At 45.5% G+C, this 213,286-nt stretch overlaps 6 protein-coding genes, 1 long non-coding RNA gene, 2 other non-coding genes and 2 pseudogenes across 42 annotated transcripts; 5 read left to right on the forward strand and 6 right to left on the reverse strand.

Moving 5' to 3' along the window:
• Positions 1-2,075: 2,075 nt before the first annotated feature.
• Positions 2,076-3,517, reverse strand: RXFP4 (relaxin family peptide/INSL5 receptor 4). Its single transcript, XM_005541496.5, has one exon. It carries the CDS (start codon positions 3,443-3,445, stop codon positions 2,324-2,326), a length of 1,122 nt encoding a protein of 373 aa, XP_005541553.1. The 5' UTR covers positions 3,446-3,517; the 3' UTR covers positions 2,076-2,323.
• Positions 3,518-15,017: 11,500 nt separating this feature from the next.
• KHDC4 (KH domain containing 4, pre-mRNA splicing factor) lies at positions 15,018-38,338 on the forward strand. 9 transcript variants are annotated; one of them, XR_010582166.2, is made up of 14 exons: positions 15,018-15,095; positions 15,584-15,800; positions 19,817-19,945; positions 20,281-20,360; positions 22,444-22,496; positions 22,762-22,925; positions 23,764-23,975; positions 26,193-26,253; positions 28,938-28,995; positions 29,228-29,481; positions 33,694-33,867; positions 34,651-34,735; positions 35,399-35,490; positions 37,054-38,338. XR_010582166.2 is itself a non-coding variant. In XM_005541497.4 (14 exons), exons 1-14 carry the CDS (start codon positions 15,058-15,060, stop codon positions 37,251-37,253), a joined length of 1,845 nt encoding a protein of 614 aa, XP_005541554.1. In that variant the 5' UTR covers positions 15,018-15,057; the 3' UTR covers positions 37,254-38,338. The 9 variants fall into 9 exon arrangements, 2 of the variants coding, with proteins under 2 accessions (XP_005541554.1, XP_045217541.1); XR_012413640.1 differs by having other exon boundaries at positions 29,329-29,481; positions 34,623-34,735; XR_012413641.1 differs by having other exon boundaries at positions 29,329-29,481.
• Positions 23,519-23,647, forward strand: LOC123571138 (small Cajal body-specific RNA 4). Its single transcript, XR_006695309.1, has one exon.
• Positions 30,811-30,947, forward strand: LOC123571130 (small nucleolar RNA SNORA42/SNORA80 family). The gene has a single exon (XR_006695299.1). It is a non-coding gene; the product is annotated as a small nucleolar RNA SNORA42/SNORA80 family (small nucleolar RNA).
• A 1,660-nt stretch (positions 38,339-39,998) lies between the features above and the next one.
• On the forward strand, positions 39,999-52,778 carry RIT1 (Ras like without CAAX 1). Of its 5 annotated transcripts, none has more exons than XM_005541499.5 (6): positions 39,999-40,486; positions 40,560-40,708; positions 40,858-40,914; positions 46,822-46,895; positions 47,124-47,315; positions 50,905-52,778. In XM_005541499.5, the coding sequence occupies exons 1-6, from the start codon at positions 40,479-40,481 to the stop codon at positions 51,133-51,135; spliced, it is 711 nt and encodes a 236-aa protein (XP_005541556.1). In that variant the 5' UTR covers positions 39,999-40,478; the 3' UTR covers positions 51,136-52,778. The 5 variants fall into 5 exon arrangements, with proteins under 5 accessions (XP_005541556.1, XP_073849742.1, XP_005541557.1 ...); XM_073993641.1 differs by having other exon boundaries at positions 39,999-40,110; positions 46,799-46,895; XM_005541500.5 differs by having other exon boundaries at positions 39,999-40,110.
• A 4,049-nt stretch (positions 52,779-56,827) lies between these two features.
• On the reverse strand, positions 56,828-56,933 carry LOC141409387 (U4 spliceosomal RNA; annotated as a pseudogene).
• Positions 56,934-69,472: 12,539 nt separating this feature from the next.
• On the reverse strand, positions 69,473-98,409 carry SYT11 (synaptotagmin 11). 2 transcript variants are annotated; one of them, XM_015451189.4, is made up of 4 exons: positions 98,115-98,409; positions 88,397-89,223; positions 74,664-74,787; positions 69,473-74,094 (listed from the first exon to the last, which is right to left on the reverse strand). In XM_015451189.4, the coding sequence occupies exons 1-4, from the start codon at positions 98,146-98,148 to the stop codon at positions 73,784-73,786; spliced, it is 1,296 nt and encodes a 431-aa protein (XP_015306675.1). In that variant the 5' UTR covers positions 98,149-98,409; the 3' UTR covers positions 69,473-73,783. The 2 variants fall into 2 exon arrangements, with proteins under 2 accessions (XP_015306675.1, XP_015306681.1); XM_015451195.4 differs by having other exon boundaries at positions 71,999-74,094; positions 74,667-74,787.
• A 2,721-nt stretch (positions 98,410-101,130) lies between these two features.
• Positions 101,131-203,224, forward strand: GON4L (gon-4 like). 14 transcript variants are annotated; one of them, XM_073993013.1, is made up of 32 exons: positions 101,131-101,186; positions 104,160-104,690; positions 129,899-130,258; positions 135,407-135,597; positions 136,655-136,729; positions 137,524-137,574; positions 142,199-142,249; positions 142,561-142,656; positions 144,325-144,444; positions 145,356-145,526; positions 151,946-152,138; positions 157,156-157,257; positions 166,005-166,045; positions 167,603-167,706; positions 173,813-174,011; positions 174,847-174,933; positions 176,153-176,324; positions 178,123-178,267; positions 180,112-180,262; positions 185,073-185,189; positions 185,903-187,612; positions 189,036-189,291; positions 190,212-190,396; positions 191,928-192,125; positions 194,853-194,996; positions 195,564-195,707; positions 195,810-195,929; positions 198,697-198,810; positions 199,806-200,016; positions 200,648-201,275; positions 201,366-201,468; positions 202,180-203,224. In XM_073993013.1, the coding sequence occupies exons 3-32, from the start codon at positions 130,030-130,032 to the stop codon at positions 202,591-202,593; spliced, it is 6,522 nt and encodes a 2,173-aa protein (XP_073849114.1). In that variant the 5' UTR covers positions 101,131-101,186; positions 104,160-104,690; positions 129,899-130,029; the 3' UTR covers positions 202,594-203,224. The 14 variants fall into 14 exon arrangements, 11 of the variants coding, with proteins under 11 accessions (XP_073849114.1, XP_005541567.3, XP_005541563.3 ...); XM_005541510.4 differs by having other exon boundaries at positions 130,017-130,258; XM_005541506.4 differs by having other exon boundaries at positions 130,067-130,258.
• Positions 107,408-113,029, reverse strand: LOC102135105 (26S proteasome non-ATPase regulatory subunit 7 pseudogene; annotated as a pseudogene).
• On the reverse strand, positions 125,036-125,686 carry LOC135967919 (uncharacterized). The gene is made up of 2 exons (XR_010582228.1): positions 125,547-125,686; positions 125,036-125,186 (listed from the first exon to the last, which is right to left on the reverse strand). It is a non-coding gene; the product is annotated as an uncharacterized lncRNA (long non-coding RNA).
• MSTO1 (Protein misato homolog 1) lies at positions 202,031-206,877 on the reverse strand. Of its 8 annotated transcripts, none has more exons than XM_065532512.2 (14): positions 206,763-206,877; positions 206,535-206,670; positions 205,978-206,047; positions 205,797-205,872; positions 205,484-205,538; positions 205,260-205,398; positions 204,987-205,104; positions 204,767-204,901; positions 204,511-204,663; positions 204,101-204,232; positions 203,843-204,027; positions 203,512-203,616; positions 203,345-203,421; positions 202,031-203,016 (listed from the first exon to the last, which is right to left on the reverse strand). In XM_065532512.2, the coding sequence occupies exons 1-14, from the start codon at positions 206,844-206,846 to the stop codon at positions 202,805-202,807; spliced, it is 1,677 nt and encodes a 558-aa protein (XP_065388584.1). In that variant the 5' UTR covers positions 206,847-206,877; the 3' UTR covers positions 202,031-202,804. The 8 variants fall into 8 exon arrangements, with proteins under 8 accessions (XP_065388584.1, XP_045231274.2, XP_045231238.2 ...); XM_045375339.3 differs by having other exon boundaries at positions 202,031-203,019; XM_045375303.3 differs by having other exon boundaries at positions 203,312-203,421.
• Between the last annotated feature and the right edge of the window lie 6,409 nt (positions 206,878-213,286).

Raw genomic sequence — 213,286 nt, forward strand, 5'->3', positions numbered from 1 at the left:
TTAACCTCTGTCCCTCCTGCTGAAGTTTCAAAGCCATCTGGCTTTGTGTTCCAGGGAGCCAGGGACCAGGTTCTCACCAAAACATTGCCTTCCTTCCATTCCAAGAGAAGCTCCAGGCTGCCTGCTCTGCCCAGCCCTCCATTCTCCATCCTCCAGCTGCACCCTCCTCCTTCCACTCCCCCACAAGAGTAGGTCTTTGTGCATGTGTTCATCTCTAACTTGGACCTGTGTACACTTTGTCAATATTTACCTCTGGGGCCCGTAAAGCAGAGATGCCCCCAGAGGAGCCAATATCCGGAGCCCAGCAAAGCCGTCAGAGGGAGCTGCTGGGGTGGGAAGATGGGTGCTTAGGTGGGGAGGGATTTTCCATTGCCTGCATGGGCTAGGAATAGACCTGGAGTTTTGGAACTAGTTTAAACATCATCAAAAAGAGGAAATTAAACAAGAGGCTAATTAAGTTCCTTTCACATTGCTTAATCTGTTGTGAATTGGGTGCCTCTTTGGAGCCTCCTCTGCCCAGCAATTAAAGGAAGTGGGACAGGGGGCACCTGGAGGCACTGTGGCCTTTCCCTTCACAGGGGGCTCTGCACTTAATAAGGTGGCACTGCTCCCAGCTGCTGCCCCAGGAGCCTGAGCAGCCTGTGTCCTCATAGGTTACAAGTCATGCCAGAGAGCCTGGGGGTGGGGCAGTGGAAGTGGGAGCTCTACCTCATCTTCCCTCTGCCTCCCTCCTTTCTAGGGTCTGCCTCCCAGAAAATCCTTCTAATGGCTAACCTTTATCATTGATGCATCTCAATACAGGAACCAAAGAGGAGCCCCTATCCTGAAGAACACACCTTCAAGAGGGGCTTAGGGGTCAACCTCTGAGTTCTTTATGTGAGACTTTCATTATACCCCACTTCAGAGCATATACAACCATTCCAGATGAGACATGGTTCCCCATCCCCATCTCCCAGCTGTGCGCTTATTTCCTCCTTTCTCTCTGTCTCCATTTTACACAGGCTGTAAGAATAATAGCTCGACCGGGTGTGGTAGCTCAAGCCTGTAATCTCAGCACTTTGGGAGGCCGAGGCGGGTGGATCACTAGAGGTCAGGAGTTCCAGACCAGCTTGGCCAATATGGTGAAATCCTGTCTCTATTAAAAATACAAAAAAATCGGCCAGGTGTGGTAGTGGGAGCCTGCAGTCCCAGCTACTTGGGAGGCTGAGGCAGGAGAATCGCTTGAATCCGGGAAGTGGAGGTTGCTGTGAGCTGAGATCACGCCACTGCACTTCAGCCTGGGCGACAGAGCGAGACTCTGTCTCAAAAAAATTAAATAAATAAATAAATAAATAAATAAATAATAGCTAACAGTGTATTTCACTGTTAAATCTTCAGTAGCCCATTTTACAGTTGAGAACAGTAAGGTACAAAAAGGTAAAGTAATGTGCTGGAGGTAAAGGTGTGAATCCAGGTGCTCTGATACTCAAATTGATACTCTGGGCTTTGCATTTGGGGCAGGGAGGAAGAGTAGCACCACTTTCTGAGGTCTCCGCTTTTCTGGTTCTACCTGCAGCCTGTTCTCCCAGCCCCCTCCCCTTTTTAATCTCTCACCTCCCTTCACCCCGCGCCCCCTACATCTTTGATTTGTCATTATCTTCACTTCTTTCAAATCCTGATACAAGGGGAGACACACAGGCAGTCTGGCAGCACCAGGGTTTTACACCCAGGCCCTGGCAGGTGCTGGGAATTCCAGCAGTACCCCCACACCTGGCATCCCTTCAGGGGAACTACAGCTTTTGCAGCTGAGGTCTCTGTGGGCAGCAAGTTTCTGTGGTCACCACTGAGATGGTAAAGTGGGGACAGGGGACGCAGACATTTTTGGCCTCGATCCTGGAGAAAGACAAGGGATACCCTGTTTTGAGGTGGGGAGTGGGTACAGAGGGACAGGGGCACTGACCTCTGATTCATTAGCCTAGAAGCCTTAGGGAAGTGTTTCTAGATATTTTTGCAGAAGGCAGAAATGGAGCAACAAATCCTTTTGTTCCATACTGCACTGGAGGTGGAACTGGGATAAAAGGTCAAGACAATTTGTGGATAATCCAGAGGTTTATTCTCAGATCCTCTTCTTTCCCATCTCCAAATAAAGACTTAAAGCTTTGTCACACCCAGCTCTGATGTGGGCCCCCGCCTCCCCCATTCACCACACCCAGAGTTGGGGATCAAAGATCAGACTTTTCCCTGCGGGCGCTGCAGCCTGGCAGAGAGGGCAGCTTCTCCCCAGGACTCGACGATCCTACACTTGGTGGATCTCAGAAAGAGGAGCGTGTTCAGCTTGCGCCCTTTACCCGGGTGTCCCTCTGTCCAGGTTGGTGAGCAGGGTAGAAGGGCGGCTCTCCGGGGGGTTGCTCGCGACCCACCGCCTGCCTACCTGCTTTAGGGCCACCTGTTGCACCCAGCCTCCGCCCTGGGGCCACAGCCTCGACCGCAGATCCCTGAAGGTGTCTGCCAGAGCCTGCCGGGGCTCCCGCCTCAGGAGACAGTACAGCACAGGGTTGAGGCAGCTATTGCTGTGTGCCAAGCAAGTAGTGACAGGGAAGACATACGTCTGGATAGTATAGAAAGTACTGTTCCAGGGCACTAGGTCAAACTTCACCAGGACACCCCAGAGAGTGACCACATGGTTGGGAAACCAGCAGAGGAAGAAGGAAGCCACCAGGATGCGGACAGAGCGGGCCACAACCCTGCTGTCCTGCTGCCGCCGTTGCCGCTGCTGCAGGAAGGCCAGCAGCAGCAGGTAGCTGGTGGTGATGACGCCCAAGGGCACCATGAAAGCCAGCACCACCCTCTGCAGCTGGTAGGCCCCCAGCCAGTACCTGCTGGGGAAACGCAGTAGGCAAAGGCGCACACCACACACCTCACCCTCCACCCCGAAGACAGCTGTGGGCACCGTCACCAGGGCAGCCGCCGCCCACACTGCTAGAGTGGCTATTCGGGCCCAGAAGAGTGAGAGGTGGGTGCCTGGCCCCGCAGCCATGGCCACCACCCAGTAGCGAGCAACGCTCAGCGCTGTGATGAGGAAGATGCTGGCATAGACGTTGAGGACAGTGGCCGTCAGAACCATCTTGCAGAGGGCACCTCCGAAGGGCCAGTGAAAGTCCAGTGCCGACTCAGCTGCCCAAAAGGGGAGAGTGAGTGCCAGTCCCAGGTCCGCCAGAGCCAGGTTGAAGACGAAGGTGTCTGAAGGTGGGCCAGGGGCTCTCCGGGCACAGTTACTCAGTACCCACAGCACCGCCAAATTTCCCAGCAAGCCAACAGCCCCCACAAGCCCATAGGCCAGGGCAACCATGAGCCTCAGGGCTAGGAATTTGACAGGCATCGGAGCATCATCAGCACTCAGCACACTGCCTCCGGAGGCATTGGCCCAGAACGTGGGTGGAGAGGCAGAAGTATTGAGTGTGGGCATCGCAGGGCATCAGAGATTGGTGGCGCTGAGAAGAGAGGTCTGCAAGTATCTGCCAGACTGGCAGAGGCCACTGAAGGCTCTAGGCAGAAGGCTCTAGAACTAAGTCCTCTGGGGCCTCTGGTGAGCCCTGGCCCACGCCCACACCTCAGAGGGAGGGGTGTGGAAAGGACAACCCACCACCTCCCTGTTGGTCAAGATTGGTGGTGGGTGGGGCAGGGCGAGGCAGAGCCTGGGCATATGCGCATGCGCCTGCCTGTAAGAGGGACTCTAAATGGCAGAGAGGGAGGGGAGAAGGGAGAGTTACCTCACTATGGAGGGCAGCCCCAAGCCTCCACCCCAGGGAGAGAGCTGGAGGTTCCCTGTCCCAGAGATAACAGGAACCAAACTAGAGCTGCCTCTGTTCCTAACAGCGTGCAGAGGCCTCCCTCCTCTGCAGAAAGTGTTCCCTTGAGGCCCAAAGGAAGGGGCCTGGGAGGTGGCATAGAGGCAGGGAATCAGCATGGGTGTCCAAGAGAGGAAAGAGCAGAGGCTACGGAGTCCCAGACCTGCTACTCACTAGCCATGTGACTGGGAGAGTTACTTTACTCCCATAAACCTATTTTCTTGCTTAAAATTTTCAGGTAAGTGCTTCACAGGAGTGGCATGATGAAATGAGAGAATACGTGTGAAATAACAATTTGTATGAATATTATTTCAAAGGAGAAGTTTGAGGTGTTTGTGGCAGAAGGGTACTGAGAGGCTATTACCGTGCCCAGGGAACAGTGCCAACTAAAACAGGTTGGAATTCATCTCAGCAGCAGTAACCTTGAGGCTAACAGCAGGGAGGGAAAAGAGAGAGGAAGTCACAGCTTCCTGTTTCCTCCCCACTGGGAACACTGGGCCTGTGAGGGCCTGCATGGACCTGGGCATGCCCTCAGTTCTGTTCCTGCTCCTGATAATTAAATATTCCTGCTAACCTCTATCGCCGCCCTTTCCTCCTTTCCTGCTCTAGTCTATGGACAGAGCTCAGCGGTCCCCCTACTTTCTCCTGCAAACCCCATGTCAGAGCTAAGGATCCTGAGATACGCCCTCACCACACCTCATCCTGTCTCCCCGTGATCTCAATCATAACTGGAAAAAAAAATGCTTCACTGGGCCCTCCCCTTTCATTGCCTACATCTCTACCTACTGCAGAAGGAGCTGTGATGGGGACAAAGAGAAGGCAGGAGGCGGGTAGGTAAAAGAGTAAGGCTTTCTCAAGGGTTCCAATATATTCAGCCCCTTCTTGTCCTCTGCCAGCTAATTAAGATAACGTTTGATGTTCAGTTCCCTTGGAGTGCGGAGGGAAGAGACGGGCCCTTTGCAACAATAAATCAGCAGTGGGCTTTGTGAACACATAGGAGAAACCCAGAGGTGAGAGTGATCCAGGCTGGGTGCCAACATATTGGGGCTTTCGAACCAGGGATGATTATAAAGGGGGTGGCAGAAGGGGAGTGCCCAGCCTGAGGTCAGGTGAGCCCCACAGGCTACCTCCTGGCCTCGTGGCTGCTCCTGTGTGACTGTGTTGTCACTGTCTCTCGGGGCCATGTCTACTCCTCTGCCCACCCAGAATTACCTTGCTAATCTGGCAGTTAAGATAACTGCTTGGCCGGGCAAGGTGGCTCACGCCTGTAATCCCAGCACTTTGGGAGGCTGAGGTGAGTGAATCACCTGAGGTTGGGAGTTCAAGACCAGCCTGACCAACATAGAGAAAGCCCGTCTCTACTAAAAATACAAAATTGGCCAGGCGTGGTGGCGGGTGCCTGTAATCTCAGCTACTCAGGAGGCTGAGGCGGGAGAATCACTTGAACCGGGAGGTGGAAATTTTGGTGAGCTGAGATCATGCCACTGTACTCCAGCCTGGGCGACAGAGTGAGACTCCGTCTCCCCCCAAAAAATAAATAAAAAACAACAACAAAAACTGCTTAATGCTTTGGGCTTATTTTCTTTATTGACTTAGAGAAAAGAAAGTAGACCAGAATTCCAGGGTTGTGCTATTCATTTCAAACATCTGGTCCTCCAATCATTTCTTTACCTTTTTATCATTTCTAGTCCTAAGCCTTTCCCTTGGTCTGAGACTAGCAACACCCCCTTGTGGTTATGTAGAGAGGTGATGCCACCAGCAGGCCGTGTCTAAGAACTTCATTTGTCTAGCATTTCGTTCATTCACTAATCACAGCATTCCCTGAACCCTTACTGTGTGCCAGGCACTGTGCTTGATGCTGGGAGACAAAAACAAAAAATATAGTCACACTCTTCATAGAAAATAATAAACTTTTTAGATCGAAGGGATCTTTCAGACCATCTCGTTCAACTTCTTATTTTATGTAGAATGAGAGTGATTTGCCCAAGACCACCAGGGAGGTGACGGTAGAGTCAGGGTTTGAGACAAAAGTCTCTTGACTCCTAGAATAGGAGTCTTTGCCACTACATCACGAACCCTGAGGGACACAGTGCCAGGACGTGGATGGAGGGACAGTGACAACACCTTTCGAGATGATTCTTCACTCACAGCTGCTGGGAGATGAGGAGGAACTAGATTCAGCAAAAATGCTTGTGCTGTCCCCCACCTTCATATTACCCTGTAGAGCCAGACTTTGCCAGTGCCATTTTCTTGTCTGTTTGTTTTTACTAACTCATAAGCAGTGCGCTCAGTCAGCCACCAGTGCCATTTTCCATCTCAGAGTCCAAGGACCGGTAGTGGTACATTATGGTGTCTGCCTTCCATAAAAAGGACCTCCAGGGGCCAAACCGTCCCCTCAGTCACCTGAATAGCCACACCTCCCTCAGCCGGCATCTCTCTCCAGCCCCACATCACTGTCCCTGCCCTTCACAGCCCAGGCTACGGCGTCTCCGAAAAGGAATTGGAGAGGAGGCAGAAGGGACTGAGTTATCACTCTACAGAGCACAGAGAGGAGGGAGCTTTGCATTTACATTTGTAGTAGAGGGGACAGAAACTAAATCCTTGGCGGTACTACAAATGGTGAGAATAGGAAACCTACCCCTAATCCAAATCCCTAAGCTCACATCAACCCAAGAAGCCACCATCTCTATTCTGTCATATGTCTGCCAAGGTTCACTGGGGGAAAATCTCCAGTATTGGTAAGGGGTATGGGCAGCTCCAATGCTAAGGGGCAGGTTCTAAATCAGTCTTTCAGCCGGGCGCGGTGGCTCACGCCTGTAATCCCAGCACTCTGGGAGGCTGAGGCGGGCAGATCACAAGGTCAGGAGATCAAGACCATGGTGAAACCCCGTCTCTACTAAAAATTACAAAAAATTAGCCAGGCGCGGGGGCAGACGCCTGTAGTCCCAGCTACTCAGGAGGCTGAGGCAGGAGAATGGCGTGAACCCGGGAGGCAGAGCTTGCAGTGAGCCGAGATTGCGCCACTGCACTTCAGCCTGGACGACACAGCGAGGCTCCGTCTCAATAAAATGAAATAAAATAAAATAAAATAAAATAAATCAGTCTCTCTCTCCCCCCACCACCTTCTAACTTTATGTTTTGGAATAGTTTTAGATTTACAGAGAAATGGCAAAGGCAGTAAGAATTATACATCTCATTTATTTTCCAAAGTAAAACTGGCAGAGCACTACAAAAAAAAAGAAAAATATAACAAAGATGTGCAGTCCCAGTAAACTGAAATGACAAAGCATTGCAGAGGGAAATTAAATAAGGCCCAAATAAATGGCATACTGTGTTCTTGGGTTGGAAGACTTAAAAACAATTTTTTTTTGGCCGGGCGCGGTGGCTCACGCCTGTAATCCCAGCACTTTGGGAGGCCAAGGCGGGCGGATCACGAGCTCAGGAGATTGAGACCATCCTGGCAAACACAGTGAAACTCCATCTCTACTAAAAAAACAAAAAATTAGCCGAGCATGGTGGTGGGCGCCTGTAGTCCCAGCTACTAGGGAGTCTGAGGCAGGAGAATGGCATGAACCTGGGAGGCGGAACTTGCATAGAGCCGAGATCGCGTCACTGGACTCAAGCCTGGGCAACAGAGCAAGACTCTGTCTCAAAAAAAAAAAAAAAAAAAAAAAGCCGGGCGTGGTGGCTCACGCCTGTAATCCCAGCACTTTGGGAGGCCGAGGCGGGCGGATCACGAGGTCAGGAGATCGAGGTCACAGTGAAACCCCGTCTCTACTAAAGATACAAAAAATTAGCCGGGAGCGGTGGTGGGCGCCTGTAGTCCCAGCTACTCGGGAGGCTGAGCCAGGAGAATGGCGTGAACCCGGGAGGTGGAGCTTGCAGTGAGCCGAGATCGCGCCACTGCACTCCAGCCTGGGCCACAGAACTAGACTCCGTCTCAAAAAAAAAAAAATTTATTTTTATTTTATTTTATTTTTTTTGGTTGAGAAGGGGTCTCACTCTGTCACCCAGGCTGGAGTGCAGTGGCACAATCTCGGCTCAGTGCCTCCACCTCCCCAGGCTCAGGTGATCCTCCTACCCCAGCCACAGGAATGTGCTACCACACAGGCTAATTTTTGTATTTTTATTAGAGACAGGGTGTCCCCATGTTACCCAGGATTGTCTTGAACTCCTGGGCTCAAGCAACCCTCTCACCTCAGCCTCCCAAAGTGCTGGGATTACAGCCATGAGCCACCATGCCCAGCATCAAAAATACTATTGAAATGTCAATTGATCTGTAGATTCAACACAGTTTTTTTTTTTTTTTTTTTTTTTGAGACCGAGTTTCACTCTTTTTTTTTTTTTTTTTTTTTGAGACGGAGTCTCGCTGTGTCTCCCAGGCTGGAGTGCAGTGGTGTGATCTCGGCTCACTGCAAGCTCCGCCTCCCGGGTTCACGCCATTCTCCCGCCTCAGCCTCCCAAGTAGCTGAGACTACAGGCGCCCGCCACCACGCCCGGCTAGTTTTTTGTATTTTTAGTAGAGACGGGGTTTCACCATGTTAGCCAGGATAGTCTCGATCTCCTGACCTCGTGATCCACCCGCCTCGGCCTCCCAAAGTGCTGGGATTACAGGCTGGAGCCACCGCGCCCGGCCCGAGTTTCACTCTTGTCACCCAGGCTGGAGTGCAGTGGGGTGATCTCGGCTCACTGCAACCTCTGCCTCCCGGGTTCAAGCGATGCTCCTGCCTCAAGCCTCCCGAGTAGCTGGGATTACAGGCACCTGCCACCATACCTGGCTAATTTTTGTATTTTTTAGTGGAGACAGGGTTTCACCATGTTGGCCAGGCTGGTCTTGAACTCCTGACCTCTGCCTTGGCCTCCCAAAGTGCTGGGATTTAAGCCACGGTGCCCAACCTCAACACAGTTCTAATCAAAATTCTAGCAGGCTTTTAAAAGCATGTATAGGCTGGGCGCGGTGGCTCACGCCTGTAATCCCAGCACTGTGGGAGGCCGAGACGGGCGGATCATGAGGTCAGGAGATCGAGACCATCCTGGCTAACATGGTGAAACTCCGTCTCTACTAAAAAATACAAAAACCAGCCGGGCGTAGTGGGGGGCGCCTGTAGTCCCAGCTACTCAGGAGGCTGAGGCAGGAGAATGGCGTGAACCTGGGAGGCGGAGCTTCCTGGGAGGCGGAGCTTGCAGTGAGGCGAGATCACGCCACTGCACTCCAGCCTGGGCGACAGAGCAAGACTCCGTCTCAAAAAAAAAAAAAAAAAAAAAAAAAAAAAAAAAGCATGTATAAAATTGACAAACTGATTCTAAAATCCACGTGAAAATACAAATACCGGCCGGGCGCGGTGGCTCAAGCCTGTAATCCCAGCACTTTGGGAGGCCGAGACGGGCGGATCATGAGGTCAAGAGATCGAGACCATCCTGGCTAACACGGTGAAACCCCGTCTCTACTAAAAAATACAAAAAAATAGCCGGGCGAAGTGGCGGGCGCCTGTAGTCCCAGCTACTTGGGAGGCTGAGGCAGGAGAATGGCGTGAACCCGGGAGGCGGAGCTTGCAGTGAGCTGAGATCCGGCCACTGCACTCCAGCCTGGGCGACAGAGCATGACTCCATCTCAAAAAAAAAAAAAAAAAAAAAAAAGAAAATACAAATACCTGGCCGAGCGCAGTGGCTCACACCTGTAATCCCAGCACTTTGGGAGGCTGAGGTGAGTGGATCACCTGAGGTCGGGAGTTCAAGGCCAGCCTGACCAATGTGGAGAAACCCTGTCTCTACTAAAAATACAAAATTAACTAGGCGTGGTAACGCATGCCTGTACTCCCAGCTACTCAGGAGGCTGAGGCATGAGAATCACTTGAACCTGGGAGGCGGAGGTTGCAGTAAATTGAGATCTCAATTGAGATCTCACTATTGCACTCCAGCCTGGGCAAGAAGAGCAAAACTCCATCTCAAAAAAAAAAAAAAAAAAAAAAAAGCAAATATCCAATTTTGTAAAATAGTAAAATCAATTTTTTGTTTTGTTTTGAGACACTCCAGCCTGGGTGACAGAGTGAGACCCCGTCTCAAAAAAAAAAAAAAAAAAAACCAACAACACTGGGTAACTTTCATGGCAATCCAAGCACATGGCACAAAGTATAGCCAGGTGTCACAGGGGCTAGAAATGGGGCTATATACTCTCATTCTTTTTGAATAGCTGCTCCATTATTCTTTTTGATAGATTTCCCCTTGTAAGAAAGTGGAAACATATTTCTAAAATTATTTTTAGGGGTGACATCAGAATCCCTCACAGGAAATCTCCTTGTTTGGAAAAATTATTCAATAAATGCTTGAGGTAGCACCCCTAGGGGTGATGTGGTGAATACGGGAGACATTGAGAAAGCCCACCCTCCATCTTTTCTTCTTTTCCCATCACAACTCCTACTGCTGTGGGAAAGAATATTAGGCCAAAAGAGTATGACCCAGTTTGGCATTTTTCAAGGTTGGGCTGATCTAAATGGAGTTGGGGGAGATCCTCTGGAGACAGGTATGGGAATGCAGCACCACCATCTGGAGAAAAGGGGACTGAATCTTAGCTAGAAAGTGCCACTGAAACAAAGGGGGAGTAGCAAGGAGAGGAGACTGACAGAGAGATTATGGGGCCTAGCTCTATGGATTTTATGGCTCCCCAAGGTGTCACTACCTTAGAGTTGGTAGTAAATGACCTAATATTACCTAAATGACCACTAGGTAAGAATAAATGAAATTCATATGTCAATTTTTTGACCATGCACCCAACAGAAAGGAAAAATGACCTCAGCCTAACCTATCTCACTTTAGAGAGGCTTTTTCAATTAGCAGTAGAACAAGGTGCTATTGAATTGAGTTTAGAAAATCAGATTCGGTTGTATCAATAGAGAAATGTTTTATTATTTTATGTTTTTGTTGCTCTGTCACCCAGGCTGGAGTGCAGTGGTGTGATCATGTGTCACTGTAGCCTCAAACTTCTTGGTTCAAGTGATTTTCCCACCTCAGCCTCCTGAGTAGCTGAGACTACAGGTGTGCCACCACACTGGCTAATTTTTATTTTTTGTGGAGATGGGGTCTCACTATGATGCCCTGGCCTCAAGTGATCTACCAGCCTCAGAATCCCAAAGTGCTGGGATTATAGGCATGAGCCACCTCACTTGGCCATCAAAAGATAAATGTTATTGGTGAAATTAAGACTTTTATGAGAATTATAAGGCTGGGAGCAGGACTCACACCTGGAATCCCAACACTTTGGGAGGCTGAGGCAGGTGGATCACTAGAGGTCAGAAGTACAAGACCACCCTGGTCAGCATGGTGAAACCCTGGGCATGGTGGCCGGCACCTGTAATCCCAACTACTCAGGAAACTGAGGCAGGAGAATCACTTGAACCCGACAGGTGAAGGTTGCGGACAGCTGAGATAGCATCATTGCACTCAAGCCTGGGCAACCAGAGTGAAACTCTACCTCAAAAAAAAAAAAAAAAGAATTATAAATAAATGAACTAAACATTTAACTTAAGAAAGTAAGGGGGGCAAGGAGCAGTGGCTCATACCTATATTCCCAGCACTTTGGGAGCCTGAGGCAGGCAGATCACGAGGTCAGGAGATCAAGACCATCCTGGCTAACATGGTGAAACCCCGTCTCTACTAAAAATACAAAAAATTAGCTGGGTGTGGTTGTGCTTGGGAGGCTGAGGCAGGAGAACGGTGTGAACCTAGGAGGCGGAGCTTGCAGTGAGCCGAGATGGCGCCACTGCACTCCAGCCTGGGTGACAGAGCAAGACTCTGTCTCAAAACAAAATTAAGCGGGGAAAAACAATATAAATCTTCCCAAAAGGAAGGCCGGGCGTGGTGACTCATGCCCACGCACTCAATCCCAGCACTTTGGGAGGCCAAGGCCGATGAATCATCTGAGGTCAGGAGTTCGAGACCAGCCTGGCCAACATGGTGAAACCCTGTATCTACTAAAAATACAAATAATTAGCTGGTGTGCTGGTGTGTGCCTGTAATCCCAGCTACTCAGGAGGCTGAGGCAGGAGAATCACTTGAACCCGGGAGGCGGAGGTTGCAGTGAGACAAGATCACACCACTGCACTCCAGCCTGGGCAATAAGAGCGAAACTTTGTCTCAAAAAAAAAAAAAAAGTTAACATGGAATTGATGAATAAAACTAAAAGCTAGGTTCTTTAAAAAGGCAAAAAAAGATAAGACACTGGCAAGATTAAGGAAAGTAAAAAGAAAAAATATTTTTTAAAAGTTGAAAATACCAAGGGTTGGGGATGATGTGGAGTAATAGGAACCCTGGTACATTGCTGGTGGGCATGTAAAATAGTGTAGCCAGTTGGTTTGGCAGTTCCACAAAAGTTAAACAAGATGTCCATGTGACCTAGCAATTCTGCTCCTACAATATAAACCCTAAAGAATTAAAAACAGAGGCCGGGCGCGGTGGCTCAAGCCTGTAATCCCAGCACTTTGGGAGGCCGAGACGGGCGGATTACGAGGTCAGGAGATCGAGACCATCCTGGCTAACACGGTGAAACCCCGTCTCTACTAAAAATACAAGAAAATTAGCTGGGCGAGGTGGCGGGCGCCTGTAGTCCCAGCTACTCGGGAGGCTGAGGCAGGAGAATGGCGTGAACCCGGGGAGGCGGAGCTTGCAGTGAGCCGAGATCGCGCCACTGCACTCCAGCCTGGGGCACAGAGCAAGACTCCGTCTCGGGCCGGGCGCGGTGGCTCAAGCCTGTAATCCCAGCACTTTGGGAGGCCGAGACGGTCGGATCACGAAGTCAGGAGATCGAGACCATCCTGGCTAACATGGTGAAACCCCGTCTCCACTAAAAAAAAAATACAAAAAACCAGCCCGGGCGACAAAAAAAAAAAAAAAAAGAACTCTTTGGCCGGGCGCGGTGGCTCACGCCTGTAATCCCAGCACTTTGGGAGGCCGAGGCGGGCGGATCACAAGGTCAGGAGATCGAGACCACGGTGAAACCCCGTCTCTACTAAAAATACAAAAAATTAGCCGGGCGCGGTGGCGGGCGCCTGTAGTCCCAGCTACTCAGGAGGCTGAGGCAGGAGAATGGCGTAAACCCAGGAGGCGGAGCTTGCAGTGAGCCGAGATCGCGCCACTGCACTCCAGCCTGGGCGACAGAGCGAGACTCCGTCTCAAAAAACAAAAACAAAAACAAAAACAAACAAACAAAAAAAGACTCCGTCTCAAAAAAAAAAAAAAAAAAAAATACTTGTGAATGTTCACAGCAGCACTACTTACAATAGCCAAGAGGTGGAAACAACTCAAATGTTCATCAATGGATGAATGGGTAATTGTGGTCTATACATCCAATGGAAAAGAAATTCAGTGATAAAAAAGAATGAAGTTTATTCAGTGATAAAAAAAAAATGAAGTTCTGACATATGCTACAACATGAATACACTTTGAAAACACTGTAAGTGAAAGAAGCCAGATACAAAAGGTCACACATTGTATAATTCCATTTATATAAAATATGTAGAATAGGTAAATCCAGAGAAACAGTAGATCAGTGGTAGCCCATGTCTTGTGGGGCGAGAGAAACGTGAAGTGACTGTTAACAGGTGAGGGGTTTCTTTTTGGGGTGACAAAAATAATCTGGAAAAAAAAATCTGGAATTAGATAATGGTGATTGTCGCACAATCTTGTGGACACGCTAAAAAACAATGAATTGTGCACTTAAATTTACTCTTTTTAAAAAGGGTAAATTTATGGTATATCTCAAATTTTTTAAAATGACAAATATAATAAACAATGTAATTTCAATCTGAATCCCAACAGCATTGTGTTTCGGGGAGAAGAGGAAAAAGGGCACTTTGGGGAGGCCGAGGTGGTAGGATCCGTTGAGCCCAGGAGTTTGAGACCAGCCTAGGCAACATAGTAACCCCCCACCTCCGCATCCCCTGCCACCCCGGTCTCTAAAAATAAAATAAAATAAAATAAAATAAAATAAAATAAAGCCAGGTATGGTGGCGCGTGCTTGTAGTCCCAGCTACTTCAGAGGCTGAGGTGGGAGGATCTGAAAACCCAGTGAAGTTCCAAGACATCCCAAAGGTTAGAAACCTTTAGCTTCCGCCGGGCGCGATGGCTCACGCCTGTAATCCCACCACTTCAGGAGGCCGAGGCGGGTGGATCACCTGAGGTCAGGAGTTTGAGACCAGGCTGGCCAACATAGCCAAACCCCGTCTCTACTAAAAATACAAAACAAAACAAAAATTAGCTGGGCGTGGTGACGGGCGCCTGTAATTCCAGCTACTTGGGAGGCTGAGGCAGGAGAATCGCTTGAACCCGGGAGGCGGAGAGTGCAGTTAGCCGAGATCGCATCGCGCCATTGCACTCCAGCCTGGGTGACGGAGCGAAACTCGGTCTCAAAAAAAGAAATCTTTAGCCTACAGAATCAACTCATTCAAGGCCTTTCAACTCCTGGCCTCCCGCACTCCAGCCAGCTCAACCGTTAAGTACACAGATCCCAGAACAGGGTGCTCCATAACCTACGCTTGATCGCTTCTCCAGCACTCTACCGGCTTTTTAGCTTCCCGTTCTTAACGCTCCCCCAAGATGTGCAGCTTATCTTCTTCGACCTTTGCTTAATATACAACTCTATCACACATATTTGCCTGCGTATCTGCCTTGCCACACTGAGAGTACCAGAATGGCAGGGCCTGCGGCTTATTCATCTTTTTATCTTTATATTCCCTGCTTGGTGCACAGAAATGGACCAAACAGAGAAATTCTTGAAATGATCTTTGCAACGAATCCTTTTCCTTTTCCTAAGTAACAGAAACGTGAAACGGGCAAAAGCCGCGGGAAGGTTGTCTCCCCAGACAGAAACTAGGACTCAACACAAACGTAGCGGAATTTGAGGAGAAACCTGTTTAATCTACTGACTCATGCGTATTGTCTTCGAGTCTCACAACATGCCCACGATAAAGATGGATTCAGCTAGGCCCGATTCCGCATCTATAGTAGGCATAGCAGCCATCTTTCTTAAGGGTAAGGCGCAACCCGGAAGATCACACCCTACCAGTTTCAGAAACGCCAGACGCCTTTAAATCGTCAAGAGTCCAATCGGAATCGACATTTTCACCGGAACCGCTCGGCCTCACGACCGGAAAAGGCTGTGCGTAAGAGCGTTGGGGGCGGAAGTGACGAGAAGGTGGTAGTCGGGTAGTTGGCGGGTGGTTGAGTAGAACCGGTCGCCATGTCCGCGGGGAGCGCGACACATCCTGGAGCTGGCGGGTACGGCTTCAGGGGCGAGGGCATCGGAGGGAGCACTGGGGCGCGGGAGAGGCGGAGGCACCCTGAGAAGCTGCGTATAGGGTGGAGGGCCCCTTAAGTAGGAAGTAAAGGGTTGGACGTTTGGGGAGAAGGATCTTGAGCAGGCCTGGGGCCCTTAAAGGGCCGGCTGGGATCCGAGGGAGGAGGGAAACGGGGACTTTTGGAAGGGCGAGCCAAGGGGAAGGCGTAAACGAGAGCGTGCAGGATAGAGTGGAGTCTTTTGATATAGGGGACAGTAGAAAGGAAAGATTTTGGGGAAGGGTGGAAAGTGGGGGGTTTGTTAAATGTAGCAATAATTGTTTAAGGAGAGGGGAGTTTTAGATTTAAAAGGTGATTCGGAAGTGTAAGTGGAATATAATAGAGGGAAAATGGGGTGCTGAGGCGTAGTAAGGAAAGAATAACATACATGAAAGCTTTGGGGCCTAATGTTTTCCTTTTTCTACGTGTAGGCGACGCAGCAAATGGGACCAACCAGCTCCAGCCCCACTTCTCTTCCTCCCGCCAGCGGCCCCAGGTGGGGAGGTCACCAGCAGTGGGGGAAGTCCTGGGGGCACCACAGCTGCTCCTTCAGGTGCTTTGGATGCTGCTGCTGCTGTGGCTGCCAAGATCAATGCCATGCTCATGGCAAAAGGAAAGCTGAAACCAACACAGAATGCTTCTGAGAAGGTATTTGAAGTTGAAGGGTCTCCACTAATTGCGAATTTAGTGGTTGTTTTGCCGGGCGCGGTGTCTCACGCCTATAATCCAGCACTTTGGGAGGCTGAGGCAGGTGGATCACGAGGTCAGGAGTTCGAGACCAGCCTGACCAACATGTTGAAACCCCGTCTCTACTAAATGTACAAAAATTAGTCGGGTATGGTGGCGCGCGCCTGTAATCAGCTAGTTAGGAGGCTGAGGCAAGGAGAACTGCTTGAACCCAGCAGGCGGAGGTTGTGGTGAGCTGAGATTATGCCACTGCACTCCAGCCTGGGCGACCCAATGAGACTCCGTCTTTTAAAAAAAAAAAAAGTTGTTTGTAATCCTGTAATCATATAATAATTTGTGTTAGTAAAGGATAAAATGGATATAGTAGTTGAGAGATCATTTAGTTTTGGAATGTTCCAGAAGACATTTTGTTACAAATACATACTTACGAGGCATTTTTGATTGGGCTGATTACATTTATGGACCAAATACCTTGTCTTGTCCTTGTCCACTTAGTTCAACTTAAGTTCTATTTCCATAGTCATTTAAAGCAACATAACATGTTTTTAATATATGTGCTTTTTCCCTGAACTCAAAAGAGAAGTTCAGGTAAATCAAGTGAGCCCCATAGTGTCATCTCTAATTAGAACCTGTAGGGTTTTATTTATTTATTTATTTATTTTTTGACAGAGTCTCACTCTGTCGCCCAGCCTGAAGTGCAGTAGTGGGGTGATTTCGGCTCACTACAACCTCTGTCTCCTGGGTTCAAGTGATTCTGCTGCCTTAGCCTCCCAAGTAGCTGGGATTACAGGTGCATGCCACCATGCCCGGCTAATTTTTTTTTGTATTTTTAGTAGACAGGGTCTCACTATGTTGATCAGGCTCATCTCGGCCTCCCAAAGTGCTGGGATTACATGTATGAGCCACCATGTGCAGCCTATTGTTTGCAAAGATTGTTTTATGAGGAAAAATTAAAAGCATCTTGACAAAGATGTAATGCTTCTTATATATTAAGATTCTTAATACTGATGTTAATCGTTTAAGCTCTCTTTTTCCCTTAAAATAATAATCTTTAGGTAGTTGACCTCAGCAGGATACATAAACACTGGATTTAGAATCATAAAACCTAAAAACCCAGAATCCACAATTTGAAACCCAGAATCCACAGTTACTGGTTACATGGCTTTGGCATAACGAAACTCAGCTTTCTCGTTGGTAATATATACCTGCATTGTGTAGTGCAGTAGTCACTAGCCTCATGTGGCAATTTAAGTTAAAATTAAGGGGCTGGGTGTGGTGGCTCACACCTGTAGTCCCAGCTCCTCTGTAATTCTTCTTGGATTCTTGGAAGGCTGAGGTGGAAAGATCACCTGAGCCTAGGAGCTTGAGGCTGCATTGAGCTGTCATTTTGCCATTGCACTCCAGCCTAAGCATCAGAGTGAGACCTTGTCTAAATAATAAAACTAATTTAAATACATTATCAGCCTCCATAACTGTGAGAAATAAATTCCTGTTGTTAAAGCAAAAAGCAAAGCAAAGCAAAACCAAACAAAATACAATTTAAAATTTAGACCTTTAGTCACATTAGCCACGTGTCAGGTGCTCAACAGACGCATGTGGCTAAATGGTTACCATATTGGAGTGATGGACTAGAACACCTGTCACCAAAAGTTCTCTTAGACAACATTGATAAGTACTATTAAAGGCGGTCATAAGGATTCATTGAGATGATAATGTAAATGAATACTATAGGGGGTTAAATAAAGGTAAGGTGATATTGTTGAGTTTGTATTTAGTTTTGCCTCCACATTTAAAAAATGTATGTAATGCACAAAGTAAACAATATCTTACCTTCTAGACATAGACTGGGGAGATAGGCCCCTGTAGTCCCAGCTACTCAGGAGGTTAAGGCAGGTGGGTGGTTCACTTGAGGCCAGGAGTTCAAGACCAGCCTGGGCAACATGCTGAAACCCTGTCTCTACAGAAAAGACAAAAACAATTAACTAGGTGTGGTGCATGCCTGTGGTCCCAGGGTCTGGCTTGATTGCCCAGGCAGTGACTGCAGTGGCACAGTCAAGTAGTAGGTACTCCCAAGTAGTAGGGCTACAGTCGCATGCCACCGTGCCCGGCTAATTTTTTTTTTTATTTTTGGAAGAGATGGGTTTGCCATGTTGCTCAGACTGCTTCAGCCTCCCCAAGTGCTGGGATTACAGGCATGAGCCTGTTTGGTTGGTTCATTCATTCGTTCTTTCTTTCCGTCTTTCTGTCTTTCTTTCTTTCTGTTCTTTCTTTCTGTCTGTCTGGTTTTTCGTGTGATAGAGTCTTGCTCTGTTGCCCAGGCTGGAGTTCAGTGGCGCAATCACTGCTTACTGCTGCCTCAGCCTCTTGAGTAGCTGGGACTACAGTCTCATGCCACCATGCCCAGCTAATGTTTTGTATTTTTTGTAGAGATGTGGTTTTGCCATGTTGCCCAGGCTGGTCTGAAACTCTTGGGCTCAAGTGAGCCACCCAGCCCAGCCTTTTTTTTTTGTAATTTATTTATTTATTTTTGAGACGGAGTTTCACTATTGTTGCCCAGGCTGGAGTGCAATGGCGTGATCTCGGCTCATTGCAACCTGTGCCTCCCGGCTTCAAGCGATTCTCCTGCCTCAGCCTCCAGAGTAGCTGGGACTACAGGCACGAACCACCACACCTGGCTAATTTTGTATTTTTACTAGAGTCGGGGTTTCACCATGTTGACCAGGCTGGTCACGAACTCCTTGCAGTTTAAATTGAAAGAAACTAGATCAGGTTTTACCATCTTACTGGCTTTTCATTCTTCTTTGTTCTTCCGTAATAGAGTGAGGAATGATTAGTTAGATACAATTTAAGGGCTTTTGAGAACTTTACAAGGATGGAATTAGTTGGATTTTATGTTATGATTGTGGGAGTGGCACAAAAACAACTTCCTATTATATGCTTGAGGTATATGTGTTGTGTGCATTGCTTCTCTACCTTCTATTATGTTTTATTCCATGTACAGCCAACTAACCGAGCTATAGAGTGTCATAACTTTGCTCTTTAATTTTCTTTTTGAAGGTTGTAGCTTCTGGTCCCTAGAGCTTCTATAATTAGGTGGTCATAAAAATGCACATAGGGCTAAGGTCACAGAGAAATCTTGATTGTGGCCTTCAAGCAGATTGACTTTGTTTAGTGAGGTTTTTGTTTGCTTGTTAATTTGTTTATGAAGAAAGACCAACTGTGTTTACAGGCAGATGAAGGGAAGGGTAGGGAGGTGCGGGATTTGGGAAAGGATAGTTGTATTTTGGACGACTAAAAGGCTTTATCTAGGCTGGGCACAGTGGCTCATGCCTGTAATCCCAGCACTTTGGGAGGCCAAGGTGGGTGGATCACCTGAGGTCAGGAGCTCGAGACCAGCCTGGCCAGCATGGTGAAACCCCATCTCTACTAAAAATACAAAAACGAACTGGGTTTATTGGCTCATACCTGTAATTCTAGCTACTCAGGAGGCTGAGGCAGGAGAATCATTTGAACTTGGGAGGCGGAGATTGCAGTCAGCTGGGATTGTGCCACTGCATTCCAGCCTGGGTGATAGAGTGAGACTTCATCTCAAGAAAAAATAAAAATAAAAAAATAGGCCAGGCGTGGTGGCTCATGCCTGTAATCCCAGCAGTTTGGCAGGCTAAGGCAGGTGGATCATGAGGTCAGGAGTTTGAGACCAGCCTGACCAATATGGCAAAACCCCATCTCTACTATAAGTAGAAAAATTAGCCAGGCATGGTGGTACCCACCTGTAATCCCAGCTACTCAGGAGGTTGAGGTAGGAGAATCGCTTGAACCCAGGAGGTGGAGGTTGCAGTGAGCTGAGATCATGCCACTGCACTCCATCTTGGGCGACAGAAAGAGACTCCGTCTCAAGTAAATAAATAAATAAAATAAAAAAAAGAAGACTTTATCTCACCATAAAAACTTTTTAATCTAATTTCTCTTTTTTCTAGCTTCAGGCTCCTGGCAAAGGCCTAACTAGCAATAAAAGCAAGGATGACCTGGTGGTAGCTGAAGTAGAAATTAATGATGTGCCTCTCACATGTAGGAACTTGCTGACTCGAGGACAGACTCAAGATGAGGTGAGGAGGCATTGGGACTCTTTGGGGAAGGTGGTGAGTGGATTCAGATAAAGAAGACCTCTAAATAGACAGGTGTTAGATATTTATTAGTGAGTTTGGGTCATAGTCTCTGAAGTCAGGACTGGGTTTAATTTAACTTCAGAGGAAGATAATGAAATGGGTATAAATGAATTCTCTGTGTTGGTTTGAGTAAGAAACCATGGAATAAAAATTTCAGATATAGGAGAGAATTCATTCCTTCTTACTTGGTCGAATGGATGAATGGGAAGAAAATCTGTCTGCCATTGAAATCAACCAATTGCCACATCTTCTTAATTGAACATTTCCTTTTTTAGATCAGCCGCCTTAGTGGGGCTGCAGTATCAACTCGAGGGAGGTTCATGACAACTGAGGAAAAAGCCAAAGTGGGACCAGGGTACGTATTCTCTTGTTTATGGAAGGGTTGGGTGTATGACTCACATTAGCCTCATGTTTTTCATCCGTAGGTAATACGTGTACATGATATTTGATTCGAGGTTTGAGGGGTATGTGTGTGCACACTGTATAGCAGAATTCTGGCTATCAAACAGATACAAGCTGTTGGGAGCTGTTTTTGGACTTTTATTTCACATTTAATGTTTTTATTGGAGGAAACAAATTATAGGAAAGTGTAAAAGAAGATACCACTAACATTTAATGTATATACTTTTTTTTTCTTTTTTCTGTGCCATATGATCTGCAGAAATAATATATATACTTCCTTTTTTTTTTTTTTTTTTTTAAATTTGAAATGGAGTCTTACTCTGTCACCCAGGCTGGATTGCAGTGGCACAATCTTGGCTCACTTCAAGCTCTGCCTTCCGAATTCATGCCATTCTCCTGTCTCAGTCTCCCGAGTAGGTGGGACTACAGGCACCTGCCACCACACCCGGCTAATTTTTTGTATTTTTAGTAGAGATGGGGCTTCACCATGTTAACCAGGATGTTCTCAATCTCCTGACCTTGTGATCCGCCCACCTCGGCCTCCCAAAGTGCTGGGATTACAGGCGTGAGCCACTGCGCCCGGCCATGTATATACTACTTAACTTTTTTCTGTGGAAATAATTACCCTCACAAATGGGCTCATATATATATTTTTTGTCTTTATGATGGTTATATGTTGTGATTATTCAGGTAAAGACTTAATCTGTTTCATTTCATTCCTTCCATCATTCAGTGTTTGAGTTTCTCTTCACTGTTGGTTGATAGGTACTTAGGAAATGCAGCATTTTTAACATTAGCTTAAACTACACAAAATAAGTAACAAAATTTACTTCCTACCCCAAGCCAAGAATTTATTTATTTATTTAGAGATGGAGTGTTTGGTCTAGTCACCTGGGCTGGAGTGCAGTGGCGCCATCTCGGCCCACTGCAACTTCTGCCTCCTGGGTTCAAGCCATTCTCTGGCCTCAGCTTCCCACGTAGCTGGGATTACAAGCGTGTGCCACCACACCCAGCTACATTTTGTATTTTTAGTAGAGATGGGGTTTCACAATATTGGCAATATTGTCTTGACTCCTGACTTTGGGTGGCCCCCCCGCGTCGGCCTCCCAAAGTGCTGGGATTACAGGCGTGAGCCACTGTGCCTGGCCCCAAGAATATATTTAAACTTTCTATATGTGTTGGTTGCTGTTTTGAACTTTGTCTTTAAAAAGTTATTTTTACCTGCCACTTTTTATTAACTGTATGATTATTGATCACTTTATTATAATTTAAGTCATCTTCACATTTAGAATCTAAATTATCAGTTGATGTGGGCCTTAAGAGATTTCTGTATATGCATGATCAATCTTTCCCCATTAATTTTTTGTGTGTGTGTGTTTTTTTTTTTTTTTGAGACAGAGTCTGGCTCTGTTGCCCGAGCGGGAGTGCAGTGGCATGATCTTGGGTCACTGCAACTTCCACCTCCTGGGTTCAAGCGATTCTTGTGCCTCAGCCTCCTCAGTATCTTGGACTACAGGCATGCCACCATGCCGGCTAATTTTTGTAATTTCAGTAGAGATGGGGTTTTGCTATGTTGGCCAGGCTGGTCTCAAACTCTTGGCCTCATGTGATCTGCCTACCTCAGCCTCCCAAAGTGCTGGGATTGCAGGCATGAGCCACAGGACCCGGCTTGCCCCATTGATTTGGATAGACAAGACCACATTTGTTTATAACCTATTAGACAGCCAGCAAAAAGGAATTCTGTTCTTAAATATTGGGTTATCTCCATAGACTGGAAAATAATGGTAGTGAATCTATAAGAACAGATTTGATCTGAAATCTGTTGGCCAGTTGACTTTTAAGATCAAGAAGTTTATTTGTTCCCCAGCTGTTAAGGCATGTTCTCAGACATTAGCTAGCAAAAACCCTTCTAATGTATATAGTCCCTTTTGGTTATTTGGAAACTTGAAACATTACAAATTAGATCTGGTGACCCATTTGACTCCTTTTTTGGTTTTGACCACGTTGAGATCATCCTTTTTTGTTTCTCTTTATAGGGATCGTCCATTATATCTTCATGTTCAAGGCCAGACACGGGAATTAGTGGACAGTAAGTAATGTTTTTGGCTCACGTAGCACTTTTTGTGAAGAACAAAGTACAGGGGTCTGTATAGCAAGTTGGCAAACTGTCCCTGATGGCTGTTCTAGCCCTTGTTCATGAACTGTACACGAATTTGTATGGGAGTTTAGAGGGGTTGACAGCCGCATACTTGGGTAACGTATAAAGCGGATTTACGTGTGAGTGATTGAACACTGGCCTGCCTGGGCACTAGTCAGTTCATTCCATTCAGTTTTACTGTTTGTGTTTTTCCAAGGAGCTGTAAACCGGATCAAAGAAATTATCACCAATGGAGTGGTAAAAGCTGCCACAGGAACAAGTCCAACTTTTAATGGTGCAACAGTAACTGTCTATCACCAGCCAGCACCTATCGCTCAGTTGTCTCCAGCTGTTAGCCAGAAGCCTCCCTTCCAGTCAGGGGTATGTTTTGGGGAGGGATCATGAATAGCTTTATCATTTCTATAAAAATGATATGTGCCGTCCAGGTGCAGTGGCTCATTCCTGTAATCCCAGCACTTTGGGAGGCCGAGGTGGGTGGATCATTTGAGGTCAGGAACTCGAGACCAGCCTGACCAGCATGGTGAAACCCCATCTCTACTAAAAATACAAACATTACCTGGGCATGGTGGCAGGCGCCTGTAACCCCAGCTATTCGGGAGGCTCAGGCAGGAGAATTGGTTGAACCTGGGAGGTGGAGGTTGCGGTGAGCCGAGACCATGCCACTGCACTCCAGCCTGGGCCACAGAGCAAGACTCCATCTCAAAAAAAAAAAAAAAAAAAAAAGATGTGCCAAGTAATACATATAAAGAAGAAGAAAAAATCATTAAATTCCAATCCCGAAAGTTACCTGCTATAGGTATTCTGTTAGTGTGTTATCTAGCTCTCCACAATATAATGAACACGTGAGCACATACCTCTTCATATTGATATGTTCTACAAAGGAGATTGATAGAGCAGAAGGTATTGTACATTTTGAAGTTAGTGCTTTTAGTTTATTTGTAAACTTGATGATAACTGGAGGACTAAGAAGGCTGAGTCTGATGAAGCAAGACTTTGCTGATACATTCCTCCTAGAAAAAAGGGTTGGAGAGAGCAGCCTTCACTGAAGAGTATCACAGGGCTGACTGTACTACCCAACACTCTATCCCAGTTTTACAGGAGACTGTCTTTGCTATAATTTCTTATTGACTTATTTCAAAGATTGAGGATTTAATTATATATTCGCTGTTTAATACGAAGTATTCTTTTCTTCCTACAGATGCATTATGTTCAAGATAAATTATTTGTGGGTCTAGAACATGCTGTGCCCACTTTTAACGTCAAGGAGAAAGTGGAAGGTCCAGGCTGCTCCTATTTGCAGCACATTCAGATTGAAACAGGTGCCAAAGTCTTCCTGCGGGGCAAAGGTTCAGGCTGCATTGAGCCAGCATCTGGCCGAGAAGCTTTTGAGCCTATGTATATTTACATCAGGTATGGATGCATAGGGCAGGGGACATGTGAATTCTTGTCAACTTACTGGTACAGTCAGGAGTGATTCAGAAGGAGCAAGAGAAAACCGGGTGTAATTAATAGTAACATGAGGGATTTAGGTAAATGCTAGGAGTAATTATAATTAGTTAAATAAATTGTAGAATTGGGGCACGGTGGCTCATGCCTATAATCCCAACACTTCTGGAGGCCAAGGCGTAGGACCACTTAAGCCCAGGAGTTTGAGGCCAGCCTAGGCAACATAGCGAAACCCTATCTCTACAAAAAAATTAAAGAAATTAGGCCGGGCGTGGTGGCTCACACCTGTAATCCCAGCACTTTGGGAGGCCGAGGCGGGCAGATCATGAGATCAGGAGATCAAAACCATCCTGGCTAACAAGGTGAAACCCTGTCTCTACTAAAAATACAAAATATTAGCTGGGCATGGTGGCGGGCGCCTGTAGTCCCAGCTACTCAGGAGGCTGAGGCAGGAGAATGGCGTGAACCCGGGAGATGGAGCTTGCAGTGAGCCAAGATGGTGCCACTGCACTCAAGCCGGGGCAACAGAGCGAGACTCCATCTCAAAAAAAAAAGCCAGATGTGGTGGTGCACACCTATAATCCCAGCTGCTCAGGAAGCTGAGGCAGGAGGATGGCTTGAGCCCAGGAGGTTAAGGCTGCAGGTAGCTGTGTTTGCACCACTGCACTCCAGATTGGGTGACTGAGTGAGACCCTGTCTTAAACCAGGTGTGGTGGCTCACACCTGTAATCCCAGCACTTTGGGAGACCAAGGCAGATGGATCAGTTGAGGTCAGGAGTTCGAGACCACCCTGGCCAACACGGTGAAACCCTGTCTCTACTAAAAGTACAAAAATTAGCCAGGTGTGCGCAGTGGCTCACGCCTGTAATCCCAGCACTGGGAGGCCGAGGTGGGTGGATCACCTGAGGTCGGGAGTTCGAGACCAACCTGACCAACATGGAGAAACCCCGTCTCTACTAAAAATACAAAATTAGCCGGGCGTGGTGGCACATGCCTATAATCCCAGCTACTACGGAGGCTGAGGCAGGAGAATTGCTTGAACCTGGGAGGCAGAGGTTGCGGTGAGCCGAGATCATGCCATTGCACTCCAGCCCGGGCAACAAGAGTGAAACTCTGTCTCAAAAAAAAAAAAAAAAATTAGCCAGGTGTGGTGGCAGGCACCTGTAATCCCAGCAACTCAGGAGGCTGAGGTAGGAAAAGTGCTTGAACCCCAGAGGTGGAGGTTGCAGTGAGCTGAGACTGCGCCATTGCACTCCAACCTGGGCGACAGAGCAAGACTCCGTCGCAAAAAAAAAAAAAAAAAAAAAAAGAGAAATTACTGAATTAGGAGACGGAATTGTCTCTTTCAAGTCTTTTGGTTTTTTACAAGTCTGTACAAAAGTGAATCTTGGCCTGTAATCCCAGCACTTTCAGAGGCCTAGGCAGGCGGATCACAAGATCAGGAGATCGAGACCATCCTGGTTAACATGGTGAAATCCTGTCTCTACTAAAAATAGAACAAAAATAATTAGCCAGGCATGGTGGCAGGCACTTGTAGTGCCAGCAACTCGGGAGGCTGAGAGGCAGGAGAATGGCATGAACCCGGGAGGCAGAGCTTGCAGTGAGCCAAGATGGCGCCACTGCACTCTAGCCTGGGTGACAGAGCGAGACTCCTTCTAAGAGTAGCTGGGACTACAGGCGCCCACCAACACGCCCGGCTAATTTTTTGTATTTTTAGTAGAGACGGGGTTTCACCATGTTAGTCAGGATGGTTTCGATCTCCTGACCTCGCCATCTGCCCGTCTCGGCCTCCGAAAGTACTGGGATTACAGGCGTGAGCTACCACACCTGGCCAAAAAAAGTGAATCTTAAAGTGAGCTGTGATAAGCCTGAAATAATTTTCATTTAAACCTGTATCAATATTAATACATTTTATAGTAATTTTATGAACTTTAAAATATTTTTATATCAAGAAGTACCATTACTCAGAGAAAGACTATTAAAATATTTGTGGTAATGATAATATATTTTTAAAGACTTATGTTATTTTGTGTTTCTGTTTTGTGATTTTCAGAGGCCTAGATTTTGAGCTACAGTGAATATATTAATGTAGATTTGTAAAATAGCATGAAAAATGAAAGCAGCATTCTGCATCTTTTATTTATTTTTCTCTCCTTTGAATTCCTGGTTATTTCTTTGCAGTCACCCCAAACCAGAAGGCCTGGCTGCTGCCAAGAAGCTTTGTGAGAATCTTTTGCAAACAGTGAGTTGTATTTGTCTGGTACTCATTCAGAAAAGCAGTTGCCGTTTTGGAGTATGTCTTAACTGTTTCTTTCACCTGTTTAGTTTCCTAGTACTGCTATAACAAGTTACTGCAGTTGGGTGGCTTAAAATAACACAAATTTATTCTATCACAGTTCAGGAAGCAGTCCGAAATCAAGGTGCTGGCAGAATTGATTCCTTCTGGAGTCTGAGAGAGAAATCATCCCATGCCTCTCCTCTCTCCTAGCACCTGGTCATTGTGTTGGTTTTCTATTTTTTTTTTTTTTTTTTTTTGAGACGGAGTCTCGCTGTGTCTCCCAGGCTGGAGTGCAGTGGCGTGATCTCGGCTCACTGCAAGCTCCGCCTCCCAGGTTCACGCCATTCTCCCGCCTCAGCCTCCCAAGTAGCTGAGACTACAGGCGCCCGTCACCACGCCCGGCTAGTTTTTTGTATTTTTAGTAGAGACGGGGTTTCACCATGTTAGCCAGGATAATCTCGATCTCCTGACCTCGTGATCCACCCGCCTCGGCCTCCCAAAGTGCTGGGATTACAGGCTTGAGCCACTCTATTTTTTTGTTTTTTGTTTTTTGTGTTTTTTTTTGAGTTGGAGTCTCGCTCTGTCACCCAGGCTGGAGTGCAATGGCGCTATCTCGGCTCACTGTAAGCTCCACCTCCCAGGTTCACGCCATTCTCCTGCCTCAGCCTCCCGAGTAGCTGGGACCACAGGCACCCACCACCACAGCCGGCTAATTTTTTGTATTTTTGGCCGGGCGCGGTGGCTCAAGCCTGTAATCCCAGCACTTTGGGAGGCCGAGGCGGGTGGATCATGAGGTCAGGAGATCGAGACTATCCTGGCTAACATGGTGAAACCCCGTCTCTACTAAAAAAATACAAAAAACTAGCCGGGCGTGGTGGCAGGCGCTTGTAGTCTCAGCTACTTGGGAGGCTGAGGCGGGAGAATGGCGTGAACCCGGGAGGCGGAGCTTGCAGTGAGCCGAGATCACGCCACTGCACTCCAGCCTGGGAGACACAGCGAGACTCCGTCTCAAAAAAAAAAAAAAAAATTTTTTTTGTATTTTTAGTAGAGAAGGAGTTTCACCATGTTAGCCAGGATGGTCTCGATCTCCTGACCTTGTGATCCGCCCACCTCGGCCTCCCAAAGTACTGGGATTACAGGCTTGAGCCACCGCGCCCGGCCCATTGTGTTGGTTTTGGCTTATATTTGCATAGCTCCAGTCTGAAGTAAGGGTAGAGCTATAATAATTTGAAACCAGTTAGACATGTTTGGGGGATGATTGCTCATTTGGTTATGCATTCTTTTTTTCTGTAAACAACCAAAAGTTAAACCTTAGGACTGTTTTTATAGCACTTAAAGGAAATCAGGTTTTGGACTGAATATGTTCAATCTTGTGTTCTCTGGTACCTTATTGGGTAGCTTATGGTGGTGTTTTTTTTTTGTTTTTTTTTTGAGACAGAGTCTCACTCTGTCGCCCAGGCTGGAGTGCCGTGGCGCAATATCAGCTCACTGCAACCTCCATCTCCCAGGTTCACGTCATTCTCCTGCCTCAGCCTCCTGAGTAGCTGGGACTACAGATGCCCACCACCATGCTCGGCTAAGTTTTTTGTATTTTTAGGAGAGACGGGGTTTCACTGTGTTAGCCAGGATGGTCTCGATCTCCTGACCTCGTGATCTGCCCGCCTCGGCCTCCCACAGTGCTGGGATTGCAGGCATGAGCCACTGCGTCTGGCCTTGTTTGTTTGTTTTTTTACTTTGTTTTGTTTTTTTACTTCCTTTGTTTTTTTACATATCACCTGATTTACCAACCCTTGTACCAGATAATTTTCTTGACCATTTCCCATCTTTTTGTTGGTACTTGAGGTTATGGACTTAATAATATATAGGAAGGAAGTATGAGGAAAATACTAAACCCTTAGTAAACTGTGAGTAAACCTTGAGGAAAAGTCACCCAGTAAATGTGAATGAATGAGGTCTCATCAGTTATACTAACAACTTGGAAATTTCCTAGTTACTTAATTTCTGTGGCTTTCTAAATGATTTTGTACCCCAGAATTGAGTATACTTTAGGGGATTCAGGATTATTCATGCTCCTAATGCCCAAAATTGGCTTAATAATTTATAGATCTGCCTTATTAAAATGTTGAGGTGGGCTGGATGCGGTGGCTTATGCCTGTAATCCCAGCACTTTGGGAGGCCAAGGCGGGTGGATAACGAGGTCAGGAGTTGGAGACCAGCCTGGCCAACATAGTGAAACCCCCATGTCTACTAAAAATACAAAAACTAGCTGGGTGTGGTGGTACGCACCTGTAGTCCCAGCTACTTGGGAGGCTGAGGCAGGAGAATCACTTAAACCTTGGAGGTGGAGGTTGCAGTGAGCTGAGACCTTGCCATTACATTGTAGCCTGGGTGACAGAGTGAGACTGTCTCAAAAAAAAAGGTTGCAGTGATACGAGATCGCACCACTGCTCTCCACCCTGGGTGACAGAGCGAGACTTATGTCTCAAAAAAAAAAAAAAAAAGTAGGTTAAACCAGTTTAAATTTGATTGGAATATCGGTAGATATATTTTAATTGCTAATGGCTTTGGTCCTAGAATTATATAATCAGACCCTTGTAAATACACAGCTTGGGCTGTCCCATGTTAATTTGTTTCCCCCTCTCTTTCAGGTTCATGCTGAATATTCTAGATTTGTGAATCAGATTAATACTGCTGTACCTTTACCAGGTGTGTACATCTTGAAGTGTTTAAAAAATATTTTGCTAGTGATAGTTATGTGTAATTATGATACTGGAGGCTAGACTGTGCCAGGGCACTATTAATGTTCCCTTTAATTTAGGGTAATTTGGAAAGCCATTCATGCCTCAGTATTTTTCTTCCCTAGATATTAAGTTTAATATTCAGCTAAATTGTCTCATTCTGCTGCAGCTGATTAAACACTTTTTTTCTTCCCCCTCAGGCTATACACAACCCTCTGCTATAAGTAGTGTCCCTCCTCAACCACCATATTATCCATCCAATGGCTATCAGTCTGGTTACCCTGTTGTTCCCCCTCCTCAGCAGCCAGTTCAACCTCCCTACGGAGTACCAAGCATAGTGCCACCAGCTGTTTCATTAGCACCTGGAGTCTTGCCGGCATTACCTACTGGAGTTCCACCTGTGCCAACACAATACCCGATAACACAAGTGCAGCCTCCAGCTAGCACTGGACAGGTAGGATGTCAGGATATGCAACAAGATACTACTGAATTTAGGAAAAACTGGGGAAAGAGGGGAAGTAGTGGTATTCCAGAAATAAATCATGTAATGTGGAATGTTTTTTTCCTACTGTCTTCTGTGTTCCTACCACCAACCTACGTGAATATTTTGGATTAGCGTGTATGTGTGTATGTCATCCTAAAGTTTATATTTTCACAGTCTTGCACACCAAATAACTTTTTAAAGTAGGGCTGGTGGGCACACTTGCTATAAAGGGTCAGATAGGAAATATTTTAGGCTTTAAGGGCCATACATTCTCTGTTACAACTATCACACTCGGTGGTTGTAGTGCAGAAGCAGCCCATGGATAATACCTCAATGAATAAGCATAGCTGTACTCCAGTAGAACTTTATTTACAAAACAGGTGGCAGGCCACAATCATAGTTTGCTATACCCTTGGCCATTGTTTGCCTAACCTTGCCTTTGCAATGTTAACAAAGTCCTCAAGGAGAATGGGGCTACCTTCACCACACCTCTTAGTGATTGGAACTGAGTTACAATTTCACATCTTAAGAGGAAACATAATCTCAGCATTTGGGGAGGCCGAGGCAGGAGGACTGCTTTAGCGCAGGAGTTTGAGACCAGCCTAGGCAACATAGTGAGACCCCATCTCTACAAAAAAATTAGCTGGACATGGTGGCACATACCTGTATTTCAGCTACTTAAGAGGCTGAGGTGGGAGGGTCCCTTGAGCCTAGGAGGTCACGGATGCAGTGAACCAAGATGGTGCCAGCGCACTCCAGCCTCAGTGACAGAGTGAGATACTGTGTCTCAAAAAAAATAAACATTATGTAAGAGATATATAAACTTTTCAAATGTAAGGATTATAAATGCTGGCATGTTTCTTTTATAACTTAAGAAATGTATACTTAACTTTTTTTTTTTTTTTTTTGAGATGGAGTGTCGCTCTGTCACCCAGGCTGGAGTGCAGTGGCACCTCTCGGCTCACTGCAAGCTCCGCCTCCCAGGTTCACGCCATTCTCCTGCCTCAGCCTCCCAAGTAGCTGGGACTATAGGCACCTGCCACCACACCTGGCTAATTTTTTTGTATTTTTAGTAGAGATGGGGTTTCACTGTGTTAGCCAGGATGGTCTTGATCTCCTGACCTCATTATCTGATTGCCTTGGCCTCCCCAAGTCGTGGGATTACGGATGTGAGCCACCGTGCTTGGCCACAATTTCTTAAATCGTGAAAGTAGAATTGTAGGAAAAGAGTAGATGTCTGGATGATAATCTGGATGGTTTATATACTGGTCTTAGAGGCAGGGGAGAGACTTCATGAGAGCATGGTAATGGATTTATGGTGGGTCCTTCGCTGTGGGCCTCTCATAGTGTACCCATGCCAGAGTAAATGGCAGCCTCAAACCATTGCCCAGCCCCCTTACCTGTGGGCTGTGAGCACTGAAGGGGGTTGCACAGTGTATAACAGAAAAACTATGAACTAAATTTTATTTGTGGTCCCTGGTAAAATTTATTTATTTTATTTTAATTTATTTTTATTATTATTATTTTTTGGAACGGAGTCTTGCTCTGTCGCCCAGGCTAGAGTGCAGTGGTACCATCTCGGCTCACTGCAAGCTCCGCCTCCCAGGTTCATGCCATTCTCCTGCCTCAACCTCCGAAGTAGCCGGGACTACAAGCGCCCTCTACCACGCCTGGCTGATTGTTTTGTATTTTTAGTGGAGACGGGGTTTCACCTTGTTAGCCAGGATGGTCTCGATCTCCTGACCCCGTGATCCACCCACCTCGGACTCCCAAAGTGCTGGGATTACAGGCGTGAGCCACCGTTACTTTATTTTGAGAAGAATCTCACTCTGATGCTAAGGCTGGAGTACAGTGGTGTGATCTTGGCTCACTGCAACCTCCACCTCCTGGGTTCAAGTGATTATCCTGCCTCAGCCTCCCGAGTAGCTAGGATTACAGGCACATGCCACCACACCCAGCTAATTTTTGTATTTTTAGTAGAGATGAGGTTTTACCATTTTGGCCAGGCTGGTCATGAACTCCTGACCTCAGGTGATCCGTGGCCTTGGCCTTCCAAAATGCTAGGATTACGGTGCTAGTATTACAGGCATGAGCCACCATGCCCGGCCGAAATTATTTTAATTTTTATATTTAGACAGCTCTGTAGGTCCCCACTTTTGAATGTCAGTCCTTTGTAATTGGGAAGCAATACAGCAGAGTGGTTAAAAGCAGGGAGTTAAGGTGGCCGTGTTGGCTCATGTACCTGTAATCCCAGCACTTTGGGAGGTCGAGGCGGGTGGATCACTTGAGGTCAGGAGTTCAAGACCAGCCTGGTCAACATGGTGAAACCCTGTCTCTACTAAAAATATAAAAATTAGTTGGGCATGGTGGTGGGCACCTATAATCCTAGCTACTTGGGAGGCCGAGGCAGGAGAACTGTTTGAACCCAGGAGGCAGAGGTTGCAGTGAGCCAAGATCGCATCACTGCACTGCAGCCTAGGTCACAAGCAAAACTCAAAAAAAAAAAGCTGGGAGTTAGAATTAGATTGACAGGGTTCATCATGCTTTCCCATTTTTGAGCTGTGTGATACTGGGATGTAACTTGACTTGTCTAGGGTTTGGTTTTCCTTAGATGTAAAATGGGCACAGTGATAAAAATCTAAGAGGTTTGCGAGGATTAAGTAAGATGATCCAATCTGTCAATAAATGTTAGCTGTGTTATTAATACAGTCAGCCACCTTACAACGTTTTAGTCAGTGATAGACTGCATATATGATGCTTGTTCTGTAAAATTGTAGTAGCATATTTTTACTGTACCTTTTCTACATTTAGATACACAAATACTTACCATTGTGTTACAGCATTCAGTACAGTAACATGCTATACAGGATTGTAGCCTAGAAACAGTAGGCCATACCATATAGCCTATGTGTTTAGTAGGCTATTTTCATCTTAAGTTTGTATAAGTACACATTTGTTCAATGACAAAATCGCCTTGCAGTGCATTTATCAAAACATTCGCACTGGCGTAGTGGCTCACACTCGGTGTAGTGGCTCACACCTGTAATCCCAGTATTTTGGGAAGCTGAGACAGGTGGATCACAAGTACTAAAAAAATTAGTTGTGCATGGTGGCACGTGCGTGTAGTCCCTCGGCAGGCTGAGGCAAGAGAAGCGCTTGAACCTGGTAGGCAGAGGTCGTAGTGTCCCTCGGCAGGCTGAGGCAAGAGAAGCGCTTGAACCTAGTAGGCAGAGGTTGTAGCGAGCCGAGATCGCACCATTGCACGCCAGCCTGGGAGACAGAGCAAGACTGAGACTCTGTCTCAAAAACAAAACAAAACACGTATTACCATTGCTAAGCAACGCATGGCTGTATAGAGTTTTCTCTTCAGACCTTCCTATTTTTCTGTAATATATATTGTCTTTTGATACCCCTTATTCCTTTTTGGAACAACATCTTCAAACATTAGACTTAATCTTAACATAGTAACTTACTAATAACTAAGGGAGTGGAAGATGAAATTACTTCTTCCACAAGCATTAGCAGCATTTATAAATTACAGAAAGCTTATTACAGAAAGCTAATCATGTTGACTGTCAGTGGTTGGAGTTCTGTTTGTTAATGGTCATGTTTGCTCCTAGTAGCCCAAATGCACAACAGAGTTTTCTTAAAAGTTCAAAGCACTGGGCCAGGCGCGGTGGCTCAAGCCTGTAATCCCAGCACTTGGGGAGGCTGAGGCGGGCGGATCACGAGGTCAGGAGATCGAGACCATCCTGGCAAACACGGTGAAACCCTGTCTCTACTAAAAATGCAAAAAAAAACTAGCCAGGCATGGTGGCGGGCGCCTGTAGTCCCAGCGGCTCGGGAGGCCGAGGCAGAATGGCATGAGTCCGGGAGGCAGAGGTTGCAGTGAGCCGAGATCGCGCCACTGCACTCCAACCTGGGCGACAGAGCGAGACTCCAGTCTCAAAAAAAAAAAAGTTCAAAGCACTGTATATAGGTTGTCAATTTCATGTTTCCCTAGGATGAAGGTGAGAAGGCTAGGTGATACTGTTACCAAATTATACATGAAGGAAACTAAGGACCTGAAGATGCAAAATTCATGAGATACTTATTGATCCTTAAAGTATATTGTAATCATTGTTTACTTATTCCTTGGGCATTCTCACACTTTTTTTCTTCCTTGGTTTGTTTTGGTCCCAGAGTCCGATGGGTGGTCCTTTTATTCCTGCTGCTCCTGTCAAAACTGCCTTGCCTGCTGGCCCCCAGCCCCAGCCCCAGCCCCAGCCCCCACTCCCAAGTCAGCCCCAGGCACAGAAGAGACGATTCACAGAGGAGCTACCAGATGAACGGGAATCTGGACTGCTTGGATACCAGGTTAAATAAAATACCCTGTTTTCCTATCTTCATCTTATTCTCCTACTATATTCTCCCTTTAAAAAAGATAAATTCACATCATTCTCCCAGCACTAGGATTTCTGCTTTCTGGAATTTATTTTGGTTAGGTTTTTTATCCTATTCAACAGACTCTTGAAAGCCTCTGAGAGTTCTTACTTTCTTACACATCTCACTCAAAGCTATTGATCTACCAATATGTGGCTTGTATTTAAAATCTTGGCTTTCAGTGGTGCTCTTTTACCCTCCACCTAAAAAAGAGAGTGATATCTCCCTCCAGTCTCCCCACCCCGCAAGACTGCTAGAAAAGGAGTGATTCTGTACATGTAATTGTAAAGTTAGCCACTAAAGTTAAAAAGATTCTTAATTTGTAGTTTTGGTGCAATTTTATCAGAAGTACCTTTCCATTTTGTCAGAATCCTTGAATCATTCTTTAAACCAAAACATTTTTTTATGGTTTCTAGCTAGGTTTATAGAAACTAGTTGAGCTATGGGCAGTCAGTTAAAAACAGGCTATAGATAGCATAATGAATTATAACACCCCTGTCCAAGTCCTACAGAGAAAAAAAAATCCCTACTTTTGACTGCAGTTACACAGCAAATCCCAAAGAGCTTTGTAGTAGTTTAACTTACTACAACTTATCAGAAAGATGAGGCACTTGACAGTTACATTAAGGAGCTAAAGTCAATACAGCAGTTGTAGATTTGCTAATGCCACTGTATTTTTCTGCTCATAGCATGGACCCATTCATATGACTAATTTAGGTACAGGCTTCTCCAGTCAGAATGAGATTGAAGGTGCAGGATCGAAGCCAGCAAGTTCCTCAGGCAAAGAGAGAGAGAGGGACAGGTAAGTTGGAATAATTATGCAAGTGTATTCAGATGTCATTTGTTTGCACCATTAGTCAGAGTAGTGATCATTGCTATGAGCTTAAGTATTCTGAAACTGAAATGAAATCTTTGAATCAAATATGCGTCTGTTTGTTGTAATTGATGCAGTGAAGGAAAATATAATGATAGGCCTTTTACAGACTTAGAAGCAGTTATACTTGACTTTGGATAATTTATTACTTGTTCAGACATCTTTCTTGACTTCCATTGTCCGCATCTTGGCCATTTTCCTAAGGATAGACAGTAACAGAAATGTTATATAATTCAGCTATTTTTGCTACTTTAGAATTATTAGAATATCATGGATGGAAGTACATGAATATGGGAGTTCAGCCTGCCACACAGTGCTTGAATTTACCTTTCTTACATTAGTATATTAACCTTCATAAGAAAGGAGCTGATACCGTTTCATAACAGTTCATTAGATTTTTGTCATGGCAATTGCTGTGTAGATGGGCCTTATACTTTTATAAAGGGGCTGGGGGAAGGTGGAAGCAGTTGAAATTAATGGTTAAAATGAATTTGAAGGATTGTCTGCAGATTTAATTGCAGTTCTAATCCACTGGATAAGTTAAGAAAATTTAAATTGTCTGAAAGAAAGTTTCATTTTGTCTTTCAATAGGCAGTTGATGCCTCCACCAGCCTTTCCAGTGACTGGAATAAAAACAGAATCCGATGAAAGGAATGGGTCTGGGACCTTAACAGGGAGCCATGGTGAGTGTGGTATAGCTGGGGGAACAGGGGAGTGACTAAGACTGGTCTAGAGCTATTAGTTTTCTCAGCCAGGCGTGGTGGCTCACACCTGTAATCCCAGCACTTTGGGAGGCCAAGATGGGTGGATCACCTAAGGTCAGGAGTTCAAGACCAGCTTGGCCAATATAGTGAAACCCCATCTCTACTAAAAATACAAAAACTAGTGGGCATGGTGGTGGGCCCCTGTAATCCCAGCTACTTGGGGGTTGAGGCAGGAGAATCGCTTCAGCCTGGGAGGCAGAGGTTGCCGTGAGCCAAGATCAGACCACTGCCCTCCAGCCTGGGCAATAGAGCAAGACTCCATCTCATAAATAAATAAATACATACATAAATAAAGCTATTAGTTTTCTAACCTGATGTTCATTCAGGTGTTTAATCCAACCTCTCTAATCTATTAGCCAGTGAAAATACTTTTGGGCTGGGCATGGTGGCTCACGCCTGTAATCCCAGCACTTTGGGAGGCCAAGGTAGGCGGATCAGCTGAGGTCAGGAGTTTGAGACCAGCATGGCTAACACGGTGAAACCCCATCTCTATTAAAAATAGAAAAATTAAGCTGGACATGGTAGTGCATGCCTGTAATCCCAGCGACTTGGAAGGCTGAGGCAGGAGAAACGCTTGAACTTGGGAGGTGGAGGTTGTAGTGAGCTGCGATCACACCACTGCTTTCCAGCCTGGGCAATAGAGTGAGACTCTGTCTCAAAAAAAAGAAAGAGAAAGAGAAAATAGTTTTTAAAAAATTGTATACAGATAACCTGTGATTTCCAACCAATGTGTTTTGAGACAGAGAGAGAAAAAATAGTTTAAAAAAATTATATACAGACAACCTTTTATTTCCAACCAACGTGTATCTAGAAAAGAGTTAGTCGACTTATTTTATACATAGCATCAGTGAATATTAATGAGTAGTAGTAGTAGGTCATTTAAAAATCCTGTTGCCTATATTGTGTGAATACCAGGACGTCATCTGATACGGACTTAATAAAGGTTGATTTTGCTTTGTATTGGGAGCTAAGCCACACATCTCCCCTTATAGCTCTATTGGTCAGTAATGGTCAGTTTGTGGCTGTTAGGAAAAGGTTGCTTTTTAGCATCCCAGAACTCTAAATCCTGTAGAGGTACATGGGATATTTTGTTCTTTGCTTGTACTCATAAAAATGAACAGAAGAAAAGACGTTTTTTTCTTTTCTTAACTTCTTTTCTTTTAACTCTTTAAAAGGTGAAATATCATCCCTCAAGAGACTCACTTGCTAACTTTCCTTTTTTTCTTTTTTTTTCTTTTTTTTGTGTTTCTTTTTTCTTTCTCTGTTTTCTTACATGGTTCTGGTGGATTCACATTTGCTGATGCTGGTGCTGTTTTTCCTGTGATCTTCAACGTTTTTGGGTGACCATTGACCCTGTGACCTCAAAATGGTGTCCAACTAACCACTTAAAATTAACATCTTTTTTTTTAATTAACGAATTTATGGTATTTTTTTTTTTTCCCTTGGTGGGGATGGGGTTGGGGTTGTTTTTCTCTATTCTAGATTATCCAGCCAAGAAGATGAAAACTACAGAGAAGGGATTTGGCTTGGTGGCTTATGCCGCAGATTCATCTGATGAAGAGGAGGAACATGGAGGTCATAAAAATGCAAGTAGTTTTCCACAGGGCTGGAGTTTGGGATACCAATATCCTTCATCACAACCACGAGCTAAACAACAGATGCCATTCTGGATGGCTCCCTAGGAAACAGTGGAACAGAGTTTTGACCCTCAGTGACTCTTCTTAGCAATAATGCATGCATTTGATTTAACAAGACTCTGGGGCCTGTGCTGGGAACCAACCTGGACTTTGCAGAAGTTTGAGATTCAGTGCCGCCCTTTCTTAAAGGGGTTCCTTAACGACAACAACAACAAAAATCCTTATTTCTGCAGTGGCATAGAATCTGTTAAAATTTAATTAGAATCACAAACTTATCTCAGAAGCTTTTTAACAGTTCGTGAAATGTGCTTGTCCAACAAAGCATTCTAACAGGGTCGTTCCCATACACATTTGACCTGGTCCAGCCTTTTCCAAATGAATAGACCCAATTCTGACATAAAGAAAGTTTTATTTGTATTTTACTACTGTTTGGTCAATTTTGATACATAACTGGTTACAAACAGAGCCTTACTATTTATTAGTGGGGAAATTATTTTAAGACCGTCCTTTTCAGTATTTAATTCTGACAGATCTGCATCCCTGTTTCATTTTGGATTCTTTCTGTTTTGGAAAATGCTGTCTCATTTAAAACTGTTGGATATAGCTGGATCCTGGATAGGAAAATGAAGTTATTTTTTCATTGTTGTTTTTAATTGGGGTGATCCAGAGCTGGCACCTTCAGGCACATTGGTCTCATAGCCATTACTGTTTTTATTGCCCTTCTAAGATCCTGTCTTCAGCTGGGTCAGAGAAAACTTCCTGACTAAAACTGGTCAGAACTCATCACAGAAATGAAACACAGTGGTCTGTCTCTCTCAGAACTGGTTGCAGCTAAAATAGAGAGATCTGACTGCTGGCTATAGGATTTTGGACTTAATGACTGAAATTGCAACTTGTCCTTTTTCTTGGCATTACAGGTTTTGCCAAAAGAACTTTTTTTGTATCAAATATTGATGTGTGAAAGTGAAGGAGCTAGTCTGCTGAACCAGGAATAGTTTGAGATATTGAACTGTCATTTTTGCACATTTGAATACTTTGCAGGCTGGCTTTGTATAAACTTACCCTCTGGTTTCCTATACGTTGTAAATATGTAGACCATAATTTCATTATAAATAAATGTATAAATATTCTGCTTGTGGTTTCTCTGTTTTCTTCCACAACCCATCCATACACTAAAATTCATAAACTTTTTTACTCATAGCATAATGCAACTATAATATTACCAGAAAAATACATATACAGACCCCAAGGTTTGCATATAGTTCCAAGAGTTATGTAACTGCAAAATGTACCCTTAAAGTTCAAATGAAAATGTTAAGGATTATTATGCTGGATATTATCCATTTTCATATTTTAGCCCTCCTTTATTTAACAGGGTATTAAAAGGACTTCATGACTGAAGCAGATTTTAAAGGAAATATGTTATTCTTGGAAAGACATTTTATTTTATTTTTTTGAGATGGAGTCTCGCTCTGTCGCCCAGGCTGGAGTGCAATGGTGTAATCTTGGCTCAGTGCATCCTCCACCTCCTGGGTTCAAGTGATTCTCCAGCCTCAGCCTCCTGAGTAACTGGGATGATTACAGGCACCTACCACCATACCTAACTAAATTTTGTATTTTTAGTAGAGACAGGGTTTCACCATTTTGGCCAGGCTGGTCTTGAACTCCTGATACTCAAGTGATCTGCCCACTTCAGCCTCCCAAAGTGCTGGGATTACAGGCGTGAGCCACCATGCCTGGCCAGAAAGACTTTTTTTTTGAGACGGAGTTTTGCTTTGTTGCCAGGCTGGAGTGCAGTGGCACCGTCTCAGGCAGCTCTGCAATCTCCACCTCCCAGATTCAAGTGATTATTCTGCCTTAGCCTCCCGAGTAGCTGGGACTTACAGGCGCACGCCACCAAACCCAGCTAATTCTTTTGAATTTTTAGTAGAGACAGTTTTACATGTTGGCTAGGATTGTCTCGATTTCTTGACCTCCTGCCTTGCCCGCCTCGGCCTCCCAAAGTGCTGGGATTACAGGCGTGGGCCACCGCGCCTGGCCCAGAAAGACATTTAAAAAGAACAGTGGTGGGCAGAGCTGCCTCAGAACAATTTTCCAGTGTCAGTTTTTTCTAGCACCTGTGCTACCTAGAGGGGAATATGGTTATAGTGGCTTCAGTTCTGTATTTAACTCAAGGCCGCTTAACAAGCTCTCTTTCCTGCCAGTGTGTGGTACATTTATTTAAAACAAGTTTTTGTGTGTCTTATACGTGTTTAAAAAACATACACAGAACTCTGATTAGGGAGTGTTGTGAACATCTGGTTTTTGAGAATGAATCTGGGTTTCAATAGCCAAAGTCATTGTGACCACTCCTTTAGGAAAGTCATTTTCTGCTGTGAAGCAGTCATCCCCGGTAGACTTTATTGAAATCCTGTGTTTTAGGAGGATTTGGGGGGTGCCCCTGTCCTCACTTCCTCTCATTGCATTGGGTCAAATTAGTTTCGGGTTTTTGTGGGTTTTTTTCCACAAGCAGCAAACAACCCTGGGTAAGTTGTTAAATGTTTTTAAGTGTCCCTGAATGTCTCTTACCACGTACTCCCCTTTTGTGTAAATAATTTACTTTCTACTCCTGATTAAATACCCTTGTCTGTGAGTGTATACACCCTACGTTGGGTAGGTGACCAGAGGGCCTTCAGCGGGGAGTCCCGGAACTGGGTTTAGGGACCTGGGAGGGGAGGGAAGAGGGCGGGGCACGCTGTGGGCGTCACAGAGTGGCCCCGCCCCTCCTTCCGCGACTGGGGAGCCGGTGGCGCCATCTTACCCGGCTGCGGGAGGGGTCACAGGTCAGTGACAGAGCCTCTGCGGGTGAAGGAAGACAAGTGGGTGACCCGACCGGCCGTGGTGTTCCAGTCCCCACTGACCGGTAGGAGCAGCAGGGCGTCGGCTTGTGAGGCAGATGGGTGGGGAGTCTGGCGGTGGAGGAGCAGCTGGGGGCCGGGAGGGGTCTCGGAGGAGAATGGGGAGGGGGCAGAACCTCCGGGTACCGCAGGCGTGAGGGGACCCCTGCGGCCTAAGGGGTCGCATCCCTTCCCAAAACTTTCTTCTTGTCCCTACTGTGCCAGGACCTAAATTTATTTGTATCTTTTAATTTTTCTCTTTGGAAAAAGTAAAACCTGTGATGTGTCTGTCATGTGACTGAACTATCTCGGAGGGAGGGTGAAGATGTGGGGGGTTTCTTAGGGCCACCAGAAGGGGTGCAGTGGTGAGCAAGAGGGACAGGCCAGAGTATGTATGGAAAGGTAAGGCACTGGCTTGAGGGCTGTCGCCGTGGTGTCTCCATCCTGGATTAAGCATTTCCTCCTCCTTTTCTAGGTGGCTTTTCCTCGGGGCAGCCCAGGAAGGCCCCAAGAGGACAATGGATTCTGGAACTCGCCCAGTTGGTAGCTGCTGTAGCAGCCCCGCTGGGCTCTCACGGGAGTACAAATTAGTGATGCTGGGTGCTGGTGGTGTAGGGAAGAGTGGTAGGTAACATTTTCCATTTGACAGAAAGCATGGATGAAAAGTACTTAAGTGACCAGATGGGATACTTGCTCTCTTGCAGTGTTAATACTTAAAATTCTCTCTGTGGGTCACCTTTGTGAGGATTTGACTTTTATTTCTTCTTTTGAAGCCATGACCATGCAGTTCATCAGCCACCGATTCCCAGAAGATCATGATCCCACCATTGGTAAGCCAGATCATCACTTATGTTTCCAAATATACCTCATAAAAATATCTTAATGAATATCAATGGTTTCTAACTGTTTATATTTTGAGTTCCTGGAGTCTCATTCAGATTTATTTAGAGACAAGGGTATCAGCAATTGGTAAGCAACTGAATATTTCTTTTTTTTCAGACTTTATGTCATAAGCCATCTTTAGTCTTTTGTCTCTTACTGAACATTAATGGGACTACTCTCTTGTATTTTTTTATGGTTGCATACAGGCCACTTAACGAAGCCTTTTCTTGCTGTCACTTCTCTAAGGGAATGACTTGAGACTCACTCTTTAACTGTGAGTCAGCTGGTTTGAACTTCCACAAAAGGAAGCAGAAAAACAAGTAGAGCCAGGCTGCTGAACTCTTACAACCCCAGACATGCCAAGCCTGGACATCTTGCACTTGGAGCTCTTCATTTACTTCCGTATACCTTGAGTTCATTACATAGTGATGTCTTCTCCCATGTCTTTCTTTTTTTTCTTTTCTTTTCTTTTTTTTTTTTTTTGAGACAGAGTCTCGCACTTTCTCCGAGACTGGAGTGCAATGGCGCGATCTCTGGTCACTGCAACCTTCGCCTCCTGGGTTCAGGCAATTCTCCTGCCTCAGCCTCCTGCGTAGCTGGGATTATAGGTGCCTGCCACCACACTCGGCTAATTTTTGTATTTTTAGTAGAGATGGGATTTCACTATGTTGGCCAGGCTGGTCTCGAACTCCTGACCTCTAGTAATCCATCCGGCTTGGCCTCCCAAAGTGTTGGGATTACAGGCGTGAGCCACCGCTCCCAGCCCTCCAATGTCTTTTATAGTCTTTAACTCTTGTTGCAGAATGCTAATAGAGTAAAAAAGTCATTTTGTTTGCTTTGACTTTTTTTTTAATTGCTAGTCTCTACAAAGACTAAGAACATTACTGTCATTTCTAAACCATAAGGAAGCAGGTTTGATTCTAAAGGTTTATATTCTAATATGAAAGAAAAATGGATGTGGGAATGGGAGAGGACACAGGAAGTCAGCTGTGCTGCTGTTATTTTCTTTTTTTGGAGACGGTGTCTCGCCCTGTTGCCCAGGCTGGAGTGCAGTGGCACGATCTCAGCTCACTACAAGCTCTCCCTCCTGGGTTCACGTCGTTCTCCTGCCTCAGCTTCCCGAGTATCTGGGACTGTAGGCACCCGCCACCACCCCTGGCTAATTTTTTTTGTATTTTCAGTAAAGATGGGGTTTCACCGTGTTAGCCAGGATGGTCTCGTTCTCCTGACCTCGTGATCCGCCCGTCTCGGCCTCCCAAAGTGCTGGGATTACAGGCATGAGCCACTGCGCCCGGCCATGTTATTTTCAGTATGTGACACTCTGCTATGATTCTAGTTCTCTAGGAAGGATTTCCATTGGGTCAAGCATCTGCTGCTCTGTTTCCCACAAAGCCAATAATGTTTTGTGGTGGCCCAGCTTTTGTATGGTTATTTCATACGGCAGGTGATTCTAGGGATGGGAAAAATAGAAAAAAATCTTGACTTTTTCATGTACTATATCAAATTTAGAACATTGTTCAGAGATTCAGGCTGGGCGCAGTGGCTCACGCCTATAATCCCAGCACTTTGGGAGGTCGAGACGGGTGGATCACCTGAGGTCAGGAGTTTGAGACCAGCCTGGCCAACATGGTAAAACCCCATCTCTACTAAAAATACCAAAACTAGCTGGGCATGGTGGCGGGTGCCTGTAATCCCAGCTACTGTGGAGGCTGAGGCAGGAGAATTGCTTGAACCCAGGAGGCGGAAGTTGCAGTGAGCCGAGATAGCACCATCGCACTCTACCCTGGGGGACAAGAGTGAGACTTTGTCTCAAAAAAAAAAAAAAAAGAACATTGTTCAGAGATTCAAATTATGGTGGGAGTACTAGGAATAAAATGAATTTAGGGCTTATGATAATTTACTTGAGAATTCCAGAAGCATCTTTTCCTTTCTTTTTTTTTTTTTTCTCGACACAGTCTCACTCTGTCGCCCAGGCTGGAGTGCAGTGGTGTGATCTCGGCTCCCTGCAAGCTCCGCCTCCCAGGTTCATGCCATTCTCCTGCCTCAGCCTCCCGAGCAGCTGGAACTACAGGCGCCCACCACCACACCCAGCTAATTTTTTATAGTTTTAGTAGAGACAGGATTTCATCGTGTTAGCCAGGATGGTCTCGATCTCTTGACGTCGTGATCCGCCCACCTTGGCCTCCCAAAGTGCTGGGATTACAGGCGTGAGCCACCGCACCTGGCAGCATCTTTTCTTTCTTTAAAGTAAAATTCAAATACTCGTCTCCTGTAAGAGTTATCTGTTTTAATTTTCCCCCAGTTAACTACTCTCCTGGCAATATTGTCTAATTCAATAGCAAATACTTATGTCTCCTGAGTTTCTATTATGTGCCAAGCACTGCTTGCCCTCAGGGTACAGTGGTGATCAAAAAGATGAGGTTTCTGTTCTTGAATTTATAATTTATTGCATTTAGTTTCAAGCTCTGACTGTAAAGTCAGAAAAACTTTACATTGTAACTGGTAGAGATATAAAAGCATACGAGGCTGGGCACAGAGGCTCATGCCTGTAATCCTGAACCTGTAATCCTGAGCCTGTAATCCTGTAATCGAAGCACTTTGGGAGGCCAAGGCACCTGAGGTCAGGAGTTCAAGACCAACCTGGCCAACATGGTAAAACCCCATTTCTACTAAAAATACAAAAATTAGCTGGGCGTGTTAATGCTGCTGTAATCCCAGCTACTCAGGAAGCTGAGGTGGGAGAATTCTTTGAACCCAGGGGGCAGAGGTTGCAGTGAGCCAAGATTGCACCACTGTACTCCAGCCTGAGCGACAGAGTGAGACTTTGCCTCAAAAAAAAAAGTATATGAATGTGTGCATATGTATATGTAAATTATATACACAAGCACATGTGTATGTGTAACTAAAATATTATGAAACTTTACCTCACTACATCTGGTGCACTCTGATATTTTCTTGAGACAAGGTCTTACTCTGTTGCCCAGGCTGGAGTGCAGTGTTATGATCTTGGCTCACTGCAGCCTGGACCTCCTGGGTTCAAATGATCCTCCCACCTCACCCTACCAAATACCTGGGACTACAGGCATATGCCACTACACCCAGCTAATATTTTTGGTTTTTTAGTAGAGTTGAAGTCTCGTTCTATTGCCCAGGCTGGTCTCAAACTCCTGAGCTCAAGTGTTCGTCCCACCTCGATCTCCCAAAGCGCTGAGATTACAGGTGTGAGAGCCACCGTACCTCACCCACTCTGGTATTTTCTTTCTTTCTTTTTTTTTGAGACGGAGAGTTTCGCTCCTGTTGCCCTGGCTGGAGTCCAGTGGCGCAAGCTTGGCTCACTGCAACCTCCGCCTCCCAGTTCAAGCGATTCTCCTGCCTTAGCCTCCCAAGTAGCTGGGATTACAGGTGCCCGTGACCAAATCGAGATAACTTTTTCTATTTTTAGTAGAGATGGGGTTTCACCACATTGGCCAGGCTGGTCTTGAACTCCTGACCTCAGGTGATCCACCTGCCTCGGCCTCCCAAAGTGCTGGGATTACAGGTGTGAACCACTGCGCCCGGCCTGGTATTTTCTATTTTTATTTAGGTTTCTGCTTGTTTATTTTAATGCTGGTCCCAACCCATTAAGTAGATTTCACAACTCACTAATCCTAATGAATAATTGAGAAGCATTGATTTAATGAGCTCTTCCTGAGGACGAGTCTGAAGCAGGAATTCAAGAAATAATGTTAAAAGGAAATACATTGAGATGTAAGCAGCAGTTGTTAAGTGAATGAAATATTGAGTGTTTTTTTCTCTTTTTAGTTTTCTATATTTTCCAAGGTTACTTTAGTAATATGCATAAAGAAATTTTCTTTCAGAAAAGAGAAATTATGAAACAGTGGATTATTTAGAAAACAGTCAATTAGACCGGGTGTGGTGACTCATGCCTGTAATCCTAACACTTTGGGAGGCTAAAGCAGGTGGATCATTTGAGGTCAGGCGTTCAAGAGCAGCCTGGCCAACATGGTGAAACCCCGTCTATACTAAAAACACAAAAATTAGCCGGGCAGTAGTGGCATGTGCCTGTAATCCCAGCTACTCAGGAGACTGAGGCAGGAAAATCCCTTGAGCCTGGGAGGCAGAAGTTGTGGTGAGCCGAGATCATGCCACTGTACTCCAGTCTGGGTGATAGAGTGAGACCCTGTCTCAAAAAAAAAAAGAAAGAAAATAGTGAATTATGTATTTTTTTCCTTTTTTTATAGTAATGAGGAGGAAGTATAACACATGGTTAATAATGCTTTTCAGTTCAGCAATCTTGGGTTTTAATCTTCGTTCTGTCACTAATTAACTGTAATTTAGAGAAGACTTTAATATTTTCAAGTTGAATTTTCTTTAGCTGTAAAATGGAGGTAATAATGCCTACTTCATTGGATTATTGTGATTATTGAAGAATTAATATATGTAAGTTACTTAGTATAATGGTAGATAATAACTTTTTTTTTTTTTTTGAGATGGAGTCTCGCTCTATCACCCAGGCTGGAGTGCAGTGGCCGGATCTCAGCTCACTGCAAGCTCCGCCTCCCGGATTTATGCCGTTCTCCTGCCTCAGCCTCCTGAGTAGCTGAGACTACAGGCGCCTGCCACCTCGCCCGGCTAGTTTTTTGTATTTTTTAGTAGAGACGGGGTTTCACCGTGTTAGCCAGGATGGTCTCGATCTCCTGACCTTGTGATCCGCCCATCTCGGCCTCCCAAAGTGCTGGGATTACAGGCTTGAGCCACTGCGCCCGGCCGATAATAACTATTTAATAAATGATAAGGTTGCTTTTCAGGCCTAATGTTTTTTGCTTTTTTTTTTTTCCCCTAAGAGATGGGGTCTTGGCTGGGTGCAGTAGCCCACACCTGTAATACCAGCACTTTGAGAGGCCAAGGCAGGAGGATTGTTTCAACCCAGGAGTTCGAGACTAGCCCGGACAACATTGCAAAACCCTATGTCTACCAAAAATACAAAAATTAACCAGACATAGGGCCCGGCGCGGTGGCTCACGCTTGTAATCCCAGCACTTTGGGAGGCCGAGGCGGGCGGATCACAAGGTCAGGAGATCGAGACCATCCTGGCTAACACAGTGAAACCCCGTCTCTACTAAAAATACAAAAAAATTAGCCGGGCGTAGTGGTGGGCACCTTTAGTTCCAGCTACTCGGGAGGCTGAGGCAGGAGAATGGCATGAACCCTGGAGGCGGAGCTTGCCGTGAGCTGAGATCACACCACTGCATTCCAGCCTGGGTGACAGAGCAAGACTCTGTCTCAAAAAAAAAAAAAAAAAATTAGCCAAACATGGTGGTCGCATGCCTGTAGTTCCAGCTACTTGGGAGGCCGAGGTGGGAGAATCACTGGAGCCTGAGAAGTCAAGGCTACAGTGAACCGAGATCGCACCACTGCACTCCAGCCTGGGTGACAGTGAGACCCTGTCTCAAGAAAAAAAAAAAAAATGAGCTCTTGCGGTGTTGCCCAGGCTGGTCTTGAACTCCTGGGCTCAAATAATACTCCTGTCTCAGCCTCCCAAGTACCTGGGATTATAGGCAGTCACCACTGTGTCCAGCTGGCCTGAGAAAGACATCTTCTCAGAATCCTTTTTTAGCTTAGAATTGTAGGCGAAATATTCAGCTATGAATAAACTACATCATCACCTATGTGGAAAAGAAAAAACTTCAGTTGAAGACTCAGTTTATGTATCTCAGTGGATTTAGCATGCTTCCTGAGCAAATGTGGGCATTTAATGAATTTGGATGCAATGTACTACTCTGTAAGATGAGTTTTAAATAGGCATTTCTTCCTGCATTTATGACTTTATAGTACACCTTTCTTCCCTCCTGTAGAAGATGCTTATAAGATCAGGATCCGTATTGATGATGAGCCTGCCAATCTGGACATTTTGGATACAGCTGGACAGGTATTAAATCCCAGAATGTTATGAGTAAAGGCTTTTTTACTCTAGTAAAGGGGAGGGGAAGGCCTACGCAGAGAAGATCACTAGTTTATCTCTCTTAATTTTTCATGCACTCTGACTCAGGATAGCAGGTAATGGACATACATTTTCTTTAATCTGAAAGAAATAGCTAATTATGTGTGTAGTAGCGCTAGAATGCGTCAATACATAATGATCCTTGTTTCCCTCTAGGCAGAGTTTACAGCCATGCGGGACCAGTATATGAGGGCGGGAGAAGGGTTTATCATCTGTTACTCTATCACGGATCGTCGAAGTTTCCATGAAGTTCGTGAGTTTAAACAGCTTATTTATCGAGTTCGACGTACTGATGATACACCTGTGGTTCTTGTGGGAAACAAGTCAGACCTCAAACAGCTAAGACAGGTGAGGATAGAGAAGAAAATAGTGTCTATAATCTTACACAATCAGTCATTTTTGTTTCTTGGCTTACAGATTCTTGACTTGGCTTACAGATTTTTTTGCCTTAAAATAGAAAATCAGGCTGGGTGAGGTGGCTCACGCCAGCACTTTGTGGGGCCAACGTGGGCAGATTGCTTAAGGTCAGGAGTTTGAGACCAGCCTGAGCAACATGGCGAAACCCCATCTCTACAAAAAATACTAAAAAACATAGCTGGGCATAGTGGTGCATGCACATGTGGTCCCAGCTGGTTGGGAGGCTGCGGTGGGAGGATCCCTTGACCTGGGGTGGTGGAGGTTGCAGTGAGGTTGAGGCTACAGCTCACTGCAGCCTCTATCTTCCCGCTCAAGCGATCTTCCCAATTCAGCTTTGAGGGTAGCTGGGACCATAGGTGTGTGCCACTACTCCCTGCTAATTGTTTTTACTTTTTGTGGAGACAGGCTCTCACTATGTTGCCCAGGCTTATCTTGAACACCTGGACTCAAGTGATCTTCCTGCCTTGGCCTGCCAAAGTGTTGGGATTACAAGTATGAGCCACCACACCTGGCTGGAAGTAGTTTGATAGTTGTCAAATTCATAATGCTTCTCTGTTAATCTCCATTGGAAAACAGTTTTAGCAATTTATATATAACATGTTCATTGCAAGTCTATTTATGGTAGCAGAAACAGTCTAACCATCCAAAAGTAGAAATTATGGCATATCCTTAACTAGATGATGTATCAATTATGGGCTCCTAATAGTTTTCAGTATTTTAGTGTAAGCGTATATCTCTTTCCCTTCCTTTGTGTTTCTTTTTCTTTTTTTTTTTTTTTTTTGAGACGGAGTCTCACTCTGTTGACCAGGCTGGAGTGGTGCAGTGGCGCAATCTCGGCTCACTGCAACCTCCTCCTCCTTCTGGGTTCAAGCGAGTCTTCTGCCTTAGCCTCCTTAGTAGCTGGGATTACAGGTGCATGCCACCATGCCTGGCTAATTTTTGTATTTTTTTTTTTTTTTTTTTTTTTTTGGGACGGAGTCTCGCCGTGTCTCCCAGGCTGGAGTGCAGTGGCGTGATCTCGGTTCACTGCAAGCTCCGCCTCCCGGGTTCACGCCATTCTCCCGCCTCAGCCTCCCAGTAGCTGAGACTACAGGCGCCCGCCACCACGCCCGGCTAGTTTTTTGTATTTTTAGTAGAGACGGGGTTTCACCATGTTAGCCAGGATAGTCTCGATCTCCTGACCTCGTGATCCACCCGCCTCGGCCTCCCAAAGTGCTGGGATTACAGGCTTGAGCCACCGCGCCAGGCCAATTTTTGTATTTTTAAGTAGAGACGAGGTTTCACCATGTTGGTCAGGCTAGTCTCAAACTCTTGACCTCATGATCTGCCCACCTTGGTCTCCCAAAGTGCTGGGATTACAGGTATGAGCCACTGTGCCCAGCTTTCTTTCTTTTTTTTTTTTTTTTAATTTTTATTTTAATTTTGTTGTTTTGAGATGGAGTCTCACTCTGTTGCCCAGGCTGGAGTGCAGTGGCGCAATCTAGGCTCACTGCAGCCTCTCTGACTCCTGAGTTCAAGTGATTCTCCTGCTTCAGCCTCCTGAGTAGCTAGGATTACATGCACCCTGCCACCACATCCAGCTAATTTTTGTATTTTAGTAGAGATGGGGTTTCAACATGTTGGCCAGGCTAGTCTTGAAATCCTGACATTACGTGATCCACCCACCTTGGCCTCCCAAAGTGCTGGGATTATAGATGTGAGCCACCGTGCCCAGTGTTTTTTTGTTTTGTTTTGTTTTGTTTTTTAGACAGAGTTTCACTCTTATCACCCAGGCTGAAGTGCAGTGGCATGATGTTGGCTCACTGCAACTTCTGCTTCCTGGGTTCAAGTGATTCTCCTGCCTCAGCCTCCCAATTAGCTGGGATTGCAGGCACCTGCCACCACACCCAACTAAGTTTTCTATTTTAGTAGAGATGGGGTTTCACCATGTTGGCCATACTGGTCTTGAACTCCTGACCTCAGGTCATCTGCCTGCCTGTCTCAGCCTCCCAAAGTGCTGGGATTACAAGCGTGTGTGACCACACCCAACTTTTTTTTTCTTGAGACAGGGTCTTGCTCTGTCACTGAGGCTGGAGTGCAGTGGCGCAAACACAACTCACTGCAGCCTTGCCTTGACCTCCTGGGCTCAAGCAATCCTCTTACCTCAGCCTCCTGAGTAGCTGGGACCACAGGTGTATACCACTACATCCAACTAATTGTTTCTTCCTTTTTTTTTTGAGACGGAGTCTGGTTCTGTTGCCCAGGCTGGAGTGCAGTGGCGCAATCTCAGCTCACTGCAAGCTCCGCCTCCCAGGTTTAAGCGATTCTCCTGCCTCAGTCTCACGAGTAACTGGGATTACAGGTGCCCAACACCATGCCCAGCTAATTTTTTTTTTAGTGGAGACAGGGTTTTGCCATGTTGACCAGGCTAGTCTCGAACCCCAGACCTCAAGTGATCCACCTGCCTCAGCCTCCCAAGGTGTTGGGATTACAGGCGTGAGCTGCTGCACCCAGCCCCAGCTAAATTTTTAAAAATTTTGTAGAAACAGGGTCTCACCATATTGCCCAGGTTGGTCTCAAGCTCCTGGGCTCAAGCAATCCTCCCACCTCAGCCTCCCAAAGTTCTGGAATTACAGGTGTGAGCCACCAAGTCCCGCCTCTTTATCTTTCTTAAAATAAAAAGTATGGGGAAAACTAAGGTTGTGTGTTTGATATCTATAACTATTCCCTGTTCCAAAAAGTATCTTAAAAATAGACTACACTTTGGGAGGCCGAGACGGGCGGATCACGAGGTCAGGAGATCGAGACCATCCTGGCTAACACGGTGAAACCCTGTCTCTACTAAAAAATACAAAAAACTAGCCAGGCGAGGTGGCGGGTGCCTGTAGTCCCAGCTACTTGGGAGGCTGAGGCAGGAGAATGGCGTAAACCCAGGAGGTGGAGCTTGCAGTGAACTGAGATCCGGCCACTGAACTCCAGCCTGGACGACAGAGCAAGACTCCGTCTCAAAAAAAAAAAAAAAATAGACTAGAGATTGGGCGCAGTGGCCCATGCCTGTAATCCCAGTACTTTGGGAGGCCGAGGTGGGCAGATCACTTGAGGTCAGGAGTTCGCTACCAGGCCTAACCAACATGGAGAAACTCTATCTCTACTAAAAATACAAAGTTAGCCAGGTGTGGTGGCGCATGCCTGTAATCTCAGCTACTTAGGAGGCTGAGGCAGGAGAATTGCTTGAAGCCAGGAGGCCAAGGCTGCAGTGAGCCACAATCACGCCATTGCACTCCAATCTGGGCAACAAGAACGAAACTCCATCTCAAGAAAAAAAAAAAAAAAAGTGGACTAGAAATAGAATCTTATCATTTGAAGGCAGAAGAAACCTTAGAAGTAATCTAGCCTCCTAAAATTGCAAAAATTAGTGCCATATGCTTGAACACCTCCAGAGTTGAGAAGCTTTCTTTGTGTTAAGGTGGTGGTGCATTCAGGTTTTTGGACAATTTAATTGTTTTTCATCATTACTTTTTCTCACATTTTGCCTTTAAAGGTCACCAAGGAAGAAGGATTGGCCTTGGCCCGAGAATTCAGCTGTCCCTTTTTTGAGACGTCTGCTGCATACCGCTACTATATTGATGATGTTTTCCATGCCCTTGTACGGGAGATACGTAGGAAAGAAAAGGAGGCAGTACTGGCTATGGAAAAAAAATCTAAGCCCAAAAACAGTGTATGGAAGAGGCTAAAATCACCATTCCGGAAGAAGAAAGATTCAGTAACTTGAAGAGAAGATGGGAAGTGTTTATCTGTGAACTGCAGTGCTGTATCAAAGCAGTCCAGTAACCTGCAGTACTGAGCATGGTGCTTGCTCTTTCTCCTAACTGATAAGAGGGACATGCCTACTAGGAGTTTTTAGTGATGTGGTATTTGAAGTATTGTCTCTTAGTTAAGTATGATTTATTAACCCAGTGGAGCACTGTCTGCTTTTAAATCGTCACATTAGAATTTGATCTACCAATGTTTTGGGTTCTGTTGCGCTGATATTAATTAATGTAAATTTGTTTATACCCAGGAGAATATGTATACCATGTGTGTTTGACTAAGTTCACAAGGGAAGTTTTTGGCTCTGCACTCCACATTATCCTTCAATTTCAATTTCCTGGGACTATCCCAGAGAAAGACCTCAGTCTCTTCTATTCACATTGTGCTTCCTAGAGACTGAACAAAAGTCATGTAGGGAAATTGGGGCTAAGGAGATCAATGCCAGATTTCAGCAGATACCTGTGGGGCTGACACCTGTTGCAGACTATGGAGTGGTGAGATTTGGGGAAGTTGGGCTATATGTTTGCAGAAAGGTTGGTTCAGAACAATATTCTCAATACTAGCTTGGCTTTTCTAAGAAGTACACATTTGGCCCAAATGCACCGGGATGAGTGAGAACAGCCAGAAGCATATAAAATGTGATGAAGGTTTCTCCCGGGAACCTTATTTTACACTTCATTTCAGGGTTTTCTTTTTTTACCTTCAAAGGTAGACATTTTGGAAATCATAACTGTATTACTAAATGTGTTTAATCAGAATTCATAGTTGGATCAGCCATTGCCTTGTACAGGTTTATTTTTTCCCCATAGATGCACACGCCGACACATTTATATTAACTGCTTCCTCCTACGTTGTGCTCTGTAAAAGAACTACAGCTGGCAAGATGTGTTTTCGGCCCCTCATCACTGATCGCATTTTCCACACAGAAGAGACATCAGGGATTTGGGTAAAGTTGTGTGTGTGCCTCCTTTACGTGGACAATCACTAGACTCAGTGCTCTGAGAAAATGCTATTTCTGTTTAATGGGTCAGTCTTAAAGCTTTAAAATTCACATAGGTGGAGTTTCTCATCTGAAGATTTCCTTACGAGGACTTTGCTAAGTTCACCTCAGGGTTATCTGAGCCTTGACTAAGTTTATCCTAAGGGAATACCACTTTGCTCCCTGTGCATAGTTTAGGAACTGTAGTCCGAGGAAGAAACAGTTAAATATTGTTAGTGAGTTCTCTGTTTTAAGATCAGGACTGTTTTGATATCTGACCTTGTTATATGTGGTGAGTAAATGCAAAAATGCTAAGAGTCATGCATCATATATTGAATATTAAATGTCACTGAAGCAATGTTTGTGTCTACTAGAAACATAAGATGACTTGTGTAGCACCTCTTTATAAGCACACAGCTCATCTTAGTATTTTCCATTTTTATTAGAGGAAGTTGGACAGAGTTGTGTTTTTCTTTGTAAACTAATGATAAATATTCTAGATTTTTTAAAAAAGTGACTGTTAGAACTTTTTTAGCTCTGAGTAGTGGTCCCTTTTTAAACTCCTGGAAACATTTTTGTTACCAAATAAATCATGTTTTATGGTACTCAGCCATCCAAAAGTGAAAGACCTAGAATTTGATTCTGTGCAGGACAAAAATCTCACAGGAACTGTAGCACTTTGGAAAAGCATCAAAGTAGAAAAGAAATACAGTGCAATTCTATTATGAGAATGTTTTACATTTAAACTGGTTTAGCACCTTTTAAGTTTAAAGCCCATAGCTTCTTATTACTAGTGACCTGGGGAAGGAATTATTAGCATTAAGCAATATATATATATATGTATATATATATTCTGTTTGTTTGTTTGTTTTTTCTTTTTTTTAATGAGATGAGGTTTCACTATGTTGCCCAGGGTGATCTCGAACTCCTGGGCTCAAGCAGTCCTCCAAATATGCTGGGATTACAGGCATGAGCCACCACCTAGCCCAAGCAAGAAATTGACACTATGTAATTATTTAAGGTAGTCTAGGCAGTAGAAAACATTGCCAGAAGGATAGAAAGGAATTTGGATTATATATAAGGAAAATAACAAATTGGTGTTTTTAAGACTATCACTGTCATATATTAGATCCTTGTATTAGTCCATCCATTAATATTAGTTCTATTTGCGGTGCTAGGTAGTTTGACAGGTATGATATGCATAAGTCATAGCTCTATTCTTAGTGTCATAAAGTGTAGCTAATTTATAAGCTCTAAGTAATCAGCTTTATCCAATTTGAGGGCATTAAAATTACTGCCTAGAACTTTGAAAAGAGAAAAATTCAGGGATAAGTTGAAAGGCACTGGAACTGTTTCTACCCATACCAGACCAGTAAATTATAAGATCCAGATGTTAGTATCTAGAATTAGCTCTTTAGAATTCAGAGGGGATATATGTTTTGACTTCATCATATATTAGCAAGAATTGGTCTACTGTGATGTTTGGGGAGGAGGAGGGGGAAATTCTTTTTAATGCACTTGTATGTGAAGACAGTTTGTATGACATAATACAAAACTTTTAAACAACTTGGGCTTTCCTTTGCTTACCTATCAGTGGGTAGAATTTTTGGAATCATTGCAAAAGAGTTGTTTTAAGAAAAACATAACTATGAGATGTGATATTCTGGAAAATATGAATTCAAAAAATTTGAGTGCCCACCATGAACAAAACACCCATGTCAAGTGCTAGGGAGCATGCCATGGAATCCCCCTTCATTTGAAGAGATTACCTCTTGGGAGGGGACAGGAAAAACACATATGGATAATGACAGCACATTTGCTACCTGATCAGGGATTACTTAAAGTTGTTATAAGTAAATACACTAAATAAGAAGTGAAAGAATGATAATTTTTTACATGAAGGTCATTTAATCTCCATTACTGTAAATGGCCACTAGTGGAGAGGGCCTAGTTTGGACGTTAAACAAATGGATTTTTTTGTTTTGAGACAGTCTTACTCTGTCGCCCAGGCTGGAGTGCAGTGGTGTGATCTGGGCTCACTGCAGCCCCTGCCCCCTGGGTTCAAGTTATTCTCCCACCTCAGCTTCCTGAGTAGCTGGGATTACAGGTGCACACTACCACGACCAGGTAATTTTTGTATTAGAGACGGTTTTGCCATGTTGGCCAGGCTGGTCTCGAACTCCTGACCTCTTGAACTCCTAACCTTAAGTGATCCACCCACCTTGGCATCCCAAAGTGCTGGGATTATAGGTATGAGTCACTGCACCTGACCCGTCTTTGGTTTAAAAAAGACAGTGTCGGCCGGGCGCGGTGGCTCAAACCTGTAATCCCAGCACTTTGGGAGGCCGAGACGGGCGGATCACGAGGTCAGGAGATCGAGACCATCCTGGCTAACACGGTGAAACCCCGTCTCTACTAAAAAATACAAAAAACTAGCCGGGTGAGGTGGCGGGCGCCTGTAGTCCCAGCTACTCCGGAGGCTGAGGCAGGAGAATGGCGTAAACCTGGGAGGCGGAGCTTGCAGTGAGCTGAGATCCGGCCACTGCACCCCAGCCTGGGCGGCAGAGCAAGACTCCGTCTCAAAAAAAAAAAAAAAAAAAAAAGACAGTGTCCCTCTGTCTGTTAGGCTACAGTGCAGTGGTGTGATCATGGCTCACTGTAACCTTGAACGCCTGGGTTTAAGGTGATCCTCCTGCCTAAGCCTCTTCAGTAGCTGGGACTACGGCACATGCCACCATGCCATGCCAAATTTTTACATATTTTGTAGAGGCGGATCTCAACTGGCCTCAAGCGATCCTCCTGCCTCAGCCTTCCGAAGTGCTGGGATTACAGGCTTGAGCCACCTCACCTGGCCGAGGAGTGGATTTTTATGTCTTCATTATTATTTGTTTTTTTTTTTTTTTGAAACAGAGTCTCACTGTCACAGGCTGGAGTGCAGGGATACCATCTTAGCTCAGTGCAGCCTCCGCCTCCTGGGTTCAAGTGATCCTTGTGCCTCAGCCTCCCAAGTAGCTGGGATTACAGGCATGCACCACCACGCCTGGCTAGTTTTTTGTATATTTAGTACAGACAGGGTTACACCATGTTGGCCGGGCTGGTATCAAACTCCTGGCCTCAAGTGATCCGCCTTCCTCGGCCCCCAAAGTGCTGGGATTGCAGGTGCGAGCCACTGCACCCTGCCTATTTAACATTTTTGAATGGTCAGTAACTGTCAGTGTCCACTAGAAACAGGCACTGGAGGAATGGCATTCCATTTTTCCTTCTCTCTCTCTTTTTTTTTTTTTTTTTAACTTAATTTAAAAAATCGTTCCCCTGGCTGGGTGTGGTGGCTCCCACCTGTAATCCTAGCACTTTGGGAAGCCAAGGCAGGTGGATCACGAGGTCAGGAGTTCAAGACCAGCCTGGCCAAGATGGTGAAACCCCTTCTCTACTAAAAATACAAAAATTAGCTGGGTGTGGTGGTGGGTGCCCGTAATCCCAGCTACTCAGGAGGCTGAGGCAGAGAATTGGAATCGCTTGAACCCGGGAGGCAGAGGTTGCGGTGAGCTGAGATTGCGCCATTGCACTCCAGCCTGGGAGACAGAGCAAGAATCCATCTCGAAGAAAAAAAAAAATCGTTCCCTTTGATTAAATTACTCATACTTAATGGCATTCCATTTTCTAATGTAACCTCTGTTCGAATAGGTAATGGAATTTCAGATGAAGTATTTATAAGCCTCTTTCATGCATTAAGCACTGTTTTAAAGAGCTATGAGGGATTCAGTGGAATATAGAATATGGGCTGGCATGGTGGCTCAGGCCTATAATCCTAGCACTTTGGGAGGTGGAGGCGGGCAGATTGCCTGAGCTCAGGAGTTCGAGACCAGGCTGAGAAACATGGTGAAACCCCGTCTCTACTGAAATACAAAACAAAACAAAAAAAATTAGCTGTGCATGGTGGCCCACACCTGTAATCCCAGCTACTCGGGAGGCTGAGGCACAAGAATCACTTGAACCCAGGAGGTGGATGTTACAGTGAACCAGGATTGTGTCACTGCACTCCAGCCTGGGCAATGGTGAGACTCTATTAAAAAAAAAAAATGTATATGTATACACACAATATATATTATTACATGTATATTACATATGTACACAAATATATATATATATATTATCCCTACTCTGGAGCTTAGATAAAATTTGTATGTATAAAACAACTAGAGATCAGTCTTAAAGTAGTAAGTCATATGCTTCAAACTGGAAATGTGATAGGAATTCGGAAAGGAAGGAATTAGTAAATTTAGTAGACTCCTAATAAGTCATTGATAATGTTACGCCTTTTCCAAATTCTTATAGAAATTTGAAATATTGCCAGGCGTGGTGGCTCATGCCTGTGATCCCATCACTTGGGAGGCTGAGGCAGATGGATCACTTAAGGTCAGGAGTTCAAGACCAGCCTGGTCAACATGGCGAAACCCTGTCTACTAAAAATACAAAATTAGCCGGGTGTGGTGGCATGCGCCTGTAATCACAGCTACTCAGGAGGTTGAGGCAGGAGAATCGCTTGAACCCAGGAAGAGGAGGTTGCAGTGAGCCAAGATTGTGCCACTGCACTCCAGCCTGGGCAACAGCAAGACTCCATCTCAAAAAAAAAAAAAAAAAAAGTTTCCAATCAACTTTTGTTTTTTAAGTTCAGTCTCCACAGAGACTATCAAAAATTGCCAATGCCAGGGTATTAGGAAAAGTTTTCAGTTAGCACTAAGTGTGCCTCATTGGCTATGATCCTGTCACTGTGCAAAGCTGTCCAATCAACTTTTTTTTTTTTTTTTTTTTTTTTGAGACGGAGTCTCGCTGTGTCTCCCAGGCTGGAGTGCAGTGGCGTGATCTCGGCTCACTGCAAGCTCCGCCTCCCGGGTTCACGCCATTCTCCCGCCTCAGCCTCCCAAGTAGCTGAGACTACAGGCGCCCGCCACCACGCCCGGCTAGTTTTTTGTATTTTTAGTAGAGACGGGGTTTCACCATGTTAGCCAGGATGGTCTCGATCTCCTGACCTCGTGATCCACCCGCCTCGGCCTCCCAAAGTGCTGGGATTACAGGCTTGAGCCACCGCGCCCGGCCCAATCAACTTTTAAACATAGGCAGGACACAGTGGCTCACACCTGTAATCCCAGCACTTTGGGAGGCTGAGGCAGGCAGATCACAAGGTCAGGAGTTCAAGACCAGCCTGACTAACATGGTGAAACCCCATCTCTACTAAAAATACAAAAACAACTAGCCAGGCTTTGTGGTGGGCGCCTGTAATCCCAGCTACTCGGGAGGCTGAGGCGGGAGAATCGCTTGAACATGGGAAGTGGAGGTTGCAGTGAGCCAAGATCATGCCACTGCACTCCAGCTTGGGCGACAAGAGCAAGACTCTGTCTCAAAAAAAAAAAAAAAACAACCAAAAACAAAAAACCATGGCCTTGAGACAAAATTACTGAAATGTTTTAGCTTTAATAATCTTTGCTTAAAAAAAACTCATGATGAGCAGCTTTTGGTTCAGTGCATACATTCCACAGCACACGTGATCATATCATGAAGTCACTCAGTTTTTGAACAAAAGCTGCTGTAGTGGGGACATGTGTCATTTCCTGCCCTTCCTGGAGCTGGCTATTGCCAGAGTTTATTGCAGTTTGCTCTGAGCCAGAAGAAAAACTTTAGCTCCAAAACATTTCCCACAAAATGCTTTCCCTAGTTTCCTGGCAGAGGAGTGTACAGGTGAGGGGGCAGAGGCAGAGAAATGTCTGGCTTTTATGAGGGTGAGTCCAAGTGCTCAATACACTGCAATCCAACATAAAATCTCTGCTGCCCAGGAAGGCATGCACATCAATGTAGTCAGCCAGAGAAGTAACTTGTGCAGTCCCACCCAAAACATTCTGGGCACTCTTACTTTCATGTCCTTAGACTCCTGAAGAGAAATACATGGGTGTAGTTGCAACTAACACACACCTACCACCATCACCAAAAAAGACAGAACCAAAACCAATCATTATGCCAAACTTGTTTTGAAACTCCAACTCAGAATAAGTAGGAAGAAGAGACAGCCTTTTCATGTTTGCTTGAAGTCTGCTTCCCAGGCAATATTTTGTTCCCTGCCTGCTTGCCTGTATTGGGTACCTGCTGCACGCCAAGCAGTGTGTTGGCATTGGGAATTCAACAGTGAATAAGGAAAAGCTCACAGTTCTTAGAGTCTCAGTTATTTTCAGTGGGAACCTCTAATTCTAACATTCATAATCTGACAGAAATTTGGATTGAATGGTGGGAGAATGAGAAGGAATAAGGGACCCATAGCAATTTCAACTGCTTGGTAAACAATAATTAAATGTTAACTTGGAAAAAAGCCTGAGAAAGAAGCAGCTGATTTGATGTGAGTTAATGTAAATCATGAAAATGTCCAGTTTCATCTGGGTGTGGTGGCTCATGCCTGTAAACTCAGCACTTTGGAACGCTGAGGTGGGAAGGTCACTTGAAGCCAGAAGTTCAAGACTAGCATGGGCAACATAGCAAGACCCCATCTCTACAAAAATTTAAAAACTAGCTGGGTGTGCTGGAGTGTGCCTATAGTCCCAGCTACTTGAGAGACTGAGGTGGAAGGATTGCTTGAGCCCAGAAGGTTGATGCTGCAGTGACCTATGATTGTGCCGCTGCACTCCTGCCTGGGTGACAGTGTGAGACACTGTCTCAATAGATAGATGATTGATTGATTGATTGACAGACAGATAGATAGGCTGGGTGCAGTGGCTCACGCCTGTAATCCCAGCACTTTGGGAGGCCGAGGCAAGAGGATTGCGTGAGCACAGGAGTTCCAACAAGCCTGTCTCCACAGAAAAATTGTTTAAGTTAGCCAGGTATGGTAGCACGTGCCTGTCGTGGTGGTGCATGCCTGTGGTGCCAGCTACTCAGCTACTTGGGAGGCTGAGGTGTGAGGATTAACTGAACCCAGGAGGCTAAGGCTGTAGTGAGCCATGTCACTGCACTCTGGACTGGGCAACAGAGCAAGACACTGTCTCAACAAGTAAATAAGAAGAAAGAAAATGAGTTTTTCTCCTTATGGCCCTGTCAGAGCTTTTCAATTAGATTGAGATTTAATGTACTGTCTGGGTATGGTGGCTCATGCCTGTAATCCCAACACTTTGGGAGGCCGAGGTGGGCGGATCACCTAAGGTTAGGAGTTTGAGATTAGCCTGGCCAACATGATGAAACCCCACCTGTACTAAAAATACAAAAATTAGCAGGGTGTGGTGGCGTGTGCCTGTAATCCCAGTTACTCCTGAGACAGGAAAATTGCTTGAACCTGGGAGGTGGAGGTTGCAGTGAGCCGAGATCAGGTCATTGCAATTCGGCCTGGGTGACAGAGCAGCACTCTGTCTCAAAAAGAAAAGTACTATTTGAGGTGAATTACCAGCTCACTAGGCTTAGACACAAGACTTGCTCATGGATTCCCATACTTTTATTCAAAATTTTCTGTTAGGGCATCTAATCCTGGGCCCGTTGAGCCTTAGGACTTTCTCTAGGACTTTGTTTCCTAAAGGCCAAGCAGAGTTTTGAGCATTTCTTAGAGGTGTCCAGAAGGTGGTATTGACCCTAGTATAGACAGTGTTAGGCAATTGGGATGTTCACCAGTTTACCATCTCGTAAAAGTTATACTAGTTAAGAATCGATATTTTCTAGTTTTCTGAAAAATGATGCCCTATGTCTAAACTTAACATTGCTCTTGAAGTATTCAAAGAAAACCCCAAGCACTAGGCTGTTTGCCTTTTCAGACCACAAGGTATGGGGGATGGATGAAAGCAGTACTGAAGGCCCTTACTTGGTGGGCAACTCTTTTTTTGTGTGAAACAGAGTCTTGCTCTGTCGCCCAGGCTGGAGTGCAATGGTGTGATCTCGGCTCACTGCAACCTCTGCCTCCCGGGTTCAAGCGATTCTCCTGCCTCAGTCTCCCAAGTAGCTGGGATTACAGGGATGTGCCACCACGCCCGGCTAATTTTTGTATTGTTAGTAGAGAGAGGATTTCACCATGTTGGTCAGGCTGGTCTCGAACTCTTGACCTTGTGATTCACTCGCCTCGGCCTTCCAAAGTGCTGGGATTACAGGTGTGAGCCACCGCGCCCAGCTGATGGTGGGCAACTCATTTTTGGGAGTTTGTTGTAAGGAGATCACATTAAAAAGCACCTTGGAGTGAGAGGTCTATAGAAAACAAAGTACAGTGGCTGGGCGCGGTGGCTCACTCCTGTAATCCCAGCACTTTGGGAGGCTGAGGTGGGTGGATCACGAAATCAGGAGTTCGAGACCAGCCTGACCAACATGGTGAAACCTCGTCTCTACCAAAAATACAAAATTTGCCGGGTATGGTGATGCATGCCTGTAATCCTAGCTACTTGGGAGGCTGAGGCAGGAGAATTGCTTAAACCTGGGAGTGAGCTGAGATCACGCCATTGCACTCCTGCCTGGGCAGCAAGAGCAAAACTCCATCTCAAAAAAAAAAAAAAAAAAAAAAGACGAGGTACAGTAGCTCCCAGTTATCCACAAGGGATACATTCATAGACCCCCAGAGGATGCCTGAAATCATGGATAGTATCGAACCCTATATATACTTTTTCCTATACACATGTATCTATAATAAAGTTAAATTTATAAATTAGATTCAGTAAGAGATTATCAACAATCTAATAAAATAGAACAATTAATACACTGTAATAAAAGTTATAAGACTGTGGTTTCTCTCAAAATAGGGTATTTTATTGTGTTGTACTGTGGGTAAGTGAAACTGCGGAAAGCAAAACCCAGGATTAGGATAGGGTGGACTACTGCAGTGCTCTTGGTTGGCTGCCTGCCCAGCATCTATTCCTCCTTCCAGAAAAACCGACATTTTATTCAAGAATTCACCTTTTCCCACACCCAGCTCTAGGACAGTCCTAAGTAATCTAAAGAAAATTCCATCCTCCTTGTCAATGTTTGGTTCAGAAATGACCATGTTACATTTTGGATCAGCAAAAACAGATGAGAGGATTGCTAGAGACTTTTTGGAATTTATTCTGGGAATAAGGCTCTCTTATTTTTCTGGGAGAGGTCCTGAGCCATCTCCTCTTTCCACCTGGAGGTGAATGAGGAAGCAAGAAACTGGTTTGGGAGTGGTTCATCAGATGAAAGCCACAGGATGAAGCTGACATTGAATGTCGGGGGCACCCACGGAAATAATCTGAGTCCTTGACAGTATTAGTGACCTTTTGCAGAAGTCAACTCGGAAGGCTGCCCCACCTTTGGACTTCCAGTTAGGTGAGCTAATGCATTTTCTTGATGTTTAAGCCAACTTGAATTGGGTTTCCTGTTAATTGTAGCCAAAAGTATGCTGAGTGCCAAGATAATCTTACCATCTTGTGATATGATGATGTTGTTATTTTTAAGACTGTCATCTAGAAAAAAGTAATATACAAAATTATATACATACCATGATTGCAATCGTAAGATAGTTAAAACAAATTGGAAGACGTGCCAAAATTAGCAATGCTTGCCTCTAAGTGGATTTCCCACTATTTCTATGACTTGTACTTTATTTTACATATTTTCTACATTGATCCCGAGTGATGTATCAAGAAAAATATGCACAGGAAATAAATTCAGAAGACAAAATGGGCCCAGGCATGGTGGCTCATGCCTGTAATCCCAGCATTTTGGGAGGCTGAGGCAGGAGGATAGCTTGAGGCCAGGAGTTCGAGACGATGGTCAATAGAGCAAGACCCTGTCTCTATTTATAAAAATAAGTAAATAAATATAAAAAATAAAGAGAAGACAAAGTAATTATTAAGATTTTGGAATCTTGACTTTTTTTTCCTTTTCTCTATTTTCCAATTTTCTTTTTCTTTTTTCTTGAGACAAGGTCTTACTCTGTCACCCAGGCTGGAGTGCGGTGGCACTATGATGGCTTACAGAAGCCTTGAACTCCTGGGCTCAAGGGATATCCCACCTCAGCCTCCCAAGTAGCCAGGACTTCAGGTACACACCACCATGCCTAGCTAAGTTTTTGACTTTTTGTAGAGACAAGGTCTCCCTGTTGCCCAGGCTGGTTTTGAACTCCTGCGCTCAAGCAATCCTCCTGTCCCAGCCTCCCAAGGTGAGCTACTGCATCTGGTTCCAGTTTTCTTTTTTTTTTTTTCTTAAATGGAGTCTTGCTCTGTCGCCTAGGCTGGAGTGCAGTGGCACAATCTCAGCTCGCTGCAACCTCCGTCTCCCAGGTTCAAGTGATTCTCCTGCCTCAGCCTCCCAAGTAGCTGGAACCACAGGTGCGTGCCACGATGCCTGGCTAATTTTTTGTATTTTTAGTAGACATGGTGTTTCACCATGTTAGTCTCGATTTCCTGACCTTGTGATCCACCTGCCTCGGCCTCCCAAAGTGCTGGGATTACAGGCGTGAGCCACCACGCCCTGCTCCAGTTTTCTTATAACGTGCTTATGTTAGTTTATAATTTGAAAATATTTTGTAGTTCCTTCACTGAAATTTTAAAAGAGCAGGAATTGATTCTCCTTCCATTCTCTCTTCCTGTCACGGGGAGGATAAATTATACAGAACAGAAAATATGAAAAGTGAATCACTCCAGACTTTAAGGCATGTAGAGAAATCCACAAAGAGCAGTTGCAAGGGTCATATTACCCCAGTATATTACCCTAGAGTGTTGCATTTACCTGTGTTTCTTTTCTTTCTTTCTTTCTTTTTTTTTTTTGAGACGGAGTTTCGATCTTGTTGCCTAGAGTGCAATGGCGCAATCTTGGCTCACCGCAACCTTTGCCTCCTGGGTTCAAGTGATTCTTCTGCCTCAGCCTCCCAAGTAGCTGGGATTACAGGCATGTGTCACCACGCCCAGCTAATTTTGTATTTTTAGTAGAGACAGGGTTTCTCCATGTTGGTCAGGCTGGTCTCGAACTCCCAACCTCAGGTGATCTGCCCGCCTCGGACTCCCAAATTCCTGGGATTACAGGAATGAGCCACCGTGCTGGGCCTGTGTTTCTTTTCTTTTAGAGCATTTCCTAATTTGTAATCATACATGGATTAGTGTAATTACTTGATTAATATTGTCCTCTGCTACACTCTATAAGAACAGCACTCTTGTTCATCAATGTATTGTATCTGTAGTGCCTGGCACATAGTAGACACTCAATAAATAAATATTTGTTCACTAATAAATGAATGAAGGCCATTATCCTAAGCACAGAAACAGAAAATGAAACACCACATGTTCTTACCAGTAAGTGGGAGCTAAACATTGAGTACTTATGGACGTGGAAACGGCAATAGAAACTGGGGACTACCAGAAGCGGGAGGGTTTAAAAACGATCGGCCTACATTTGGGAGACCAAGGCGGGTGGATCATCTGAGGTCAGAAGTCCAAGACCAGCCTGACCACCATGGAGAAACCCCGTCTCTATTAAAAATGCAAAAATTAGCTGGGCATGGTGGTGCGTGCCTGTAATCCCAGCTACTTGGGAGGCTGAGGCAGGGAGAATCACTTGAACCTGGAGGTGGAGGTTGTGGTGAGCTGAGATTGCACCATTGCACTCCAGCCTGGGCAACAAGAGTGAAACTCCGTCTCACAAAATAAAAATAAAAATTAGCGGGATGTAGTGGTGCACGCCTATAATCCCAGATACTCAGGAGGCTGAGGTACAAGAATCACTTGAATCCAGGAGGCAGAGGTTGCTGTGAGCCAAAATCATGCCACTGCACTCCAGCCTGGGCAACAGAGCAAGACTCTGTCTCAAAAAAAAAAAAAAAACAGCCTTCCCAAGATAGTGAGACCCACGTCTCTACAAAATAAAATTTAAAAATTAGCCAGGTGGCCAGGCACAGTGGCTCACACCTGTAATCCCAGCACTTTGTTTTTTATTTTTTATTTTTTATTTTTATTTTTATTTTTATTTTTATTTTGAGACGGAGTCTCGCTCTGTCGCCCAGGCTGGAGTACAGTGGTGGGATCTCGGCTCACTGCAAGCTCCACCTCCGGGATTTATGCCATTCTCCTGCCTCAGCCTCCCGAGTAGCTGGGACTACAGGCGCCCGCCACCTCGCCCGGCTAGTTTTTTTGTATTTTTTAGTAGAGACGGGGTTTCACCGGGTTAGCCAGGATGGTCTTGATATCCTGACCTCGTGATCCGCCCGTCTCGGCCTCCCAAAGTGCTGGATTACAGGCTTGAGCCACCGCGCCCGGCCTGTTTTTTATTTATTTATTTATTTTGAGGCAGAGTCTCTCTCTGTCTCCCAGGCTGGAGTGCAGTGGCGTGATCTCAGCTCACTGAAAGCTCCGCCTCCCAGGTTCACACCATTCTCCTGCCTCAGCCTCCCGTGTAGCTGGGACTACAGGAGCCCACCACCACACCCGGCTAATTTTTTGCATTTTTAGTAGAGACAGGGTTTCACTGTGTAAGCCAGGCTGGTCTCGAACTCCTGACCTCGTGATCCACCTTGGCCCCCAAAGTGCTGGGATTACAGGTATGAGCCACCGCGCCTGGCCTGTAATCACAGCCGGGAGGCCGAGGAAGGCATGTCACCTGAGGTCAGGAGTTCGAGACCAGCCTGGCCAACATAGTGAGACCCTCATCTCTACTAAAAATACAAAAATTAGCCGGGCAAGGTGGTGTGTTCCTGTAATCCCAGCTACTTGGGAGGCTGAGGCACAAGAATTGGTTGAACCTGGGAGGTGGAGTTTGCAGTGAGCTGAGATCATGCCACTGCACTCCAGCCTGGGTGACAGGGTGAGACTCTGTCTCAGGAAAAAAAAAAAAATTAGCCAGATATGGTGATGTGCACCATAGTCTCAGTTATGTGGGAGGCTGAGGTAGGAGGATCAATTTAACTCAGGAGGTTGAGGCTGTAGTGAGCCATGATTGTGCCACTCTATTCCAGCCTGGGCAATAGAGTGAGACTGTCTCAAAACAAAGGAACAACTGGATGCTATGCTAAGTACCTAGGTGACAGGATTATTCCTATCCCAAATCCTGGCATCACTCAATAGAGCCAGGTAACAAAAACCTGCACATGTGTCCCCCCTGAATCTAAAATGAAAGCTGAAAAAAAATTATGGCCGGGTGCAGTGGCTCACGCCTGTAATCCCAGCACTTTGGGAGGCTGAGGTGGGCGGATCATGAAGTCAGCAGTTTGAGACCAGCCTGGTCAACATGTTGAAACCCCGTCTCTACTAAAAAATACAAAAATTAGCCAGGCGTGGTGGCTCCCTCCAGCTACTCTACTCAGGAGGCTGAGGCAGGAGAATCGCTTGAACCTGGAAAGTGGAGGTTGCGGTGAGCTGAGATCGCGCCTCTGCACTCCAGCCTGGATAACAGAGCAAGACTCTGTCTCAAAAAAAAAAAAAAAAGAAAAAAGAAAAAAAATTACTCAAGCCAAACATCAAACATTAACGTTTGCCATTTAATGTTTCACTCAGAAATTAAACTTTCATAACCCAGTGCAAGCTGCATAAAGAAAAAGATAATTTGACCAGGTGTGGTGGCTCACGCCTGTAATCCCAGCACTTTGGGAGGCCAAGGCAGGCGGATCACGAGGTCAGGAGATCGAGATCATCCTGGCTAACACAGTGAAACCCCATCTCTACTAAAAATAAAAAAAATTATCTGGGTGTGGTAGCAGGAGCCTGTAGTCCCAGCTACTCGGGAGGCTGAGGCAGGAGAATGGCATGAACCCGAGAGGCAGAGCTTGCAGTGAGCCGAGATGGTGCCACTGCACTCCAGCCTGGGCGACAGAGTGAGACTCCGATTCAAAAAAAAAAGAAGAAAGAAAGAAAAAATAAAAAGATAATTTATTAAACCTTGGAACTGAGAAGGCTCAGATCTGTCTGAAGACACGGCTTCATCTGAGGTCAAATGATGTCATGGAGTCTGATTTCTCTTTCCCCGTTTTAGCTGTACTTCTGTGCAGACTCCATTCTCAGGCTCTCTCCGCTCTGAGGCACAGTGACTACAGGAGCCTCAGCCCCACATCCTCCCATGTTGAGGTCTAGGGAGATACTTCATGACTCTTGAAAGGCTTTGAGGCCGGGTGTGGTGACTCATGCCTGTAATCCCAGCACTTTGGGAGGCCGAGGCAGGTGGATTGCCTGAGGTCAGTAGTTCAAGACCAGCTTGGCCAACGTGGTGAAACCCCATTGCTACTAAAAATACAAAATTAGCTGGGCATGGTGGCACATGCCTGTAATCCCAGCTACTCGGGAGGCTGAGGCAGGAGAATGGCTTGAACCTGGGAGGTGGAGGTTGCAGTGAGTCAAGATCACGCCATTGCACTCCAGCCTGGGCAATAAGAGCAAAAACTGCGTCTCAAAAAAACAAAACAAAAGCATCACCCGTTTTCTACTGACCTTTTGACTATGTAAGCAATTAATTCACACAATTTAATTCTTTTTTTTTGTTTTGTTTTGTAAAAAAGCACTATTCTCTGTTTTTAAAAAATTGGTTTTTGGGGAATAGGTGGTATTTGGTTACATGAATAAGTTCTTTAGTGGTGATTTCTTTTTATTTTTTTATTTATTTTTATTTATTTATTTATTTATTTTTTTGAGACGGAGTCTTGCTCTGTCGCCCAGGCTGGAGTACAGTGGCCAGATCTCGGCTCACTGCAAGCTCTGCCTCCTGGGTTCATGCCATTCTCCTGCCTCAGCCTCCCGAGTAGCTGGGACTACAGGCGCCGCCACCTCGCCCGGCTAGTTTGTTTGTATTTTTTAGTAGAGACGGGGTTTCACCGTGTTAGCCAGGATGGTCTCGATCTCCTGACCTCGTGATCCGCCCGTCTCGGCCTCCCAAAGTGCTGGGATTACAGGCTTGAGCCACCGCACCCGGCCTAGTGGTGATTTCTTATTTATTTATTTATTTATTTTTGAGACGGAGTCTCGCTCTGTCACCCAGGCTGGAGTGCAGTGGCGCGATCTCAGCTCACTGCAAACTCTTCCTCCCGGGTTCACGCCATTCTCCTGCCTCAGCGTCCCGAGTAGCTGGGACTACAGGCACCCGCCACCACGCCCAGCTAATTTTTTGTATTTTTAGTAGAGATGAAGTTTCACCGTGTTAGCCAGGATGGTCTTGATCTCCTGACCTTGTGATCTGCCCTCCTTGGCCTCCCAAAGTGCTGGGATTACAGGCGTGAGCCACCGCGCCCGGCCTTTAGTGGTGATTTCTGAGATTTTGATGCACCCATCACCCGAGCAGTGTACTCTGTACCCAATGTGTAGTCTTTTATCCCTCACCCCTCTCCCACCCTTTCCCCTGTGTCCCCCAAAGTCTATTGTATCATTCTTTTTTTTTTTTTTTTTTTGAGATGGAGTCTCACTCTGTCGCCCAGGCTGGAGTGCAGTGGCGCGATCTCAGCTCACTGCAACCTCCACCTCCCTGGTTCAAGCAATTCCCCGGCCTCAGCCTCCTGAATAGCTGGGATTACAGGCACACACCACCACACCCAGCTTATTTTTTTGTATTTTTAGTAGAGACGGGGTTTCACTATGTTGGCCAGACTGGTTTCTAACTCTTGACTTCAGGCAATCTGCCCGCCTCAGTCTCCCAAAGTGCTGGGATGATAGGCGTGAATTACCACGCCTGGCCTATTGTATCATTCTTATGACTTCGTGTCTTCATAGGTTACCTCCCAATTCACACAGTTTACTGCACAATTAATCTTATAGACAGGTTCAGAAGTCTATCAGCTTGTAGGAGGAAAAATAGAATTTCTGAAAAATAAACAAGATTAAACTTTGGTTCCATGGGTGTACTTATCTCCAAACTCACCAAGTTGTATATGTACAAAATGCTCCAATAAAATGGTGTTTAAAATTAAAATAGGCTTGGCATGGTGGCTCAAGCCTGTAATCCAGCACTTTGGGAGGCTGAGGCGGCTGGATCACAAGGTCAGGAGTTTGAGACCAGCCTAGCCAAGATGGTGAAACCCCGTCTCTACTAAAAGTACAAAAATTAGCCAGGCACGGTGGCAGCCGCCTGTAATCCCAGCTACTCTGGAGGCTGAGGCAGAAGAATCGCTTGAACCCAGGAGGTGGAGGTTGCAGTGAGCTGAGATCGTGCCACTGCACTCTAGCCTGGGTGACAGAGCAGGACTCCATCTCAAAAAAAAAAAAAAAAGAAAAAAAAAAAGTACAAAAATTAACTAGACATGGTGGCACATACCTGTAGTCCCAGCTACTTGGGAGGCCGAACCCAGGAGGTGGAGGTTACGGTGAGCCGAGATTGAGCCACTGCAGTCCAGCCTGGGGAACAGCATGACTGTCTCAAAAACAAAAAATGTAAATAATAATAATAGTAAATGAGGCCAGGTGCAGTGGCTTACGCCTGTAATCCCAGCACTTTGGTAGGCCAAGGCAGAAGAATAACTTGAGGCCAGGAGTTTGAGGCCGGCCTGGCCAATATGATGAGACCCCATCTCTACTAAAAATACAAAAATTAGCCAAACTTGGTGGTGCGCACCTGTAGTCCCAGCTGCTTGGGATCACTTGAACCCAGGAGGCAGAGGTTACAGTGAGCTGAGATTGAGCCACTGCACTCCAGCCTGGGCAACAGAGCAAGACTGTCTAAAAAAAAAAAAAAAAAAAGGGGTAAATGAATGAATGAGGGAACAGAATTGGCCTGTCTCAGGATTGCTTTTTGGGATAAGTATTTCCAATTAAAGGGGCAGATTGATTCTCAGCACTAAGAACCATCATCTCTCCCTCTGGTAGTGATGGTCTCAGAAATTACATTTCAAGAGGAAAACAGAAAGACTAGAACTAGGACTAGAGCAAGCAGCAAACCAACTCACTTGCCAAATGAGAGTATCTAGGATGGGAGCCTGGAATCTGCATTTTTTTTTTTTTTTTTTTTTTTGAGACGGAGTCTCGCTCTGTCTCCCAGGCTGGAGTGCAGTGGCGCGATCTCCACTCACTGCAAGCTCCGCCTCCCAGGTTCACGCCATTCTCCTGCCTCAGCCTCCTGTGTGGCTGGGACTACAGGCGCCCGCCACCGCGCCCGGCTAATTTTTGTATTTTTAGTAGAGACGGGGTTTCACCATGTTAGTCAGGATGGTCTCGATCTCCTGACCTCGTGATCCGCCCATCTCGGCCTCCCAAAGTTCTGGGATTACAGGCGTGAGCCACCGCGCCCGGCCGGAATCTGCATTTTTAGACAAGTGCCCTCAGATGATTCTGAAGCGAGTGGTCTGGGGACCACAGTTTGGAAAACATACCCTAGAACATCCTTTTGGAGTCTGAGTGTTAACCTCACTGATAGGCCTCCCGCTTTCTAGAGAATCAGGCTGACATCATTGTGCCTATTTAATGTGAATCAGTCTTTATTTTGCACTTGTGTGGTGCATTAACAAATTCAACATACAAGATAGCATTACATATTGTAGGTTAGCATTACAGCATTATGCAATTTCACACAATTCATGTTAGCTTTTTCAGTTTTTCTTTTTTTCAAAATTTGACACATTTATTTTATTTTTGAGTTTCATTTTTACAAGAGAAGACACAAGGTAAAGAAAGACAACCACTTCGGAGACGGATCATGGTAAGGGCAATGTCACTGTCATGGCCATAGTGCAAGCCTTCCAAGAAAAGGGACCTGCGTTATTCCCTCTCCTAAGCAAGCTGCCCCTGTCCCACAAACCAGTTCTATCTGTTTTCACATCTAGAGCACTATCCATAAACATGTCCATCTTGGCTGTGCTCCAGTGAGATGAACTGAAAGAAGGAATAACTCGTAAAGGGATCTTTGTTATTAAGAAAAATTCTTGTCTTCCCAAAGGAAGATATCTGCAGAGAAGGAGCGACTGTTGGAAAATCAGGAGTGACCATTCCCTAACCTATTCCTGACCACGAATGCCTTGTGCAAAAGCTAAGATGTGACTCTCTTGTCTTTCTTTCAACTGACTCTTAGGAGGAGGCATTCCTCCTCCACTCTTATCAGTTAGCTCTGGAAAGAACAAATGTGAAAGCCAAAGTCAGCTAAGAAACTTTGGGACAGCAAAGTCAAGGGCACGATGGATCAGGCCTGAGGTAGGAGGAAGGAGCCCTGTACTGTCCGCCTCTTTGCCTTTTTCTGGCAAAGACACTGAGGCAGTTCCTAGGCTACAGAACAATTGGTTCCTCCGCTGTCACCTCAGCACCCACTGCTCAGTAGACCCAAAGAATGCAAGGAATAAAGCTACAAGGAAATGGGGAAGAGAGAGGAGAGTGGGGTGAGGCTGTTTTCCCAGACGTTTGTCAGGAGGAGCTACAGAGGCACACACAGCAGGGCAAAGACCAGACTATCTCCACCTGTTGTTTTGCATTGTTTCTGGGAAGGAAACAAAAGCGGGTTTGCTCAGCGATTTCTGATCTTTAGACATTAAGGCGATGAAGAGGAACCATTTAAATTTTTTCCTAATGGGGCTTCAGAATGCTCCTGTCAGATTTACATTAAACTATCTCAAAATGCATTTTTAGAAAACAAAAATTATTTTCTTCTACTTATGATACAGTATTTACATTTCATGGGGTATAGGACAGAGAGTAGTGGTGTGACCCCAACTGATGGTGAAATAGTGAGTCAGATTATGGGGTTGGGGGTTGGCAGGGACAAGAACAGAGAGTAGGCTTTGTGACTGCTCAGAATTGCTCTGCATTGTCAAGAACATGGGCTGAAATCAAACAAAAGGTTTAGGGGGAGCAGAGTGGTTTTAAATCCACACAAGCTAAGGGAACACTGAAAGCAAGATCACCCCCTCTCCATGGAGACTCAGCTTTCCGACTCCCTTCACCAAAGCAAGGTTAAAAGTGATGTTCTTGTGTGGACTCAACTTATCTTTCATGCCCTGGATCAAGCGGTTAAGCAACAGCTTGACTGAGTTCCTCCTCGGGCGGGCAAAAATATCTACTGCCTACTGAGTTTACCTCGTTTATTTTAATTAATTAATTAATTTTTGAGACAGGGTCTCACTCTGTTACCCAGGCCAGAGTGCAGTGGTATGATCACGGCTCACTGCAGCCTCTACCTCTGGGCTCAAATGATCCTCCCACCTTAGCCTCCTGAGTAGCTGGGACCACAGGCATGCAGCACCACACCTAGCTAATTTTTTTGTATTTTTGATAGAGATGGGGTTTTGTCATGTAGCCCAGGCTGGTCCTGAACCCCTGGGCTCAAGCAATCCTTCCACCTCGGCCTCCCAAAATACTGGGATTACAGGCGTGAGCCACTGTGCCTGGCCTCAAGTTTACCTATTATCCATGGAGTCTGTGCCATCTGAGAAGTCTCAACATTGGAGACATAGCTGCTGTAGGAGTAAAGAGACTTGAATTCTAATCCCAGAAATATGCTGAATCTCTCTCAACCTCTATTGCCCAGTGGTAGAAGAAGAATTGCATCCTGTAGTTCCCCCATCCCTTCACCATGTGGTAAGACATAAGTTCCTAGAACTATGCAGCTTGTTTTGAGGAAAAGAATGCTCTGAAAGAATCCAACTTATCTTCATTCACTCAGTCATACTGTTATTTTTTGTTTGTTTGTTTGTTTGTTTGTTTTTTGAGATGGAGTCTCGCTCTGTCGCCCAGGCTGGAGTGCAGTGGCCAGATCTCAGCTCACTGCAAGCTCCGCCTCCCGGATTTATGCCGTTCTCCTGCCTCAGCCTCCCAAGTAGCTGGGACTACAGGCACCTGCCACCTCGCCCGGCTAGTTTTTTGTACTTTTTAGTAGAGACGGGGTTTCACGGTATTAACCAGGATGGTTTCGATCTCCTGACCTCGTGATCCGCCCGTCTCGGCCTCCCAAAGTGCTGGGATTACAGGCTTGAGCCACCGCGCCCGGCCTGTTATTTTTTATTTTTATTTTTATTTTATTTTGAGACGGAGTCTCGCTGTGTCTCCCAGGCTGGAGTGCAGTGGCGTGATCTCGGCTCACTGCAAGCTCCGCCTCCCGGGTTCACGCCATTCTTCCGCCTCAGCCTCCCAAGTAGCTGGGACTACAGGCGCCCGCCACCACGCCTGGCTAGTTTTTTGTATTTTTAGTAGAGACGGGGTTTCACCATGTTAGCCAGGATGGTCTCGATCTCCTGACCTTGTGATCCACCCGCCTCGGCCTCCCAAAGTGCTGGGATTACAGGCTTGAGCCACCGCGCCTGGCCTATTTTTTAAAGAGCTACATTTTTATTGAAAAATTTAAGGAGAACTTCTGAGGGCCCATTTTTTTTATGAAGCAAAAATTACAACATCTAAGCTATTTGAGAAGAAGACTCTAAAGCATCTCCATGGTCGGCATTTCTGGAACAACAAAGGCCAGTGTAATTCTTCAAACCTCTGATAACTTCCAACCCATTAACCAAGAAATGGCTGTCCCTACAGTAGATAGCTGCAAAGGGGAATTGCTGTCATCATCACTTGTCTTCTCTCCTTGTCCTTATACCTGAAAACAGCTTTTGGGATCAGCTGGATGTGTTCATTGGTACTATCCTATAGCTGAATTTGAAGTCTCCAAACTCCTTTTAGAGAAGTCATCAAGTTTGATAAAAGTCCACGTTCTGATGTACTGGATGCGTAAGTTTGATGTATTCTCTGTGCTTCAGCTCGGTCTGTCAGTTAATTATAGACTACCCTTTACTAATTCATAGCAGAAGACTGATAGCAAAAATACCCCCATTTCTCAATTCCTTTCTCCTGCAAACCTTGCCTCATTCACCCCACCTTTGTTTCTTGGCTTACTACAGACCTCTAGACCTTGAGGTCAAAGAGCAGAGATATAAGAGGCAATAAAAAGAAAAGATGGGAATGATGAAAACATGAGGTTTTATAAGAGCAAAATTTTCTTCTGCAGAGGTGGGGAGTGGGAGAAATTCTCCAGAAAAGCCCAATAAAAAGAAGCCAATTTCAGATAATCAGCAAATACAATGCAGCACAAAACACAATTTCCATGGATTAAAATCTGCAACTTGATATTGGCAGTTAGGCTAATTTCTTCAGTTTGTATTAGACATGCAAGTATATGGTTACATTGTTATATATAGATTTGTAGGGGTCTTTCCCTCTCTTTTGTCCCCCATTAAAGAAACAAAAAACAAAAACAAAAAACAAAAAAAAAAAAAACAGAGGCCGGGCATGGTGGCTCACACCTGTAATCCCAGCACTTTGGGAGGCCAAGGCGGGTGGATCACCTGAGGTCTGGAATTCAAGACCAGCTTGGCCAACATGGTGAAACCCATCTCTACTGAAAATATAAAAAATTAGCCAGGCATGGTGGTGGGCACCTGTAGTAATCCCAGCTACTTGGGAGGCTGAGGGAGGAGAATCGCTTGAACCCGGAGGGCGGAGGTTGCAGTGAGTTGAGATCTCACCATTGCACTCCAACCTGGGCAACAAGAGCGAAATTCCGTCTAAAAAAAAAAAAAAGATTCTAGTGCCTTGCAAAGGAGAAAAAAACATCAAACATCATTGCTAAGAACTGATCTGCAGCTGTGGTCACGTAGGGTGTTCTTTGTTGAGTTTGTTTTGTAAGACATTTTCTTCTACAACTAAAATGAGGTTTTGAGTCCACTTCTCTGTCATCTCTTTCCCTGCCACATCCCTCCCCAGCCTGGCCCCAGGGGTTAGAGGAGAGAAGAACAGGATTAGTATTCACTCAGACTGTGCCACTTGGCCACAGGCTTGCGGGGACTCTCGCAGACCTCTCTCCAGTGTTCAGCACCGCTGGCTGTGACACTGTGTGCCCCCAGGATCAGCCTCCCCACCACCTCGTTCTTGGTGGTGCGATCGAAGTCGATAACGAGGAACTCGATGCTGATATCAGGCAGGAGGTCAGCAGGGATGTCGTAGATGAAAGATTCGTTGAAGATGGGGTTCAAAGTGCACTTCTTCACATGGGTTTTCTTCTTGGCAATGCGCTTTCTGCCGTAGTAGACGTTCACCTTGACATAAGGATCTGGGGCCCCCAAAGAGATAAGAAAAAGGGAGACAGGCCTATGACACAGTCCTCTCCTATGTAATGGTAATTTCATGTTGGGAAAGGCGGGGGGCTCTGTTGTTCATATCTTTGATGGCCACCCCATGTGTTCTTTAGTGATTGCACAATAAACACACATTGACCATATGTGAGTCTGCCTGCCTGGACAACGGGCCAAGGAAACCAAGCAGGAATAGAACAGAACAACTTTCTCAAGTAAGGTCTGAAGAATGATACCAATAAGTATTTTAAAGGGCACAGAGACAAATGCCTGCAGCCTTTTTGATAAGTCTCTCTTAGCACCTGTCATGCATATTATTTAGGATACCTTGCCAAATGTAAAGACCCCATTTGTTCAACTGAAGAATCTTCCTAGCTAGGGAAATCTATTGGATGTAGACACTCATTGGGAAGAGAATGTCTACAGAAAGAGGAGTAGATTAAATTGAAAGAGGCAAGGATCTTGAAGTGTGGAGGTCTATCTGGGCCACGGGCAAGGAGTCAGGGGTGGTTCAGACAGTAAGAAATAGGTTGAAGTAAATAGCTGCTACCTGAGAGACCGGTGATATCCATCTTCGGCAAGTGTCTGGCTTTGAGGACCACCACTGTCATTCTCTGTGCCACAGGCTGATATGACAGAGACACCTGGAGCTCCCCTCTGCTGATGCACTTCTGTGAGGAAGAAATGGCAGGTGAGAATCCTGTCAGAGGGTGCAGGGCGGAGCACAAAAAGTGTGCAGAGCAGTGGGAAGAGTCTGGGGGAGGACAAGTGCAGGAATGATAAGTTTGTTGGAAAGATGCTCATCGCCTAGAAACGTGTTATGATTTTATTTAACAAGGAGGCAGAAAGGATACATTATAACCATATTCTGATATTAAATAATTTGCATGGAGAGCCTGCATAGCCATAGCCTTGCATTTATGAGCAGGACCTCTGGAACCAGAGTAGCCTGGATTCAAATCCTGACTCTTTATCTTTTTTTTGAGACAGGGTCTTACTCTGTTGCCCAGATTGGAATTCAGTGACATGATCTTGGCTCACTGCAGCCTCCATCTCCTGGACTTTAGCAATCCTCCCACCTCAGCCTCCTGAGCAGCTAGGACTACAAGTGTGTGCTACCACACCTGGCTATTTTTTTTTTTTTTTTGAGACGGAGCCTCGCTCTGTCGCCCAGGCTGTAGTGCAGTGGCCGGATCTCGGCTCACTGCAAGCTCCGCCTCCCGGGTTCACGCCATTCTCCTGCCTCAGCCTCCCGAGTAGCTGGGACTGCAGGCGCTCGCCACCTCGCCCGGCTAGTTTTTTGTATTTTTTAGTAGAGATGGGGTTTCACCGTGTTAGCCAGGATGGTCTCGATCTCCTGACCTCGTGATCCACCCGTCTCGGCCTCCCAAAGTGCTGGGATTACAGGCTTGAGCCACCATGCCCGGCCTTTTTTTTTTTTTTGAGACGGAGTCTCGCTCTGTCACGCGGGCTGGAGTGCAGTGGCCGGATCTCAGCTCACTGCAAGCTCCGCCTCCCAGGTTTACGCCATTCTCCTGCCTCAGCCTCCCAAGTAGCTGGGACTACAGGAGCCTGCCACCTCGCCCGGCTAGTTTTTTGTATTTTTTAGTAGAGACGGGGTTTCACTGTGTCAGCCAGGATGGTCTCGATCTCCTGACCTCGTGATCCGCCGTCTCAGCCTCCCAAAGCGCTGGGATTACAGGCTTGAGTCACTGTGCCCGGCCTTTTTTTTTTTCCCTATACACAGAGTCTCACTATGTAGCCCAGGCTTGTCTTGAATTCCTAGTCTCAATGGATCCTCCCACCTCAGCCTCCCAAAATGCTGGGATTACAGGCATGAGCCACCGTGCCCAGATGCTATTTCTTATCTGTGACCTTGGACAAGTTACTCAACATCTCTGTACTTTGGATTCCTCATCTATAAAATGTGGGTGAAAGGTTGTACCTACCACATAGCATTATCAAAAGGATTAAATAAGTTAAAATTTGTAAACTGCAATGGTGCCCAGCACATAGTGTGCACTATAGAAGTGCATCCTCTCATTTGGTTCTTAACCTTTAAAAAGTTTGAAGACTGTACGGTGGGAGGTAGGAAAACTGGGTTTGAATCTTAACCTTGCCACTTACTCACCACATGGCCTTGGGCAAGTCCCTGCATTTCACAAGGTGAATATCCACACCTGCTCTGCCCACCCCAATGTGCACTCCAGTGTATCTTCTCCAGCCAAATCAGCTTCCTCCCTAGCACCCTGATCTTTGTTTCTCCATCTTTAAATGTGATGCTAGGCTCCATTTTGAGCTTGAAAAAAAAACTCTAGTCCTCCAAGAACTTTTTTTTTTTTTTTTTTTTGAGACAGAGGCTTGTTCTTGTTGCCCAGGCTGGAGTGCAGTGGCATGATCACGGCTCACTGCAACCTCCGCCTCACGGGTTCAAGTGACTCTCCTGTCTCAGCCTCCAGAGTAGCTGAGATTACAGGCGCCCACCACCGCGCCCGGCTAATTTTTGTATTCTTAGTAAAAACAGGATTTCACCATGTTGGCCAGGCTGGTCTCTAACTCCTGACCTCAGGTGATCTGTCTAGCTTGGCCTCCCAAAGTGCTGGGATTACAGGCGTGAGCCACCGCGCCTGGCCCCTCCAGGAACATTTTAAAGAACATTTGCATAGGCACTGCATGCCAGGTTTTGAGGATCCAGAGCTGATGTGACTCAGCTGTTGCTCCCAAGGAGCTTACCACTCAGTAGAAGAGACAGAGAAGTAAATAAGCATGTACGGGACTTGTCAGAGAAATGAGAAGCCTGTCTAAGTGCTCTGGGCACCTACAGCTGGGAGATTGAGGGAAGGCTTTACCAGCTGATGCCTGGACTGAGTTGCTGGGGGTACAAAACCATGAAGCAATGGGCAGAGAGATGATCATGTCAGGCAGGTGGACAGGAGTGGCTGGCACAAAGGAGTTGGGCCTGAAAAGGTAAGCTGTGTTTAGAGAATGGCTGAGAGGTGAATATGCCTGAAGTAGGGGTGGCTGATAGGACGGGTAGGTCAGGAACCTGGAAAGGTGGGCAAGGCTGGAGTAAAGGGCTGTTGGGATACTACCAAAGAGCAGAGTCAGCAGCACCCATACAAGAGGAGGTTGGTGAGTATAGGAGTGGAAACCTGTCATTGTTTTTTTTTAGTCTGTTGCCCAGGCTGAACGACAGTGGTGAGATCTCAGCTTTCTGCAACCTCTACCTCCTGGGCTCAGGAGAGCCTCCCACCTCAGCCTCCCAGGTAGCTGGGACTACACGTGTACACCAACATGCCAGGCTAAATTTTGTATTTTTTGTAAAGACAGGGTCTCACTATGTTGCCCAGGCTGGTCTCGAATTCCTGGGGTCAAGCAATCTGCCCACCTTGGGCTCCCAAACTGCTGGGATTGCAGGCGTAAGCCACCAGGCCTGGCCGGTTGTCATCACTTTATTAAAATGATTATTATTTCAGAGAAAGGTGGAGAATGAACTAAAGTGGAGAAAGACCAACATCAGAAAGCTTAGTTAAGAGGCTGCCGTAGTCGGGCGCAGTGGCTCACGCCTGTAATCCCAGCACTTTGGGAGGCTGAGGTGGGCAGATCACGAGGTCAGGAGTTCGAGACCATCCTGGCTAACATGGTGAAACCGCCATCTCTACTAAAAATACAAAAATTAGCCAGGCGTGGTGGCCGGTGTCTGCAGTCCCAGCTACTCCGGAGGCTGAGGCAGGGGAATGGCATGAACCCGGGAGGCGGAGCTTGCAGTGAGCCAAGATTGCACCACTGCAATCCAGCCTGGGCGACAGAGTGAGACTCTGTCTCTGGAAAATAAAATAAAATAAAAAAAATAAATAAATAAATAAATAAATAAATGCTGGGCGCAGTGGCGTGTGCCTATAGACCCAGCTACTCGGGAGGATTGATTGAGCCCAGGAGATCAAAGCTACAGTGAGCTGTGATCGAGCCACTGCACTCCAGCCTTAGCCACAGAGGGAGACCCTGTCAAAAAGAGGCTGCTGTGGCTGGGCGCAGTGGTTCACGCCTATAATCCAAGCACTCTGGGAGGCCAAGGTGGGTGGGTCACCTGAGGTCAGGAGTTCAAGACCAGCCTGGCCAACATGGTGAAACCTCATCAATACTAGAAATAGAAAAATTAGGGCCGGGTGCGGTGGCTCACGCCTGTAATCCCAGCACTTTGGGAGGCCGAGGCGGGCGGATCACGAGGTCAGGAGATCGAGACCATCCTGGCTAACACGGTGAAACCCTGTCTCTACTAAAAATACAAAAAAATTAGCCGGGTATGGTGGCAGATGCCTGTAGTCCTAGCTACTCGGGAGGCTGAGGCAGGAGAATGGCGTGAACCTGGGAGGCGGAGCTTGCAGTGAGCCAAGATTGCACCACTGCACTTCAGCCTGGGTGACAGAGGGAGATTCCGTCTCAAAAAAAAAAAAAAAAAAAAAAAAAATTAGGCCGGGCGCCGTGGCTCACGCCTATAATCCCAGCACTTTGGGAGGCCAAGGCGGGAGGATCACGAGGTCAGGAGATGAAGACCATCCTGGCTAATACGGTGAAACCCTGTCTCTGTTAAAAATACAAAAAGGCCGGGTGCGGTGGCTCAAGCCTGTAATCCCAGCACTTTGGGAGGCCGAGACGGGTGGATCAGGAGGTCAGGAGATCGAGACCATCCTGGCTAACACGGTGAAACCCCGTCTCTGCTAAAAAATACAAAAAACTAGCCGGGCGAGGTGGCGGGTGCCTGTAGTCCCAGCTACTCCGGAGGCTGAGGCAGAAGAATGGCGTGAACCCGGGAGGCGGAGCTTGCAGTGAGCCGAGATCATGCCACTGCACTCCAGCCTGGGTGACAGAGGGAGACTCTGTCTCAAAAAAAAAAAAAAGAAAGAAAGAAAGAAAGAAATAGAAAAAATAGCCAGATGTGGTGGCTTATGCCTGTAGTACCAGCTACTCAGGAGGCTGAAGCAGGAGAATCGCTTGAACCAAGGAGGTGGAGGTTGAGGTAGGCCTTGATCACGCCACTGCACTCCAGCCTGAGCGACAGAGTGAGACTCCATCTCAGAAAAACAGATTCCGTTGTTCTGTAGCAACCTGCTACAGAAGAAATGATTGGGACTGGAACTAGGGCTATGGCAGAGGAGATGGACACGGAGGTAAAATATGTCTCAGGAAGAATTGTCAGGGCTTTTTAGGCTTGGGCAGTTAATTGGCTGTGAAGCCTAGGGAAGAGGGAGGAAAGGGTGGACTATTTCTTATGTTTTTAGCTTTAGAAAGTGGGGATGAGGCCAGGATAAAGAAAACAAAAGGAGGTGAGTTTTGAGGAATGTAGAACACAGTAAGTTAAATTCGGGACAAATCATTGCCCCGCTATCACCTTATTCCTTGTATTCTTCAAAGACCCAAAGAAATGTCATCTACTCCAGGAAGTCTTAAATTGAGCAAAAATAGACTATGCTCATCACCAGCCTTATATACACCACACACTCACAAAAACGACTTATTAGGCACTTACTTATTAAGTGCCAAGCACTCTCCGCTAGAAGCTAGGGCTGAAAAGATGGATACTGAGGAATCCTATCCTTAAGAAGCTCCCAGCCTAGTTCACTATCTACTCAGGTATGTCTGGTGCTGGAAAGAACAGCAGCAGCAAATATGCCAATTAACTCATCAATAAAAAACAAGGAATAAGCCTAATAGTTTGTGCTTTCATTGTAGGCCTTAAGTCATCTCAAGGAATGAAACTGTGACATTTCACATGACTTTAAAAATTTCTTCAGTCAGCCGGGCGCGGTGGCTCAAGCCTATAATCCCAGCGCTTTGGGAGGCTGAGACGGGCGGATCACGAGGTCAGGAGATTGAGACCATCCTGGCTGACACGGTGAAACCCCGTCTTTACTAAAAAAATACAAAAAATTAGCCGGGCGAGGTGGCGCACGCCTGTAGTCCCAGCTACTCGGGAGGCTGAGGCAGGAGAATGGCCTGAACCCGGGAGACGGAGCTTGCAGTGAGCTGAGATCTGGCCACTGCACTCCAGCCTGGGCGACAGAGCGAGACTCCATCTCAAAAAAAAAAAAAAAAAAAAAAAAAAAAATTTCTTCAGTCTATGTTTCATCCTAGGAGCATGTGGAAATGTCTCTCATAGGGTATAAAAAATAACTAACTAGGCCGGGTATGGTGGCTCACGCCTGTAATGCTAACACTTTGGAGGCCAAGGAGGGCGGGTCACTTGAGGTCAGGAGTTCAAAACCAGCCTGGCCAACATAGTGAAACCCTGTCTCTACTAAAAATACAAAAGATTAGTGGGGCATGATGGTGCACACCTGTAATCCCAGCTACTCAGGAGGCTGAGGCAGGAGAATTGCTTGAACCCGGGATGTGGAGGTTGCAGTGAGCTGAAATTGTGCCACTGCACTCCAGCCTGGGTGAAAGAGCGAGACTCTGTGTCTAAAAAAAAAAAAAAAAAAAAAAAAAAAAACTAACCAAGGTTTAAACCCACCCCTTAGCTTTTGAAATTGAAATACAAAAGGGAATCAACTTTAAAAATATTTGCATGGTTTTTCTCTGCTAGAGAGAAGCCCCACATTTTGTTCTTACCCATAACATATGTATTGTCAGCTCTTTTCTTTTTTTTTTTTTGAGATGAAGTCTTGCTCTGTTGTCCAGGCTGGAGTGCAGTGGTGCAATGGCTCACTGCAACCTCCACCTCCTGGGTTCAAGCAGTTCTCCTGCCTCAGCCTCCCGAGTAGCTGGGACTACAGGCGTGTGTCACCATGCCCAGGTAATTTTTGTAGTTTTAGTAAAGACGGGGTTCCACTATGTTGGTCAGGCTGGTCTCGAACTCCTGACCTCGTGATCCATCCGCCTCAGCCTCCCAAAGTGCTGGGATTACAGCTGTGAGCCACCATGTCCGGCCTATTGTCAGCTCTTAATTGTGTCCATGGGAAGTACCCTCAGCCAATTTTATTTTATTTTTATTTTTGAGCTAGGGTCTCACTCTGTTGCCCAGCTGGAGTGTAGTGGTGTGATCTTGACTCACTGTAGCCTTGACCTCCAGGGCTCAAGTGATCCTCCCACCTCAGCCTCCTGAGTAGCTAGGGCTACAGGCATGTGCTAACACGCTCAGCTAAGTTTTGTGTTCTTGGTAAAGATGGATGGGGTTTTGCTATGTTGCCCAGGCTGGTCTCAAACTCCTGGGCTCAAGTGATCTGCCCGTCTTAGCCTCCCAAAGTGCTGGGAATACAGGTGTGAGCCACCATGCTTGGTCCCTCGGCCAGTGTGTTTTTGGTTTTTTTTGTTTGTTTTTCCCCTCGAGACAGGGTCTTGCTCTGTCACTCAGGCTGGAGTGCACTGGCACCATCTCAGCTCACGGTAACCCCCACCTCCTGGCTTCAAGTGATTCTGGTGTCTCAGCCTCCTGAGTAGCTGGGATTACCGGTGTGAACCACCACGTCTAGGGTTTCTGCCATGTTGGCCAGGCTGGTCTTGATCTCCTGAGTGGAAGCAATCCACCCACCTCAGCCTCCTAAGGTGCTCCTAGGCGTGAGCCACCATGCCCAGCCCTCGGCCAGTTTTGAATTACAGTCTGGTTGCCCTTGCCAACCAGTATACTTCTGGGCTGTTTCATTTTGCTAGAAGTCAGAATGTAATCAGTGAATATAAACTCACTTTTACTATTAGCCACATCAAATGAAAAGTAATCCCGGCCGGGCGCGGTGGCTCAAACCTGTAATCCCAGCACTTTGGGAGGCCGAGACGGGCGGATCATGAGGTCAGGAGATCAAGACCATCCTGGCTAACACGGTGAAACCCCGTCTCTACTAAAAAATACAAAAAACTAGCCGGGCGAGGTGGCAGGCTCCTGTAGTCCCAGCTACTCCGGAGGCTGAGGCAGGAGAATGGTGTAAACCCGGGAGGCGGAGCTTGCAGTGAGCTAAGATCCGGCCACTGCACTCCAGCCTGGGCTACAGACGGAGACTCCGTCTCAAAAAAAAAAAAAAAAAAAAAAGTAATCCCTTATGGAAAAGAAAATTGAATGGATTCCAAAACATTCAGAACTGAGCTATCCAATACAGTAGCCACTAGCTACATGTGCCTATTTAAATTTTTTTTTTTTTTTTTTTTTTTTTTTTTTTTTTTTTGAGACGGTGTCTCCCTCTGTCTCCCGGGCTGGAGTGCAGTGGCCGGATCTCAGCTCACTGCAAGCTCCGCCTCCCAGGTTTACGCCATTCTTCTGCCTCAGCCTCCCGAGTAGCTGGGACTACAGGCGCCTGCCACCTCGCCCGGCTAGTTTTTTGTATTTTTTTTTTAGTAGAGACGGGGTTTCACGGTGTTAGCCAGGATGGTCTCGATCTGCTGACCTCGTGATCCGCCCGTCTCGGCCTCCCAAAGTGCTGGGATTACAGGCTTGAGCCACCGCGCCCGGCCCCTATTTAAATTTTAATTTAAATTAAATAAAATTAAAATTATAGTTCCTCAGTTAACACTAGCCACATTTCAAGTGCTCAACAGCGACATGTAGCTAGTAGCTACCACACTGCATGGTGCAAATATAGAACATTTCTATCATCATTAGACAGCACTGATCTAAAAAGGACTTTTGCATGGTTTTGGCTACTGCTCCCCTCTGTTTCCATGAATAATAATAAAATGTTAGCTAGGTTTGATATCAATTTCTGGGGTCATCCTTCAATACTGAGTATCTAAATACTAAATATGCAGTCTTTAACTATGATTCTAACTTTATACACGGAGGAAGGATAGGTGAGGGGAAAAGCAACATTTGATTTTTTTTTTTTTTTTTTTTTTTTTTGAGACGGAGTCTTGCTCTGTTGCCAGGCTAGAGTGCAGTGGTGTGATCTCGGCTCACTGCAACCTCTGCCTCCCAGGTTCAAGCAATTATCCTGTCTCAGCCTCTGGAGTAGCTGGGACTACAGGCACGTGCCATCAGGCCCAGCTAATTTTTGTATTTTTAGTAGAGACGGGGTTTCGCCATGTTGTCCAGGATAGTCTCGATCTCTTGACCTTGTGATCTGCCTGCCTCAGCCTCCCAAAGTGCTGGGATTACAGGCGTGAGACACCGCGCCGAGACAAAATTTGATTTTAAAAGCACAGTTTTATTTGCAAGAATAACATGAATGACAAGATTATAGCTTAGGTTTCCTGATTACTTATTTAAAATTCTGTATCCTAAATCATATATTCTAGCAAAATCTTTGTAATCAAAATCCCCGTGCCTCTTTCCTAGTGTTTTTGGAAAGTAGACAACTTCTGGTTACCATTTTCATCTTTTTCTCCCTTAAAAATCACTCCTCAGGCAACTGTCCTCCATCTGACCCCTCCTTCACCTTGGGCCATCTCACACTGGCAGCATGCCCGTCCCCACTCAGCACCACTTTGCGATGCCCAAGTCTGTAGCCACAACACCACCTGAATGCCACTCCATCCTGCATTGAAGGCAGTTTAATGTCGTTCCCTCAGGCCCCCTCCTTTTCTCTTTCTACCCAATTCCCATTCCAAGTAGCTATGTCAATGGCTCTTTCTTTTGAAAGAGCCATTGAAGGCTGGGAGCAAGCTCTGTTTCCCAGCCCCTTGGCCTAGTGAGGTAAAGGCCCTGTTGGGGGGCAGGCAAGCAGAAGGACAAGGGGGAGAAAGGATTTTCTCATGCCTGACAGAGCTGCGGGGCTCGGCTGTCTGAGAGCAATCTCCTTGCTCCTTCAGTGGAACAGAGGAACAGGAACAGTGGTCCTAAAGAATACACTCAGAAGAAATAATACTTAGGCAAGGAATAGTCTGTTTTCCTATAATTAGCAGAACCTCTTTCAGAGTGATGTTCTAGCCAAGGAGCCCTTGTATTAGGTGGACCAACATAACCTCAATAAACCCTTCTTGGGGCCAGATGTCCTAAGGGCCACCTCTACCCTAAATCACAACCATAGAAAAACAAAACCTTAACATTCAACCCCATACCCCTTTTCCTCCCTGCAATACACATACATGATCTGTTGCCCAGTCTGGAGTGCAGTTTGTGGTAATAGCTCACTGCAACCTCAAACTCCTGGGCTCAAGCAATCTTCCCGCCTTGGCCTTCCAAAGTGCTAGTATTACAGGTGGGAGCCACTGTGCCTGGCCATATTTTCTTTCCTCTTTCTTTTTTTCTTAAATTTTATTTTGAGACAGGGTATCATTCTGTCATCCAGACTAGAGTGCAGTAGCTTTTTCCTGGTCTGTGTAAGCCAGACCAGGAAAAAGCCTATTACAGCCAGTGTGGCATGGTCCAGGGCAGCTCTAGCTCATGTTCACCTAGGGGAGATCCTACTTTGCTGCAGTAGGGAGGATTTGGGATAGACATTTGCAGCCTGCACTGCTAGGGAACCTAGTGGATGAGTGACTAGGGAGATGACAGCCATGGCTCAGATGGAACATAGTCCTGCCTATGGGCACTGGGTGGGAAAATGGGCTTAGGAAGCCTGGGAGGCTGGAAAGCTCTGGGGTGGTGCTGCACAGGCTCTGGGTGTCCTATCTCGGGCCTCCTCCAGGGCGTGTGTTGCTCAGGATCCTAGCCCTGGCTTATCCCTCCTCAAGGGAGTTAATAAAGTGGAAAGAAATGTGGCTCTTGCCAAGAGCCCCTGGCAGTTTAGCAAATACCATTGTCTGTGCTGTGTCCAGTGCCCTTGATTTGAGACTGTTTTGTTCCCAGCCCAAATCAGTCCCTTTCATTGCCAATCTCTTCCCAGCTGCAGCTTGGCACAGAGCCATATTCCACTCCCAGCCTTGGGCTGCAAGTGTATAGCTGTCTGGAGGAGTTCAGCTGGTTGGTGGCTTTACCAAGGTTGGAGTCACATGGAAGGGTGTACTGGAAAGGCTCCCTCCTTTAAGGAGAGGTAGACAAGGGAAGGAGTGGAGGATGGGAGCCGCTGTGAAGGGAATAAGGAAACAGCGGAATGGGTGGGCAGAGCCCTGAGGAAAAAAGATGGGAGGAGAGGGAAGGGGAGAGAAGGGGATGAAACAGGCCCCTGCATCTGTTTCTGTTCACACCTTCTGATTCCAATCTCAGAGGATGTGAAAACCCCTGCAGTGCTGGACTCTGGGATGTCTCATTGTATCCTGGCATTGAGAACCACAAGATGTGGCAGTGTCTTGTTTATGCTCTGACCAAATGTGTCTAATATTCTTCAAGATTCTTGGACTTCCCTGGCCCCTGTGACAAGAATCTGAGTGTGCCAGGTGGCAGCGGCGGTTCCTTCAGGAAATGAAAGGCAGGACTGGGCTGGCTGCAGGGGGACAGGTGCCTGCTACAGAACAGAGAAGGCAAGAACACACACACGCAGAGTGTGCTCCCCACTGTTGACGACCCAGACTTGACACAGTGCCCTTCTTCGGCAGGCAAACCTTCTTCCTGGGTGCTCACTGCTCACTCTGCACCTGCTAACTTAGGAGCCTCTTCTATCCAATCCTGAGCCTCCTGTCTCCCCACTGAGTCCACTGAGGGCTTGCAGGTAAAAAAGGTATCAAGAAATAAGTATGGGCCAGGCGCGGTGGCTCAAGCCTGTAATCCCAGCACTTTGGGAGGCCGAGACGGGCGGATCACGAGGTCAGGAGATCGAGACCATCCTGGCTGACACAGTGAAACCCCGTCTCTACTAAAAAATACAAAAAAACTAGCCGGGCGAGGTGGCGGGCGCTTGTAGTCCTAGCTACTCGGGAGGCTGAGGCAGGAGAATGGCGTGAACCCGGGAGGCGGAGCTTGCAGTGAGCCAAGATCACGCCACTGCACTCCAGCCTGGGCGGCAGAGCGAGACTCTGTCTCAAAAAAAAAAAAAAAAAGAAAAAAAAAAAAGAAATAAGTATGAGGCCGGGCGCGGTGGCTCAAGCCTGTAATCCCAGCACTTTGGGAGGCCGAGACGGGTGGATCACAAGGTCAGCAGATCGAGACCATCCTGGCTAACCCGGTGAAACCCCGTCTCTACTAAAAAATACAAAAAACTAGCCGGGCAAGGTGGCGGGCGCCTGTAATCCCAGCTACTGGGGAGGCTGAGGCAGGAGAATGGTATAAACCCGGGAGGCGGAGCTTGCAGTGAGCTGAGATCCGGCCACTGCACTCCAGCCTGGGCGACAGAGCAAGACTCCGTCTCAAAAAAAAAAAAAAAAAAAAAAAAAAGAAATAAGTATGATCTGCCCCCAGGCAGAGCTCTTTCTGGGAGATGTGCAGTTGTTTCTAGTGGCCTCGAAATTCTTTCCTAATCTCCTTCACCAATTCAGTCCTCCCTTGTCTTCCTCCACTTTGTCAAAACAAAATGTAAATATTTACAAACCACATGCATCACCCAGGTATCAAACTTGACTAATAATAGAAATAACAATAGTAGTAACGGTCACAATTTATTGAAGGCTCACTATGTCCTAGTGGCTACATAAAATCATCATCCTACTCTAGTCCCATAAGAAACTGAAACTTCGGCCGGGCGCGGTGGCTCACGCCTGTAATCCCAGCACTTTGGAAGGCCAAGGCGGGCGGATCATAAGGTCAGGAAATTGAGACCATCCTGGCTAACACAGTGAAACCCCGTCTCTACTAAAAATACAAAAACATTAGCTGGGCATGGTGGTGGGTGCCTGTAGTCCCAGCTACTCGGGAGGCTGAGGCAAGAGAATGGCGTGAACCCGGGAGGTGGAGCTTGCAGTGAGCCCAGATCGCGCCACTGCACTCCAGCCTGGGCGACAGAGCGAGACTGCGTCTCAAAAAAAAAAAAAAAAAAAAAGAAAGAAAGAAAGTGAAGCAGCTTGCCCAAGGTCATTTAGCTGATGGAATTTGGACTTAAACTCAAGTCTGATTTCAAAGTCCTTGCTGTTTTAACCACTTACGTTATACCCTGAAAAAGACATGAAACTCTAAGTTTAAAATTTCAGCAACTTCCTTCATAGCACCTACCATACTCACTATAGAGAAACTGCAAAAAATATTTGTCTTTCTCCTCCAATAAAATGAAACCTCTTCAAGAGCAATCATATGCCAGGCATATTATCTCATTTGATTCTCATAACCCTGTAAGGAAGGCAATATTATGAGCTCCATTTTACAGATGAGAAAATAGAGGCTTAGAGGGGTCGAGTAACTCACCTGTGTCACACAGCTGGCAAGTGGTGAGCTGGAGAGTAAAGTCATGCAGTCCAATTCTGGAGCCCAAGTGTTTAACTGCAGCATTTGACTGCCTCCCCAGTTGTGGAAGAAATAAATGAACTAATGGGGTTGGATGGGGCTACATTTACTGTACTCCTGAAATGACAACTCAAGAGCCAATGTCCATCCAGTGGGAAGAGGGGGAGAGAAAACAGGATGGAGGGCCCTCGTCCCTCTTCTAATACAAAGAGGGAGGACAGGAGAAATGGAGAGAGGGAAAGTGTCTATGGCAAAGGCTTGGGCCTAGAAGGGTAAAGCAATTCACTGAATTGCATTGTAAAATGGTCATAAGGAGACATATGCATGACGGCTGGGCGCGGTGGCTCACGCCTGTAATCCCAGTACTTTGGGAGGCCAAGGCAGGTGGATCACCTGAGGATAGAAGTTCAAGACCAGCTGGGCCAACATGGTGAAACCCTGTTTCTACTAAAAATACAAAAAATTAGCCAGGTGTGGTGATGGGCACTTGTAATCCCAGCTACTCGGGAGGCTGAGGCAGGAGGATCGCTTGAACCCGGGAGGTGGGGGTTGCAATGAGCCAAGATTGCACCATTGCAGTCCAGCCTGGGGGACAAGAGTGAAACTCTGTCTCAAAAAAAAAAAAAAAAAAAAAAAAAGACATGTACATGGTATCATTTACAACCCTAGGTTAGGTTGGGAAAGGGAAGCTGAGGGAAAAATTACTGAACTATTGTCCTAGCTTCTCAGCTGTGAAAAATAAATTCACTGGAGGAAGATCACATCATTTTGGAGAGGAAATTAGCCCCCATATCCCTGATATGATGGAGGATCTACAACTGGTAGGCCAGCCTGTTCCAAGTAAGCTGAGCATCATCAGGATGCCAACCACTAAGTGAAATGGTGGAAGCTATCTGACCTTCTCTCCTCAGGAAGTTGCTGCTTAGAGGAGACCTAATCTGCCAGGTCCTCTGTCTTACTCTGACCACTGCTTATTCTTGACAGCCAAGAGCTTCCTCTCTATAGCCCTTCTTTGCCACCCATCCCACTCCCCTCCCACTTCCATTTATCCCCTGAGATATTTTCTCCCCCAACCTACCATTGCTCCCCAACACACACTTCCTACTCACCTGGATGTTCCTTTTGATGATGTCCCTGGTCAGTTGTACCTTGCCTGTGCTGGGGTCCACCCCTGCCAGTGGCACCATGACCTCGCCGATGACATCATCCCGAGAGAAGCGGTCAAAGCTGAGGACGAGGAAGTGCAGCACCAGGTCCTGCAGCTGGCTGTAGGGGATGCCATAGAAGGTGAAGGTCTCGTCAAACACAGGGTCCAGGGTCTTCCTCAGCACTCTGGTCTTCACCCGATGCCGCTTGTCAGGAAGGATGGTCATTTTGATGTAGGGGTCAGATCCCTGGGTCTGGTCATCCATCACTGGCAGCCCATGGGCCTCCTGGATTGTCACCACCAGGGCTTTTTTCGGGAAGTTATAGTCCACTGAGAAGGTGAGGGATCCTAGCATGACATCCTCCTCTGGAGATGATGGAGAGGTGGTTTTGCTCTCCCCAGGGGTCAGGCTTGTAATAGGGCTCCTTAGTTCTTCCCCATAGTCCATTTTGATGGGTAATTGGTCTATACAAGATCCAGAGCTAGGCCCCCTGGGACTTTTGTCTCGGCTTAGCAGGCCAGCCTCTGCTGCGTCCACCAACAGGTTCCTACGTCCACCTTCCCTCCCAGGACCATCTTTGTCCCTCCGCACTTTGATGATTTTCTTCTTGTTGCTGAGGGTCTCTGGGTATATGCTGATGCCTTTGAGCATGTGAATAAACTTGTATGGTGGGTTCTTGTGCTTCTTCTCTGCCTGCTGGTGGCAGCATGACCAGACAAAGACGGTCACCGAGACACACACCACCAGCACAGAGGCCCCAATGAGGCCGGCCACCACCGGTGACACATCTGAAGGCAGAGACCAGAGGTGTGTCAGGGCGGGTGGACTTTACCTCCTGTCTAGATTTCCCCTGCTCATTGCTGCTGCTGGAGCCAAGCTAATCTGCAGTCTAGCCTCTAAAGCAAAATGTGCTCATCTGGGCTTCAGAGTCTTTCCCTTCTATTAGAGGCACCTTCTCCCAACCTCTCCAACCACTCCATGGCTTTTCCTCCCGGCCAAACCTAGATGAAAGGTTTATCTTCTCTAGAAAGCCTTCTCTGAAGCACCCCACTTGACTTTCTGTTCTTTTCTAGACCTTCTCTCAGCATTTATAGACTTGGTTTGCTCATATTGATTTGTGCTTCACATAAAGCTGCTCTGTACGTGTTCCAAGGTCACCTTTTTCATGGGCACCTGTTCACTTCAACTGTTACACAAGATTTTTAGTTTCAGGAGGATATTCCATAGCATCCAGAACAAGGCCTGCATCGACTGTCAGGTAGGGTGGAAGGATGTGGACCTGAGTTTAGATGGTCTTGGTAGGGTGCTCAGGGTGTTAAAAATGGATGGGTGGGCCAGGCACGGTGGCTCACGCCTGTAATCCAGCACTTTGGGAGGCCAAGGCGGGTGGATCACAAGGTCAGGAGATTGAGACCATCCTGGCTAATATGGTGAAACCCGTCTCTACTAAATATACAAAAAATTAGCCGGGCGTGGTGGCAGGTGCCTCTAGTCCCAGCTACTCAGGAGGCTGAGGCAGGAGAATGGCGTGAACCCACGGGGTGGAGCTTGCAGTGAGCTGAGATTGACCACTGCACTCCAGCCTGGGCAACAGAGTGAGACTCTGTCTCAAAAAAAAAAAAAAAAAAAAAAGATGGGTGCCAAAAGAAAGAACTCTGGGTTTATGTACTTTCAAAATATGTTCCAAAATTTTAGCTCCCATGTATATAAAATACAAGGCTGGGTGCAGTGGCTCACACCTATAATCCTGGCACTTTGGGAGGCTGAGGCAGGCGGACTCTGAAGTCAGGAGTTCAAGACCAGCCTGACCAACATGGTGAAACCCCGTCTCTACTAAAAACATAAAAAATTATCCAGGCGTGGTGGCATGTGCCTATAATCCCAGCTACTTGGGAGACTGATGCAGGAGAATCGCTTGAACCTGGGAGGCAGAGGTTGCAGTGAGCTGAGACCGTGCCACTGCACTCCAGCCTGGGCGATGGAAAAAAAAAGTATTCGTCTCAAAAAAAAAAAACGTATTCCTCCAGGATGAATATATCCATTGTAGGCAAAAATAGGTGTATATGTATATATGTGTGTGTGTGTGTGTATATATACATGCATGTATTTATTTATACATATATTATTCTAAATAGGAAGAAATAGGGACTTTCTCTTTTCATTATTATTACCTTAATAAATCATTCGCTGGAAGACATAGGAGTTTTCTTCCCTATTAGTGGAAAATGTCAGATCTTTGCTCAAATGTCACCTTCTTAGGCCTTTCCTCACTCCCCTATTTAAAAGTGCAATCTTCTCCATTCTTGCCACCCACTCTTCCTAGCCTTAATTTTTTCAACATGCCTTGTCATTATCTCTCTCTGATACACATACCCCTACACATGTAAGAAAAAAAATATAAAATACATACACAATTATGTAAGAATAAACACCCCCACACACATTATTTTACAATTCATTATTTATCTTCACTAGAATATAAGTCTCATGAGGACAAAAATTTATGTCTGTTTTGTTCATTGCTGTACCCTCAGCACTTAAAACACATAGCAGGTACTTAATATGTATTTGTTGGATGAACAAATAACTAAAGAGAAATAGGCCGGGTGTGGCAGCTCACGCCTGCTATCCCAGCACTTTGCGAGGCCGAGGCAGGCAGATTACCTGAGGTCAGGTGTTCAAGACCAACCTGGCCAACATGGCGAAACCCTGTCTCTACTAAAAAAAAATACAAAAATTGGTCAGGTGTGGTGACACACACCTGTAATCCCAATTACTCAGGAGGCTGAGGCGGGAGAATCACTTGAACCCGGGAGGTGGAGGTTGTAGTGAGCAGAGATCGTGCCACTGCACTCCAGCCTGGATGAAAGACTGAGACTCCATCTCAAAAAAAAAAAAAAAAAAAAAGAGAGAGAGAGAGAGAGAGAAATAGATGTTTTTTTTTGTTTCCCTTACCCTAGTCTTATCTTTTCCCACACAAATTGGACCCTCAAGTTTTTTCGCTCCCTCAAGTTCATTGAGGCTAAGTTGGGTTTAGGCCTTAAAGGTCCAGATAAGGTCTATAGTTTTCCACTTTACTTTTTAGGGGACCATTTGGAAGGGAGGGAGAACTAAGGAAATAAATGTAGCCTGGGCAACATGGCAAAACCCCATCTCTACCAAAAAAATTACAAAAATTAGCAGGGCATGGTGGCACATGCCTGTAGTCCCAGCTATTTGGGAGGCCAAGGTGGGAAGATCACTTGAGCCCAGGATGTGGAGGTTGCAGTGAGTTGAGATCATGCCACTGCACTCGAACCTGGGCAACAGAGCGAGGAAAAAAAAAAAGAAATAGACATAATTCCAGCATTTTCCAGATTCTTTTTGGAACATTCTTTTTTTTATTTTTTGAGATGGAGTTTCGCTCTTGTTGCCCAGGCTAAAGTGCAATGGCGCGATCACAGCTCACCGCAACCTCCGCCTTTCAAGTTCAAGTGATTCTCCTGCCTCAGCCTCTCGAAGAGGAAGAGCTGGGATTACAGGCATGAGCCGCCGTGTCCTGCCTGAAACATTCTTGTATCAGGCATCTGTGCAGCTCACTGCTTCACTTTTTGTGAGCCTGAAACCTCACTGGATGAGAGAAGTATTTCCTGTCTGCCCCAAGTAAGATAATGTTCCCATCATCCTTCCTTATTTTTCTTCATGGAGCTTATTATCCTGTCATATATTTATCATCTGTCTTCGATCACTAGACAAGCTTAATAAAACAGCAACTCTGTCTGTTTTGTTCACTGCTATAGTCCCAGGTCCTAGAACTATGCGGTACATAGTAATTGTTCAGTGAACAAAAGAGTCAGTGAATTCAAAACAGCCTCCGAAGATTAGAAAGAGAGGATTGAGGCCGGGTGTGGTGGCTCATGCCTGTAATCCCAGCACTTTGGGAGGCCAAGGTAGGCAGATCATCTGAGGTCAGGAGTTTGAGACCAGCCTGGCCAACATGGTGAAACCCTGTCTCTACTAAAAATGTAAAAAGTAGCCAGGCATGGTGGCAGGTGCCTGTAATCCCAGCTACTCAGGAGGCTGAGGCAGAGAACTGCTTAAACCCAGGAGGCGGAGGCTGCAGTGAGCTGAGATTGTGCTACTGCACTCCATTCTGGGTGACAGAGCGAGACTCCATCTTAAAAAAAAAAAAAGGGATTGAGTTAAGATGATTACATATATCAGGGATAAATGCAAATTTCTATTTGGACTTGAAAACCTATTTATAGTCAATAACCTCACTGATGAGTCAAAAATGACTTAGGAATTTAGGCAACCATAAGCTTGGACTATAATTAGTATAATGCCTACTATTTTCCCTTCTATTAGAGGTATCCTTTCCTATCCTCTCCAACGAATCCATATCTTTTTCTTCCCTCCAAACCTGGATGAAAGGTTTATCTTCTCTAGAAAGCCTATGGGCATGATAAGCACAATACTATGAGCATAATGTCCAGATTACATGAGAGGCAGGTATAATTTCATCTGCACTGGTCATAATACACATGTAATATTGTGTATCGCAGTGACAATGATAAAACTGCTATTTTTTGTGTAAATTTATATGTCCCTGCCAGGCATTGTGGTAGAGCTTACTTTTTTTTTTCTTTTGAGACAGGGTCTCATTTTATTGCCTAGGCTGGAGTGCAGTGGCACAAGCTTGGCCCACTGCAACCTCCACCACCTGGGCTCAAGTGATCCTCCTTCCTCAGCCTCCTGAGTAGCTGGGACTACAGGCACATGCCACCACACCTGGCTAATTTTCGTATTTTTTTTTTTTTTTGAGACGGAGTCTCGCTCTGTCGCCCAGGCTGAAGTGCAGTGGCCGGATCTCAGCTCACTGCAAGCTCTGCCTCCCGGGTTTACGCCATTCTCCTGCCTCAGCCTCCCGAGTAGCTGGGACTACAGGCGCCCGTCACCTCACCCAGCTAGTTTTTTGTATTTTTTTAGTAGAGACAGGGTTTCACCGTGTTAGCCAGGATGGTCTCGATCTCCTGACCTCGTAGTCTCAGCCTCCCAAAGTGCTGGGATTACAGGCTTGAGCCACCGCGCCCGGCCAATTTTCGTATTTTTTATAGAGATGGAATTTCACCATGTCGCTCAGGCTGGAGTGAAGTAGCATGATCACAGCTTACTGCAGCTTTGACCTCCCCAGTTCAAATGATCTTCCTGCCTCAGCCTCCTGAGTAACTGGGACTACAGGCATGTGCCATCACGCCCAGCTAATTTTTTTTTTTTTTTTTTTTTCCTGAGATGGAGTCTTGCTTTGCCCAGACTGGAGTGCAATGGCGTGATCTCGGCTCACTGAAACCTCTGCCTCCCGGGTTCAAGCGATTCTCCTGCCTCAGCCTCCTGAGTAGCTGGGATTACCGGCACGTGACACCACGCCCGGCCAGTTTTTGTATTTTTAGTAGAGACAGGTTTCACCATGTTGGCCAGGCTGGTCTTGAACTCCTGACCTCAAGTGATCTGCCAGCCTTGGTCCCCCAAAGTGCTAGGATTACAGGTGTGAGCCACCATGCCCAGCCAATTTTTAAATTTTTTTTAGAGATGAGTCTTCACTATATTGCCCAGTTGGTCTTGAACTCCTGGGCTCAAGCAATTCTCCCGCTTTAGTCTCCACCAAATTGCTGGGATTACAGGTGTAAGCCACCATGCCTAACCAAGGAAGAGTTACGTTTTATTTAAAATTATATATATTTATTATTATTATTATTTTAGAGACATGGGCTTACTCTGTGGCCCAGGCTGGAGTGCAGTGGTGCAATCACAGCTCACTGCAGTCTTGAACTCCTGGGCTCAAGCAAATTTACTACCCTAGACTCCTGAATAGTTGGGACTACAGGCCCATGCCACTATGCCTGGTTAATTAAAAAAAAAGTTTTTTTTAGAGACAAGGTGCTATGTTGCCCAGTCTGGTTTCGAATTCCTGGCCTCAAGATCCTCTTTCATCAGTCTCTTGAGTTGCTGGAATTATAGGCATGATCCACTGTACCCAGATACATTTTAAAATAATATAGATAAGGAGCAAAACATTATTAACAAAATAAATCAAGGTGACTATGTCTATATCCATACCGAATAATACCAGTGTTTAGTCTCAAAGTATTAAATGAAATAGCTTTTAGGGAAAGTTTTCACAAAATGGAGACAGCCTTGGTAGTAAGATACTTGAAGGCAGGCAGGAATATCCTATGGATCTTTGAATCTCTCAGAGTCTCTTGCTTCTAATAGGAGTTCAGTAAATATTTGGTTGAACAACTAATTGGATTCAGTTGCCAATAAGAATGGGCACAGCCTAAGGAAGTGGCTCTCCATTCATCAATCAGGTGCTTTCCTGCAAATTGCTTGCTACTCATTAGTGAAACTGAACATTGTCTCTATTAGAAGAGGAAGACAGGAAACTACCAAGACAGGCATATTTTTAAGAATAATCATAAAGAGAGATCTGAAGGCTGATAAGGAGACACCTGGGCAATTCTTTTGGCTCTATCACAGATTTATTCTCTGCAGCAGTGAGTGGCGGGGGAGCAGGAACCCACTGCTGCTTACATGTTTACAATGCATCAACTTTTATTGTTAGAAAATGGAGGCCGGGCGCGGTGGCTCAAGCCTGTAATCCCAGCACTTTGGGAGGCCGAGGCGGGTGGATCATGAGGTCAGGAGATCGAGACCATCCTGGCTAACGTGGTGAAACCCCGTCTCTACTAAAAATACAAAAAACTAGCCAGGCGAGGTGGCGGGCGCCTGTAGTCCCAGCTACTCGGAGGCTGAGGCGGGAGAATGGCGTGAACCCGGGAGGTGGAGCTTGCAGGGAGCTGAGATCGCGCCACTGCACTCCAGCCTGGGAGACACAGCGAGACTCCGTCTCAAAAAAAAAAAAAGAAAATGGAGATACGGTAGTAAAGAGAGAAGATGAAGAATTCTCATATTCCAGGAGGATAGAGAAGGAAAGGAAGAGAAACAGATGAACGCGTCTTTGAATTATCTAGGTGTTCCCCCTGGCCTTGTTTCCTATTTTTGCTGTCCTTTCTTCATTTTAGTATTTGTTGACTCTTGCCTCTCTCCCTGAAACCCAAGACAATGAGCTAGAAACATCAAAGATATTGAAACCTAGAGCTCTCTGTCTTGCTTTAGTCAAAAGCTTGGTGGGAAATGGAAGTTGAAACTAATGGCTGAAGTGAGTATTTTAAAGTAGCTATAAATTGCAGTGACCTGTGATTCTCGCTCCTTTTGTCCTCCATGGTCATAGATAATTGAGTGTTGGCTTGGTGTATCACCCAAGTGCTGTGGCATTTGAAATGAAGTACTCTATGAGATGTGAAAAATTTGGAAGTGGTAGTTCTCTATGTAGAAGACCCTCTGTAATGGTTTAAAAAACTGCAAGACACACTGGGCTATTGGCCAGCTCCTTCAGCTTCTGACCAGAACTGCTTTTATTGATACCCCCTTTCCTAAACATAGCCTTTCACTGTCAAGTAGGCCAATATAATACAATGGAATGAGAATAAATTTTGGTTTCAGCCAGACATTGGTTTAAATTCTAGCACTGGCCAGGTGCAGTGGCTCAGGCCTGTAATCCCAGCACTTTGGGAGGCCGAAGTGGGCAGATCATCTGAGGTCGGGAGTTCAAGACCAGCCTGACCAACATGGAGAAACCCCGTCTCTACTAAAAATACAAAATTAGCCGGGCGTGGTGGCACATGTCTGTAATCCCAGCTACTTGGCAGGCTGAGGCAGGATAATCACTTGAACCCAGGAGGTGGAGGTTGTGGTGGGCCGAGATCATGCCATTGCACTCCAACCTGGGCAACAAGATTGAAACTCTGTCTCAAAAACAAAAACTAGCACTACCTTTACTCATTTGTTTGACTTTAGCCAAGTTATTTTATTTCTGAGCCTTGGTTTCCTTGTCTGGCAAGTATATATAATAATACATACAGTCAAGGGTATTTGTTAGGATTAAATAAAATGTAGTATGTAACAGGCTGATACAATTTATTTTCCCTTTTCCAATAATAGTCCCTCTAAGAGAAATCACTGTATTATGTTCCACACCATCTCCTTTTTCAAGGATTCTGGAACTGCAGTTAGGGAAAGGAATCTGTTGGAAGGGCATAAGAAGAAAAAGAACAGGAAGAAATCATGGATTGCTCATGTGATCATGAAAGGGACTTTTGTTTTGGGAACTTAGAACTCAAAGAATAAAGATGCGGAAGGTGAAGTGGAAGAAAAAATACAATCAAGATTTAGCCTTGGGGAATAAGTGAGAACAAGTAGTTAATGAATGTGAAGATCTGTTATCTGAATACATCTGATTTGATTTCTTCTTCCTTATTCTGAGAGGATAGAACACACTGGGTTCTGCTCATTTCACTGCACCTCTTATTCAGGAATGAGAAAAGCCATTTCCTAGCTGGATTGTGTCTCCACCCTAAAAACTGAAGTCCCGATGCTCAAACCTTCTGGATTGTCTGAGGAATAGAATCCCTGAAGGAATAAGAAGGTTCTTTGGCAGCAACTCTCACTGGCTTCCCCCTTCTAAACTGTAGTAGAATTAAGGAGAAGCAGGGCAATTATATTTTATTTTTTTGGCCAGGAAAGCATAACACAGGAAGTTTGCTCCTTTAGCATATACCGGAGGAGTCCCCAAAGAGGAAAAAACTTCCTTCTCAAGCTTGTCTTTGCCACCTTCTTCCCTATTTTCCACTCCACTTTCTGCTCCGGGAGTGTAAAACTAATCTTGGAGCCCACAGGGCTGGGTCGGGGACCAGCCGCTCTGAAATGACGTAATGCTTTCTGCGGTACACAAAGCGGCCTCCCCCAGGCTGGGCCTCTTTCGCCCCTCCCCCTCCGGCCTGGATCGCGCCCCCGCCAGCATCAACGCGGGTTAGTCCCCCTTTTTGAAAAGCCGGCCCAGGGAAATAGGGAACAAAGGCCCCGGAAGGACAGCCTCGGCGCTGCCAGGAGGCCCAGAAATAGACATCACGTCATCCCCCAGCCCAGCAGCGCCAAGCGCCATTTGGTAGCATCGGATGGACCCCACCATTACGATGCAGAATGGAACTTGCAGGGCTCACGTTTCCTCCTAGCTCCAGCATCCAGCTGACCGGCTTAAGGAGTGGCTTCCTTTTTGCTCCCCACCCCCGCACCCCTCTTTCCCCAGAGGCCGCCGCGTCCCCTGGCTGCCAGCCACACGGCCCACAGTCTCCAAGCTGCCATCTTGATGCCCCATCCCCCTTGTCACCTCCCTCCCCCGCAGCCCTTAGGAATGGGAGGGGGAGGAAGGGGCACCGCCCTGCGTGCCCCAAGGGGGAGGGCTCGTCCTACCCCACCTCTCCTCCCCCAGAAGGAGGGGTTCACATCCTCCGCACGCTTGCTGTTTCTCACCTCCAGCAGTGCTGACAGTGCACCATACAAGGTTTTAGCATCCTGGACTTCCCCACCCTCGGTGTGGCTCTGGACCTGCCAGTCCCTGCAGCCCATAGCTCAAGTTCATGCACTGTCAACTGCCCACTACCCACCACCACAGGCCCGATTTTAGCGAGGCTGGCACTTTGAAGGCTCTGGTCTGGGCTGCATTCTCTGCCCTGCCGCTGGGCCCCCTTGGCCTTGCACCCATTCTGACCACCTCAAGCTTAGTTTTCCCGAGTCTACTTACCAAAGCTAGGTCGGATATTGGTGATCTCAGCCATGTCGTAATCAGAGGCTGTTGCTATAATGTTTTTGCAATGGTGAGACAACTCTGGGCACCCTCGGTCAGTACCGAGGCCGCAGCTGTAGAGCTCTAGGTCAGGGAAGGAGGAAGGTATCCAGCGGACGCCTCCTGCGACGGTCCGGCCCCTAGTTGTCAGCTGCGCTCGGCTCTTAACGATGCTCCGGGGATGCGCTGAGCTAAGGATGCAGGTGCAGTCAGACTGGTCCTGATGCGAGGTAGGCTCCGCCTTCTTCCGAATGGTCCTCGGAAGAAGACTCCGCCTCTGCCCGAAAGATTACGGAAGTCATACCACGCCCCTTCCGGAAGATCTCCGGGAGGGTACTCCTCCCACCGCCGAGTTTTCCCGAGAATGAGGCCCCTCCCACTGACGGGCTGTGGTTCCAAAACGAGAAAGTTCTGAGGAGTAAGAAGCGTCGGTAGATTATTTTTTATTATTATTGTTTTGAGACAGAGTCTCGCTCTGTCGCCCAGGCTGGAGTGCAGTGGCCAGATCTCGGCTCACTGCAAGCTCCGCCTCCCGGGATCACGCCATTCTCCCGCCTCAGCCTCCCGAGTAGCTGGGACTACAGGCGCCCGCCACCTCGCCCGGCTAGTTTTTTGTGTTTTTTTAGCAGAGACGGGGTTTCACCGTGTTAGCCAGGATGGTCTCGATATTGTGACCTCGTGATCCACCCGTCTCGGCCTCCCAAAGTGCTGGGATTACAGGCTTGAGCCACCGCGCCCGGCCGCGTCGGTAGATTATTACATGAAATCCTCCGATTTCAGTTTCCTGGGCTTTAATACAGCAGCAAAATGTTCTCGGTCCTGAGTTCCAGAATTTTGAGAAAATAAAATTGTGTACTGCCTGGATTTCAGTATCGATTGCCATCATTATGCTTTCTGAGACCGCTAAAGGTTATTACGGAACTTTTTTTTAGGCTCATATTTCACAGTGGATGGAAACTGTCCTAAACCTCAGAAACTCTGATGAAAGACCTAACCTGGGGATGGTTGCACAAGTCTGAACATTTACTAATTTTTAAAAAACAGTCGGGCACGGTGGCTCACGCCTGTAATCCCAAACCCTTCGGAGGCCGAGGCGGGCAGATCACTTGAGGTCAGGAGTTCGAGACCAGCCTGGCCAGCATGGTGAAACCCCCGTCTCTACTAAAAATACAAAGATTAGCCGGGAGTGGTGGTGCACGCTACTTGGAAGGCTGAGACACGAGGATCGCTTGAGCCCAGGAGGTGGAGGTTGCAGTGAACCGAGATTACGCCACTGCACTCCAGCCTGGGCAACAGAACAAGACTCTGTCTCAAAAAAAAAAAAAAAAAAAAAAAAGGCCGAGAGCGGTGGCTCAAGCCTGTAATCCCAGCACTTTGGGAGGCCGAGGCGGGCGGATCACGAGGTCAGGAGATCCAGACCATCCTGGCTAACACAGTGAAACCCCGTCTCTACTAAAAAAATACAAAAAACTAGCCGGGCGAGGTGGCGGGCGCCTGTAGTCCCAGCTACTCGGGAGGCTGAGGCAGGAGAATGGCGTTAAACCCGGGAGGCAGAGCTTGCAGTGAGCTGAGATCCGGCCACTGCACTCCAGCCTGGGCGACAGAGGGAGACTCCATCTCAAAAAAAAAAAAAATCATTTAATTGTACACGTAAAACAGATAGATATTGTGGTATGTAAAGCTGTCTTTTTTTTAAACAAACAAACAAAAAAAAACTAATGAAAAGTGCCAAGGTTAATCAGTGTTGAATTGTTTTTCATGAGCCTCACTGTGCTTAGGGTTTCGTATGAGAGAGAGGCCAAACCAAAGGATCTGTGTATTCTGTAGGTCAAAGGACAACACACATGAAACTCTGAGCTTCTGGAGTCTTCCTTGGTATTTGGGAGAGTTGGTGTGATTCAGGTTAGAGTCAGACTACTGCCAATTATAGCCGTGTTTGGGTAAATTTGAACCTTCATTTTGGCTGTGGATAATTTCATCCTGTTGGATTCTGTTTACAGATAGGATTAGTTCAAATGTATAAATTTTTGTTGGTGGTTTACCTGTAAAATGAGGGGGTTGAAAGTATTTTTCCAGCTTTTGACATTCTGTTTTTATTTTTATTATTATTTTTTAGTCTCCGTGGATTCCAGACATTCTGTATTTCTAGAAAAGTGGAAATAACATCATTTTAGGAGTCATTCATTCATTCATTAATTCGCTCATTCAAAAAGCGTGTATTGAATTATTGAACATCTGGTACACCCCAGGCAGCCTCCTGGACACTGGGTCAATGCATTATTAGCTAGAATTAGGAGACTTAATACCTGATTCTCCTTGATAGCTGTCTGTGTACCATTGTGAAATTACCTACTCAGCTGAGCCAGAACTTTGTCCTGTGCAAACTGGAATATGATATAATAATCTAATAGTTTATTGTGGAGACCACGTCACCTAAGAAAATGTGAGAGCATTTTGTAAAATGTAGAATATTGTACATATATGAATAATTACTGTAGCCTGAGTCCAAGACTGCCTTAGCAACCTCCACCTCCCGGGTTCAAGCGATTCTCCTGCCTCAGCCTCCGGAGTAGCTGCGATTACAGGCATGCGCCACCACGCCCAGCTAATTTTGTATATTTAGTAGAGACGAGGGTTCATCATGTTAGCCAGGCTGATCTCGAACTCCTGACCTCAGGTAATCCGCCCTCCTCCGTCTCCCAAAGTGCTGGGATTACCGGCGTGAGCCATGGCGCCCGGCCCCTAAATTAGCTGTTAATCTAAACCACTGAACCTTAACCTCATTTTTGAGTAGGCTAACTCCATGGGCAGAGAAAGTCAAGTAGTGCCTTTAAATTTTTTTGCCAATAACTGACGCACTAGCGCTGTGGCTTCACTCTGCCCTCAAATGGGATGGCGCATAGTGTTAGGCGCATGCTCCTTGAAGCCCTGCGGCGCGGCGCTCCTAGGCTCGGGGACGCGCACGCAATTCGCTGTCGTTGGCTGACTTCCGGTGGTGCCAAAGCCGTTTCCGCGGAATCAGGCCGGCAGGTGAGGGTACAGGTTTATGTGTGGTGGGGTGGGAAGAGGCAGGTGGGAGCTGGGACACCTGGGCGAACGATGTCCAGGACGAGAGGGTCCGGTCTGAGGGTGGGCGCGGGGTGCGTAGCGGAAGTTAAGGGCGTGAAGGTCTCTAGTTGGGAATGGGGATTGGGGCCAGCCCTGGGCACCGAGGTGGAAGCGCGGTTGGGACCCCTTTTGAAAATGTTTTCCTAGGAGAGAGCCGTGCCGGGGCTGCCTCCACATTGGCATTCATTCACCCTGCTGGTCCGACTTGGGTTCCCAAAAAAGCGGACTCTGTCGAGCTACTGTTGTGTTTGAAGTGCCTGGAGCTGAAGTAGCTGTCTTTTTTCCTTTTTTTTCTTTCTTTCTTTTTCTTTTGTTTTCCTTTTTTTGATCTCAGTAATTATCTGTGAAATAAAAGAGTTGCCCTGGCTACTCCCATTCTATTTCTCATCCAGTCACCACCATCTCTCACAGGAATCTAACGAAATCTTCATGTTTTATTAAGCTTTAATTACTAAGGACATCAGTTGATTGAGGGGATGGAGAATCTCCCCTAATGTCTTGGAGAAACAGAAGGGAGGTTTAAAACTAACTATAGGTCGGGCGCGGTGGCTCATGCCTATAATTCTAGCACTTTGGGAGGCTGAGGTGGGAGGATCGCTTGAGGCCAGGAGTTTGAGACCAGTCTGGGTAATAAATTGAGACCCCGTCTCTACAAAAAAAAAAAAACAACAAAAAATAAAAAACATCGCTGAGGGTTGTGGCAAGTGCCTGTAGTCCCGGCTACTTGGGAGGCTGAGGCCAGAGGGTCATTGGAGCCCAGGAGTCTGAGGCTGCAGTGACTAGGATCTTGCCACTGCACTCCAATCTGGGCAACAGAGCCAGACCTTGTCTCTGGAGAGAAAGAGAGAAAGAAAAGAAAGAAAGAGAAATCTAACCTTAGACTCTTAGAGTTACAAAGAACTTTTGTTTTTCCAGCTTTCATCTAGTACTCTGATAAGTGGACATTCAGGCTTTGCTTGAACATTGCCAGTGATCTGACACAAGGCGGCTTATTCTATTGTTGGATCTATTTATGACAGTAAAGTTTTCCTGGGTAATAAGATGTCTTTTTTTTTTTTTTTTTTTTTTTTTTTTGGAGACAGAGTCTTGCTCTGTTGCCCAGAGTGGAGTGCAGTGGCATGATCTTGGCTCACTGCAACCTCCACCTCCTGGGTTCAAGTGATTCTCCTGCTTCAGCCTCCCGAGAAGCTGGGACTACAGGTGGCCACCACCACGCCTGGCTAATTTTTGTATTTTTTAGTAGAGACAAGGTTTCACCATATTGACCAGGCTGGTCTCAAACTCCTGACCTTGTGATCCACCCGCCTTGGCCTTCCAAAGTGTTGGGATTACAGGTGTGAGCCACTGCGCCCAGCCACCATCAGTTTTTATATAATGCTTAACACTTGGCCCAAATGCTGCACAGAATAAGTTGTTTAACCTCTGTTTCATTTATTATTCAGGGAGCTTTCACTGAGTATCTACAATATTCAGTGACATATGGAGTATCTACAATACCCAAATACTGAACTGGTGCAGTGGCTTGGATGGAACCGTAATCCCAATGACTTGGGAGGCTGAGGTGGGAGCGTTGCTTGAGCCCAGGAGGTCGAGGCTGCCGCGAACTATGTTCATGCCATTGCAATGCAGCCTGGGTGACAGAGCAATACCTTGTTCCAAAAAAAACCCAGATACTGCTGGATGTTAGGGATATGAGTTGAAATAATCCTGTTTCTCAAAAAGCTCATAGTTTTGGAGGAAGCAGACAAGAAACAGAAAGACGAGAAACCATTACAAAACTGATAAGTATTGTAAAAGAGGTTTGCAAACAGGTACTAAAAGAACATAGAGGATACCCTCTGGTTTAGGTCAGTAGTGCCCTTAAAATGTGATAACTAGAATTGAAGCAAAAAGCCAAGAAGTAACATAGCACAGAGGATAGTAGGATTCTCATCTTCCTTGTTTCAACACAAAATTTGTTAATATAGCCTAACCTTTTCTTTTTTTTTTTTTTTTTGAGATGGAGTTTTACTCTTGTCGCCCAGGCTGGAGTACAATGATGAGCGATTTTGGCTCATGGCAGCCTCCACGTCCAGGTTCAAGTGATTGTCCTGCCTCAGCCTCTGGAGTAGTTGAGATCACAGGCGTGCACCACCATGCCTGGCTAATTTTGTATTTTTAGTAGAGACAAGGTTTCTCCATGTTGGTCAGGCTGGTCTCGAACTCCTGACCTCAGGTGATCTGCCCACCTCGGTCTCCCAAAGTGCTGGGATTACAGACGTGAGCCAACACCCAGCCAACATAGCCTAACCTTTTAAACAGTCACACTTTGCTTTTGATTTGTTTCCGTTAATGGAAATACCTGTTTATTAAAACAGCAATAGCAAACATGTATTGATCATTTACCATCTAATGAAGTGGATGCTACTATATTCCATTTTATAGCTGAAAAAACTGAGATTCAGGATGAGTAACTCACACAAGGTCATAAAGCTGGAGAGAAGGTGACTCTGGAAACATCCAGACAGTCTGACTCCATAGTTTATTCTCAGCATCATGCTAGTCTACCACCCTGATGGTAATAATAACAATGTTTATTAATCTCTTACCCTTTAATTCTTGTAACAATTCTATGAAGTAAGAGCAATTATTTTTTACTGTTGAGGATACTGAAGACTTGCAAAGTTAAATCACTTGGCCAAGGTAACTGTAGTCCATCAGTAGTAATCAGTAGAGTTGAGATTTGAACTCAGTCACTTAACCGCTGTCTCTCAGCTTCCACCTAAAGGGAAATTGTGCGTTTGGTGTGAAGTATTGTGTTCGTGATTGAACATGAATAAATGAAAAGATAATTGAGTAAATGTTACTATGATTAATTAATATGAAGGCAGTAAGAACTTGTTTTTATTCTTTCAGAATGGAACAAAAGTGGGACTTTTAAAATGTTGCCCTGTAAGAAGAGAAGAACTACAGTGACAGAGTCCCTGCAGCATAAAGGCAATCAGGAGGAAAACAACGTAGACCTAGAATCAGCTGTTAAACCAGAATCTGACCAGGTTAAGGACTTGAGGTCAGTGTCACTGTCCTGGGATCCAAGTCATGGCAGAGTAGCTGGCTTCGAAGTACAATCTGTGCAGGATGCAGGAAATCAGCTTGGTATGGAGGATACATCTCTGAGCTCTGGGATGCTCACCCAGGACACAAATGTACCAATTCTAGAAAGTGTTGATGTTGCCATCTCTCAGGGAATCACCCTACCTTCCTTGGAGTCTTTTCACTCCCTTAATATACACATTGGTAAAGGAAAACTCCAGGCTACTGGCTCAAAAAGAGGGAAAAAAATTACACTGAGGCCTGGGCCAGTTACCCAAGAAGACAGACGTGATCATCCTATCCTAAAGGAGCCTTTTTCAGAAGAGCCTAGTGAAGAAGTCAAGGAAGAAGGAGGTAAGGTATAAAAGGTCTCTAGGTTACATTCTTGTCAATACCTCTTTGCCATTGCTATTTCTGGGTGCCTTTACAGAGTAGTATTTCTGAAAGGGGATATTGATTTGGTACGGAATTAGAACTGTTGTGTTTCTTTTTTTTTTTTTTTTTTTGAGACGGAGTCTCACGCTGTTGCCCAGGCTGGAGTGCAGTGGCGCGATCTCGGCTCACTGCAAGCTCCGCCTCCTGGGTTCACACCATTCTCCTGCCTCAGCCTCCTGAGTAGCTAGGACTACAGGCGCCCGCCACCGCGCCCGGCTAATTTTTTTTGTATTTTTAGTAGAGACGGGGTTTCACTGTGGTCTCGATCTCCTGACCTTGTGATCCGCCCGCCTCGGCCTCCCAAAGTGCTGGGATTACAGGCTTGAGCCACCGCGCCCGGCCGAACTGTTGTGTTTCTAAGGGTCAGCAGTTAACTAGTTTTTTTCATGAGACAGAATCTTGCTCTGTCACCGGGCTAGAGTGCAATGGTGGGATCTCGACTCACTGCAGCCTCCACCTCCTGGGTTCAAGCGATTCTCCTGCCTCAGCCTCCCAAGTATCTGGGATTACAGGCATCTGCCACCACTCCTGGCTAATTTTGTATTTTTAGTAGAGACGGGGTTTCACCACATTGGTCAGGCTGGTCTCGGAACTCCTGACCTCAGGTGATCCATTCGCCTTGGCCTCCCAGAGTGCTGGGATTATAGGTGTGAGCCACTGTGCCTGGCCAGCAGTGAACTTTAGGAATGAATATAGACTTTCCTTTCCCCTCCCATTCCCTATATCCACTTCTGTATCCCTTTCATTCCATTCTCTCATCCTTTATTTGGTGTGTCTGGAGATGTGTATGGTCTTTTGTGATTGGGCAGCAGCTTAAAGGGGGAGACTACTGCCTGGGACACTGGGAAAGGCTCTACTGAGATGAATGACCCTTCCAATTTGAAGGATGAATTGAGGTTTGACAGAAAATGGTATGGGCACATAGGCCGAGAACAGTACACAAAGATACACTGGCAGAAGAGGATGGTGACATGGTTGCTTGGAAGAGGTGGTGGGAGATGACTTCTTTTTTTGTTTGTTTTTTTTTTTGAGACGGAGTCTCTCTCTGTCGCCCAGGCTGGAGTGCAGTGGTGTCATCTTGGCACACTGCAACCTCCGCCTCCTGTGTTCAAGTGATTCCCTTGCTTCAGCCTCACGCGTAGCTGGGATTACAGGTGCCCGCCACCATGTCCGGCTAATTTTTGTATTTTTATTAGAGACAGGGTTTCCCCATGTTGGCCAGGCTGGTCTCAAACTCCTGACCTCAGGTGATCCACCTACCTTGGCCTCACAAAGTGCTGGGATTATAGGCGTGAGCCACCGCGCCCTACTAAGATGACTTTAGAGTAGTAGATTGTGCTAAGATTGTGAAGGGTTTTGTTTTTCATACCAAGGCATTTGAGCTTTTCCTGTAGGTAGGTGATAGTCATTTAAACGGCTAAGCAGAACACATTTATGCTTTAGAAAAGATACCAACTTCTCTTATTCATTTTTTTTTTTTTTTTGAGACAGATTCTCACTCTGTCACCCAGGCTGGAGTACAGTGGTATGATCTTGGTTCACTGCAACCTCCACCTCCCCTATTCAAGTGATTCTCTTGCCTCAGCCTCCTGAGTAGCTAGTATTACAGGCGCCCGCCACCATGCTCAGCTAATTTTTGTATTTTTAGTGGAAATGGGGTTTCACCGGGTTAGCCAGCCTAGTCTTGAGCTCCGAACCTCAGGTGATCCACCTGCCTTAGCCTCCCAAAGTGCTGGGATTACAGGCATGAGCCACCACACCTGGCCGAGATTGTGAAGGGTTTCGTTTTTCATATTAAGGCATTTGAGCTTTTCCTGTAGGTAGGTAGGTGATTTTTTTCTTTTTTTTGAGCTCTGTTGCCAGGCTGGAGTGCAGTGGCACTATCTCGTCTCACTGCAACGTCTGCCTCCTGGGTTCAAGCAATTTTTCTACCTCAGCCTCCCAAGTAGCTGGGACTACAGGCGCATGCTGCCATGCTCAGCTATTTTTTTTTTTTTTTTGTATTTTAGTTGAGACAGGGTTTCACCATGCTGGCCACTCTGGTCTCGAACTCCTGACCTCGTGATCTGCCGACCTCAGCCTCTCAAAGTGCTAGGATTACAGGCGTGAGCCACCGCACCTGGCCTATTCATTCATTTTGACTGTTAAGATGTTTTCCTTTTTGCCGAATTTTAAGTCCACTTGAGTCTCGCTCTGTGGCCCAGGCTGGAGTGCAGTGGTGCCATCTCAGCCACTGCAAGCTCCGCCTCCCGGGTTCACACTGTTCTCCTGCCTCAGCCTCCTGAGTAGCTGGGACTACAGGCACCCGCCACTATGCCCGGCTAATTTTTTGTACTTTTAGTAGAGACGGGGTTTCACTGCGTTAGCCAGGATGGTCTCGATCTCCTGACCTTGTGATCCGCCCACCTTGGCCTCCCAAAGTGCTGAGATTACAGGCGTGAGCCACTGTGCCTGGCCTTAAGTCCACTTGTTCTTATTTTGTCCTACTGGTACCTTTTCAGCATGTGGTGTTTTATTGTGTCTTGTGTGTGTTTATATTGAAGAATTTTATGTTTCTGACCCTGCTGTGTTTGAAAACTGATGGAGTGCCCAAGATGAGGGAGTTTAGCATTAATCTTGATGCTGTACTGTGTTGGTCATGCACTCTCTGGCATGAGCTGCCTGAAGCACATTGTCAAAGATGAAAGCTCTTTTGGGGAAAAGTGCTCTCCTGTGAAATCATCCCTTGTCATAGCATATTACTGTATATCTACAACCTCATTCACAGTAGCTTGCATTGTTGTATTGCTTTTGGGACACCTGTGTTTTATCTGGAAATGTAGATAGAAATAGCAGTATTTTTTTTTGTATGTATTACATATTGTTTCACTGCTAATCCTCTACACAATTTTTTTAGAATAAAAAAGGGTAAATAGCTTGTGCCATTTTGCTAATTACATAGATTTGACTTTTGATCACATAAATAAAAAATAAAACAAGGCAGGACATTGTCCTGCACATAGTTGATGTGGACAAATACTTTTTATTACTTTGAAATTCTTTTTATTTTTTTTTTATTTTTTTGAGACGGAGTCTCGCTCTGTCGCCCAGCCCAGGCTGGAGTGCAGTGGCGCGATCTCGGCTCACTGCAAGCTCCGCCTCCCGGGTTCACGCCATTCTCCTGCCTCAGCCTCCCGAGTAGCTGGGACTACAGGCGCCCACAACCGCGCCCGGCTAATTTTTTGTATTTTTTTTTTAGTAGAGACGGGGTTTCACCGTGGTCTCGATCTCCTGACCTTGTGATCCGCCCGCCTCGGCCTCCCAAAGTGCTGGGATTACAGGCGTGAGCCACCGCGCCCGGCCTGAAATTCTTATTTTGATAGTTTTCTACTTAATGAGGCAAGTGTGTAAGTCTCAGTCTTTTTGAGTTCTCATTATTTAGACATAAGGAAAGGAGAAATGAAGGTTTTTCTTTATTCTCCCCATGCCTTTCCTTTTTTTCTCTTTTATTCTTTTTTTTAAAAAGTAAGAGCAGAGTATACTAGATGAGGACAACTTAAGGTGATACTGGAATTTAGGTGTTTTTACTGGAAAAAAGGCATTTCCTTTGTGATGGTTTAAAGAAAATAGTAAGGAGATAAGAATCAGTTCAACTACTTAATTCAGGAAGTCAGGAGAGATATATACAAAGCATAGGAGGGAATCAAGTTTTCTTGCTTTCTTTTTTTTTTTTTTTTTTTTTGAGACAGAGTCTCATTCTGTCGCCCAGGCTGAAGTGCAGTGGCCCCATCTTGACTCACTGCAACCTCTGCCTCCTGGGTTCAAGCAATTCTCCTGCCTCAGCCTCCCGAGTAGCTGGGATTACAGACGTGTATCACCATGTTTGGCTGATTTTTGTATTTTAGTAGAAATGGGATTTCACCATGTTGGTCAGGCTGGTTTCAAACTTCTTTTTTTTGAGACGGAGTCTCACTCTGTCGCCCAGGCTGGAGTGCAGTGGTGCGATCTCAGCTCATTGCAAGCTCTGCCTCCCGGGTTCATGCCATTCTCCTGCCTCAGCCTCCCGAGTAGCTAGGACTATAGGCGCCCGCCACCACGCTCGGCTAATTTTTTGTATTTTTAGTAAAGATGGGGTTTCACCGTGTTAGTCAGGATGGTCTCGCTCTCCTGACCTCATGATCCGCCTGCCTCGGCTTCCCAAAGTGCTGGGATTACAGGCTTGAGCCACTGCACCCGGCCTCAAAGTTTTTCAAGAGCCATGAAGGATCTCCCTAGACCGGAACATGGGAGGACGTGGGGCTGAGGCTTCTGTAGTCACTGTGCCTTCCATTACGCTGGTGGTAGACTTTTAGTAGGTGCTCAATAAATCATTTTGAGTGACTGAGACCAACTTTGGGGTAAGGATTTTGTTTTTTTTCTGCTGAGACAGAGTGTTACTCTGTTGCCCAGGCTGGAATGCAATGGTGTGATCTCGGCTCATTCCAGCCTCTGCCTCCCAGGTTCAAGCAATTCTCTTGCTTCAGCCTCCCGAATAGCTGGGATTACAGGTGGCCACCACCACACACAGCTATTTTTGCATTTTTAGTAGAGACAGGGTTTTACCATGTTTGCCAGGCTGGTCTTGAACTCCTGACCTGAGGTGACCTGCCCGCTTCGGCCTCTCAGAGTGCTGGGATTACAGTCATGAGCCACTGCACCCAGCCCAGAAATACTATTAGTAGTAGTATTATACAACTTCCTTGTATGATAAAAGACTCCACAAAAAGTATTCAACATGAATTATGATAATTCTGTAGTTTTAGTAAGCCATTGCAGTAACCTATAAAACACATTTTGATGTCTAACTTTATCTGTCAGATTTTTTTTTTGTCTGAAAATGACAGATCCTTTGTTCTGAGTTTTGATTTAAAACATATAATCTCTTATCTGTGTGACATTTAAAAGAAGCAGAAGACATAGTTCTAACCTCAGGAAGTTTAGAATCGTAATTGGGAAGACAGCCATAAGCACATACTTTTTGGAATTGGAGCTTGAAGGATTCACAGGATTTGATAGATTGTTAGGGAAGAAGTGGAAGTAGAATAGCATATTCTGCAAACATGTAGAAATGCTGTGTTTGTGTGGGAGAGTACTAAGGCTTCAGGTAGAAAGAGTAGATCCAGATTATAGAGAGCCTTGAAGCTTTCGCCTTAAGACCTTAAGATTTAGAATAGGATGCTGGCAGTAAGGGTAGAGAAGAATGGGTATACCATGGATACATTACAAAGAAATAATTAACACTGCTCAGAGATTGACATGTAAGATATCTGGAGTAGGGGATGGTGATGCATGCCTTCATGGGGAAAGTATTTAAGACTTTGAATTTGAGTTCAGATTTGGGTATGAGGTATGCAGGTGAACCTCAAAATTGGGGCTTAGCCCAAGGGGGTTCTTGGCTTTGTGCAAGGTTCATGAGCAAGCCAATAGAGAAAAAGGAAAGCAAGTTTATTAGAGCAGCAGAGTACAGGAAATGGCTGCCCCATAGACACAGCAATAGCAGCAGCCCTTGTGAATAGATAGCTATTCCTTGACTATATACTAAATAAGGGCAGGTTATTCATCAATATTCTAGAAAAGGGGCAGGGAGTTCCCAGAACCAAGAGATCCTCCCGTTTTAAACCATTTAAGGTAACTTCTAGGGGTTGCCATGGCATTTGCAAACTGTCGTGGCACTGGTGGGACTTTTCTTCTTTGTATGTATGTGTGTATGTATGTTTTTATTTATTTTTTATTTTTTTTGAGACAGAGTCTCACTCTGTTGCCCAGGCTGGAGTGTAGTGGCATGATCTTGGCTCACTACAACCTCTGCCTCCTGGGTTCAAGCGATTCTCCTGCCCCAGCCTTTCGAGTACCTGTAACTACAGGCATGCACCACCATGCTCAGCTAATTTTTTTATTGTTTTTTTTTGAGACAGAGTCTCACTCTGTTGCCCAGGCTGGAGTGCAGTGGCGCGATCTCGGTTCACTGCAACCTCCGCTTCCTGGGTTCAAGCGATTCTCCTGCCTCAGCCTCCTGAGTAGCTGGGGTTATAGGTACCCACCACCATGCCCAGCTAATTTTTGTGTTCTTAATAGAGACAGGGTTTCACCATGTTGGTCAGGCTGGTCTCGAACTCCTGACCTCGTGATCTGCTCTCTTCAGCCTCCCAAAGTGCTGGGATTACAGGCTTGAGGCACTGCACCTGGCTTTTTTTGTATTTTTAATTGAGATAGGGTTTCGCCATGTTGGCCAGGCTGGTCGTGAACTCCTGACCTCAGGTGATCTGCCTGCCTCAGCCTCCCAAAGTGCTGGGATTACAGGCATGAGCCACCACGCCCGGCCCGTTTTTATTTTTTAAAACCAATCCATTTAATTGTGTCTTTCAAGGTAAACAATATACGGAGCCTGGATCCCAAGCCTGAGAATGCTAGAGCTATGGGTGCAAAACTTGTGGTATTCTCAGAGTTAGAAGGGTTAGAACTCATGGTGTTACGAGGCAGAGAACATACGGAATTTGTGTATTCCATTTAGCGATTTTGTAAATTACCAGAAACAGACCCAAAGAGTCTTTCAAGATGGGAAAAATTCAACTCCTGGTTTTGTTTTGTTTTGTTTTGTTTTGTTTGAGACATAGTTTTGCTCTTGTTTCCCAGGCTGGAGTGCAATGGCACAATCTCAATGGCCCCTCCTCAGTTCAAGCAATTCTTCTGCCTCAGCCTCCTGAGTAGCTGGGACTACAGCTCAGCTAATTTTGTGTGCCACCATGCTCAGCTAATTTTTGTATGTTTAGTGGAGACGGGGTTTCACCATGTTGGCCAGGCTGGTCTCAAACTCGTGACCTCAAGTCATCCACCCACCTTGGCCTCTCAAAGTACTGGGATTATAGGCGTGAGCCACCATGCCTGGCCCAGGACAGCTTTTTAACAAGCAGTTAAAGTGGAAAAGAACCCCCTAGTAGCACACTGATTTAGTTTACAAATTAAAAAAGTCTGTATGTTTTACATTTTCTCCTTTTTCTCTTTATATCACTTTTTTCCTTTATCTTTCTCTTTGTCGTCTTTTGTATCCTTTTTTGCTCTCTTCTTTTTCCTATCTTTCTTCTCTACATCCCAGTTGGCAATCTTGTTGATGAGGTTGTGCAGGGTGATCACAGAATGGATCGGTGAGGCCAAGTACACCACCACCATTTGGTTATTGGTCTTCGGTAAAAGGCCTTGACAAGGGCTGGGCGCGGTGGTTCATGCCTGTATTCCCAGCATTTTGGGAGCCCGAAGAGGGTGGATCACCTGAGGTCAGGAGTTCAGGACCAGCCTGACCAACATGGAGAAACCCTGTCTCTACTAAAAATACAAAATTAGCCAGGCATGGTGGCGCATGCCTGTAATCCCAACTACTCGGGAGGCCGAGGCAGGAGAATCGCTTGAACCTGGGAGGCAGAGGTTGCGGTGAGCCGAGATCACACCATTGCACTCCAGCCTGGGCAAAAAGAGTGAAACTCCGTCTCAAAAAAAAAAAAAAAAAAGGCCTTGACAAACTCCAGTAGGCTGATGACTGGCAGCAGCTTGAAGACCTCCTGAAGCTGATGATTTGGTGGTTGGTGGACAGTTTGCCTGTGGCAACTTTTTCCAGGTAGCTTCTGATACCCAGAAGCTTGGATTTCAGTCCCTTCAAATCCAGGACCTGGTTTGTGATCCACTGGGAAAGAGTGCCCACTGTAATGTCTTTGATGTCTTGTAGCAAGTGAAAAGGAACTCCAATTTCCTTAGCTTCTCTGCTCCAGTTTCACTGGTCACATGCTCAAATGTTTTCAAGGCTGAAGTTCCATCATCATAGATTTCTCCTGAAATATATGCTTCTATAGGCAGCCCTAAGTCCTTTGGCTTCATGTCACTAGTGACCAATACTGAGTTATGACAGTATCTTTTCATGATTTCATTGAAGGCAGTGTCATTCTTGTGTAGTTTAGGGCCTGTGTGGTACCACCCAACTGTTCTTTCTCTGGCATTCATCCTCTTAAACATCCTATATGTGTTTTCCAAATAATCGTGGGCTAAAAAACAATCATCTGTGTCATCTTCATTAAAAGGGACTGCAGAACTGCTGGATACATCAAGTACTTTCATTTGCCATGACTGCAAAAGCACATGAAGAATGCATTTCTGTTTTCCAACCTTGCTGATTCTGTTGAAATGATCCACCACACTGAGCAGTATACCTGGGGGTGGACCACCACCTTCTGCATCACCAGGTCCAGCCTCATGATATACTCTGGCCACCAGGCCTGGCTCCCTGTGACCCACTGGAGTTTCTTTTAGCATGGAAATGCATTATAATTAGTGTGTAATAAGCAGTGAGAACAACCAAAGGTCACTTTTGTTGCCATCTTGGTTATAACTGGTTTTGGCTGCTTTCTTTGCTGCATCCTGTTTTGATCAGGGTTTTGTTCTTGTTTTCTTCAGCAAGGGTCTCTGGCCAGTGCTTGGAAAACAAATCCTGCTTCTGTCCTACCTCACTCCCCACATTATATACTCCCCTTCAGTCTTTTTTTTTTTTGAGACGGAGTCTCACGCTGTTGCCCAGGCTGGAGTGCAGTGGCGCGATCTCGGCTCACTGCAAGCTCCGCCTCCCGGGTTCCCGCCATTCTCCTGCCTCAGCCTCCTGAGTAGCTGGGACTACAGGTGCCCGCCACCGCGCCCGGCTAATTTTTTGTATTTTTAGTAGAGACGGGGTTTCACTGTGGTCTCGATCTCCTGACCTTGTGATCCGCCCGCCTCGGCCTCCCAAAGTGCTGGGATTACAGGCTTGAGCCACCGCGCCCGGCCTCCCCTTCAGTCTTAACAGGGTTGTAGAAGGGTGGAAGTCCATCTTCTGCAACTGCTTCCTGTTGTTTTTATGGGCATTGGCCCTGCCTAGCACTGGAGGAGTAAAAATCTCTTGATGCCTCATCTAAGGGATCAAAACAAGGATGTGTTGGAAGCCATGTGCTAGCATCATCTTCACATGGAAATTGTTGCAATCTAGAAGACACAAATGTTACAAGGAGGCTGTAGGAGGCAGGGCCAAAGACTGGTAGTTATAGGATAGCCACTGGAGGTCCTAAAAAGAGTAGAAACCAGGTGAGACTTGGGAGGGTGTTTTCTTTGTTGTTATTTTTTGGGTTTTTTTGAGACAGGATCTAGCTCTGTCACCAAGGCTGGAGTGCAGTGGTGTGATCGTGGCCCACTGCAGCTTCAACCTCCCAGGCTCAAGTGATCCTCCTGCCTTAGCCTCCTGAGTAGCTGGGAACACAGGTGTGTGCCAGCAACACCCAGCTGATTTTTAAATTTTTTTGTAGAGACAGTCTCACTATGTTGCCCGGGCTGGTCTTGACTCATCCTCTCACTTTAGCCTCCCACAGTACTGGTATTGCAGGCGTGAGCCACTGTGCCTGGCCAGGAGGGTACTTTTTATGGTCAACCAGATATAGTTGGGGTCAGTTCCCTGGTTATATATATGTAACCAGGTGGCTTGCGCTTAGAACTTTTGAGTGTTAACCTCAACCTGTCCAGAGTTGTTAATATATATGCAGCGGGTCTTATTGATAACAGTGCAGACTCCACCTTTTTCAGTCAATAAATAATCCAAGACTAGTCTGTTGTCAGGGTTACATTTGCCAGAGAGTCCAGAGATTCCTGAATTCTTCTTAATGTCTGACTTGTGTTGGTGGCCAGAGATTCTAGGGCCTGAGTTATGTTTCTTAGCGTTGACTTTTGGTATGCAAAGCCCCCCACGCGAGGCCACCACCCCTATTGCTGTCCCAATTCCTGTAAAAATTAATCCTATTGCTCTTTTACCTCTTGTTTTTCTAGGTTTTATGGGGTTATGAATGGATACCCCCTGAAGGGATAATGGTGGCCAAAATACATTCACTGGTGTTTCAACGTTTTGATAAGCAAAATAGAAAGCTATTCCTAGAAGAATAAATGGTTCCCTACAGGGTTGGAAGTGGGTGTGGGACAGGATTTCTTCCCCTAAAGGTGAACCCAGATGGGTCACAAATTGAATCCTTGCAAGGTATGCCGTGCATTTTTTTATTGCCAAACTGGGTCTATAGAGATACCTTTTCCAGGTTCCAATGCGGGTGATTGGATAGCCCTCATTTTCCACCAGAGGGTGGTACCTCCATCTTTCCAGATTAAGCAGTCGTTTCTCCCTTGCATGTATTGGTCCTGGAGGAGGCACCATGTATAGTCTCCTTGTTTACCAGTGGGATCCCATTTGCCCTCCCATGGCCTTGGGAATTTGGCCACTAGGGTTAGTTCAAAGCATCATGGGGAATTTCTGTCTCTGTGTCATTGCCACAACAATTTGTGCAAACGATAGTATCATTAGTACACTGGAGCTGTAGATACCCAGCGTCCTAGGTCCAGGTAATAGTAGGGGGGTAGGAGGGTGGTTGGAGAGGAGTCAGGTGAATCTGTTAAGTGTGGGAGAGAGCCATTTTACAAGTAGGGGCCTAGGTACCAGAGGAACACTATGGCCAATTAGGAGGTTTGGGGAGATGGCTGTGAGGTTTGCAGGTTGCACCAGAGGGTGATGCTGTCTATCCTGAGGGTGCTGATGACAGATTCCGCAATCACGCATGCTATTTCCCGATGCTATAATTCTAGAAATGTTTACTATGGAGTTTTGTTCCCATTCCACAGTGAGTTAGATTGATTAGAAGCAGGGAGCAAGAAGAACAGGGACAACTGGGTATCACACTGGGCTATAGGGTGGTCCCTATACTCAATAAGGACAAGTAAGGTGTTTCTCAGGAGGAGGTGGTTGCTACTTATCTGTCTTGTGAAATGGCAACTTTAAATCTTCCAGAGGTTTGCAGGTGTAGGTCATAGTGTCCTAGTCTTATGCCTGTAGGGATTCACAAAAAACAGGTTTGTTTAATCCAGGACAGGCGTACCTAGCTAGTGAGTCCCCGAAGTTTAACAGCAATGGGAGTGCTTAACAATACCTAATGGGGAGTGGGGGCCCTTCCATATTGATTATATTGCAATTGATCTTCAAGGGGTACTTCTTTCCAAGTTGTTTTTTTTTTTTTTTGAGATGGGGTCTTGCTCTGTTGCCCAGTCTGGAGTGCAGTGGCGCTATCTCGGCTCACTGCAACCTCTGCCTCCTGGGTTCAAGCGATTCCCCTGCCTCAGCCTCCCAAGTAGCTGGGAGTACAGGCGTGTGCCACTATGCCGAGCTAATTTTTTTGTATTTTACTAGAGATGGGGTTTCACCTTGTTGGCCAGGATGGTCTTGATCTCTTGACCTCGTGATCCACCCACTTTGGCCTCCCAGAGTGCTAGGATTACGGGTGTGAGCCACCGGCCTGGCCCTTTCCAAGTTTTTAATAGGACTAAGTTTCCTGGTTAAACAGAGCAATCTTTTCCTTTGTGGGAAAGGGCAATACTTTATTTTCATATTCTTAGAGGGCCTTTTGAACCTGGCCTCCTAAGTTCCAGAGGGGAGAGGGGAAGGTATAGTGAGGCTTGTCCAACCGCTTGTTTCTTGTCATGGCCTGAATTAGTTTTTCAAGTTTCTTTCTTTTTTCTTTTTTTTTTTTTTGAGACGGAGTTTTGCTCTGTTGCCCAGGCTGCTGGAGTGCAATGGAGCCATCTCTGCTCACTGCAAGCTCCGCCTCCTGGGTTCCTGGCTTCACGCCATTCTCCTGCCTCAGCCTCCTGAGTAGCTGGGACTACAGGTACCCGCCACCATGCCCAGCTAATTTTTTTTTTTTTTTTTTGTATTTTTAGTAGAGATGGGGTTTCACTGTGTTAGCCAGGATGGTCTCGATCTCCTGACCTCGTGATCCACCCGCCTTGGCCTCCAAAAGTTCTGAGATTACAGGCGTGAGCCACCGCACCCAGCCCCCTTTTTTTTTTTTCTGAGACGGAGTCTCATTCTGTTGCCCAGACTGCTATGCAGTGACGCAGTCTTGGCTCACTGCAACCTCCGCCTCCCGGGTTCAAGCAATTCTCCTGCCTCAGCCTCATCAAAACTAGCTGGAATTACAGGCATGTGCCACCACACCCAGCTAATTTTTGTATTTTTAGTAGAGACAAGATTTCACCATCTTGGCCAGGCTGGTCTCGAACTCCTAACCTCAAGTGATCCACCCACCTCGGCCTCCCAAAGTGCTGGGATTACAGGCGTAAGCCACTGTGCCTGTCCTATACTACATTTTTCTTAAATAACTAGTCATTCTACTACTCTAGAACAATAATTTACCATATAAGATCCTTTTTTTTCCCTGCCGAGATTTGCAGGATTCTTTCTTATGTAGAATTATTCTCTTTTCTTTATAATTTTCCTTACCAAAAATACCTCTGAACATCCATAACTTTCTTTACCTATCTCTCCCCTACTTACTGGTTCCTTTCTACCTGGTTTCATAAATTACCTTTTCAAGTCCAACCTTTAGATAACTTTTGAATTAGGCACAGTTATTCTTTTTCTCGATAAAAACGCATCTTCTTTGGTGAGTTTTATATCAACCTAGGAAGCAAGAAATCCTGAACTATCAGATATTAGGATTTTATAGATGAGAACCATTCCACAGTTTTTAAAATTTTTTATTTTATTGTAAAATGTTTCCCTATATAATATTCCTTTCTTAATTGGAAATGACCCAGGCATCCAATAAGCATCCAAAATGATTTTAAGATTTTAAATTATACAAAAAGTTCACTTACAAGCATTTATCTCATTACATTTACCTAATTTATTATTATTTATAATTTTTTTTTTTTTGAGACAGAGTCTCACGCTGTCACCCAGGTTGGAGTGCAGTGGCATAATCTTAGTTTACTGTAACCTCCGCCTCCTGGATTCAAGAGCTTGGGCCTCAGCCTTCCAAGTAGCTGGGATGCATGCACCACCACGCCTGGCTAATTTTTGTATTTTTAGTAGAGATGGGGTTTTGCCATGTTGGCCAGGCTGGTCTCAAACTGCTGACCTCAAGTGATCCACCTGCCTTGGCCACCCAAAGTGCTGGCATTACAGGTGAAGGCCACTGTGCCTAGCTAGAACTATATTAGACAAAATTGGTCATTCAAAGTTATTTCCTGGTTAACCATTTTTAAATTCTGAACATTAGGTGAACCCCTAAGTAAGAATCTTAAACACATGGGCATTTTGCCAGTAACTCAGAAGATTCAGCTATTTTCATTGAGCCAACAATCTTAAATTAGTCTTATTTATACAATTCTGAAGACATTTCTATTTCCAGCAATTATTTAATTAATTGATTTTTTGAGACAGGGTTTCTGTTTCCCTGGCTGGAGTGCAGTGGCATGATCACAGCTCACTGCAGCTTCCACCTCTTGGGGTCAAGTGATCTTCCCATCTCAGCCTCCTGAGTAGCTGGGACTATAGGTGTGTGCCACCACACCTGGCTAACTTTTTTGTTTTTAGAGATGGAGTCTCACTATGTTGCCCAGGCTGGTCCTGAACTCCTGGGCTCTAGCAGTCCTCCCACCTTAGCCCCCAAAATGTTGGGAGGTGTGAGCGGCGGCACCCAGTCTTTATTAATAATTTGAAAACAAGTTTTATTTACCAAAGGACTCATGTGAACTTGAAAAGCATTTGGACTTTATTAAAGATAGCTGGATTTAAATTATTTCTGACAATTTTGAAACCTGTTCACATGGCTAAACTTTGTTTTTTCTAATAGGTAATCCAAGGAAACTGTAGACTAGAATTTGAGTAAGGTAGTTTTCGTAACAGTTTTATTTTAAAAACCTCTTTTATGCTTTTTTTTCCCCCTTCAGCTTCAGAGGAGGAGGAGATGATTAAAAAGGGCAGGAAAGAAAAAGAGGGAAAGGAAGCAGAGTGGGGGATGAGGGGTACCTTTCCCTTTGTTTCTTTGGTGGGGGAGAGAGAAAGAGAGAGAGAGCAAGCCAGAATACTCATTGACGGATGAAGGGGCACCTTACCATGACAACTTCAAGATCAGAGATCTTGCACCCAAGACCTTGGGACTGTCCCAGGGTGGGACTCTAACCTACAATCCTAAAGAGACATGACCAGTAGAAGTATGATAAAAGAAGACGGAAGAGGTGGAAAGGGAAAGGAAGCTAGGAAAAACAGGCTCCTGTAGCAGCAAATGTGAATTGGGGAAGAGAGGAATTGTTGTTCAGGGGATGTCCTTGGAGTCCCTGAGACAGTGGAGAACTCACCCATCAGTGGAGACACCAAAAAAAAGTGTTCAGGCGGCTGCTTTTCTGTATTGCAGGGAGTCATCATCAGGTCAGAGGGTCAGGGCCTCCAGAAAAATGGGCTTGAACAGGGTATCTCATTTGGGACCCTCATTTTGAGCAGAAAGAAAAACAGACAGGAAGAGACCTGTTGCAGAAAAGAAAATTTATGATTTTAGGAGGGACTAGAAGAAGTTGCTGAAGTGGGTGCAATGACAAAGAGAGTAAGGAAAAAAATGAAACGGCACCAAATGCTGAAAAACCTGGAGTATCTAGACATTGGCCAGTGAGGGTCCCCATACCAGATGCTGAAACCTGGGGAGCATCTGGGGGTGGCCAACAGTGAGGCCCAAAGACATGAGACCTAACACAGTTGGGGCCACAGAACAATGTGACTCTGACATCCCGGAGTCAGCACAAAGGAATACCTCTCAAAATAACAAAAGCCTGCCTTACATGGAATAGAAAGAACTATCCAAATTGCTGAAACAGAGACTACAAACATGACAACAGGATAAACATAAGTATGCATTTAGGCACTAAGAGCAGAAAAGTAAAATGACAGGTCATTAGAAGCTAAAGAGAAAGGTCCAAGAGAGAAGGTGACAAAGTAAATTACAAAGGACATAGATGCCCAGGTGTGCTTCTGTCTGGGGCACCCAGATGATGAGGGATAATGAACTGCCTAACAACCTAGAGATACCATTCCCATTTCCTGATTGATTTGAAAAGGTAAAGGGAGAGAGAAGAGAGTGAAAGAGAAAGTAAATCAGTTAACACCACATTGGCCAGGCGCGGTGGCTCACGCCTGTAATCCCAGCTCTTTGGGAGGCCGAGGTGGGCGGATCACGAGGTCAGATCGAGACCATCCTGGCTAACACGGTGAAACCCCATCTCTACTAAAAATACAAAAAAATTAGCTGGGCGTGGTGGCGGGCGCCTGTAGTCCCGGCTACTTGAGAAGCTGAGGCAGCAGAATGGCGTGAACCCGGGAGGCGGAGCTTACAGTGAGCCGAGATCGCGCCACTGCACTCCAGCCTGTGCAACAGAACAAGACTCCATCTCAAAAAAAAAAAAGAACACCACATCGGCCAGGCGTGGTGGCTCACGCCTGTAATCCCAGCACTTTGGGACGCCGAGGTGGGTGGATCACGAGGTCAGGAGCTCAAGACCCACCTGGCCAATGTCTCTACTAAAAATAAAAAAATTAGCCAGGCATGGTGGCAGACACCTGTCATCCCAGCTACTCGGGAGGCTGAAGCAGGAGAATCGCTTGAACCCGGGAGGCGGAGGTTGCAGTGAACTGAGATCGTGCCACAGCACTCCACCCTGGGTGGCAGAGCAAGATGCCATCTCAAAAAAAACCCAAAAAACAAAACACACATTGAGGGGGAACAAAGGGGACACTCACCTTTTCGTGGAGGCCAAATGGTGCCAGTCAGTCTTTGGGTTCAAGCAATTCTTGTGCCTCAGCCTCCTAAGTACCTGGGATTACAGGTGTGCACCACCGTGGCTGGCTAATTTTTTGTATTTTTAGTAGAGCCGGGGTTTTGCTGTGTTGCCCAGACTAGTATTGAACTCCTGAGCTCAGGCAATCCACCTGCCTTGGCCTCCCAAAGTGCTAGGATTACAGGTGTGAGCCACAGTGCTCAACCCAATCAGTTTTAATTTAGGGTCTGGCTAGAGGGCTCCCTCAGTTCCCTTTGGCTTATTATTGATCCCTTCATAGTCACCAAGGAATGATGCAGGTGAACCCCAAATTGGGGCTCAGCCCAGGAGGGTTCTTGGCTTTGCAATGGAAGGAATCATGACTGAACCAACAGAGTGAATTAAAAGTAAGTTTATTAGAGAAACAGAGGAAGGGAAATGGCTGCTCCATAAGAAAGAGAAGTAGCAGCAGCAGCAGCCCTGTGGATTGCTGGCTAGCTGTATATATACAAAGACAACAAGGAAAAAATATGTAACGGTGCCAAATGTCAAAATACCCAGAGTATCCAGGCATCAGCCCATGAGAGTCCCCATACCAAATACCGAAAATCCCAGAGCATCTAGGGGGTGGCCAACAGTGACCCCCCCAAAGGCATGAGATCTATATGGCCATATATATATGGGTATACTTTGATTATATGCTAAATAAGGGGCGGATTGTTAATGGATTTTCTGGAAAAGGGGTGAGGAGTTCCCAGAACTGAGAGTCCCTCCCCTTTTAAACCATATAAGGTAACATCTGGGGGTTGCCATGGCATTTGTAAACTGTCATGGTGCTGGTGGGAGGTTCTTTTAGCATGCAGATGTGAGGAGGGCAACAGGAGGTGGCTTTCATCACCATCTTGCTTTTAGCTGGTTCTGGCCAGTTTTTTGATCAGCTCCTGTTTTGTTCAGCGGGGTCTTTTGAACAATGCTTGGAAAACAAGTCCTGCTGATCTCCTACCTCAAATGGAATGTGAGGTGACAATAGGGCCAGCAAGCAAAAATAGAAATGTGAGATTGAAATTTAGTAAGAGGCAAGGACTAGAAATGTTCACAGTGTTAGTCATGGTTCTTCTCCATGGAAACAGACATGGAGGGGGAAGAACAGTGGATTAAAGAAAACCTTGCATTGAGGGGAAGATAACAGAGAAGGAACAACTGGAGAAGTAGTAGTAAAAGTGAAAAGAGGAAGGAGAGCTTTAAGAACAAGGTACTTTAAAATTTAGTAGCAAAGGAGGGATAAGGATAATACCTGAGAAAAAGGTTACATTTGAAGATTGATGATCTTGGAGAGTAGATTCAGGAGTTTGTTGAGGAAAGGACATTATATGAAGGATTTAAAGAGGAAGGAATGTGGCTGGGAACAGTGGCTCACACCTGTAATCCCAACACTTTGGAAGGCCAAGGTGTGGGGATCTTGTGGCCAGGAGTTCAAGAACAGCCTGGGCAACATAGCTAGGTTCCATCTCTACAGAAAACTTTTTTTTTTTTTTTTCTTTTTGAGACGGAGTCTCTCTCTGTTGCCCAGGCTGGAGTGCAGTGGCGCAGTCTCAGCTCACTGCAAGCTCTACCGCCCGGGTTCAAGTGATTGTCCTGCCTCAGCCTCCCGAGTAGCTGGGACTACAGGCGCCCGCCACCACGCCCGACTAATTTTTTGTATTTTTAGTGGAGAAGGGGTTTTACCGTGTTAGCCAGGATGGTCTCCATCTCCTGACCTCGTGATCTGCCCACCTTGGCCTCCCAAAGTGCTGGGATTACAGGTGTGAGCCACTGCCCCAGCCCAGAAAACTTTTAAAAATTAGCCAAGTGTGGTGGTGCATACCTGTAGTCCCAGCTACTCAGGAGGTTGAAACAGGGACAGTTTGAGCCCAGGAGTTCAAGGTTTCGGTGAGATCTCATTGCATCACTGCACTCCAGCCTGGGTGACAGAGCAAGACCTTGTCTGTACAAAAAAGGAAAAAAGAGGAGGAATGAAACACCAGAGATTTCTTTCCTCCCTCTCGCCCATCCCTGTCCTCCCCTCCTCCCCCCCTTCCTCCCTTCCTCCCTTCCTCCCTTCCTCCCCTCCTCCCCTCCTCCCCTCCTCCCCTCTTCCCCTCCTCCCCTCCCCGTCCCCTGTCGCCCAGGCTGGAGTGCAGTGGCACTATCTCGGCTCACTGCGAGCTCCGCCTCCCGGGTTCACGCCATTCTCCTGCCTCAGCCTCCCGAGTAGCTGTGACTACAGGTGCCCGCCACCTCGCCCGGCTAGTTTTTTTGTATTTTTTAGTAGAGACGGGGTTTCACCGTGTTAGCCGGGATGGTCTCGATCTCCTGACCTCATGATCCACCCGTCTCGGCCTCCCAAAGTGCTGGGATTACAGGCTTGAGCCACTGCGCCTGGCCTTTTTTTTTTTTTTGAGACGGAGTCTTGCTCTGTCGCCCAGGCTGGAGTGCAGTGGCCGGATTTTGGCTCACTGCAAACTCTGCCTCCCGAGTTCACACCATTCTCTTGTCTCAGCCTGCCAAGTAGCTGGGACTATAGGCGCCCACCACCATACCCGGCTAATTTTTTGTATTTTTAGTAGAGATGGGGTTTCCCTATAGCCAGGATGGTCTTGATCTCCTGACCTTCTGCCCGCCTCAGCCTCCCAAAGTGTTGGGATTACAGGCGTGAGCCACCGTACCCAGCCTTCGTTCCTTTTTTTGCGGTGGGGGAATGGGCGATGATAAATAGCTAGAGAAGGCAGCAAGATTATTGAATATTTTTTCAAGATAAGTTGTCAGAAGGAACTGGAGGAAATTATAATATTAAAATGCTAGAGAAGGAATGGATAAATAACTATGGGTTCATAGTCACTCAGTTATTGATAAGTGTAATTAAGAGATATTTAAAATCAGTTTACAGATACCCAGATTTAGATAAACATTTATGGTTTAGTATTATCTGTTATATCACTCCCCTTCATTCATCTGGAGAATCGAAAATTGATTCTACTACTTTGCACTTTGATTAGTTGTATATACAAGTAATAGCAATAAAAGTACACTGTGAGAGTCTCTCCAGAATTTTTCTTTAACTTTTTTACTTTTTGTAACACAAAACAGGAAGAAAGAAAGATTGACAATTCATATATATCTACTTTGGAAAATATTGAAAACTTTAAAGGTGAAAATAAAAATCACCCATAACCTTGCTGTTTAGTACATGTTCTTTTTGTTGTTTTACTTTATTTTATTTTATTTATTTATTTATTTTTTTTTTTGAGATGGAGTCTTGCGCTGTCACCCAGGCTGGAGTGCAGTGGCCGGATCTCAGCTCACTGCAAGCTCCGCCTCCCGGTTCACGCCATTCTCCTGACTCAGCCTCCCGAGTAGCTGGGACTACAGGCGTCCGCCACCTCGGCCGGCTAGTTTTTTGTATTTTTTAGTAGAGACGGGGTTTCACCGTGTTAACCAGGATGGTCTCGATCTCCTGACCTCGTGATCCGCCCGTCTCGGCCTCCCAAAGTGCTGGGATTACAGGCTTGAGCCACCGCGCCCGGCCTGTTTTACTTTATTTTAAATAACATTTTAATTTTGTGATTATGAATGCAGCAGCATCATATACACTGTAGAAAAAAATGAAAATACTGCATAGAAAAGATAGTTGGATTATTTTGAAGTATTGACATTTTGTTACAATCGATACCTTTTTTTGTTGTTGTTTGTTTGTTTTTGAGACGGAGTCTTGCTGTGTCACCCAGGCTGGAGTGCAGTGGCGTGATCTCAGTTCACTGCAACCTCTGCTTCCTGGGTTCAAGCGTTTCTCCTGCCTCAGCCTCCTGAGTAGCTGAGATTACAGGCTCCTGCCACCACACCTGGCTAATTTTTGTAGTTTTAATAAAGACGGGGTTCCACTATGTTGGTCAGGCTGGTCTCGAACTCCTGACCTTGTGATCCACCTGCGTAGGCCTCCAAAAGTGCTGGGATTATGGTGTGAGCCACTGCGCCTGGCGATACATTGTTAAATCATGTTTCTTTTTTCTTTTTTTGAGAAGGAGTCTCACTCTGTTGCCCAGGTTGGAGTGTAGTGGCATGATCTTAGCTCACTGCAACCTTCACCTCCTCAGCTCAGTTGATTCTCTTGCCTCAGCCTCCCAAGTAGCTGGGATTACAGGCACGTGCCACTGCGCCTGGCTAATTTTTGTATTTTTAGAAGAGACAGGGTTTTGCCGTGTTGGCCAGGCTCGTCTTGAACTCCTGATCTCAAGTGATCCACCCACCTCGGCCTTCCAAAGTGTTAGGATTACAGGCTGGAGTGCAGTGGCACGATGTCGGCTCACTGCAAGCTCTGCCTTCTGGGTTTGCATTGCCCAGCCTAAATCATGTTTCTTGACTGCAGGTGTTAGTGTTTAAACTTTTTTTTTTTTTTTTTTGAAGAGATGAAGTCTCACTCTGTCATCCGGGCTATAGTCTAGTGGTACAATCATAGCTCACTGCAGCTTCTAACTCCTGGGCTGAAATGATCCTACCAAGTCACTGGGACTATAGGCAGGAGCCACATCATCCAGCTAAAAAAAATGGGACTGCAAACCTGCACGACCACACGCAGCTGCTGCTTCTTCTTTTTTTTTTTTTTTTTGACTTTTTGCAGACACAAGGTCTCTATAAGTTGCCCAGCATGGAAATGTTTTTTGTTTGTTTGTTTAACCGGTGAGGTCTCATAATTCACTGCAACCTAGAATTCCTGGCCTTAAGTGATCCTGCTGCCTCAGCCTCCTAAAGTGCTGGGATTACAGGTGTGAGCCACTGGGCTTAGCTAGAAATGACTTTTTATTTATTTATTTATTTTTAGAGAGACAGAGTCTTACTGTGTAGCCCAGGCTAGAGTGCAGTAGTACAATAATGGCTCACTACAACCTCTAACTCTTGACTTCCAGTAATCCTCCTGCCTTGGCCTCCCAAAACACTGGAATTACAGGCATGAAGCCACAAATGACTTTTTTTTTTAGACAGGTTCCCACTGTGTTACCTAGGCTGGAGTACAGCGGTGTTACCTAGGCTGGAGTACAGCGGTGTGATCGCGGCTTACTGTTACCTTGACCTCCCAGGCTCAAGTGACTCTCCCACCTCAGCCTCCCAAGTAGCCAGGACTACAGGTGCGCACTACCATGCCTGGCTGATTTTTGTATTTTTTGTCAAGACAACGTTTCACCACATTAGCCAGGCTGGTGTCAAACTCCTGAGCTCAAGTGACCTGTGCACCTCAGCCTCCCAAAGTGCTGGGATTACAGCTGTGAGCCACCATGCCCAGCCCACAAATGACTTTTTAAACAAGCATACCAGAACTTTAAAATCTAAGCAAGTATTGCCCCTCAAAACACAGAGGTTCACTTTGGTAGGCAGAGCCTCCTCTACTGACGTTTTTACTACTTAAAAAATATTTGGGGTCAGGAATGGTGGCTCACACCTATTCCTGTACATTGGGAGGCTGAGGTGGGAGGATTGCTTAAGGGCAGGAGTACAATACCAGACTTGGCAACATAGTGAGACCCCATCTCTACAAAAATAAAATAAAATTAGCTGGGCATGGTGGCAGGAACCTGTAGTCTCAGCTACTTGGGAGGCTGGGGCGGAAGGATCACTTGAGCCCAGGAGGTTGAGGCCAGAGTGAGCTGAGATCACACAACTGCACTGCAGCCTAGGGGACAGAGCAAGACCCTGTCTCAGCAACAACAAAGAATTGGAACTACTTGACCAACCACGGTGGCTCGTGCTTGTAATCCCAGCACTTTGGGAGGCGGAGGTGGGCAGATCACCTGAGGTCAGGAGTTCAAGACCAGCCTGACCAATATAGAGAAACCCCATCTCTACTAAAAATACAAAATTAGCTGGGTGTGCTGGTACATCCCTGTCATCCCAGCTACTCAGGAGGCTGAGCCAGAAGAATCTCTTGAATCCGGGAGGCGGAGGTTGCGGTGAACCAAGATCATGCCATTACACTCCAGCTTGGGCAACAAGAGTGGAACTCTGTCTCAAGAAAAAAAAAAAAACCCAGGAAAAATAATTGGAACTACTTTTTAAACTGTCCCTGCAGGACTGGGTGCGTTGGCTCATGCCTGTAATCCCAGCACTTTGGGAGGCGTAGTGGGGCAGATTACTTGAGGTCAGGAGTTTGAGACCAGCCTGCCTAACATGGTGAAACCCTGTCTCTACTAAAAATACAAAAATTAGCCAGGCGTGGTGACATATGCATGTAATCCCAGCTACTTGGGAGGCTGAGGCAGGAGAATTGCTTGAGCCTGGGAGGTGGAGGTTGCAGTGACCCAAGATTGTGCCACTGTACTTCAGCCTGACCCACAGCGAGACTCTGTCTGGAAAAAAAAAAATCTGTCCCTGCAAACACATTATCAGCTGCACCACAAAATCATTTTTCATACTCTACATAGAGGAAATGTTCCTTTTTTCTACAACTTTTTTTTCTCTCTGACTCCACAATGCTTTTCAACTTAATTCCCCTTCCCTGAGCCCTTTAGGACCCCACCTTCCTTTATAGATATGCTGGACGCTAAAAGACCTCAGAAAGAGAAGCTGAGCAGGGTAAGAGAAATAGAGAAAGCAAAACCTTATTCAGAGCATATCTGTAACTTATTTACTGCCAATCTAAGAACTCTGTGTTGATAACATCAAAAATTATTTTTTTTTAATTTATATTTATTTGTTTATTTTTTGGAGACAGTGCCTCACTCTGTTGCCCAGGCTGGAATGCAGTGGTTCGACCTCTGCTCACTGCAACCTCTGCCTCCCAGGTTCAGGTGATTCTTGTGCCTCCTGAATAGCTGGGATTACAGGCACCGGCCACCACGCCTGGCTAATTTTTTGTATTTTAGTAGAGACGAGGTTTCACCGTGTTACCCAGCATGGTCTCTAACTCCTGAGCTCAGGCGATTAGCCCACCTTAGCCTCCCAAAGTGCTGGGATTACAGGTGTGAACCACCACGGCTGGCCGATCATCACATCAAAATTAGCTGAGAACAGTACAGATCAACTAATTATAAGCTAAAATCATGCTACTCACTTTTAGGAGGCAAAGAAAGAAGAAGCATAAGTGGAAATTAGGGTATGTAAGTCAAATTTAGAAGAACGAGTAAAATTCTATTAGAATAAACACCATTAAAACGGAAGATTTAGCTGGATGGTGTGATGGAAGTAAGCTATAACAATGCCACTGCACTCCAGGCTAGGCGACAGAGTGAGACCCAAGTATAAAGACTGGCTATGTGTTTTGAAAGAAAATGTTCAACTAAGTAGTGCACAAACTAGGGAAAAAATTCGGGAATAGAACAAGTACACAGTGAAAATTTAGGTGTCCTTTCACTCTGTACTCTTGCTCCCCAAGTCTTCTTCCCAGGTAACTTTTAAACAATTTTTTTGTGTATAGTCCAGGGATATTCTGTATATATGCAAGCTGTTTCCTTGATAGCCTGATTTCTGATATTTACTTTTTACTTTTTTTTTTTTTTTTTTGATATAGAGTCTCGCTCTGTCGCCCAGGCTGGAGTTTAATGGCGCAATCTCGGCACACTGCAACCTCCGCCTCCTGGGTTCAACATGTTCTCCTACCTCAGCCTCCCAAGTAGCTGGGATTACAGATGCCTGCCACCTTGCCTGGCTAATTTTTTGTATTTTTAGTAGAGATGGGGTTTTGCCATGTTGGCCAAGCTGGTCTCGAACTCCTGACTTCAAGTAATCCACCCATCTTGGCCTCCCAAAGTGCTGGGATTACAGGCATGAGCCATTGTGCCCAGCATTCTTTTTTTGTTTGTTTGTTTTGTTTGAGATGGAGTTTTGCTCTGTTGCCCAGGCTGGAGTGAAGTGGCACTGTCTTGGCTCACTGCAACCTCTGCCTCCCAGGTTCAAGCGATTCCCCTGCCTTAGCCTCCCAAGTAACTGGGATTACAGGTGCCTGCCACCATGCCTGGCTTATTTTTGTGTGTTTTTTTTTTTTTTTTACAGCCAAGGTTTCATCATGTTGGCCAGGCTGGTCTCCAACTCCTGACCTCAAGTGATCTGCCTACCTCAGCCTCCCAAAATGCTGAGATTACAGATGTGAGCCACTGCGCCCAGCCTACTTTTAATACTACATGAATATTTCTTTGCGTGTGTGTGTGTGTGTGTGTGTGTGTGAGAGAGAGAGAGAGAGAGACAGTATCTTGCTCTGACACCCAGGCTGGAGTGCAATGGCATGTTCACAGCTCACTGCAGCCTTGAACTCCAGGGCCCAAGTGATTCTCCCACCACACCCTCCTAAGTAGCTGGGACCACAGGTGTGTATCCCCACACCCAGCTAATTTTAGAGCCCCTCACTTTTGTAGAGACAAGGTGTCTCCTTATGTTGCCCAGGCTGGTCCCAAACTCCTGGATCCTGGCTCAAGCAATCTTCCTGCCTTGGCTTCCCAAAGTAATGGGATTACAGGTGTGAGCCACCTGGCCTAGCCTAATTTTTAAAAATTTTTATTTTTAGTAGAGACAAAGCCTCGATATGTTGCTCAGACTGGTTTCAAACTCCTGGGCTCAAGTGATCCTCCTGCCTCGGCCTCCCAAAGTGCTGGGATTATAGTCATGAGCCACCTAATGACTATAAGCACCTGGCTTTTGGCCGGGCGCGGTGGCTCAAGCCTGTAATCCCAGTACTTTGGGAGGCCGAGACGGGCGGATCACGAGGTCAGGAGATCGAGACCATCCTGGCTAACACGGTGAAACCCCATCTCTACTAAAAAATACAAAAAATTAGCCGGGCAAGGTGGCGGGCTCCTGTAGTTCCAGCTACTCGGGAGGCTGAGGCAGGAGAATGGCGGGAACTCGGGAGGCGGAGCTTGCCCTGAGCTGAGATCCGGCCACTGCACTACTCCAGCCTGGGCGACAGAGCGAGACTCCGTCTCAAAAAAAAAAAAAAAAAAAAAAAAAAAAAAAAAAGCACCTGGCTTTTTTTTGCACGACAGGGTCTTGCTGCATCGCCCAGTCTGGAGTGCAGTGGTGCAGTCATATCTCCCTGTAACCTCAAAATCCTGGCCTCAAGCCATCCTCCCAGCTCAGTTCCCCAAATAACTAGGACTATAAGCATGCACCGTCACCCCGTTTTTCTTTGTCTTTTTAATGCTATCCTCACCTACTCCCCCGACAAAGGGAGTGTTTATGAAGTGTTGAGGTGAGAAAGTTGTCTAATGGACTGTAGAAGCATATATTTACAATTTTATGGTGACAGTTACTCTTCTGCTCTGTCAAATTGATTTACAAAGTCAGGGCATTTTATAATTATAGTTGATGAAATGTGGTTTTAATGGTCATCTATATAAAATGTCATCAGGAATTTCCTCTACAATTATGAGTCTGATTTTTCGTAGGAAAAAATACAAAACTGAAAGCATGTTAGAAACCAAAAGACCTTAGCAATTACCTAGTTTATCTCCCTGACTTTACAGATGAGTAAATTGGATCTGAGCTTTGATTTAAGAAAGGAAAATGCCTGTATAGTAAATGCTTAATTCATGAAGTTGTCTACCTAGAAAGACTATAATAAGACACTGAATTCTACAACAGAGTATGATTCAGAATGGTCAAAGTGTGGAGCAATATTTGTGATTCTTCAGGGAAACCTCAAATGCATTCTGAAGGGGAGATACCTTCACTGCCATCAGGCAGCCAATCTGCAAAACCAGTAAGCCAGCCCAGGAAATCAACCCAGCCAGATGTTTGTGCTTCTCCTCAAGAAAAGCCACTCAGGACTCTGTTTCACCAACCTGAGGAAGAGACAGAAGATGGTGGACTCTTCATTCCAATGGGTAGGCTTTCTTCTTTTTAATTAAATGAAACATCTTTATTGAAGTATAATATGTAGAAAACTGCACATATCCTAAGATATCCTGAATTCACTATATTTTCACAAATTTAATACACCCTTGTAAGCAGGACCCAGATCGAGATACAGAATGTTATCAGTACCCAGAAGTCCATCTTGTCTTCCCTTTCAGTTACCCTCTACCCAGAGGTTAACCACTATCCTGATGTCTAGCAGCATATATTGGTTCAATTTTTTTTTTTTATTTTCCTTTTGAGACGGAGTTTCGTTCTTGGCTGGAGTACAGGGGCTTGATCTTGGCTCACTGCAACTGTTGCCTCCTGGGTTCAAATGATTCTCCTGCCTCAGCCTCCAGAGTAGCTGGGATTACAGGCGCCTGCCACCACACCCAGCTAATTTTTGTGTTTTTAGTAGAGACATGGTTTTGCTATGTTGGCCAGGCTGGTCTCGAACTCCTGACTTCAGGTGATCCAACCACCTTGGCTTCACAAAGTGCTGGGATTACAGGTGTGAGCCATTGCGCCCAGCCAGTTGTTTTGTCTTTTTGTCTTTTATTTGAATGGAATCATGTGTGTACGTTTTATAACTGCCTTTTTTTTTTTTTTTTTGAAGACAGGGTCTCACTCTGTCACTCAGACTGGAGTGTAGTGGTGCCATCACAGCTCACTGTGGCCTTGACCTCCTGGGTTAAAGTGATCTTTTTGTCTCAGCCCTGAGTAGCTGGGACTGTAAGCGCGTGCTATCACGGCCAGCTAATATTTTTTTTCTTTTTTTTTGAGATAGAATCTTGCTTTGTTGCCCAGGCTACTGGAATGCAGTGGCTTGATCTCAGCTCACTGCAACCTCCACCTCCTGGGTTCAAGCAATTCTTCTGCTTCAGCATCCCTAGCAGCTGGGATTACAGGCACCTGCCATCATGCCCAGCTAATTTTTGTTTTTTTTTTTTGTAGAGGCGGGGTTTTACCATGTTGGCCAGGCTAGTCTTGAACTCCTGACCTCAGGTGATCTGTCTGCCTTGGCTTTCCAAAGTGCTGGGATTACAGGCATGAGCCACTGCACCCAGCCCAGCCAGCTAATTAAAAAATTTTTTTTTGTAGAGATGGAGCCCCACTGTATTGCCCAGGCTGGTCTCAAACTCCTGTGCTCAATTGATCCTCTTGCCTCGGCCTCCCAAAGTGTTGGGATGACAGGCGTGAGCCACCGTGCCTGGCATTGTGACTGCGTTTATTCTCTCAATGTTTTTTTTTTTGTTGTTTTTTCTTTTGAGACAGAGTCTTGCTCTGTCACCCAGACTGGAGTGCAGTAGTGCTATCTTGGCTCACTGCAGTGTCCACCTCCCGGGTTCCAGCGATTCTCCTGCCTCAGCCTCCTGGGTAGCTGGGATTACAGGCACGGCCACCATGCAGGGCTAATTTTTTTATTTTTAGTAGAGACGGGGTTTCACTATGTTGGCCAGGCTGGTCTTGAACTCCTGAGCTCAGGTGATCTGCCAGCCTCGGCCTCCCGATGTGCTGGGATTACAGGTGTGAGTCACCATGCCCAGCCTCAATATTGTTTTTTTTGTTTTGTTTTGTTTTTGTTTTTGTTTTTGTTTTTTTTTGAGACGGAGTCTCGCTCTGTCTCCCAGGCTGGAGTGCAGTGGCGCGATCTCCACTCACTGCAAGCTCCGCCTCCCGGGTTCACGCCATTCTCCTGCCTCAGCCTCCTGTGTGGCTGGGACTACAGGCGCCCGCCACCGTGCCCGGCTAATTTTTGTATTTTTAGTATAGACGGGGTTTCACCATGTTAGTCAGGATGGTCTCGATCTCCTGACCTCGTGATCCGCCCATCTCGGCCTCCCAAAGTGCTGGGATTACAGGCGTGAGCCACCGTGCCCGGCCTTGTTTTGTTTTTGTTGTTGAGACGAAGTCTCGCTCTGCCGCCCAGGCTGGAGTGCAGTGGCACAATCTCGGCTCATTGCAAGCTCCGCCTCCCGGGTTCACACCATTCTCCTGCCTCAGCCTCCCAAGTATCTGGGACTACAGGCGCCTGCCACCAGGCCCGGCTAATTTTTTGTATCTTTTAGTAGAAACAGGGTTTCACCGTGTTAGCCAAGATGGTCTTGATCTCCTGACCTCGTGATCCACCTGCCTCGGCCTCCCAAAGTGCTGGGATTACAGGCGTGAGCCACCGTGCCCGGCCAACATTGTTTTATATTTATGAAATTCATCCATATTCTTGGATATACTCGTAGACTGTTCATTTTTATTGCTGTGTATCATTCTGTTGTTTGAATATTTTATGTATCTTTTTATTTTCTTTTCTTTATTTTTTTTTTTTTTTTTTTTTTTTTTTTTTTTTGAGACAGAGTCTCGCTCTGTCGCCCAGGCTGGAGTGTAGTGGCTGGATCTCAGCTCATCGCAAGCTCCGCCTCCCGGGTTTATGCCATTCTCCTGCCTCAGCCTCTCGAGCAGCTGGGAATACAGGTGCCTGCCACCTCGCCCGGCTAGTTTTTTGTATTTTTTAGTAGAGACAGGGTTTCACCGTGTTAGCCAGGATGGTTTCGATCTCCTGACCTCGTGATCCGCCCATCTCAGCCTCCCAAAGTGCTGGGATTACAGGCTTGAGCCACCGCGCCCGGCCTTTTTTTTTTTTTTTTTTTTTTAAGAGATAGGTACTGCTCTGTCACCCAGGCTGGAAGTTCAGTGACATCATCAAAGCTCACTGCAACCTTGAACTCCTAGGTTCAAGTGATCTTCCCACTTCAGCCTCCCCAGTAACTGGGACTTTAGGTGCACACCACAATGCCTGGCTAATTTTCATTTTTATTTTATTATTATTATTTTTTTAGAGACGGTTTTCACTATGTTGCCCAGGCTGATTTTGTATTTCTGAGCTCGAGCAGTCCCTCCTTGATCTCTCAAAGTGTGGGATTACAGGCATGAGCCTCCTCACCTGGTCTGCTTTATGTTTTCTTTATCCATTCAACTCTTTGTTTTGTTTTTTCTTTTTGCTTCTTTGTGCCCATTGTTACTCCCAGGCTGGAGTGCAGTGGCGTGATCTCGGCTCACTGCAACCTCTGCAATCTCTGAGTTCAGGCAATTCTCCTGCCTCAGCCTCCCGTGTAGCTGGGATTATAGGCGCGTGCCACCGCTCCCCTGCTAATTTTTGTATTTTTAGTAGAGACGGGGTTTCATCATGTTGGTCAGGCTGGTCTCGAAGTCCTGACCTCATGATCCACCCACCTCAGTCTCCCAAAGTGCTGGGATTACAGGCATGAGCCACTGTGCCTGGCCTTTTTTTTTTTTTTTTTTTTTTGATATGGAGTTTTGCTCTCGTCGCCCAGGCTGGAGTGCAATGGTGCAATCTTGGCTCACTGCAGCCGCTCCCTCCTGGGTTCAAGCGATTCTCCTGCTTCAGTTTCCCAAGTAGCTGGGACTAAAGGCACGTGCCACCACAGCCAGCTAATTTTTTTTTTTTTTTTTTTTTTTTTTAGTAGAGGCAGAGTTTCACCATGTTGGTCAGGCTGATCTTGAACTCCTGACCTCAAATGATCCACCCACCTTGGCCTCCCAAAGTGCTGGGTCACAGGTGCAAACCACTGCACGTGGCCGCATTCAATTCTTGATGAGCATTTGGATAGTTTTCAGTTGTAGCTACTCTGAGTGGTACTGCTGTGAATAATCTATAGATTTTTTGCTGAACATGTGTACTTCTTTTTTGTTGGATGGAAATGCTAGCTCATAAGGTTAGGCATCCTTAAAATTCTTTTGAAATACTGAATTTTTTATTGTGAAACATAACACAGACACATGACTAAAGACTTCTTTATTTGATTTAGCAAATGGTTTCTGTGTGTGTGTGACTCTTGCTCCGTCGCCTAGGCTTGAGTGCAGTGGTATGATCTCGGCTCACTGCAGCCTCCATCTCCCGGGTTCAAGTGATTCTCCTGTCTTAGCCTCCTGAGTAATTGGAATTACAGGGGCACACCACCGTGCCCGGCTAATTTTGTATTTTCAGTAGAGACAGGGTTTCACCATGTTGGCCAGGCTGGTCTTGAACTTCTGACCTCAGGTGATCTACCTGCCTTGGGCTCCCAAAGGGCTGGGATTACAGGCAGTGGGCCACTGCGTCCAGCCTCACTTTGGCAAATGGTTTTAAAATGAACATGTAATTTTTCTTATTGCATATTCTAGACCTTCATTACTATGTAGGTTATAAGTAGTAGTGATAGTCGACATCTGTGTCTTATTTCTGAACACAACAGGAAAATGTTCAGTATTCCTTCATTATATATGAGGATAGTTACAGGCTTTCCATAGAAATATTTTTTAGGTTAAGGAAATAATTTTCTTTTCCTAAGTTTTCTGAGTTTTTTCATATATTGAATTTCATCAAATGCTTTTTCCTATCTCTATTAAGATCATGTTTTTTTCCTCTTTCGTTTTGTTAATGTAGTAAGTTACATTAGGTTTATTGAGGTATAAAATAAAATGTATCTGATGAGTTTTGAAAAATATGTACAGTGGGGCCAAGTGTGGTGGCTCACGCCTGTAATCTCAGCACTTTGGCAGGCTGAGGCGGGTGGATCACCTGAGGTCAGGAGTTCAAGACCAGCCTGAGCAACATGGAGAAACCCGGTCTTTACTAAAAATACAAAATTAGCTGGGCGTGGTGACACACGCCTGTAATCCCAGCTACTCAGGAGGCTGAGGCAGGAGAATCACTTGAACCCAGGAGGCAGAGGTTGCGGTGAGCCAAGATTGCACCATTGCACTCCAGCCTGGGCAACAAGAGCGAAACTCCATCTCAAAAAAACAAAAGAAAGAAAAATATATACAGTTGTGTTAAGTGCTGCCACAACCAATGTGGAACATTTCTGTCACCCCAAAAGTTGCCTAATTCCCCTTTGCTATTCCCTGTTCTCAAACATTGGCAACCACTAATTTCTTTTCTGTTTCCATAGTTTTGCATCTTCTGTGCAAATGTTCTATACTGGGTATACTGTCATATAATATGTGTCCTTTTACATCTGGTTTCTTTCACTTGGCATAATGCTTTTGAGATTTATCCACTTTACTGTCAGCTTTCTGGGCTAAGTTCCTGGAGCAGCTATTTTGGAATTCTGGTGATGCTCTTGGTTTATTTGCAGAAGAACAAGACAATGAAGAAAGTGAGAAAAGGAGAAAAAAGAAAAAGGGTACCAAGAGGAAACGAGATGGAAGGGGTCAAGAAGGGACCTTGGCATATGACCTGAAACTGGACGACATGCTTGACCGTACCTTGGAGGATGGTGCCAAGCAGCACAATCTAACAGCGGTCAATGTCCGAAACATCCTTCATGTGAGTAAGACTGGGGCAGCTATGTTAATGGAAGGGAACTTTTTCATGGAAAGCGTATAAAAATACTCAGCAAATTCTTGACTCTTGGCATGTTAATTACCGATTTTTTTTTTTTTTTTTTGAGACGGAGTCTCGCTCTGTCGCCCGGGTTGGAGTGCAGTGGCCGGACCTCAGCTCACTGCAAGCTCCGCCTCCCGGGTTCCCGCCATTCTCCTGCCTCAGCCTCCTGAGTAGCTGGGACCATAGGCGCCCGCCACCTCGCCCGGCTAGTTTTTTTTTTTTTTTTTGTATTTTTAGTAGAGACGGGGTTTCACCGTATTAGCCAGGATGGTCTCGATCTCCTGACCTCGTGATCCGCCCGTCTCGGCCTCCCAAAGTGCTGGGATTACAGGCTTGAGCCACCGCGCCCGGCCGTTAATTACCGATTTTATGGGTTACCTGTGATAGAACATTATACATTTTTACATATTTAAGATAGCTTTCGCCTTGTACTCAGTACAAGTTTGAAATATGAACACGTTAAAGAAGAATTTAATTGGAAAGATAAACTGTTTCTGTTTTCCACTGATTTGCATATTTACTGTATTGTTTAGCAGATTCAATGTTGATAATGTTCATAGTGGGTATACTCTTTTGTGGGTTGATATGTCTAAAAAGATGCCCGGTTAATAGTTTATTGCTCTTCGTACATATGTAAATACTTTTCTTGATATGTAGCAACACAGCTATTTGCAGAGCCTTTACTCTTTGTTACTCTTTCTCTTAAGCATGTAGTTACTTACCTCAGGATCTCTTTTTATGTGAGCCATTCCTGTTCCTAGTAGCAGCTAATGAGATTGGTTCATTTGCTGCTACCTTGTTTGAAACTGTGGTTCTGGCCAAAACTTACTTCTGCCTTCTTTGCTTTCAGTTGCGTTGCTTTATCCCAGTCTGATGCTATTCGAGTATATGGTTCTCATTTGTCCTGTACACACGTCTAACAGAGTTACATAGAGAGAAGAGTATTGTCTAGGTGACAAACCCTTGTTGCATAAAGTGTAATTTCATCTTTCTCCAGGAAGTAATCACAAATGAACATGTGGTAGCTATGATGAAAGCAGCCATCAGTGAGTCAGAAGATATGCCAATGTTTGTGAGTAGTTGACTCTTTTAATGTCTTGGAACAGAGTTTTCTGTAAACTGGCTAAGGGTAGGAAGTCACTTAGGAGTTTGTAAACAGTTTTGCAGCTGGGGTGAAAGTTAGCATCCCAAAACACAAGAATTACGTGGTAATTTTTATTTATTTGTTATTTTATTATTATTATTATTTTTGTTGTTGTTGTTGTTGTTGAGACGGAGTCTCACTCTGTCACCCAGACTGGAGTGCAGTGGCGCATCTCAGCTCACTGCAAGCTCCGCCTCCCGGGTTTACGCCATTCTCCTGCCTCAGCCTCCCGAGTAGCTGGGACTACAGGCGCCCGCCACCTCGCCCGGCTAGATTTTTGTATTTTTTTAGTAGAGACGGGGTTTCACTGTGTTAGCCAGGATGGTCTCAATCTTCTGACCTCATGATCCACCCATCTCGGCCTCCCAAAGTGCTGGGATTACAGGCTTGAGCCACCGCGCCCGGCCTTTATTATTATTTTTTAGAGACAAGGTCGTGCTGTGTCACCAAGGCTAGACTCAAACTCCTAAGCTAGACTCAGAGATCCTCCCGGTTCAGCCTCCTGAGTAGCTGGGACTACAGGAGCATGCGACTATGCCCAGCTAATTTAAAACAATTTTTTTTGTAGGGGGTATCTCACTATGTTGCCCAGGCTGGTCTCAAACTCCTGACCTCAAGCCATCCTCCCACCTTGCCCCTAAAATGCTAGGATTTCAGGCATGAGCCACCTCACTGAGCTGTGATTTTTATTGAATATTTCCTTTCTGTTTTTTTCTCCTTAGGAGCCTAAAATGACACGCTCTAAACTGAAGGAAGTAGTGGAAAAAGGAGTGGTAAGCATTCTGTTTTTTTGTTTGTTGGTTGTTTTTAGCTTGGTAAATAGGATCTAATTCACCCACAGGGAAAAATATAGGAAAGATTGTGGTCTGAATTTTCCTCTTTAAAGAAGTATTTGTAAAAGACAGTAGAATTGTTTCTACATGATCATAAGCTATAATGATCATAGTTTATTTTAGTAGATATGAAGCATTGCTTTTTGGAATTGCTAGAAAGATAACCATTTGGAATGGCTGAAACCAATGGGTGAGACCAGTTTTTCTATTTATGTTACAACACTTGTTGCAAAGTGTTTAGTATTTTTCATAGTGTGTTCTAGGGGACAGTTCCATAAAAATCACTTTGGTGTGGGATCCCTCAGGCATGCTTATTAAAAATGCATACTTTTGGCCAGGTGTAGTGGCTCATGCCTGTAATCCCAGCACTTTGGGAGGCCGAGGCAGGTGAATCACTCGAAGTCAGGAGTTCGAGACCAGCCTGGCCAACATAGTGAAACTCTGTCTCTACTAAAAATACAAAAATTAGGTGGGCGTGGAGGTGTGCGCCTGTAATCCCAGCTGCTTGGGAGGCTGAGGCACAAGAATCGCTTGAACCCGGGAGACGGAGGTTGCAATGAGTGGAGATTACACCACTGCACTACAGCCTGGGCAACGGAGTGAGACTGTCTCAAAAAAACAAAAACAAAAACAAACAAAATAATCCCCATACTTTTGGGCCCACCCCAGACCAGAGAATCAGGACCCATGGGCAGGGCCTTGGAATATGCATTGGCAAAAACACAACAGTTAATTCTTTTGAATACTAAAGTGTGAGAACCACTTGAAGACATCTGAAGTATTCTGGTACAGCAAGCTCTTTGGTGCTTGGAGCTATGCTATATCCTTCTTAATAAGCACTTGACTAGTTCGTGCTTACAAGACAGTTAGTAGTCATGAGGGAGTTCATTATATTTCTGATAGTAAGGAAGATTTGCCTTACAGACTGAAAATACGTATCATAGGTTTTATCTGTCCTGGTTTTATTCCTTGGAGCCTGATAGAAGAAACAAGTCTAGGCTGGGCGTCGTGGCTCATACCTGTAATCCCAGCACTTTGGTAGGTGGAGGTAGGAAGATCGCTTGAAGCCAGGAGTTCAAGAGCAGCCTGGGCAACATAATGAGACCCTGTCTAGAAAAAAAAGCAAGAAAAGAAATTGGTGTATTCTTCCACATGACTTTTCCTACAGTTGAAAAAAACTAGTATGTCGTTTCATAACATTTTCTTGGCTATACATCCCCCAATTTGTCCCCCGACTTTTTTTTTTGAGATGGAGTCTTGCTTCATCATCCAGGCTGGAGTGCAGTGGCATGATTCTGGCTCACTGCAACCTCCGCCTCCCAAGTTTAAGTGATTCTTCTGCCTCAGCCTCCTGAGTAGCTAGGATTACAGGTGCATGCCACCATGCACGGCTAATTTTTTTTTTTTTTAATTTTTAGTAGAGATGGGGTTTCACCATGTTGGCCAGACTGGTTTCAAACTCCTGACCTCAAGTGATCTACCCGCCTTGGCCTCCCAAAGTACTGGGATTACAGGCGGAGCCACTGTGTCTGGCCTTTTTGTTTTGAGATGGAGTCTCACTCTGTCACCCAGGCTGAAATGCAGTGGTGCAATCTCAGCTCACCGCAACCTCTGGCTCCCAGGTTCAAGTGATTCTCATACCTCAGCCTGCTCAGTAGCTGGGATTATAGGCATGCATCACCACACCCGTCTATTTTTTGTATTTTTAGTAGAGGTGGAGTTTCACCATGTTGGCCAGGCTGCTTTTGAATTGGCCCATGTGATCACCCGCCTTGGCCTCACAACATGCTAGGATTACAGGCATGAGCCACTGTGCCCATCCCATATCCTTTTAAAAGTATGCCAAAAGAGCCGGGCACAGTGGCTCACGTCTGTAATCCCAGCACTTTGGGAGGCTGAGGGGGGCGGATCGTGAGGTCAGGAGACCATCTTGGCTAACACGGTGAAACCCCATCTCTACTGAAAATACAAAAATTAGCCAGGCGTGGTGGCAGACGCCTGTAGTCCCAGCTACTCTGGAGGCTGAGGCAGGAGAATGGCGTGAACCTGGGAGGCAAAGCTTTCAGTGAGCCAAGATCGCGCCACTGCACTCCAGCCTGGGCGATAGAACGAGACTCCGTCTCAAAAAAAAAAAAGGTATGCCAAAAGAAGACTACTGAACCAGATGTGGTTTGACTAGTATAGTTAGATTATCTCCACAGTGTTCCAGATTATATATTTATCCTAATGTAGCCTAAGGTCAAATCGACCTTTTTTTTGGCAATCACGTAACTTTTTTGGTCTGGTTGACTAACCCTCATTGCATAAATTGAAATTTCATCTTTCTCCAGGATGTGATCACAAATGAATAGGTGGTAGCTATGATGAAAGCAGCTACCAATGAGGAAGTTCTGTGAAGTCTACTTGACATATAGAATATAATTAACATGGCTGGGCGCAGTGGCTCACGCCTGTAATTCCAGCACTTTGGGAGGACGAGGCAGGTGGATCACCTGAGGTCAGGAGTTTGAGACCAGCCTGGCCAACTTGGTGAAACCCCGTCTCTACTAAAAATACAACAATTAGCTGGGCGTGGTGGTGGACACCTGTAATCCCAGCTACAGAGACAAGAAGATCGCTTGAACCCAGGAGGGAGAGGTTGCAGTGAGCAGAGATCATACCACTGCACTCCAGCCTGGGTGATAGAGCAAGACTGTGTCTTACAGGAAAAAAAAAAAGAATATAATTAACATTAATTCTTTATTTGATTTGGTGAAAAAAAATCCAAGGAGATCCAAATTAGGCTCTGGATTGTGTTTATTGGCCATAAATATAGATGTAGAGAAGTTGGGCCATCCAATACTGTGTAGTTTATGTAGGAGAGCAGGTATTAAAATGTAGGTCTCTTGCTGCTTCTTTCTTTCCTTTTTTTTTTTAGAGACTTGCTCTGTTGCTCAGGCTAGAGTACAGTGGCCTAATCATAGCTCACTGCTGCCTTGAACTCCTGTGCTCAAGGGATCCTCCTGCCTCAGCCTGGCAAACAGCTAGGCCTACAGGCATGTGCCACCATGCCCAGCTAATTGGTTTTTTTGAAACTTTTTTTTTTTGTAGAAATAGGGTCTTGCTGTGTTGCCCAGGCTCATCTCAAACTCCTGGGCTCAAGTGATCCTTCTGTCTTGATCTCCCTACGTGCAGGGATTACAGGCATGAGCCACTATACTTGGCCTTCTTAATTCTTACTAGACTGACTCCAACACACTTCTGAATGCTGGCTTGCCTTTCTAATGGATTTGGCAGTAGGTAGGAAAGGGAAATGGACCTGAATCACATCATTCCCTTTACCCTATATTGGTCCCATCTACACAGCACTAGGTAAATGGTCAGAACATAGCAGGGCTGATTTGATTTGAGAAGCTAAGACTCCTTTTAGAGACAGAACCTAATGGCCAGTTGGCTTTTGTTCATAAGGTGATTTTGGTTGGGTTACAATTAAATGGTCAAGAAATTATACATCCTCAATGGCATTTTATCAGCAATATATAAGAACTTTAAAAAAGTTCTTTAGGCTAGGTGTGGTGGCTCACACCTATAATCCCAGTGCTTTGAGAGGCTGAGATGGGAGGATTGTTTGAGCCCAGGAGTTTGAGACCAGCCTAGGAAATCTAATGAGACTCTGTCTCTACAAAAAATTTTAAAAATTAGCGAGGTCTGGTGAGGAGGCATGCCTGTAGTCCTAATCGGGAGGCTGAGGCAGGAGGATCACTTGAGCTCAGGAATTTGAGGCTGCAGTGAGCTCTGATAGTGCTACTGCTCTAGCCTGGGCAACAGGGCAAGATCCTGTCTCAAAACAAAAACAAAAACAAGAAAAACTTTCCCTCTAGCTCTTATAAAAATTTTCAAACATTCAAAAAGTTGAAAGATTGTTACAATGTATGTAAATTCTAAGAGTAATATTTTGCCATATTTGCTTTATATCTCTGTGTTGTTTTTTCATGTCCTATTGGAAAAATAAGTGTGGACAACTTGAAACTTTGCCCTAAATCCCCTGGTAAAAGTGGTTTTTTTTGTTTTTTTGTTTTTTTTTAAAAGCAGCTCCATAGGCAGAGCAGGTCTACTCCATAGGCAGAATAGTCCATAAAAGCTTTTCATGGCTGGCTTTTGGAGTTGTACGTACGGTGGTTTTATGTAACTGATTACAAAAATATATTGCTGTTAAAAGATTACTGTAACCAAAATATCTTAGATTTATGTAGTTTAATAGTTTATAAATAGTTTTCACATCTGTTGTTCCATGTGAACCGCAGCTGTGATATGAACAAGGTAGACATTGTTTTCTTCATTTATAGAAGGAAGTGAGGCTTACCAGGTGTAAGGCAGAAATGCTCATGACTGTAATAGATTCTTTCCTCGTTTCCTTCTTTCTAACTCTGACAAATAATTGAGAGTATACCCTCAGGGATAACAACACCTCTAGATCACTGCAGGTACTTGTTAAGTATATGGCTGTTAGTGATGGTACAGAGGAAGTAAACATGAAAAACAATTATTTCAGTTAAGATAACTTATTTATATTCTTTGTTGGTAGGTAATTCCAACATGGAATATTTCACCAATTAAGAAGGCCAATGAAATTAAGGTAAACTTGGAAGAAATAATTGTTATTCTTTTCCAGAAAGACTTCATCGGTTTTGAAACTTAAGTACTTCCTCTTTAACTTTTCTTGATCAATCTTTGTTTTAATTCCAGCTTTGTTTTTTTCCATTCTATTACTCTTAGGTTTGCATCTCATGGAATTCACTTTAACCTCTGCCTCGTGTTATTTGCTTTAGCTGTACATTATGCTCTTAGGATTTTTTTTTTTCCTGCCCTGCTTCTTCCCCTTATTTTCCAAATACGTATGATTTGTGTTTCCCATTAGTTCATTTCTTTCTAATTGTACTAATGTAGCCTCCTCAGTTTGTGGATATCCACCTTGAAGAAGATGATTCCTCAGATGAAGAATACCAGCCGGATGATGAAGAAGAAGATGAAACTGCTGAAGAGGTCAGTGAATGTTAGTTGGTAATGTTTGTCTTAATAAAGCAGGGTATACTTTGCTTCTTTAGTAATGTCACTTGTAGAGAGGATTGAGACATGGTTATTTTTTCAGCTCATTTCTGTGCTTTAAGCTGTTTTTCTACCTTTTATACTCCCTTAATTTTATAATCTATTGTATTATGAAATATAGCATAGAAACATGCATAGAATAAAAATGTATAACTTCGGTTATTATAATGCAAATCCTCATGAAACTCATAGCAAAGTCAAGAACTATAACATTACTAGGACACCCCCGTATACACTCCCCAGTCATAATCACCTCCCTCCCCCTAAAAATAACTACAACCCTGCCTTTTAGTAATTATTTCTTTGCTTTTCTTTATAGTTATATCACCTCAATATGTATCTCTACACACTATAGTTCAATTGTTACTGTTTTGAACTTTATATAAATGGACCCATGTTTATATGTTTTGTTCCTAGCTTTTTAAAATTCAACATTATGCTTTTGAGATTCATTTATACTACTGGTTTTAGCTATACTTTGTTCACTTTCATTGCTGTGTTAATATGTCCTTTGACTTGCTTCTTTTTTTTTTTTTTTTTTTTTTGAGACGGAGTCTCGCTCTGCCGCCCAGGCTGGAGTGCAGTGGCCGGATCTCAGCTCACTGCAAGCTCCGCCTCCCGGGTTCACGCCATTCTCCTGCCTCAGCCTCCCGAGTAGTTGGGACTACAGGCGCCCGCCACCTCGCCCGGCTAGTTTTTTGTATTTTTTAGTAGAGACGGGGTTTCACCGTGTTAGCCAGGATGGTCTCGATCTCCTGACCTCGTGATCCGCCCGTCTCGGCCTCCCAAAGTGCTGGGATTACAGGCTTGAGCCACCGCGCCCGGCCTGACTTGCTTCTTAATGTATTCTTTAAATTGTTTTGTAAAAGGATTTTAGACCAAGGCCTTACACTTTGTAATATGGATTAGGATAGTGATCTGATCCCTGTCCCCACCTTTAGGATTTTTTTTTTTTTTTTTGAAATCTCCTCTGTTGCCTATGGAGTGCAGTGTGCGATGTTGACTCACTGCAATCTCCACCTCCCAGGTTCAAGCGATTCTTCTGCCTCAGCCTCCTGAGTAGCTGGGATTACAGGCGTGCGCTACCATGCCTGGCTAACTTTTGTATTTTTAGTAGAGACAGGGTTTTGCCATGTTGGCCAGGCTGGTCTTGAACTTCTGACCTCAAGTGATCCACCCGCCTGGACCTTCCAAAGTGCTGGGATAACAGGCATAAGACACTGTACCTGGCCTTTAAGTTTCTATTTAAATTTTATTTTCTGTTACTGTAACTAGTTGAATGATGGATTTTTTTTTTTTTTTTTTTTTTGAGACAGGGTCTCGCTCTGCCACCCAGGCTGGAGTGCAGTGGTGCAATCTTGGCTCACTGCAACCTCCGTCTCCTGGATTTAAGTGATTCTCCTGCCTCAGCCTCCCAAGTAGCTGGGATTACAGGTGCACACCACCACGCCCGGCTTATTTTTGTATTTTTAATAGAGACGGGTTTTCACCATGTTGGCCAGGCTGAGCGATTGATATTTTATGATTCCTTCTCTTGAGATACTTCAGACTTTGTGGAATGAGGTAGGGGCATAAATATTAAGGTGAACTGGGTTTATTTTGTAGAGCTTATTGGAAAGTGATGTTGAAAGCACTGCTTCATCTCCACGTGGGGCAAAGAAATCCAGATTGAGGCAGTCTTCTGAGATGACTGAAACAGATGAGGAGAGTGGCATATTATCGGAGGTAAATCGGCATCATACAAAAGAGATAAGTTAGACATAACTGTGTAATTAGATTTTTTAACTGTGTAAGTAGATTATCCATGGTGATTCTGGGCTGTCACCATTTTTCAAAGTTAGTAAACAGTTCAGAGAAGGCGAGAGCTCAGTGGTAACTAAAGAACTTTTCTGAGTTCTCATTAAGGGGCCAAAAATGTGCAACTAGTGGAGTTTCTTTTCTCCTACCCTTCTCTTCTTTCATATCTGTGCTTTCTAATGTTGTCCTAAAGCCATTGTTATTAATTTCCCACATTTTGGTAAACTAAGTAGCATTCTGTTGACTTCTCTAGAAATAGGATGAAAACTAATTAGATCAATACACCTGGAGTCTTTGTTTTTATGTACCTCTAACTAGAGAAGAGAAAGGACAGTGGTGTATGGAAAGTCTGCCTCTTTTTCCCTCTTTTTTTTTTCCTTTTCTTGCTTTCTCTTTCTTTCTTTCTCTTCATTCTTTTCTTTCTCTTCTTTCTCTTCTTTCTCTTTTCTTTTTTTTTTTTTTTTTTTTTTTTGAGACGGAGTCTCGCTCTGTCGCCCAGGCTGGAGTGCAGTGGCGCGATCTCGGCTCACTGCAAGCTCCGCCTCCCGGGTTCACGCCATTCTCCTGCCTCAGCCTCCCGAGTAGCTGGGACTACAGGCGCCCACAACCGCGCCCGGCTAATTTTTTGTATTTTTAGTAGAGACGGGGTTTCACCGTGGTCTCGATCTCCTGACCTTGTGATCCGCCCGCCTCGGCCTCCCAAAGTGCTGGGATTACAGGCGTGAGCCACCGCACCCGGCTTCTTTCTCTTTTCTTTCCTTTCTTTCCTTCCTTTCTTTTCCTTTTTTTTTCTTTTCTTCCCTCCTTCCTTTTTTGATGCAGTCACCTCTTTTAATCAGGTTGAGAAAGTCACCACACCAGCCATCAGGCACATCAGTGCTGAGGTAGTGCCCATGGGGCCCCCGCCCCCTCCAAAGCCGAAACAGACCAGAGATAGTACTTTCATGGAGAAGTTACATGCAGTAGATGAGGAGCTGGCTTCCAGTCCTGTCTGCATGGATTCTTTCCAGGTAAATATTAAAATTGTACTTCACTGAGAAAGTCAAATGGAGTAATCTAGTTGTTGCTCAGGCTGGGAAGGGAGAGGAAAAGATAACTACAACTTTATATAAGTAAGAGTTAGTATTTGATACTTTATATTTGGCTAGTGCTATTTTCTGCTAAGTGACAATGGCAGTTTGGGTTTTTTTTTTTTTTGAGACAAGGTATCACCCTGTCACCCAGGCTTGAGTGCAGTGTGGTGTGATCTTGGCCCACTGCAACCTCCGCCTCCCAGACTCAAGTGATCTTCCCACCTCAGCCTCCCGAGTAGGTGGGACAGGTATATGCCACCGCACCCGGCTAATTTTTTAGTTTTTTGTAGAGTTGAGGTCTCCCTATATTTTTGCCCAGGCTGGTATCAAACTCCTGGGCTCAAGTGATCCTCCCACCTTAGCCTCTCAAAGTGCTGGGATTACTGGTGTGAACCATCGTGCCTGACTGAGAATGGCAGTTTCTAAGGAAGAAATGAACTATGTAGCAGAGAGCATTTTAAAATGTAGAACACAGGAAAAAGCTTCACCCAAATTCCCCCAAATTAACCTTTTACCACAATTGCTTGATGGTTCTCTTCCCCTTTCTCTCTGTATATACATACTGTTTTCTGAATCATTTTAGAGTGTGGTGTATATTTTCTTCTTTTTTTTTTTTGAGACGGAGTCTCCCTCTGTTGCCCAGGCTGGAGCGCAGTCTTGATCTCGGTTCACTGCAAGCTCCGCCTCCCGGGTTCATGTCATTCTCCTGACTCAGCCTCCGGAGTAGCTGGGACCACAGGCGCCCACAACCATGCGTGGCTAATTTTTTGTATTTTTAGTAGAGACAGGGTTTCACCATGTTAGCCAGGATGGTTTTGATATCCTGACCTCGTGATCCACCCGCCTCTGCCTCCCAAAGTACTGGGATTACAGGCGTAAGCCACCGTGCCCAGCCCCTTTTGTGTATATTATCTAAAAATGAGTTTATTCTCTTGTATTAACACGGTATAATAGTGTGTTAATCAAAGTCAAGATATAGGCTGTGTGCGGTGGCTCATGCCTGTAATCCTAGCACTTTGAGAGGCCAAAGTGGGTGAAACACTTGAGGTCAGGAGTTCAAGACCAGCCTGGCCAACATGGTGAAACCCCCATCTCTACTAAAAATACAAAAATTTGCCACGTGTCGTGGCGCATGCCTATAATCCCAGCTACTCAGAAAGCTGAGGCAGGAGAATTGCTTGAACCCGGGAGGCAGAGGTTGCAGTGAGCTGAGATTGTGCCACCGCACTCCAGCCTGGGCAACGGAGAGGGACTCTGTCTCAAAATCAATCAATCAATCAATCAGGATACAGTAATGTAGCATAATATATTAAAGTGCTTATTCTGGTTTTATCTGTTGTCCCAATAATGCCCTTTATGTTGGAGGAAAATAAATTTTTTCCCTATTCAGCATTCAACCCTGGATTAAATATCTATTTAATTGTCTTGTTCTTTAGTCTCCTTTAATCTGGAACAGTTTCTCAGTCTTTGTCTTTTATAACCCTGATAGTTTTGAGGAGTATACACCACTTATTTTGTAGAATGTTCTTCAATTTTTATTTTTCTAATATTTCATCTTAATTAGATTCAGGTTTTGCACTTCTGTTACAAATACTGGAAGAGTGAGGTGTATTTCTCAGAAATACACCTTCTGAGAGGTGCCTCTCAGAAGGCACGTGATGTCTGTCATGTTAACTTTCATCACTTGGTTAAGGTTGTACGTGCTTGGTTTTCCTACCTTAAAGTTCTTATTTTCCATTTTTAATTAGTATATATCATATGGGGATATATTTAATTAGTATATATCATATGGGGATATACTTCAAAGCCGAATTCCTTTCTTTCTTGTCTTTTTTTTTTCCTAGATGGAGTCTCACTCTCTTGCCCAGGCTGGAGTGCGGTGGCATGATTTTGGCTCACTGTACCTCCACTTCCTGGGTTCAAGTGATTCTCCTGCGTTAGCCCCTTGAGTAGCTGAGATTATAGGCGCATGCCACCACGCCTGGCTAATTTTTTATATTTTTAGTAGAAACGGGATTTCACTGTGTTAGCCAGGATGATCTCGATCTCCTGACCTCGTGATCCACCTGCCTCGGCCTTCCACAGTGCTGAGATTACATGTGTGAGCCACTGTGCCTGGCCTCCTTTTTTTTTTTTTTTTTTTTTTTTTTTTTGAGACATAGTCTTGCTCGGTTGCCCAGGCTGGAGTGCAGTGGTGCCATCTTGGGTCACTGCAACCTCCACTTCCCAGGTTCAAGTGATTCTCCTGCCTCAGCCTCCGGTAGCTGGGATTACAGATGCCTGACACCACACCCAGCTAATTTTTTGTATTTTTAGTAGAGATGGGGTTTCACCACGTTGGCCAGGCTGGTCTTAAACTCCTGACCTCAAGTGATCTGCCCACCTTAGCCTCCCACAATGCTGGAATTACAGACGTGAGCTGATGTGCCCAGCCCAATTAATCAAATTATTTTTCTCACACTAATATTAGCATCCATTGATTATTCTTTCTTTTTTTTTTTTTTGAGATAGAGTCTTGCTCTGTTGCCCAGGCTGGAGTGCAGTGGCGCAATCTCGGCTGACTGCAATCTCCACCTCCCAGGTTTACGCCATTTTCCTGCCTCAGCCTCCCAGGTAGCTGGGACTACAGGTGCCCGCCACCACGCCCAGCTAATTTTTTGTATTTTTTAGTAGAGACAGTGTTTCACCGTGTTAGCAGGATGGTCTCAATCTCCTGACCTTGTGATCCACCTGCCTTGACCTCCCAAAGTGCTGGGATTACAGGCGTGAGCCACCGCGCCCGGCCTCAGCCAGTAAATTTTAATGTTCCAAGTTTCCCCTATCATTCTTGCAGGTCAATGAAAAATATGTCTGTCCTAAAATTTTAAAGTATAATATAATAATTTAAAAATAAATCCTAAAATTAAAAAATATAATTAAGGCTGGGCGCAGTGGCTCACACCTGTAATCCCAGCACTTTGGGAGGCTGAGGCAGATGTATCACCTGAGGTCAGGAGTTTGAGACCAGCCTGGTCAACATGGTGAAACCCCGTCTCCACAAATACAAATATTAGCTGGGCGTGGTGGCAAGCACCTGTAATCCCAGCTACTCGGGAGGCTGAGGCACAAAAATTGCTTGAACCCAGGAAGCGAAGGTTGCAGTGAGCTGAGATGGCGCCACTGCACTCCAGCCTGAGTGATAGAGCAAGACTCCATTTCAATTATATACATATTTATTTATAATTATATATATGTAATGTATATAATTAAAAATAGAATATTGAATGGAATAGTCAGTCATTTAATCATCATGCTTTTGAGTGAATAAATCGTAGTAGGGGCAGTAATAGTTTTTTATCTAACCATTTATTTAGCAAACACATACTGAATGGTTGAAGTTGAGAAACCACAGTGCAGAAGACAGAAAAAGTTGTTCTTCATGGAACTTACAGTCTATTGAGGAGAGATAGACTATTAGCATATAAACAAGTAAATTCAGATAGTGGTTAAGTGCTATGAACTAAATTAAAGTGAGGAAATATGAAACTTCCTATCAGAGAACTTTAGATAAGCTGATCAAAAAAGACCTCCTTGGCTGTAATTCCATCACTTTGGGAGGCCTAGGCTACAAGATTGCTTGAGGCTAGGAGTTTGAGACCAGGCTGGGCCGTATAGTGAGACTCCGACTCTCCAAAAATTCAGAAAAATTATCTAGGTGTGGTGGCGCATGCCTGTATTCTTAGCTGCTTGGTGGCTGAGGCGGGAGGATTGATTAAGCCTGAGAGTTTGAGACTACAGTGAGCCATGACTGCACCCCTATACTCCAGCATGGGCAATAGTATGAGAACTTTAAAAAAATTAAAAAAACAGGGTTGGGTTTGGTGGCTCATGTCCGTAATCCCAACACTTTAGGAGGCCAAGGAGAGTGGATCACATGAACCCAGGAAATCAAGACAGGCCTGGGTAACATAGTGAGACCTTGTCCCTACAAAAAATACAAAACTTGGCTGGGCGTACCGGCATGCACCTTTAGCCTCAGCTACTTGGGATGCTGAGCCTAGGAGGTCGAGGCTGTAGTGAGCTGTGATCACGCTATGGCACTCTAGCCTGGGCGACAGAGCAAGACTGTCAAAAAAAGAAAACAAAACAAAAAGACCTCTTTGAGGAGATGGCATTTAAGCTGAGATCCGAATGAGAGGAAGCCAGGCAAGTGAAAGATCTCGGGAGGAAAAGTGCTCCATATGGAAGAAACAGCACATTCTAAGTCGCTAAGATAGAGACAACCTTGGCATGGTTAAGGAACAGAAACTACATGGGTGGGATTGTGAAAAAGAGAGTTAGAAATGAGGTCAGAGAGCAAGGCAAGAGCTAGATCATGAAGGTCTTAGGAAACCATGATAAGGAGTATAGATTGTATTTTAAACATTAGAATAGATGCCCAGTGTGGTGGTTTATGCTTGTAATCTCAGCACTTTGGGAGGCCGAGGTGGGTGGATCACCTGAGGTCAGGATTTCGAGACCAGCCTGGCCAACATGGTAAACCCCGTCTCTAACAAAAAATACAAAAAAATTACCGGGTGTGGTGGCGCACACCTGTAATCCCAGTTACTTAGGAGGCTGAGGCAGGAGAATTGCTTGAACCTGGCAAGTGGAGGTTGCAGTGAGCTGAGATCACGCCACTGCACTCCAGCCTAGGAACGAGTGAGACTCCATAAAAAAAAAAAAAATAGAAAAGATTTTTGTGATATTTTCAGATTAATGTTAAAAATTCCTTTTGGTTAACGTGTGGGAAATGGGCTAGAGTAAAGCAAGAGGGTAAATAGAAACCCATTAGGAGGTTGATGCAGTGTAGTCTAGGGGGAGCTTCCCAAATTGATCTACAGATTCAGTGCAGTCCCTATCCAAATCCCAGCTACAATTTTTGTAGAAATTAACAACCTAATCCTAAAATTCATGTGGAATTGCACAGGCCCAGAATAGCCAAAACAGTCTTGAAAAAGTACAAAGATGGAGGTCTCTCACTTTCTCCCCCATCTGTACAAAAAATGAAAAAAAATAGCTGAACATGGATCCAGTGGCTCACACCTGTAATCCCAACACTTTGGGAGGCTGAGCAGGTAGATCACCTGGGGCCAGGAGTTCAAGACAAGCCTGGCCAACATGGTGAAACCCCATTTCTACTAAAAGTACAAAAGTTAGCCAGGTGTGGTGGCATATGCCTGTAGTCCCAACTATTCGGGAGGCCGAGGCAGGAGAATCGCCCGAACCTGGGAGATGGAGGTTGCAGTGATCCGAGATCGTACCACTGTACTCCAGAAGGGGCGACAGAGCACGACTCCATCTAAAAAGAAAAAAAAATAAGCCGAGCATGGTAGTGCATGCCTGTAGTCCTAGCTACTTGGGAGACTGAGGCAGAAGAATTGCTTGAGCCCAGGAGTTCGAAGCTGCAGTCAGCTCTGATTGTGCCAGTGCTCTAGCTTGGGTAACAGATCGAGACCCTATCTCTTAAGAAAAAAAAAAAAAAAATGTCCAGGCACGGTGGCTCACAACTGTAATCCGAACACTTTGGGAGGCTGAGGCGGGCAGATCACCTGAGGTCAGGAGTTCGAGACCAGCTTGCTCAACATGGTGACACCCCATCTCTACTAAAAATACAAAAATTAGTCGGATGTGGTGGCTGGTGCCTGTAATCCCAACTACTTGGGAGGCTGAGGCAGGAGAATCCCTTGAACCCAAGAGGCAGAGGTTGCAGTGAGCCGAGATGACACCATTACATTCTAGCCCGGGCAACAAAGCAAGACTCTGTCTCAAAAATAAAAAAGTATTGATAGATACTACAACAGGGTGGGATTTGAATGCATTATGCTAACTGAAAGCGGCCAGAGACAGGCCATACATTGTATGATTCCATCTAAGTGAAACGTCCAGCATAACCAAATCCATAGAGACAGAAAATAGATTAATGCTTAACGGGGCTGGGAGGAGGGGTAAAGGGAAGCGATTACTAATGGATGGGGTTTCTTTTGGGGGTAATGAAATGTTCTGAAATTAGATAAGGGTGACGGTTGTATAACTGTGAATATATGAAAATCCATTCAGTTATGTACTTTAAAAGGGTGAAATTTATGGTATGTGAATTATATCTCAATAAAACTGTTACAAATTTTCATAAAATGTTGGTTTCAAACTGATGTCATTTATTTTATTTTATTTCTTTTTTTATGTCGTGTTTCTTAAAGTTTCTCAAGCAATAATAAATCCAAATTGTTTAGAGGAAAGATCCTGTTACTTAAGCTAGGATGAGAAGAAAAGGAGTGATGATGAGGTTTGGAAACATCACTCACTCAGTGACTTGTTTTTCTTTCTTCATTGTCCAGTCCATGGATGACAGTCTCATTGCATTTCGAACGCGTTCTAAGATGCCCCTGAAAGATGTTCCCCTGGGCCAACTAGAGGCAGAGCTCCAAGCTCCAGACATCACTCCAGATATGTATGACCCCAATACAGCAGATGATGAGGACTGGAAGATGTGGCTAGGGGGACTTATGAATGATGATGTGGGGAATGAAGGTAAGTTTTGGTTTGTGATTTATTATATATAGTGTCCATTATCTGTTGTAAAATTTTTATTATTTGGAAGGGTATAGAATGGAATGGTTTGGGTTAATTGATTTAATTTATATTTAACTGATAATTTATCTTAAATCAGTAGTTAATTTTTCTTTTTCTTTCTTTCTTTCTTTTTTTTTTTTTTTTTCATGAGATAGGGTCTCACTCTGTCACCCAGGCTGAGTGCAGTGTTGCAGTCACGGTTCATTGCAGCGTTGACCTCCTGGGCTCAAGCAATCCTCTGCTTTACCCCACTGAGTAGCTGGAACTACAGGCACATGCCACTGTGCCTGATTAATTTTTTTTTTTTTGTAGAAACGAGGTCTCACTATGTTGCCCAGGCTGTTCCCAAACTCCTGACCTCAAGCAATCCTCCTACCTTGGCCTCCTGAATGCCAGAATTATAGGCATGAGCCGCCATGCCTGGGCCAGTTCTTAACATTTCTTTCTTTCTTTTTTTTTTTTTTTTTTTCTGGGTAAGGAATCTTGAATCCTAAGATTGTTGAATGCTGAGATTTGAATCCCTTGAAACATACATGCATACATAGTTTTGTTGTTGTCTTTTGTTTTTGAGACACCGTCCCAAAACAGGGTGTTGCCCAGGGTGGTTCACAGTGGTGTGACCATAGCTCACTGTAGCCTTAAACTCCTGGCCTCAAGAGATACTCCTCAGGTCTCAGCCTCCCAAGTAGCTGAGATTACAGACATGCAGCACCTTGCCTGGCTAATTTTTAGAAAAATTTCTGGGCCGGGCACGTTGGCTCACGCCTGTAATCCCAGCACTTTGGGAGGCCGAGGCGGGCAGATCACGAGGTCAGGAGATCAAGACCATCCTGGCTAACATGGTGAAACCCCGTCTCTACTAAAAATACAAAAAAAATTAGCCGGGCGTGGTGGCGGGCACCTATAGTCCCAGCTACTCTGGAGGTTGAGGCAGGAGAATGGCATGAACCCAGGAGGTGGAGCTTGCAGTGAGCCAAGATCGTGCCACTGCACTCCATCCAGGGCGACGAGCAAGGCTCCGTCTCAAAAAAAAAAAAAAAAAAAAAAAAATTTCTGTAGAGAAATGTTGGTCACGCTGGTCTTAAACTCTTGCCTCAAGAGATCCTCCCACCTCGGCCTCCCAAAGAGCTAGGATTACAGGCATGAGCCACTGTGCCTGGCCCATTCAAAATTTTATATATGATTTCATTAGGGTTCAATGATTTACCAAAAGAACATCGTGTTAGTTAAGGGTCTTCATGATGAGGTGAAAGAATCCTAACTCTATCTTGCTGGGGTGAAATGAAACCAGACTTTGGAAGTGCAGTAAATCAGCAGTGGAACTGAGGGACTGTTAGGATCCCCCTTTCCTCTCTATTTTACTTCCTTTTGTCACTCAGCTCCCTTCTCACATTTATTTTTCTACAAGGTTAGAACTCTGTTCATAAGCACTCCATGATTACTTTTTGCTTTGTCTACACTTCAGGACTCTCCCCTACAAGCTTCACTTATAAAATCCAGGGGAACAAGTCAGATTGGCTTGGTTTGATCTCATGCCCACTCTCTTGGTGTTGCATGGGATTAATAGGGAGACTGTTCAGCATGGAGTCTGGTGATTGATAGCACCTCATAGAACAGTGTGGTTGAAGTATGTGGTAACCCTAAAGAGATAATGGTATTATCAGAAATGGGGAAGGAATAGTGATCAGGTAAAAGTTTGGATGGAAACAGACTAAGCAGGCCAGGTGTGGTGGCTCACGCCTATAATCCCAGCACTTTGGGAGGCCGAGGTGGGCAGATCACAAGGTCAAGAGATTGAGACCATCCTGGCCAACATGGTGAAACCCCGTCTCTAATAAAAATACAAAAATTAGCTGGGTGTGGTGGCGCATGCCTGTAGTCCCAGCTACTCAGTCGGCTGAGGCAGGAGCATCACTTGAACCTGGTAGGCAGAGGTTGAAGTGAGCTGAGATAACACCACCGCACTCCAGCCTAGCAACAGAGCAAGACTCTATCTCAAAAAAAAAAAAAAATAGACTGAGTAAATGGTTGGGTAGGTAATGCTAGGAGTAAGTCAGGATAAGTGAATGAAAGAAAATAACAAGTCCTTGAATGTACCTTATGATACTATTAATAATTACATTGTATATCATTTGGCAAATGTTTGAGTACTTTCTTTATACAAGGCATTGTGCTAGAATCTGTGAGGGATAAAGGAGCATAATCATTTGGTCATGGAATAAAAGCTGTATGAATGACAGGGTGCCTGGCCCATTGTTAGGTTCACAATACATTGTATTTGTTTGTGTGTGTGTGTGTGTGTGTGAGACTGGGTCTCACCCTGTCACACAGGCTGGTGTGCAGTGGTGAGATCTCAGCTCATTGCAGCCTTGACCTCCTCGGCGCAAGCAATTCTCCCACCTCAGCCTCCTGAATAGTTGGGAATACAGGCTTGTGCCATCATGCCCGGCCAATTTTTGTATTTTTTGTAGAGTTGGGGTTTTGCCATGTTGCCCAGGCTGATCTCAAACTCCTGCGCTCAAGCGATCCTCCTACCTCTGCCTCCCAAAGTGCTGAGATTACAGGAGTGAGCCACTGCGCTCAGCCAATACATTGTAAATGAATGAAGCTGTTGAATAAACTCAGATAATACCATCAAAGTGGCGTAAATGCTGTTGTAAGGTTTTAGAAGAGGACAGGGTAACTTTTGTTTAGGATGATCAGAGACAGCTACATGAAAGAGCTGGTAATTGGAATGGACCTTGGAAAGATTTTTGAAAACAGTGACAGGGAGGAGAGGAGGCGTCTGAATAGAAGTGACATGATATACTCTATATGCTGGGTTCTGTAGGATGTATTCTTTCTAGAGTTTTCTCTTTTTTCACTGTTTTTTTTTTGTTTGTTTTTTTTTTGAGACGGAGTCTCGCTCTGTCACCCAGGCTGGAGTGCAGTGGCCGGATCTCAGCTCACTGCAAGCTCCGCCTCCCGGGTTCACGCCATTCTCCGGCCTCAGCCTCCCGAGTAGCTGGGACTACAGGCGCCCGCCACCTCGCCCGGCTAGTTTTTTTGTATTTCTTAATAGAGACGGGGTTTCACCGTGTTAGCCAGGATGGTCTCGATCTCCTGACCTCGTGATCTGCCCATCTCGGCCTCCCAAAGTGCTGGGATTACAGGCTTGAGCCACCGCGCCCGGCCTTTTTTCACTGTTAAAACTGTAAGAATAATATGTTTGGTATAAAGAAATCAAATATTACAAAAATAAAACAATTGAAGCCTTCCCCCCAAGAAAAATGTATGTATCTACATACGTGAAATTTTAAATATGATTTTTTTGGGGTTTGTCTCTTAGAGTTTATTTATTGACACTTCATTTTCCTACCAGTCCTTTCCAAGGCGTTTGACACCAAGTTTCAAGTTTCATTTCCCAGAGGGACCACTGATAATAGTTTGATATGCATCTGTGAGAGTTTCAATGTGTAGTTACTTTTTAGTTTTCCACTTTAATGTGGGGATAAGAATAATTAAATTTTAGTTCTAAATTTAAATTTAGAACTTTTCTCAAACATTTAGAAAAGATAGTCCAGGTGTGGTGACTCGTGCCTGTAATCCCAGTACTACGGGAAGCCAAGGTACGAGGATTGCTTGAGGCCAGGAAGTCGAGACCAGCCTGGGAAACACAGTGAGGCCTCATTTCTACTTTTTTTTTTCTTTCTTCAGATGGGCATGGTGGCGGGCGTCTGTAATCCCAGCTACTTGGTAGGCTGAGGCAGGAGAATTGCTCGAACCTGGGAGGCAGAGTTTGCAGTGAGCCAAGATCGTGCCACTGCACTCCAGCCTGGGTGACAGAGCGAGACTCCATGTCAAAAAAAAAAAAAAAGAAAAGAAAAAAGACTATTAAAAGGGAGAAAAACACTCATATGTCTATTATTCTAACAAATGTTTATTATTTTTGTGTATTTTTAGTTATGATTCTTATTGTAAGGATATAATTTTTCATGCTTATGATTATTATGTATGTATTTTACTTTTGTCATACATGTATTGAACATTTATAGAATGGTTACATATTCACATTTTATATGTATACATGTTGAGTATCACCATCATCCAAAATGCTCAGGACCAGAAATGTTTTGACTTTCAGATTTTTTCAGATATTAGAATATATGTATTATTATACTTAACAGATAAGCATACCAAATTTGAAAATTTGAAATCTGGGCGGGATATAGTGGCTCACGCTGTAATCTCAGCATTTTGGGAGGCCGAGGCATTCAGATCGCTTGAACCCAGGAGTTCAAGACCAGCCTGGTCAACATAGCAAAATCCTGTCTCTACTGAAAATAACAAAAATTAGTTGGGCATGGTGGCATGTGCCTGTAATCCCAGCTACTTAGGAGGCTGAGGTGTGACAATCGCCTGAGCCTGGGCAGTCAAGGCTGCAGTGAGCCATGATCATGCCACTGCACTCTGGCCTGGGTGACGGAGTGAGACCCTGTCTCAAAAAAAAGGAAAAAGAAAATTTGAAATCTGAAATGCTCCAGTGGCTATTTCCCTTGAGAGTCATATTTGCACACACAAAGTGTCAGATTTTGGAGTTTTGGATTTGGAATGCTCAACCTGTAGTATTTTATACTAAGAAATTATAATTATATAGTCATTCTCTAATTGTTGGGAATTTGGGCCATTCCTTTTTTCACTGTCAGCTTCATTGTACAAGTAGCTTTTACAGAAAGTATTATTTTCATGGAATATACTACACAAAATTAGCTGGGCGTGGTGGCATTTGCCTGTGGTCCCAGCTACTCAGGAGGCTGAGGTGGGAGGATCACTTGCGCCTGGGAGGGGGAGGTTGCAGTGAGCTGCACTCCAGCCTGGGCGACAGAGTGAGACCCTGTCTCAAAAAAAAAAAGAAGAAATGTGCTTTATTGGAACAGATTCTTAGAAGTTTGAGAACAAAGTTGGGAATAAGCATCTGAAACACTTTTTTCTCTAGATGAAGCAGATGATGATGATGATCCAGAATATAATTTCCTGGAAGACCTTGATGAACCAGACACAGAGGATTTCCGGACTGACCGGGCAGTGAGAATCACCAGTGAGTCTGTGTTTATTATAAGTCCTGCTCTTGACTGCTTTGCAGCTGCCTTTGTTTACTTTGTAGATTTTTAGGGGTGAAGTTTGCAGCTTATCCATGTTAAGACATTTAAGTTTCCTTTACCCATTTATTTATCTGATTCTTTAATTTAGGTATATATTCAGAAAGCCCATCAGTTGTTCATTCATATATCCCACAGTCATGTATTGAGTCTTTACTGTTTGGCAGGGATTGTGCAAGATGAATAAGACATGGCGTCTGTGCTTTAGGAGTTCAGCCTAGTAGGGTGATAGAAACAGAAAAAGTTACAATACAAAGTGATAAATGCTGTAACAGGTTTTACATAAGGTATAATAATCATCTAAAAGAGGGTGTCATCTCCTAGTGTGTGATATGGACTAGGATAGGAGAACTTAGGAAGGAATTTGCAGAATGAAATGGTTTTTTATCTTAGTTTTGAAGGAGGAATAGAAATTTGGTGAATAGGGACAGAGAGGAATATTGCAAATAGAAGAGCATCTGCAAACCACAGAATTGTAAAACATCAAAAAAGTATGTTTGGAAAATAGTAAGTACTTTGGTGGTGGTATATGAGTGAAAAGATAGAGAAGTGGTAGATAAAATTAGGTAGTGTTTACATCATGGAGGATCATTAAGCTCTCAAAATGAAGTTTAAGGGCGGGCATGGTGTCTCATGCCTGTAATCCCAGCACTTTGGGAGGTGGAGGCAGGCAGATCACCTGAGGTCAAGAGTTCAAGACCAGCCTGGACAACATGGCAAAACCCTGTCTCTACTAAAAATATAAGAATTAGCCAGGCATGGTAGTAGGTGCCTGTAATTCTAGATACTCGGGAGGCTGAGGCTGAAAAATTGCTTGAACCCAGGCAGGAGAGGTTGCAGTGAGCCGAGATCACGCCAGTACACTCCAGCCTGGGCGACAGAGCGAGTCTCCGCCTGAAAAAAAACAAAAAACAAAAACGAGCTTTAAGGAGTAAATCAGTAGGAACTGATTCGGATTTTAGAAAGATCACTTTGATTTAATACCAGTTTCATGTATTTATTTGTTAGGTAAAGTGAACAAGACTGGAGGTATGGAAAACAATTATGATAACTTGGCTTGAATTATTTGTATAAAAAATTATATTATTGAGCTAGACGTGGTAGCTTACACCTGTAATCCTAGCACTTTGGGAGGCTGGGGCAGGAAGATTGCTTGAGCTCAGGAGTTTGAGACCGGCATAGGCAACATAGAGAAACTTTGTCTCTACTAAAAATTTAAGAAATTAGCCAAATGTATTGGCACATACCTGTAGTCCCAGCTACTCAGGAGGCTGGGGCAGGAGGATTGCTTCAGCCCAGGAGGTCAAGGATTCAGCAAACTATGATGGTGCCACTGCACTCCAGCCTTGGTGGCAGAGGGAGACCCTGACTCAAAAAAAAAATTATGTAATTGGCTAGTGTGTCAAGCATAGAAAACATATATTTCATCCTGAAGAAATTCTACCTATGGGGAGAGAGAAAAATAGAAAATATATTTCATAAGCCATTGATTTTTGTTGCATGTATGTATGACCCTGTACTGGAATAATATACATGACATTGAGAAGGTAAGTTACTGGCTCTTGACCAGGTTAACGTCTATCTTGGATGTTTATAAAGCAGAGAGCTTTATAGAAACTTGAAACTTTCCTATGTTTTGCATAGGAAAAAAAAAAAAAACTTCAGAAACATCTTTTAATATGGTACAGTTGGGGATAAATTGCTTTTTTTTAATAGCAAAAGACTAGGAGGCAGAGAGCTTTATAAACATCCAAGATATACCTAATTAATGCAGTTCTTTGTGTAAAGAGAATTATATGTAAATACAATCCTTTAGAACTTACATTTTATTTTATTGCTTTATTGTGCCTTTCACCTTGATTTTAAGATTAGAATACCATTTCCTTTGTGAAGATCTTTCATTTATTTTGATATATTATGACAAGGATAGTGGAAGCATTGAAAGGAAAGCACCAAGAATTAGAGAAAATATAGAATTTAGACTTTGAGAAAACTGAAAGGAGAATCTAGGAAAGTACAAGAATAACCTAGAAAAATCTAGTGTTGTAGAAACCAAAGGAAGAGTCTTTGGCTAGGGCACAGTGGCTCATGTCTATAATCCCAGCACTTGGGAGGCCGAGGCAGAAGGATCGCATGAGCCCAGGATTTCAAGACCAGCCTGGGTAAGATAGTGAGATATTGTTTCTATAAAAAAATTTAAAAAATAAAATAAAAATTAGTCAGTCGTGGTGGTGCACACCCATAGTCCCAGCTACTTGGGAAGCTGAGGTGGGAGGATCACTTGAACCCAGGAAGTGGAGACTGTAGTGAGCAGAGATCCTAACACTGTACTCCAACCTGGGTCAGAGCAAGACCTGTTTCAAAAAAAAAGTCTTTCAAGAAGGACAGAATGGTCAACAGTGTCATATGCAAGTAAAGAAACATCTGCTTAAAGCACAAAAGCAGATCTTTTTATTTATTTATTTATTTATTTACTTATTTATTTATTTGAGACAGAGTCTGGCTCTCTCTCCTAGTCTGGAGTGCAGTGGCGTGATCTCGGCTCACTGCAAGCTCTGCCTCCCGGGTTCACGCCATTCTCCTGCCTCAACCTCCCGAGTAGCTGGGACTATAGGCGCCCGCCATCTCACCCGGCTATTTTTTTGAATTTTTTAGTAGAGATGGGGTTTCACCGTGTTCGCCAGGATGGCCTCGATCTCCTGACCTCGTGATCCACCCGTCTTGGCCTCCCAAAGTGCTGGGATTACAGGCTTGAGCCACCGCGCCCGGCCGAGAATTTGTTTACACTTCCTCTGAGGTGGCCTTTTTAGTCTCTGTTTGTATACTTTCAGTGACAGGGAGCTCAGCGATTCTGCTGATAGTGTATTGTAAACTTGAACACCTCCTCAATTAACCCTTTTCTTATTGAACCCAAATCTGAATGCAAATTCAGATACTTTCCTTATTGAACGCAAATTTGAATGCAAAGCAAAAAGATCAATCCTCTTATATTCCTCCTATTTGTCTTTATTTTTTTATTTTCTTTTGAGATGGAGTTTTGCTGTTGTTGCCCAGGCTGGAGTGCAGTGGTGTGATCTCAGCTCACTGCAAACTCCGCCTCCTGGGTTCAAGTGTTTTCTCCTGCCTCAGCCTCCCGAGTAGCTGGGATTACAGGCACCCGCCACCATGCCCAGCTAATTTTTATATTTTTAGTAGAGACAGGGTTTCACCAGGTTGGCCAGGCTGGTCTTGAACTCCTGACCTCGGGTGATCCACCTGCCTCAGCTTCCCAAAGTTCTGGGATTACAGTCATGAGCCACTGCACCCGGCCTCCTATTTGTCTTTTGCTGTTAAAAAAACCAATTTATCCCCAACTGTACCATATTAAAAGACGTTTCTTAAGTTGTTGTTGGTTTTTTTTTTTTCCTATGCAAAACATAGGAAAGTTTCAAGTTTCTTCTGCGAGGTTTCTTCTTCTCCAAAGCCTTGGTGTCCAAACCCCTCACCACGCATGTTACTCTTCTCTGGATTCTAGCATTTATTTTCTTTAAACTTTTCCCCTGTTACATCTTATTATGAAATTTAAAAATATATATAGAGAAGTTGAAAATTATACAGCTAACATTCGTGTACTCACCACCAACTTTTTTTTTTTTTTTGAGATGAAGTCTCACCCTTGTTCCCCAGGCTAGAGTGCAATGGTGTGATCTCGGCTCACTGCAACCTCCACCTCCCAGGTTCAAGTGGTTCTCCTGCCCCAGCCTCCTGAGTAGCTGGGATTAAAAGCCCCTGCCACCATACCCGGCTAATTTTTGTGTTTTTAGTAGAGAAGGGGTTTCACCATGTTGGTTGGCCAGGCTCGTCTCGAACTCCTGACCTCAGGTGATCTGCCTGCCTCGGCCTCTGAAAGTGCTGGGATTATGGGCTTGAGCCACCATGCCCAGCCTCACCTCCTACTTTCTATAGTTTTTTTATTTTTTTTGAGATGGAGTCTCGCTCTGTCTCCAGGCTGGAGTGCCGTGGCGCCATCTTGGCTCACTGCAACCTCCGACTCCCTGGTTCAAGTGAATCTCCTGCCTCAGCCTCCTGAGTAGCTGGGATTATAGTCACGCGCCACCATGCCCAGCTAATTTTTGTATTTTTAGTGGAGATGGGGTTTCAGCATGTTGGCCGGGATGGTCTCCATCTCCTGACCTCATGATCCACCCACCTCGGCCTCCCAAAGTGCTGGGATTACAGGCATGAGCCACCATGCCTGGCCAAATTTTCGATAGGTTTAATATAAACTGTGGGCCTTTCATATGTGCAGGTTTCACATCTACAGATTCAGTCAACCTTGAAAATATTCTGGAAAAAAAAAATGCAACAGCAGAAAATAATACTGGCTGGGCATAGTGGCTAACATCTGTAATCCCAGCACTGTGGGAGGCTGAGGCAAGAGGATCGCTTGAGCACAGGAGTTTGAGATCAGCCTGGGCAACATACTGACCCCATCTCTACAAAAAGTTTAAAAATTATCTGGGTGCAGTGGTGTGTACTTGTAGTCCCAGCTACTTGGGAGACAGAGTCAGGAGGATCCCTTGAGCCCACAAGTTCAAGGTTGCAGTGAGCTGTGATTATACCACTGCCACTGCACTCCAGCCTGGGTGACAGAGTGAGAGCTTGTCTCAAATAAATAAGTAAAAAATAGTACAGTATAACAACTATTTACATAGCATTTACATTGTATTAGGTGATAAGTAATCTAGAGATAAGGTATACAGGAGGATGTGTGTAGATTATATGCAAATACTACACCATTTTTGTATAAGAGACTTGAGTATCCTCAGATTTTGGTATCCATGGGCTCCTGGAACCAATCTCCACATATACTGAGGGATGACTTTATTTGCCTTATCATGCAGCTGTCCATCTCCCTGTCCATCTGTGGATGCATCTTAGTTTTCAAATGCATTTCAGAGTAAATTACACTTCACCTTTTTTTTTTTTTTTTTTTTAATTCAAACGAGGTCTGTGTTGCATGGGTTGGTCTTGAACTCTTGCAGTCTAGTGATCCTCCCAGCTCAACCTCCTGACCAGCTGAGATTACAAGCGTGCACAATGGCACAGTGGCACCTGACTATATGTCATTTTTTTTTTTGGAGACAGAGTCTCACTCTGGAGTGCAGTGGTACGATCTCGGCTCACTGCAACCTCCGCCTCCCAGGTTCAAGAAATTCTCCTGCGTCAGCCTCCAGAGTAGCTGGGATTACAGGCTCGCACCACCATGTCTGTCTAATTTTTGTATTTTTAGTAGAGACGGGGTTTCACCATCTTGGCCAGGCTGGTCTCGAACTCCTGACCTCGTGATCTGCCCACCTCTGCCTCCCAAAGTGCTGGGATTACAGGCATGAGCCTATACTTCACTTTTAACCACTTCAGCACGCATATAATGAACTAGAGCTCGATATTTCTTTATGATTTCTTTTTATAGGTGATTTTACACACAGTGTATCACACACATCTTAAGTGTACCATTTAATGAATTTTGACATGTGTGTACCTGTGTGACCCAAATCCCTATCAGGATATAGAATCCTCACCCCAGAAAGTTTCATGCGCCTTCCAAGTCAATCCCGACACCATCCCCTCAGAGGCAACCACTGTTTTGATTTTTTTTCTTAATCACAGGTTAAATTTGCCAGTTTTAGAACCTCACATAAATGGAATCATATAGGATGTGCTTTGTGTGTATGTATGGCTTCTTTCACTCAGCATAATATTTTTGAGATTCATTTCTGTTGCATGTGTCATTAGTTTGTTCCCTTTTATTGTTGACTGTAATTTCATTGTGTAAATATACTACAGATTATCTATTTTTGTGTTGATCATCTGGGCTGTTTTTAATTTTGGGTAATGTTGAATAAAGCTGGTCTGAACTATTTTGTGCAAGTCTTTGTGGAAATGCTTCATTTCTGTCTCTCATTTGTCCCCACTTATGAATTAGAAAAGGCATATTTCATTTCTCTTGGGTCAGCTATATAGGAGATAAATCACTGGATCACGGGATAGGTATGTTTAGTTTTATGAGAAATTGCCAGACCATTTTCCAAAGTGGCTTTCCATTTTACGTTCTCATTAGAGTTCCATTTGCTCTACACCCTCAGCAACATTTGGATTTTAATTTTTTTTGTTGGCTGGGCATGGTGGCGCACGCCTGTAATCCCAACACTTTGGGACACTGAGGCAGGCAGATCACTTGAGGTCAGGAGTTCAAGACCAGCCTGGGCAACGTAGTGAAACACTGTCGCTACTAAAACTACAAAAAATTAGCCAGGCATGGTGAATGAGAATTGCTTGAAGCCCGAAGGTGGAGGTTGCAGTGAGCTGAGATCGCGCCATTGCACTCCAGCCTGGGTGACAAGAGTGAGACTCAGTCTCAAAAAAAAAAAATTAAAAAAAAAATTAAATTACTTAATTGATTTTGTTTTTGTTTTTGTTTTTTTTTCGTGTTTGAGACAGAGTCTCACTCTGTCTCCCAAGCTAGAGTGCAGTGGTATGATCTCCAGTCAGCGTAGCCTTTGCCTCCCGGGTTTAAGCGATTCTTGTGCCTCAGCCTCCCAAGTAGCTGGGATTACAGGAATGTGCAACCATGCCCGACTAATTTATTTGTTTATTTATTTATTTTCGAGATGGAGTCTCGCCCTGTTGCCCAGGCTGGAGTGCATTAGTGCTCATTGGCTCAGTGCAGCCTCCACCTCCTGGGTTCAAGTGAGTCTCCTGCCTCAGCCTCCCGAGTAGCTGGGATTCCAGGTGTGTGCCACCATGCCTGGCTAATTGTTGTATTTTTAGTAGAGGCGGGGTTTCACCATGTTGGTCAGACTGGTATCGAACTCCTAACCTCAGGTGATCTGCCTGCCTCGGCCTCCTAAAGTGCTGGAATTAGAGGCGTGAGCCACCACCCCTGGCCTGGATCTTAATTTTTTTAATGTCCTCCTAAGAAGGGCCTTTATAAAATTGTTCACAGTCTTGCAGACATAGTGTTAGACTCTGCTCTAGTTCAGTGATATGTTTGCCTTGTTGGTTATGAGCCCTATTTTGGAGCAGCTGTGTCTTATTGAACTTGATGTCAACCAAAACTTTTTTTTTTTTTAACCTCAGATTCTTGTACCAACCAAAACTTCCAGGTCTTTTTCACATTATTTTTAAGCCATGTCACCTTTTCATGTAGTTAATAAACTGATCTTTAAAACTCTTAACTGTAGGACTGGGCACCATGGCTCACACCTGTAATCCCAACACTTAGGGAGGCCAAGGTGGGAGGATCACTGGAACTAAGGAGTTTGAGACCAGCCTGGGCAACATAGCAAGATGCTGTCTCTATTTAAAAAAAAACAAAAACATTCTTAAACATGGAACTTTAAATTTATCCCTATATGTTCCATCCAGTTGATTTGAGAAAATATAATTTTGAATTTTCCATCAGTTGGATTGGCAGTCCCTTTCAGCTTTACATCATCTACAGATTTGTTAAGTATGTTCTCTGGGTCTTTTAAGTCACTGATGGAGTTCTTGAATAGTTCAGATCCAAAGACAGCATCCTATAAAACCCTGTTGGAAACTTGTCTTTCTCTCTGTCTCTTTTTTTTTAGACAGTATCTTGCTCTGTCGCCTAGGCTGGAATGCAGGGGCATGATCTCAGCCACACTGCAGCCTCTGCCTCCTGGACTCGAGATTCTCTCACCTCAGCCTCTTGAGTAGCTGGGACTGCAGGTGTGCACCACCAAGCCCAGCTAAATTTTTTTGTAGAGATACGGTTTCAACATTTTACCCAGGCTAGGAGACTTGTCTCTTGATTCCATTCAGTACTGTGTGGATTTGGACAGGCCATCTAATTATAAAATCGTCTAGCTCACATTTTTTCCTGTCTTCTTCCTTTTAGAATTTAAGCTTCATGCGAATAGATCTCTGTCTCTCTCTCTCATTCTCTCATATATCCCAAGCATCTAAAAAGCATAGTGCTCAATAAATGTTTTTTGTTGTTGTTGTTTTTGTTTTTGTTTTTGTTTTAGACAGGGTCTTGCTCTATCGCCCAAGCTGGAGTGCAGTGGTGCAATCTCAGCTCACTGCAAGCTCCACCTCCTGGGTTCAAGCCGTTCTCCTGCCTCAGCTTCCCAAGTAGCTGGGACTACAGGCACCCACCACCATGGCCGGCTAATTTTTTGTATTTTTAGTAGAGAGCCTCCCAAAGTGGTGGGATTACAGGCGTGAGCCACCGCACCCGGCCTCGATAAATGTTTTTGAATAAATGAAGGAAGGATAGCCAGTCATAGTGGCTCACGCCTGTAATCCCACCATTTTGGGAGGCCGAGTTGGGCTGATCGTTTGAGCTCAGGAGTTCGAGACCAGCCTGGCGAAACCTCATCTCTACAAAATATACAAAACTTAGCCGGGTGTGGCAGCATGCGCCTGTGGTCTCAGCTACTTGGGGAGCTGAGGTGGGAGGATCGATTGGACCAGGGAGGGGATGCAGAGGTTGCAGTGAGCCGAGATCGCGCCACTGAGCTCCAGCCTGAGTGACATAGCGAGACCCATCTCAAAAAAAAGAAGGATAGATATGAAGAATTTGTCATTCCTTGTTGAAAACATTATACATTGTCTTCATGGAATTCTTCCTTATTGTAAAATCTAATTTATACCAACAACATACTGTTTGGCTTTCTTGCAGAAAAGGAAGTAAATGAGCTGATGGAAGAGCTGTTTGAAACTGTGAGTAATGATCCTCAAGTGAGAACATGGGATTGTAAGTCAGTTCTCCAGCAAGATGTGTCATTTGGTCTCTGTGATGCTCCTTCTAGGAGAGGGGTCTGACTGAACCAATTCTACTTTTAGTCTACCTGGGAAAGAACATAATGACAAGGGAATTTTTCTAACTGCTAGACTCTTGATTATATACATGTATGTTGTTCTTATTAACATTTTCCTTGAAACTTCTTTTTTTTTGAGGGGGTTTTCACTCCGTCACCCAAGCTAAAGTGCAGTGGTGAAATTACAGCTCACAGCAGCCTTGACCTTCTAGGCTTAAGCAGTCCTCTGTCTAAGCCTCGTGAGTAGCTGGGACATACCAACACACCCAGCTAATTATTTTATTTGTAGAGACAGGGTCTTACCACATTGCCCAGGCTGTTATGGAACTTCTGGGCTCAAGCAATTTTCCTGCATTGGGCCTCCCAAAGTGCTGGAATTATAGGTATGAACCAGCATGCCTGGCCCCTTGAAAATTTTTGATGACTTCCCCTACTGTCATTTGGTGTGTCCTTAAAGATTGTCAACTAGTTTTTGTTTTTTTTTTTCTTTTCTTTTTTTTTTTTTTTTTTGAGACGGAGTCTCGCTGTGTCGCCCAGGCTGGAGTGCAGTGGCCGGATCTCAGCTCACTGCAAGCTCTGCCTCCCGGGTTTTTACGCCATTCTCCTGCCTCAGCCTCCCGAGTAGCCGGGACTACAGGCGCCCGCCACCTCGCCCGGCTAGTTTTTTGTATTTTTTAGTAGAGACGGGGTTTCACCGTGTTAGCCAGGATGGTCTCGAACTCCTGACCTCGTGATCCGCCCGTCTCGGCCTCCCAAAGTGCTGGGATTACAGGCTTGAGCCACCGTGCCCGGCCTGTCAACTAGTTTTAAACTATTTTGTGCACAAATAATTACCTTTTTCATAAATTTGTCTCAAAAGGTATTTCTCTTTAAGAGATTGATCATTTTGAGGCTGGGTGTGGTGGCTCACGCCTGTAATCCCAGCACTTTGGGAGGCCACAGCGGGTGGATCATCTGAGGTCAGGAGTTTGAGACCAGCCTGGCCAACATGATGAAGCCTTGTCTCTACTAAAAGTACAAATATTAGGCATGGTGGCAGGCACCTGTAGTCACAGTTACTGCAGAGGCTGAGGCAGGAAAATCACTTGAATCTGGGAGGTGGAGGTTGCAGTAAGCCCAGATCGTGCCACTGCACTCCAGCCTGGGCGATAGAGCAAGACTGCAAGACTCCGTCTCAAAAAAAAAAAAAAAAAAGAGAGAGATTGATAATTTTGAGTTATCCATGCTCTGTCCTTACTGTTACGAGTTGACTCGTTGAATGACTTCTTTCTTGGCATAATAGCCATCCTAAGTGTGGGTTTGTGGGAGTCCTGAAGTGAGAAGGTTCTGACATTGGCTCTTTCTGGGTGCCAGCATTATTAAAGTCTTGTAATCTGTAGTTTTCACTCTTTCTTTCCAATACTGGAGCAACATTCGAGACCCATTCCCCAGGAAAACCCTCCCTTCCCTTTGCCCACAGTTCCAAGATGAGATGGGATTCTCCAACATGGAAGATGACGGCCCAGAAGAGGAGGAGCGTGTGGCTGAGCCTCGACCTAACTTTAACACTCCTCAAGCTCTACGGTAGGCTAGTTGAAAGACCTTGAGATTTGGAATAGAGGAAAAGTTTATTTCTGAAAAGGTTTTCAGAAGTTGCAGTTAACAATTTTTCATCCCCAACCAGCTTCTGTTACTGATGTAAGGATGCAGAGCCCTGTCAGGAGTTAGGTGTCAGGTGAAGTCTCCTTGGTATGGGGCAGTGCAGCTGTAGGCCAAGCTGTATCTGTTTGGGAAGGGAGAAAAAACAGTAGCTGGCATCCATATCCACTTCTCCAGGTGAGTGGTGCTGGAGAGGTATGTAGGAATTTATGTGGCCAGACACACAAACTACCCCATATTGTAATATCGAGTCTGTCCCTTTCGTTCTTTTTATGTGTCATTAATATCTGCTAAATGTGACTGAAACTTTGTTAGTCACCTAGGCATTAGTGGAGCAAACCCTGAAGCACCTGCAGTAAGGAGTCTGAAACGTATGTGCTGACATTTCTGCCTGAGGTTGGCACTTGTGTTACAGCATCCAGAAAGTAGAGGCTTTAATTTTTTCCTCATTTTCTGGTGGATTTGCATCTGCACTTTATTCTATTGTTATCCATTGCAAGTAGCAGCATATAGTCATTAGATGGATGGCTAGAGATCAGGATGCATTTTGTGCTGTAAGTGGAACTAAGCAAAGAGAATAGACCCTCTTAATTAGTCATGTGTCCTAACAGCATTACTACCCAAGTAGAAAGCTTGGGATTTATCTGAAAGCTAGACCTTTAGGGATTTTCCAGTTTAGTAAAAAAAGATAAGATATGCCAACCAATGTCTAAAAACTAGAAATACCAGTAATTCTCCATTACAACAAATATCACAGTACAGCTACATCAAAAACCTCAAGATTGCTAAGTCAGTATTTGACCCATTATTTTAAGTTACAGCTCATAGAACAAAATTCCATTCTGCTATGAATGGAACCATTCATCCTGGGAACATATAATGGGATTTGATCTATAAACGTGTTTTGGTTCTGCTGATCAACTCTTTGTAACTTCTTAAAATTTGGGAAGTATAGGCCGGGCGTGGTGGCTCACGCCTGTAATCCCAGCACTTTGGGAGGCCGAGGCGGGGGGATCACCTCAGGTCAGGAGTCGAGACCAGTCTGGCCAACATGGTGAAACCACATCTCTACTAAAAATACAAAAATTAGTCAGGCATGGTGGCGGGTATCTGTAATCTCAGCTACTCGGGAGGCTGAGGCAGGAGAATCGCTTGAACCCGGAAAGCGGAGGTTGCAGTGAGCCGAGATGGCAGACTGCGTGTCAGAGAGAGACTCTGTCTCAAAAAAATAAAATAAGTAAAATTTGTAAAGTATAGAAATAATTTAAAACTCCTGTTAGAATTCAGTTACCTTCTGGTATTCAGTAGAATAGTCATATATCATCTCATGGTGATACATTCTGTGAAATGTTATCATTAAACGATTTCATCATTGTGTAAATGTAGAAAGCACTTGGATAAACCTTGATGGTTTAGCTTACAGCATACCTAGGCTATACGGTATAACATATTGCTCCCAGGCCACAAACCTGTATAGCATGTTATTCTGCTGAATACTGTAGGCAGTTGTAACACAGTGGTAAGTACGTATGTATATGTAAACATAGAAAAGATACAATAATCTTATGGAACCACCTCTGAATATGTGGTTCATTGTTGACTGAAACATTATGTGGCACATGACTGTACTTGGGCAGTTGCTGCTTTTCTTTCGGTTGCAAATGCAAACCTGTTATAATCTTTGACTCAATAAAGCATCCTGGATTCTGTAAGTCCATAGATAGTAAAAACATCTTAAAACACAATAAAGAAGAGAGAAAAAAAAAAAAGAACAAAACAAAAACCCTGGGAAAGTGAGTTATCTGTGCCTCCCTTATCAGTTATCCAAGTAATATTTATTAAAAGCAGGTGCAAGGCCACGTGTGGTGACTCACACCTGTAATCCCAGCACTTTGGGAGGCTGAGGCGGGCAAATCACCTGAGGTCACGAGTTCCAGACCAGCCTGGTCAACATGGTAAAACCCCATCTCTACTAAAAATATAAAAATTAGCTGGGTGTGGTGGCACGTGCCTGTAATCCCAGCTACTTGGGAGGCTGAGGTTGTACTGAGCCGAGATTGTGCCACTGCACTCCAGCCTGGGTGACAGAGTGAAACTGCCTCTCAGAAAATAATAATAGGCCGGATGTGGTGGCTCACACCAGTAATCCCAGCACTTTGGAAGGCCAGGGCAGTCAGATCACGAGGTCAGGAGTTTGAGACCAGCCTGACCAACATGGTGAAACCCCGTCTCTACTAAAAATATAAAAATTAGCCAGGCATGGTAGCACACGCCTGTAATCCCAGCTACTCAGGAGGCTGAGGCAGGAGAATCGCTTGAACCCAGGAGGCAGAATTTGCAATGAGCCAATATCATGCCACTGCACTCTGTCCTGGGAGACAGAGACGCTGTCTCAAAAAAGAAAGAAAGAAAGAAAAAACAATAATAATAATTATAGGTCGGGCGCAGTGGCTCGCGCCTGTAATCCGGGCATATTACCTGAGGTCAGGAGTTCAAGACCACCCTGGCCAACATAGCAAAACCCTGTCTCTACTAAAAATGCAAAAAAATTAGTCAGACGTGTTGGCAGGTGCCTGTAATCCCCGCTACTTGGGAGGCTGAGGCAGGAGAATCGCTTGAACCTGGGAGGCAGAGGTTGCAGTGATGCAAGACCGCTCCATTGCACTCCAGCCTGGGCAACATGAACGAAACTCCATCTCAAAAAAAAAAAAAAAAAATTAATAATAATAATAAATACAACTACGTGCAGGCTATGTTTCCATTACCTACTTTTTTATGCTTCTGGGCTTCTGTTCCTTTAGTGGTAGTAGTGCAGGTGATCAGGTTTTCAGTTCTCACAAGATTGTATAAGACAGTCCCACAGGCTTTAGGTTTTTACCCTGTGCTGCCCAAACCCACAGTAAATACTATAAAAGAAAGCATAATTTTTATCCCCAATAGATAAATGATAACTTTTTAAAATTAACTATTGAAAACATTTATCTATTGCTGTAATATTGGAGATGACTTGAAATATGATAACCTGCTTGTTGTAGCTACATCAACAGGTCTTTTTTTTTTTTTTTTTTTTTTTGAGACGGAGTCTCACGCTGTTGCCCAGGCTGGAGTGCAGTGGCGCGATCTCGGCTCACTGCAAGCTCCGCCTCCCGGGTTCCCGCCATTCTCCTGCCTCAGCCTCCTGAGTAGCTGGGACTACAGGCGCCCGCCACCGCGCCCGGCTAATTTTTTGTATTTTTAGTAGAGACGGGGTTTCACTGTGGTCTCGATCTCCTGACCTTGTGATCCGCCCGCCTCGGCCTCCCAAAGTGCTGGGATTACAGGCTTGAGCCACCGCGCCCGGCACATCAACAGGTCTTATCCTGATTGCATAGGGTATCAGCACGTGCTTAATCATTTAAGTATCTTATTCTCCTTTTATTTCAGAACTGTCATGCTGGGTTTTTCCATTTTTGCTTCAGCCCTGGAAACAGTCTCTCAGGAGGGTAGGGGTGGGAAGTTAGAGTTAGGAACCTTAGAAGAGGAATTTATTTGTTTATTTATTCTATTCTATTCTATTCTATTCTATTCTATTCTATTCTATTCTATTCTATTTTTTTGGAACAGAGTCTTGCTCTGTTGCCCAGGCTGGAGTGCAGTGGCGCAATCTCGGCTCACTGCAACCTCTGCCTCCTGGGTTCAAGCGATTCTCCTGCCTCAGCCTCGCGAGTAGCTGGGATTATAGGCACGCATCACCACAGCCGGCTAATTTTTGTATTTTTTCGTAGAGACAGGGTTTCACCATGTTAGCCAGGCTAGTCTCGAACCACTGATCTCAAGTGATCCACCTGCCTTGGCCTCCCAAATTGCTGGGATTACAGGCGTGAGCCACCACGCCCGACTGTTTCTTGACCTTTTAATAATTGTCATTCTGACTGGCAAGCCTTGCTTTCTTAAACAAGTCAAAAATCTTCTAGCATGAAGCAGGAAAAGGATATACTAAAATAAGTAATGGTAGTTCACATGAACAGAACTGAGTGGTTAGTTCAAATATTACCCTACTGCTCTCCATGAAGGTATTTTCTTTTAGCCCTTTAAATTCCTCTTCCTGGCTGGGTGCAGTGGCTCCCGCCTGTAATCCCAGCAGTTTGGGAGTTCAGGTGGGTGGATCGCTTGAGGTCAGTCGTTTGAGACTAGCCTGGCTAACGTGGTGAAACCCTGTCTCTACAAAAAATACAAAGATTAGCTGGCCGTGGTGATGCACGCCTGTAATCCCAGCTACTCAGGAGGCTGAGGCAGGAGAATCACTTGAACCCGGGAGGCAGAGGTTGCAGTGAGCTGAGATCATGCCACTGCACTCCAGCCTGGGCAACTGAGCAAGACTCCATTTCAAAAAATAAATAAATAAATAAATAAGCAAATAAATTCCTCTTCTAAGGTTCCAAACCCTAATTTCCCACCCCTACCCTCCTGAGAGACTTTTTTCAAAAACCTAGCATGTCAGTTCTGAAGTAAAAGGAGAATAAGATACTTAAGTAATTAAGCATGTGCTGATACCCTATGCAGTCAGGATAAGATCTTTTGGCCGGGCGTGGTGGCTCACGCCTGTAATCCCACCACTTTGGGAGGCCGAGGCAGGTGGATCATGAGGTCAAGAGATCGAGACCATCCTGGCCAACATGGTGAAACCCCGTCTCTACTAAAAATACAAAAATTAGCTGGAGCGTGGTGGTGCATGCCTGTAGTCCCAGCGACTCGCGAGGCTGAGGCAGGAGAATCACTTGAACCAGGGAGGCGGAGGTTGCAGTGAGCCGAGATCATGCCACTATACTCCAGCTTGACATCCGAGTGAGACTTCGTCTCAAAAGAAAAAAAAATCTGTTTAGCTACAACAAGCAGGTTCTCATATTTCAAGGAATCCCCAATATTATAGCAATAGATAAATAAGAAAATGTAGTATTCCACCATGGAATACTATACAGCCATAAAAAGGTACGATATCACGTCCCTTTCAGGGACATGGATGGAGGTGAAGCCATCAGCAAACTAACATAATAACAGAAAAACAATACCGCATGTTCTCACTTATAAGTAGGAACTGAACAATGAGAACACATGGATGCAGGGTGGGGAACAACACACACTGGGGCCTGTTGGGGGGGTGGGGGAAGGGAGAGGATCAGGATAAACTGCTGATGCAGCTGGGCTTAATACCAAGGTGATGGGTTGATGGGTGCAGCAAAACACCAAGGTACACGTTTACCTGTGTAACAAACCTGCATGTCCTGCACATGTATTCCGAAACTTAAAATTTTGAGGGCCAGCCATGGTGGCTTACGCCTGTAATCCCAGCACTTTGGGAAGCCGAGATGAGTGGATCATGAGGTCAGGAGATAGAGACTGTCCTGGCTAACACAGCGAAACCCCATCTCTACTAAAAATACAAAAAATTAGCTGGGTGTGGTGGCACGTGCCTATAGTCCCAGCTACTTGAGAGGGTGAGGCCGGAGAATCGCTTGAACCCGGGAGGCAGAGGTTGTGAGCTGAGATCGCACCACTGCACTCCAGCCTGGGCGACAGAGCGAGACTGTGTCACAAAAAAAAAAAAAAAAAAAATTAAATTTTGAAAAAAAATGCAAGGCAGTGCAGCCTGAGTGGATAGCGAAATGGGACAAGCTGAACCTGGGATGGGAATAACAAGTAAATGAGGGAAGAAATGAGAATGATGAGTTCCCACCAGCTCCTTGGCTGCTTTCTTACCCATATATTTCTCTGTTCCTAGCATTTTGATTTTTTCTTCATTTGTGTATTATTTAGAAGAGGAATTGTAGAGGAATGGGATGGAATGTAATATAGAATCATCATATTTGATGCATGCTAACTACTTTGGGAAAAGATTTGTATAAGGCTGGGAGTTTGATTGTTGACTAAAGTGAGTTGTCAGATTAGAAGACAATGAAAATTGTTCAGGTTCTTTGCTCATCATTAGAACAAGTTGGATGTGTTGTGGACCTAGGGAAACACTCAAATTCAGTCATCTCCCTGTTGGGAATAGGTTTGAGGAACCACTGGCCAACTTGCTAAATGAACAACATCGGACAGTGAAGGAGCTATTTGAACAGCTGAAGATGAAGAAATCTTCAGCCAAACAGCTGCAGGAAGTAGAGAAGGTTAAACCCCAGAGTGAGAAAGTTCATCAGACTCTGATTCTGGACCCAGCACAGAGGAAGAGACTCCAGCAGCAGATGCAGCAGGTAAGACTTTTCTTGGTCATGTTAATATTGGATTATACCAAGTCCTAACTCTGAGGCCAGAAATGAACAGCTTTGTAAAAGTCAGAGATAGTTACCTTACCACCTGCTAAAACCATAGTATCTTCACATCTAGGAGCTCGAGAAGTCATCATGTTCATGCCCTATGGCTCAAGGAAGAGAGCATACAAGGATACTAATGGTATTCAGAAATACAGATTTCAAAGAGTCCTTAGTAATCTATTCTGAAATTTAACAACCTTCACTGTGAGAAGTAGGTTTTTTTTTCCTTTTTCTAATCTCAGTCCCTCTGGATTAAGGTTAAGCTTCCTCTCGTTCTGTCATTTTGTTCAAGGGAACATGTCTGAGAGATTTATGCCAAGATTCTATGTTGTTCTCATACTCCTTTCAGAAAGCAAAATATATGTGATAAAGTTGCAAACATCTTAGTTATTGTCTCTCTGGGGGCTGGGTTATGGTGACTCACACCTTTAAACCCAGCACTTTGGGAGACTGAAGTGGGAGGATTGTTTGAGCCAGGGAGTTCAAGAGCAACCTGGGCAACATAGTGCAACCCTGTCTCTACAAAAAATAAAAATATATTAGCCAGGCATGGTGCCATGCACCTGTGGTCCCAGCTACTCAGGAGGCTGAGGTGGGAGGATTGCTTGAGCACAGGAGGTTGAGAGGGCGTGGAGCCACGATTCCATCACTGCACAGCAGCCTAGGTGACAGAGAGAGATCCTGTCTCCAAGAAGAAAAAAAAAAAAAATCTCTCTGGGTTCCTGAAATGACAGTGTGGCAACATGTCACTTCATTATTTTCTTTCCATCCCCAGCACGTTCAGCTCTTGACCCAAATCCACCTTCTTGCCACCTGCAACCCCAGTCTCAGTCCGGAGGCCAGTACCACCAGGATATTTCTTGTAAGTTTCCAAATATCCCTAACTCTAAAGACTAGAGTGTGAAATTAGCTTGGCAGGTTATTTCTCACAGTTATTCACTGATCATAATCTATATTTATTCTTCTCTCTTGGGTGTTTTTGATTGCTTTGCCTACTTTCTGTTAAGGCTTCCTGTGTTTGCTTCCTGTGTAAGCCACTGATTCCCATGAAAGGACAAGGAGTGTATTCAATTTTCTTAGTACTGTCCTTCTGATATTTTTATTGAATCCTCCTTATCGTTAGATCCAACCTAACTTCTTAGGTTTTTTGGTACCACTGTTCCTTTTATAGATGTTGAGACTGGGCACGGTGGCTATCCCTGTAATCCCAGCACTTTGAGAGGCCAAAGCAGGCAGATTGCGTGACCCCAGTAGTTCGAGACCAGCTGGGGCAACATGCTGAAAGCCCATCTCTACAAAATACAAAAATTAGCCAGATGTGGTGCGTACCTGTAGTCTCAGCTACTTGGGAGGCAGAGATGGAAGGATAGCTTGAGCCTGGGAGGTAGGGGTTGCAGTGAGCTGAGATCGCGCCACTGCACTCCAGCCTGGGCGGCAGAGTGAGATCCGGTCTCAAAATAAATAATAAAATAAAAGTAATAGTCCTAATTCTTGGCTGGGTGCAGTGACTCATGCCTGTAATCTCAGCACCTTGGTAGGCTGAAGTGGCTGGATCGCTTGAGGTCAGGAGTTCGAGAACAGCTTGACCAACATGGTGAAATCCGGTCTCTACTTAAAATACAAAAAATAGCCGGGCATGCTGGAGGGCACCTGTAATTAATCCCAGCTACTTGGGAGGTGGATGCAGAAGAATCGCTTGAGCCTGGGAAGTGGAGACTTCAGTGAGTCAAGATCGTACCATTACACTCCAGCCTGGGCGACAGAGCGAGACTCTGTCTCAAAAAAAAAAAAAAAAAAAATGAATCCTCATTCTTCATAATCTTCATTCTAGTTCGAGAACTAGACCGTATATTCCTTAGTGTTTCTCACTAAGTCTAAAAGTAAACCAAGAATACAATCCCTGAATATCTGGGAACTCAGGTGTAATCTTAACAGAGTAGTTTATTGTGAAAGACTTTATGATGATTTTTACCTGTTTTTATCCTGTAGTAGGAAGGTCAGCTTCTCATTTAGATTCTGAAGGCTACTGGTATTAATTGTCTGGAATTGTCTTAGATCTTCCTTGTGTCCTGTTTTCCCAGAAAGAGCTGGGAACCTTTGCTCAAAGCTCCATCGCCCTTCACCATCAGTACAACCCCAAGTTTCAGACCCTGTTCCAACCCTGTAACTTGATGGGAGCTATGCAGCTTATTGAAGACTTCAGCACACATGTCAGCATTGACTGCAGCCCTCATAAAACTGTCAAGAAGACTGGTAGGAGACAGATGTGTCAGCTTTAAGTTTTTACTTGCGGTGAGAGGTGGTGGGAATCTTATCCCATAGATAACTTCCTAGGATACTTGCCTGGGAATGGAGGACACAGGACATTTGTAATTTCTTTCTTCTCTCTTTTATCCTCCCTTCGTACTCATTATCTGAGTTCTAGAATTACATGATAATCTCTGGGCCTGGGTAAGGCATGGAGGCAGTGGACAGTATAGGAGTATGGGAGGTAGAGATATGAGGCTCAGTGCTAAGAATTTGACTACAGCAATATGAGGGGTATTAGGAGTCAGATCAAAATAAACTGGGGCCTGGTAAAGATGAAAGTCAGGTAGTAAAGTTTGGTCATGTTTAGCTTTTTACTGTCTTCAACTAAGGCCAGGTGCTGTGGCTCACACCTATAATCCTAGTACTTCGGGAGGCCGAGTCAGGGGGAACACAAGGTCAGGAGATTGAGACCATCCTGGCTCACACAGTGAAACCCCGTCTCTACTAAAAATACAAAAATTAGCCAGGCGTGGGGGCACGCGCCTGTAGTCCCAGCTACTTGGGAGGCTGAGGCAGGAAAATTGCTTGAACCCAGGAGGCAGAGGTTGCAGTGAGTCGAGATTGTGTCATTGCCCTCCAGCCTGGGCGACAGAGCGAGACTGCATCTCAAAAAAAAAAAAAAAAAAAAAATCAACTAACTTTATTTACCATACTGACTGCAGCGTAAGTGATATCTCCATTCTGAATGAAATGTTGACTTGGGAGTTACGCATAAATTAGAGATTATACATTTGCCGTGTTCAGTATTGTAAAGAAATTTGCAGGTTTAGATTCTACCTTGCGTTGGTTTAGTGTTTTTTGAGAAAATATTTGCTATTTACTTAAGCCAAATATTTGCTTCTGATTTGTTTCCTGATTTAGCAAATTAGTTGTGGTTTGTTCTGGATTTGTGTTTGTCTTTGGATTCTATTTTAAATACCTGAGTCTTATCGTTAAGTTGAATATAGTTGTATTTAAGTGTATTATATCGTAGACACAGATCCCAAACTACTTGAATAGCTGTATTAACTGATATGAAATGGTGACGAAAACTTGATTTAACACCAAATTATAATAATATCTTACACATCTGTTGACCTGTTGCTTTCTTCTGGGGATATAAAAATAACACTTATGGAAGGAGAAATACGGATATAGTAGTTTTGTCTTTAGAATTGCAGAGGTTCCTGAAAGTGAGAGGCTGAGAGAGGGAGAGAGAAATGAATGAGACTGAATTGTCTCATTCCTTTTATGGTTCTTTTGTTCCCAACCTCAGGAGGAATCTGGGAGAACTTAATGAAAGTTAAGTAAGAATCAAATAAAAGTAAAATTTGAAATACCAGATTTGTGAGGGAGATTAAAGAAGTTGGAATCTTATTCTGGAAGAAAGAAAGCATTGTTGAAGGTCTCTTATCCTTCGAGGATTTAAGGGGGGGAAGGAGGTAAAACATTTTTGAGCATACACTATTGCCAGCTCCTTTTATTACTAGGTGCTTTTTAAGTGTTTGTTTTACTTAGTGAATAAAGTGTTCCATGTAAGAAAGAATAAGAGTCAACTTTTATTGCCATTGAATGGGACTCCCTTTAGATACAATGTTAGCTTAAGAAAGACTGTGGAAACTCTTTGGGGAATGGTGGGCAGATGGGAGGGAATCAGGTTAGATAAGGACAGCTCTACCTAAATGCAGAAATGCATTCACGGGCTTTTTGAAGCCCTGTTTTGTCTTAGAAGTTGATTTATCCGAGATTTGTTTTCTTATAGCCAATGAATTTCCCTGTTTGCCAAAGCAAGTGGCTTGGATCCTGGCCACAAGCAAGGTTTTCATGTACCCAGAGTTACTTCCAGTGTGTTCCCTGAAGGCAAAGAATCCCCAGGATAAGATCGTCTTCACCAAGGCTGAGGACAAGTAAGTGTTTACTCTGGGGGATCAAAACAGCAGAATATCCCAAGGAGAAGACATAGTTCCTTTGAGGAGTTTAGGGGAAGTAAGATTTGTATAATAAAACATGGACACAAAAGACAAAAGGAAGAGCAGTATAGATGAGCAGAGCCCTCTAGGGGATGCTTGTTCTAGCAGTGCCAAATACTGCTTTTTGGAGGAATGTCACACACATTTTTAAAGCATTTTAGACCAGAGATGATGGCTCCCACCTGTAGTCCCAACACTTTGAAAGGCCAAGGCAGGAAGTTCGCTTTTATTTTATTTTATGTTATTTATTTATGTAGAGACAGGATCTTACTCTGTCACCCAGGCAATCACAGCTCACTGCAGCCTTGAACTCCTGAGATCAAGTGATCCTTGCACCTCAGCCTCCACGGAGCAGCTGGGACCCCAGGCGTGTGCCACCATACATGGCTCATTTTTTTGTGTGTGCAGATGAGGGTCTCTGTGTTATCCAGGCATCTTTCAAACTCCTGGACTCAAGGCATCCTCCCACCTTGGCCTCCCAAAGTGCTGGGATTACAGGCATGAGCCACCACACCCACCAGATTATGAACATTTGTATGGCCCTTTGTGTGTATTGCCACACTGTTATCAGCACATATGTATATATGCAACCACGATTATCTATGTTGTTAGAGGGTAGTATTGGTGTCGGTTTAAGTTGCCTGACAGGGTACCTATTCATTTTGTATTAGTTTTACTAGAATCATTCTCCTTCCTTTGTATTCTCTTTGAAGTTCCTTTGTGTTGTTAGTATACAGCTCATCATGATACAGCTCATCATGATCTCACGTTTATTAATGATTTATGCCTAGTTTCTTATGTTCCCACGTAATTGTGAAGTATTTGATTTTTTTTAAATGGAGTCTCACTCTTGTCACCCAGGCTGGACTGCAGTGGTGCGATCTCGGCTCACTGCAACCTTCGCCCTCTGGGTTCAAGCAATTCTTCTGCCGAAGTAGCTGGGATTACAGGTGCTCACCACTATAGCTGGCTATTTTTTGTATTTTTAGTAGAGACAGGGTTTCACCATGTTGGCCAGGCTGGTCTCGAACTCCTGACCTCAAGTGATCTGCCTGCCTCGGCATCCCAAAGTGCTGGGATTACAGATGTGAGCCATTGTGCCTGGCCTTATTCTTATTTATAATACTTAATCAGTACTCACTAAGCATCTGAAATTTTCTATTGAGTAGTCACCAACTTGTACAAGAATTAGATTTAGAAAAAGTAGATTGGCCAGGCATGGTGGCTCATACCTGTAATACCAGCACTTTGAGAGGCTGAGGCAGGAGGATTACTTGAAGCCAGGAGTTTAAGATCAGCCAGGGCAACAAAGTGAGAACTGGTCTCTACAAATAATGGAAGAAAAAAATTAGCCAGGCATGGTGGTGAACGTCTGTGGTCACAGATACTTGGGAGGCTGAAGTGTGGGAATCGATTGAACCCAGGCATTCAAGGCTGCAGTGCACTGTAATCATGCCACTGCTCTCCAGCCTGGGCATCAGAGCAAGACCCTGTCTGAAAAAAATGAAAAGGTAGATTGGGTCACACACCATGGCTCATGCCTGTAATCCCAGCACTTTGGGAGGCTGAGACTAGAGAATCGTTTCAGCCTAGGAAGTAGAGGCTGCAGTGGGCTGCAATTGTACCACTGCACTCTGGCCTGGGTGACAGCGTGAGACCTTGTCTCAAGAAAAAAAATAAAATAAAAAAGAAAGAGTAGATCGTAAAATGTATTAGTCTGGGGAGGCCCTTTAGAAGGAAGGACTGTGAAGTGAGATTTAGTGTCATTGCTCCTTTCTCAGTTTGTTAGCTTTAGGACTGAAGCATTTTGAAGGAACTGAGTTTCCTAATCCTCTAATCAGCAAGTACCTTCTAACCTGCAAAACTGCGCACCAACTGACAGTAAGAATCAAGAACCTCAACATGAACAGAGCTCCTGACAACATCATTAAAGTGAGTGTTTCCTGCATGCGCCATCCAGGCACCTCACCAATATGTACTCATTCATTTCTCTTGTTATTCTCAAAGAAAAGAGGAACCTTCTTTTATCTAAAGCACTGACAGTATTCCACTTATATGCTTTTTGTGTGTGTGTGTGTGTCAGACAGACTCTTGCTCTGTCACTAAGGCTGGAGTACAGTGGCGTGATCTTGGCTCACTGCAGTCTTGACCTCCCAAGTTCAAGCGATTCTCCTGCCTCAGTGTCTCTCCTGCGTCAGCATCCCAAGTAGCTTGGATTACAAGCATGCACCACCATGCCTGGCTAATTTTTGTATTTTTAGTAGGGACGAGGTTTCACCATGTTGGCCAGGCTGATCTCAAACCTCTGACCTTAAGTGATCCACCCGCCTTGGCCTCCCAAAGTGCTGGGATTACAGGCGTGAGCCACTGCACCTGGTTTCTTCTTTTTTATTTAGATACTTATTTATGTTGTGTTTTTATTTAATTTTATTTTTGTTTTTTGAGACGGAGTTTTTGCTCTTCTTGCCCAGGCTGGAGTACAACGGCATGATCTTGGCTCACCGCAACCTCCACCTCCCAGGTTCAAGCAATTCTCCTACCTCAGCCTTCCCAAGTAGCTGGGATTATAGGCATGAGCCACCAAGCCCAGCTGATTTTGTATTTTTAGTAGAGATGGGGTTTCTCTGTGTGGGTCAGGCTGGTCTTGAACTCCCGACCTCAGGTGATCAGCCCACCTCGGCCTCCCAAAGTGCTGGGATTATAAGCGTGAGCCACCATGCCCGGCCTATGTTGTGTTTTTAGAGACAGTTTCTTGCTCTATCATCCTGTCTGGAGTCCATTGGCACAGTCGTAGGTCACTGTAGCCACAAACTCCTGGGTTCAAGTGATCCTTCCACTTCAGCCTTCCAAGTAGCCTGGAGTACAGGCACGTTCCACCAAGCCTAGCTCATTATTTTATTTTGTGTAGAGATGCTGTGTCACTTTGTTGCCCAGACTGGTCTTGAAGTTTTGACAACTGTCAGTCTGCCTGCCTCAACTTGGCCTCCCAAAGTGTTGGGATTACAGGCGTGAGCCACTATGCCCAGCCTTTTGTTTTGTTTTGTTTTTGTTTTTTACTTGAGATAGGCTTTTACTCTGCTACCCAGGCTGGAGTACAGTGGTATCATAGCTCACTGTAACTTCGAACACCTGGGCTCAAGCATTCCTCCCACCTCAGCCTCCCAAGGAACTGGGATTATGTGCATGAGCTACCTTGCTTGCGTATTAAAAAAAAAATTTTTTTTTTTTTCAGAAATGGAATGTCCCTATATTGCCCAGGCTGGTCTAGAATTTTTCGCCCTAGGCAGTTCTCCTGTCTCAGCCTCTAATTGCTACTTCCTGGTATATTGGATTTAGGCCTTATTTATTAACCATTAACCATAAGCCAGGGAAGTTGAGGATTTATCTGTCTCCTCACTCCCTTACTCCCACCACAAACATGCACATTTTCTGCTTTCCAATCTCCTCACTAGTAAATATGTCACAATTTTGGTTAGGTTGTATTCAGGGTTTACACTGTAAAATTTTAAGGACTGTATAAATGCTCTTCACATCTGAGCTTTGTTATTGTAATACCTTGCCTTTCCTGCTGAATGTTTTATTTCTCTTGGAGTAAATAATCACATTTTTTAGGGGAATGGGGCTGGACTTGATTTTATTATGTAATTATTCCCAGATCAACAGTAAAGGTTACTTAAATTTTCTTAATCTCCTTTCAGTATGTCTGGCCTTCTAGATATTCCATCATTTTCATCTTGAAGGAATTGCTCCCTGAGCCCTCTGACACTATTCCACTCTAAGCGTGTTGCCCTATGGGCTTGCTGCACTATGTCTTCTTGGACTTTTTCTTCACCATAATCCTGGGGATTATTTTTGCCTCTTACTATGTTGGATCTTCTTATTTCCTGAATTCTACATCTTTGTTTTTGTTTTACTTCCTTCCCTTAGTGGAACACATTCTAGTAGCATTTTTCTTTAAATTTTTTTCTAAATTTTTTTTTTTTTTTGAGATGGAGTCTCGCTCTGTCGCCCAGGCTGGAGTGCAGTGGCTGGATCTCAGCGCACTGCAAGCTCCGCCTCCCGGGTTTATGCCATTCTCCTGCCTCAGCCTCCCGAGTAGCTGGGACTACAGGTGCCCGCCACCTTGCCCAGCTAGTTTTTTGTATTTTTTCTTCACCAATTTTTAAATTTTTAAATTTTTAAAAATTGAGGCCATGTGTGGTGTCTCGTGCCTGTAATCCCAGCATTTTGGGAGGCCCAGGCGGGCGGATCACAAGGTCAGGAGATCGAGACCATCCTGGCTAACACGGTGAAACCCCGTCTCTACTAAAAATACAAAAAATTAGCCGCGCGTGGTCGCGGACGCCTATAGTGCCAGCTACTGGGGAGGCTGAGGCAGGAGAATGACGTGAACCCGGGAGGTGGAGCTTGCAGTGAGCCGAGGTCGCGCCACTGCACTCCAGCCTGGGTGACACAGCAAGACTCCATCTCAAAAAAAAAATTGAGACAGGTCTCACTTTTTTGCCCAGGCTGGTCTTGAACTCCTGGGCTCAAGTAATTCTCCTGCCTTGGCCTCCCAAAGTGCTGGGATTATAGGCATGAGCCACAGCCCTATTTAACTCTTGAATCTTCATGTAACACCTGTTTTTCCCAACTTCTGATAGTATGTAAGAATTTTCCTTTGGCTCCAATGTTTTGAAAATTCATGATAATATGGCTTAGAATTTGTCTAGTTTCATACATGGTGCTAAGGCACTTGATAAACTGTATTCTGCTGCAGAAAAATCTTTTTTCTTCACGTTTGAGTTGTGTGTCATTTTCTGTGCACATCTTTGTACTTTTTGTTTGTTTCTTTGCTTCTTGGTCTTTGAGACAGACTCCTCTGTCACCCAGACTAGAGTGCAGGGAAGTGATCCACGCTCACTGAACCTTTGTCTCCCGAGTTCAAGTGAGTTTTTGCTCAGCCTCCCGAGTGGCTGGGATTACAGGCGAGTGGCACCATACCTGGCCAATTTTTGTATTTTTAGTAGAGACAGGGTTTCACCATGTTGCCCAAGCTGGTCTTGAACTCCTGGCCTCAAGTCATCTGCCTGCTTCAGCCTCCCAAAGTCCTGGTATTACAGGCCTGAGCCACTGTGCCCGGCTGTCTTTGTACTTTTTTCAATGTAGGGTATCAGTATTGTTCCATTTGGCTCTTTCCCACTAGTCTGTAAGCTCCTTGAGAGCAGGAATTGCTTCTCTTACATGTGTGCTTACCTTTTAGCACAGTGCCTAGGACATAGAAAACATTCTGTATATGTTGGATGAGCAGATACTGTCAATGGTTTTAGTTCAGTTCTCGTCTTCATTTATTCTTTTTTTTTTTTTTTTTTTTTTTTTTGAGACAGAGTCTTGCTGTGTCGCCCAGGCTGGAGCGCAGTGGCCGGATCTCAGCTCACTGCAAGCTCCGCCTCCCGGGTTCACACCATTCTCCTGCCTCAGCCTCCCGAGTAGCTGGGACTACAGGCGCCCGCCACCTCACCCGGCTAGTTTTTTGAATTTTTTGAGTAGAGACGGGGTTTCACCGTGTTAACCAGGATGGTCTCGATCTCCTGACCTCGTGATCCACCCGTCTCGGCCTCCCAAAGTGCTGAGATTACAGGCTTGAGCCACCGCGCCCGGCCTATTCTTTTTTTTTTTTGAGACGGAGTCTCGCTCGGTCCCCCAGGTTGCAGTGCAGTGGCATGATCTCGGCTCACTGCAAGCTCTGCCTCCTGGGTTCACGCCATTCTCCTGCCTCAGCCTCCCGAGTAGCTGGGACTACAGGCACCCACCACCACGCGTGGCTAATTTTTTGTATTTTTTAGTAGAGACGGGATTTCACCGTGTTAGCCAGGATGGTCTCGATCTCCTGACCCCGTGATCCTCGCGCCTCAGCCTCCTAAAGTGCTGGAATTACAGGCATGAGCCACCGCGCCCGGCCTATTCTTTTTTTCTTTTTTTTTTAGCTGGCATCTCACTCTGTCACCTCGGCTGGAGTGCAGTGGCACAATCTCTGATCTCAGCTCACCACAACCTCCACTTCCCAGGTTCAAGGGATTCTCCTGTCTCAGCCCCCTGGGTAGCTGGGATTACAGGTGCGTGCCACCACACCTGGCTAATTTTTATATTTTTGTAGGGATAGGGGTTTTGCCATGTTGGCCAGGCTGATCTTGAACTCCTGACCTGAGGTAATCTGCCCGCCTCCTAAAGTGCTGGGATTACAGACCCGAGCCACCATGCCCAGCTTTCATTTACTCTTAGAATTGAACTTTCTCAGGCTCTCTTTTTTTTCCCCTTCTCTTCTAATGCCCTTCACACCATCATTTGCTTAAAATGAAGCTTTCATGTGTCCAAGGTATAGATTACGATGCTGTCTTTGCAGCTGTTGAGCAGGAACAAATCTTACATAAGATTGCTCTGAGCATCTGCTTCCTTTTCTCTCTGTGACCTAAACTGTCCCCTTCCTGGCAACCACATAGAGATCATCAGTTAGAAAATATTGAAGAAAGATTTTACAATTATTGTAAAATCTTTAAATAGAGATTAGTTTAATTCAAAATTTATAAGTATTCAGCATATGCTATTTATATATATGTGTTCGTGGGTGTGTATGTGGTTTTGTGTGTGTGTGTGTGTGTGTGTGTGTCTCTCTCTCGATCCACCACCCACCCCATTCACCAGCCTGACAGAGGACAGTGTTTCCAGAAGGAATGTAACTCATGCACATTTTTTTCATGTTAAGTTTTATAAGAAGACCAAACAGCTGCCAGTCTTAGTAAAATGCTGTGAAGAGATCCAGCCACATCAGTGGAAGCCACCTGTAGAGAGAGAAGAACACCGGCTCCCATTCTGGTTAAAGGTACAACCCTCTTCCTCAAAGTCTGTGGGAGGCAAGTCACTGAAAGTTCTGAGAGAATATCAAGGGCTTCCTTAATCTACTAATGCTTTAGTTGTAGAATTAGGACTTCAGAAATCTTCCTCATTCACCTTTCTTCCCTTACTTTTCTGCCCTTCACTGGGTGATTCTACATTTTCAAAATAATAGGTAAAATAATAATTTGCTAAAGGAAATTCACAGAAGTTTCTAAAGTATATAATTGGAATGTGGTCTTTGTAGATTTGATATGCAGAGAGACTTTTCTTGGAAAGATGCCTTGAGCTTGTCTAAGGTCCCTAAAACCTAGAAAGCCCAATTGTTTTTCCCAAATTCTTTTTTTGTTGTTGTTGTTTTGTTTTGTTTTTGAGACCAGAGTCTTCCTCTGTCCACCCAGGCTATGGTGCGATCTCGGCTCCTCGCAACCTCTGCCTCCCAGGTTCAAGTGATTCTCCTGCCTCCACCTCCCCAGTAGCTGGGATTCCAGGCACATGCCACCACACCCAGCTAATTTTTATATTTTTAGTAGAGATGGGGTTTCACCATGTTGGTCAGGCTCGTCCTGAACTCCTGACCTCAAGTGATCTGCCCACTTCAGCCTCCCAAAGTGCTGGGATTACAGGCGTGAGCCACTGTGCCAAGCTTCTTTTTCCCAAATTCTGACATATGCTGGATCAGAGTGTTCTTGTTTCCAATAGGCCAGTCTGCCATCCATCCAGGAAGAACTGCGGCACATGGCTGATGGTGCTAGAGAGGTAGGACATGTGACTGGAACCACTGAGATCAACTCAGATCATGGCCTAGAAAAAGACAACTCGGAGTTGGAGGGTGAAACTCGGTACCCACTGCTATTGCCTAAGGGTGTGGTCCTGAAACTGAAGCCAGTTGCCACCCGTTTCCCCAGGAAGGCTTGGAGACAGAAGCGTTCATCAGTCCTGAAACCCCTCCTTATCCAACCCAGCCCCTCTCTCCAGCCTAGCTTCAACCCTGGGAAAACACCAGCCCGATCAACTCATTCAGAAGCCCCTCCGAGCAAAATGGTGCTCCGGATTCCTCACCTGATCCAGCCAGCCACTGTCTTACAGACAGTTCCAGGTGTCCCTCCACTGGGGGTCAGTGGAGGTGAGAGTTTTGAGTCTCCTGCAGCACTGCCTGCTATGCCCCCTGAGGGCAGGACAAGCTTCCCTCTGTCTGAGTCCCAGACTTTGCTCTCTTCTGCCCCTGTGCCCAAGGTAATGCTGCCCTCCCTTGCCCCTTCTAAGTTTCGGAAGCCATATGTGAGACGCAGACCCTCAAAGAGAAGGGGAATCAAGGCCTCTCCCTGTATGAAACCTGCCCCTGTTATCCACCACCCTGCATCTGTTATCTTCACTGTTCCTGCTACCACTGTGAAGATTGTGAGCCTTGGTAGTGGCTGTAACATGATCCAGCCTGTCAATGCGGCTGTGGCCCAGAGTCCCCAGACTATTCCCATTACCACCCTCTTGGTTAACCCTACTTCCTTCCCCTGTCAATTGAACCAGCCCCTTGTGGCCTCCTCTGTCTCACCCTTAATTGTTTCTGGCAATTCTGTGAATCTTCCTATACCATCCACCCCTGAAGATAAGGCCCACGTGAATGTGGACATTGCTTGTGCTGTGGCTAATGGGGAAAATGCCTTTCAGGGCCTAGAACCCAAATTAGAGCCCCAGGAACTATCTCCTCTCTCTGCTACTGTTTTCCCCAAAGTGGAACATAGCCCAGGGCCTCCACCAGCAGATGCAGAGTGCCAAGAAGGATTGTCAGAGAACAGTGCCTGTCGCTGGACTGTTGTGAAAACAGAGGAGGGAAGACAAGCTCTGGAGCCGCTGCCTCAGGGCATCCAGGAGTCTCTAAACAACTCTTCCTCTGGGGATTTAGAGGAAGTTGTCAAGATGGAACCTGAAGATGCTACAGAGGAAATCAGTGGATCCCCTGAGCGTGACATTTGTGATGACATCAAAGAGGAACATGCTGTGGAATTGGACACTGGCGTCGCAAGCGAGGAGTTGAACAGTGCTAGAGAGGTAAAGAAACAGACAGTCTTACAGAAGGAAGAGGAGAGGAGTCAGCCAGCTAAAACCCCTTCATCTTCTCAAGAGCACCCTGATGAAGGAACCTCAGGGACAGATGTGAACAAAGGATCATCAAAGAATGCTTTGTCCTCGATGGATCCTGAAGTGAGGCTTAGTAGCCCCCCAGGGAAGCCAGAAGACTCACCCAGTGTTGATGGTCAGTCAGTGGAGACTCCAGTTGGGCCAGAAACTGGAGGAGAGAAGAACGGGCCGGAAGAAGAGGAAGAAGAGGACTTTGATGACCTCACCCAAGATGAGGAAGATGAAATGTCATCAGCTTCTGAGGAATCTGTGCTTTCTGTCCCAGAACTCCAGGTGAGAGCTGGAGAATATTCTCAAGTATTTTGTGGACTCAGTAATATGTTTAATTTATTGATATGCCACCTGCTTGCTTGCTACACTATGGATAGTCCTAAAATCATTTTTATTTATTTGTAATGCATTATGGAACATGATTGTGAAGTTGAGGTGAAATGAGATGGAAAGGATGAAATTTTACTGATTATATTAAACTGATTTACACATTAAATTGAATCACCTGACCATACTTTAGATGCCTTAAAAGACTAAAAAATAGTAATTGGCTGGGCTTGGTGGCTCATGCCTGTAGTCCCAGCACTTTGGGAGGCTGAGGTGGTTGGATCACAAGGCCAGGAGTTTCAGACTGGCCTGGCCAATGTGGTGAAACCCCATCTATACTAAAACTACAAAAATTAGCCAGGCGTGGTGGTGGGTGCCTGTAATCCCTGCTGCTCGGGAGGCAGAGGCAGGAGAATCGCTTGAGCCCGGGAGATGGAGGCTGCAGTGAGCTGAGATCGCATCATGGCGCTCCAGCCTGGGCAACAGAACAAGGCTCCGTCTCAAAAAAAAAAAAAAAAAAAAAAGTGTAAATAGCCTGGCGCGGTGGCTCACGCCTATAAATCCCAGCACTTTGGGAGGCCAAGACAGGCAGATCACCTGAGGTCAGGAGTTCAAAACCAGCCTGACCAACATGGAGAAACCCTGTCTCTACTAAAAATACACAAGTAGCTGGGCGTAGTGTCACCTGCCTATAATCCCAGCTACTCAGGAGACCAAGGCAGGAGAATTGCTTGAACCTGGGAGGCAGAGGTTACAGTGAGCCAAGATTGCACCATCGCACTCTAGCCTGAAAACTATCTTCAGGTTACAGAAGTTTGTAAAAGGGAACTTCTTCCCCTCTCCTGCTGTCAGGCCGAATGTCAGCTATCACTGGGATTTCTTTTTTTTGTCTTGTTTTGTGTGTGTGTTTGTTTGTTTTTTTTTTTTTTTTTTTTTTTTTGAGATGGAGTCTCACTCTGTCTCCCAGATTGGAGTGCAATGGCACAATTTCAGCTCACTGCAACCTCCGCCTCCCAGGTTCAAGTAATTCTCGTGCCTCAGCCTCCCAAGTAGCTGGGATTATAGGCATATGCCACCGTACCTGACTAATTTTTGTATTTTTAGTAGAGACAGGGTTTCATCATGTTGGCGAGGCTGGTCCTGAACTCCTGGCCTCAAGTGATCCACCCACCTCACCTTCCCAAAGTGTCGGGATTACAGGCGTGAGCCACTGTACCTGGCCTATTGCTGGGATTTCGTAACTCAGGGAATTCCCCTCTGACAGCTGTGGTGGGCTCCCCATTGTTTAACTTCAGATTATCCTGATATAGCTTTGTGCTGTTCTGCAATTCATGAGCCACTAGGAGCCATTATAAGTACTCTTTGGAGGGTTTTACAGGAAACAATGGAGAAACTGACTTGGCTGGCATCTGAAAGGCGCATGAGTCAGGAGGGTGAGTCTGAAGAAGAGAATTCTCAGGAGGAGAACTCTGAGCCGGAAGAAGAGGAGGAAGAAGAAGCAGAAGGAATGGAAAGCCTGCAGAAAGAGGATGAAACGATGGATGAAGCAGTTGGAGACTCAGCTGAGAAGCCTCCTTCTACTTTTGCCTCATCTGAGACTGCTCCAGAAGTGGAAACCAGCAGAACTCCACCAGGTGAGTTAGGCAAGCCTATACTGAAGGACCAGTCTCACTTAACCTCGTTGTCTAGAGGACAGTGTTCAGAGTGGATAGCTTATAAACCAGGTGGAGGATTTCCAGAGGAAACCCTCTGGATCTGTTCTGCAATCTCCCACTCCAAAAACACGTTTAATGTGGTGTCTTTGTGGAGAACAGATACTCAGAAATTTTTAATTTGATTCTCATCCATTGTTAGATTTATATTAGCTTCCTTCACTTTCTTTTTTTTTTTTTTTTTGGAGATGGTGTCTTGCTGTGTTGCCCAGGCTGGAGTGCAATGGCATGATCTCGGCTCACTGCAAGCTCCGCCTCCCAGGTTCAAGCGAAACTCCTGCCTCAGCCTCCTGAGTAGCTGGGATTACAGGCATCCACCCCCACACCCAGCCAATTTTTGTATTTTTAGTAGAGACAGGGTTTTACCATGTCAGTCAGGCTGGTCTCGAACTCCTAACCTTATAATCCGCCTGCCTCGGCCTCCCAAAGTGCTGGGATTACAGGCGTGAGCCACTGCACCTGACCGTTCACTTCGTTAAACTGATTGTTACCTTATCTGTCATGTGTGGGGCTAAGACCCATGTTTATTTCAGGAAACACTGCTTGTTCCTCATCCAGACATAGTCTCTCAAGAGCACTACAGAAGCCACACTTGCTCTTTAGACTTCCTTTCTCAATATGAAGTAGCTGATTATCTTGTCATCCCAATTAAGGCAGTTACACTGCAGACTCTGCGTAGAGCTGACTTGACAGACTTACTTCTCATACCATTTTCCCAACAACCTTTTCCTTGACTTGCTCCATAATATTGAATAGGATTTGGCTGGGGTGGTGCATGTGGTGGAATGGGAAGAGCAGGGGTTTAGGGACAGAGAAACAATGTTTTTCATGTGTGCTACAAGGAGACAGCATCAAAACTGCTGGAAAGGGCCGGAACAATCATCGAGCTCGCAACAAGCGGGGAAGTCGGGCTCGGGCCAGCAAGGACACCTCCAAGCTGCTGTTGCTGTATGATGAGGACATTCTCGAACGAGATCCCCTCAGGGAGCAGAAGGACTTGGCCTTTGCCCAAGCTTATCTGACCAGGGTAGGCAAATGCTGCTTCCTGTTACTGCCCGTCTCTGTGAATGTGGCTGCTTCCTCAAGGGAGATGTTTTTAAAAATGACGTCTGTTTTTCAGGCTATACAGCAGGCATCATATTCCTCTATGTTGGCTTTTCTGGCAAAAGATCTCTGTGACAGAACCACAAAGAGACATAGAATTCAATCATAAGTATGTTTATTGTTAATACCCTGCCATCATCCTTCTGTTTACTAGAGATTGGCAGAAAAATGATACAACCATCATCAGTGGGAGGTTGTGACTTTATTAGGTGGGCTGATAAGGACCTTTATAGAACCTTTGGCTTGAGAAGAAAGACAGTGGGTACACTGGCCAGCAAGTGGATTTCAGAGAAATACATTGCTCTTAAGACATGAACCAGCTGGGCATGGTGGTTCACATCTATGATCCCAGCACTTTGGGAGGCCAAGGCAGGTGGATCACCTGAGATCAGGAGTTCGAGACCAGCCTGGCCAACATGGTGAAAACCTGTCTCTACTAAAATACAAAAATTAGCTGGGCGTGGTGGCAGGCGCCTGTAATCCTAGCTACGGGGGAGGCTGAGGCACAAGAATCATTTGAACCCGGGAGATGGAAGTTGCAGTGAGCCGAGATCGCACCACTGCACTCCAGCCTTGGTGACAGGGTGAGACTGTGTCTCAAAAAAAAAAGAAAAGACATGAACCAGGCTGGGCGTTGTGGCCCTTGCATATAATCCCAGCACTTTGGGAGGCTACAGTAGGAGGATTCCTTGAGTCCAGGAGTTCAAGACAAGCCTGGGCAACATAGGAGACCTCCAACTCTACAAAAATTAAAAAATCAACTAAGCATGGTGGTACATGCCTGTAGTCCTCGCTACTTTGGGAGGCTGAGGTGGAAGGATGACTTGGGCCCAGGTGGTTGAGGCTGCAGTGAGCCATAATTGCATCAGTGCACTCCAGCCTGGGCAACAGAATGAGACCCTGTCTCAAAAAAAAAAAAAAAAGACGTAAGCCAACCTCTTCTTGGTAGTGTCCTGGAGAACTATATCCTTCTGTTGGTAACCACCTGGTTCCTTTATCCCCCTGGAAAGCAGAATACTGGCAATGATAGTCATAGCTTTTTCTTATCTCCTAGTATTTTACTGATATTCCTAACTTAGGTATTATTTACTCTCAGATTACGCCCATGCTGAAATACATGTACAAACACATGTTACCTATTTCATTATGAGGATGTAATCAGTAAGGAAACGTTAGGGCTGCAACCCAGAGAAAAGCATTACTTGGTTTTGTGGGTAGAGCTGTGGAACTTGGAAAATGTTTTTTTACTTGCTCACTCCCAGAAAAAGATCTTTACCTTGCCTATTGCTCTGTGTCTTCCATTAACAGTCAGATGTTAAGATCTGTTGGAGGTACAGCCTCTGATGGATAATTCTTGGAGCTCTCTAACCATAACCCTGCCTTCTCCCTTGTACCCTTATTGCTTGTTGTGGCCCAAATAAAGGGTGTTGATGATTGAAAGTCTTCCCGTGTAGGTACGAGAAGCCCTACAACATATCCCTGGCAAGTATGAAGACTTCCTTCAAGTCATCTATGAATTTGAGTCAAGTACCCAGAGACAGACGGCTGTAGATCTCTACAAAAGCCTGCAAATTCTGCTCCAAGACTGGCCTCAGCTGTTGAAAGACTTTGCTGCTTTCCTGTTACCTGAGCAAGCTCTGGCCTGTGGATTAGTAAGTGAATGAGGAAAATAAGTACACTAGGACTTCTGGGTCAGAGTGAGACTGGGATTGAATGGGGTTGAATAAGACTGTTTCAATCTCCCAACTCCTTCCAGACACACAGACGTCCCCTAGCCCAGAGTGATAAGAGCCTCTGTCTTTTCAAGGGATTATCTTTCCAATCCCATGCTCCCATTTTCTTTACATGATAAATGAGAGGGTTTTACCTGTAGTTGCCAAAGGAGACTTTGGGTGAGGCATATGCTCTCTGCTTCTCACTGGTATCAAGCCAGACATTCATTTAACAAGTACTTGTTAAGTGCCTCCTAACTGTCAGACAATTCCTGACCTCAATTGCTAGGAATATAGCAATTACAAAAGACTAAAATCCCTGCCCTCATGGAGCTTATGTTTTCATGGGGAAGTTCAGATGATACTCCAGAAAACATATATATATAATATATAAAACATAAATTATAAAAAGAAGTATAAACAGTGAAATATGTAGTATACAATGTTTTACAGTGATCATGTTTTACAGAAAAATAAAGCAGGAAAGGAAACTAGAGGGGTGGTTTTATACACAGTGGTCTAGGAAGGCCACTGTGGTACGGTAACATGTAAAATGTTGCAGAATAGGAGGCTAAACATGAGGGATATCCCAGTAGTCCTGGACTTCTTGTCACAAAAATAGGAACAAAGGGAGGAATGAGATTATTCTAAGAGTTTTATTAGGGTTAAGTGACAGTGGGGTAGTTCTGTGTATAATGTGTGATGCCCGTTTTCTCTTCTGGTATTATTATGAGGATCCAATCAGTGTATATGTGAAAAAAAAAATTTTATTTTATTTTTTTGAGATAGAGTTTCGCTCTTGTTGCCCAGGCTGGAGTGCAGTGGTGCGATCTCTGCTCACTGCACCCTCCACCTCCCAGGTTCAAGCGATTCTCCTGCCTCAGCCTCCCGAATAGCTGGGATTACAGGCGTGCACCACCACGCGTAGCTAATTTTGTATTTTTAGTAAAGATGGGGTTTCTCCATGTTGGTCAGGCTGGTCTTGAACTCCAGACCTCAGGTGATCCGCCCGCCTCAGCCTCCCAAATTGCTGGGATTACAGGTGTGAGCCACTATGCTTGGCCAAAATTTTTTTTTTTTTTTTTTTTTTTTGAGACGAAGTCTCACTCTGTCACCCAGGCTGGAGTCCAATGGTGCGATCTCAGCTTGCTGCAACCTGCACCTCTCAGGTTCAAGCAATTCTCCTGCCTCAGCCTCCTGAGTAGCTGGGACTACAGGCGCCCGCCACCACACCCAGCTAGATTTTTTTGTATTTTTAATAGAGACAGGGTTTCACCGTGTTAGCCAGGATGGTCTTGATCTCTTGACCTTGTGGTCTGCCCGCCTTGGCCTCCCAAAGTGCTGGGATTACAGGCATGAGCCACTGCGCCTGGCTAAAAATTTTTTAAAGAGATAATGTCGACCAGGTATAGTGGCTCACACCTGTAATCCCAGCACTTTGGGAGGCCAAGGCTGGTGGATGGCTTGAGCTCAGGAGTTTGAGGCCAGCCTGGACAACGTACCCAGACCCCATCTTTACATAAAATTTAAAAATTAACTGGGTGTGATGGTGCACACCTTTGGTCCTAGCTATTTGGGTGGCTGAGGTTGGGGGACCACTTGAGCCTGAGAGGTTGAGGCTTCACTGAGCCATGATTGCTTCACTGCATTCCAGTTTGGATGACAAGAGCAAGACCTTGTCTCAAAAAAAGAGAGAGAGACAATGGCCAGGCACAGTGGCTGGCACCTGTAATCCCAGCACTTTGGGAGACTGAGGTGGGAGGATCCCTTGTAGCCAGGAGTTTTGTTGTTGTTGTTGTTATTGTTGTTGTTTTTTGAGGCAAAGTCTCACTCTGTCACCCAGGCTGGAGTGCAGTGGCACGATCTGTGCTCACTGCAACCTCTGCCTCCAGGTTCAAGTGATTCTCCTGCCTCAGCCTTCCTGGTAGCGGGGATTACAGGCATGCACAACCGTACCTGTCTAATTTTTGTATTTTTAGTAGAGATGGGGTTTCACCATGTTGGTCAGGGTGGTCTTGAACTCCTGACCTCAGGTGATTTGCCCACCTCGGCTTCCCAAAGTGCTGGGATTACAGGCGTCAGCCACTGTGCCTGGCCTGTAGCCAGGAGTTTGAGACGAGCCTGGACAACACAGGCCCCTGGGATTCTCCTGCCTCAGCCTCCCAAGTAGCTCAAGCTACAGGTGTACACCATGACCCCTGCCTAATTTTTAAATTTTTCTGTAGAGACATAGTCTCACTGTGTTGCTCGTCTTGAATTCCTCCTGCCTTGGCCTCCCAACATGGGATTACAGGCATTACAGGGATTACATGGGATTACATGAGCCACCTTGTGTAGCCTGAAAATTCTTTGTAATATAAACTCTAAAGTATCATATGAATTTTGGTGTCTTGATTTCACAATTCATAAAACAGCAAACACTTTGAAACACGTACATCTCTTGAAGCTGTTGCTCACATCTTAATTGCTTTAGGTGGCTACCCACCAGTGGTCCAAGGTGGATGGAGGTTAGGGTTTTAAATTAGATCTCATAGTTGTAAACTAGAATTTTAAACCAGGATTCTGTCATCTCTTGTGTCCTGGTCCACTAGTTCTTATCCTTAGAACCCTCAAGTCCTGCTCTAGCTGTATTGTGACTCCTCTTTTGTCCACTTTGCACTCTGGTAGTTTGAGGAGCAGCAGGCTTTTGAGAAGAGCCGCAAGTTCCTTCGGCAGCTGGAGATTTGCTTTGCAGAGAACCCCTCACACCACCAGAAGATTATCAAGGTCCTCCAGGGCTGTGCAGACTGCCTTCCGCAGGAGATCACCGAGGTATTCTTTCCTGTCCTGCTTTCTTCCTGTTGTCTTCTGGGCCTTAGGCCTTTCCCTTGTCTCTTTCCCCAACCTACTCCATACCTTTTTGCCTCTGGAATGTCATGGGCTTCCTGGAGGAGATGAACAAGGCAAGGACTTTTTAGGCTTACCCAAAGCATAAAGCACTGGGGTAGGGAGGGATTGCTACCTGAAACCAGAGCCTGTCTAATCTTCACAGGCTCAGGAATGCCATGGATGTCCTGGAAGGGATGTTCAAGGACGGAGGTTCTGGGGCCTGGGAGGGGCCTTACCTCCTTGCTCTGCTTGGGGTAGTGTCCTAGCTGGAGACCAGTAGGGCAGAGTGGAGAGTGGGATCGTTAGGAGTCAAATCTAGTATTAGTACCCTTCCCCTGTAGGCAGCTAAGGAGGAAGAGAAAGTTTTAGTGTTCTTTGTTACCAGGCAGAGTCTCTGTGTGTTTCCCAGTTGACTAGGAAAGCAGAACATGGAGGTATATGGGATTGGTTGGGAAGGGTAGCCTAGAGAGGCTCTGGAGACTTCCTCTTTCCCTCTGTGATTCTCCTCAGCTCAAGACACAGATGTGGCAGCTCCTCAAGGGCCACGACCACCTACAGGATGAGTTTTCTATCTTCTTTGACCACTTGCGCCCAGCAGCTAGCCGGATGGGTGACTTTGAAGAGATCAATTGGACTGAGGAGAAGGAGTATGAGGTATAGGCCCTGAGGCTGCTGTAGCCTTATGAAGGGGGGAGGCCACACGTGGGAGGGATATTTGCCTGGTGTCTGTGCTGAGCAGCACCAACTCCTTCTCAGTTTGATGGCTTTGAAGAAGTGGCCCTGCCTGATGTGGAAGAAGAGGAGGAGCCTCCCAAGATACCCACAGCCTCAAAGAACAAGAGAAAAAAAGAGATCGGGGTCCAAAATCATGATAAGGTATTTTCTTTGTTTGTTTGTTTTTGAGACAGAATCTCGCTCTGTCACCCAAGCTAGAGTGCAGTGGTGTAATCTTGGCTCACTGCAACCTCCACCTCCCAGATTCGAGCGATTCTCCCACCTCAGCCTCTCAAATAACTGGAATTACAGACACATGCCACCACGCCCAGCACATTTTTGTAATTTTGGTAGAGATGAGTTTTCACCATGTTGGCTAGGCTGGTCTCGAACTCCTGACCTCAAGTGATCCACCCACCTCGGCCTCCCAACGTGCTGGGATTACAGGTGTGAGCCACTGTGCCCGGCCTAAAATTATGATAAGGTATGCCAGGTTATTGAAAAGCATCTATGTTTCATGAATCAAGCCTTGCGTTTTCTCACTAATCATTTCTCTGGCTTACTATGGCCCAAGGTTTCTAGTTGAAAGACTCTAGGATCTGAGACAATCATGGAGAACAAACCAAAGGTCAGGCTGAGACAGACATGCAGAGCCTTTGGGAAAACAGTGCCGTTGTTGCAGGGGCCTTAGGATTCCCTAGTTAGAAGGATTTGTTTCTTCCCCTTTTCTCTCTAGCTCGGAGTTATTACCCTTAATTCAACTTTTTCTTTTCTTTTTTTTTTTTTTTTTTTTGTGAGAGAGTCTCACTCTGTCTCCCAGGCTGGAGTGCAGTGGCATGATTTCGGCTCACTGCAAGCTGCGCCTCCCAGGTTCACGCCATTCTCCTGCCTCCCGAGTAGCTGGGACTACAGGCGCCCGCCACCACGCCTGGCTAATTTTTTGTATTTTTAGTAGAGACGGGGTTTCACCATGTAAGCCAGGATGGTCTCGATCTCCTGACCTCATGATCCGCCCATCTTGGCCTCCCAAAGTTCTGGGATTACGGGCGTGAGCCACCACGCCCGGCCTCAACTTTTTCGTTTTTGCTCATGTGAGAAAATAGAGCCAATTGAGGATGAGCTTGTTGTTAAAAAAAAAAAGTAGAAACAAGATTTCCCATATTAATAATAATGATAGAAGCTAATACTTAGTTGTATTACAAAGTGACAGGCATTGCTGCGAAGTATTTTAATGGATTATTGACACATTTGATTCTCACAGTAATCCTATGGAGAGATTGCTCTTGTTCGCATTTTACAGAAGACATAACTGACACAGAGAGGTTGCTGTCAGGGTCTTATATTTAGTAAGTGGCAGTGCTAGGATATGAACTCCTCAGGTAAGCCAGCTGCAGAGTCTACTGGTTGTCACTGCTCTTCAAGTAGTATTTTTTTTTTTTTTAATTCATGTTTCCTGACCAAATGTTTTTTCTCTTTCCTGGGGAGAAACTGCTTCTTAGTAGCTGTATGACCTTGAGAAACTTATTTAACCTCTCTTTGTTTCGGTTTCTTCATCATAAATTGGGATGATAATGGTACTTATGTCTTGGGTTTATTAAACAGAGTATCATTGAGTGGGCCTTCCATGGGTACAAAGTTCTCAAGGGGATTGGAAGAGATGGGAGAGCTGAAGGCACAGAGAGACAGAAACAAAGACATTGTGTCTCATGATGGAGGTCTCCAGTGACTTTGCCTCAGATTTTGTCTGACTTAAATATTTCTTGAAACATCTGGGGCAATTGGGATATGTCAGTCTTTAGGTCATTTAGGGATTGTTTCAGGGATTCATAATAGACCTTAATCTAGTTCGGGCTATTGATGTCCCCAGGCAATGTGAGAAGTTGATACATAAAAGAGGAAGGGGTCCAGGAGTGGTGGCTCACACCTGTAATCCCAACATTTTGGGAGGTCAAGGTGGGTGGATCACTTGAGGTCAGGAGTTCAAGACCAGCCAGAGTAAGATGGCGAATTCCTATCTCTACTAAAAATACAAAAATTCGCCATAGGCTAGGTGCTGTGGCTTACGCCTGTAATCCCAGCACTTTGCAAGGCCAAGGTGGGTGGATTACTTGAGGTCAGGAGTTCGAAACCAGCCTGGTCAACATGGCGAAATCCCATCTCACTAAAAATACAAAAAAAAATTAGATGGGCGTGGTGGCATGCACCTGTAATCCCAGCTACTTGGGAGGCTGAGACACGGGAATCGCTTGATCCCAGGGAGTGGAGGTTGCACTGAGCTGAGCTCGCACCACTGCACTCCAGCCTGGCAGAGAGAGCGAGACTCTGTCTCAAACAAAAAAACAAAATAATAATAATTAGCTAGGCGTGGTGCGCAGTCCCAGCTACTTGGAAGGCTGAGGTGGGAAAATCACTTGAGCCCAGGAGGCAGAGGTTCAGTGAGCCATGAATGTGACACTGCACTCTAGCCTGGGTGACAGAGCCGGACCCTGTCTCAAAAAAAAAAAAAAAAAAGACATGGGGAGAGGGTGGGCTGTGTTGTGCTCATATGGCTCACAACTTTAGCTTCCTTTCTTGGAACCAAAAATATGGCCAGGCATGGTGGCTTATGCCTGTAATCCTAGCACTTTGGGACTCTGAGGGGGGCAGATCACGAGGTCAGGAGTTTGAGACCAGCCTGACCAACATGGTGAAACGCTGTCTCTACTAAAAATAGAAAAATTAGCCGAGTGTGGTCGTACGTGCCTGTAATCCCAGCTACTCAGGAGGCCGAGGCAGGAGAATCGCTTGAACCCGGGAGGTGGAGGTTGTGGTGAGCCAACACCGTGCCGCTGCACTCCAGCCTGGGCCACAGAGTGAGACTCTGTCTAAAAAAAAAAAAAAAAACCACAAAAAAAAACTTGGCAGCTAATCAAGCCCAAGTATCTCCTAGGAGACTGAGTGGCCAGATGGGACCAAGGACTGTGCCTGCTCCTGCCACGAAGGAGGTCCAGATTCCAAGTTGAAGAAGAGCAAAAGGCGGAGCTGTAGCCACTGTAGCAGCAAGGTGAGGAAAGTATCAAGGGTACTGGTCCTAAGGGGTATCAGAGCTGCTGGGGGCATTGTTTGCTACCAAGAATTGTACCTTACTGAATTCCTAAAAAGGCATATATATATATATATATATATATATATATATATATATATATATATATATATATATAAAACAGTCAGTACACATATATGTGTACGTATGCAAAATAAATGGAATCTGCTACAAATACGTGATTTTGTTTTTTAAGGAGAATTCTGTAAAACTTTTGGAATTGGAAAAACAAAATACCAGTTAAAATATTTCCCTCAGATATTAGAAAATGAAATAAACCTCTGTCATGAAAGTAGTCTCTACAAGTAATCCTGGTTCTCTAGAGTGGAGTTGGTTGGCAGGAAAAACACAGTTCTTAGTAAGAGAAGGAGTTGTGGAATCCAATACTCTATTCTGGGCAATTTAAAATCCTTGGAGCAGGGAGGCAGAGGTTGCAGTGAACCATGATGATACCACTGAGCTCCAGCCTGGGTGACAGTGAGACCGTGTTTAAAAAAGAAAAAAAATCAAATCCTTAGAGGAGTAGCTGGGCAACAGAGGACTCCGGAGGCTCACCTGGGAGATCACTTGAGCCTAGGAGTCTGAGGCTGTAGTGTACCACCATGGTCATGCTTGTGTAAACAGCCACTGCACTCCAGCCTGGGCAAGATAATCTGTGTCATCTGAGACCCTGTCTATCTTTTCTTTTTGTTGTCATTTGAGAGAGTCTCACTATGTTGCCCAGGCTGATCTTGAACCCTTGGGCTCAAGTGATCCTCACCCCTTAGCCTCCCAAGTAGCTAGGTTTATAGGCATGTACCACTGCACCTAGTTGAAACTCTGTCAACAAAATTGTTGGAGCAGACATGCGTGTGGGTTGACTTGGTGAGCATCAGGCAGGGCTTCTTCCTTTAGTGTGCCCCAATCAAAGACATAGGTGGTCAGGACACCTTTGACCCAGTAGACCATCCCTGCAGGTCTGTGACAGCAAATCCTACAAGAGCAAGGAGCCCCATGAGTTGGTGGGCAGCAGCCCCCACCGAGAGGCTAGTCCTATGCCTGGAACTAAGGAAGCTGGGCAGGGCAAGGATGTGACGGAAGAGGAAGCCCCAGAGGAGCGGGAGAGCACTGAGGCCACCCAGAGCAGGACTGTCAGGACCACCAGAAAGGGAGAGATGCCTGTTTCAGGTGAGTGATCTGCCAACCCAGCCCTTCTGTTCCTGTCTCATTCTCCTGTACTCCAGACAGGAACCTCCATGAGCCTGGATAAATAGCCTTTTCAGGGATGGATATACCACCTCTTTCACTGATGTACCCATAGGAAGCCCTTCTCCTGTTCAGGCTTTTTCTGTCCTATGGCCTCACTCCTCTTGCAGAATTAAGAATGCCACAAATTTCATGCGATTCAACATTGTCTTTTCTTTCCATTCCTAAAACCCTTCCCCCATCTCCAAATCTACTATAATCTATACATCGTAAAGACTGGGCCATTCTCAGCTTTGGCAGTAGGACTTTATATCTTTGCATAAGTGACATTATGCCCCCCACCTCCACCCAACTCTTTTATTATTTATAATTTTTGTAGTGATGGGATCTCACCATATTGCCCAGGCTAGTCTCAAACTCCTGGCCTCAAGCGATCCCACCACTTTGGCTTCCCAAAGTGCAGGCATTATAGGTGTGAGCCACCATGCCCGGCCCTCTTTTGTATTAGAATTTTTGCACAGTACCTGGCCACAGTGACCTATGGTAAATTCTCGTGCTTAGGTGCATCTTGATCCTGACAGTACCCTGAGATCCTTATTTTCCTCCTAAGCAGGATTGCCAGTGGGGGGCACTTTGCCGTCCCCTCGAGAAGTGACTCTTACAGAACGGCTCCTCCTGGATGGCCCACCACCTCATTCACCAGAGACTCCTCAATTTCCCCCCAAAACTGGAGCTGTACTGTACACTGTTAAGAGAAACCAGGTTGGGCCTGAGGTTCTCTCCTGCCCCAAGGCATCCCCCAGACTTCAGAAAGAGAGGGAGGGCCAAAAGGCAGTGGGTGAGTCAGAGGCTTTGATGCTGGTCTGGGATGCATCAGAAACTGAGCAATTGCCTGGTACCGTGGAACCCCATGCTTCCTTCCTGAGTCCTGTTTCCTCAAAGACCAGAGATGCAGGGAGAAGACATGTGTCCGGGAAACCAGACACTCAAGAGAGATGGCTGCCCTCAAGCAGAGGTAGGGTGAAGACAAGAGACAGGACATCCCCTGTCCATGAATCTCCATCGGGAATTGACACGTCAGAGACTTCTCCCAAAGCCCCTAGAGGGGGTTTGTCTAAAGACAGTGGAACACAGGGCAAGGGTCCAGAGGGGGAGCAGCAGCCAAAGGCCACAGAAGCTACAGTGTGTGCCAACAACAGCAAGGTCAGCTCCACTGGGGAAAAGGTTGTCCTGTGGACAAGGTAGGTAAGGGTGGATGACGTGTGTTTGGAAAAGAGCATAGACCACATCCATGTGGCTCCCTAGGGTTAATCATGATACCTGGGTTACAGGGAAGCTGACCGTGTGATCCTCACCATGTGCCAGGAGCAAGGGGCACAGCCACAGACCTTCAGCATCATCTCCCAGCAGCTGGGAAATAAGACACCTGCTGAGGTAAGTGGGAGTGGGGGTGGAGAAGACCCAGTAAAAAGAGGACAAGGTGGCCAACAAAGAGATAGAAAGGCCAAAGAAGGAGCTTTCACATCCAAGACAGTAAGTGGTTTTTGTAAAGGTCTGATCTAAGGAAAGGCTTGACTCATCAGGGTGGTAGTGGTTCTAGGACAGGAGAAAGGACACTGACTGCATTTTGTCCTTCCTGTGGAAGCCCCAGTTTCCATTCTAGCTTTTTCTTTTCTTTTTTTTTTTTTTTTTTTTTTGAGCCGGAGTCCTGCTCTGTCGCCCAGGCTGGAGTGCTGGCATGATCTCAGCTCACTGCAACCTCTGCCTCCCGGGTCCAAGCAATTCTCCTGCCTCAGCCTCCCGAATAGCTGGGATTACAGGCGCCCGCCACCCGACCAATTTTTGTATTTTTAGTAGAGACACGGTTTCACCATGTTGGCCAGGCTGGTCTCAAACTCCTGACCTCAAGTGATCCGCCTGCCTCGGCCTCCCAAAGTGCTGGGATTACAGGTGTGAGCCACCGTGCCGGCCATTCTGTTTTTAGGAGGCGTGTGACTTTGGACAAAACATTTAGCCTCTTGAGTTTCCTTAGCTATAATGACATAGCTCTCCCAACCTTGCTGTGTTGAATACATAAAAGATTTTGCAAATCAATATATAGTGCTTCATAAATGTTAACATGTTACTAAGGATCAGCGAATACAGCCCTTCGCCTTTCTTAGGTCTCCCACCGTTTTCGAGAACTCATGCAGCTCTTCCACACTGCCTGTGAAGCCAGCTCTGAGGATGAGGATGATGCAACCAGTACCAGCAATGCAGACCAGCTGTCTGACCGTGGGGACCTTCTGTCTGAAGAGGAGCTGGATGAATGAGACTCTGGGAATACTTGGGTATCATCTACACAGGACCAAACCCAGCAGGTGCCCTGTCATTAGGCAGGAGGGTAGTTGTACTCCGCTTGTACAGTCCTTGCGCCCAGTTTACAGACCGGGAGAGGAGCCCAGGACGAGGACAAAGGCTGGAGGATGGAGTAGGACCCAGGGGCTCTGCCATCCCAGGCACCATTCAAGGTCTTTTATGAAGACCTTACAGATCTCCTCTGTAAATAGCATCGAGTGAGAGTGGAGCTCAGCTCCTTTCTCTACTTTTTTTTGGTCTGATGGCACATATTTATTGTTCTGTGGTCTAATCACAGTGTTTCTAAATGTAAAAAGTGCATATGTTGGTGTAGCTAGTCCTGCAACATTGAGCTCCTCTGCACGAAGACACTGGGCTCCTGCATCCAGCTGTGTTTATTGCACACTAGCTCCTCTCTCCCACACTGGGAACTTTAGTCCACGAGGCTGTCACCAGCGTGGTAGCACTGGGCCAGGCTTTGTAGCTCCTGCAGGAGCTCTGCTACGTCATCGTGCTCCACTCCAGCATCCATGAAGCTGGCCCAGCGCCGCAAGTCGAGTTTGGTGAGGTCTCTGGCCAAGGCTTCCAGGGTCTGGTGCAGGGACGAAGAGGAACACAGTGCCCCAAACACTGGGATGCTCTCCACTGCTGAGGAGGGAGAGGAAAGAGAGACCTGTAGATGGATGATTATTCTGCCCTGGGACTCTATCAAACCGATAAGGAAGTCCAACCTTAGTAGACTTGATTGTAAACTCAACAAATTTGGTGTACTGTCCCCTTAGTACACCAGTACTCCAGAGGAAGAATGCTTTTCTTGGGAGCCATAGGGTGAATAAAAGAATGTTTAACTGTGGACTTTTTCAGCACTTTTAATCCAGGAACGGAGATAGTAAAAACTCGCCCATACTTGAAATCTCAGTTTTCTTTACCTCCTACATACCTGCTCCCTTGGGGGAACCATCCAGAACCATACCCTGTGGACTGCAGCTTGAGAAGAGGTGGGGGTAAGGAGGAGCCACCCTGTAGGGAGTCAGCAGCAGATGGGAAGAACTGTGGGGGCAGAGAACAGACGCTAAGCGCGTAAGAAGTCACAGGAGGGTTGAGGTTGGCAAGAAGGGCAGGAGCAACCGTTACACTGACCTCATGACTCTAGGCTGCTGCTGTTGTAAATACTGAGCCAAGACTTCTTCCCCAGTGGTACATGCGTGAAGGGAGGAGGGTGGAGGTGTCCCTGGGGTGAGCTGGCTGCCAGAACAAAGCCAAAACCACCATTAGGCTGTGGCAGCATGAATAAGAAACTAAGAATTCTTATGTTTTCAGGCCATCAGCTGGATCCAAAAAAAATTTCTTTTTGCTTCCTTTTTAAGGGGTGGGGAGGGAACAATATCATTAGAATGTCCCAGAGAAATTAGGGGGTAAAGGATATGAAACAAAAATCTGACAAGGGTTCCTAAGGACCAACAGCTCTCACCTCGTGTGGCATGCTCTGTCTATACCCCTCAGCACCACTGACTGGGCAAAGCAACGTGTTCCAGAAGGCTCCCCACATGCAGACAGTGGGGTCCATGGGGTGGCTCCTCCAAACTGCATCAGGGAATCAGGAAGGGACTGGCCTGGAGCCAAGGGGAAAGGAATGGTTGCTCCTGCTGTCACCACCTAAAGAGAAGGAAGAGAACACGTTAGAGGACATTTTCTCAGCACTGACCCAACCCCTCACAAAGCTTCATACCTTTTTCCCACAGAAGCTCAGCATGTCAGCCAGATGAACCATGGAAACTGGAGAGGAACACAGGCGATAAGGAACAGTGACTGTGTCCAGGGCTGTAGCCAGGATGGCACTGCAGTGGAAGGGCAGAGTGGCCTGTAAGAAGACACCAAGAGGGGCACTTGGCCTCAGGCCTGGAAAAGAATGTGTGGAGGCAGAATATTAACACCAGAAAGATCCAGGGGACAAAGCAGGGGTATGTCTGGCCTCTGGCTGGACAAGCATAGGGCACAGGACAGTGTGATCTGAGAGGCCACATCACAGCTGAGTTCAAGCTCGGGCCTCAGGAACAGAGCCAGTAACAGACAGCGGCTGACTGGGAGTATGAGGAGGCCCCGTAGCCTGCTGCAGTCAGAACGAGCACCGAGACTTACATCGTAATGCAGGTAAGGGAAGTTGACAGGTGGCTCAGGTCGCAGGCCCAGGCTCCCACCCAAGGACAAAGGACAGACGAGAGAGCTGTGAGCAGTCAGGTGTACGAGACCAAAAGCTGTGTTTAATAGACGATAGATGTTTCTCTGGGCCTCCTGGTGAAGAAAAAGAGTAGTTTGCATTAAGCAACTCTCCCCCTGGGATTCTCATTTCTCCCTCCCCACCGTGTGACTGCTTACTCCTCCAAGTTCCACTCACCCCACGATGGTAGGGACCAGGTAGCAGGCCCCACGTTATTATTCCCTGCCCTGAATATTCATCTTGTAGCAGCTCTGCCGCCTTCGCGCCTACCCCAGAGAAGCCATCGTGCAGGTCACACAGGATCTGGAAGCCCTGAGCGGAGGTGAGTGATGAAAAATAGTTAGGGAGTAGGATGAGAAGAGCTTCTACCCTGGAGTGCACGTTGCCACGCCGCTACCTGCAAGTAGTCACATTCCTCCACGTAGAAGTGCAGCCTGTCCTCCAGCTCTTCCTGGTACTTGGGTTCCTTTAGGACACTTTCCCCTTGGCCAAAAGCTTCCAGCCGACCTGCTTCCCTGCCACAAGTAAACACAATCCAAGACTTACATCTCTTCCCTCAGCTCCTCAACCTCTTGTCCTGGGGGAGGGCAGGGAAGATGGCCTCAAGAGCCTCATCCTGCATTGGTGGGGACCCACGTTTCTTGCCTCACAGCCTCTGGGGTCCCCATACCCATCATGGTTGTACTTCTGAATCATACAGATGCTCCGGGGATGGAGATGGACTCTGAGGAAGTCTGACCAGACCCTGATGCTGGCCTCTGTAGGGATAAGTGGTTTTGGAGTTGTAGCGGTGGTGAGTGGTGGGGAACCTGAAGACAAACAGAGGAAATGTACCTTTTTCCATGTTTCTGCTCTACCCAGACCCGCATCCATCAGTATCTGGAGAAGTCTCACCTTTGCCATTGGGAATGGATTTGACCCTCCAAACACCATCACTACTCAGCACTCCCTGGGAGGGGTGAAGAAAAATCTACATTTAGTTCCGGGCAGTTTAGAGATAAAGGCTGGTTCATCCTTCTTGAGTTGGCTGGCCACACCGCACAGCCTCCTTTCTGTTCACCGAGTCGTGGTCCTTAGGAAAAGAAGTGCTTTTTCCCAAAATATCATTCTAGGACATTTAAAGTGATTAAAATCCCCTTTTACCTGCCCCTATGGAGGCCCTCGGGTTGTAGCACTGGGTTAAAAAGTTCAGGGCAGAGGCCCTCACCTCTGCACTCAGAAAGTCCTGGAGATAAGGGTTCTTGGGACAGAGTTCCTCTTTGTGTGTGGTGAGCTTCCCCTGCCTGAAAGAGATTGGAGATTGATCAAAGAAACCTCACTCTGATGAGTTCTCCTGCGTTCTATGTACATACATGTTCCCCCCCCTTATCCACACATCAATTACACACCATGCTATTGCAGCATCCAACTGTTTGTCCCTGTAGAGTCCACCTTCCTCTTTTAGGGAGCTCAAACTACCTGTACAGAAATAACAGAGAAAGTTAGGTCAAAGCCTGGGGCGCCCTCCCCGTCTAGCTAACCTTCCTCTGATCACCTGACAACCTGCTGTCACCATCTCTCCAGCACTTGGCTCTTCCAAGCTTTCTGGGATATACACTAGTTCGGGCAGGGGAACCTTGGCCTAGGAGAATCCAGATTCCATCTCTCCGTTCTCAGCTTAGTCATTAGCTGTGGAACGGGGGCAACAACCACATCCAAGGGTCCGACAGGAGTGCTGTAGTTCAAGTCCTCTGTCTCTAGGGCCTAGCAGCCTATTCCCGAGATGGCTCTTGAGCAAAATAAAGTTTTGCCGTCCTGCGCCTCTCGGGTGCTGGCATGCTGTGCTCAGCTCATCTCCAGTCCTTGAGCTCAGTAAGGTGGGAGGGTCTTGAAGATAACGGCAGCGCAAGCGCTCGGCTCGCGGAAGGGAAACACAGGGCACGGGCTGACGCTGCCACCACCTCACCCTTCAGATCCATGAGGATGAGTCGCGGCGTGCAGGTATCCTGGCCGTGCAGCGTCCGGCCCGTACGATACAGGACATCGGGGCACAGCTCTCCCGGCGACTCCTTGGCATCGGTTGCTCGGCCCAGCGCAGCATCCTGGGGAAGCAGAGAGGACGAGGCAGGCCGGCTGAACGTCGGGACTGTAGATCCCGAAGGGCTCCTCGGGGGCAGCTGCCGGCCGACCTCACCTGCTGGTTCCACCAGTGCGCGCCCACGAAACCGGCAAAGTGTCCCAACTGCAGGGTGAGCACTTCCCGGGCCCCGCCCGCCATACTGCGCGGCTCCAAGGGACCGCAGCGACCCAGCCCCGCCGCTCGCTGCTCCTAGCCGATTGGCTTAGCAGGCGCGTGGGCGGGTGTCATTCTCGGCGACCTATTGGTCCGCAAACACATCCTTTTCTATTGGAGAAACGATTCGCCGATTCCTGCCTCTTCCGAGACGTGGCGCAGTCCGGCTTCTCTGTGGTTGCCTGCGAGGGGCGGGGTCCACGGGCCACGCCGTTGCTCCTGCTCCACGTTGGAGCGGGCTGGGCGCTGCCTCGGCTGCTGAAGGGGCCGCCCGGTCGCGGGCCGCGGAACGCTCTTCCTCGTACTTCCCCTGAGGTCTTACCCTTCTCACAGATCTCCGCTGGCTGATAGCTCCCCGGGCAAAAATAAAACCTCCCCAGAAAAGCGGAAGCTCCCCTAAAGCCTCCCATGCCCTCTCATGTCTTCAGAAGTCACGCGGATCACGACTAATACCCTGTGGACTGGCCTAGCTATCATATCTCTATCATTTACATGTATTTATCTGTCTCTGGTATCTAATACCTTATGTAAATAGAGTCTGTATCTGTTGGTCTCTTTTGTTCAATATGGTTTATGTAATTTATATTTTTGCATATATCTATATTTTTCATCGCTGCACCACCACTGATCTATTCTAAAGAAAGAATATATTCTGCTGATAATAGCTTTTGGGATTGTTTCCTATTTTGGGCTATTAGGCACTATGATTAACATCCTTGTGTATATTTAGAAAGATAAAGCAAATATTGGCCCGGCGCTAAGCCTCATGCCTGCATTCCCCGGTTTTGGGAGGCTGAGGCAGGAGGATCGCTTGAGTCCTGAAATTCCAGACTGGGCAACCTAGTGAGACACCCGCCCCCGACGCCCTATAAAATAATTTTTCAAAAAGCCAGGCAGCTCACATCTGTAGTCCCAACTGGAGGCTGAGGTGGGAGGATTGCTTGGGCCCAAAAATTCGAGGCTACAGTGACCTATGATCACACTACTGCACTCCTGTCTGGGTGACAGAGCGAGACCCTGTCTCAGAAAAAAAAAAAAAAAAAAAAAAAAAAGCCAGGCGCGGTGGCTCAAGCCTGTAATCCCAGCACTCTGGGAGACTGAGCTGGGCGGACCACCTGAGGTCGAGAGTTCTAGACCAACTTGGTCAACATAGTGAAACCCCGTCTCTACTAAAAATACAAAAATTAGTTGGGCATGGTGATTGGCACCTGTAATCCCAGCTACTCCGGAGGCTGAGGCAGGAGAATCACTTGAACCCGGGAGGCGGAGATTGCAGTGAGCTGAGATAGCACCACTGCACTCCAATCTGGGCGACAGATCAAGACTCCGTCTGAAAATAAAAAATAAAATCTGAGACTCTCTTGTCTATTCTGAGCTCTTTGTAATTCCACATTTATTTAGTCTTATTTGTTTATTTAGAGACAGGGTCTCACTCTCTTGCCCAGGCTGGAGTGCAGTGGTGCAATCTTAGCTCACTGCAGCCTCAACCTCTTGGGCTGAAGCGATTCTCCCACCGCAGCCTCCCACGTAGCTGCAATTACAGGCATGGGCCACCACACTGGCTAATTTGTATTTTTTGTACTTATGGGGTTTCACCATCTTGCCCAGGCTGGTCTCAAACTCCTGAGCTCAAGCGATCTGCTCACCTCGGCCTCTGAAAGTGTTGGGATTACAGGTGTGAGGCACTGTGCGCAGCTACCATTTCACTTATAAGTATGATGTGGGCTGAAAAGTTTCTGTAGGTACTCTGGCAGTTTAAGGAAGTTCTGTATTCCTGTTTTGCTAAGAATTTTGGTCATTAATAGATTTGAATGTTTTTTCAGCTTTCTCCGCACTGAGATAATTACATTATTTTATCCTTCCTTTGTTGCACTAATGAATACTTTACATCGTCTGATTTTCTTTTTTTTTTTTTTTTTTTTTTTTTTGAGACGGAGTCTCGCTCTGTCACCCAGGCTGGAGTGCAGTGGCCGGATCTCAGCTCACTGCAAGCTCCGCCTCCCGGGTTCACGCCATTCTCCTGCCTCAGCCTCCCGAGTAGCTGGGACTACAGGCGCCTGCCACCACGCCCGGCTAAGTTTTTTGTATTTTTAGTAGAGACGGGGTTTCACTGTGTTAGCCAGGATGGTCTTGATCTCCTGACCTCGTGATCCGCCCGTCTCGGCCTCCCAAAGTGCTGGGATTACGGGCTTGAGCCACCTCGCCCGGCCCATCGTCTGATTTTCATGTAATACTATCTTGCATTCCTAAAATTATCCCAAACTCATTTATGTTGATTATCCTTTTAAAATATTGGATCTGGGTTTGGCGTAGTGGCTCATGCCTGTAATCCCAGCACTTTGGGAGGCTGAGGCAGGTGGATCACCTGAGGTCAGGAGTTCAAGACCAGCCTGGCCAACGTGACAAACCCCCTCTCTTCTAAAAACACAAAAATTAGCCAGAGTGTCGTTCTGTCACCCAGACTGGAGGGCAATGGCACGATCTCAGCTCACTGCAACCTCCACTTCCCAGGTTCAAGTGATTCTCCTGCCTCAGACACCCGAGTAGCTGGGACTACAGGCACGCGCCACCACACCTGGCTCATTTTTGTATTCTTAGTAGAGACAGGGTTTCACTATGTTGGCCAGGCTGGTCTCGAATTCCTGACCTCGTGATCTGCCAGCCTCAGTCTCCCAAAGTGCTGGGATTACAGGCGTAAGCCACTGCACCTGGCCAATTTTAATATTTTTAAATATTTAATATTTTTTAAAAATATTTTTTTGAGATAGGATCTCACTTTGTCACTCAAGCTGGAGTGCAGTGGCACAAACACGGCTCACTGCAACTTCGACCTCTTGGGCTCAAGCCATCCTCCCACCTCAGCCCCCCAAGTAGCTGGGACTACAGGTGTGCGCCATCACGAATCCAGCTAATTTTTGCTTTTTTTTTTTTTTTCTTGAGACGGAGTCTCGCTCTGTCACCCAGGCTGGAGTGCAGTGGTGTGATCTCAGCTCACTGCAACTTCCACCTCCTGGGTTCAAGCAATCTCCCTGCCTCAGCCTCCCGAGTAGCTGGGATTACAGGTGCCTGCCACCACGCCCAGCTAATTTTTGTACTTTTTAGCAGAGACAGGATTTTGCCATGTTGGCCAGGCTGGTCTTGAACTCCTGACCTCAAGTGATCTGCCTGCTTTAGCCTCCAAAAGTGCTGGGATTACAGACGTGAGCCACTGCGCCCGGTCAATTTTTGCATTTTTGGTGGAGATGAGGTTTCACTATGGTGCCCAGGCTGGTCTTGAAGTCCTGGGCTCAAGGAATCCTCCTGCCTTGGCCTCCCAAAGTGCTGGGATTACAGGCCTGAGTCACCGTGCCCTGCCAGCCAGTATTTTCAATGTACAAAATTTTTGTTTAAGTTTGTGTTTAGTAATTTCACAATCGTTTAATTTGAATTTCTCAATTCCATTCTGATTTATTTTCTTGACCAATGGGCACATCAGAAAAGTATGTTTTTATTTCCAGACATGTGAGTTTCTACTTCTCTTTTGGTTTCTGGTTTCTACCTTAAATTGTATTAGAATCAGAGTACACGGCTGTATGATTTAAATTCTTTGAAATATATTGAGTTGGTTTATGGTCCATTGTCAGTCAATTTTGAACGGGTTCTTTATGTGTTTCAAAAGAAAGTACATTCAGAAGTTTTGGGATTTGACAGGTGGAAGGTGAGGCCAGAAAGGCAGGTCCACTCTATATAACTTCTATTGAAAAAGATCTGCGAGGCCGGGCTCAGTGGCTCACACCTGTAATCCCAGCACTTTGGGAGGCTGAAGTGAGTGGATCACCTGAGGTCAGGAGTTTGAGAACAGCCTGGCCAATATGGTGACACCCTGTCTCTGCTATAAATACAAAAATTAGTCGGGTGTGGTGGTGGGCACCTGTAAGCCCAGCTACTAGGGAGGCTGAGTCAGGAGGATAGCTTGAACCTAGGTTGTGGAGGTTACAGTGAGCCAAGATCATGCCACTGCACTCCAGCCTGGGCAACAGAGCGAGACCCTGTCTAAAAAAAAAAAAAAAATATATATATATATATATATGACTAAGTGGACCCATGGACCCATGCAGTCCAAAAACGTTATTGTTCAAGGGTCAACAATAATGACCTGATGTATTTTCTACTTTGTAGAACAACAGATGCTTATTAAATAATATGTTTATTAAAGCATTATTTCATAATCTTCTGCCTTTCTAGAGGCTTGGTGATGTCCAAGTTCAGCTTTAGGCAACTTCAGTTGCTCTCTCTCTGTCTTCCTGGGTTAAAGAAAAGGATGACTGTAGTTAGGCTATTAAAAATAAAGTAGAGGCTGGGCACGGTGGCTCACGCCTGTAATCCCAGCACTTTGGGAGGCTGAGGCGGGCGGATCATGAGGTCAGGAGATCGAGACCATCCTGGCTAACACGGTGAAACCTCATCTCTACCAAAAATACAAAAAAAATTAGCTGAGTGTGGTGGTGGGCATCTATAGTCCCAGCTACTCGGGAGGCTGAGGCAGGAGAATGGCATGAACCCCGGGGGGGCGGCACTTGCAGTGAGCCGAGATCGTGCCACTGCACTCCAGCCTGGGTGACAGAGCGAGACTCCGTCTCAAAAACTAAAATAAAATAAAATTAAAATAAATAAATAAAGTATATTACGTGAATGTAAAAGAACTTCTACAAAAAAAAAAAAGTTGTTTGGGGATTCAATTTTTAAAAATACTTCCATTAGGACAAGTGTTAATCATGCTACTCAATCTATTATTATTTTTTTTTGAGACACAGGCTCGCTCCGTCGCCCAGGCTGGAGTGCTGTGGCGCGATCTTGGCTCACTGCAAGCTCCGCCTCCTGGGTTCACGCCATTCTCCTGCCTCAGCCTCCCGAGTAGCTGGGATTACAGGCGCCGGCCACCGCGCCTGGCTAATTTTTTGTATTTTTAGTAGAGATGGGGTTTCACCGTGTTAGCCAGGATGGTCTCGATCTGCTGACCTCGTGATCCGCCCGTCTCGGCCTCCCAAAGTGCTGGGGTTACAGGCGTGAGCCACCGGACCCGGCTCTTTTTTTTTTTTTGAGACGGAGTCTCGCACTGTCACCAGGCTGGAGTGCAGTGGCGCGATCTTGGCTCATGATGTTACTCAGGCTGGTCTCAAACTCCTGACCTCAGGTGATCCACCTGCACCACCACACCTGGCCCTCTTTTGAATTTTTATTTGCAATTTTAGATTTGTCTATTGAAGGTAGCATTGTGTTTGGGTGCATTAGGTCTTCCCAGAAACAGACGATGGGGTTATAGGCTGGCCAAAGTTATTCACGCTTGTACACCCAGCAATTTGGGAGGCTGAGACAGGTGGATCACTTGAGCCCAGGAGTTTGAGACCAGCCTGGGCAACATAGTGAGATCCCATCATTTAAAAAAAAAAAAATCAAAATTAGCCACAAGTGGTGGTGTGTGCCTGTAGTCCTAACCACTCGTGGAGCTGAGGTGGGAGGATTGAGTCCAGAAGGTTGAGGCTATAATGCAGCCTGACATTCCAGCCTGGGTAACAGACCCTGTCTCAAAATAATATTTTAAAAAAACATAAACTTTAGGTCAGTTTCCCTTTTTAATTTTTTTGTTTTTTGAGGCAGGGTCTTACTCTGCAGCTGAGGATGGAGAGCAGTGGCATGATCACGGCTCACTGAAACCTCAAGCTCTGGGGTTCAAGTGATCCTCCTGCCTCAGCCTCCCAAGTAGCTGGAACTACAGGTGCACACCACCATACCTGGCTAATTTTTGTATTTGTTGTAGAGCCTAGGCTTCTCCATGTTGCCCAGGCTGGTCTCAAACTCCTAGGCTCAAGTGATCTGCCCACCTTGGCCTCCCAAGGTGCTGAGATTATAGGCATGGACCACCGTGCTTGGTCAGTTTTCCAAAAAACCTGCTGAAATTTTGATAATGATTGCATTGAATCTATAGGTTAATATGGGAATAACTGCCATCTATTGAGTACTCCAATCAATGAACATGGAGTATCTTTCCATTTAGATATTTTAAATTATCATCAGGAATATGGTTTCTAGTGTACATTTAGCAGTTATTTTGTTCAAATTATTTATTTAGAGATTGGGTCTCACTCTGAGGTTTTGCCACATTGCTTAGCCTGGGAAACCAACCTACATTCTGTCTCTACCGAACACTAAAAAATTAGCCAGGTGTGGTAGCACACACCTGTGGTCCCAAGTTACTTGGGAGGCTGAGGCGAAAGGACTGATTGAGCCCAGGAGGTGGGGCTGCAGTGAGCTGTGATCATGCCACTGCACTCCAGCCTGGAAGACAGGGCAAGACTATCTCTTAAAAATATATAAATAAAAAATATATTATATATATACAAATATATATAATATATATAATACATATACATTACAGGACCCAATAT

The sequence above is a fragment of the Macaca fascicularis genome, chromosome 1 (assembly GCF_037993035.2).
Source record: "Macaca fascicularis isolate 582-1 chromosome 1, T2T-MFA8v1.1".
NCBI classification, from domain to species: Eukaryota; Metazoa; Chordata; class Mammalia; order Primates; family Cercopithecidae; genus Macaca; species Macaca fascicularis.

Coding starts and splice junctions, on each gene's coding strand:
- RXFP4 (XM_005541496.5), bottom strand. CDS start 3,445: ATGCCCACACTCAATACTTCTGCCTCTCCACCCACGTTCTGGGCCAAT.
- KHDC4 (XM_005541497.4), top strand. CDS start 15,058: ATGTCCGCGGGGAGCGCGACACATCCTGGAGCTGGCGG. Junction 22,926..23,763: donor AGCCTCCCTTCCAGTCAGGG/GTATGTTTTGGG, acceptor TTCTTCCTACAG/ATGCATTATGTTCAAGATAA. Junction 29,482..33,693: donor CTCCAGCTAGCACTGGACAG/GTAGGATGTCAG, acceptor TTTTGGTCCCAG/AGTCCGATGGGTGGTCCTTT.
- RIT1 (XM_005541499.5), top strand. Junction 40,709..40,857: donor TGGTGGTGTAGGGAAGAGTG/GTAGGTAACATT, acceptor CTTCTTTTGAAG/CCATGACCATGCAGTTCATC. Junction 40,915..46,821: donor AGATCATGATCCCACCATTG/GTAAGCCAGATC, acceptor TCCCTCCTGTAG/AAGATGCTTATAAGATCAGG.
- SYT11 (XM_015451189.4), bottom strand. CDS start 98,148: ATGGCTGAGATCACCAATATCCGACCTAGCTTTG. Junction 74,788..88,396: donor TCATCAAAAGGAACATCCAG/GTGAGTAGGAAG, acceptor TCTTCCTCACAG/AAGTGCATCAGCAGAGGGGA. Junction 74,095..74,663: donor TATCACCGGTCTCTCAGGTA/GCAGCTATTTAC, acceptor TGGGGGCCCCAG/ATCCTTATGTCAAGGTGAAC.
- GON4L (XM_005541506.4), top strand. CDS start 104,186: ATGTTGCCCTGTAAGAAGAGAAGAACTACAGTGACAGAGTCCCTGCAG. Junction 167,707..173,812: donor AACACTCCTCAAGCTCTACG/GTAGGCTAGTTG, acceptor TGTTGGGAATAG/GTTTGAGGAACCACTGGCCA. Junction 174,934..176,152: donor GTACCACCAGGATATTTCTT/GTAAGTTTCCAA, acceptor CTGTTTTCCCAG/AAAGAGCTGGGAACCTTTGC.
- MSTO1 (XM_045375263.3), bottom strand. CDS start 206,846: ATGGCGGGCGGGGCCCGGGAAGTGCTCACCCTGCAGTTGGGACACTTT. Junction 204,233..204,510: donor TCCCTTACCTGCATTACGAT/GTAAGTCTCGGT, acceptor GTCTTCTTACAG/GCCACTCTGCCCTTCCACTG. Junction 203,617..203,842: donor GACAGAGCATGCCACACGAG/GTGAGAGCTGTT, acceptor TTGTTCTGGCAG/CCAGCTCACCCCAGGGACAC.